The sequence below is a fragment of the Passer domesticus genome, chromosome 2 (genome assembly GCF_036417665.1).
Source record: "Passer domesticus isolate bPasDom1 chromosome 2, bPasDom1.hap1, whole genome shotgun sequence".
NCBI lineage: Eukaryota > Metazoa > Chordata > Aves > Passeriformes > Passeridae > Passer > Passer domesticus.
This window is the reverse complement of record NC_087475.1, coordinates 109,752,031-110,040,388: the sequence shown is the minus strand read 5'-3', so window position 1 is coordinate 110,040,388 and position 288,358 is coordinate 109,752,031. Positions and strand designations below refer to the sequence as shown.

Here is a 288,358-nt window from a genome sequence, read left to right as displayed (position 1 = left end):
TTGCTGAGTTGGGGTAGATTTGGGACATTAGGTATTTGATTTGTCAGGTTTTTTTAATCTCCAAATATATAATTGTAGTTCTGATATGATTAATAGAGCATTTTATAGATTTGTGCGAGATTGCAGAATTTCACTTACTCATAATAACAGAATTTTGGGGGGATCTCATGCTGTGTAGAGAAATAATAATCTTAAGAAGCAGTGCAATTGGTTGTGCTTAGCCTTGGAATGCCAAGCTGGATGTCTTCTCAGGGTGTGATTAAGGGGCAATTCAGGAAATCAGATTTCTCCATTATATGTCACCTTGATCACCCAAAAAGAAATCCTCACTCTCTAAATGTTAATATCGGTGCTGTCTTGCTCATACAGAAATATATCTCTGATTAACTTTTTTGAAAAGGACCTTGATTTATAAATATTCTATAATAATTTTTAACTGAAGCAAAATATCTATTGCTTATCAAGACTTATTGTTCTGTAATTTCTGCTACTTTTATTTCTCCTTCCCTATTAAAAATAATAAGAGTACTGTCCAGGAGCAGCTTTATCAGCTATACACTTTTCAGATTAAAAACATGAGGTTGTGTGGTAAGTGGTGAGCATTCAGACCTGTGGAGCAAACAGTGCATCTCTTGCTTATGGCTGATCATCCTGCACCAGCGGATGCAGACTCTGCTTCCTTCCTCATGCTTCATTTTTCATCAGCCCTTGGTAGCAGCATCCATGGGGATTTGCTAACAGGACAACTTACAGGGAAATGTCATTTTTGTAAGACAGATCTGGAAAAGCATGAAATAGTAATTTCTCTTAGTGTCTGTTTTGTCTGGACTCCTCCAGAGCAGAGCTTGTGGCTGCAAGCCCAGGACTTAACAGGTGTAAAGATCTCTTGAATCTGTGAAATGTGATGTCCCTAGGAAGACAGCTGTCCTTTCCTCTTAGCCCCTCTCATCTCCCGGAGGCTGCCTTTTCACCATTTAGAACAGGCCAACCAAGGTACCACAGCCATGGCATAATTACAATTTAATTCCTGGGTTAATCTTACTGGAGAAGTTGATTTCAGTCTCTGGCCCTTTGTTAGAGATGGGTCTGCCCCTTTCTGCAATTTCAGGCTGGGATTTGAGAAGGATCATCTCAAAGAGTGAGGTTTCCAGTTTCTGTGTGCAGCTGAGGCTGCTGGTGAGCAGCAGGTGTGACCTGTTTTGCAGTGGCATTCCCAGCTCCCTGGTCCAGCTTCTCACCTTCAAGTCACATCAGTGTCTGCTCACTGGATCCTACTTCACATGGCTTCTTTAAGGGCAGTGAAGTGGGGAGAAGGAGTGGAAGAATAAATGTTTTGCCTTTCATTTTGTGCCTTTGCCTTGCTTGTTTTGCAAGGGTTTGTGGCAGTCTGCCTCCAGAGATGTTCAGTGCAGGCTGAGTCTTCAGGTTGCTTCATGCCACTATAATAGAATCCCTAACAATGCCAACATTTGAAATGCAGAGAGAAATTGTGGTATCTGAGCACTATGGAAGTCTGCAAATCTGTAATAACAGATAAAAATATGCTGACATCTCTAAAATCAAATATATCAGAAATGTGTTTTAATACTTTCTGCACTGACTGCTTTTTGCTGTCACATAATTTTTGAACAGAAAATAGAAAGTGAAAAGGAATAATTCTGGTATTTGCACATAGTGATTTTGGGTATAGTAGAATAGCAAGTTCTTAGAAGGACCGATCCCTGTGCTGTACTGGAAAAGTTACAGTCTTACTTTCTCTTCTCAATTTTCTGACAGGCAGCAGAGCCAAATTAAATTGTGTTTAGAACATGAGGTTAGTACCCAAGAGACCTGGAGTTGCATTTGTAATACAATGTATTATGGGTTTAATTTTCTAAGTAGCCGTGCCTCCAAGTGACACTTAAAAGCAGCAGTTTAAAGCTGCTTATTCCTACATCGTGTTTCATGAAAAACAAGCTGAAAGCAAAATCTGTTTTGTTTTTCCAAAACAGAAAATGGTGGTTTTGTTTTCACAGTTGGGTGCCAAATGATAACAATTTTTTTATTCATGCAATTAAACCTGGAGGTTAGAATCTCAGAAGCACTTTATAAGCTTGTATTTCAACTTACGATACATATAGGAGAATGTCTTAAAGAATAATTTGAAAAATTATTACTGTGTTTGTTCAGTTTATTTATTCCCCAGATATATAAGGCTGGTGTGTCATAAAACCCCACAAAAGGCTCACAAAGGTGCCACTATTAGACTAATTTCAGATTTTTCTGTGGAAATTGGTGTATTTTTATACTAACTATGCATTGAGAGGGGTTATTTTGCAATGCCTATAGAAGCTGGATTAAATAGCAAGTTTTGTGGTTACTTCAGAGGCAGCTACTCCTGTACTACCCATCCCTAGAGTGGGAATGCAGGTCAGCCAAGGGAGCACATGTGCTGTAATCCAAAAACAAAGTGTTAGCAAAACTCAGTGTGCCTCGGTGGGCTTCCTGAGCTGTTCTGCCTTAAACCTGATTGTGTAGGCCTGTTTGGGCAAAAGCAAAATCACTTAGATCTCTTTGAGTTTGTTGTGAAACAAAGAATTCATTAGCCTGAAAGGTACTCAACAGAGAGAATCCTGTGAGCTGTTTTAGTGAGACTGAAGGCAGGAGAAACCTTTGGGCAAAATTAAGGTGTTTTTGTCAAGGTTTCTTTTGCTCCCAAACGACGTGGGCATTAACAAGTTGTTAACTATGTAAGTTCGAAACACAGCCTGTTTTAGAGGTCTGTTTAGAGCCTGTTAAAGTTTTGATCTTTAAGGATGTTACAGGACAGGTTCAGCCTGCTTCATGATCTGTAGGTAAAGCCAACATTCATTAACAAACTATGTGCCCTGTATACATCAGAGGAAAGCATCAGATAAGAGAACTGCTGTCCAACTTCCATCTGCCTACTTGGGCACCTGGGTTAGATATGAATGTGCCTAAATCAAAAAAGGAAACAGCCACAGGAAGGCAGTTATTGCTTTGAATTTCCACCCTATTTAGGCTTTATGTTGCCTTGGGTACTGAAACTCTAATGATATAGAAAATACAATAATTGTTTTGCATTAATTAAATACAAGTATTTGTCTTTAAATCAGAACAGCTTGTCGTCATTTGTTATGTATCTTCAGCATTTAACCAAGCAGAGTTTAAAACGACATATTTAATGAAAACCTAAACTGCGTATCAGTAGTCAGGTGTTGGATCATTTAACTGTGCTCACAAAATCATTATTTTTTTTACACAATGTAATATTATCTCATCACAGAATACTATATAGCTGGTTAAATGTTTGAAAGCAATTTGACTGATGCACAAAGTTTAACTTTGTGGTGGCAGAACAAGAATACAAGTGTCCTTGTTCTTTATTCAGAGCTTTAGCCAAAAGATCTTTCTCTAATACTCAGAGGTTGGATGTGGATTTCTATTGATACTTTGCTTGTTACTCTAGATATAGAACATATAATTTTCCTAGCAGTAAATTATTCAGATTAAGGTATTTGGTTTACATAAAGTCTTGCACCCTGCTTTACATGAACACTGACTGGTGTATTTAAGAGAATAAATTTAGATGCAGCATGAAAGATAATGCTGTGCTGGTTGACTAGCTTGGGCAGGGAGGGAAGCAAGGACATGGAGATTTGAAATAATCAGCTTTCAGTGTTTTTTTCTGGTGGCCATAACAAAATTTTCTACTGTGATTTAAAAAATACACATGATGACATTAAAAACGAAGAGCCAGATGTTATTTGCTCGAGTATGAACCTGGAATAACTTTTAAATTTCAGTGATCTGTGCAGCAGCAGCTGAAATCAGAGCCCCAGCCACAGTTATTGCATTTAATCTTCTCTAGATGCACTTAAAGGGAACTTGAAGACTGAAATCTCCAGAAATTGTAATGAGTGCACTAACTTGGCTTGGTGGTCCTTGTTTGTTGTTTTTTTTTTTAATGGATGTTTCAGTAATATATGAGTGTGAGAATGACAAGAAGTTTTTGTGAAATCTGTCTATATTTATAGTGTGAATAAACATGGGCATAACCAGGTGTGTAGATACATGCATATCCTACATGTAAACCACTTTCTCTTTCCAGAAACCTGAAATGTAAAATCTCTATCTAATTTCTTTTTCAATTGAGTGCATATAACAGTTTCTTAATATTTTGAAAAGTCCTATCTCGATCTGCTAACTTGAATATTTGGTATAATTTTATTTGTCCTTCAGTGATATCTTACAGGAATATGGAGGTGAAAGAATATTGCAGGTATCGAATCCAAATTTGACATCTTTGGAGGCTTCTGCTTTGCTATATATAGGGTTCTGCAGAATTTTGTAAAATTCTTAGTAAATTAGAATTTTCACTTGGCAGACTGGTTGCATTGAAAGACCTGAACTGGATCCCTTCTCTTGCTTTAGACTGGTGCCAGAGAGAGATAAAGTCATAACCTAGTCACAAATGTGGTTTTTCAACAGTAAAAAAAGCAAGTTATAGAATACACCTAGGTGCTGTTAGGTTTCCAGCCCAGAAGCACTGAAACATGCCAAAATTTCAAATTTGAAGGTTTTTGGGTTTGTTTTTTTTCTTGTTTGGGGGATTTTTGTTTGTTTGTTTGTGTTTTTTAACAGGAAAGTGATCATCTAAAATTTTGTAACCATGGAAGAATGTCTCTGGTGTATTTAAATTATTCAAAATCTAGGAATAGATCATATATATCTGTAAAATGTTGAACTTTTGCAATGTACCTTTAAAACCAGATGTGTTATCTCCAGCTTGTGTCAGATATAAACTTTAAAATTATCCCTCAAAAAATTGATAGCTAGAATGTCAATTTCTCAAAAAGATTGTACGTTCACTTATTTTTTAACTCCAAGTGTAAATCTGAAAATCAGAAATATTTTTATTTGGCTATGAGCTATCAAAGTGTTAATATTTGTCCTGAAATATCCAGTGTAATGCTAATAATCTCTAGTTGAACTTTCTTTTGGGTTGTTTTTTAATAGGAATAATCAGTGTTTTAACAAAATTTCACATTTTTACAACTTATTTCATGTGAATTTCTTTTAAAACCAGAAAAACAAGTTGTTAATGGAAATAATTTTATACACTTGTTGAAAAGCAACTGCTATCACAGAAGAATGTAAACTCTGTTTAAGATGGCATGTCCTGTGTAAACAATGAAAATAAGAAATGCTGCATTCTGTGTTCAGTGGAAGACAAACCACAAGTTAAGGTGATGGACCATAATTCTAAGGAAATAATTATTCAGAAGACTGGGGTTTTTTTTCCTAGTGTAAAATAGTAATGCATAAAGTGTAGACATTTTAAAAAACCCAACAATTTACCTAGGATCAAAAAGCCATAGGACTGAAGACGCCTGCTTAAATGTGTTCTTCACAAAAATTACAATGTGAAGTTAGGTTAGAAAAGAAAACTGCCTCAGTGTTATCCTGAATGTATGGCTCCTTTGAATAGAACGGAGTCAAAAGGCTGCTTGTTAAAATATGATTCACTTCTCTCCAGTGGCTGTTTCTACAAGACAAGAATAGGATTGTTTCTTTGATAGATGAATAGAAGAAATACAGAAGAGGCAAGAAAGCAGGTGTGTCAGCACATAGCAAGTGTCCTTCTGAAAATGGCTAAGTCCGAGGTTTAACCTATTATTAGGTTTTATGCTTTGATTAATCTGCACAGTGAAATCTGGTGAAAAGTACAGAGTAAGGAGTTTCTTAGTAATTATTCCTAAGCGTGTGTTTCTGTTATGATAAGTGACTAAGCATAGCAATTCTGGCTGTGATGGAAAACAGGGAAAAGTCTGTTCTTGATTTGCATCTGATTGCAGCAGCTGGCATAGGTGTATCCAGCTAGGTGTGCCAAAGCCAGCTTGGATAGCTACTATTTTACTAAATAATAGATGCTCTCTGTCTTTTGCAGGGTCTGTTGGTTACCAAAAGGTTTGATGTTTTTTTCTCTTTAACATATAAATTTAACAAGTTTAGTGATTTTTTTGAAAAATAAACACATGAATTCAAAGATGCATTCATTGTCTGTTAGCGCAGCTTTCCACCTGTTAAAGGGGCTTGTACAGGCTGAGGTTCATGAGCAGTGTAGGCGTATATTCTGATACTATTTTTGGTTTGAGTGATAAATTTATGTTTAAGATGAGATAAATGATAAAGTATCCCATGAGGCATCTTCAGCGCCCTGAAATAGCATTTGAACAAGTTTCATTGTCCAGCTCTAATAGTATGATTTATGGAAGCTCTCTAAGCCTGGAAAGTATGGGGCTTTGTTTTACAGAATTTTGAAGGCACTGAGTATTACTTTCTCTTAAAACCTGTCATTTTAAGAAATGCAGGTGTGAAGACTTGAGAGGGGAAAGTTAAGTGCTGACATTGAGAGAACTTTTCTGTCCCCTCTCTTCCTACCTTCTGCTGAAAAGGGAAGCCAAGGTTGAACAATCCACACCAAATTTCATACACTTGGTTTATAACATTGCAGGGTGAGGTGACATTAATACAGCTTTCAAAAACACACCTGATCCATGGTGTAAACTGCACTAGCTTATCCTACTGGGATGGAGGGGAGAGAAGACAGTGTGCAAAAGATGCTTAGAGACTAATATGCTGGCACTGTTGATGCAGCTGATTTTATTTCCTGGTGCCACCCCTTTCACTGTTAACTGGCATCATGTCCATGCTTTTGCAGAGTGTTTCTTCTGGCACAGTTAGGTGCTATTATGTGAAGGGTGTAACTATTTAAGATGTTGTAACCTGCTCTGTTGCATGTATTTGTAGTGGTCAACCCTCCAAGACTGTGGTACCCAGAAAATCCGCCTGCAGCTGTGTTCTGCTTTTAATTTCTTGGAGCTGCAGGTAGATAACTTCAGTTACCAGGAGTGCACAGGTGATGTAGCTTGGGTCTTGGAATATTGCCTCCAAAGCAAATGAACAAAACTAAGTAGCTGAAGTTCCTAATCATAAAGCAGGAGAAATTCCGCACTGCTGTTTAAGCTCTACTTTAATTTATCTGACATGTAGGCCAAAGGCCAGCAGTCTGGAGTTTTTGTTAAATCTTCATCATTTGCCCACGGTAGCTTGGTTTTGTCTATTTTTCTTCTGGATTGACTGTTCTTATCACTTGTGTGCTCTCAAGTGGTGTTTAAAAAGTCCTTCTTTTCTTTGCTATGTCAAAGAAAACTAAAAGCAGGATCGCTGCGTCTGCCTCAGCTAGCAGATTGACACTTTGCACTGCAGGTTCCCACAGTTTGTAAGTAGAAGTACCTTAACGCTTCAAATTCAAATGTAAATCTTTTCTTACTCAAGAACATTGTCAGTAAAACTGGAAAATTATCCTCAGAGATTTCTGAGGTAGAATATGAGCAAATCAAACATACTTAATCTTTTTTGGAAGAGATTGTAAGTTTTGTTTGGGTCTGCTTTGGCTCAGAATGGTTCAAGATGGGCTCCATCCCCGTCTTTCTTTCAGAGCTTTGCAGAGCTAAGGAGAGAAGGGAAAGGTGCTTAAGCCATTGACAGGGAAATAGGCAGCTCTGAGTCTGCAGCTTGGAGTGCCTGCTGGGGGCAGGAGTAATGAATAAAGCATCACCATTTTTTCATTGCACATTTCTACCAGAGCCCCAGCACCCTGGTGGAGATATAAATAGTAGCTCATAAAGATGAGGAGTTGATATTTTTCATCTGTAGCTTTTCCCTAACAAAAACAGTCAGAATTGTATCGACAATTAAAATGAGATACTGCTCGGCTACAGGCTCTCTGTGCTTTTGTCTTGTATTTATTAGCTGATGTAACTCTGTGTTTGGTTTGCTGGGTTTTATATGGAGAGGTGTGTCTTGATGTGCACCGGTACCAAATGAGTGTTTTCTTTCAACTTTTCTCTCTGTCAAGACTCTAAAGGGGAAAAATAGGAAACAATATTGAATAAAACACCAACACTGTACACTGGTAACGTTTAGGTGTACTAATAATAATGTGTCTCTCAGTCCACTCTCCTGAAACATCCCTTAGTTCATTTTAATGTCTCTTTTCATTCTTATTAATACACTTTGCTGTTCTCTATTCTGCTGCCACATTGTATTACACGTACCTACACATGAAATCTCTTCTGTCACCTCCGGCTCTTTTCCAGCACAAGGATTGCCCCTACATTCCTCTTCATTTTTTTGCTGACATTGGCTTCAGAATTGTTTCCCTCATAAATTATGTAGCTTTTTTTTTCTTTTCCTAACGTAGCATTTAATCAGGATTTCTATCTCATATTCAAAATACTCTGACTAGTTCACTGTTGTGATCTCAGCACCATTTTCCTTATATTTTTTGTGTTAACACATTTGCAAAAGTATCTTGACAGCTTTTTTTTTTTTTAAGAGAATGTTGCACAGTGTCAGGTTTTGTACTTTTAATAGGTGTACCTAAATTACATAATGCGTTATCTTCTATTGGGCTCTAATGTTCTTTCACAGAAATGGATTAAAGTCTGTGGTGTCTCAAATTGGAGTTGTTTTACCCAGACAGCTTTAGAAGATACCTAAGCAGAAATCTTTACATTTATCAAGTCCTAGATTTATTACAATCTCTAAAATAATTTACAGTGTATTTCATGAGCTTTAAAATGTGAATGAATTTTAAAAGCTATGCTTTTTAACTGTTAAAAAAATAGTCAGTTCAAGCTTTGAAGTCACAAGTCATTAATGTTGAGTGAGAATAAAGATTTTAAGCCATTTTAACATGAAGTGTGTTCTTTTCACAATTCCCTACATTATCTTAACAAAATGAATGAGCTTTCATTAGGAAAAAAGTAAAAAGTACAAGATTAAAGTTGATGAGCTAAATCAAGGTGTCCTGCTTGGTTGATTTAAATCCGTGATTAAAATCAGTGATTTGATTTAAATCAATCCACTGTTCTTTCAGCCAGTCTGAAATGAACTGTTCTTCATTTCCTGACTAATTAGAATTGCTTCTGTGAGATTAGTTAGGACTGTGCTTTGATACAGAAAATCTGCTGCATCCTCTGAATTGCCTGAATTTTGGTTTTGGGGGATGAAGACTTCTTTTCCTCTTGTTTTCCTGCTTTTCAGGTAATAGTTTTAATGAAGTAAGACTACTTCTAGAACAGTATACCTCTATCCCTTAATGGCTGGAGATAGAAAACCAGGTCTACAAATACAGCTCTCCTTGTTAAGGATCATTTCAGCTGATGGCTTGTTCAGATAGCAGGGAAGGGGTTGATGCTCGCTTGCATCGTCCTGCCATTTCTCCATTATTCTGGGACTCATGCACAGCCTTGTCTGTCCAGCCTGGTGCAGGTCACCCTCAGCCACAGAAATGACTGAATGTAAAGGTGTGGAGCTGTAACTAAGGAAATGAGGGGTGGTAGACCTAATAATGGCTATTTTTCCCATGGCTTCATGCCCATCAGTGTGTCCACAAACAAAGTTGGTGGAAGGTCCTGTGGAAACTTGTCTCCTCTGTGCAAACTTCTCCACAGGGTAGATGCTCTGGCAACCCGTCAATTTAAGCTTATTTTGCAGTATTTTTCTCACCTGACCACAATCTTTTATTCATTTATTAATTTATTTTCCCCTCTTCCCTGTCTTCCCAACACTTTTGATGTGAAATACTTATTACATTCCTGTGAAACTTGAGTGGAAATTGTCAGCTTCTTGTTGTCTTGCTGTGGGGGTACCTGTGAGCAACAGTTACACAAGCTTCATTTTCCTTTGCTGTAAAGAAAATTCTGTAACACAGCTGTAAGGAAGCTTTATTGTACTAAAACCTGTAGTTCAGGGTTCTTTAGGCCCACAGAAGCAACCTATGATAAACTACCTTGTACTCTGAAGTGTAACTAAATAGCAATTTCTATTTGTAGCTATTGCATCTATCCTGAAAAATAAAGTGATTTCATTCTGCTGTGAAATCCAGGACAAAACCAGACTATTATACCACATGGCCTGTGAGCAGGTCTTTTCAGAGAAGCCCTTAATTGGTGATTTAATTACTTTGGTTATTCTAGAAGAGAAGTCATAGGAAGGATGGTCTTTTGTAGCATAACCTTGGAAAACCAGCTCAGACTCTTCCTCCTATCAAATGCTGCCTGCCTGGCCTTTGCCAGTCATGAGAACTTTGTGCTGCACCTTCCCCTATAGAAGAAAATTGGTTTCAATAAAGCTCTTTTCCTTTTATTTTCTTTCTTAGTATATACGGTTGTTTAAGAAAAAGATTACCATATACTCTGGATCTTTGGCATGCCCTGGTACATTGAGATACAAGGGAGGCATGGAGACAACTATGCAATATTACTTTATTAGTGATATGCAGAGAAGATTATTTAGAAAAAAATACTACTGCCAGTTCTGAAAGCTGAAGAATTTACCTTTATGGTGAAAATGAAAAATGTGTAAAAGCTTGCTTGTACTTCAAACAAGAAAATAATGCTTTGTTAACTAGAATATAATTTAAAACATGTTGTGGGAATTTACATTTTTCTAAAGAAGGAGCTGCCAAATCAAATTAGTTTTGAATTCAAGAAAACTCTTGTTGAGGGATCCAGACAAGCCATATGGTACTCTCTTGCAAACATCAAGGCAAGGGAAAGTATTGTGTGGGCTTTTATCACATTTTAGTCATTTTGAGAAGAAAAAATGTTTAATATTTTTATGCGTACAATTTATATTGCAATTTAATGAGACAGAAATGACATGTACCTAAGATAAATCTAGATAATGAAAACCCACTCAGATGCATTCAGCTTGATTTAATTTTGATTGTTTTGATTTTAGAGCACTTAATATATTGAGGGGGTTTTTTTAAATGGCTGTGATGGATATTTATCTTATGTTGTACTAACTTCAATACTGTAGCAGCCAGTTTCAGGTGTTTGTATGGACTGTCTAGAGAGGAAAAATAATTCTTGCAGCAGCTGTTGGTGCACAGAAGGCGAGTTCAGGTGTGAAGCTTCTCCTAGGGACTTCCTGGTATTTCACCCTCGAAGGAGAGGCATGCTGCTTATTAAACAGTACTTCAGGATAATGCTAAGGGTTTAAAATGAAACACTTACAACTCTACAGCCTGGTGGTCTGTCACCCAGTTTAAAGCTGCTTTGTGCCAACTGTTTGTCACTGCTTCTCTCCATCCCAGCTGTGCCACAGCTGGCAGCTCTCCGCACCGCCTGTCTGGGGACGTTTTCTGTGCTCTTCTAAAACAAGGGTAAAAGCAGGTATGTCCAGGAGTAAGTGCTTTGAGATTTGCTGGTGAGTACAGGGATCTGTAAATGGAGAGTTTAGGTTTTCTTATTGACTATTTTTGACAGCTACTTTTAAAGTACCCGAGTCCTGTTTCCAAAGACCCAGGTTCACAGCCCTTTGGTACAAAAGCTGTGGGTTCCTGCTCAAAGGTCCCCATGCTGCTTTCCAGAAGGGGGAATGACAGGGGACCACCTGGTGAGCAGGGGCTGCATTGCAGCCCCACTCCATGGGGTCTGGTACTCCCATCGCCTGTATTGGGTCTCAAAACCCAGCCTTTCAGTCTTCTTTGCCGAATCCCTGGAAGTGTTCAAAGTCAGGGCTTTGAGTAATCTGATGGGGGGAAGGTGACCCTGCCTGTGGCATGGGGGTTGGAACTAGGAGATCTTGAAGGTCCCTTCCATCCCAAACTATTCTGTGGTTCTGTGGCTTGGTTTAGGCTGTGAACATCTGTTTTTCGGTGGTGTGAATTTGCATATCAAATGAATTTATGAAAAAGAAAAACATACTAAGAAAGTTAAACTAATCCACCTAAAAAGCTGATTTGTACCTGTGAGAAGCTAAGGGCAGCTATTCTTTTGCTGGAGGGTGACATGGGTTGATCTAGGGTTTTGTGTCTGTATGTGGTGGGGTAGGTTGTTTGTTTGTTTTTCATGACCTAATTAAGACCAACCTGATATACCATCGATTCTCACCATGCACACACAACCCATATCACATGTGCCATGGCATCCTTCCCTTTGCTCAGACAAGCTGACACTGATATTTCTGTAAAGACCCTCATCTGTTACAATAGGGAACTTCTAAAGAATAAAACTTCACAAAGTCACTTTTATCTTCACTGTGCAACGCTTGTTTCCCATTAATTTAGAGAGAAAAGGCTTGTTGTCAGTATCAGGGCATTAAAAACATACATCATCCTGTGAGCTGTTCAGACGTGGTCAAAGCCCACATAAATAATTCTCTAGCCTTGGTATTTTAGGAAGGGCACCAGATGGTGCTCCAGAAAGAGGGAAAGAAAAAAAAAAAAAGGGGTTCCAGAACTATTAATTACTTTTCAGGTTGTCTTTAGAATTATTAGGTATAGGAGCATTTTTAAAAATATTTATGCTAATTAGTGCATGTTTCTACAGAAGCTGGAGATGATTAAATATGTTCTGCATCCTCACAGACGACAGAGCAAATTTTTTTCTTAGGGGGTCAGATTCTTTGACCCACTGAGCTATCCTACCACCCCTCCAGATGGTCAGAGATAGCTTGGAGGAGCTGTAAGATTTTTTTTGCCTTTCAGGAATGTTTTCTGCCAGGTACCCAGCCTGGTTTTGTTCCTCTTGCTACAGAGTGGTGGTTTGGGAGGGGTGTAGGTAATGGTAAAGGTATTTTTTACCTGTAGGTAAAGGGTGCTCCCCTCGGGCATTATGGCTTTATCTCCACAGCACAGCAGGACAGCTTGGAACTGACTGATTCAGGGATACTTTCAACTGAGCAAGAGCTGAAGCAGTGCTCCACCGACCCCATGTGAGTGCTGTTCCTCTGCAGCAAACACAGGAGTGCTCTTAGGAGAGGAGTGAGGTACCTCTCACTTCACAGTACTGCAGCATAAAGGTGCACATGAAGGCTCTGCTCTTCAGGACAGGATCTGCTTCAGCCAAGAGTTGCAGTAGCTTGTGTGCTTTGCCCACATATGGCCTACATAGCAAGCACCTTGTCTACAATGGTTGCAAAATGGTTGTTCTCTGAGTACATAATTAGTGTCAAAAAATTGATAACTGACACTGTACAGGTAAAAGCTCCTGCCACAAATCAAAGTAACAACTCAGGAGACCCATCCTCTGTGTTCCTGCTCAGGGGCAAGTGGTGATATGGGCAGCAGCAGCAGTACCTAGACAGAGAAATTGGTAATTATGGCCCACATGTGTAGGTCAAAATGAAATGTTCAAATGTACTTAAAAGTGCAGTTGGGCATTAAGGCAGTTTACAGGAGCATGATGTACTGTAGCAGCTGTCATGCTGACTAAAACACGGCTGCCTTCTCTGCAGAGTTTCTGGCAGGTATATAGAGGAAGCAGTGACTTGCACACCAAGATTGGTGTTTACAAAGAGTTTCAGTGACAACATAAATGTAGCCACTCTGCACTGGAAGCCGTGCATCTGAGGTGGGCTGCCCTGCAGGAATTGTTGTTTACTTGGCCATTCAGATCAAAATCTGAAATTACAATCACCAGAGCCTGTGCAGTTGCTATCATTTCTGATACTGCTGTTCAGTGGACTGGACTGTGTTGACGTGAGGTGTGTGCAGAAAAGACATAACATAGTGTATTGCCCTGGCAGTCAATGTTTCTCTCTTCCTGCAAACCATGTAGCAGGTTTTATTGGTGGCATAGGCACAAACCTGGAGTTGGGGGAGTCTGTTGAGCTGGGGTTATGTTCTGGAAGCAGTAGTGACTCCATGGGGGTCTTAAAGCGGTCTGTGTAAGGTTGGTCTGGGCTGGATCCCTGAGAAATCCTTTGATTGTGTCTCTGTATTATCTTACAAATGGGGTCCTGGACTTCCAGGATGCTACAGCAAGATTTTTTATAGTGGGGGGGAAGCCTAGTCGACACAACAGTTTTCTAGTAGCTATGCTGATGTCTTGTGCCTTCATCCTCATGCTGTGGCACTACTTGTTCTTGAAGATAAATATGTGCATAAATATTTGAAAGATTAAACTTCTTTGTGCCTTCTGTTTTCACACACTGAAAGTAACTCCCTTTTCGGGTCAACATACAGGCTTTGCAATGTATCCTGTTGCTTTTAAACTTTTCAGCAGCACTGTATTTGCAGAAGGCAATAACTAGGTATTAAAATTCTAGGAAGTAACTCCTATATTAATTTAAAGCATTAATAGGAATCATGCTTTGCTTTTTCCAACCTTTCATGATTTTCTCCAGAGGGCAGCTGAAACTTACAGCAAGTTGTTCAATAACTGGACAGTACCTATATCTTCCAGTGTTACATTATATTGGAAATTCACTGTAAGCTGTGACTGCATCCACTAGATGTGAGCTGCTGTTTTGTGCTCCTCTCCAGCATTTTTTTTTCTGTATGCAGAATTATATTAAGCAACAGTTTGAGGGATTTTTTTGTAAAAAAAAAATAAACAATTCATGCAAAGCAGAAAGGTGATAGCACATCAGATGCTAGTTTGTATATGCACATAGAAGTGTAAATTCATATGAGGTGGAAGCAGAACATGATGCTTGGCAGCATTTCCTCCCTCCACACATGTCAGTAATATCCACAAGTGGACATGATGGGCACTGAATTCACACCAGCCTCAGATATCTCTACATCCATGTGTCTGCATTTCTCCATTGAATGAGAGTCTGTGTAAACTTTGTGTTTATATTTGTGGTTTTATATATTGCTTGCAGTTTTTGCCTGTGACACATCTGTGAGTTTTCAGTTAAGAAAGGCAGGCAAAGACAAATTTTCAGAAATTAAGGTGGTGTTGGTTTCTCCCACTGGTGAAAGTGCACATCTGCTTCAGCTCATCCTCCCAGGGCAGGAGGCTGTTGCCAATACCAAGACTGGCTGCAGGCATCCACGAAATTTAAAAAACTGTCTGCAAGGAGCCCATTAAATCTAAAGAGAGACACAGAGGAGCTCTCAGTCACTTAGTTTAGCATAAACCATAAGGATTTATAGCATTATACTTTCAATGAGCTTTTCCCCCTCCACACCTCTGTTGTTGTGCTATCAGTGAAACGATAGCTCTCGTTTCCAGGTAACAAAGACCTGTGGGTGATTTGGTGAGGCTGCATTATCTCATCTGTGTGGCTCTGTCCTCTCCCTTATCAGTAGGGAAAGCAGCTGGAAAAAAGAGCAGCCAAAAGCCTGTTGTCAGCTGCAGGGTGTCTGTCCAGCAGGTTCTCTTGGAAGCATGTACAGCTTTTTTCACCCACTCAGTGTCATGGAAGGATAAATCTGTCCTTCGTCTGTGCCCTCTGAAGTTCTATCTTCTGTACAGCTTTGGCCTTTTTGGTTTTTGTTTGTTTGGGTTTTTTGTTTTGAGGTAATTAGTGCATGGTTTTCACCAAAAGTAAATGAAGCTTATTCACTGAAAAAATTATTCTGTATGCATTATACGCATTACAGTCACAGGTTATTTTCTCTGTCATAAAGTCTAGCTGATTTCTTTGGGAATAACTGCTCAAGCAGGTCCAAAGCAAGCAGCAGGTCTGGTAAGTGTGACTGCAGTAAGGCAAGTGTGGCAGGACATAATTTGTTAATTAGATGTGGACCATACAGCCTTAATGAAGGGCAGGGAGGAAAGTGCCCCTCTGCAAGTCCCCTGTCCAAATATTCACCAAATATTTTACTTCTTACTTATTGGAGTGTATGGGAATACAGTTGAATCTTTTGCAAGTGTTTCAAAGCGCTAATACAGAGAAACAAGAAATTATGGCTTCTCCCTATGGGGTGTTCTCTGCTTGCTGGAAGCACTGTTGCAGAGGTGATTGTGGACAGCAGATAGCGAGCCTGTGGCAAGGCTGGGGATGCCTTGGGACGGTTTTGTGTGAGTAAAGAAAGGCCCAAGTGCGTGTGCAGATAATGGAGAAGGGTACTTTTGCAGATCTGGAACAGTCAATAGGAGAGATCTGGCCTTTTCCTGTGTTTTAGGATTCCTTGACAGAGCAGATCATGATTTAAAGTAGAGGGGCAACAGGCATGATTAAAAATATTTACAGTGCTGGTGCCTGGCAGGGAATAATTTTCAGCTTGGAAAGACCTTAGGTGGGTGGAAGGTGAGTGCCTGTTCCTTCTGACTGTAGGCAGAAAGGACACAACTCACAGGAAGAACATGGTTAGAAGAGGAGGAAAATTGCTGTTGAGTTTTCTTTGCATAGGAGGACTCCAGGATTTAACTACATCACTTTTTCTATTTTTTTTTGTGTTACTTGCCTTTTTTCCCCCCTAATTCTTAATTTTTTGTCCATTGCACTTATTTACTTTTAACTAGAGTGTTCAGTGATATTTTTCTTCCCTCATACTTTGCAATATTATTTGCTTTATGGTACTTTGATTTTGCTCCTGAGACTCGTTCAAGCTTAAATAAATATACAAAATATATACATGTTTTTGAAAGTTCATATTTGTAAAGTATAAATTGTTACTAAGCTTTCACTAGCAATAATTTCAGTATACTCTATACTGTCAATATCAAGTAATGAAGAAACAAGAGGGGACAAATCTTTTTTTTAATATGCTGCCTATTGACTTCTTTTAATAGTCAAAAAAGGGATTCATGGAAGAATATAATGGTGATTTTTAGGCAATTGTTTTTGAGCTGCAGGTTTTATTGGACTTAGTAGAAACTTTTAAGTCCCTTCAAGGTATTGGATACACACCAGCTTTGCTGACTAGCATAATGAGAAAATAAAAAACAATTTGAGTAGTTTTAACAAACGGAGAAGTGCTTTAGAAGTGCAAGTGAAAAGCATATCAGAAGTATGCTTCAGGAGCAGCTGGGGGCTAACCTCAGAAACAGTAAGAAGTTTCACCAAGCCATAAAGGCTTTGTTGATCCCATTTTGCCTAATTAGGTATACCCTTTAAAGTAAAAATTCTTTGCAGTATTGACTCAGAAACTGTTCTCTGAGTCACATTTGCTTCTCATCTCTTGGCAGATAGCTTGTATCATCAGACTTTAGTAAGCTATAACTCACTTCCCTGGCAGATGTGCCTGACCACTCATAAAAAATCACACCATATGTCAGTAACTATTTTAATAAACTATTCTCAAATTTTTAGTGTGTTATAAAAAAAACCCAAATTGATCGTAGTTCCTTTAGTCATGGCTACATCTTGTGCAGAAGTATTTGTAAGATACATTAGTGATTTTATATCTTCCTCTAAATTATGAGAACTATTCTAAGCAATGTTTTGTAAAAAAATGCCCAAAAGTAAATCCTTAACCATGGTCTTTCAGTTGCAGCATTGGCTGTGGGAAAGAGCTTTTTTAGTACTGGATGGTGCTCATAAGAGTCATAGCTGGGTTTTCTGAGGCTGACCCCAATTTGCCAATGTTGGCCGTATCTTCTGATGTGGTTCCACCTGGATCTTGTGGAAATGTTGTCTTTGTTAGCGTTATGCTAGTTCAAGCATTTCTTAATCAGTGGTTGTGTGTTTCTTAAGTCTAATTTGTACATATTTGCTTGGAATTATGCTGCTTTTTTTTTTCTATTTACAGTAACATTGCTATATATGTAACTTCTTTTAAATCTGTAAGATTTGCTCAAATAACTTGAACACTTAAATCTGCAAATATGACTGATTTGGGATTAGCAGTGAATCCAGAAACAGCTCTAGATAATTCTGAGCCAAAAGCTAGAGCTTCCATAAGATAGTAGGATTAGAAGGCCACTGAAATCACAGGTGATGTTTTGGAGTGGTGGTTTGGGAAAGAAGCTTAGGTTTTCCTCTTAGGAAGGAAAATCTTGCTGTAACAAAGCCCATGTGCTACAAAGGCGTTGGTGGCTTTCATGGGTTTTCCTTGCAGTTCTTTACTAGATTTTGGAGCCTTCCTGATTTAAAAGGGAGAGGATTAAAAAGTGGAGCTTTTCTGGTCCCATTTCAGAGCTGTTGGACTTAGCAGTTTCCTTTGTCTTCATGGAGCTGGGCATTGGAGCGAGGCTGAGGTGGTATGGTAGGAAGGTTGATGTGCTGACACAAGTAGTTCATTTTGCAGTAGCATTTTTGCATCAGTTACTGAGCTTTGAACTGCTCATTTAGTCTCCAGCTTTGCAGAGGGTAATGCTAGGAACAGCTCTTTTATGTCATTTGAAAGCTGTGCTGACTTGAAAGCAGTATCTGTTTTACTTTAAATGACAATGATAATGCATTTTATGATGGCCATTCCAGTTTTAAAGAGTATGACTATGTGCAAATTTCTTTTGCATACCTATCAAAAATTTTAGAAACTTTTGGTGATTATGATCTGGAAAATGTCATGGTTATTGCTTTATATGTAATATTTGAAGTTACTAAGCTGACAAAAGATTATTAGTCATCATTATTTAGATGCAATCTAGGTGTTTGGGTACATTGAAAATGAAAAGCTTTTTTTTTTTTTTTCTCTATGTTCTCCAGCATAGTGCTGCAAGCAATGATGATGACAGAAGATGTTCAGGGAAATGCTCAGTGTGAACCTCACTAGGGTAAAGCTTGCAGTGATGATAATCCCTGTAAACTATGCCCCACAAAACTATCTGCTCTTGGAAGGACATAGCTTTCTAAAACCTCTATGTTGCAGAGAAATTTCCCTCAATCTTCCCAAAAGTTTCTGCTAAAGTAGTTTCAAATCAGGCTGCATGAAAATCATACAGAAAAGGAGCATAGAGATGGAAAGCTGTTTTCTGGTTTGGGAAGTGGGAAAAAAAGTGATCAAAATACTGAAACAGCTGGATATTTTGAGATCTTGGAACAGAAGTAGCTCTCAGTAAAATAAAAAGTAGTCTGGTTTGTGAATAGGAACACAGTACTCAGAGCTCTATATGGCCACCATGTAGGACTTTTAAAATTGTGGTTAAAGTGCTCCATGAGATTTTTGACCTAAACTCGTGGAGGCTCAGCCTAGAGCTCACACTTAAGGTTACATAGAAAGCCAAATTATATGCATGTGTAGGAAAACTGTCCATCCCTGCCATTCAAGACTGGCTGAACTATAGAGGAAAGAACCAGTGAGAAGCATGCAATGACCTCACTCCTCTCGAAGAAGTGGGCTGAGGATTTCTTCATTGATTTAGGTGGTAGAGCCCATGTAGCCTTGGTCAGATGAGGCAAGTTATCTCAGCTAGTTTCTAATTATAGCTCATTTCTTTGTACTGATAAGGAAAACACTTGTTTTATATGGTGTTAGAAAGGCGTAATTGTTAGTATTCATAAGAAAGACGATTTCTGAAGAGCTGACATGTTTCCTTCAGGTTTTTTTTCCTCATTAATGGAGAAAAACTGTGTTTTAAACACACTTAATGCTTGTGTAGGGTAATGATAGCTGAATTCTGCTGGCGTTTAATGCCTGCTCTCTGATGCTTTCAGAATTCCTTTAGCTTTAAATACCCTGCCTGTTTCATGGTGTGTAGTGTCCAGTGCCTTAATGTTGTTCAGTACCAAGCCCCATTTCTCTAGCCTGCTCAAATACTTGCCAAAATCAGTGTTAAGTACATAAGTGCTCCTGTATGTATGGGTTTGGCTGCTTGTGTCACTGGAGTTAAGGAAGTGTTTCTGACAAGCTTGTCAAAAGCAGCTCAGCATCTTCCAGAGTCACAACCAGGTTTTCAGCTGGATCTTCTCCCTTTCCTTCCCTCTTCCCCTTCCCCCTCCCAAAAAAAAACCCCAAAACAAACCAAAACCAGTCCCAAATGTGCAAGTTAACTTCACAGCTTCAAAGAGCTTGAGTTAGCAGTCTGTATTCTGAAGGGTAATTGCTGTCTGTTCCATCAGTGCTTATAAGTTGAAAAAGGATTTTTTCCTTTGGTGTTAAAATTGCCTGGGCTCTAATATTATTCAGGGTTAAAACTAATTGAAGGAATACTGTGATAAAGTATAAGAAACCCTTCAGCAATTTCTGTTATGTTGCTTTAAAAGTGTTTGGTGCATTGAATACTGATCTATATGTTTATGAACAATTAGTTTCCCTCTTGGATACTTTTGATGATTCTTTGTTACCAATGGTCCTTTTGACGAGCTAGTTGCTCTTGTGTGGGTTTATTTCACTCTTTGAAGAGGTAGAGAGAAGAAACAATATACTGTTTATATAACCTGTATCACATAACATATCTACAAACACATGCACCTTTGTTTTTAATCATATTTGTACAGTGAAGATAATCATTGTTTGAATTTTCTTGGAAGTGTTTGCCCTGCTTCCCTATTTTCATGCCTAGCATACAAATGATTATACCCACCTAGCTGAAATAAATAATGCCTTATGTGTGAGATTTGATAATGTGAGCTTTTTTTTTTTTTTTTGCTTGCTTTGACCGGTATTTTGACATCCTGAAGTGTATCTTGTGTTTTCTGTGCTATGTCAGAAAATTAATGAGCACTGTGTGAGCTGTGCATAGGACTGCCTGCTGTAGCTCATGTGAAGAGGCTTGTTCTCAGCAGAGCAGGCTGGATCACAAGGACGAGCTTGTTGAGAAAATGGCAGCTGGGTGATGTTTGCCTCCCTGGCTGTTGTGGCTCAGAAAAAAAAATAATTATAGGTTTTGTTGTGTTTTTCAACTGATTTTATCAGGCACAGGTGGTGAAATAAAAGGTGCATGACATGTTTGCTGCATATGGTCTTTTCTGAGCACTGTAGTATGAGAGACATGGGCGTTCTGGAGAGAGTCCAGGGAAGGGCCACTGGATCACCTCCCTTATAGGATAAAGCTGAGAGAGCTGGGACTGCTTAGCCTGGAGAGGGGAAGGCTCAGGGGAGTCTCCCCAGTGTGTACAAATACCTGAAGGGAGGGTACAAAGAACATGTAGACAGGATCTTCTCAGTGATGCCCAGTGACAAGGCAAGATGCAGTGAACACAGTCTGAAGCACAGGCTGTTACTCTGAGCATCAGGAAACACTTCTTTCCTGTGAGGGTGACTGAGCACTGGCACAGGCTGCCCAGGGGGGCTGTGGTGTCTTCTTTGGAGGTGTGCAAAAGCCATCTGGATGGGGTCCTGGGCAGCTGTAGGTGGGGCCCTGCCCTGCTTGAGCAGGGTGATTGGACCAGTTGCCTCCAGATGTCCCTTGCAACCTCAATCTGTGATTTGGTAAACTCTCTTACTTTTTTTTTTTTCTCTGAATAGTGCTTTTAATTAAATGAAAAATACTTTCCCATGTTAAAACCTGCTTTAAGGCATTATCAAGTATCAACAGCTGGGACAGTAAATATCTGCTGTCAAGTCTTGTCACATCCAAACCAGGAGAGTTTTTTCTAATAAATTTTTGTATTGTACCAACACCCAGCTGTGTTTCATATACTGCTTTGTCTTTAAAAAATAAAAATATTTATAATAAGAGTGTGTTCAATGAGGAGTGATTAAGCTGGTGAAGGGCATAGAGAATGAGTCCTGTGATGAGTGGCTGAGGGAGCTGAGCTGTTTAGTCTGGAAACTAGGAGGCTTATCACTCTCTACAGCTACCTAAAAGTAGATTGTAGTGACATGGGAGTCAAGAAATGGCCTTAGGTTGCAGCAGGGGGCATTTAGATTGGCTGTTAGGAAAAATGTCTTTACCAAGAGGACTGTCATGCCCTGCAACAGGCTGCCCAGGAAAGTAGTTGAGTCATCATCCTTGGAGGTCTTTAAAAGACTTAGGGACATAGTAGAGTGGTGGGCATGGCAGCATTAGCTTTCCAGTTGGACTTAGTGATCTAGAGGGTCTTTCCAACATAAATGGTTTTGTGATTCTAAATGGTGCCATCCCAATCTTAAGAACATGTAATGGTTTTGTGAAATACTGATGTTTCCTAAAAAAAAATCATTTAGGTCAGTACCAGCCATTTATGCTGGTACGTAAGTGGGTACCCAGTAGGACCTATGTGTATGCCTATATAGCTGAAATCCCTTTAAGAAGTGGAGGGTAGAAAAAAAAATAGCAAGTAACTTTATAAAATATTTATTTCATGAGGCAAAGCTTTATAACCTCCCAGATTATATTTAGTACAGGCTAGTCTGTACTGGAGAAAAGATGGGAGGGCCAATGCCTCAATAAAAGATTTGGAGTGTTAATCCTAATGTAGAGTTTCCAAAGTAGTTAACTACAGTTTCTGAGGTAGGTGCTAAATAGACATAATGGCTCTTGAGTTTGGACACTGACATTGCAGAGGCTGCTAATTGACCTGCCCTGCTTCATGCTGCTGATTGCTGCAAAGAGCCATAGCAGCCAACATGTCCTGCTGTTCTCTAGTAATGAGACTTTGCTCCTTGGGTCCAGACAGTGTAATAAAAAGCAGCATTGCTGAACCTGCCAGGGCAGAAGCATCAGCAGTAAAAAATTAAGTGCAAAGGAAAATGCAGGACATCTTTGTGGATGTAAAACATCGTTTAAATCAGTGAATGCCAAGGTAGTGAGGGAGGTTCAGCTCCCCAGACTTCCCCTGCTCTAGAAGGAAGCCCTGCTGTGCCTGCCAGCGCAGAGGAGTCCTGGGCAGTACCTGTGCTAGTCAGTTTTCAGATACAGTCTCGTAGTCTCACGTGGAACTTGCATCTAGAGGGTGTTTGAACAGCTCTTGTTCTGTTTTGCGTTTGTTCCAAAAATACTACTCCTAAGCACATAGAAGAGGTGTTTGTGACAAGAAGTTGTTTTAGTATTGCAAACGGAAGGTAGAGGTGGAAAACATGGCTGCTTTTGTTATTTCCTTGGAGAACCATCAGCTTCCTAATGTGTTTTTTCCTTTAACTCACCTTCTATGCATTCCTCCTATATGATCCTGTTGATTTAAAAAGAATAATTGGTCTAAAGTATGACCTGCCTCATACTTTTGGCGAGGATCTAAAATAACAACAGTACCTTTTCTGTATTTAAGCTTCTGTTCAAGATTTTTTGTTTTGTCCCTTGAAGATGTGGGTACTCTTTGGTTCTTGCCTTGTGAAACACAGGCAGAGAGCACGACAAAGAAGGATGCAGTTAGCACTGCCATAGGGGACATGGAAAGTACTCCAATTAAAAGCATCAATAGCTATGTCGTCTCAATTTACCAGTGTCCTGCTGGGATCTTTCTCTGAGCCATCATACCTCATGAAGCTGCGTCTTTCTTCCCATGTTCTAACCTGTGTGGAAAGGTCTCATCTGGCTCAGAGTTTCTTCAGCACTGGATCAAAGAGAGGGAAATGAAGTAAATCTCAGCCTTCTCAAGCCTCTTATGTATGTAAAGAAATGGAAGGAAAGTGATATAGGTGTAGTTCAGACCTAGCAGGTAGAGCTGCTCTCGGTGTATGTGAGACAAGATCCTGCCTCTGAATTAATGGTGTTATTCACAGCACTAGCTCAGTTTTAGAAGACAACATCAGAAAATCACATAGGGAAGCTGGCTGAGCTCTTAATTAGCTACAGAAAGGTGCACCAGAAATAGAGAAAGGCAGGACACGATGCCCAGTGACGTAGCGTTATTCCCTGCGGTTGCCTTTGTGTCCTCTGGCAGAGTTAATGGGAAATGAGGGCCCTGACATTGACCCTGCACCATGTTAGGGCATGGAGCAATTTGTTATGTGTTTGTAGATCCTGCTTTCATTTTCTTTTTCTTAGAATGAGCTGGAAATTATGTAAAGAGGCCTGACAATATGATGGTTGGTGGTAAGCACTGTTGTGTCATTAAGCAATCATTTTTTTCTCTTTTTCATCCCACCATTTTACAAATATGTCTAATAGCAACAGAGAGAGGAATTTCCAATTCTGTTGAAGTGGGGTTTTTTTTGTTTTTTTCTTAAATGCGTAGGTTGGTAGGGTCGTTTTGTGGAGATGACTGCAGTTACTGTGGTGAAAGTTTGCAGTTATTCAATTAATTTGCACTCCTTCGATGTGCTAGATCTGTTGCTACTGAAGTGGAACGAGAATGTTTTGCAAGAGGACTTTTCTTATTCTTGCAAACACTGTTTCTCTGTATTCAAAGTAAAACCTATATCTTTCTGGGTCTGTGTTAACAAATTCATAGAAAAATGTGTGATTTTAGTACAGGCAGCATTTATGTCAAGTCATGAATTTGTCCTTTTTAAGAAATGACTTTCAGCTGAAAGAGTTCTAAAATCAGAAGTCAGTCTTTCCCTTTATCAGACCATTCACTAATTACCTGCTCTGAATGCTGCAGAGTTTCTCTGGAAACATTTTCCTTCTCCCTCCTGAGACTGTTGAGCCTTCAGTAGTGTGTACTTGCTATCATAGCAATTCTGTAGGGCTAAATGGGTGTGTAGAAGAGAGCAGCATTTCAGATCCTAGGGGCTCATTTTGGTTTCCTCTAATGACAGGGAGTATTTCCCCTAATACCAAAGAGCATCTTATATCACAGGAGCAGTTTTTGGTTATCCATGTGATGCCAAATGCTATTACTAGATTTCAAATTACTAAATGATACTTAGCTGAAATTTGAACAGGTACTAACTAGTTTACTAATTTAATATATATTTGCAAGTCTGTTGTCATTTTGATCCCATGGGAGAGAACCAAAAAAGGACAAAAAGGACAGCTTTTATTGCTCTAGCAAAAAAATGAAAATTAGGATTGCTCCCCTCCTGGTGATCAGAATGAAGATGAGTGCAAGAAAGGAGCAAGGGAACAGTTTCTTCCAGCTTTGAATTTTACTTCCATTTATAGCTTGATATTGTAAAACATAACTTCAATTTCATGGAAACAGAAGCAATCTGATCTTTTTAAAAATTATTTTTTAAAAGATTGCTCTTACTCAGCACCACCTAGTGGAATGACTGCTATTGTCATTTAGGAAGCAGCTGGTCTCCATGAACCATATAGAAAATTAGAGCATCCAGTCCCTACAGTGTGAGTAATGCATCTCAAGCATGTTTGTGACTAATTAAGTAACAAAATTAGAAAGATTACCAGTGCTTTAGTTGAAAGGGAGGCGAGTGAAGGAAAGAAAGTTTAAGATGAATGCAGGTAGTGGTGCCTGTTATCTCCTGTGTTCCTTTAGTCCATTAAGCTCCAGCCTGCTTTTCTGCCTTAAGGATGTGGTGCCATCCAGATTGTAGCTTCTCTAAGGAAAGATTTTGCAATACTATTTCTTTGTGCAATGCCATACAGCACAAGCCCCACAGCCTCATTTGTCACTCTGATACATGTGATAAATACAAGCTGATGTTAACAGTGAGCTCTGAAGTCCCCACCCAAGAAAAATGCTCTGGAGTCTTTGTAGTTTAAATTGCAGGCAAGGAATTCAGTGTTTGGGTCTTTGAAAAGGCATGATTTTCTTTAAAACAAAAAAAAAAGTCCCTTGGAAAAACCTCCCTATTGAGTGTATCTATGCACTGTATAGAATTGTCAGGTGCTCCAGGCAGCAGCCCTAAGACTTGGGAAAAGCAAAGGGGTCTGTGGCTCAGGTCTTTGGGGGTGCATGTTTCTTTTCTAGCTATAGAAAGGAAGGGCTGAATCTCCCCAAAAATTAATGTTTCTAGAAGGAAGGGATGATTTTCCTCAGAAGCACCTGGCTACGTCCACCAGCATCTTACTTCACTCTCTGAAATACAGTTCCTTTGGCAGCAAGCCCTTAAGCTGTAGTTGCAAATGAAGAGACAGCAAAGGGGGAGATCCTGAATCTCTGGGGGAAGAATCTGACAGAAGTTGCAGATGTGTGGCTGAGAGCAGGCAGCCAGCACACTCTCCAGGCAAGCACTAGAAGCAAAATCTGTCTCCAGTGCAAAGAGCAGCAAACAAGAGGAGCTAAGGAAAGGAGGAGCAAAGTTGCGTTGTAGCAAATGCACCAAGTTGTAACATCTTCTCCTTTAAGCTTCCTTGCATTTCAGCACTTCATCACTTTAAGGTCTGTTGTTTTTGTTCAATTCACATGTTTTGGACAATGAAAATGAGTGGGTTGGTTTTATTCTGTAAGTGCATTAGCACAATAACATTATGCTGAGGTTTCCAAAAAAGTTGTTTTTAAATAATTCATTGAAGCATTTCACTTCATATTTCCAAATTTTAAATGTACAGACTAGTTTTTCTTGGGGTTTTTTGGGTTTTGTTTGTTTTTTCCCCCCAGGTTTTAGGGAACATATTTTAATATCATCATTCCCTTTTCTGTCATCATTTCCTATCTTTTAAATGCTATGCAGCAGTCAGAGTATCATTTTTTTTGCTGTCTTCCTCACAATATTTTGTTGCAATGCAACCTCTCCAGGCTGTTTTTTCAGATGAAGAAAATAAAGGTTTAGGGATTTTCCCTTTATGCATTTTAAGTTTGAGACAATCCTGATTGTAGTGTAGATATTCATCTGATTGAGCATGTGCAGTTCTGTTTGGAAATACACTTGGCTCCCATTGACCCTGGCAAGGACACATGGGTCTAAAAAGGTCATAACATTCACTTAACAAGTTTAGTGATAGGCATTCTCTTTTGTTATAGGTCTGAGGATAAATCCTACATGCTGGAAAATCACCATTTGCAAAGGAGCTGCTGTTGCAATAGGAATGAACCAAATATTAGCTAGCATATGGGAATTCAAGAAAACACATAAAATTGTTTCCTGTCTTCTGTTTCTCCTCTAGCTCTGGGATTGTACACAGTAAATGCAATATATGGAGACACTATTACTATGCCTTGTCCTCTAGAAGTACCAGATGGTCTTATGTTTGGAAAATGGAAATATGTAAGTATATCTTGTCTTTATATTTTTTACAGCTGTTATAGGATGATGTGTACTTTGTGTGTGTGTGTGAGAGAGATTTTAAGATTCCAAACGACAGGATTTCTACCTCATGCATGAAGCCATTTATTCCTGTTTGTAAGACTGCAAGATTCCAAGCTGTATAATTTCTGCCCAGTGTAGATTAGAGGTTTGAGGAATTAATCTCATTGTTCAAGAGAAATAATTATTCAGGAGTTCTCTGCCAACCTGTATTAGAGATCTGGCATGTTATCCCGTGGTGTCTCGCTCACTTGACAGAGCCATCGCTGTGCATTTGAACACTTTTGAAGTCAGCTGCCTGGAGCAGAGCGTGCTCCATCCCTAGGAAAAAAAGCACTGTCCCCGTCTTTGGTTGATCTGACAGTCACTGGGATCTGTTTCAGGCTTTGTTTTGCTCAATGCACAGCGGAGAAGAGAGCAGAGCTGACCTTGGGAGCGCTGCTGCTGGTTTTCTGGCAGGAAACAGGGGCAAAAACATGGGTGCTCTCTAGGTGTGCTGGTCAGCCTGTGTAGGAACACCACAGGATGAGCCTGTCCTGTGTATGATCACTGTCCCAGGTCACAAGGAGGATCAGCATATCAAAGTAAAGGAAACCTAGAAGCATGTCTGGAAAAAAATGCTGGGATACAAAACCCATTTTGCTTTTCAAACTGTATTGAGACAAATGGTTTTCCTGCCTCTGTGAAGTTCATCTAAATTTCCTCTTCTTAAATCAAATGTATCTGCAGTAATAAATAATTTCTAGTGGATTTAAAATTATATAGTTCTCTCTCTTTTTGCAAATGGCATCCACCAGCTTATTTTTTTACAGGAGAATGATCTGCCAGTGGTGGGGGGGGAGTCCAATTCTCCCCTATCTCCTTCCTTTTTATCTTCAGGTTTGCAGCTTTTGTAGTCACATCCACTCAATAATTCTTTTCCTGCAAACACTTTTCAGGAAATTAAGAAGTTTGGGGAGAATGTTTCCCCAAAAAGGGGCAGCAAAACTGTTTCACATGAGCATTCAGAAGATGGAGTGCCTACATTTTTCAGTCTCTTTTTCAGTCCGCTGACTTTTCTGAGGAAGACACAAGTTCATCTCTCTGAAGATGCAAGGATATTCTGAAAAAATGAAACACATTCTTTCTTTCCATTACATTTGGGTTGTCTGTGTTGGACAGACAAGTAACAAGTAGCAAGTGGAGAGGTTGCAGCTTCTTCTGAATGGAAAGGAACACAAAACCTAACATACAAAGAAGCCTATCTAAATTGCTATTGTATGAAATTGTTGACAGCCCACACAACCAAGGGAAAGTGGTACCTCTTCTCCCAGGGCAGCTCACAGCATGGCAATAGAGACGGTTGGATTAGGTTTTTTCATCAGGCGATTATTTCACTGGAAGAAGGATGAACTCTGTTTTCTTCTTTATTGCCTTATGAAGAGCAATTTGGGTTCTTGGGAACCTGGATGCACTGGGAGACTTGCACCATGGCAGTTGTTGCTCACTTCAATTTCTACCTGTGTGTGTTTGCAGCTGGGTGGGCTGCAGGAATTAGGAGCTCATTTGCACTCGACAGCCAACTTTTTGTCAGGTGTGTCAAGTCAAGAAAGTATTTTCTGTGTGACAAACAATAGACAAATCCAAGAGTTAAAATAGGAGAGGGAGAAAGACTGTAAGGTAATTTAAACTTCACAAGCAGCTGATGCCTCCTGCTCCCTGCCCAGCTCTGACAGCTCTCATCTTGTCACAGCATCATCACTTTTTGTGAGCTTTGTGGACTGTGCAGTCCAGCTGAGGTGGTGTGCTGGGAACACTATTAACATCAGTGCTGCAAGGTATAAGGGATAAAAGAGAATTAAAACCTTCTCCAGCACCCAGCACAATACTGAACATAAAGATAGAATCAGTGTTTCACCTCTCTTTGCATAAAGACAGACAATGTCTGTCTCTGCTCTGTGCATGTATTTGTGTAAGGAGGAAGGAATCAAATCCTACAGAACTGCGCCTGTAACTTCATCTTAAAAATTATATTTTTTTAATATGAGGGATTTGTGCAAGGCTGCAAACTATGTATTCCTTCTTGGGATGGGAACTGCATAAAGAGGATGTCTAGAAAACAATACTTTGCAATTAGCAATATTTGATTATATGTATATTCCCATCTACAAGCTCTTGGGTCCTTTAAAGACAAAGGAAAAAAAAAAGCTAAGAACTAATTTAGAATAAAATAGACAGTTATGCCTGACTAAATCTTGCATTTGAAATGAAGTCTAAGTATCCCAAATAAACAATGGGGATATGTAAAACAATAATGTAAAAAAGGAAATTGGAGCTGCTGAGACTAGCTCACACATGCTTCTATTTCAAATTCTTTTTCATACAGACAAGTTTTTGGAAAGTGCTGCCAAAACCACCAGCTTTTATCAGAGAAAGCCCTTTGCTATGCTGAGATTGAGCCAAAGGATTGAAATAATTTCTACTGATGATATTCTCAATGTGTACCCTGGCAATCTTAAACTAGCTCTTATAACACTGAATTTTTTCTATGTACAGCAGAAATTAATCAGAAAAAAAACCCGCCATCTGATAGTTTGCAGATTTTTTCTTAATTATAGGTTTGTACCAATTACAAATCTTCAGGAACTTTTAAATGAGTGTTTATGCAAAATAGAGGTGTTTATCCTTTTGTTATAGGAAATGCCAAATGGATCTCCAGTATTTATTGCCTTCAGATCATCAACAAAAAAAAATGTACAGTATGATGATGTACCAGACTACAAAGACAGGTTGAGTCTCTCAGAAAACTATACATTATCCATCAAGAATGCAAGAATCAGTGATGAAAAGAGATTTGTATGTATGCTAGTTACAGAAGATGATGTTTCCGAAGAGCCGACGATAGTCAAAGTTTTCAGTAAGTAAATCTAGTTGTTACTACCATTAACATTCATCAGCATCTGAATCATAAATTACAGGAACTTTTGTTTAGGGCAGGATTAAAGCCAAGAAAGTAAGTTTGGCTCAGTAAATTACTAAGACTAGCAAATTTCTAGCAGCTTTCAAAAATGTAATCTACTGGTGGCATTTATGTAACAGGACTGCCTGCACTTGCAGTTTATTCATGATAAGTGCTGGCTCAAAGAGAATTTTAGGCTTTGATAATGACTCACTTATGTGATGTCATTTGGCCTTGGAAATGAAAAATGTAAAATTAGCATTGATTATTTTCCATTTGTTCTCAGAGCAAATTTTTCTGCAGGAGGGAAACATTAACTGTGTGCGGTCTGTTGGATTATTTCAGGGGGGAGGTTTGAAGTGGCTCTGAGCAGCTACTGTGCAACAGCACACACTGTGAGGGAGACAGCATGAGGTTGGGAAGTGATCCACCAGCCCCAAATGCTTGTTTTGTCCCCTGCTGGATGGTAGGAAGGAGAAGTACCAGTCTGCCTTTCTCTCCTAGAGTGCAGCAAGGTCCATTAGTGTTTGCTGTCACCACAGCTCCATGGCAAGGCTGGTCTGCAGTACAAACCCCTGCCCTGTGAGGCACAGCCCAGCTCAAAGCTCACACAGGAGCAGGGACAAGCCTGGTCCCTTTCTGGTGCTGATTCAGAGTAGGAGTGTAATCCATCAAACCCTGAGTCAGCCTGGGGTGGGTATCCATTGTGTCTTTTTAGAGACACAGGGCTGTGACTGCAGTGTCTTATCGTCCTTAGCTTCATTTTTTATATGGCTTTTGGCCTTTGTTGCCCTTCAGGCACAGATTTCTACACAGTAAGTCTGTTGTGGGAACACACTGACTGTGGGTATGGGCAGTTTCAAAGAGATCACACTGTGCTTGAAAAACAAAAATTCATCTTTTGGAGGGGGTAGCCTTTTGCTTCTCTCAGGTAGAAGGTGCCAGGGAGTCCTCAATGATATCAATGCTGTCAGTCACATAAATGAGTTTAAAGCAAGATTAGGAGCTTTAAATTTAGTAATTCCCTTGTTTCACTTTCAATTTGACTGCAAGAACAATTGAATTAATGACAACAGGGAGGAGTGTGCTCAGAGCACGAATAGTAAACACAGTGCTTCAAAGGAAATTATAAAGAATTATCATGTTTACTTATTGCACAGTAGTAAATATGTAGATGAGGCAGTGGTATATGGTAAAAAAATCCCACTAACTGCTTGAATTACTGTGTACTCTACTAAGCATTAACACAATGCTAACTCAGCCATGGAGCACAGCTTGTCTGGTTTATTCTGTGCATTAATTCTAGTAGAGAAAGCTTCTATTTACTAAGGAAGATAAGAAGGGAGGATGCCACACATGTAATATGGCCAACTTAGCGCTGCAAGAAAAATTACTTTTGTGGTTTTTCACTTTGCATTCACAACTTTATTTACTGTTCTCTTAACTTTTCTTTGCATTTAATTTTCTTGAGTCTGGTTTTTAAGTTCTCATTTTTAGTTGCTCACTTGCTCAATTTAATTGCAGAGGAATTAAGAGTAGCTGGCAAGCTTCATTTATTTAATGAGGGGAGTTTCTAACTCATGGAGCCACAGGTACAGAGCTAAGCTGCTGCAGTGTCACCCTCATAAACCAGAATCTCGTGCACCTGGAACTTAGCTGCATCCCAGAAGCCAGGACTGATTCTGAGTTTTGCTGGAGCTTGTTCCGTTCTCAGCTGTGCTACCTGATTATCTGAGGACTAAGGAGCTGAAATGGCTCACTGTGCAGGTACCACTTGCTAGTCTCTCTCACTGACTACTCAAACAAGCACTACCAGCTTTCCAGATGGATCCTGTCAGCAACTTTTTTGTGGAATTAAATGGCCAGTTTCCAAAGCAGGGCAGCCCAGCAGACGGGAGCTGCTGTCCTGCTGCACTGGCGCTTGGCTTTTGTAGGCAATGAACTCTTTTTTTCCCTCTATTATAAGGCTTATATAGAGTAGCAAAATACTCTGGCAAGCTCTTAAGCTGAGAGATAAGCAGTGTGCTGAAGTTGCAAACCCACCAAAGTGGGGTTTGCTGCCAAGTTTAAATTTTTTTCTCACTTCAGACGCTGAGCTGGTAAATGCCAAGTGAGTGTTTTACAGTGAATTACCTTGGTGCACGTGCAGCGGCTGCAGGGATCTGGCAGCAGGAGTTTCCTCTCAGAGGCTGCTGGTAGAGAGCAGGTGGCAGCCTCTCAACTGGAACACCTGCTCAGTCACAGGGCATTCAAAATGGGGAGAGCCCCACTCAGCAGCTGCAGAGCAAGGGGGCCTCCCTTCCCCTCTCAGGATCACTGCAGGGCAGGGGCATCCAAAACACCAAACCCTGTCCTGGGGGAGGTGAGAGACAAAAGGAAGCAAGGCTGAGGTGGGAGAAGGTGTTGTGGCTTGATCAGCTCATGACTGGGACAGGCAGGCAACTACCCCTGTTTATGGGACCCAAAAATCTGCCCCAGAAAGCCTGTTAATGGTTTTGTAAAACCATGTTTTCTTGAATTGACGTGAAAATAATCTTTCCTTGACAGGTTCTTATATGGAAAAGGTCCACCTTTTTCCTTCCTTCTCTTTTCTAACAAAAGAGAAACAAACATGCGTATATCTTCTAAAAATAAAAATCTTTATTAGTCCTTTGAAGAAAATGTGACAGTCTTAGTGTATAGCTTTGACTGTCTTTGTTGTTTGGTTTTGTTTTTTGCCACAAGCAAAGTTATTTGAAAGATGCTGGATGAATAGCTTCTTTTATTCACTTTCATTTCCCTTTTGAACTGATTTTGTTCCATCCTGGGGTGGTCATTCAAGTGAAGAGTATTTGTGCATTTGCACGTAAACATGCACACAAATAAAATGGATTATTGGGAAAACAGGCTTGCTACCTCTGTGACAACAGCAGCAGTGCATCTGCACATCAGTAACTTCATCAGTGTGTGTAGAGACTTTGGCAAGACAGTGGTGAAGTTCACTTAGGGCTGGGATTACCAACATACATGCGGTATTTCATAGGAAGCTTAATTTGGGGAAAGGGTTTTGTAAGCTGACATGGTTAAGAATGTTTCAGTCTGTAAAAGTATGGTTGTTTAAGCAGTACAGATAGGGTGTAGAGCCTTTCCTTGACTGTATAGACATTGATTTATTTTTTTCCCTTCATTCTTCCCCTCTTCTTTTAAAATTGTGGGCAAAACTGTCTCTTTTGGAGATAAAAATTTGCATTCCGGGCTTCAGGCCAAACTGTTTAAACAGACAAGCTATATAGTCCCTAGAAAGTAGTCTTTTATGATAGAAACACTGATAGATCCTCCACTTTGGCAAGCTAAGAGATCCATCTACCATAATAAAAGTAAGTAAGAAGACTAACTGGCACTGGAAAAAAGTTTATTTTTTTTAAGAGAGTCATAACTAACACAGAATCAGTTAAAATAATTGCATTTTCCTCTATCATCTGAATCCTTAAATGTAATAATCTCAGTTAGGAAAAATAAACATTAGAAGAATGATTAGGTTGAATTTGTTCCTTTATAATGTTGACAGCTCAGCTACAGTAATATCTGCAGGAAAGCTGCTTTTTTGTTGCTACAGTTTCTGTACTACTGGGTCCTTCTCCAGCATGTGTATCCTATAAATCAATAGATCAGATCAGGTTCTCTCCTCCTGGGTGGTGAACTAGTCTGTCTGGCTAAAAGATGTATTGTCAGAGTACATGGAATTCATTATGGAAGGTGTGAAACATTTAAAGTGAGAGTTTGTGCTCAGGTTTTTTTGTTAATATTGAAATAGAAATACCTCACCCTTTCTTCTTCTAATGGGAAAATGTAGGTAAGACTGTATCAGGCTAGATTATTCTGTTTCATTTCAAAAGTCCACATAATTTTAGTATTTTTCTGTTTTTCAAACAGCTGTTTGTGCTCCCTTCACCAGTACTTTTATCCTATTTATGTTTTAGAACAACCCTCTCAACCAGAAATCTTACATCAAGCAAACCTCTTAGAAACAGAGAAGCTACAAATGGTAAGAGCAGCATTCTCCCTCACAGTTATGTTCCCAACAGCTGCCTGAAGTCCCTTTACAGTCGAGACAGAGGTGATGGCTCAGAGGGGTGAATGAACACCTGCCTGTGAGTCTATAGCCAGGCTGAGCACAGAGCAGTTGCCTTGCCACCACTCTATTTATTCCTGCCTGATCTGCAAACAGGGGCCACCCTGATCTTAGACCCACCACCCTGTTCCAAATCGTGCCTCGCTGATTCAAAATGCCTTATTTAAGAAAAGCGGTTAAGGTTAAGCATTCAAACTTCCTAGAACTTTTGACCCAAAACGGCGTAAGTAAGACCAGAATTGTGTTAAAGCCTAGTGGAGAAAGCAAGTGGCTGATTCCTGTCTGTTTTGCAGCTCGGGGAGTGCGTTTCAAGGGACAGTTATCCCGAGGGCAACGTCACGTGGTACAAAAACGGGAGAGTTCTGCAGCCCGTGGATGATGGTATGTCCTGCTAATGGCCCATGTCCCTGGATCCACACGTGGGTGTATGCATGAAGTGTTTATAAGGGTTGCTCTGCCTTATTCTAATGTATTCTCCCTTTGAGAAAAACGGCTCTTATGGAAAGATACAGCTGGAAGGAGATGTTCAGGCCTTTCAGAGGACCCAAGCTACACCACATAATCTTTCTCTTTTAGTTCTAGTTTTAAATACACATCATGGAGAGGAGAATTGCCTTTATTGATGCTATCCCAAAGCTATCTATGAGCTGCTTTTGTAACTAATAGAAACCTGTATTTAATTTCCAACTTCTTATAAGGCATTAACTGTCTCAGTTTCATACCTGTCCAGTATTGTGTTTTGGACCTCACAGACCATCATCTTATACAACTAATTATTTCCCAGGATATGTCAGAACAACTATTTTTTTCCTTATTTTCAACTTTGACAGACCAATAATGCTACAATATTTTTCCTTCTTTATAAATTAGAGAATAATTAAAAAATTAATTTGATCCTAATTTTTTTTCCATTTTTGAGGCTTTCTTTCTGTCTTACAGATTAGGCTGATTTGTATTAAAACCCCACCAGTTTGCAACTAGGTTTTTTTTAAATTTGATTTTAAATATTAGGTAGGTTAAGAGTATGTTGTTGGTAAAATGTTCTTGGTCTACTTCAGTGGCAGTACTAGAGGAAAAGTGTAGAATCTCTTGGGTAACATGTTCCATGTATGTTTGCGTCCTGATCTCAAATGCAGAACAGGCAACAACATACAGGAAAAAGGTTTCAAATTCTGTGTGTGTGACACTGAAACATTATTTCCTTTTCAGTTGTGGTCATAAATTTGCAAAAGATTGTGGACAGAACAACTGGACTCTTCACCATGACATCGTCTCTTCAGTACATGCCCACAAAGGAAGATGTAAATGCCAAGTTCTCTTGCATTGTGGCTTACTATGGACCATCTGGCCAGAAGACAATGCAGTCTGAGCCAGTTGTCTTCGATGTTCACTGTAAGTTACCAAAAAGCATCTTTTGCTGTACAAAGTCGACCTCCAGGGCAGGGGAAAACAAAATCCGAAAGTTTTCAAAATTAGAGAGTGCTTGGCTATTGAAATGGTTTCTTCAAACTGATTTGCATCAAGAAGGTCTGAGTACATTGTCAATAATTTTTATTACCTTCAGATTTTCCTGAGATTTCATTTTTCCTAGCAATGGAATAATAAATATCAAGATTTCATTGGCAAGAGAAAAGTGATAGCCATAAAAAGCTACAGTGAAATAGGCTTTTGAGAATTTTAAGGGAAGTTATAGTGGTTGATAAAAATTATTCTGTACCCCCTGAAAAATCCAGTAAATACACAATACAGTTTTTAGTAAACTCAATTTTTTTTTTCATCTTTTCAGAGTCGGCGCCAAGCAGTTAATGCTGGCTGCCTACCTTTCACAAAATGCTTCTCTACAGCTGTAAGATTCTGTGTTTTACATTTAAAATGTATAATTTGAATATTGGTAGACTCTTAAGTAAAGAATTTGTGCAAATAATTGCTTGTAACTGGATTGAATTCTAAAGCAGCTTTCTTACTGTGTTACTGATGGATGTGGAAATCATAATGTTCCTTTGAATAAACAAAACAGGCTGTTGGCAAGGAAGGATCAGAGGAGGTGGCAGCACTTAGAGACCAGGGGAAGAGGCATTTCAAAGTCGTGTAAAATGACACTTCTGAAGGACTGTAGAAGGCAGCAGGTCACAGCAGGATGTAGAGGAACAGGAGACAGACAATATGTCCAGTTGAGTATTACCTCTCTGCACACTTCTAGTACCTCATCTTGTAAAAGATGAGTCCCTGTTTTGGGAATGATAGGGTCTGAGTGTACGGTCCAGCATCTGTGTCTTAGCAATGTGTTGTATGACAACTGTGTAATCCAGCTGCAAACAAAGAAAATAAGGCACTCAATTTCTCCAAGTAGGGTGGGTGCACCACTGCCTTGAAAACAAAAGCCATGGACTGGAAGTGCCATGTGTGTTCTGCCTAGACAATAGTTGCTTTTCCTCTTCAGGTAAAGTTTGTTGAGCCACAGGGCCTTAACCTTGATCAAATAAAACCAAACCTTGGAGCAGCTGGTCTTTGGTTTCATCTGAAGTCAAAGTTGTCTTTTTACAAGCTCTTTCTCCAGAGTGACAATCAGCACAACTAAAGGAGAAGAAAACCCCTCGGACAGCTGTTACCCATGGGAATACCATGGGTATTTCAAGCATTTCAAGCCTGCCCACACCTATCCCATCAATTTAAAGCTAGAGACATTTCTTTTTTTTTTGGTTTTGCTTTATAAAGCTGGGTACCAAATTTCACTGTGTTTTTTTCTGTCATTTGTGGAGCCTCATGACCATGAATAACTCCTGCTGTGCATGGCAGATGTTCCCAGGAAAGAAATGTGAGGATCAGAAAGCATTTTTTGCTATTACTTGCCAAGAGATGCTGTGCTGTCCTCATTTCCCCTCTGCTTTCGTGCATTAGGGTCACTTCACCTGTTGAGGGTAAGGCTGTTCCAGATTTCTGTGGTGTGTGTACTACATGCACTTGCAGATAAGAACTAGGCAATATGAAGGGGAAAAAAGGCTGCCTGGCTCTCAATGGTCACTGGCCATGTGTAGTGTGCCCTCTGTGTAAAGATTTAATGTTTGATAAACTAGCTCTTCTAGTCCTGGTCCACTCCTAGAGTGTGGAGTTACCCAGTTTTCCTTCTGAGTATTTTCATCTGCTGTAACTTCAGTTCCTTACTCTGCATAAATGCATCTCCAAATGAATTTGTGAAATTCTTCATTAATAGATGTCCAAGCTTCAAGAGATGCAATTCATGACTGCTGTTAGTTGATGATAATGACCTGTCTGATTTGGTTTTGCTTTTTTAGTTTAGTTCAGTGAGTGTTCCTAATTAGTTTCCCAATAATTGTGATGTTTTTAATGAGTCAAATATAATGCATATTTTAAAAATGGCAGACTCAATTCTTAAGAAATGGAAGTCTTTCAGCCTTTTTTTAATTTTAGATTGACTGTCAAAACTGATATTTTGCATCTCTGAAGCAATAGAACCAAATCAGAACAACCTGCTGCTCATTCCTTGCAACTTATCCATTTCTCCTAAAGAAATGGGGAGAGCATGACTAAAATTATGCCTTCAGAAGATTTTTTTCAAAGATATATCTATTCAGTCAGGATCTAAGAAATGTTTTATTGTTTGTTTGGTTATTTTATCTTTTGCATTGAGTTAGTGTAGTCTTTAGTACTCAAATGTTTAATAGCTAGTTCACATCTTGGAAGGAGCCAGACACTGTAACCTAGTGTGAGAAGAAGAGTGAATTAGCTCATGCTGTGTTGGACGTTACTTGGATTAGGATAATTTAGCTCAGCTAGCAGCAGTTACATGCTTGCTTTTGCAGCTGCAAGCAAGGAAGCTACTGAAAGCAAGGAGTACTGGGAGAGGAATCTTGGAGCTGGACACTTAGATATTATCTCAGATATTTAATTATCTAAGCTCCAGTTACGTGGGGTTCTGCTCAGCATTAATCGGTGTAAAAAGATAATGTTTGTCAGTCAGGCTTCCCAGTCATGCCTTGCTGTTAGGTGTCTGTCTTGTTATGGATAAAGTGCTTTACATAACAGATTAGAGTCAAGGGCACTTCACTCTAAGGCTGCTTCCAGCATTGGTGTTTTCCTTGAAATGGCACAGTGGCTGGGGCAGCTCTGGGGCAGCAGCATTCATTTATTAAATGGCTGCCTTTTGGTGCTGGCTCCTGGAATTTTGCTGTTGTAGAAAGCAGAATCTCAGATGTGCAAAAGCACCAAGTAAGATGGGCCAAGTCAGGCCTGTGTGCCACTGAGAGGCAAGATATGACTTCACCAGGCTGCTCCTGTTTCTTAGTGAAAGCAGGGGAGTACATTACTCATGCCAAGCACCACTCTGCATGGCAGTGGACACCACCTTCCTCTTCTCAGGCTGCATCTTCCTCAGAAGAATGACCTCTTCATCTTAGATAACAGTTAAAGTAGACTTTACTTCTGTATGTTTGGGGTTTTTTTTCTAGTTTAGCAAATTAAATTAAAATTTGCTCTGGGTTGATTACTGTAGATAGAAGGGTAGGATGTTTCTAGAGAAAAGACTGGTGGTTTTCAAGAATGTAACTTCTGTTTAACTGTGTCCATTTTTAATCCAGTTCTGTTTATCTCTGTGAGGAAAAAAATGTTCTAAATTTAAGTCTTTCTCGTTATTAATTCCTTCCATTTCAGTCTCCAGATAAAGGCTAAGCCATTCCAGGATATATCTAGACATTCTTTATGATAACTTTACCTTGACAGAAGGAAAGACATATTGCAGCAGCCCCTGAAACTGAGTTTTTTGGCCCAGCAGCTACCAAGAGGGGCATGACATTCCTGACCAGCTATCTCATTGCATCTCTTGTATTCCATACCAGCAGTGATGCTGGACTTCCTTTTTCCAAGCAGGCAAACTTGTGCTTCAGCTCTGAAGGTGCTGAGGTAGAAGCTTGTTTGGCCATGTGTGGTGGTGCCATGGGAAGGGAGCCGAGGCTGTGAAGGAGGGAGGCTGTGGCAGGTTGGAATCAGTGCCTGGGGAGGGGTGAGGGGCTGGGCTGTGTTAAGGCTCTCAGTGCCTGAGAGGCGGCGGTGGAACGCAGCTCCACTGAGAGCTGCAAAATACTGAGAAATACTGAGAGGTCTGAGAATGCTGAGAAATCCCTGCAGGAGACAGACATGAGGAATGCCTGAAGGGAGGCAGGGCTGTGGAGCACACACTTCACTAAACACACAAAATCACCTGTCAGCTAGGGCTTCCTCTGCTGGGGAGACTTGTTTAGTGTCTAATAAGGTGCGCTGTGCTGTATCTTAATGCAAGACTGGCATTTTGTTGGAATTTTATTTATCCTTTGACATTAAAATAGTGAGAGTTATCTGCCCATATTATTTTAATTTTGTTCATTTTACTTTGTTTTTTAAAAATTATGTTTAGGTCTGTACTTAGAAAGAATAGCATCTGCTAAAGAATACACTGCTTTAAAAAATTATGAAAGTAAAATGTTAGTTATAGTTCAACTTCAGTGAACATGACAGAAGTATGTTACATTTACTGTTCTGTTGACTATGTTAAGGGTCCTATTATGTTCACCAGATTTATCTTTCTGAAAGCCTGTAGTGATCAGCATATAGAATAGGCTGAACATAGTTGCTTAGTTCATATTTATTTCTTTTTAAGCCAGAAGGCTATTATCTAGTACTAATGCATGGCGTTGAGAGCTTCAGTTGTTTTTCTGATTGCTGTGGTCCTCCAAATAGGGAATTTCACAGAGGACAAGTTAATCCCTCATAATGAAATCACACCATGAAATGGTTCATACTAATCAGGATTTCTTTTGCTTTAAAGCACATGACATAGTTGTAATCATTGCTGTTTCAGTTACAGGTATTTTGGCAAATAAAAATGAATTTTATGTCATATGAATTCTTTGCGCTTAATTGGCAAGAATATAGCAAGTGTGATTAACTTCAAGTTCTTTTATAAAAAGATCTACACATGCAAATGTTTTCAGCTGCAGGATGACAAAATTGCATTTATCTTGGGCAATGAATATCATATGCATAGTGTTGCTCTATGATTACCCTGAAGCTATTAAATATGTACATTATTTTCACAGACCCAACAGAGAAGGTGACTATTCAAGTGCTGCCACAAAGTAGTACCATTAAAGAAGGCGATAACATCACTCTGAAGTGCTCAGGAAACGGCAACCCTCCTCCACAGGAGTTCCTGTTTTACATTCCAGTAAGTCCTGCCTTGCTGTCACTGCCTAGTGAAATATTCTGTATCATTCCTTCCTGCAGACATTGCTACATGTCAGTGTCTACGTGGTTTTGTAACAAATGAAGAAAGGAATTCGATGCGACAAACACTGAAGATAAACATTGACCGTTGTCACACTCTGAGAACACCTCAACTCAGTTGGCAAAATATTTTTGACAAAAACTCTCCTTCCACCCCAACCCACCCAAATTTTTCAGCAGTTTAGACCTACTAAAAATTACAAGGCTTTATTTCCCATCATGAGGTATTTTAATAAGCAGTTTTAATTACAGCAGTTTCTTGAAGAAAGCCATCTCATCTGTTGTCATAACACAGATCCAGCAGTGAAAGTACAACAAATTAACTCAGCTATTTTTTGGACTTTCACAGCTTAATCTTTGTGCTATTTCTTCCCTTCAGTTAATTGTTTGGTGGCATAACAACACAAAAAATAATGTGTGTGACAGCACAGAAGAACAAATCGGTAAAATGCTTAAGACACAGACTGAGAAAAATAAAGTCTTTGTTACCATTAATCTTCTTAGTACTGGTGAAATCCACAGACAGATGTGGCTTTATATTCTAAGACTCCTGGTCCTTGCTCCCATGTCCTGCTTCCCACTCCTGTTTTATATGCCTTATTTGTTCCTGCTGCAACTCTGAGCAGAGCTGCTCTTGCGAGAAGCCAGAAGAAGTGGGATCCTTTCAGATATTTCAATCCCAGCATGTCACCCTCTGAACATAATCATCACTACTCTGGACTCCTGGCATGTTTGAATTGCTGGAGAGAGCAAGGGGAGCTAGGAGCTGAAGTCCTTATCTCAGAACAGCCATTTAGATTCAGTGAGTCATCCTAGAAAGTCACTAAATGCCAGTGAAAAAGTGTCTGGTGTCTCCTTGCTCCACTATCACAGTGAGTGAGCTAAACACCAGAGTTTGTCTTATCTGTGGGCTCCCTGCTGTCTGATACTGGTTCTTTCTCTCAAGGAGAGTTGCAGTGGGTGATCTCTTTGAAAGGCTCACAGGTATTATAAATCTCTTTCTGGATTCAGAGATAGGAATTAGGGTATCATTCTATGCTTGTTTCAAAGCTGATCTAAGTCAGTAATCAGGGGGAAATTGGGGAACTGGACAGCCATAAAGCAGCATTTGCTGGCTAATTCAAAACACCAGTGTGCTTGTGCTGTTCAAATATGTGCAATGCAGTACAATTCAGTTCATTATTTGTCCTAAGCTGAATATATCAGAGTCAGATTTTGTTTTGTTGTTTTGATTCTGTTTTGTTTAATTGTTAGTAGACTGGGTTTTTTCAGCTAAAATTTTAAATGTTGTATTGTAACATCCTCTTAAAATGAGTTAGTCATTCAAGTAAAAGAGTAAGCTCTTGACTGTAGCTGTTTTTTAAAATAATGGTATCATGCAGGAAGTAAATGTTACTTTAACTAATAGGTAATTACATTTCAGTGATGCTGTGTCTATATGTGCTTTGAAGTATTTCACTGTCCTTATAATTAAAAAAAAAATCCTCAACAAAAATTAGTGGGTTTAGCAGGCCCATCTACAGTAAATTTCCTGTTTTTCACCCACAGGGAGAAACAGAAGGTATAAGAAGCTCAGACACTTATGTGATGACAGATGTGAGACGAAATGCAACAGGAGAATACAAGTGCTCTCTGACTGACAAAAGCATGATGGACTCAACCACCATCACTGTGCACTGTAAGTCATTGCATTTTGCCCTCCCAGGTAGGATACAAACTGATCTTGGACCTCCTGGGATGGTTTCTCTGCTTTGTGTATGCAGCTTAGGGCAGTTACCTACAGGTGAAGTGCTTGTTTGAAGGCGTGTCCACTCATTTCTATTTATTTTAATGTATTTCTATTTGAAAATCTTGACTTTCTCAATTCATTGGCTAGATAGTTTCACTTCACGTAACTTTGGATTCTGTATGATTCTATTACACTGTCACATATGGTGAGAATTTTGTTATTTTATCTTTTGCTCAAGTGAATGTATATAGGGAAAATTACTTTCTTCCAGCTGTGCCTTAGAATGTACACAAACATGGAAGCTAATCCACAGGAATATCACTGAAGGTCATTCTTCATAGTTAAGTTCCCGTTCCCTCAATGAGGTTAAGGTGTAAGGGGCCTAGAAAAGAAACTTAGGAAGTCGTTATGTTCACATAGGAAAAGTTGTTGTTCTTATTTTTTCCAGGATTGTGAGAGCTACAGAGCTCATTAAATTTTCTTTAGCTGGATATTATTTAGTCACACTAGCAGCAGCACTTCGAAAGCAGCCATGAACTGGTTGAACCATTGAAGCAATAGTTGCTTTTAATCTCTTTATGCAGAAGTCAAAAGCAGGAACTCTTTCAAACTCTGCTATACTATCACAGGCTGTTAAATAAAACTCATGCCAGGGCTAGAAGTTTTCCCCTAAAAACATTGATTGTCTGTACTCTTCACAGTATCATCAGTAGTTGACAGGTTCAGAGGGATATGAAGGATAATGAAGGCTTCCACTGTAGTTATATTTTACATTAAAACAAACTTCATGTTTCTGTATTTGGTTTTGATTTTTTTTTTCTTGGAAGAGGTACAGTACATGCATAATATATTGGTAGTTATTGATTAATTACACTACACATGATTAATTACACTATTGTATGTAATGAATATTTTGCCATTAATAAGATCATCCATTGTTACCCTGCCCACCTGCTCTGTTTGCTGAGAGTTGGGCATGTAAAACCTGAAAAGGGCTCTGTGCTGCTGCCTCTTCACTGCTGGATAGCAAAGGTACCTTTGCTCTGGTATAACCGACCCTTTGATTTTTCTTCAAGTGTATTTCATGTCTACTTTTATTTTCATAAATAATTACTCTAAAAAATGGCTTTCTCAGCTCCAAGTTATATTTAGCAAGCCAGTTTTCCTGTGTCTTCTATTTTGTCTGCACATTTAAAGAGCTTTGCTATGCCAGAGAAACATGTAATTTCTAGACATGAATCTTTCCAGTGCTGGCAGCTAATGCAGCTACTCAGAACTCAGAGGTGCACTCCAGTACCCTACTACTTCACTTTACTTAGGGTTCATTTTGGTTTTTTTCCAAAGCATCTCTATAAAGCCTTCTTTTACGAATGAGTTGCAGTGGCCTGGAATAGTTCTGTAATTCCTGAAATGTCCAGACCATGCACCATCCTTAAGGTACTTCATTGTCTTGTCAGATGCTGGTCTAAAGCATTTCTGCAGCATGTGGTTTGTCCTTCAAATACTACTTACTAATCAAATCCTACTTTTCCTCCCTCTTTTGCTTAATTCCTCACCTTTTATATGGATGAATATTCCTCTCTGTGGTGGCACACTATGATTAGGAGTCAGGGCTTTTCATTTCTTCACATCCAATCTCAGCATTTTAGATTTGTTTTTTAAAAACCCAACCACAAGCACAACAAAAAGCAGGCAATATAATAATATTCATTAAAATAAATTAAAAATAATTTATTATTTATGTTAATATTTAAATAAAATGTAAATTAATTTAAATTTTATAAACTATTTATAGTAATTTGTTAAATTTCAATTCTAGTGTCTTTTCCCAAATCAATTTTATTAAGCATTATAATGGCACTGATTTCTTTCAGTGTCTAGGTAGGGAAAGCTTCTTGCTGGCATCAAAAAACATTTTTATGCCATAATCCTGAAATATTTTTTTGTAGAGAAAATCAAGCTCCATTTTTCCAAGCTGACTGTAAATTATGAGATTTACAGAAAGCTTAAAATTTACATTAAAGCATCAGAGTTACCCTTAATGTTAGTGAAATTATTTATTAAGGAAATTTAGGGGTATAAAATATTCCCCGCCTTATCCATGGAACATAAAGGACAAACTACAACCTGAGCTCGTGCCCTTCAGAGCAGGATCTGTGCAGCCAGGTCCAGTTTAAAGTACTGAGTGCTCATGGTTGGCATGATTTGTCCCTCTACAGAGGCAGCAACAGAACAGGATTGATATTGTGGATTTGGGGTTTTTCACACGAGGTTGTAAATTCTCTGCCAGCTTTGTTCCTTCAGTGAGTTTGCCCAGGGTCAGATGAGCAAAACTGGCAGGCAGGGCACCAAGGCAAAAGCTGTTTACAGCCACTTACAGAGGTGTAGAAGCACACCCTGAGTGAGGCAAGGAAAGCAGCCAGGGTAAAGGACAGGTATGTCTTCCCTCAGCTATAAAGAAAGAGCTCTTTCAACCCACAGTGCCCTGTCATTATCTGTTGCTATGGGGTTTTGAGCAGCTTGGACTAGTGTTGGTGTTCCTGGCCATGGCAGAGGGGTTGGAAGCAGAATATCTTTTAGGTCTCTTTTAGCCCAAGCATTATATGATTCTGTAATTGTTTCTGCACATAAAACCTAGTGTGGAGTAAGTAGGTCTGTGGAACTTCCTCTTTGTGATGCTTTCCTTTCTGCTAAAATGCGTTCTGCAAACCATCCAGTAAATTGAAGGTCTTGGGAGTATAGCACTTGTAATTCTCTATAGATATTTTTATAGCCTTGTCTTGACTTGTCTCGTCTTTCAGTAAAGCCATTGAAAATACAGGAGAAAATCACCTTTTGAATGTTGCATGGAAAAATCTATTCTCAAGATACTAGGAGAAGTTTCCAGTTGTCTGCTAATTTATTTATGGAGTTCAGATAACAAAGAAGTGCCTGCATAGTTTTCCCGAATGCAGCACAGTATTCCATCAGAGGCCTCCTTTAAATGCTGGGAGTCTGTCCTAGATGTGCCACAGCTTCCCAAACTGAAATTTCTGCTTCAGTCTTGCCCACATTAATTCCATACCTCCCTCACATGATGTGGTGGTACGTGCAGAATGCACTGTTTGTCTCTTCCCTGCCCTACTTGGTATGCAAAGACAGCACTGAAATCAATGCAAGACTTCAAATGAGACTACATTAAGAGCCAGAATATATTGAAAATGGTGCCTGATGAGGAGCTTGTTTCTGAAGAACATTTCAAAGCCAAACGTGAAATGTACAGAAAATTCTCACAGAAAAGTTTTTCTTTCAATGGAGACAAAAATTTGGTTTTGATAGTCTTCTATATGCAAGAAATGTTTTCTCCTTATACTTCTGTACCAAAGTGAGATTATTTACTAAGTAGAGAGGTAAAGGTAACTACATCACATTACTTTGTGGACCTTACAGATAAACTGGCAGAAAATTAAGCTAAATCAAGTTGTTCACGTAGAGATTCTAGAGGGGATCCTATGTTATTATACTGCTCTGACTTATGTAGCTCATCTCATACCCTCTACAGTTTCCTGAACCACTATAGCAACCAAGACCAGTGTGGGAGGGATTGTAGTCCCAGTTGCACCACACAAAGGGGCCAGCAGGGCACAGTCAGACTGCCCTGGAGGAAGACTGGGCTGAGGGATTGCTCTGGGCTCAGTGTCAGTCTTGCCTGAGATGAAGGCAAAAACTTCCGTGAATTTTTGCTTCCTATGGCAAATACGAGAGGAATGCCTTCTGAATGGCCTTTGGTAAGTCCTTAGATTTGAGGTGCTATCTTGCTTCAAAGAGGTTTAAGTACATGTAGAAGGAAATTCTTGAGGGGAAAAAAAAAAACAACCAGCTTTTTCTTCAACCACCCCTCTGCACTGTTAGAATGTGTTTAAGAAATAACACATCCCATACACTATCCAAATCTATGTACTGCTCACTGTAGGAATCTTGTAATTTTATTTCTTTTTTTTTCTTGTGGAAGCCACAGGAGAATAATTGGGTTCCATTTACTGGTTTCAGGAGGGAGGATAGGAATGCCCATAGGAATACAGAAACAAGATGCCATTTTATCTCATCAAGATTTTTGACTCATTCACAGATGAAAATGCAGCTCTTGTGACCTCTCAGAAAAGACACTGGGCTTGTAAAACAGATAGTAATGCTGCAGATCCATAGTACAGGCTGAACCCTAGCTGTTCCCTCAAGTTCTACCTTTAATTACAATGGTGTTCCCAGGGCAACCACTGAATGAAGCCAGTAGTGAAGTTCACTGTTTTGTTAAGGAAAACTCACTTTCCTCCACTGTGATTTTTGTTTCAAGCTTTTTTAAAGCTCTACTTAAAAGCTAAAAGGAGGTTTTGCAACCCTTTTCCAGCAAGTACCATATTTGAGATGAAGTCATGTGTGCTTTTGACCGCATGTGTTTGTGTGTGTGTGCAAGCAAGGCACTGTCAGAGGGGAAGCAAAATAATGATTGGCAAACTCTGCTTTTCTTTCACTGTAGGATTAATTTTTTTTTTCAAATGACCAGCCCATCAAATCTTTAAGAAAAATCCAGAGCAGTGTTTCCTGATGTTTCTGTTACTGGCTCTCACCCTGCCTTGTGTCAAACACAGCTGTCACTGACTGCAATTTCCCTTGAGCTTAAATATGTCAGGCAGAGCTTGGACTCTTTTTTGAGGTACACAGAAGTGGCATTTTAAGTTACAAATAAGAACAAATAAAGGGCTTCATGTGCAGCTCCCCTACCCTGTAATTCAGGCTTCTCATCCCTTCAATCAGTACCATGTCTCATGCACCCTCTTTGACTTTCTTCATCCCCTTCTTACTCTGAGGGTAAAAATCCTCTAGTTTTGCCACACAAAAGAAAGGCACCCCTTGACCCTTGCTGTTCTCTCCACAATCACTATTTAGATAACCTGTCCCCACCTGGAGTAGTCCTCCCCTGAAGATGCATTTCCACTTGGCCCATAGTAAGGTACTCTCACAGCATTCTGTGCATCCTTTTCCAAGGTGCACACTCTGTTATGTGAAGTACTTCTTCAGCTTCTTGTGCTTACTCTGTCATTCTTTCAGCAAAACAAGGTGAAAAAATTGTATCCATTTGTCTAGTGATTAGTGAGGTTTTGCTTTTCCTTTTAGCCTATAATTACAGCAAAAATATGAATGTTCTGCAATGCCTGTTTTAGAATAAATCTCTCATCTCCCTTCCTTGTAAAATTGACTTGAATTTTATTGAAGAAATGAAATCTTGAATTTAATGAGTGCAATTAGTCACATTTTCTTTTCTTGATAAGCCTCTGAAATGGGCCAGGCTTTCTCAGATTAACTTTTTACAAATATTCTTTCTATCCCAGATTTGGATTTGCAGCTTACTCCTAGTGGAGAAGTCACAAAACAAATTGGAGAGGCCCTGCCTGTGTCATGCACAATTTCTTCTAGTAGAAATGCAACTGTGTTTTGGATAAAGGTCAGTAATTCATCTATTTCACACTCCAACTGGATGTTCACCTCTTCATATTACTGCTGCTACTTCAGTATTGGGAAGGGAAGGGAAGAAGGAAGGAAGGAAGTTAGTTCATTGGGCTTTTTAAAGAATATTGTTAAAATGGGTCTTATGCATGTGGTTAAAATGAGATCTACTCACATTGATGACTGAAAATCAGTTACTGTAATGATCAGCTCCGCTTCCAAATGGAGAGAATTAAGGCATATTGTAACACAAATACCACTTCTGTGAAAGGATCTGTACAAGGCCCTTTGAGAATAAGGTTCTTCTAAGAAGAAGAGTCCATTTGGGGGAATTTTAGTGCATTTTGTCACAGGTGCACTTGGTCTTGGTTCTGATAAACATAACAAAAGGGCAAGGGTTGAAAGGTTAGATGGTGAAAAATGTAGCAGTTGCAGAAAGTGGCTTTCTACAAAACCTGTAGTGCTGGAAACTTATAGTAATGATGCTTAATGGTTGTTTATGAGCATATGTTGAGCTCATAAGCCTGGCCTAGAGGAGGGTTACTTGTGTCTCAAATGTTTTATCACTCATGGTCTTGGCCAACCTTCTAGAAAAGCTCAGAGCTCATAACTGATCCCATCTATGCTCTTGATTTAAAAGCAAACTTGTTCAAGAAGAAATGAGATGGCTTCTATAAATCTCCAGCAGTTTCCACTTTTCATGCTGTATACTCAAATGTACTTATTAATGGGGAAACAGCTTTAAAAAGTGAGCATCTAATTTTCCAAAGCATGTGAAAACTTCTGTTGATAGTAGTCATTAAGGGGTTAATGTATTGTGAGTCCATCTCTGTTATTTCTAACTCCTGACTTTATCAGGACAATACCAGAATGCAAACAAGTCCATCATTTTCAAGTCTTCAGTATCAAGATGCTGGGAACTATGTCTGTGAAACTACTCTGCAGGAGGTCGAAGGACTGAGGAAAAGACAGACACTTAAACTTATTGTGGAAGGTAAGCAAGCAGATAGTTGCAATTATTAATGGTTACTTTAAAATAAAATGGTTAACTGTAATATTGTTCTTGTAGGAAAACCTCAAATCAAAATGACCAAGAAAACCAACACAAATAAAATGTCTAAGACAATTATCTGCCATGTGGAAGGTTTCCCCAAACCAGCAGTGCAGTGGACAGTTACGGGCAGTGGAAGCATCCTAAATAAAGCAAGTATCTTTCTTATTCACCAAAAACTAGTGTATAGGAAGTGCAAACTAAAATCAAGGAACATTTTTGAGGTAGTGAGATTGAAGAAAAGTCTTTTTCATTTATCTAAGAGGAGGTTAAGGGGTAGCTGTACCTATGTGGTACTTACATGGATGACTTTTTTATGATAAAGCCTTTTTGAATAGAATGAGTGAAGGCAAAGAGGATCCACTGGCTACAAGCTGAAGCTGCAGGGGAAAATAAAAGGTTAAAAATGAAATATGCATTTTTTAAATGAAGGTACTTAGTCGTTTTATCTAGGTAATGTGCTGATTTTGCCATTGCATAAAGAATTTGCAAATAGTGATGGAATTGTGGAACTTACATTAGAAAGCAAATGGGTACTTGATGTAGGCATTAACTGAGTGAAATGTAATGAAATTTGGTGTGTGTGAATCAGAAGTTACATTCATTATAGTTCCTTATGTGCTTTGCAGCTTTTATCCTAATATTTATAGTTGTTTTTGTATGGTTATACCTGTTGTTTCTCACTGGAAACAGAACAATTATACATTTATCCTGAGGGATAAATAAGAAGAACTCATATATAGCAGGGAAAATACCTGGAAAATATGCAAACTGAAGTATTTTTATATGGATTACCAAATCCCATGAAAAGTATTGCCAGATTTTGCCTTAGCAGGAAAAATAAATGAGACCACTCTACAGTCAGTGGCTGGAAGGACAATGTGCAGTGATTCTGTACATTCCATTACATTTCATTAGGTTTTGTTTGAGCCTACAGAAATTATGTGTAGCTGACAAAATTGGTCCATTTACTTATAGGTATAGGAAAGGAATTGTCTTGAAGCTATATAAATGATTGCAAATAATTTTGTCTATGTGTTGCATTAATCCAAGAATGATGCACATCAAATTTAAGGAACAACACATTGATATTACAGTGCAGATACTATAGGTGCTACTAGACACACACAATAGTTTGGCAAAATAATGCTTAGTGTGGAAATAGCTTGGAAAGCTGAAAACTGGAAAACTTGGGGCAATTCTTTCCCTTATAGTGACGTAAATGAGAAACAGCAAGATGGAAAAAATTGTACCTTAGAAGTTTGAAATTTCAAGAACTTTTTCACTTGGAATATTTTTAAAAATACGTGAATTAAAAGCAAATGCAGAATGTTGTTAATTTTTCAGAAAAAAAACTTTTTTATCCTTGGTCTTACAGTGCACATTATACTATCTATAACTGGATATTTTAGCCAACTTTTTCTTTCAAATATTCACATTATCATTTAATAAAACAATGTAGTATTTCTCTTGCTGTTGTTTGGAAAACTGAAATATTAGTTGAAAGTTATTTCTGTCTGGACGTTTTCACTGTGTAATACAAGTGATGCGTGTATTGTTCTTTGTGTTTTTAAATTATACTAATCTTCATTTTTCACCTTTTCAGACAGAGGAGACAAAATATGTTAATGGGAAATTTTCCAGTAAAATTGTAATTGCTCCTGAGGAAAATGTAACTTTAACTTGCATTGCAGAAAATGAGCTAGAAAGGACTGTGACCTCCATGAACGTCTCTGCTAGTGAGTGTCCTCTAAAGATAATTTCCTTAAAGTTACAGTTTCTCATAAAGTACTCATACATCACACTTAAATGAAGAGTAGGTCTGCATAGTAATGTTAATACTGAGATATTTAACCTTTTTGTCTTAAGTCAAGCAATTGTAAATCCACTCTGGATCAGCAGTACATAAAATTTATTGATAGCTTTCTACTGTGTCACTTAGTCTTCATGACTTTCTTGGCTAGCTACAAAAGTAAACAATATTACAAAATAACAGTGCAAGATAATAATACAAAATACTGCAAAGTAATACTTCATTTACAAGACACAAATTATTATTTATTTATTACAAAATTAACAATATATCTTAGTCCCTAAATTACAGTTTATTATTATTGGTATGACTTGACTTACAATAGAGTCTGGGCTTTAATCATATATCATGATGAAGGGTAGTGGGTACCTGTGGAAAGGGAGGACAGAAATTCTCGGTCAGAAATTTTTCTGACTTGAATATTACAGGTTTAGAGTAAGATTCTTCTAATGTATATAGTATAGTTACAAAGGAAAGGCTTTTATTTAAAGACGGGATTCAATATCTTGTTTGGAAAACACTGTTCCAGGTTTTGTCATTGCTTTAAATAGGTAATTAAAGGTGATTTTTAGGTCTGTGTTGTCTTCAATTCAATTTTTACATTTTTCATTTCAGTAAGTATTCCAGAATATGATGAGACAGAGGATAGAGGTGGTATGTATGGTTTCCTCTCTCTTTTTTTATTCTTTTTTTTTTTTTTTTTTTACTTTCTAATCCCTTTTTCTGTTTCTGGTGAAAATTCCTTAGAAATGTTGCAATGCTTTACGTTATCATAGGTCATCTCATTAACTTTTCTTCTTTGCTTCAGATGACAACAGTGAAAAGGTTAATGACCAGGCAAAGCTAATAGTGGGAATTGTGGTCGGCCTTCTGCTGGTTGCTCTGATTGCAGGTGTTGTCTACTGGCTCTATGTGAAGAAATCAAAGTAAGAATTTTTTGAAAACTTTATACTAAGCTGGAAAAAGAGAAGTGATAAGAAGAGATGTATGTTTACTTGTTTTTCTTCCTCTACAGCATTCCAGTTTTCTGGAGTGGGGGAAGGTTGGTACAGTAGGTGCACTTGATAGCAAAAGGAAAGTTGGTACCTCTGATTGGTTTGTCCTATTGTTTAATGGGACTCATCTCCTGGAAGTGGGGTTCTAAGATTTTCATAGATCATAGTAGTAATGAGGTCCTGTTTCCTGACAGCCAAGTCTGTGCTGACTCTTGCATTTAAATATAACACTTAATTGTGGAATGTGATGTCTGGAAGCCTGTGTGGCTGTACTGGTGCTAGAAATTGCCTTTACTTAGAAATGGCTACCTTGTTTCCTTTAAAAATGGAATAATATACAGAATAAGACTCAACCATCTAAGGGAGAAGAGAGATCCTTAATTGTTTTGTTCATGCGTACTTTGAGGTATCAGAAATAAAATTGGTAAAAATAGAGCTTCTGTTGCTGAAAAATCTAGGAACGCTCATCCCAGACCAGGTTTTAGACATCATAGGTATAGAACAGCATTTTCCATTTTCAACTTTCTTCCTTGTCACAGAGGCTCACTTCAGAAAATAGATAGGAAGGTGTCAAGAAGTGACCACGTTGCTCCATCCTTTTGAAGCTGGCTGTTACTGTGTGCCCCATTTGGTCCTACCCCCATACCTTTATCTCCAGGGTGAACTGAGGGCAGTCAGAAGTAGCCTTGCTTTCTGATAGCTCTCACAGCTGCTTCTGAGCAGGGGAGGTTAAGTGGCTGTGCATAACCTGCTCCAATCAGTACAAGTGTAAAAGCAGTCTTAAAGTTCAATTGGTTTCAGTGTGATCTTCCATTAAAATTGAATCAAATAAAATCTAAAATATACCAGTGGGATTTTACTATGAACAAATGTGTTTTCACTGATGTGAAAGTACAACAAGGAATTCTCCATCTGCTAAGAAATGCTCCTTTTTTTGGATAATACATAAAGACTTTGGCTCAACCATAACTGATCAGGGTTTTGAAGTTTTCCAAATATAGAATTGTTATAAATTACCCATGCACCGAACTGCACTCAGATACTATAGAGGTTTTTTTGGTTTTTTCCCAAGGCTTATGCTTTTTTGGTAAAATAGCAACATAGAGCTCTTCCTCCCACACTTTGCTACTGTTGCAGTAATGCCTAAGATAACTTTGTCATTCCTTTTCAAATGTGTGAATGTGGAGTCATGAAACTGTGGTACACTGCTTTGGATTTCTTTGGATGAGGTGGTTTGAGTAGAAGGTAACAAGTAACAAGGGCGGAGAAGGTAAAATATCTCTTCTTGCACCATTGAATACTGTGGGGAGAGCTGACAGGAATCATAGAATATAGCATGAGATGAATTTATGAATTATAACAATTTTTTTCTGCTTCAAAGATAGGATATGGCATAATCTAAATGGACACCACTTCTTTTCCTCATGCTCAACTTCTCTTCTTAAACCTTAGAGGAAGAATTAGGGCTGGAATTGATTAGACAGGTTCACTGGAAACAAAAATGCCTTCATAGTTAAACAATAGTCTCTATTTGACACATGGTTGCTGGCTTCCAAACCTCTTAATTGATGTATCATCATTGACAATCTCCTGTTCTCTGTATATTTTTAAATTGATCTGTTGCTATCCTCCCTGCTTTCTGTACACCATATTTGCAGGAGCAAGCAGAATGTCAGTACCTATTCTGACAAAGTTTTCATTATGAATCATAACCTAGCAATAAAAGTAGACCTTGCAAAAAGCAACTTACACCTCTGGACACAACCTCCCCATCTGCATCCAGGCCAGCAGGTTGTAGTTATTTTTTGAACCCACCCTTGACCAGTAACTCACCTAATCTCTATCCCCAAAGTGACGCCAAAGGAAAGTCTGAGAAGGCAGCAGCACAGAACTTTCCAAGTCTGCCGAGGCAAGAAAAACATTACTTTTTTTGTTATTGGTGTTGTGGTTTGTATAATCTTCTATTGTCTTGTCATCCACACTAAGTAGGAATTATACTTGTAGCCTTGGAATATATTCACAATAAATCACTTGTACAGTTACTCACTGCCTCAGCTTCACTTGATGGAAAAGCTGATTATTGGCATATATTCTTTTCAGTGTGAATATTATCCCATAAATCAGAGACTCATCTCTATTCCACATCCTGCATCCAGCCTCCTCTTGAATAAAGAGTTGAGGCTACCTACCCCAGCATGCCTTGTTTCTCCTTCATCTGAGCAGAAGGCCAAACAGAGAAATCTGCAGATTTCTCCTTTTTCCAGAAATTAGTTGTAAACTAGTCTGTACTGAACAGAATATAACTCGGCACTTCGGAATCTTTGTAAAATTTTTGTGTCAAGTGTCATTTGAGAGATTGAAGGACACCCATGTTTGGTAAATGCTTCATATATGAAATTTTCACCTTGCCAGGAACAGCTGAGGGTACAGCAGAAATTAAAGATTCAGAAAGGAAATAGTGCAGCACCCTGTCCCCTGCTCTCTAGTCATGGAAGTTGGCATGTTGTTGGATCTTGGCCCCATTTTTATCCCTGTAGTTGGGAGGTGCTCAAATCTCAAGTCACATGAGGCTTGATCAAGGTTAAAGTGGTTGAACATCCAGTGGATATCACTTCAGCTGGGCCAGCTGAATCACAGCAGCAGTCTTAAAGTTCACACTCAGAGCACATCAAACTCTTGACATGTTTCTTAGGTCACAGTAATGACAAAGGTTACTGGCATCTCTGAAAGTGAACACTTGAAGCATAACAGTTCTGCTTTTCTGATGCTCTATAGCAAACAAGCATAGGAGTCAGATTTGATGGGCCAAAGATGTAAGAAACTCACTAGTTCTCTTTCAGAGAAAAGACATAATTACCAAACATCTCTGAAAGTGTCAGCTCAACACAAATCTAATATAAAAGTGACACAAATTTAAAATGGTCACCCATTTCTTGATGACTGGAATATTTTTCTAATATCTCTGTGGTTTGTCCTACTGATGGACATTTAAAAGTAATTGGAGGAAGTGGAAGGCAAGATTGGAGTAAATAAGGAGGTTGCAGCTAGTCCAGATCGGGATGTATAAAACCATTTGCTCCTAGAATATCATCTGCAACAGTGCAGTTGAGTGTAGCTTTAAGGAAATTCATGGCTCTTGCTTCAGCACCCAGAGCTACTCAGATGTGTATCATCTTACCTGTCATTATCACAAGGTAGCAAGGACAAACAGCACTGCATACTTTCTTCCTTAAATAGTGTTGAGGGCAAGGCCCAGACTTGTGAGATTAAAATAAATCAGAAATTAAAACATTACAGCAATTTTTGGGTCACCTATATGTAGTCTGTATTTACACTGCAGCAGGCAAAACAATTATCATGGAAAATGGTCTTCATATTACAAACAATGCTATGAACAGTATCTGAACAAGATCCATAAAAATAGTGGCTTCACAGCACACACACTCCAAAGAACGCTAAAAATCTCACTTTGGTACTACTCACAGAGAAATTTTGATTAGGATTCCCTGAGGATAATATTTTCCTGAAGAGCAAGCATAGATAAATATTAAATACGAGTCATAATTTTAGCAAAAGCTCAGAGTGATCCATGATTTACAAATTAAAGGGCAAAAAAAAAAAAAAGAGGAGTGAGTAAACTCATACAACCAACTTCTCACTCTTCAGAACAACACTATCAAAAGTGTGGGCTTTTTTTGTGGAGCTTCAGATAATGAGAGTGTCAGAGCGCTCCAGGTCTGGGTAAAGTGGGCTGTCTTCCCTTTTGGGTAAATCCTTGGGAATATTTCTATATGTTCAGGCTTCATTGCCCAGCTACTCAAATATTATGAGGAAGTCAATCTTGAGTTGCAGATGGAGCAAGCTGGCAGGAGTTAATCCACAGAAAAAGTAAGGAACAACTGTTGTTGAATGTTAAGCTGGAGTAGGACCCCTTGTCCTGTGCCTGAAGTCAGCTCAGGAAGTGGTGGAACGCACGTTTTGAGACATTTCTGTTACAAACCCAAGCACATCTGTTGAGCCCTGGTGACTGGTGCCATGCCAGGGGTGGCTGCTCCTCTGCTCTTGGCAGAGCACTGCCTGGGGACCACACCTCTGAGCAAAATAACTCCTGCATCTCTTAATGATACTATTTAGATAGCACTAAAAAAGGCTGCAGCATTGTTTGTGCTGAGGTGGTGATTCTGCCTCGATAATAGCATTTGGGGAACAAAAAAACAGGTCAGCAGGATCACTGAACCTTCATAAATAAAAGGCTGCATTTCAGTCTCAGGCACTGAGAATAGATATCCATCTAATTGTCAGACATGAAAAACTGCTGCTGCTCTGATTTCAAGCAAGTGGTTTGTAACATCCTCCAAAAGAGTTCTGGAGCACTTGCCTCTTTCAAAGTTAGTGTTGCCCTTTAAGTCTCCCATTTTTGCCCAGTGTGGCTTTATGAAAATAAAGGTGCCATTTAGTTTGACTGAATATAGAACTAAAATAGATTACTTTAAAAATCAAAACCTGATCACACTGCAGAATCTCCTGATGTTAGTCATTGAATACTTTTAACCTTATCAAAGACGAGACAGTTCTCTCTGCTGTGTCAGGTCATATGAGATTCAGTCTGATTTGGGCACTGTAAAACTGGTGATAAGGGGCCAAAAAGAAGGAACCCATTGAGCCATGCCAGTAGTCTATCCAGTCTCCAAGAGCAGACATTAGCAGTTATATGAGGACAGATGTGCATGGTACTGCTTTCTCACATCCAACTCACTTCAGCTCAGGTAATTGCCTGAGTCCAGATTCTTTCAGCTTTTCATCTCTTCCACTATTGTCTCAAATTTTGTGAGACTTATTTATGGAAAAGACTTATTAGCCACATGACAAGCCAAATTATGTGCTCAACCTAAACCAAACATGTTTTAAATGATAAACTTTTTTAATTTTCAAGGAATTTTTTGAGGGGTTTGTTTCTTTTTTTGTTAGGATTAAAGAGATTTGTGAAAGGTTATTAAGCTCACAGAAGGTCAGTCCCTACCAAAGCATTGAATTTTCTTCTTCATTGCATTTCATATCCTTCCCTTTTATTCATGTCATGTGTTTCAGTTTTTGAATACCAGAAAAAAGAGAATGTTACTGCACAATAGAAATTTACCACCGTAGAACAAGTTGCTTTGTAATAATATCTCGGCACTTTAAATTTGCCTGTAATGAAGAGGAGCTCAGATCTTTGCAGTAAATGTGTTTTGTTTTTTCTGTCAGTCACACAAATATAACAGACCAATAGCAAAAGATAATTTAAAATATTAAAACCTGTGGCCCCTCAGGAAATGACCTCCTCTAAAACCAAAAAGATTTCAGAGTAGTCTCTTTCAGTGCAGCTTTTGGGATTCGAGATCCAGAATCCCATCCTCCCCAGGCACTCCAAGAGAGCAGCATTTCAGTAGCACTCCCAGAGGTGGGGAGGTCTCTTCAAGAGACAAGAACTAAGCTTCCCTGCCTCAGCAGCACTGCTCCAAGGGCCCTAGCCCAGGGCACTCGAGGCATGCAGGGCTCTCCCAGCCTTTGCTCAGATGGAGGATGTGCCCAAGAGCTCCCCTCTGGCAATAATCCCACCGGCCGGTCCGGTCCGTGCGTTCCTGCATGGTGTCAGTGTGGTGACATGTCACACTCCCAACCTGTGTTTTCCTTGTACTTTGCAAGTCAGTGTCACTCCGGGTCTGTACCCTGAAGCAAGGGTGAGCATATGCATCAGTCTGTCACAGCAGACCATACTTTTCTGTAGGGGAAACAAATTATCTGTTGAGAAAATGCAGATACGATAATCTGCTTTGACACAAGGGATTTGCTTTGTCCCACTCAAACGTATTTGCCCATTTACATTTTAAAAATTGGGGCCTTCAAAATGTTATCACAGCACTGCAGGAATCTTTCACCTTGGCAGACAGTGAGGCTTCTCACAGATTAAATGAATGGCATAGTGGTTTTATTGTGCTAAGCTAAACTAAGCACTTAACTCATTAATTCATCACCACTACTCGCATTAAGGAAGACCTGCTATTTTTAATGAGGCATACCTCTTTCCTTCTCCCCCCACCCAAACATTTACACAATCTCATCTTTACCCAAAACTCGACAGTCACAGCTAACACAGACCTACAAGCCAGAGTGAGATTTTTTTTCAGTGGTGCCAGAATTTTCATGAATTTCATTTAAAGAGCTTCCGTTTGGCACAGGCTCTGAAGTCATTTACTACAAATACCCAGAAATTGCTGTGTTGATCAAGATATTTTAGCTACACTTGTAACATTTTAGTATGCCTTAAAGCAGACTTGTGTTTATTGAAACAAGCTGCACAGTTACTATGTCAAGAAACATGGCTCTCCACAGCTGGTTTAGCCTTACTAAATGTCTGCTAGCTCAGAATAATTCTGAATTCCTTAAAAGGTAGATCAACACAGAGCCCTGCTGCAATACTTCCTGTGGTACTCTGGTGTCACTGGCCTATTTACAGACATATGCAAACCTGTTGCTCTGCTCAGAACAGAACTGTCAGAAGTTTCTGTTTACTGTGAGGGGAGGAGGCAGTGTCATTAATATGAATTTGGAACAAAATGCTGTAGACATGCAAAAATGACCTTCCTTTACATTGTAGGACGGCATCAAAACATGTAGACAAAGATCTTGGAAATATAGAAGAAAACAAAAAACTAGAGGAAAACAATCATAAATCTGAAACTTAAGAGAAAATGTGTCAGTCATCATTCCAGGTAAGTGTTTCATATTACAGCATTAAAATGTCTTTGTCCACCATTTCTCTCTGGCGATCAAAGCTCCAGCTTGGTCTGGGGCTCACCTTCCAGAGGTGAGGGGTCACTTTGTGGTGTAGTTTTAGGACACACAGACTCAAGCTTTGGCCAGTTAAGAATTCAGAGATGTATATACAAATATAAAAAGAAGTCTGACATTTAGATAGAACTTGATACTTGGCTTTATTTTAATGCATGTGCTTGAGGAAATGAAAATACAAATTTATGTACTGTACCACTGTGCATGTGTATCTATGTGTTTATATGAAGAGTATGTTTAGATAGAATTCAGAAGGTTTCAAGGTGTGACTTGAAATATATATAGAAACTTCTTCCCTTACTGAAAGCAACAGTTTCCAAGTCCTTGGTCACTTTTTCCATCATTAATGTAAAGTCATGAAACTTCCTTCCCTTAGAACAAAACAATTCTCTTAGTCTAGATTTCACACACCTGTACTGTGATCTGTTTTATCCTGGTAAGTGACACTGTGTACTACATTAGTAACAGGTTTTGAAAGTTTCCCAAGCTGGGATGAAGTAAACTGTTTACAAATGGCCTGGCAGATGCTGAAGTTCTGCGGGGAATTACAGGAGCACTGCAGAGCACCAATAGCACCACCCTATGCTCACACATACACACACCACTGCTGGACCTCTCCTCCTAGTAACCAAAGGAGGGTAAGGTTAGACCATTTTTCTGGCCAGTTTAGGTCATTTAAAATTAATACTGTGTTAATACAAGAGTCTGGAAACCAGCTAACCATAGAGATTTCTTGAGTTAGTCATCAAATATTCTTAAAAGTGAGAGTATTACAAATTCAGGGGTGCTTGCATTGTAAGCTCCTCCACAGAAAAGCTGTAGACAGCCCTGATTTTCAGTGATCTTAAGTAAATAGCACTGCATACCTTCTTGAGGTAGCTGGGGTTTAAAGCATATGGAATTATGATATTTCATATTTATATAACAAGGTTTCTTCTCTAAATGAATGCAACTGTCAATAATTTCAATATGTCAGTATTGTCTGACATTTTCTAATACAAACCACAAGTTTTGCGTTAAACATTTAGAATGTAATGGATTATATAGAGCAATTACACAGTATATAAAGAGATGCAGCATTGCTGTAGGCACTTTACCAGCAATATCACTGTTTTACTAGTTTGGAAAAGGGAATGGGGAATAACAAAATTATGTCCTAGGAAGGATTTAAAGATGGAAAACAAATCCATTTGGATTTTGAAAAAGTTGCAGCGTAAACACCCTTTACGTGTGCATTTGGTGCAGTCTTCTACTCTGTATTTCTTCAGATCAGTAGATCTGCATAACTGAAATGAACATAAATCCATTACTTACCAGATAAACTTACTGGATTTACTGGGAACAATGCTGCAACAGCGATTCTTGTCATGAAAGAAAGTGTTTACGTCATTGAGCTGCAGAAGAAAGTACTTTTCATGTAGCTGTTCATTTACAGCATAGACACTGAGTAGTTATGATGGTTAACATATTTTAAAATATTTAACTGGTTTTATCTTTCAGAGAATACATATAGACCAATTGAAGCATGAACGTGGATTGTATTTAAACATATACAAAGAAGTGACAGCTATTCATGGTTCAAGTATTGAGCAGATCATACTACCAGATTTTCAAAGGATTTTAGACACAATTATCTCAAGCTAAAAAAAACCCCACAAACCTCCCAAAATTTTGGCAACAGCCATGATAATAGGTCACCATGTTGTGTTCTGTTTGAAATATTTTTTTGTAAATGTCTGCACTGAAGATTTCTTTTTGTTTGCCTTTATGTAAATTTTTTACGTAGCTATTTTTATACACTGTAAGGCTTTGTTCTGGGAGTTGCTGTTAATCTGATGTATAGTGTAATGATTTTATTTCAATTGTTTTTATGACACCCTTTGAGCAGGTACATGTCTGATTCTGGTTGTAATCAGTGAAGCCTCTGCTTTGTAGCAAGTACCTAGAGTGTAAGATTGTCTTAAAGGAAAATGTCGAACTCCTTTTTCATTCTTTGAAATCATGGTAAAGCAGAAGGGTGACAGCTGTGACAAGAATAAATTAAATTGTTAATGAAAGTGAACATTTTAAAAACCATGCAAAGCTAAACAAGCTAGAAGGGGAATAAAGAGTTTCCCTGAAGAAGTCTGGGTATTGAGTAAGGAACACTATGAAAAATTCCTAGCGTACATACAGCTGGTGGCTAAAAAATCCTTTTCTTCTGGAGCAAGACATGCATTTTATTGATGGTTATCAGTCATCTTTCATGTTAGCATTAGGATAAGGAACTGGAATTCTGGATTAATTTTGATTCCTTTATGTTATTCGCTGCCTTAAAGTACTGTACCTTTTCTTCTTTTCAGAGAGATACCAGTCCAAATTGGAAACTTTTTTAAAAAGTGATCATATCAAAGCTGCATTTTTTTCCCACAAAAATAGAATATATAAATATATATATATATTTTTTGTGTGTTTTTGTTAACTATGCTACAGATATTGAATGCACCTTGAGATAATTTTAGTGTTTTTAACTGGTACCTAATTTATCAAACAGTACATATAATTGTAACAATGAAATGTCTATGTATCTTTTAGTTACATTCAAGTTTGTAACTTTATAAACATGTTTTTTGCTTGAGGGAATTTTTAGAATGGTACTTGATAAGAAAAGGTTTTAGGGTAAATGGCCAATGGAAAGTTGTACTTGAGGGAGATAAGTTTCATCTTATCTGGAAAGTTAGTTTCTGGAAGAAGGGAACAGGCAGCTTTGATGGAGAGGAACAGTAGAACTAAGCAGAACATCAGGTTTCCATTTACAAATATCCAGGGAAAAAGTAAGTTTTTATAGACTGGTAGGCAAAAATAAATAAATAAATAAAAGAAAAAGATGGACGTTAGGAAATGTATTTTGCCACTTTTGCATTATTTAGGGGGCAGAAAACACTGTTACTTGTAAATTTGTAAAATGTTAAATGTCTGGGCAGTAGTGACTGATGTCTTAATAAAAGCTTCCTGTAGTGCATTGGCATGGATTAAATACATAAGATGTCCTATAAACTCTATGCTGTATAAAATATTAGAGGGAAATCCTGTTATATGCCTCTAAACTTTAATTTGTTACTGTTTTATTTGGCAAAAAAAATTATAATCTTGGTCAATATTTAAACCAAAGTAAAATGGGGGAAAACCAAAGTAATTTGTTTTGCATGGCTAAGCCATTCTGTTATCTCTGTAAATATTGTGATTTTTTTCTTTTTAGAATTTTGTTAAAAAAATTCTAAAATTTTTAAACACCTGTTTTTCGAAAATAAAACGTGAACACACAAAAAAGTTACTTTATATATAAATATATCTTTTTCTTTTGGTGCAAGAACACTGCCAAGCGATACACGTTTTTTAAAAGAAAAAACAAATTCAGTGGGCATGACTCTGAATGGGAAATGTACCAGAGTCCTGTGAAGGAGTGTGCATCTACTGCCTCTCTTTGTTTATATCACTACAAATAATTCTTAAATACAGAGAGGAATCTTCCAAAGATAGGGAAAACTCCAAAGGGAAGGCATAGGGAAGGGCTGAAAATTTTCATATCACTGTCAGGGGAATATAGGGCATATGAGAAGAAAAAAAGTCCTTCAACTTTCACAGCTACAGAAAATGAATATAAAAAACTCCTCGCCTTTTGGGATTCTGCTTGATCTCCTATGCACTTTAAATCGTCAATCTGAGGAGCTGGGTTTTTCCCTGCTCCCAGTTCACTATAGGCAAGTTTCAAGAACCAAGAGTGCAAAAGAATTAATGTTTCTATCCATGCCTAAACAACAATAAAACTGAAGTATGTCTTCACTGGCTCGTGTGAAATCTCAGTTTACAAGAACACGTGTGAGCCCGGGGGAAGGCTCATAGCCAGAGCTCAAGCTGCTGCTGCTGCTGCCTGTGGTCCTGGAAATACAGCCCCGTGGAGTCTGGCTCCCAGGAAAGGCCGTGGGGTGATGGGTGTGGGTTTGTGGGGCTTCTCTTGGCCCACAGCACCTGGGGATCACAAGCACTTTCTCAAGACAAGCTGGTGCACAAAGCCTTGCCAAAAAGCCCATCGTGCAGGTCTCTCCTTGGGACCTGGACAAATAATTACGCTAGCAGTGAGTTTGGGTGGGGCATGTTTAAATCTGAGCAAGGACTCCACAAGAGTTCGACCTCAGTTTACTGCACAGAGGAAGAAAAACCAATCCCTGCTCACAAATGGTTTAAAAGCATTACAGGAGGCAGTAGAGCCCATCCTCTTGCTTTACAGTCAGGACATAATGTAATTAGTGGTGTTTGTTCGTGGCTGTGCAGGAAACTGCCACTGAGCTTGGAACAAACCAGGGGATTTCACTGCATGCTGCAAAGGCAGTATCCTGCAAAAATACCCAGGGGCTTCCCAAGCAGCTCTGGGAGTCCTCTGAAGCAACAATATCAAAGCTATAGCTGTGCTGCAGTGGATATGAGCTACGAAAATGTGATAATGGTGTGGCCACAAGGTGAGGCTTTCTGGAAAGAAAGGGAAAAAAAGTAATTGGGGTCAGCACTATGAAAGGAAAAGCATCAGGGAGATTTTGTACTGGTTGTGAGTGCTGAGCCCTCTGCTGGAGGGCTTCACTGCACCTACCACTGCTGTGCTGCTGGGGCTGGCAGCTGCTCAGAGCCCAGGCAAGGGACAGCACTGACCCAGCTGTGGCCAGGGGAACAAACCATCCATACCTCATTGTCTGGGTATTTTCCAGGATTTGGCAGCATCAACCCAGACAGTTTAGGCAATATGTTCCACCTTTTGTGGGATACCAGATTTTCATCCTGTCATGTTTTGGAAAAAAATACACAAATAAATAACTCTAAATTCTATGTTGGTATGGTCAATGTTTTGTGTGAGGAGACGTAAATCTTGACTCCATGTTTCAGAAGGCTGATTTATTACATTATGATATATATGATATTAAAATCATATACTATACTAAAAGAATTGAGAGAAAGGATTCATCAGAAGTCTAGAAAGAACAGGAATGGAATGATAACAAAAGCTTGTGACCCCAAGAGTCTGAGCCAGCTGACTGTGATTGGCCATCAATTAGAAACAACCAACATGCCCCAATCACAGATGCATCTGTTGGTAAACAATGTCCAGACCACATTCCACAGGCATCAGATAGTTAATTGTTTACATTTCTTTTCTGAGGATTCTCAGCTAGAATAGGAGAAAAATCCTAGCAAAGGATTTTTCATAAAATATCATGGCTACATATTGGTTATTATTTGAATGTTACAAGATACTAATGTGAGTTTTATCTATACTGGTACCAGTCCACAAAGACATACAAAGAATGAATAAATCTAAATTTGTTGCCTTTTTTTAGTGATAAATTTTGTCAGGGAATATCCAACATCCACCTAATAGCCTCAGCTGCTGGCTGTTGCAGTGAAATCTGATTTACTTGTAGTACCACATGTAGCTGGATACCTTCCTGTTGACTTCATATTTAGACAGCCATATGTCTGTAATTATCTCAGCTAAGATTAAACAGTGACATATGAAATGAGATCATGACCTCCTGTGTCAACCACATCTGTGCAAATGTTTTCTGGGTTTCCTTTTGGCAAGAATGCATCTGTGTTCAGGTGTCTGTTTCCAAGAATCGCCCAATACAGCATTTTCAGGCAGATTTCTCCTCCAGGCAGAAGGAGCCAGAGGAGCACAGGAGGTACATAACTTCCAGTTATGTGCTTCTAACCCCTGAAAGGCTCCCAAGATCTTCTGGAAAAGGATAACATCCTCAAGCTGGCATAACTCAGTGCAGGCACACTTCAACCCTGTTTCCCAGTGGTCTGCCAAGGAGGGAGGGCATTGTAGGAAGGCAAGCAGCCAGGCTGCAAACAAACCAAGCAGCCAACCCCCCCACATACACCCCTTGCCTTGCATTCATGTGTAATGCAGCTCAGACATTCAGCAAAGATTTGCTGCATTTCAAGTTATTAGAGAATCAGAAACTAAGCCTATTACTTATTATCAAATTATGTCAAAGCCAATTTCTAAAATAAGACTAACTCCATCCTCCCAGCCACTCACAAGTAAAATGTCTTGTAATTCATACATTTTTCTCATTTACATTCTAAATAGAGACATTTATTCTTTTTGTAGTGAGGCATTCACTTTGATGCAGTAAGGAATTTCAGCTTGAAAAGGTAGAGCCTGACAAATTATTAGGAAATTTTGTTTCTTAGTGAGAAAACCGTAATGTAACTCTGTCATCACTCACCCTCCCCCTGTTTCCTCCCAGATGTTTTGCCTCTTCTCATGCTCCACCTGGTGTTACAGCCAAGGCCTCTGTCTGTTCCCTGTGCTGGTGCTCATTACCACATCTCCAGTACAGACTGGTTCTCTGCTGCCCTCACCATCACTTCTTCATTTGCAGCACACCCAGTAAATACCAGCAATTTAACACAGCTATAGACATGAAATAGACTGTGAAACAGGAAAAAAGGTAGAAACATACCAAGCTTCCTCTGCTTGGGCTTCCATGTGGTTGCATCCACAATTCTGGAGTCCCCTGGAGTTTCCCTATTTTGGGAAAATTGCACAAAAATCTAACCCACACTCCAAAGGCTCAACTGTAATACCATAGCATATATCCATGCACACCAATGTGCTTTTTTTCCTCATCTAACCCTTTGCCTGTCGCTCATAGCATTAAAACTAATGTTAAATAAATATTATTTGGTACTGGAATGCCAGCACCTTAGGTCTAAGAATGTGATATTTTTTCCTATATTCAGTAGAAGTAGTTGTGATGCAAGGATTTATTGCATGAGACCCAGCCCTTGACATGAGAGGGCGGAGGGAAGGAAGAACATCCTATGGCTCTAAAAAGTAACAAATTAAATAATATTTAAATATAGTGGCTCCTACCCATTTAGTTTTTCTAGTAAAAAGGAGTCCCTCTTTCAATACAAACCTATGTTCAATTTCACTCAGATATATTCTACAATATAATAATAGAATATTTATAGAGTGATATAGAATATAGTAATGGAGCAATAATTATATAATAAGCTATATAATAAAGCTTTTGTTGAAAGAGACCAACTACAAAACCAGAACAATGCTTACCTCAGATCAAACTCACGTCATCCTAATCCATTCTCCCTCCTGCCCCTTGAGATTCTCACCACAGGAGTTAAGAGACTGAATGGGCACATCTCTGATGTCAGTTTGATTTTTCCAGGGCTAGAAAGCAACTACAAATTCAGGTTCTGTTTTTTTCAATAATGTCTACGCACCAGATCAAGAGTTTTCATTAATATCTGCATCTGTCACAAGAAGAGCTATTCTAGCCTGGACAGCAGTATACGTTTAAAAGGAAGAACTTATGATTGAATCTAAATTCAGGAAATTAAATTAATTAAAGGCTCAAATAAAACCCTCATAATAGACAAAATATCTTCACAAATTTGATTTTGTTCATGTTGATATAAAAGCTTTATCTGGTTTTATTACTCCAAGTAAAGAAAGATAACACTAATTTCCATGAATTTAGGGAAGTAAACACACACAACAAACACAACTGGCTAAAGTGAGTGCACTTACTAAACAGAAAGAAACAGGATATGGAAATCAGCTGAGACAGACTTTCTGATAAAAATTAAAGCTAGCAAGATTAGCAGTGTGGAATACTCAGACCTTTTTGTCAAATGTAATATCTATTCTAAGTGCAATGTCTTTCTTCCCCCACTCACTGTACTTGAAACAATCCACTGTGCAGTGCACTCCACGTTTGCTGTTTTTCTTCTGCACAGCACTGCATCCCAGATTTTCCTAATCCAAACCACATCAGGAATAACAGTTGAAAAGCAGAGTTTTTCACTGAAATTTTTACACATACTCAAGGCAGGGATAAGAAATACAAGTTTGGCAACAAGTCATCAGTAGTCAGAAGCCTTTAAGAAAGTTGTATTTGTGGACCAACTCCTCTCACTGACTGAGAAGTCAATTGTTTGGTCCTTAAAAAAAGGGTGTGGGAGAAAAGGGAAGAGTGAAACTCTGCCAGCAAATAGGAGCATAACTCACTAAAAGTTACCTTAAATGAAAGCTAAACACTTTTACAAGTGCAAATCTTAAAAAATAAAAAATGCAAAAAAGAATTTGAGGTAGGAATGTTGCTGTGGTCAGCAGCATCCTCCAAGGATGCAGCCCTTGGACAGGAGCACTGCTCCAGCCTAATGCTTTCTCTACCACTGTCCCTAGAGCACTCATTCAAACACCTGCTCTCTCCTCAGAATGTGTATGTTTCTCTGCACTAACATGAGCTAAAAGGTGCTAACAGCTGTAACAAGAAGGGATCTGGGGCTCACAGCAGTCAGAGCAATCCTTTACAAAGCTGCTACCCTTAGTGGTCATCTTTAATTCTAACAGAGGAAGCCACCAAAACTCTTCATGTATCTCCAGAGAGAGAACAGCCTATTGGGGCTGAGGTAAATTCAACAATTAACAAACCCATCTAATTCCAGTTGCAGCAGGATGGAAATGCTGAAAGGAGCTTCAACCATTGCAGAAGGGATGCAGGGAGTTGGCATCAAGCAGGTTGCATTTGCTCACTGAGTTTTAAGGAAGCTCTAATGGCTGAACCAGCAGTAGCTGCTGGAGCAGGACTGGCTGAAGCACTAATCCAGCTTCAGCATTGCAGCAGGTATCAAGAGAACTTTTTAAACATCTACATTTCTTCAATCAGTACAATTCAGCTCAGAAAGGAACTGAAAAGAAAAAAAAACTTCTGTGGAAATAATTGGACTGGACAGGATGAGTGTCTTCAACTCTAAGAGATAGGAGTAACCCAAATAGCTCGGCTTCCTCAATATACATAGTACTGCCTTGATTATAATAGTTCCACCCTCAGTGCAAAAACGTTTGCATAAATTTACATGAGGAAAAACATTCAACTGCGTTTAAAGGTATTATTAACCAATAACCCTCTCAAATGGTGTTTCAATGCACTCAGTTCTTTCATTGAGCTAGATCTTGACACAAAACACAAGTGTAGTAAGTAATCCAGCATAAAATGCATTTCTCACCATTCCTAATAAATCCACTTGAAATATGAGGCATGGCCATTTGTTGCTGGCTGGGCACAGGGCAGACACCTGGCCAAAGACACAGTGATCATGGTTGTGGTAAACAGCAAAGGTGACAGGATTTCTAAGGGGGAAAACAGCTTCTGCTACCACCATCCTGAAAAGAATTTTGGTGTGAAGATATCACAAATAGCATCCCAATTGTGTATTACCGATGCTTATCTACATAGGGAAAACTCTAAATTCTGGCTAGTTCAGAAAACTGCTCATCAGGACAAAGGTAGTGAGAGAGGAGCTGTCAGGAACCAAGGAAGCAAGATGGAACAAATAATGAAATTATTTGTAAGCCATTGAAGCTAACCCAAACAGTCAAATAAAATTAAATCAGGAATGAGAATTTTACCTAAGGGAAACTAAATAATGTTTCATAGGAAGAAGAAATAAAAAGCTACTCAGAAAAAAAAAAAAAAAAAAGACCCAAACCATCCTGTCTGCACTGGCAGCTTCTAGATACCCAGAGAAATTTGAAAAGAGGTCCAAACAAAAATTTGCCAACACCCCTGTTCAAAAAACAGGAACTATAAGCTGAAAGTAGCTGAACCAAAAATATTTACATGGGCATTTGAGAGATCAGGACAATTTTGACCATGTAGGAGCTAATGAGCTAAAAATGGGAATGAAAGACCTTTTACATTAAATACATCACCCTGAGGATTGTAGATTACTGTGGAAGACAGTGGGAGAGTAACCAGACCTGTGGTTAACATGTTTACAACACTTTCTTACCACTTTGGTTTCCACAGAGATGCAGCCATCCAAGGTCCAGTTTCAAAAGAACCACATGCTGGATTGTTGCCTTAGGGTCTGACTTTCCTCCTTTATACTGCAGACTGGAGATAGAACTGATAGGGACTGTAATTCTTACTGATTAATCAACATATTACTAATAAATAATAAAACAATTTCATTAACAGACAACTGTGTTCAATTTACATTATTTTGCTTGCAATTACACACAGCTACAAAGCTGCCATTTATCAATGCTAAATCCTGTTAATTACACTGAACTGCTACTGAAATAGACATCACCTTCCCTCCCCACAGCATTTAACACTAAGGTGCAAGTTATTCCTCTTGGCTCTGACCCTCCTACACCAGTCCTTTCCAAAGCAGGCCTGGCTGGCAGGTGAGTGAGTTGTCCCAAGGGTTCCCTCTGGCATCCTGGTGGCCTTAGGCCAGTAGGACAGCTACACTAATGTTGTAAAATTTCATACTCTTACTGCTGGAAAATCTGCCCTTGGTTCTTTACTTGATTTTTAGCTTGCTTTCTGTTTCTCCACTTCTGAACCTTTTTTGTTCCCCTTGTGCCTCATTTCCTCTAGCCATTCCCCTCCCAAATTAACGTGTTTCTGATTACTGCTTTTCCACTGGTCCCAGTGCTGCTACATTTGTACCCACATTCAGTGGTTCAATGACAGTAATGAAGCAATCTCAGCTTTACTAATACAGTTCCCTAACTGAAAGGGACCTGGCAAGACAAACTCCCCTACAGCTGCCTGGTTATTTTTAGCTCACCTGCCCTCTAAGACAAATCATTCCATATGGGAGCCTCGATACCACTACCTGGATCCAGTTAAGTACAAGCACTTCCCTGTCATCTGCATGAGCAGTGTGCATGTGACAGCAACTTGTCACTGTGTTTCTGTTCACAACATCACCATCCTGTTCTCTCTTAGCTGATGGATCACAGTGCATTGCCCTTATTGTGTCCTTCAGAAAATCTACAGCTTTCCTGCAGACACATTAGAATCCAAGACCTGGCATTCCAGCAGAACATCTGCTCCCCACCATAGGTTAACTCAAAGTGATCTGAGGGAGGACAAAATCCATAGAGGTTATGCTGAAATGAATCATTTGTGAAGCAGACAAAGGTAGTCTGGCTATAACATAGAACAGAAGATGTCTTTATTGAAATTCACTGTGCTGAAGTTCAAAGATGTAGAAGAAACGTTGCTTTGTTCCCATCCCCTTGCTCCCCAAAAAAAGTTGAAGAGAGCATTGTTAATGCTGGTGGTAATGACGGCAGCATCTAAAAAGTGTCCCCAGTGTCCGAAGTAACAAGCAGAAGAAAAGCTTGTTGCTCTGGGCTGAAAGCAATGTGCAACCCCTCACACTGCTGGTGTCTGAGGCAGAGAGAGCGAGCATCCTCCAAGGGAGCAGCTGTCCTGCTCCTAAATATCTAGGGCAGGGGAGCATTTTAGGTGCAATGTGAAACACCACACAGAACTTTAATGGGGGTCTGACTGTGGACAGTTAACTTCATTAGCCACAAAGATCAAGCAATCACCACTGATACCCTCAGATACCATTCTGATCCCTAATCATTCTTGACAGCAGGTGGAATTTTGTGTGTGGAATTAGGAGTCTGTCTTCCCTCACGTCAGAGATCATTTCCTCCCAGTACAGCCTCGGTGCCTGGAGAACACGGCAGCATTAATAGGTTTCATTTCCCCCTACTGATGCTGAACAGCCTATGATTAATCACACTGTCACTGTATCCTGTCCTGATGAGAAAAGTAGGCTAAGCATTATTTATATTTCTAAATGTTAGGCATTTACAATATGGTTTTAACAGTCTGTACCCTGTGACACCACAGCAATGGTTTAGTATGTGAAGGAAGATCTGCCGGCCATTTCTCAGAACTGGCTGAAAGTAGCCAGGCACAATAAAAAATTTACAAGAATTATTTATTTTCTCCTCCTAAAATCTGTTCAAAGTAAAAATACAAATGACATTACCATTCCAGGTCACATCATGTTGGCAGTTTCTCCTCGCATGCAATGAGCCCACTCACAAGTTGTGGGTGACATGATCTCAATCCTTTCCAGTAAAAAGGGTCAATTGTCAGAATTGTTCAGAACTTTTTGAACTGGGCTATTCTGCAAATAAAGCCTTGTACAACAGCGAGTTCAGGGCCCCTCAGCAGGACATCTGCCTTTCCAACTGGTCACCTTAGGCAAATTACAGCAACCTACTGGTATTTTCCCAACATACAAGTTTCACCTTATTCATTAAAGTCAGAGATTTCCCTACTCCCTTATTGTTTATTGTAACTACATGATTTGGTAGCCTTCTGCCTGGCTGTTTACAAAGTCCCAGTGCACATCCTGTGATACTTAGCAACCACTCAAAGCCTGTATCCTGGTCAGAACCTCATGAGGAAGTCAGACACTAACCATAATTCTATTAACAGTTCCTTATTGAAAGCAGAACGTCAGACTCAAGCTAATCTGTTCTGTTGATACAACAAGCTTCAAACTCCTGGCTTACTCTTTTCTAATCAGAAGCCTAATCAAATTTTACTTGTTAATGTGAACTGATTATTAGCTGGCCCAGAAAGGAAACATTTTTCTCCCCTAGTTTGTCAAGCCAGGACTCTCCTGGGCTCACTGACTAAATCCAGACACTGGCAAGTGGTGGTACAGACCTGCTGTCTTGTTTTGCTGGGCTGGTGTTTTGTCACCTCTGAAATAAAGGGTAAAACCAGCCATGAATGAGGAAAAAAGCCCAGCAAACACCATGCTTGTGGAAAGGCAAGGGGACCTCCATAGATGGCACTCTGAGATACACTGAGCATCTCCCACATCAGTCCATTGTCTGGTGGAGCTGCAGGCTTCCCTCACACGTGCCTGGCAGAAGGAGGCATGTGCTGGATCCCAGCCTGCTCCTCCAACTACCCTCTGCATGAGACAAGCCTGCTGCTGCTTGTTCCCCAGTGCCAGATGTGCTTCCCCCTGCTCCACTGGCTCTCCCTGCACTGAGAGGCACTGGAGGGCAGGCAGCCCTTGGCTTTGCACGGGAGCAAATCCTACCCTTCAGCACTGCTTTGGCTCCCAGGAGATGGCCGGAGGCAGGGACAAGGAGGAAATCTTGCTCAGAGAGGGTCTCATGGGAAATGGGAGGGAATGCCTCATCAGACACATCAGGGAGCCAAGGAATGCAGGTGACAAAGAGCAAAGGAGGGGGAAATGCACTTCAGAAAATAAAGGAATGACCTGAAACCGCCAAAGCAGGAAATGAGAGGAGAGAGATTTTAGAAAACAAAGAGCAGACTAAACATGCAAATTCTGACTAGAAATAAAGTAGAGGCTAGTGGAAGAGAAAACAGCACAGGACAGCACAAGCAGCTGAGCAAACAGCAGCAAACCATCAGCAACGCTGTGAAACACAACTGAGAAACGATATGCTACTCTGCAAAGGTCAGACAAGGAATCATGACTCAGGAGGAGAGAAAAACCTTGCTTGGCGTCTGGGGGAGATGTCAGGAGATTAACATCCCAACAATTTGTCTCATTTTGTACAACCACTAAATAAATAAATATTCTACACTGAAAATATACACTAGATTTGTGTATGCAAGCATTATATATTATATCACAAACATTGTAAGGTGAAACGTTACAATAAAAAGAAAATGGAGAGGGAAGCATGAAGCAGAGGGGGAAAAAACACCTGGTGAATTCTACCTTATGCTTGAGTTTCCACTGGCAAGGACTCAGAATGGATGAAGTGACTTTCTGACTCTCTTGTTGGGACAACACTACTACTTGGAGACTGGGGTGGGAGGGGAAGGGGTTCCAACATTTCTAAAAAATGTGCACCTCTTCAGAGCACAATCACTCAAAAAGAGATAAATGAAAACATGCTCCCTCCACCATGTAGCAGCAAAGGTAAGCTCTCAATACAAATTACTTGATTTTTTTTTCTTTTTTTTTTTTTTTTTTTTTTTTTTTTTTTTGGTAAGGAGAATGAGTAATGATATGAGAAATCCATGTGACAATAGGTGGATGTCACATGGATAGTTCAGGAAACAAAGTATTTTAAAAAATTCTAATTACTGCAAATCAGTGGATTTAATGCATTTGGGGGTCATCCACCAAAATTAAAGCATACTGTGATTAGAGAACTGTACTAGGATGGGACACATCTTGCATTACAGGGAGCTTTCCAAATTAAAGCCAACATGCAGAGAAAACTATGATTCCTTTGAGCTTTTGCTAAAATTTAGAAAAGCTGTAATTAATATGCATAGAGGATGACTTGTAACTTGGTGGATCATGTGCCTTTTTAAAACTTGATAATTTTAATGTCATTTTTATTAATATAATTAATGCAAGCCAGTTTGTCTGAGGAGAAGGAACAGAAGCAAATCAAAGCTAGCTGTCTGCTTCATTTAAACTCAGATTGATAGGAATATACACTGTTCCCTAGCCTGAGACATCAAATAGAGGACAAGAAAAAAACCTTACAGAAATGGAACCATTATTTACTGAAGGGAATTGGAAGCTGTCATCCATTGAACAAGGCTTGGTCAACCAAACTTTGGGACATAATTGTACCTTCTAAAAGATGCCAAGATAATGGATAAGGATTTCAAAGGAGTTTTATTAAAAGACAGTATTTTCCAGGCTGTGAAAGGGCTTTAGATTGACAAACATCCTCTGAAAGTGAGCTAGGAAATCAGAGGGACAGTTTAATCCACACTGCCTTGATTTAGGCCCACTACACTCAGAAAATATCTGCTGAAACAGAGGGCTGCTGCTTATGATGAATAAAGCTTTCTCCTGTAATGTGACATCCATTTATAAATAAGTCTGTGATGCTGCAACTCAGGCTCAAGAAAAGTGGAGACAGGAGAGGTTGGCAACTCTGGAAGCCAAGCCTGCAGTGTGTCAGACTAAAACCTTGTATGGCATTGTCTCCACCCTTCCAGGGTCCCATTGAGCAGCACTAAATACGGGTGATGTGAGTATGAGGCACAAGCCCACAGCTAACATCACCCTGCAGCACTGCTCCACAGCAGCTCCCCTTCCTGTGACTGTGCTCCCCCTGTCCCCGCAGCTTCCCTTCCCTCCCCTCTGCTGCAGCCATGGCAGAGGCACGGAGTGGCTGCCTCGTGCATGCAAGCAACCCTGCAGAAAGTCCATTTCTTCTGTGCTTGCTGCACAAGACTGCATGCACAGCAACAGTATTACTTCAGGATTTGCCACCCTGACATCACATCTTCCTCACATCAGGAGGATGTGTCTGTCCTTCGTGTTCTCCAGTGCACAGGCACAGAGGGATGGACTGAATGTGCAGGGAAGAGGGAGTTTCAGAAAAGCCCTGAGCAGGACTGAGTGCACACACAGAGCTGTGCAGATCTGATGAACTCGGCTTACCAGCAAGCTCCTTCAGCAGACAACAGCCCCTTGTTTTATAGGGCAAGGCTTTCACTAAGATTTCGGTCTAACAGCTCTGAAGTGGAGAAATCACTATCCATATATTGATCTATTCTAAACTCTAATCAGAAAGTCTTCACAGAGAGAAAGCTAAAAAAGTTGAATGAAAGCAGTGCTGAAGGAAGAGTCCACATGTTTGCAGGCGAGCATTGTAGACACTTCATTGGTGTTAAGTCAGCAACTAGGGCAGGCAGTAAAAGTTTGGAAGAAGCATGCCTCTGGATAGGTTAAGTGCACTAGACAGTCCATACTCCAGCACCAAAACCATTTTTAGAAGAGCTGTGCATCCCCTGTCAAGTAGTTCCTGGACTCCACTTGTTTCTTCTTTTACTACCAAACCCAACCACAAGCAGGAAGATCCTTTCTACTCTCCCCCTTCCTCTGCCTTCCACCTGTTTATCTTTTGTCTGATCTCCATCCTGGAAAGCTCCCTGCAGCTAGTTTTTTACGTCATAGAAAGTGAAGCAAAAAACCCCAAATCAGTCTTCCTGCAAAAGTCTTTTTTTCCGTCATTAAATTCCTTCAAACATCTAAATTGTTATTAATCTATCACAATGGCTTCATATATTTACCACAATTTTATCCTCTGTCTTCACTGCTACTGCAGTTCTACCTCCTTTCCATCTTATTTGGTCACTGGTCTCCCATTTGGTTTTGATCTCATGGTCATGGATTGGTAGTGGTGTAACTTCCAGTCTTCCTTCAGCACGTGATTGGCACAGCTAATTAGACAAAAGGAGGAGGAAAGTATCCAAGTTTTTGCTTGACCCACAGACTCCCAAAAAAGATGCCAGCAAATGAATGTGCAGATAACATGAACAGTGTGCTGTCAGGACTGACAGCCCCCGGGGTGCACACAGCACTTTCTGCACCAGAGAAACTACAGCAGCTGCAGAGCTTCAACCAAAGCACATTTACAGTAAATTCTTCGTTTCCAGGGCAGAGTCAAGACACCAGCCCCCAACAGCCAAACAATAAACAAAAATGTTAAAAAAACCCCTACAATACTGCAGATATCCCATGAAAGAGGTGGCACATCGTTAAACAATATTTCCAAACAGCCTTGAGCAGCTTAAATACTCTCCTGTGGGGTTACGAACCAGTTGTTACAAGGCAGAAACTGGATAATTTCAAAGCACACAAAAGTGCTCCATTTCATTATAAAACTCAAGATTTGCTAAAAAGTGGATAAAAAAATTGTAGGGGGAAAAAATGTTAAAAAACCCATTATTTTCCCAGTCTGTAAAATTAATCCACTTCTCTTTAACATAATTTCTCTGTACTGCTGCAATCTACAAGCTCTTACTCATTTGAAATGGTTACTACATGTCCAGTTCAGTGGGCTCCTGTTTGAAAGTGAAGGTATATGTTGTTAACAGAGATTGCAGAGAAATGTAGATGAATTTCTTTTATTTGCATCTTCTGACTCACCTCAGGAAGACAGCTAGAAAACTTTACCACAACCCACAGGACATGCTAATATCAGCATTTTCACCCAAAATGCTGATATTAAAAAAAAAAAAAAAAAAAAAGAAAAAGTTTTACAGGGAACCAGGGCACGTTGGACAGCAGCAGTCACATCACCACTGTCTCAAACAGCAGCCATCATCTGGAGGCAGCACAGAGCAGCAATGGCCTGATGAATTGATTGTAGAGCCCGAGCCCTCGGCAGCTGTACCACTGCCCCCACTGCGTGCCTTCCCCCCACAAGAGTTTACCTTAAGAGATCCCACTGGTTCACAGCCCCAGAACATCCACTGAATCACAGAATCACTAGGCTGGAAGAGACCTTAAAGACTGAGTCCAACCTATGCCCTGACACCTCAACTAAACCATGGCACTGAGCGCCACATCCAATCCTTTTCCAAACACATCCAGGGATGGTGACTCCACCACCTCCCTGGGCAGGCCATTCCAGAACTTTATCACTTTCTCCTAATATCCAACCTGTATTTCACTTGGCACAGCTTAAGACTGTGACCTCTGGCTCTATCCATTGCTGCCTGGAGAGAGAGACCAACCCCCACTTGGCTACAGGCACCTTTCAGGAAGTTGTAGAGAGTCAAAGTCACCCCTGAGTCTCCTTTTCTCCAGGCTAAACAACTCCAGCTCCCTCAGTCATTCCTCACAGGGCTTGTGTCCCGAGCCCCTTCTGCCTATGGATTAGGAGTTATCATTGAGGATCATGCTGCAAAGGCAACAGAACTATGGAAACATACAGACAAGTATGATTCCAGCCAAGAAAAGAGACAAACCACTGACACAGTTAAAAGCTTAATGGTCTCAACACAGCATCGATGCTTTGTGCAGACAAAGGGATGACTGCACTTAAAGCCACTTACAGAGCTGGCCAGGTACTTCAGGCTGGCACAAACAGCCGGGGAACAGCTAATGAACAGCTGCTAATGAGACTTTTGCTCACTGTGGAGGACAGAAGGGGCAAGAAAGAAGCGGAGTGTTTCTGTCACCAAATGTCCCTGGGCAACAAAAATTGTAAAGGAGGAGAGAGTTCACAGTGTGATATGTCAGGATCTTGAAGAGATGGGCACAGGCTCTTGGCAGCTGTAGTACTTAGGTTGCAATAGCCAGCAAGGGTGAGAAGATAGGATTTCAAAATTTCTGAGTAAAATCTTAATAACAGAGGAATCATATCATAATAAGCAAATAGAATGGATAAGGGAAGTTTATAACACAAACCAAGAGAAAAATATAAAGCCTGAGACTGAATAAGGTGATGTGAGACTACCAGCCAAACACTATAAGAGAGCTGTAAGAGCATAATTCAAAAATGTGCATGTGCTTTTATTGAAAATGGATGTTCTAATTAGGTTTAAAAAGGTACACAGGCTCCACCCACTGCCATATTTTGGGTGTTTGCAAATGAAATCTAATTGCATTTTACCAATATCTACAAGGATATCTCAACACTATACATAATTTTGCTTGGTTAAAGTTCCTATGCTACCTTTCACAGCTGCCAGTATAAAAGAAATGGTACCTGTCAAGACAGTTGTTTGCTTGTACTCCCCTATATGGCTATTTCCTCAATGTTTCCCTTGTCTTATTCCTACTTTATATTTCAATAGGAAATGTATATATTTTTATATATTTTTTTATACATATTTATATATACATACATACATATATACACACACACATATATATAAATATAATGTTTCTGCCTCATATTAGGGACAAAATTATTGGTAGAAGACTTGATTTTCTATTCTGTGTTTTCCACTTTTCCAGCATCTAGTTCACTGGGATCTCATCACTCAAACAACAAATTTTGATAAATAGGATCAGATAAATAGCAAGAATGACAGCAATATGTCTTTAATTTCCATGTTTTTTCTTATCTCCCAAATATGAGGAAAAAAAAGTCATGCCAGAAGCACTGCATTTAATGTCAACATCCTGATAGTTTCTTCATGGAGCACCATGTGTTCAGAGGTGGACAGGAAGAAAAAAACTCTCAGCAGTTAGACTCCTGACTTTGAGGCAGTAGAAATTTGGTTGAGGAAAAGTCAGAGTGGAATAACAAAATTAGGTTTTTTTCTATCAGGCAAAAGCTTAATAGAAATAAGATATGTAGATTAATTAGAACATAAATCTCTTCTAATGACTTTAGCCCAGATCATCATATTTTAACTGCGTTTCAAATCATGAAGGTTTTTGGCATATGTACTCTATTTCTACTGATTTAATTTTTGAATCAATAGAAGTGAATCACATAGAATTCAACCTTTACTGACTTCAGTATTTTTACAGAAGCCTAAGAAACAGAAATGCACACCAAGAGCTGGAGTCCAAACTACTTGAACAGGGCTCCTTAACCATAATACAGACTTCTTTGGATCTGCTCTTACATGAAACTTCCCTCCCTTATATGGCCTTAATCACAGAATCATAGAATGGGTTGGAAGAGGCCTTTAAAGGCCACTTAGTCCAATCCCTCCTGCAATGGGCAGGGACACCTTCCATCAGAGCAGGATGCTCAGAGCTCCATCCATCCTGGACCTCAGTGTTTCCAGGGCTGGGGCATTCACCACCTCTCACAGCAACCTGTTCCAGTGTCTCACCACCCTCACTGTAGAAAAACTTTTTCCTTCAATCTAATCTAAATCAATCCTTCAGTTTCAAATGTTACGTTGCCTGATCTCAACAGACCTACTTGCATCAAAAACAGAAAATCTGCATAAACAGAAAACTTATTCCAGAAAAAGAGAAAAAATAGTTAAAGGAGAAAGGAAACAAATTGCAGACACCCACATGATGAGAAGTTCTGTCCCTTGGCAGAGGGACACAATGGCAAAAAAATAATTGCAAATTACAAATACCAATATTTTCACCTACTCCCTGAACTTTTCATGACACCTCCTGCTGAACCCATGACGGTTTGACTCTCCCTTTAAACTGAACTGACCAAGTTATTTTCTTTGCAAAATGAGAAAAAATCACCGCATAACAGAGATTGGGAAAACAACAAAACTGAGTCTGCAATGCTTTGTTCCATCACTTACACACTGGACTATCTGCCACTGCTCATAGTCCAGCTGTAGAAAGGGGAAATTTCTTACTCGCTAGAAATAAGGAGTAGGTGTTTTGCAGCTTCCAGTTTGCCATCTCCAGCATTGCACCAACCTTCAAGAGCACAAATAAATGAGCTATACTTATGATGTGTATTTAAATTCCAATTATCATACAATTAAGCTACAACTATGCTTCTTGAGAAACAATATGCTCTTACAGCATAAACAAAACATCAGCAAAATTACTGAGATTGTTTCTTAGAGACATAAACCATTTTCATTTCTTACTGCTTGCCACAAGGATATTGCTTTACATCCAAAGGATGCCTCTCTCTATGTATGTGAGTTCTGGCATCACTATTCCAAAACCAGCTTTCAAAGCATTTTTAAAACTACTCTTGTGGAACCTCTTCCCCCCTACTTCCCCCTGTCCCCCTCCCTTCCCTCTGAATTAATCTGATAGGGCTTTCATAAATAGTCTCCCCTTCACAATGGGGAAGGGAACAGAAACCATAGGTTTTAGTCAACAGAATTTAAAGGAATTAAAACTCATCTTAAAATATTTAAAAATAATTGCCAGCCCTGTCCCCCTCAAGCCCAGACAACCAAATATCCTGTCATTGTTTTTATCTGGTATATTTAGGTTCAGTCTCGAAGTCCAGCTCCTCTCTAAACTCAAAGGCCAGTCCTAGCAACATTTCCTCTTGTTCAGGATATAGCTTTGTAAAACTGATCCCTTGGTTTGAATAAGGCTCAATTCATTGATGTAAATGTAGAATGCAAAAAGTGCCAAAGTCTTAAGAACTTTCTCCTTCTTATTTTCCAGCCCAAGAAAGCCCACTGCCTCTGCAGCTTCAAAGTAGCTGACATGCAGCCCAGAGATCAGGCAAGCATTTCCTAGCTTATTATAGGCTGGTTTTCTGGGAGTCTCCCTCTCTCTACATGTTATTCAGCAGACATGCAAATGAAGTATTGTCCAATTTGTTCCCAAGTTTCTTAAAGAAATGCAGAAGCAGTGCTCTCCTTTGTACTCCCCTAAACTGCCCTACTGGCCAGGCTCACAAATGTCTGCAGTCTCGAGATGTGTTTCTGTATTTTAACAGAGTGAAATACACATAAACTGTATTTCTTGAGTTACAGAACTCACACAAGCTTTACTAGTACTACATAAAATAAAACCTTTGCAAAGAGATCTCACTAAACCTCTGCAGTTTAGAGAGATAAATTGTAGAGACATAGAAGTAGAAAGAGGGAGCCTCCCTCCATTCCCTCTCCCTTATGACTTCTACATACTGGAACACCTACCAAAGCCAGAGTTTCTCTGGATAAGAAGGCTGTAAAAGCAGCTATGGATCTTGGGTGCACGGGCAGTTTTAACTGCACTGAGAAATCTTAAAATATGTTGGATGACAAGGAAGTCGCTGCTGAAACTGGACCACCTGAAACTGAGGTATCACAATTGCCCCCCAGATAATTTCATTATATTTGGGTAATGACAATTTTCAGCATGCTTTATGGCTGTATGATTTACTGCCAGTCATGAGCATAAAGCATAGTCACAGCATGACTGCTCTGTAGCTGGAAAATTATTCCCACAAATGCACTGAAAAGTGAAACCCAGATTTCAATTCTGAGAAAAAGACCCCACAATCTCCCATTTCAAAGTAACCTGTAAGGTCTCAGCACTTTGCAGATTTAACAGGCTCCAAATTGAGCTCGGATACAAAACTGCCAAATGACAACATTTTCTTTGCTTAATCCTTCATTTGTAAGACTCAGCAAACTTTCTCATCAATTTCAAACCACTTAATTTTGTGAATCTTTTCTAAAACTTAGACATCAACAAAACATATTTTCATTAGAATACAAAGAACAAAAGAAAGGCCCATTCTTTCTGAGACTTGTTGTTCATTTAAAGTAGCATTAAATGGAATTATTAAGATGTATTATCTGCCACCATTTGTGTTTTAGCTGATGATGGTATTTACACTTATTTAGTTATGGAGGAAGTTTTTCATCAAATGAACCCTCTTCTGTCTTCCTTCTGTTTTTTTTTTCCTGTGTTTTTTTCCCCATAAGGGAATTTTTTCAATTTTTTTTCTTTGTCTTCCTTTGCAGATACCTTTGTCACATCACTCCTTCCCATTTCCTCTGAGAAACCTTTTTATCCTATTGTCACTGATGTGCCAACAAAAGATTAACAACAAGCTCTTGTTCAAACAGTGCTGAATAAGCACCAGTAAGTTGGCATCATTTCAGAAAGTATAGGGAGCAGAAGTTTTCCTACTTGTTTATTAACCAAGAAACAAGCAAACAAAAAAATAGTTGGAGGACATGCAGTTCCCTCAAAGCAACTGCTGTATGCTAGGACCTTTCTGTTTTTAAAGGCACATGCAATAGCTTCCAAAAACTGAAAAGAAAAACTTCTCCACCACAAAACCTATTCTCTAAATAAATTAAATAGATTAAAAAAATGCTTCTCCTGAAATTCCTTTTCTCCCACAAACATGCTACTAACAAGTCAGGCAACTAGACTCATTCCATACATCTCACACAGCTCTCCTGACAGACTTTGCTGCTGTCTTGAAAGGGAGACCAGGCAGCCTCAAGAGGCATGATATTGCTGTAATGGAGAAAGCTCAAATACAACAATGATAAAGTATCAATAATACAAGGTCCCATAGGTAAGGTCACTGAAAAATAAATTTCAGCTCAACCATCCAAGGAAAATAAATCCACATTGCTAAGGTAGTTGGTACATCAACAGGAGTCTGCCTACAAGCTGTTATTCCACACTGCTGTGCTCATCACTAGCAAGAAATTAGCCATTGTCCTGTGCACCCCATCAGAGGAGATGAGTGCACTTCATGAGGCAGAGTACAGCAACCACTGAACAGGCATGGAAATGGCACAGGAGTTTTACAGCATTATGCTCGTGACACCACACAGGAATACAGCAAGTTACACAGCTACAGAAAGTGCAAAGCATACCCACAATATCTTTGCATGAAGCCACAGTCAGTTTTAATTTTCTCTCACGCCTTTACAAATTGATATGGAATGTGGATAAAAAGGCAACCAAGAGCCTGATGGCAGGTTCACAGCCTGAAGCAATGCCCTGGTCAGCCAGTATCCTAAAATCAGAGCACAGCTACGATCAAGGCTCTGTCTCTCCCAGTAATCTTGGAGACTGTTTACTCAGCAACACCAACACATCAAAGGAAAGGATGCCAATGCAGGAAGACAAGTCTGTGGAACTCCAAGCAAGGTTTGTTTATTGCTAATAGGTTTTCTGCTTAAGGTAAACCTCAAAACACAAAAGCCTTGAAGGGCCTCAAAACCTCACTTCAAATCACAGGTAAAAAATGTCTCTATGAGAACTGACTGAGAAGATTGCCACAAAGAATTTCAGAGCTGTGCCACAGACCACTGCAAGGGTGGGGGTGATGTGGTGTGGGAGGGAGTAGTGGTGTGAGGGCAAACACTAAAACAAGGGCATTAACCATGGCACAGATCACTCTGGAATGATACATGCAAGAACATAAGGCCCTTTTCATGTAACTGTGTTCTGCCCCAAGTGTGGCAAGTAAGATTTCCCCCACTAAAGCACACCCTTGTACACTACAACTCAAAATTCCCCCATCCACTCTGAAGCACTTCTCTTAAGTTTGTACCAAATGTCAGATCTTTTCTCATCTGATTCCCTTGCCTCCTGCTGCCATTACACAACTTTCCTGCTCCCCCAAGTTAATCACAGTTCTAGCACTTCCTTGCTCAGCCAGGTTGAACATTCTCACCCCTTCCCTCACCATCCAGCCATCCTGTCTCTGGAGGATCTCATCCAGGAAGGCAATCTGCGCTTTTTGAGACCTAATGAAATTCACCTATTTGTTAGAATTTGGGAAAACTATAATGTGTATCCTCCCCCAGGCAGCAGCATGCAAAGCCACATACCTTCTATCTCTGTTTTACCTAAAAAGCTACAAAATTGTCATCAACATAGCCAACAGATGGGCAAGGTTACCTGACAAATGAAGAAGGGAAGTCTTTTGGAGGCCATTGGTGGAATCATTCAGATATAGTGCTTTTACCTTCTCTGAGTGAGAATTTTCCAGCTATGTGATACTTACTTCTTTGATGTCAAAGGTCAATCTTTTACCCAGCCGCTCGTGGTAATCAATTACCTTTATCTGCAAGTAAGTTCTCAATTTCACTGACACATCTTCTAAAATTCATCCCTTCCCACCTGCTCCTCAATTAGTACTAAACATAAGCAAATATTTTCGTGAGTTTTCAAGATACAAACTAAATTCATTAGACAAACTTCTTAACTCCCATACATTTAGACACAATTCATCTCAAATAGAAGGACTGTTACTAGCAGATGTCATCTATGTTGGTTTCTTTTCACATCTCAAAAGCAAAATTGGGATTTGCTGAAATAAGTGGGTTTCATTTTCATCAGAGACAAGAAAATAATGAAACACAAGAGTGATCTTCCAGGTCAAGAAGGGAACAGGAAAAAACCCCAGTGATAATAAAGAAAACAGGCTTTCTCACAGAACTGTCAATTCATTTTGGATGACCATGCTCACGGGCCATTTGGATACAGTGCAGAGGATCTGCATAACCACTGAGACAGACAAGGCCAGCAAAACACTTTATGAGGGACCTCAGAAAAAAATACAGATGTGGTTGCAAGCTGAGATAGGAAACTGTAGTGTCTGTCATTATGGAGAGGAAGGATGTGCTGGGGATTGATGTCACTAAAGAGATTTGGGGTGGGAGAAGAAGATAAAAACAGTCTTAGAGGGAGCAGAAAAGGATGCACAGTGATGTATCCATTGTAGGACGAAGGCCAGGCTGAACATGGCTCAAGGTGGGGTATAGGAGAGCAGGATAATTTGAATTTTAGTGCATAAGCGTAGGTAATAAAAACACTACTGACAACAGCCATAGTGAAAAGAGAATAAAAGCTTTTAAATTAAGGCTCAAGAATTTCATATGGACCACAGTAAATTGGTAACAAAAATATAGCAAGAGGAAACACTTGGGTCACATGTTCAAGCAAATTAATAGCTTCAAAAAACTACCAGCCACTACCTTCAGGTATTTCTGAAAGATTAATGATGTAAATTTACTAATGTTTGTAAAGAATTTGAAATTCAATGACACTCCTTTAGCAAATTAAAAAGAGTTCTCCAAGGACACTTTCTGCATTGTTGTCTAATGAGAACTAGGGAGCAGATACTACTTTCAGTTCCCTGATCACCACACAGATGCACAGAAGCCAAGCTCTCTATTTCGGAGTAAATGTATGCACCTCCCCAGCTACACAGGGACAAAAAAACTTGCCTCGTAGAAAGAACATGGGTGACTGTAGTAGCTTGACTACTGTGCAGATTCAGCTACCCAAAAGAGCAGCTATTTTGTAACATGATTACCACATGGTCTGAACTCCCCAGGCTGGCATCACTTGTAGTTCTCTCTTCCACGCTCCACCAGACCAGCACATCTCAGCATACACACACACGCATCCTTCAAAAGCTAAGATGATGAGCTTGAAAACAGAGGTGTTTCCACTGAAATCCTTATAAAGCTTTTGGTTGTTTTGCTAGCATGCAAACACTAGCATGAGCAAAATGCTATTTCACACTTCCCTCTGCTGCTAAAACCCTGGCATCATGCTCCTAAACATTGTGACTTCTAAATACGACACACTGTCCTCAGAGAAGGACATAGCCTGGAGAAGAACACAGTAACTGAGAACTGGAAAAATCATAAACTCCTTCCTGTGCACTAGGTCTCCAGGCAAATCACACTAGCTGCGTTTACAATCCAAGCAGAGAGGGGCTTGGATTGTTATTACCAAATTATCTTCTTCTGCCTAGTTACCTGCTCATCTCCCATCCTGATGGCTACTGTGGCACTTACTGCAAAAAAAGATTCTGTTTTCCAAGCAGCACTGTTGTAGTTGGACTGGCTGATTCCTCCACAGATCCAGACAGATGCAAGCAGCTTCAGAGTAAGAAGATCACTATTAAATGGTTTTGAGAAGATCACTGTTCAATGGGTTTATGTTTTCACTTCTGGCAGGTCTATGAAGCAAGAATCTTGTCACAGTTCACATTATTCTGAGTCTTCTAAGTTCCTTACAATGTTAAGGATGTTTATGCAATTAAGTTTCACAAAACTAAGATTTATTTTTTGATTTAAGATTAAGATTTAGGAATTAGCATTCATTCTGAACAAAAATTTCCACTGCTAAACATGAGATCATTTAAGGCGAAATGGAATGTTCCTATGTCACAGTAACACACACAGTGTTTTAAAATCTAAACTTATCAATTTCCTGATGGAAACGTACTGAAACTGATAAATGGAGGTAGGAATCTCACACAGAATAATGACTGGGTCTATCAAACAAAAATTCCTGAAACATTCCTAGAGCACCCAGCTGCTAAAATTTGATTGTAACACAATAAAGTAACACCTAACTGTCACATAGGAAGAGTAAAAATGACAGAAATAGGCCCTGTAGTACTAGAGACAAGTATCCCAAACAGGTAAATTCTCTAATTAGCAATGTGACTAGTGACATACACAGTGGACAAAGATTTAACACACTGAAGCACCATGAAAATCTCAGCACTGAAGGTCTAATCCAACTGCAGGGAACAGTGCTGAGTTTTAAACAGCAACACTTGTAATGTCATGCATAGTACAGGGGTTTGATTTTCTAAACTTTTTTCCAGAATGCTGGGATACAGTAACAGGAAAAAAAATGTTTTACACAGCTAAAATATTTTTGACATTAAGAGTACAATGCTTGAGAACGTAAATGCACAGGATATTAAAAAATATCTGTCAGTTATTGTAATTTTCTTCAGGAAAAATATCCTGCAAATTAATATACAGTCGGACTATGTGTTCACCACTTTGAATTCTAAATATTTAATGGTTAGCATCTTTCTGCTATACAACTATTACATGCACATTCCAAAATTACTGCCAATTTATTAACTTATACTACTGAAATTTAGAAATGAGGCAATGTATGGGGATGAAAAGCACATGTCTCAAAGCAATGATTCACCTTATTTTAGGGCAAGGCCTCATTTTTGTGGCTTACAAAACAATGTTTTTTAAGGCCCCTACACAGCACAGGCTATGTTGCTAAAGCGTCATATGAAAAGTGGTAATATTCATTAACAGAGACAGAGTCTTGAAAAATCATGGACCAAGCCAACATTCTCTTAACATTAATTTTATAAAATACCTTACATGAACAGATAAAGAACTTGAGCATACATAATAACCAAAATTTAAAAAGAATGCTGAATAAAATATAAATTAATTGAACACACCACTAAATTTGCCACATTAGACAAGTTTATAAAAGGCATTTTCAGTTAAAATAGTTATTTGAAAGAAAATCCTTCAAAATGGAAACTGCTGAAGTCCTTTTTCAAGAAGTCACTCCTAAAAGCGCTAAATATTCCAGGTCATCAGGTAGCACCTGAATGTGCTTTGAATATGGTGTTCATTTGCTTAAAAATTTGTCAATATTTAAGACACGAATTTCAGGTCAGAGTTGTCAGTGCAAAGTAAAGCTTCAAGCTGAAAATGAGAGAAATACAACAGAAGAAATGATCCTGGTACAAAATTTCCTAAATTCACATTGTAAAAAAGCTGTGCCAGATGCACTCTTGAGATAATGGACATGAACAAATTTTACCAGTGGCCATTTTAGGGTTCCAGACAAGCCATTAACAGGGCTAATTATATTAGTTTCCTTCACCACAATTTAGTTTTTTCTTACATATAGCCATTGGAAAAGACCTGTGCTGCTGATGTCCACTTGTTCTGCTCAACTTCTGATTCAGCCAATTTGCTCAAAATGCAGTAACTTAGCCAAAAGGAGAGAAAAGGTGAGGCCAACCAGACAACACAAGGACGGTCTAAAGACTTCAAATGTTTCTGAGTTTAACCAACTTTGTTCACCCAAGCACTCTCATTCAAGTCAGTCATCCTTAAAGTTACCTAACACATTACCAGGCTCAAACCCTTAAGTCTTTCAAAGGTTAAAAATATGTTTAGAGAACTATGTCTTTAGAGAACTGGACTGCAGCCAGATTAACTTACTTTAAGCCTATTAATTCCTGCAGAGTAAACATCAACTCTAGCAAAGCAATTTTGCTGTTTGACTTTAACCAGAACAGGTCTGAAACAGTCTGCATGTTCCACTATTTAAGTGTTATTAGCACACTCATTCAAAGATTAATGGAAATCTTTTCAAGTTACCACTCAAAATACTGATATTCAAGTTTGGTTTTTTAACACATAATAAAAAAAGAGTGTCACTGGTAGTCACAACCAGAAAGAAGGAAAACTTTAAAAGCCTTAATCTATCAGGCAGCAGTTCCAGCCTCTAATTGAAATATAAGGATGTAATTTGTATAAGCTGCTGCATAAAAAAGAGAAAATGAGTTCTTCATTACAATTCAAAATTTCAAAACTCAATGTGCAGATTGTTAGTTCGTCCTTGTAAAGCATTCTTTTTTCATTATTGCTATGCTGGCAGTTATGCTAGAACCTCATTTCAGTAATTCCAGTACAACCAGAGTGTATAATTTAATAGCCTGAATCATTTTCAATTTACAGCTAGCTAATACGCTACAGTGATGTTGCAAACAAACCAAATGAACAAGAGGGTTCCATACTACACAAAACTTTCTCCCAAAACAGAGGAAAGAGATTAACTTGAGTCAAAGCATAGAATATAACTTACACCAAAACTTTACCTAAGCTGTACTTGAGGAATGAACAATTACAGGAGGGTGCACAAACTCAGAAGCATTTGCTTAAATCCAAATGCTGCAGCAGTTTTTCCTTATATACCCTGTATTCTCCTGATCACTTTTTATCACTGACGCAGATTAACGATATCCATATTATGCTTTGTGATGCTACAAAATAATTTAATTAATTTTAAGAACAAGTTTTTTCATGAAACAATGGGACTTCGAGATAGCAGAGTAATTTCCAATGGGTGTTCTCAGTTACTTCAAATCCTGCAGTTCAGCCACGTGCTGTCTTTAAAAACATCTTTACAACAAACACACTGGCTGATGAGATCTGATCCTCTAAACTTTACAAATTCTTGCACCTACTCAGAGTGAAAGAGAACACTAACAGCTGAAAGGGAATAATGAACTTCACACCCAGCCTGGCACACTGAAAATTTTTGTATAATCATACATATCAAAATGAGAAAAATATTCTAAATATCACATGGTTTTATTTGTTCAATAGTACTAGAAAAAAAATTTCAAAATTTCCTAAAAAAACAAGAAAGCAGCAATCTTAAGAATTTTTCTGAAAATATTTGGACTCAACTTTGAACATACTCAGAATAGAATTGACTTCACTCTTTTTAATATCAGGAAGATTTTTAAATTGGCTTGCACCAATTTGGGCTCAAAAATAAAATGCCAAAGTTTGGAATATCACTAACCAAGTAAAGCAAAAATGTATTTCCAACTAAACAGCTGGAAAGTGAGTGAATGAATTTGGGTGTTAAACAAACCCTTGAGGATTATGAAGTGTACAGGGGAGGGAGGAGGTTATTAAAAAACTTGGCAAAAAATATTGCTACAGTAGGATTAGGAATTAACAGTGCATCAAAGATTTAAAGTTTCCAAGTTAATACAAACTGATCCAAGCCACAATGAACCACAGGATAATCACTCAAACAAAACATTAACCGCATTCTACTTTACTGAATCTAGAACTGGAATTTACCTGAATACCTTTAATATAATTGAAAAAGATTCCTTTTAGTCTTGCCATGAAGAACTGGTGCCATTAGTGTGTAATCAAAACACAGTATTATCATGTGCATTTGGCTTTTTTAAACATCTGCAATCAAATACTCAATTTTGAAAGAGATTTTACATTTGAGAACTCAGTATCACTGCTGCATGAAGTGTTTTATTTGTTGGTTGGGATTTTTCTGTGGAAACTGTATATAAAAGACTGTGAGACTACAGGTCATGGAATTCTTGTTAAACAGAAAGCTGCCCAACATTACTGTCAAAATACCTTTAAAAAGGCAGTTCACAGAATAATATGTTTTACATTCAGATATTTCCTCTCTCAAAAGCAAAGGAATCTCAGAAGAAAAAAAAAAATCAGTAGTGAAGGCCACATACTTTTTGCATTTGATGAGCTGAAATGCAAAAAAAACAATTAAAGCATCTTGTAAAAGAAAAAAAAAGACCAAAAGAAAAACAGGACTCCTGGAAAGTGATGATTTAGTTGATGGAGTGGTCAGCATGGAAACTGTTGGGAATGCTACAGCAGAACTGACCACAAGTACAAGGGAATATGAACAGGACATAGTACAGGCACAAACTAGAAAACTGTAACTTGCCAACTTGTAAACAAGAAAAAGCATTTCACAGATTAAAAGTTCTAGGGAAGTAAACTTTTTTAAAATTATTTTTTAAGTTCAACCCTGATTTAAAAAAGTATGGCTAGCAAAAATACATAAGCCTCAGCATATTTTTAAGTCTTGATCAGAGCAGCCATGAGCCTTTGATAAACGGCTGGAAATAAACACCCTTCTGCTAAGGATGAAGAAAAATATTCCATTCTGTTCTTCCTCTCATTCCCCAATCCACATGTGTATCTGCAGAATTCATGCGCTCCAAGAAAATCTTGATGCTGCTATAGATTGAGACGTGGGGAGACTGGTGGAGGAAAACAGACAAACTCTCTTAAAATACTGCGGGCCACGTCAACATTATTCTGGGCAATTTCAAGTGCCCTCTTGACTTCTTCAAAGGAATAGCCCTCTCCCATAAGTTTTGCAATTTTTGCATCCACATTTTCTGTGGAACTGTCAGAGCTGTATGCTTTCCTGTGATGTATTTCTGGTGCAGTTCTCCGAGGAAGTGGTTTAGGGGGTCTGGCTGGTGCTTGTGAACCATCTGTTTCAAATAAAAGAGATAAAAATAATTATAAATTGGGTTAAGACTGTGTTATAGTGGGGGTTGGTCAAACCCCATGAAGCTGTTTTAACAGTAAAATTCAAAAAGGAACATGAAGAAATACAGTTAACCAATACAGCTCATTTTAAAATTTTGACAGAAGCTGAAGTCCTCAAGAACATGCAAAATGGAAATAATGTAGCAATATACTATTTTAATAATAATATAGGAACATGCAGTTTATAATCTGGATTACTGAAAGCTGGAAGAAAAATAAAGTATGATGGAATAGGAGAGACAGTGAAAATAGCCAGTCAAACTCTTAAAGGCTCTCCACTCTCAACCCATAATTTGAGAATATCTGAGTTAAAAAAGAAAATAAAAAAGCAACAAAACAAACTAACAAAAATCCCACAAGCAAACAAAAAGCCCAAGGAAAAAAAAAACCCTACAAAAACAAACAAATGAGCAAAGCCCAAACACAAATTTGATTACAATTTTAGTGAGGACCATAAGTTGTGTAGAAGAGGAATCCAGACAAATAAACCGAAAGGAGAAAAACCCTTGATTTATTGGTCCATCTTCTAGATTCTGTTAGTTCAATTGCTATTCCTGTCATGCACAGCAGCTAAACAGAAGTACATAACTAAATGGTCTCTCCAAAAGACCTCTAGCCCTATTATTCCCACAATGAGAATAGAACATGCTCCTTCCTCTCCAGTCCCCCTCTGGAAATATCTCCTGGTTTCTTATCTTCCATGGAAAGGTTACCTTCACAGTTAATGCTGGCGACTAAGAATCATGATGTACTGGTGAGAAAAAAGCTAATATTCAAACCTGCTAATCTTCTCAGAGTCAAGAGTTCCGTGCTCAAGTAAACTTGGTACTTTACTGAAACGCCTTTATCCTCACTGATTCCACAATAAGAAGCTTAAATACAAGCAGGCACAGTGCAAAAAACACTTTCAAGAGCAAAGTATCTAAAAAATTAAAAAGTCTTTAATCCCTCAAAAATGGTTTTAACAAGTCCTATCAATAGTGACTTTGATAGATAAATTAGACGAATTTCTGGCTGTGATATTTCCTGTTTACTTACACTGAGAGCAGTGGCATTTTCCAGTGTTAAGTACTTCAGAGATGGTTCTTTGGGCATGGAAGAAAGGTCATATATCCAGTATGCTTGTTGTAACCTTATCATAACACCGGATAGAGGGAACTATAATTCAACCAAGTGTGTGAAACACTTCAGATAAATGAAAGCAGTTCATACAAGAGCATGTTTAATGCAGGTGTATTTTCCTTTCTAGTTCCATCAATTTGGATACACGTTGCTATGAAATTTAATTTCACCTCTTAATTCAGAGAGTTAATAGTACCTTTAGCAAGATGGTGATATTCCTATGACAAATGGATGAAAGAAATTTGATTAAACATTTACAGTAAGGGGCTAAGACCTACAAGTACTACTTTATATGTTTTGATTTTTTTTTCTCTCTGAAGATAAAAAGAATTATGTAAATGTTAAACATTCTGAAGCTGATCCAAATGTGCTATGAAGGTGTGTAAGATCCATGAAACACCTGTCTGAGAATTAACTATAACTCAGTAAATGCGGTTAATCACTAAAAACTGAATCAGAAACAAATTCAAATTTCTCACTTCACTTATTTTAGGAAACTCAAGACTGCAAAAGAATAATATTCTTTATCTTTAGAATAATGGCACATCATTTAAAATCAATCACTTTTCTTTCACAAACCTTCAAGCTGTTTTAATATGTACATTCCATTATGGACTTCATTTCTATACAGTATGAAACAAAATTAAATTTACAAATTGCATTTTCCCCTGGGCTTGAAGCACGGAAGAAATTCCTTATGCATAAATCAGATCCTTCCCTGTGCTTGTGTTTCATGAGGATATTTTTGCTTGACTCAGCCTAATACAGGCTTAAAACTGTTATTTCACGTTTAAAATCTTCACTTCACTGAGGTTTTCAAACAAACTTTATTAAGCAATCACATCATTTAGAAAGGTCACTTTTAATTCCGTCAGCAGATTTGAAGCATAGGCATTTTATTCTCACTACAGCGACATCTCTCAATAGCATAGATACTCTGAGATCTTCAGCACTCTCAATTCCCATTATTATTTTTTTAAATGCTGACATCTCTTTCAATATCTTCACATCCATATAAAATTTCAGCTAAAGCTGGGTATCATATTGGATCCTGAGCTTAAAGATATTAAGCCTAAGCTGCATGTCCATCTGGACACTGAGATAGAGGTATTAAGTAGAACTTTCTTTCCCTACCTCCCATCCTCTGATGTTTCAGCAACCATAGACATCTAACTAAAAATTCAAATAGATTTTCTAACTGTGCAAGTCAATTAACAGTTTCTACCATGAGCAGCTTCCTCCACCACTCCCATTTCTGTAATTCAGCACTAGATTGAACCCTTAGGTAAGGGGTTAGTACAAAAGCAGACACAGGCTCATTTTGTAAGTGTTTAAAAAGCACAGGAAAAGTGGTGAAGGCTCAATGGCACAGTGGGAAAAGCTGTTTGTAATGATGCCAACTGTCTGTTCCTCTCTGCTGTGAAATGCCCTTCTTTTCTTCCCTCACTGCTTCTCCTGGATTCCTTGGTCTTTCACCAACAGCTTGAGGAGCATCAGAGACACAGGTGACAAAGGCTTGTTGTGAAGGCCCTCTGTGGAACAGTGGCAAGCAGCTACACCTCACCTAAGTGGGGTACAGGAACAAAGCACACCCAGGGGACACGTACTCCAAGGAATTCAGAGAGCAGGGAGAAGGTGAGGGAAAGACCCACTGCACACGCTGCTCCATCAAGCTGTTAGGCACCATCTTTGTACTTTGCAATACTGCAGATTACATTATTTCCTCCTTAGTTAAGTGAAATACACCCTGGAATAATAGTCTTGTAAAAGGAATCCAAATTTGCAAGCAAGTGTTTTCATAAGGTCAACTGAGGGAATGAATAGGCAGCAGGCAAATATATTAACCAATCATTTGAATCTGTATCTTACAGAATAGCTAAGTTCAGCAAAACAGAGCAGACATCAATTAGAGGCTTAATTTTCTTCTTCCTTTCCCTCTTATTATTGGCTGTGCTTAGGTAAAATACTCAAATTATTAGCAATATTACAGAATAATAGAATGGGTTGGGTTGGAAGGGACCTTAAAGATAATTTAATCTCATCCCCCTGCCATGGGCAGGGACACCCCCCACTACACCAGACTGCTCAGAGCTACATGCAATCTGGCCTTGAACACTTCCAGGGATGAGGAATCCACAGTTTCTCTGGACAACCTGAGCCAGAGCCTCACCATCCTCACAGCAAAGGACTTCTTCCTGATACCTCATCTAATCTCCTTCAGTTCTCCCTTGTCCTCTCACTACCTGATCTTGTAAAAAGCCTCTCTCCTGCTTTTTTTCTACGCTCCCCTCATGAACTGGAAGGCCACAATTAAGTCACCCCAAAGCCTTCCCTTCTCCAGACTGAACAATCCAAATTGTCCCAGGCTTTCCTCACAGGAGAGGTGCTCCATCCCTCTTATCACCTTAGTAGTCTTCTCCGGACTCACTCCAGCAGGTCCATGTCTTTTTATGCTGGATGCATTTCTCCAGGTGGGGTCTCATGACAGCAGAGCAGAGGTGCCGAATTCCCTCCTTTGTCCTGCTAGCCACACTGGTTTGGATGCAGCCCAGGAAAGCAGGATGCAACCCTTTTGGCTTTCTGGGCTCTGAGCACACGTTGCCAGCTCATGTCCAGCCTCTCATCCACAGCACCCCCAAGTCCTGTCTCCTTCTCTTGCTCTTTTTGTAATAATTGTAAACAGTTGGATATAAGAAGTTTGAGAAACTGTGCCTTTGGGGGAGTGGGTTGCATGGCTGAGTACTATTTCTGAAGTGCTGAATACTGGATATCTGCACTACAATAAATTACTTGGTAGACTTTAAGGATTCAGTTAAACATCATGACAGCAATCTTAAAAACAGCAAAAAGGAAGCAGAGAAGTTAAAGCACTGCCCATTCTACTCTAGGAATCCAGTATCCAAATTATAATTAGATTTTAGTGTGAACTCCATTTCTTTTTCAGCTAGTTCAGAGAATTACCTTACAAAAGCACTGAAATGAATAATTTCTTAAGTGAGCTGATTAGTTCAGAATAAATACAAAACCAAGGTTCTGAAGACAGTTACACTCTCTACATTGTCTTTTTAAATCATAGATGAAGGTGAACCTGTTCATCCCGCAGCTCATCAGTTCTGTCCTTTGGAATTACTGACACTGTAAAAACAACTTTCCAATTAAGAGAATGACATGATCTATCACATAGTTTTCATCTAATTGAAATTAAATGGAATATCTTGCTGCATATCATGCTGATTTAGAATGATATTTATAGCAAAAGCTGATACGTGAATGTTTTAGAAGATAGCTATGGGAAACAGATCAAAAAGTATTAACTAGCACCAGAAAGCTCCAAGTTCTTAACTAGCAAGTACCTTGCAGTAATTTAGGAAAATTAAAAATGGTTCTATCTCAGAAGTGCAAGAATTGCAGGAAAGCACCATAGCTTTAAAAGTAGTTACATCATTGTCATAATTTGCATTATAAGAAAACTCAAAACACCCTGAATAAATTGACTGAGCATTTTAAGACAAATAGACCCCTCACAATACCACATGTAAGGCATTATGAATGCTTTTCTTCCAACAACTGGAAACAAAAAGAGAAACAGCTATATTTGTAAAGATATCCTCTCAAAAGAGATAGTATTTTCCAAAGGCGTCACACTAATTCACAATTATGCTATTTGTTAAAAAAAAGTAAGCCTGAAGAGAGCTACAGAAATTTCCCACCATTTAAGCTGGAAAACCAAACTCTTTTTTCCCCCTATACCTCAGAAGTATGAAAACCTCCATTTCTGAGAAGGAGAATGCAATTACTACTAAAAAGTGTATTTTTTTTCCCACTTGGGAATGCTTCATTTGAACAATGATGATTATTACAACTGAAAGATTAAAGTCCTTTTCTTTATGCATAAGAAGTCTCTACACAACATTTTATCTATCTGGAGAATGATTAATGGTACAAAATATCACTTGGCTTTTTCTTTGTGTGGTTTCTTCATACCAGGAAGAGAATGCAGTTGGGTCAATCCTCCCCCTTCCCCATGTACCATGCACATCTAAAGAAAAGAAAATTTGTCTAAAAACTGGTGAATGTACTTTGAAGTACAGGTAATACTGTTATTAATTGTATCCAAATAGTAAATTTCCTTTAAATTTACTATTTTTTGTTGCCTGAAAACCGTAACCAAAATTTCTTTGGCAGAGGAATTGTTTCTACTGTACCTATTCCATTGAAAAGGAAGACTGAATTTTAAGTGGTTTTGATTCTTGCTGATTTATTAAGAAACATGTTAAAAGCTTCTTATAAATTCAGACAAACATATTAGCAAAAAAGACATAAAATAATAACACTTTAGAGTTAAGCTACTATTTTTTTGTTTAGGAGAAATGAAAAAAAGATGGAATCAGATGCTTGTGCTCCTTTCAGTACTTCTGATCTCTTATGAGCTTGAAGGGTGTCAGGAAAATTTCTGCCTTTCTCAAAAAATAAGGAACACTATAACTCAGCATTCAGCATTCAGTTTGGCAGCTAGTAAAATGGATGTTATACTATATACACCTACACACAACAAGTAGCCACTTCTACCTCTATTGCAAAACTTAAGTCCGTTACCCTTTGATGATTTCATACTTTTGTAAAGCAATATTACCACTGCAATTTGTTGTGCAGAATGACCAAAAACTCATTGGACTTTATGGATGAAAGTTATATTCTTTATAGAATTGTAATTTTCCACAAGAACAGTTTTCTGCCTTACCTGAAGATGGAGGGAGTTGATCATAGTCTTGAGATGTCCTATTTGATTTGACATTTTCTCCAGGTGCTCTCCGAGCAGGTGGCAAAGGAACATGACCAGTTATTGAGTCAAAATGGGGATCTGTGATAAAATAATTTAAAAAGCATCTTAGAATAATCAGAACTACTATTTGAGGGAGGGCTGAAGCACAGAAGGTAGGATTAGAATAGCCTCCCATCATGCAGAGGAACCATGAATCCAGAGGTGTCCTGACAGCACATGCACATACAACTCCAAATTCAGCATTCATAGTACACACGTAAATATGATTTGAAGCTACAAACACAGGAGCACAGCTTAAAGGTGATCTGTCCTGCACTGACTGTGGTCTCTTCTCCTCACATCCATGAGGTACTTTTCCACCACCCTACCCTGACACTGCTGGGATTGTGCCTGGCAAAGCATCGAAGAGGTTGCAGTGCCTGAAGCAGCACAATTAGAAACATCCCAGCTATTCAATTTGCTTAGAGCTTCATTACACTTCTATGCTTTGCAGTTCACAAAGACTGCAGGGCTGATTTCCTATTCATACAGTCCCAGCTGTGGGTAAATACTGCAGGGACAGAATTTGAAAAATGAGAGAAGTAAACAATTCTGATATATTGTCCCCTTCTTTTCTTTTTTCTTTGGCTACCAAAGATGCTGCTGGTCAAGTGCAGATCCATCCTGGATCTGGCTTCTGCTCTGGACTCAGTACTCGCAGAGTGTTTGTTTTGTATGTGAGAACAACTTTTCACTGGTGTTGATGATGAGATTATTATTCTAATCTGACAGGCTCTGATGGATAGCCAAGAAATCACCCTCAAGACTTGTATGGAAACCAATCATCAAAAACTCATCATAAATCTTCTACAACAGATTATGTGACAAGATGCAAAGTGAGTAATATGGCTTTAGAAATACCATATGAATAAAAAAAGACCAATTCACACAACCATGCATGCTTAACTAGATGCAATACATTGCTAAGATAAATGACAACTGTTGGTGTACGATTGTATTCCTTATGCAAATATGAAGAACAATATGTGGCTGTAGATACATATGCCAGATATTTATTTTAAAGCTTTTAAATGTTTTTTTTAACACTATTAGTGACGTTCTTAGATTATTTGGAAGTTACACTTAAACATGTAAAACTCTGCATGTTTCTGGGCACAGGCAGATGGAGCTTGTGTGTGTCTGTGTGTGAGGGTTCCTATTTTTCCTCTCCATTCCCATCAGAACTGAACAGTGCAGTGTGTGTTTCTGCATCAGATGATACAATTGAGACACCTATTCTGACTAGACTGCTGAAGTTTACCTTGGTTTTATTTTGAAGCGTAGAAGATAAACTACACTGTACTTATGAACATCAACCTTTAAATTCTGTAGCATGGTAAGTCTTTTCACCTGGATGCATTCAGCAACTTAGATGAAAAAGTAACAGACTGAGTTGAATTTGCATTATAAAATACACAAAGCTTTGGCAAATTACTCAATGTCAGGCCTTGACTGACAGCAAAACATACATAATAAAAATATTCCATAAAAGGTCACTGCACTTCAAGCTAAAGTAGCTCCCTTTCCTCCCCACAGCGAGTTCCACTCACACAGGTCAGCCAAACAGCAGAGAACCTGTCAGGCCATCCTGCAGCTGCACATGACTGCTTGTCATTCACATTTTGGCCTCCCTGTGAAACTATCACCAAAACATTTCCCATGGAGCTTCTAAGAAAAACAGAGAGGGGGAAAACAACACCTAACCCCACCACAAGGCACATCATCCCTGAAAATATTCACAGAAAAGGTAAAGACACTTAAGACACCAGCATCCTTTGAAAACTTCCACAGAGAAAAAAAATTTTAAAAAATCACTTCACAGACATACACTAGAACCCGCAAAAATCCTGCTGTAATCTGTATCTTAATCAGCAAATGTATTCAACTTCATTAACCTAAAAATAAAACTCTTTTAAACTCAAAGACAAAATCATGAATTGTAAACACACCTTTCATACCTTTTATAAGCAAAATACCAGACTGAATGTATCACAGTGATTTACAGGGAAAGAAAGGTGAAAAATCTGAATGAGCAAAACAGTTATGAACCCTAGAACATAGCAAGTGTATTCACAATATAGTTTTGCAGCAAAATTTTACAGTTCTAACAAAGCAGACTATTCTTTTCCCTTATTGTATAACTTCTTTCAAAGTTTCAACTCGAAAATATCCCTCATAAGTTATGTTTTACTATTGAAAACAATGGAGCTGACAAAAAGATACAGACTAATATTACAGATTATAACAGAAAACTACAATTTACAAAATTTCTAGCTTGGTATAGAAATATCAACCTCATTTTATTACTTTGTGGTAATGAAAAGTGAAGTCTATTTTCTGAGTAGCTTCACCTCCACCATTTAAAATTTTAATTATTTGAAAAATATTTTGTATAATGAGCTCTGAGGCCTGGTGACAGCTTTATCACTGAACAGATAAGCAGATAAGCCTCTGAAGTAAAGGAAAATAAATTGAAACATGCTGTTTCTTCTGTACACCTACCAGAATGAAGGAAGAGCTCATGTCCTGACGAGGGTCGGCTCCCTGAGCCAGCAGGTTTTGTGTGGTCAATCATGCTGTGCCGAGCAGGTGGTGGGGGTGGTGGTGGGAGTGAGGGGGGTGAGTTATCAAATGCATCTTCACCTGCAGTTTAGAAGTGAATTATTAGATGAGCAAAACTTCATTAAGAACTGGAGAATAAAGAATAAAGCTTAAACTTTATTTTTCTCTGGCTGCTGAGGCCTTCACTGTTACGATTCATCTAAGCAGTTCAGTGACTCCAGTAATGAAACTGTAAACCTGACTGTTAATACCCACAGTCCTCTTCTAAAACATGCTCTGAATAACCTTTTGCAGTGCTCAGTTTCTTTGCTGGGTTGGAAGGAGAAATTGCTTTTAGTGACTCAATTGCTAAGAGTCTACTACAATGAAGGCTTCACGGAGTATCACGGTAGAATAACAACTGTATTTCAGTGGCTAAGCAAGTGTATTTATATATAAACACCAATGCTGACTGCACTCAATCTGCTACATTTACACTGTGTATTATCTCTGCTTTCAGAAGCTCTGACTCCAGACATAAATGGAATTTTCTAGAGCTTGGCAAAAGAATGCACCTCTTACACAAAGGTGGTGCAAGCAGGAGTTACCAAGCACTGCGATATTTATGTGTTATTTTGCCTTCAATTTCTCCTGCATCTCAGGAACACTTCAGGCACCAGAGAGAGCATAGTGCAGGAACAAGGCAAATGTTCAAAAGGTTTTATGGAACCAGAAATTTGGATGCTGACACAGACACACAACCATGCAGCTGAGTTTGTTAATGATAGTGTGGGTGGTCCCCAAGCATACCACCAATATGTATGCAGGGATCACTGAGTTTTGTGTAGGAGAACAGAACAGAAATCAGGGTTGGAAAAAAAGAGCTCTTGGTTCCTGCAGACAGCTTTGAGTTTTGAACTGTCCCTTGATGAGGGAAAAAAAATCCCAGAAAGGAACTTACTAATTTAATGTAGTGGTTTCCTTTTCTTACTCAAATACCATCTTTTTTGCATTCTTCTTTGTATTTGATAAAATAAATGGAATTATTTAAGCTACAGTAGGAAAACTGCTCCACTACTGCATTACATTGCAATGCTTAAACTTCTTAGTAAGAGACAATTAAAATTTATTTTAGGGAAAATGGTTTTTACTTTTCTGTATAGCTGGAATATGGATTTAGTATACCCTTTTGTCTGTCTCAAGTGAGGTCTTACAAACAGATTCCAAATGACACAAAATATTGACTGACAGCTGTAATATTTAGCTCATAGCCTGTTTAGTACTCCTAACCTACTCTACATTGGCTGTTTTTCAGTAAACATGGCATTTAGTTCATCTGGGCAGTGTTAACCATCACACGTAATCAGCAAAAAGTCTGCAACCTAAAGGGGGCACCAGAAGATCATAATCGGAGGGTGTCCTGGTGAGCAAAGAGCTGTGTTTGGGGTTGTCTCTGGCAGGAGGCCGTGCAGGAGGCAAGGGTACCGGAACAGTAGGTGCATCATAGACATCTCCTGAATGACACAACCACAAGAAGTGAATGTTTTCCTGCTGCACCCCTAGGGCAGCACAGAGTAAATCTTGTCAGCAGACATAAAAAAAAATAAAGACCGTACCTGACTCTGGATGTTTTGATTTCTTTATCTCGGAAGTGGCACCGTGTGTTCCATTCGCACATTGGCCATTCTCACACACCCTGAAGACAGACATTAAACAGGAAGCAATCAACCATTTAGCCAAGCATTAATTAATTCCCTGAATGAGCAGTACCTGGCAGTTCACCATATGGAAACGAATCAGGGACAATAAGCTGCATCAGTTTTAAAATTTACATTTTTAGATGTTGAGAGCAGATACTGGTTAACCCTCATTAAAACTGCTTTGAAGGATTGTACTGCTTTCTTGGTGACGTGCTGACATGGCTTAAAATAAAAATAGCTGCAATACAAGTTAGAGGAAGAACTAACATTAAACACAGCCTTCACTTCAGAGCTCAGGTCATTACTTTATTCACACAGTTACATCACAGGTTCTTAGTTCACCTTCACAGATGCTGAATTTTCCCTAGCAGAAATACAAGTAAAGGGATATGTGGATATTATAATGTAATTATACACACCAAAGCACACCAGAAAAACCATTAAACTAAATGCAAGAAACACAAAAAAATCCAAACAGAATACCACAATACACACTAATAATAAATTTTGACTCAGCTTTGCCAAACATTAAAAAAACACAGTGAGAACCCCAAAACTGAACTAGCCAAAGCAGTTTTGCAGGAATGTATTAATTTCTGTATCCAAATACTTTGCCTTGCTGATACTTCTACAACAGTTTACTGATATTTTTTTTAATGGATGCATATTCTGCCCTCAAAGTTAACAACAGTATCAAAGTAATATGAAAATCATCCAACCAAACAGTAAAGAGTGCCTATAATCTTGTTGAAAATATTGAAGATTATTTGTGTAAGAAGACGTTGTTATATGGCAGGGAAAAAATACTGAACAAACCTTATAATAATCTTAAATATTGTTTAAAAATAAAAAAGATCCAGGAAATTGCTCCTGTCACTGTAACTGTGGGCTCTGTATACTCAGAAAGAACCAGAGATTTTGCTTGAAAAAAGGCCACCAGGCTAAGTAACTCCAGCTTAAAGATAAAAATCCCATTCCACCATGCATTATTATTATTAAATATTGGGAAATGTGCTAGAGTTATATACAGCAAAAATTTCAGATTTGGTGTTTTTACCAACAGTATTAATAAACCTATCAGCTTTGGCCAAATGGAAAGGAAGAATGAATAAGGGTCTGGAATATTTTAAAATATATAAACAGTTAAGAGGAAGTGAATTGCATTTGTGGTCCCAAGAGTTACAACTAGGAGTAATGAAATAAATATACGAATAATTGTAAGATTTAAAAACAAACAAACAAAAGCCCCTAATGGTAAGAGATCTTTTGCTATAAATTAATTCCCCCAGAGAAGTGGTAGAGGAAATGTTGTTCCTTTCTTTGACATTAGATTGGTTCAATCTTTCAAATGCATTGGATTCAACACTTCCTTTGACTCCTCACAATATACGCTAAGTAATTAAGAATATTTTCTACTCTAGTTTTAATGAGTTTTGCATTTTCAATAATGTAACTAGCCACAGGCAGCAAGGTAACTTAACAAGGCACCACTTCAGAAGAATCAGTCCAATATGAGCCCAGATAAGTGATCAGTTTACAAACAATGCTGAAATGCCTATTTACATTAACAGTAAACACTAGAAAAAAGGACTTTTTTGAGTACTAACAGGAAAGCCTTCTGTCTCCTTTTGGGAAAAAAACTTTATTAGAAAAAGACAGCAAATATAATAATGTAACATTCTTCTAATAATAGCCTAATTAGTAATACTGAAATTCTTTCCTTTTATTTCTTATTCCTGAACTGATGTTCAGCAGTAACAAACCAGACAATGCAATGATCTGCCAGAGAGTAAGACTGTGAATAATTTTTTGTATTATTCTTGAGATATTTTTAGCACTGTCATATCTACAGGTAAAAGACAGAAAAGGTAACACCAATTTGGGAATAGGATGGAACAATTACATAATTCTGAACTACAAAACATTCTGACAAAATTTTTAAGCTGTTTAGCTTACTGAAAACTCCAAGTACTATCCAAGAAGTTAGGCACTAACACTTCGGAAAGAGATTAAAAAAGTGACACTAGGGGAAAGAACTGAAAGGTACTAAAAATGTATAACATTAAAAAAAAAGCTGGTAACAGTTTTGGTGAACAATAATGAGAAGTTAAGTTTCATTGAAACAAAACATCCCTCCCATGTTACTTAAAAAAATGCATTAAAAGAACACAACATCAACCAGGAAACAGATTCCTTCTTGAAAATGTTATCTCAGCTTTCACATCTAAGCAGTGACATTAGCTAAAAGAAGACATTTTAAGCATGTGGAACACCAGACTGGTTTTTTAATGCCTAGGAGAATGGTTTGAGTTAAATTTTTTATCAGAATGTATAATCAGAGGAGTTGGTGGTTTTAATCATGGAGCAACTTGAATAGCAAACCTAGGCATTTTATCTGTAGCAAATCCTAAATTCATGTAAAAAATCCCACCATATGCACAGCAAAACTGGAGAAAACTTGGAAATTATCTTTCTATTTATAGCCTCCATTAATAATTCCAAGGGTCTGGTAAAATACTATACCAGCCAACCGAAAGGACACTCAATTATTTTTTTCTGTAAAATAGAAATTGTAAGATTCTATTTCTCCAGCTGCTTATTTTCTCAAGAATCTTTCTGTCTGAATCTATTTGCACCATTTCCATACAAAAGCACAACACGATCCCATGAAAATGGCATAGGAAAAAAGGATTAGGACCTTGGAATATTTTTCTTCTTGCTTTCCATTTTTTTTCTCAGCCAACATAGTTTTATTTGTCATTGATTTTTTTTTATTTTTAAGTCTCATACAGTAGATAAAAATTTAAGTCATTAAGCTTTGGCAACTGCACAATATTCATGTCTATGCAGTGAAGCCTGGATCAGGATTCCTAAGAAAGAATTTTTAACCTGAATGCAAAGAATGATCATATTATGAGCTTTTTTCTACCTGTTTTGAATTACAACTTAAAAGGTCTAAAAATCATTATTGGCTAATTTTGGGGTGAGAGACATGTTGAGCTTTATTGATGCTGGGTCCTCAACATCACATTCCAACAGAGAGAGGGGAAAAAATTGTAATATGTCACGGAATTTTTTTAGTCACTAAATTTTTTAGACCAATACTTGATTCTAGTATCACACTTGTGACCCACAAGACCAGTAAAACATTTGCCCCTTTCCCCTGCAACCACTCCAGACTTATTGTTTTAATTCCAGCCATTCATATCTTTTTAAGGGGCCAAGTTCAGCAGGAATGTCACAGCCTTCAGTTGCCACGTCCCTTGCTCCAAGTATCCTTGTCATAATCCATTAGAAATTCTGAACAGTGAAAGTTTGGAGGTATTGTTTCAGAATATATTTAAAGCTAAGGAGACATATTCCACCTGTACTTAAAAAAGGTTCTCTTTCTGAGAAACACAAAGAAAATATACTGCCAAACAGCTCCAAAAGTTAAAAAGACACACTATACATAGGGAAAAAAAAAAGAATTAAAGTATGTACATACAGCTGCCAGTTCACATACTTTTCAGTCCTGCATTGCTTTTAAATTGAATTATATAAAATGTGAACGGCTAAGAATTTCAAAGTTGACTGGAAATTTCAGTCACATAATCCTCCTTAAAACTAAATTGGAAAGAGTTTTAGGGGTTGTATCTCCTGGTCAGTTTTGAAAACCTCAATGTAAGGGGAAAAAAAAAGAAAAAAAGACCCCAACTGCAGAAATGGTATCCAAAGGCAAAAAATATCCAGTTCTGACACACAAGAGGTTCAATGATGTGAATTTCATGGGTTTGTATCTGTGGCAGTGGCCAAATGAAACAGAAGCATGGGTAATCCAAGCTTAGGAGGCAGGCAAGCTTACCCATCATTACAGACACTGAATGCAGTTAATTTTGGAAAAAGCAAAGGTTTTGTAAACAAAAATTTTTCAAGGCTGCTATATCACCTTACCGAGCAAGAGGTTTTATATTATGACCATGAGGTGGTTGTGAGCTCAGTATTACAGGATGTGAAGAAGGAATTTTGTATTCATCATCATCATCTGGGTGTTCCCTTGATTTATCAGACAGAGAATTTGCTGAAGGACCAGGGCACCTAAGAAGATTAGAAAAATAATGGTTTATCTTCAGCTGTTAGGTACTTGACCTCAGTTAATACTGAAAATACTTTTCTTTAGCCGAAACATCCTTAATACGTCTGCTACATATAAGGAAACAAAAGCACCATGACAAACATGTTTGTAAGATTACTGACTTTTTGTCACTGAGAATGCATAGAGTAAAGGACAGCTGCCCTTCTAAGAGTTAAACAGCTACTTTGAGCAAGCACAACATAGCAGAGAATTGCAAAGAATTAGAGTACCAAATAGGCACTTGCACAGCCTATTTGCACTTATCAAAAGCACTGAATAAAAGTTAATTCAGGACAAAAGGTCTTGAGCAGGGCTTAGTGATGCAGAGGACATTGATGCTTTCACTGGCCCGTCAAGCTGTGAGTAAGGACACGAAGTGTCCTCTCACATGTCTGGAACGTGCCCCTAAGCCCTGCTCCTTCTGTCACCAAGAAGTGCCATGCCAAACGCTGATCTCAAGGGAGACAGGAATTCCAAGCCCCAGTTGGTCTTAATGGGACTATGACTTCACCTTCAAAATGTTGTTAGCAAGGTGGGACAGACAGCAAGACGAAGAACACCTTTTAGTGCTACTTTTCCCTCAACTATCTCAAGGCAACTAAATGTTCCTAATAAATTCACAGACTACGAAAGGCGCGTGGAATTGGATGCATCATTACATACTCAAAAATGGAAGCTTCCTCATGCAAAATATTGCTGTGGTTTATGGTACTTTAGAGAGATAGTCTGCTAATGATGTAGCAAAATTGGAGCTACTCACTGGAATGGAACAAACACTATTTAACTTGAAAATTTTGAAGTTTTGGGAAAGAATCACTCTGTATCTTTGACATAAGAGTTTTAGATATCCTTTCAGGAATAAAACAGCAACTTGATCAAAGCTGCTAAAAAAGTCTGACATAATTACAGAAGTCCAATTAAAAATAACTATTTTCACATGTTTAGTCAAAAACATAGGGGCTGAGTGGAAAATAAAAACCAGATGTTCAGTTAGCAAGAGTCTAATATTTCATTATTGAGGTACAGTTTATAGTAACTACTTTAGTAAAACAAAAATAAATCAGCACTGTTTCCAGGAAAAATAAAAAAAAAAAACAACAAAAACCTCCAGTGCTTTTCTGTTAATGTAGCTTTTTAAGAAAAAAAAAAAAGTCACATTTGTAACATTATATTCAGTAAAAGCTGATTAAACAATTTAAGTAGGGACTTTGTAGAATTGTGAAATTTTAAATAAGAGTCATTTTGCCACCTTGTTATGTAGAATAAGACATTTCACACATTATATACGTGTATCCTTCAGTCAAATGTTTGGAATCACAGACTGATTATAACAACTAGAAAGAATAAAATGCCTTGGAGCTATATGAAACAAACCAGCTCTCAATCCACCACACTGCACAGATTGGAAAGCATGAAAAATAGGAGCAACTTGCTCAGATTAATTGGAGTAGCACAGTTGTGAAAAGCAGAGTATTTTGAATCAAGTACAGTTCAACATTTATGAGTGCTGAGCACAGTCAATTCAACAGGAGGAAAAATAGACTGTAAAAATATTCTCTCTGATGTTTCCAAATAAATCTTGCTAGACATTATTTGAGTTACATTTTTTGAAAGCATTTGTTGTGGTTGGTGGAAATTGCCAATTTTAAAGTTTTTTTCCCCTTCCCAGTTTTTCCACCTACATATTGTCAAACAATATTATAGATTACTGGCATATTTCCTAGTGGTGTCAAAAACTTAATTTAAAATAAATTGAAAATAGACATATTAGTGTTTAAAGAAAGAACAAACAATGATAAATTTTTAATATTTATTCCATGTGGTATTTTAGTAATTAGATAATTTGAACTTCTTACTCCTAAAGTTATGTATTGATAATTTTATGCTTTAAAAATCAAAATCTAAAATTGCCTGTGCAATTTTTAAAACGTATAAGTACAAAGCTAAAACATAAACCAAAGTTAATTTTTTCCTTCTTCCTGGAATTCATCAGTTTTCTATTCAGAAATCTTTGGTTAAAAAAAGAATTTCTTTTGACCAAGCAGTAGTCACACATTCTAGCTTTGGATTGGCCTGACAAGGATTTTGTGCCTGTACATATTATTACAATATTGTGTGGATTTTCCAAGGCTCTGTGTATACACTGTACTTTTCATCTAGGCTACATTTGCAAGTATTTGAGTGAAAAAATGGGATTCTCATGAAGTAGGATGTTTTTCCATGCTATGAAGTACAGAAATAAGAATATTCCCCTCTTCAGATTTTTCACTGTATCATGAAATAAGCAGACTAGAAGGGAACTGATTACATGAGGTATCCAACTGGTACTTCTCTGAGATCCTACCTGCATCAGGTTACAACAACATTTAATTAACAAGAATGTCTGGATAACATGCTAAAATTTTCTTCTGAACTGAAAATAGGCATGGAGAACTTCACCTCAGCAATTGCTCCACCTGAAACCAGGCTTCTAAATAAAAAAGTCAATGCTCCACTGCACCTTTATTGTAGTCCTCACTGAGAAAAAAACTCAGCATATTAAAAAATTGCTGAAATATATTTGTCTTCTATATTAAAAAGCTAACTGAACACAAAAACGGAATGAGAAAGTTCTCAGGACTAATATGAACTGACTGTCCAATTATATTATTTAACAGCAAGAATCACAAGCAGAACATTGGAAAGAAGTTGTAGAATAGCATTATTGTGATATGCTCCAATTTCCTTATGAAAACACAAAATAAGGACAGACCACATTACAAGACTTCCAAGCTTTCAACTTTAAATAGATCTTATTCTGTACAAAATCCCGTGTCATTCAGAGTCTGAAGATACTTGCTAAGACAGAAACATCTTTATTTAAAAAATGAACAGTCATTATACTGAAAGACTAACAGTAGCCTGCACTTGAAATGACAAATCTTCCCATGTTCTGGAACTCAGAAAGGCTGATCATATTTAAAATTATACAAAATGGTTTGGTTTTGGTTGCTTGTTTTTTAGCTACAACAAATAAGAGATGATGGTGTGAACCCTGGATAAAGCTCCATGTACTGAAAGCCCAGAAAGCCTGACTAGATTAGGGACAGAACAGTGACAGAACACATTTTTTAGCTCTAGCACTTTCCCTGGATTCTGTCATCTCCTGTGATAAATAGCTCTGACCACAATTCTCCTGTAGTAATAGAAGCCAAACCAGACAGTATCTGCTCTCACTGCCAAATTCCTGTGAGCAAGATCTGCCACAATTTACCCTCTCTCGCTATACAAACATTCTGTGTCCAATTAACATTAGAACTGTTCCCACTTAATCAATACCATTTAAGTTTCCTTTGTCAAGGCACATTAAATCTCATGGAAAGCATACCTAGTTATATTAGTTAATTTCTTTATTTTTCCCATTTTTTCTTTAGCACCAGAGAGTCAGTGCTGTTACCTAACATTAACTAGAACTTTTCTTATATAGATAAAGTTAACTTACTTTATACTAGGGATGACAGAGCCAGCTGGAAGAGGGGGTGAAAGCCGTGGAGGGACATCATAGTCTTCATTTATCAGATGACCATTTGAAAAAACCTAAAAGTCACACAAAAATTACAATGAGTATCTCCTTCTATCACCATGAATATTCATCCACTAGGTCTAACACAATCTACCTTGAGAAGCCTGTGGGTTAAGGATTTTCCAGGAGTTCACATCACAGAGCTGTCTCTGAGGTGACTCTGAGGCCTGTTTCACCCCATTTTGGAGCTGTAAGAACATGTTAGTTTAAAACTTCACCAAAAGAAGAAGCTTCACATGACAGTTACTAGACAGACACTCAGTTACAGCTGAACTGCTTGGGGGAAAATTAAGATTTCAAGATTGCAAAGTGAGAGAGATGAAGCATAATGGCAAAGACACAAGTACATGATGCTAAACATATTAATTATTAAAACGGTGATACAGTGCCTGCCAGAACCCATCCTTTACCCACAGGATTGTCTTTCTAATTCTTGGCTTCTACCAATAGCAAAAGGTTTATATTACAATTGATATATGAATCAGGGAAGAAAATTCATTCCATGTTTCTCTCATGAATGTAAATGCAGCCTGAGATGGTAATTCAGGGTTGCTTCCTCTAATCTAATGGTTCAGATCTACAACTTGAAGATGACAGTTCAAGCAACACTTGGTTAAAGATCTATATATGTAACTCCTCCACAGTGACTTGGTATTCTAATTTGAGTAGTATTCATTCTATCAGCTTCAGTATTGTGCTAGACCACAACAAGAATGCTACATGAAGGTACAGTTGAAGATATAAATCAAGTATCCTTTTAAAATCAATAGAAAACTTGCAGCATTTAAACAACAGCCTAGTTCCAAATAAAATTTTGGTATTTTGTCTCAATGCTGAGAAAAGCGTTATATAATAATAATAATTAGATCATCATAGATGACTTAAGTCCCTCTCATCACATATGTCAACAGCCCTTATTAACAGCAATTCAATTTCAGAAACGTACTTTCAAAATAACCAAAACCTCCATCTATATATACATATGGGAAGATAATTGCCATATACATACACACACAAAAAAAAATTAACTGGAGATAGAAAGGTTAAATAGCTTGTGGTCTTGGGAAAAGCAAATGGAGGAAAAAAATGATTTCTAACTATCATGGCTTAACCACAAATCCATCAGTCTAAGCAAGAGCTGTGTAGTCTTCTTGCACAAGCTGTGTAGTCTTCAAAAAAAACAAAAAGAGGAGCTTTGAGTTAATAACCTCTATGAATAAATTACTGAGCTGCTTTGATAAAACTGATTAGAGCAGAACTAGGAATTTTTTCTTAGGACATCACCATTTGATCTCTTTTCAAAGCTAAGCCTGACCAGCTGTAAATGGCTTTGCAAGTGCCTGAGGCTGCTAAATGCCAGAATTCACCTCACCTACAACAGAGCTAACTGGATCATCTACTATTCCATCAGAAAATGCACACAGTTTTGGCATATGACAGTTCCAAAGTGGACTTGAGATGCTGTATTATTCCATACAAGGATACATTGTTATCGTGGATAATTTGCTAGAAGAATATAGCAAATCTAGAATATTCTCTCAAAGATATTTTTCAAGATTTTATGTGAAAATTGTAACTCGGACCCTCATGTACCGTTGCTTCATAAATTACATCACTTAACAAATAATTTCTTTATGAGCAGCTTATTGTTAAGTGTTATGGATATGGTGGTAAATTGTGCTGGTAGAATATGATTATTAGAACAATAAAATATAAAGCTTTAAAATCACACCAGCAAGGGAGAAGGGGATTACTTCACAGGGTGACGAAAACCACAGCTGGCAGCGGAGGTGGAGGTACGTCATTAACATACAAAGTAAACCTGGCCTGCACAGGGCCATCATCACTGGGTGTTCTCGCTGGCATGAAGGAGAGAACGCCCAGTGATGATGGCCCATGAAGATGTTCATCTCAGATAGATGGGACCATCAAGGACATACATCTGAATGCAGGATTCTGGGAACTGAGGAGCAGATACACATCAGTTCCTGGACAAGGCTTTGTCCAGTGCAGGACAGAGAACAGACACAACATGAATATGAAGAACTCCAAGGAAGGACAAAGGGACTCCGCCGCGGGCAAGAAAAAGAGTATAAAACTCGAACTCTGCCAGGTGGCATTGGTGAACAGGGGGATTTAGTGTGACAGAGGCCAGATCATAGAGTTCACCCAGCTCCGATCCTGGGGTCGGTGCTGCCTTTGATTGTTGGCAGTCGGGACTGTATATCAGTCGCAAATAAATTTTATTTTTTTATTTAAAATTGGCTGGATCAGTTTTTACCTATAACATGAAGCATAGACAGAAAAGATTCAGAAACCACAAATCAGCACTGGCCAATATAAACAGTGTGTTAGCCAATGCAAGACAACACTGCAGTAGGGCGTGAATTTAGGATCCAACACCCAGCTCACAGGAAATACCTTGGCACTTTCTGCAGGCAGCTCGTGGCGTCTGTGCTTCCTCATGAATCCCTGCTCCGCACTCACACGGCCGTGCCTCCCGTTCACGTTTGCAGTGGCGGTCAGTCCCGCTTTGGGGGAGGCATCACCCCCGCCTCGGCAGCCCGCCAGCTGGCTTGTCCCGAACACGTCCCTGGGACACCAGCCCTCGAGGGGCACGGGCTGCTCCCGGGCGGGCAGGCTCTCGGCGTGGTGCAGGTGCCTGGTGGCCCGGCTGCTGTCCGGCAGGACCGGGGGAGGCCGCTCCGGCGGCGGCGGAGGTGGGTCTCGCAGGGGAGGTGGCGGTGCTGGCAAAGGCTTGTCCTGTTTCCTCACCATGCAGGGAGAAGACTGAACGACACAGGAAGTTACAAAAATAGGAAAGAAAGAGGCATGAACGTGGCTTGTTAAAGATATAGTTACTAATTCATGTAGATAGAATTATATACAAGGAATATGTATAAAAGCATCTCTAATTTATAATGGTATCCCTTCTTGCTGGTAACTGAATGGACATACAACCATGATAAGAACAAGCTTATAGCTTCTACAATATATCTAAAAACAAACTTACTGTATATAGGGAAAGGGAGAGGGAGGAATTTTTATCCTCAGGATGGCGAAACCGCGGCAGATGGGCAGAGAGGCACCACAACATTTACACGTGAAGGAAACCTCGGCTGCACAGGAGACGGGCATTCACGAAAGCATGTGCCCAGTGACACCCAAGAGATGATGGCCCGGACAAGATACCTATCTGAGATGACCAGAGCCATCAACACCTTCCATCTGAATGCCAGATTCTGGGAATCGGGGAAGTGTATTATTCTATTCCTGGATGAAGGCTTTGTGCAGCCCAAGCCAAAGAAAGAAACCAACTTGAATATGAAGAACTCAGAAAGAGACAAAGGGACTCTGCTGCAGGCAAATTAAAGAGTATAAGAACCACTGACTCGGAGCAGCTGGGGTGGACGAGACGGACTTGGTGCGATAGAGGCCATTTCCCGCATCCACCCAGCTTACCTCCCGGGAGCGTTATGCTGTCCGTTTGATTGTTGGCTGTCGGGACTGTATTATGGTCACGAAATAAATTCTTTTGTATTTTTATTATAATAGGGCATATTATCATTTTTACTTATAACATTGCTTATGACCAAGTGTGGATTCATCGTTTCTGAGATATTTTCTTGGCAGTACAGCAGTACTTGCCAGGAGGTTAAAAGCAGGCCTTGCCGGCATTCTGCAGACAACCTGGCCCTTCAGACGGCACACCCCCATTTCTGGTGTTGCATGAGTAACCCAAGCAAGGAGTGGAAAGCAGAAAAGACAGCTAACTCAGGCAGATTTAATTGACCCATAGTTTTTTTTCAGTATCCTTTGCTTTGATCATCTGAATCACTTATTCATCTGCTGAAATGAATTCTGTGGAGTGTTTGGAAAAAACAGGCTTCCTGATGTGGAAGAGAAACCCAAAACCCCAAACAAAATAAAAGCCCAGAGGAATAACTCACTGACAGCAAATGAGCACAAAAAGCAATGATTAGAGAGCAAGGGGAAGAAGAAACAATTATTTCATTTTTAATTATATACCTAGGGATGACTCCAATCTTTACACGACACGCACTGTGTCAGAGTGCCGAATCTGTCTGAACTGCAGTTCAGTTTTTCAGGTAGCAGCCTAATTAGTTTGTAGTTTTATTTGCAATTAGCTTATCTACAAGCAACATTTGTCAGAATACTTGCTTTCTAAGAATTGAATTATATCATAAATGGTTAAATATGGTCTAAAATTACATATGCTAATACTGGAAAGCTGCTACTCAGGTTATCAGGAACAAAAACCTCATAGCTGCACAAATCTGACAAAACCAAAAATTTTTCATTATGACTAAATTACTAATGGCAATTTACAAAGTAACAGTTGGGCCAGGTCTTTACAAATGTTTTATATCCAGCTACCATAAGAAATACAGGGAAAATTACTTTCCTGAAAATGTATAATTTTCTTGGAATTTGGTAAGCCTGCATATTATTACCACTTAAAGAAAGGGAGATCACCGAACTTTTTAGTAAGAACAGCATTTGCTCTCACTTCACTTGCTAGCACAGCACTATTCTTCCAGCAGTACCTCAACACGTGACTTGAATTGAAAATAAAGTTATTCTACCTACAGGCCTATGTATATTAAAAGGAAGTAAACTAAATAAAGAACTATTTAACCCACTTGCTAGTCAAGTAAAATAGTTATTTTCACTGTTAACACAGGAAAATAATACCCTCAGCTAGATTTTTTGTTATACCTTATAGTTATAAATTATAGTTTTTTACTTGAGTAAAATAGAAAAGTTGTGAGGGGTTTTTTTCCTGAAGGAGTAGTTTTGGCAGGATTAAATTATCTTTTTTTCCTGTTAAATATAAACATTTTTAATGTATGAGATTATTCTTTGTTGCCTCCATTCTGTTTCCCTTGCACCCCACAATTTTTTTTTTTCCCAGAAAAAGTTTCACGTAAAAAAAAGCATTTTCAAAAAATTGAAGCATCATCAATGCTATTCCTGGTTTCATTTCTTTTTTAAGTAATGAACTCTGCAAAAAATCCCTATTATAAAACTGTTTTTTAATGGATGTGGCATATGTTTGGTGTATATCTTCAATGTGTTATAATTCCTTTGCATAATATAAGAAGTTAAGAAAGAAGATTAAAGAGACTATTTAAACTTCTATTTTTTCTTCTAAATTATGTCACTAAAATCTTTAAAATATATTGATTTTCAACCTTAAAGTAAAAACCTGACAAAAGAAACAAGCTACTTCAAACTAGATTATTATGAGTACATAGGTTTCAAGTCATGTCCTGAACTTGAATTTGAATTAATCATATAAAAATGAAAAATTTTATCTAACTCGCTCTCTATATACAGCAATTATAATAAAACAATCAACTTGTTACAGAGAGTAGCAAACAGCATTTGTTCTTGTTCATGCTTATCCACTCAAAAAATCACTGAATCTTTAGTATCACTAGTTTTACAAAAAAAGGCATACAAGCTTATTAGCTATAGAGCCATTATTATTTCCCTTGAAATTTGAGTCCCGTTATATGCCATTTAAGGTTCTGAAAGCAGTGTATCTGCTCATATTTTTCTTGTAAGGACACTGAAAATTGAACATAAATCATCATGAAAGGAAAACATATAATTTTAATGAGATAATGACCTTTAAATCTATTTTCAGGAAACCTTAGCTTCTATTTATTTTCATTATTCAGAGTTTGTAACAGAACTGATCCATTACTGCAACAGCTTTAAAATTCTGACCATAACCAAGTACAATATCATCATCAGACAAACTGAAGTCATATTGGACCAATACATGCAGCCAGACACATTTAACTACATAAGATATTATGGAAAAAGAAGAGACTTCATCAATACGGATCTAATCTACAGTTTCTTTAAACTAGAAGAAATTAAAGTTCTTTTCCAGAAAAAGCAATATCCATGGAAAGGTTTGAAACAGTCCACTTTACAAAACCAACAAGAAGCTCGCTTTGGAAAAAAGCAAATGCAATTTCTCAGAATTCTTATATCCAGAAATAATGGTTCAGTAACACTTACCTTTGGTGACCCCGTTGGGCTGGCACATGGTGACCGTGCTACTCCCTTCTGAATCAGATCCAGACGAGGAGGGACAGGTGGAAGACTAAGATGAGGGATTTGCAGGGGGTCTGGAAGTGGTTTTCTTCTTTGTGCAAGAGGGGAAGATCCTGGGGAAGTCACTGGTGAATTCTGCCTGTCATTGCACTTCAGGAGAGAAAAAATAAAATTACCTGTTACCTGATGATCAAGTATACAGCTTCCATTCCCCAATTAAAACACCTAACACTTATCAGATACTTACTAAGAGTCAATTATAATTTTTCCTAATGGACATCTGGACAGTACAGCTCATAGTTAATGAAAAAGAAATCTACAAGTCATTCTGTCTCAAAATTAGGACCAGTGTTAACTTGTGATGAAAATAAAAGGATATATATTCCAGGAATTTGTATAAAAACCTAACAATCACTGCCAAACATAAGGGAAAAAAATCATAAATTCTACCACAGCAATGCTACCCTTGATAACTTTTTTTATTAATAGAGAGTATTCAATCTAAAGTTCTACAAATTACTTTTAAAAGGTGGACATCCATGATATTGCCTGTTACTGCCTACTGCCCATTTTCAAATCATACTTCCATAAAACAGAATGTATGTCTTCTGAAAATTTACCAATCAAAGTCACCAGCAAGACATTAGGGAAAGAAGTGAAATCAGCAAAAAACTGAAGGAATTATAAAAATCATTTAAGAACAATTTAACCATCTAAGTAAATATTGAACTAACAACACAAACATTTAACATCCCTCTCCAGGGACAAATTATAATTTCTTTTTTCCTTGATCTGCCCTTTCAAATTAATCAGAACCAAAGATTTCAACTCTCAATATAGGGCTCCACCCAATTTTGCAACTAGTCCCTACCCCTCATCTGGCTCAGTTTTAACAAACACAGCTCAGGTGTTTGCATAGATCAGTTCAAGTTATTTCTATGAACTCACTGTATGAGTATCAGTGCACTGTAATAAACCTGAATGGCTGTGATATTCTGTGCTTTCCCTGAGAGCAGATACAAGTAGCTGGAAGACATTCCCACCAACAATCAGCTTTGAGCCACTTGTACCTTGAGGCATCCCACTGTTCTCATATTACAGCTTGCCTAGAGAGGCAAAAATGCACCCATCTTTGGGCTAAACCCCTTGGATAAAAACTTCCCCCTCACTTCATAAGCTTTTTCACATGAATGCTGAACATCCCACAGTGATAACTGGGATGACAGTAGAAAGTTCTTTAACAAGGAAACAAGTAAGCGACACTGCCCTTCTTTACACACAATCATTAAAGAAACTGGAAACTTCATAAATTCAAAAGCAGAGTGAGGAAAAGGATCTAGAGCACCGATCCTTATCAATGCTCTGTACTACAGCTTAGTTTAATATCCCATTCTATACAACAGGAATTGCTACCACATCTCCTTCAAAAATAGAAGCCACTACAGTATTACTGTCAACAGTGCACAAAAAAGCAGGAGAGGGGTGAGAAGATGTTGAAAGCTAGAAGGGTAATGTGCAACTCCATCATCAGGATGATTTTTTTTTTTGTTGCTATTTAGAGTCTTCCCCACTTCATCTACATGTGCAAGCTCAATGTCACAACTAAACATTCAAATTCAAGAGACAGAGCAGTTTAAGATTTGTGGTCTTCATGGCTACCAGAAGTTTCTCAGTTTCTCCCTTCAATGAAGAGGTGGTCTCAATATTCATATTAAATGCCTTGAATACAGTCTTTAAATTTTCTTTGTTTCCTTTAACTGGTGAATGACCCTTTCCTTGACTGGAAGACCACAGAGATAAGTACATAAATTACCAAAGCATTTAGCCTCTCAACATTAAGGAAAGTTGAATAACTAAGCAAGCATGCCTGAGCAACTGTAATTATAGAATTACTACAAAGTGAATGTCAATTCATTTTCCTTATCAGAAGGCATCTATCAGTTAAACAGCATAATAAACACTGTATCATTTAACAGCATTAGTTTTCAAAGTTTAGTTACAACTCCATAAAGCATTCCTGAAAGCCAAGAACTATGCAATACAATATACTCAAAGGATTGACTTCAGCAGACACAAAATGAATGTTTCCCAAATTACCTGAAATATAACCAAAAAAGGAGGTCACACCTCCAAAAAGATTCAATTATTCAAAATAAATGAAAGTGATATAGTTAAGTCACAGCATTTTATGGTGTTGAACAACATAATGCATTTCAGTCAGCAGGGAATTGTTCCAGAAGAGCAATCATGTTTGTGATAAGACTAGGAAACAAAGAGTAAGAAATATAGGAAATACTGAAAACCAATTATTGGACAGGAAACATTTGTTTGGAATTTAGGATTTTCTAATTGTCGCATCATCAAACTAATTAACACAATTTCCTGAGAAAGCAACCTGAGAGTCTCAAATGGGAGACTGCCTGGAATTGTACAGATCCCAGCTAAGTGAACAGCACTGTGATATCATTTTGAGAATATCCATCCCTGTTTCTATCTGGCAAACTTCTCTTACACAGTTCTGCTCTAAAGAATCATTAGGCAAAATGGTGCCCCCTTCCCTCAGTGTGCTCACTGGTTCCATCCATGTCAGACTTTTCTCCTGCTGCAACAATAGTCTAACTCTTGCAGAGACAAAAAATCATAGAATATTCACATTTAAAACCCATTCATTTAAAAGTTCAAGATACTTAAACCCTGACATGCTTTTAAACCCAATGAAGCAAGCAATTCAATTTGTGTGATAAACTTCTAGTTCCATATATTAGCTTGGTATTTGGCTACCTCTGTGACATTCCACGGACAGTAAACCACAACTAACAAAATGAAATGGAAAATTTTCAAAGTAGTAAGTGTGTGAGAGGACTTGAATTTAGGCTTATATCCACGCCTTGTTATGTCTTATTTCAAAACAGCAGAGTAATTTTTCAGTCCCCTGGACTACTACGCTGTAGTACAGCCACAATGCCAACAGAACATGCTGTGACCCCACAGATTTCAAAAAGGGAATTGATTTTGGCCAACAAGTTAAAGAGTAACTTATCAGGCACAATTAAAAAAAAAAAAAAGTTAAATAGCTGCAAGCAAAAATAGCTTTTCTCCCCCTACAGGGAAGCTTAATCTGTATCGCCACTTGGTGCTGAAGTAAGAGCAAAAGCTTCGCTGGGATAAATAATTCTTTGTTGGACCCACTGATACTAAAAATAAAACAAAACCAAATATTCCACAGCAGCAAACAGGTTTTCCTTGGCATTCAGTATCAAATTTCCACCCTATTCCCAATATGAAAATCCCATATTTTGCAGTCTACCCCCATCCAACCTGTCCAGCTGCATCATTTGATGAGTGACAGCTAGGCCAACAAGATGGTTGCATCTAATGTGGATACCAAGGCATTAACAGATGTACTAATATCTATTCTTTTTAGCACTCTACTGTCCTAAAATTCCTGTTTGTCACCTACTGGAGATTTCTGTATGTTTTCTATATGCTGGGAAAAATGTGCAATGAGAGAAAGCAGTGACAAAAAGCTAAAACAAGCAAGTGATTATGACACAAACTAGCTCAAATGAACTGGCAGTGACAGAAGACAGACCTTCAGTGTACAAAAGGGCTCTGCTGCACCACACAGAGACCTGTGCAATAAAGATGTAATTAAGGAGAAGAACACAGACTCCTTTGTAACAACATGGACTTCATCTGGTTGGCGTGACTGCTGCCAAGGGAAAAGCAGCTGTGACTTTGCAGTTGTACTGCAGAAGGGATCACACTTGTGTTTTTCCATCAGATGTATTTGTTACTGGGATACAATGGTATCACTTTGCCCTTAGCAGTAGTGAATTCAAGAAAAGTCTTTCTCTAAGTTTTTTTTTTATTTATAATCAGATGAGAGTAACTCACATAGTTATTTCTTGTTAAGATAAGCTGTGACCTAGGCAGAGCTGTATTATCTAGGCTTAAAACCTTAAATGAGGATATAAATTTACATCACTTAACACTGATGACCGTAAACATGTTTTAAATAGACAGATTTATTCCCTTTATCTTTGCTGACCCAAGAAAATGCAGATGAAGGAGGGAGAGGGAGTGAGGTCTCAGAGTCAGCAGCACACTGCCAAGGGAATCAGTAATTAGGGGAGGCACACTGTCTCCCAGCATTTATACCCTTCAAATACTAGTAAGTAATCAGTTAAGTAAGTCACGCCTGTTGAGGAGACATGATCTTAACACATTCCACCAAACAGGTGTACCATTATGTAGGAAGTAATGCGTATATATCAGTTCAGGTACTGCCGAAGGGAATATCTGGATATGTATTTCAAGTCTTATTTTACATATTTTTATATTTTATACAATGAAATGAAAAACATTATTACTATGTAATACATGCCTTCTTCCATTACCAGAAAAAAGTTGACTTAATAATATGGAAATGAGTGAAAACAGCCTCCTCCCAGATATTGACAGCCAAGGTCTTTTGTCATGGTTTACCAAATTTGACCTAACTCACTTGATGGAAGAAGACTAGTCATGGCAAACTGTCTTTCAGCCTTGACAATTTCCTATCATTATTTTAAAGTACAGTGTGAATCAATCAATCAGAGTTTTGCACATTCAGATATCTAGGAAATTAATTTCAGAGAAGACAGTAACATGCCAGATGGGGTAACTTAATCTACTCTTAGATGGAAGAGTTTCTTAACAATGCTAATTACACTTTAAGGTGAATTAAATTAAATTCATTAATCAATACAGGAGACTATTAAATTCATAGTCTACTGTACGGGTAGAGCCCTCCTCTATTTTTCATGGGATATTATTTGGATTAAAAAATTACCTTAAACAGTTATGAATTCAAAATTATTTGCTCTTGGCAAAAACTCCTTCACTATCCATTTTCCTTATTTTCATTCTTTATTTTTAAAAGAAGTGTATCAAATTATGTCTTGTACTAAAGAAAAGTGACAGAGAACTCTTCATTCATTAGGACAACTAAATAAACATTATAGAATAACTAACGTATTCTAATAGAGACTCAAACGCCCTCTTTAAAAATAAAATATTTTCAATATTTACCTGAGCCTGTAATTTCCACTTTTTTTAATGTGCATTTCATAATGTTGTGCTTTCCTAGAACAAAAGCTAAGAGGAACATTTTGGGCAATAACTGCATTAGCTAATCTGATATCACGGGCCTGAAATTTCTCAGCGAGGAAACAATTAACAGAGGCTTTTGGCACCTCTCTTCCTCTTTCCTTCATTAAGAAATATCTGAAGACAATGTGGAAATAAAAAAATTAAGCTGATTGCTGAGGCAGATAAACAGCCTAACTGCAGTAGATTTCTCCAAAGCCTCTGTTAGAGTTGATCTGCTGCTACTGCTGACTCATACACAGCACCTAGCAAGAACTATTCATTTTTCTTAATGTGTATCCACTTACTAATTCCTTTAAAGAATGACTCAGGAGCTTCATAATTATTCTTTTCCTTAAAGCAATTTCAAGTCTGAGGTTTTTCAGAGACTTAATTCAGACACCTCTTAGGAGCTTTGGAGTACTGTTCATGGGTAAGAGTGACAAACTGCAGAACTGGTACTTTTCTGATATCTGGTTGAGTATTTACACAATGCATTGTGAAGCCCTACAGTCACTTTCATCAGAGCTTCATGTCCCTGAAACTCTTCTCTTCTAATGAGTTTCACAGCCCAGCTCACTACTAGCCAGATTTTTCTTAGAATGGTCAGCCAGGTGATTTGACACAAATATAGCCCATTTTATTTTCAAGGATTAACCGATTTATGTTGAGAAAGCTGACCACAGTCCATGCAATTACAAAGTTACAACAGTACCAGCAGGTTGGCTGCAAGAGCTAAATTATCATCTTTGCCACCTAACTTCCATAATTTCAGAAAATTACATTACTACAACACTGTTGTTATGCAGCACCCTGTTCATAGGAAGAGCGTTAATGACAAACAAAAGAAAATTTCACTAAGAGCCAAGTTACATAATGTCACAGAGAAAAATATAATTTCTTTAAGCAGGCTCCAAAGATACACTGATTAGCAGGAAAAATAAATAATGGTTAAAGAAATAGGCAAGCCTGATGAAGACATCGCTAACAAAAAAGTATCTATAAACAATGCCATATTACACACAGGAGACATGGCTAAGACCATCACTGAACAATCAATGGTAACAATTTTAAGAACACAGCAGCTAAGAATCACCAAATGACGCCATAATTCAACAATTTCAAACAGATTTCAAGAGGGTGGCAGAGTGAAAATTTCTTTCACTGAACAATGAAATCAATGAAAAAAATAGCAAGGCACAAAAAGCACTTTGTGGATACCTAAAAGAAGATGTCTTCTAGTAAACCTATTGTTCCTTCTTTTGATAAAGGCATAATGCGTTTTTGCCTTATCATGGAAGTGATAGCGTTATAAAAGCCCATCAATTCAAGGCTATCTCACAGAGGTCATGCTGCAGACTGCAATTTAAGTCCAGGCAGAAAGGATAAACTGTTCCCAAGGGTAGAGCATGTTGTATTACGTACACAACACAGGAATGATTCATAAGCCTTAAGAGGTTAGGAAGAATATCAGAAGCATGTATATTAACTGACAGATATTCTCAGATATGAGGGTGAAGAACAGGGATTTTTTTTAACAAATACAATGATAAGGAAATGGAAAAGTAAGATGTTACAAAATTAATTCCAAGGCAACGATTCAATCTAGATGACCTTAGTATAAGGAAATATCTAGTAAATGCTCTGTCAAAATCAGTGTCACATGGCCTCTGACAGCATCTATTCCAGGCTAAAATAGAGTAGTAAAAACTATCACCATAAAATAAACTTTTGTCAATGATAGTGCTTATTTATCAGTAATAAAATCTCCCACAACAAAGATCTCAGAATTTAACATAGAGCCCTTTCAGGACAAAAAACATCCCAAAACACAAAGTCACTACGGATAATCTCAAAAATATTTTTCCCAGTAAGAGTACCTGATACTAAAAATTGCAGAAAAAAAATTCATAGACCGCTCACATGAAGCATAACTTGTGTTCAATATGAATTAGGTGTCAAGTCACTTTATAAAAGTAATATTATAAACTGTTTAGAAACTCAGCGTTAATCCTAAAACATTCTATGCATGTGTACACACATGTGCAGAAAAAAATGCATATAGGAAATTTTTTGTTCTTTACAAATAAAAGCTCAGGGAATTGTCCATACAGCCTAGTTTGGACAACAGTTTCAGCTGGTGCAAACTCATGCTTTGCCCATTATAAACTAAGTTATCTTAGTTCACATCAGCTGAGAATTTGGAATTTTTTTTTTCTCCAATTCAACTTCAGTTTCAATGCATTTGTATTGACACATTTTGTTTTTTCAACCCAACAACTGTTCAATGAGATGCTGTGAGCTAAAGCATGAAGTGCAGCCTCTCACTATTTAAAGTTACAGGCAGCTTTGTTTACAAATGTCTGGGTTTAGCTGTTGTGCAGAGTTTGAGAAGTTACCTTTCGGACTGAAGCCAAACGATTCATCATTAGAGACTCTTCTCTATCATCATCATCATCCAAGTCCAACATGGGCATACTAAAGCTATCCATAATACTGCAGCACCTGGAATTCTCATCCCTGGGATCAAAAGGATCCACAATGATTGGCTCAGTCCCTTTGATTTCACAGCGGCAGAAAGGGCAGCCTTGTCCATCTGATTCCTACAGTAAGACAAAAATGTAGATAAATTAAAAAAAAAAAAAAGGAAACAAAGCCAGCAAAAATTTTAAAAGGAGGAGTTATACCTTTTACACAGAAACATCTTCAATCAGTCTCTAAAAGCTTGTAAAGAAGGACTGGAGTAAACAGGAAACAGATTAACAAATATTTAAATATATTAAATATTTAACTATAGTAAATCTTAAAATGTCTGCACATTTTAATGTCTCTCTTCAATAGACTAAGCTTCACTTAAAAATGACTAATCAAAATGTAGCTATTATCTCTACAAAGCACTAAATCAGTCTTAATATTATAGGTCAGGAAGTAACACATTTTCTTTCAGGCATACATTTTGCTATTTCTTCAAGAGAAGGAAGGTGAGGTGTGTAGACAGAGATAATGCATTTTATTATATACTTTTTATATTAACCATAAAGCATTTCTTTTTCATTTGATGTTAGGAAATGCAGGCAGGCTTTATGGCATGCAGCTCTTCTTGGAAAAACATATTCAGTCCATCACAGCTGCAGCATTACCAGCACTCAGAGCACCTAAAGCTACAAACAGCTTTCTTCACATTTACATAAAAAATCAGGACTTAACTACATTTTCAATAAATTATATAAAACATGGAATTATTTTATCAGAAACAAGAACTACATGAATTTTTATTTTAAAGTAGTATGTGTTCATTAATTGTCAAGCAGCCACATTCAATTCCTTTTACCTATTTCAGAACTGTATTTTTTCTCATCAGAAATAAACAAAAAGCCTTGAGATTTAGACTACTAATGAACAAAAATCAGAGAAGTCTTTCAAGCACTTATAGAAATATTCCATCAAGAAGCACAACACAGATTTCAATTATAATAAAAAACAAACAAACAAACAAAAACAAACCTACCACCAAACAAATAAAACCACAAACAAACCCACACCCAGAAGAACCATGAAGCTTTGAGAGTTCAAGATAATTCAAAGTGAAATTAGAAATCACACTGTTGTATTTGCAGTCAGGTAGACAAACAGCTAAAGAAATATTAACACCAAAATTTGTTTCTACTATACTGAAATATAACCAATCAAGCACAGGTTTTTAGTTTATCAGATGCAAAAACATTAACTTTTTTCTAGCATTATTTTTATCTTGACACTTGCCAGTCTTACTAAACTGACAGATGATTTTATAGTTTTTGGATGAGCTGCATCACAAGGTCAGATAAGCATAAATGATTGTCTCCTGACATCACTTGCAGGATTAGCACTGGTTTTTCATTTTGTATGGAAAGACACATCTACTCTATTTTCAGCTAACTAACTAGTCAACTTTAGTGCCTCAAAAAACATCTTCAAATTATATGGTCCTACTGAAGGTGCCACAGTCAAGTGAACCGAAGTCCTCCCTCACTCTATACAACTCCTTAGAGCTTCATTTTCTATTAAAAAACCTTACCAATGAGGCACAGAGCTTTTAGTTTTCAAGGCTTTTTTGTGCCTGTGTTCTGCACTAGCAGTTTCCATTCTTTTTTTTTTTTGAAAAGCTTTAGTAACCAAACACATCATCAGACTCATATTCAACAGTATGACTATATACATGAGATGTCTGTATTAATACACACACCTGTCCATGCCCTCAGAAAGGTTATTTGGAACATTATTAACCTTACAATACAGCCTATATGCTCATATGCTTTTAGCAAACACATACTTTTCAGACAATAGATTTCTGCAGTGTAAAATGACATTTTACTCCTGCTGTGTAATACAAAAAGGAAACAAGTAAACCAAGTCTTATTTGAGAGATTGAGCCCCATAATGGTGAACAGCTCAATCATCCTTAGTATTCTATGCAGATTGGATGCTGCTTACTCAATTTTTTTCTGCTCAGTGAAAACATCTGTATTGGATCTCTTGAGGCATGCCTAACGAGCCATTATGCTGCCAATTAAACAACCCACCAGAAGCTCACAACAGCTGATGCTGTTACTGTGTAATACCTCTTCATTGCCTCACTAATTATACAAAAGTTAAATTTGTAATGAAGTCTGAAATGTACCTGACCAATTACAGCTGATGTTCTGATGTCTTCTGAGCCTAAAATGCTTTGTCATTGTCTTCCTGAATCCCTGTCCCATAGCCAGGTACTGGGGACCTCAGCTTCTCAAGTCTCCAGAATCAGAACACATCACTGGCCTAAGACTGCAACATGCTCCTACCACACCACAAGATACCAAACAATCAGGAGCACAAAGATTTCAGTCCTTCTGCTTAGCCTTGTCAGCTCAGCCAAAAAACAAATGAACAAGCAAACAAAACCAACAAAAGTATGCACCTCAGAATTTTTCAGAATTTTTAAAGTCAATGATTTATGTCATTCAGAATGAAACTTGAAAGAATAAAGAAAGGGTACTCCTGAAATGAGAAACATTGTTCCAGCTCAGCAGCCACTTAGTAGTGAAATAAATATCCTTTTGTGGGTATGCCTCAAATGGAATTTCCTACGGATTTCTGACCTATGACCAATTTGAAAGATTTGTGTTTGGAACACAAAACTGGAAACTGAGAGTTAATTTTCAAGAAACCTTTATTGCTAATGGAAGAAAATCTCAAATGATACTTCTGGTATATTGTGTTGGTTTGCCACTGAGGCTTTCTTAATTAGGTAGAAAATGTCCTAATTAGAAAAGGAAAATTATAGTACTGGAAGACATGCCACAAATATAACAGTAAAAACACATTGATGGAGGATGAACTAATTTAAAAACACATCTAAAATGGACTAGACTCAAGGATTCTTTTTACTCTTCTCACTACATTTGTAAGCAAAGACTGATTATTAAGTGTGGAACAAAATCCTCTCTGAGAACTGGTTGAACCTTACTTCTCCCCATAAAATATAGATACAAAAGAAGGGGCAGGGATGATGTACAACTGTAAAGAGGAATGACCTCAGCTTTAGACATTACTTTTTAGGTCAACTGCCCTGAACTAAGGGTGCCCATTCTCCCTTTTCTCACAGACTGGTGCATCCATGAACAAGATGGACAAAACACACCAACCTGGGTCACCAGGAAGCCTCTGAGTTTTTTTGGATGTTCTGTAAATGACTTTGAGAGAAGGGAGTTTCCCCTCTATTCAATCTCTTAATCCAACAACCATCTAAAGCCATCTAGGTGTTTCAGTGCTTTGCATGCTACTAATGTGAAACACAGGCATCCTAAAAGCTTAATTTCCCTCAGGTCAATTCCTGACCTCTACTACTGAGTGAATCCTCCTCTCACCAAAGACACCCCTTCTCCTTATAAAATGCTGTCTATGCAGTTATCCATTCCCAGCAGCTATGTGTCCTCTGTGCCTTTTAAATACATCATGAAGTGACCTAAGTGACTCAATTGGCACCAAATACCCAGCTTGTACTGTCTGAGTAGGTCCTGGACTCAGGAAGTAGTTTCCACTCAGCAGCAGTCAGCAAATGGCCTTGGCAAGACTACGAGGCCAGACTGTAAAGACTCCTGGAGCTTTATTTTCACAGATTTCTGGTTTGAAAAAGAGGATGTTTACAATTTTAAATATATATATCCTTGCACCTGGAGAAGTAAACATATACCCACATTGTAAACACCAAGGTAACAGAAATCCATCCCCTTCCCCACCAACTAAACTATGACAGTACCTGCCATGCTGTAAGACAAGAAGTGCACATAAGGTGTCCACAAGGCTCTATCTTCACATCCTTGTCATTCTCTGCACAGATTTTACACAGCTGAAAAGTGGAACCCATTTCACAGTACAATTCATACTGCTCCTGTAACAAAAGAAAGTCAAGCAATTATTTTTTTCCAATGATTTGTACACAAAGAATATACTTCTCCAAATGCCCTGTTTTTGAATCTGCTTTACTTATTAATCAAAGAAACTCTTGCTACTGATCTGTCTAAAAGCCACACTAAGGTTACTGAAACAGCTTTTTCCAAACTGTGATATACTAAAATACATACCAAAAAGTGTTAAAAATATCTGTGCTCATTAGATTTTGTATAGACTTGTTATATGTAACTGCAATGCAAGGCACAAATCCTACTTTTCCTTGGTTGCAGATAAAAGGAAGAAAATGAACATATTAAGTGAAAAATGGGAACAAAACTGGGATTTTAATTTCTAGGTATGAATTTAGGACTAAGAAGATTATTGGATTGAAAATTGCCAAGCAAGAGGCTTTTTTTACCTGCAGCAAGGATGCTGTATAGCAGTATGCTAAAGTACACAATCCTCGTAAAGGAAGTATGGCAAAAACACCCTGCAGGAAACTTGGAGACAGTCATGCACAGACTATTCAGTGCTTTGCATCCTTACAAGACTGACAAGAAGGTAGAACACCACCATTTGAAGGAATAAATAATAGACAAAACTCAATTTCAGAACAGCTTTCTAGAAATAGTTATTGTTGGGTAACTGACAGTTAAATGCATTTGAATTGAAATAAGCTTTTTTGGCCTTGAAAAACCAAATTTTGAAAGCCTAAAGTAAGTACAATCCAGATTATGGGAACATAAGTAGTTACTATAAGTGAAGTGAGGGGACATGAGGCTAAGAAAAAGAGAAAACAAAAGAGAGAGCTTGTATTTGCAGCTGTAGTCAGTGTACTAAAGATACTTATGGGGGAGCTCTAGCAACGAATCCATCTGCGTCAATCTAGCCCTGCAGCCACTTTCATACCATCTTTTCATCATTTAAGGAGGTATACTGACAACTTTAAACCTCTTCAGTTATATATTATTCAAGGCAGACTCACATAATTCGGACTCTGTTGAATTACCATCAGAATTAGCTAATAATGTTCTCATAACTACATGCGCAGAAGTAACTTGATTCATTCAATGGATTCAAAATAAAATATGATTGGCTTGTGAAGAACAAAGTAGCCATTGACCATGTGCTGCTTCTTCTTTCTTTGAGAAAAAGTGAAGATATGGGCTGAAGCATTTCTCTACACAACACAAATACCTGATAAATCTCCATTACTCTTTCATTATTATCTTAACACTGGAGGGAAAAGATGGAACTCAGAGAAGTATTCAAGTTGTCTTCAGGTAATTGTTTTTAGGAATTCTCTTACAAAACAGATATATTTGTAATGGTATTTGTGATAATAACATAGATAGTAAAGAATACTTTTCTAAAATACTTCTGGAGTGGAATGCACATAGAGCACCCAGAAGTACAGAAGATTCAGCATGTCATCCAGTTTGATCTGAAGAAACAGAAGACCATCTGGAATAGCAATGCTTGTCTGATGTCTTTCTTTGAACATATCCTCAAGTCTTCCACATGTTTTCATAGGAAAAATGTTCTACACACTATTCCTTAACCTTCTAATATTAATTTCAGCACCATTTTTAATCAAGGATCTGTCTGGTGTGGTTACTTCCTACTACTTGACTATCAAATATCTGCAGAATTAATCACATCACCACTTAACAAGACTATAAACACAATTACATATTCTAATTTTCTCTGCAATGTGACTCTGTTTAGGCATTTACCTACTTCTGCTGCTTTCCATGATCTCTTTCAATTTGCACCAAAGACAAAGAAGAAAGGAGAAAACTGGATACCTGGAACTGGTATTTTTGTGATGTATGAACTTTTCCTCCTGGACTTGCCAAGCAACTATACCATTGTTATTCAGGCTTCAAAACTATCATTTGATCCTCATATTCTGTATTTGCCTTTGTTATTAGCATGGAAAAAACAAGCTACATAAATCTGTTACATAAATATCAGAAAACATTTAGTAGCTGTTTGAAACACTTCTCACTTGGGAAAGGCGCACAAATAAACAAAATATTCCAAGACATGCCATCTGCATCTCCATCCACTCTACAGTTTAAAGGATTATTATCCTGTTCCTCACCTAAGCCCTTTTATCAACAGCATATTTTCTCTCTTATGAACTTATTACTCACATTTTAGTAAAAGCTTATTATTACTGCTAGGTGAGACACTAAGGGAAGTGAAGATTATAAAGTAACTCAAAACTCTGCCAACATACCTGTGTGACTTTTATGTGGTCATGTGGTGTGGGTTCACACAATCCTGTCAAATCAGGATTATAACTTCGTCCATCTGGGAACAGATAGCTGCATCACAAGAAGACTGTTATAAATATGCACATTTCTTCAGCTTTATTAGCTAAATCATACTTACAAAATTTCAAGGGGCCAGAATAAGTTACAGTAGACATTAACTAAAATAAATCACCTTTCCTCAGCCATCTATTTTATCTTTTGAGTGCAACTGAACTGCTACATATTCATTTTGACACATGCTCAAGCATATTTGTAAAAGCAGAGGAAAGATTTTGATATCACTTGGCTAGCTACCACTAGCATACATCTGAGCTTTGATTAGCAGATAACCTTCTAGGGGTAGCCCAAAAGAGTATTATTTCAGATCTTTGTTTCTCAGTGAATTCATACTTCTTAGTGATTTCCCACTGGGAGCATCATGTTCAGGACTCTTTAGACTGTTTTAAGTAAAGCTGCAGAAAAGAAGGCAACACATTTGTGTGTATCTGTATTATGATAGATATATATGCCACAATACTATATATGTGCATATCTGTGTATATTATGACAAGAATCTACACTGAGAACTTCTGATGCACACTGGACATTACACAAGAACCAATTGGAGCATTTCAATTGTGTGGGAAATTAAAAATGGTTAAATGATATTACAGCAACCCTAAGATGTTCTATATTCAGGTTTATGTTACCTGTAACTCAGAAACAGTTTCTTAAAGGTCATATATTTTTAAGTCACATAATGAAAAAGTCATGAGGTACAAAAATATCACTCTGCATAAAACATTCTCAGCTCCAGTTTTTGTTTGCTCAGTTTTTGCCAGAGAGAAACACTACCAATATAAGTGTGTTTTATTACAGGCATGAAAAAATACTAGACTGTGTAGGACTGAGAAAAATTATGAGACTGCAAAAGATTTATCAATCTTTTTTTTCTTTTGAGGATTGATCAATTGCCTTTTCTTTTTATTTCACATTATATATATTTATATTGGGTATACCAAAGCATGTATCCCAGTGAAAAGATTCTGACACCAAATATTTTTCTGTTACTTCAGCCAACCTAGCAAAAATATACTACTTCTCCTTATAAACTTACTTTCTCTAATAATTATAAATCTTTTCAGTAAACTATTAGAATGTGGAAAATGTTCTGGCTGCACAATATATAAAAAAGCAATTACATAGCTTTCAAATCATTGTCCACAGTTGGACACATGAATAACTGGAAGTAGTAACTGTTCAATAAGCTTAAGTGCATTTGGGACTCTTGTGGGGCTGTGGGGGGAAGGAGGGATCAATGCAATAGCTGTCTAATTTTATTTTCTCAAGGAATTCATTTGCTATGAGATATGACTTTGGTTAACTTTCAGTTACCCTGGTTAGTGGAATTAACTAGAAGCAAGTGTTTTTTAAATGGATTAAATAAATGGCTCTTAAACTCTGAAAGAATGCTAACCACCATATGCAGTTTCTCTGTTTTAAACATCTTTAACTACCCTTATAAGCATATAGAGAACAAGGAAATGAGGATTTCATAGCCATGGTAGCTGTAAGAATTGGAACTTACAATCCTTCCCGGCTGCCATCGATCAAAGCTTGAAACAGAGGCTTATTGTGAGGTATGGTCTGCAGTATGTTCCCATCTCCAGTCACATATCCAATGGCCCACTGGCCTAGGCGAGTGCAACTCAGTCTGAAAATGTAGCTTGATAAAAACAGGATGAATGAAAAGTCAGTGGAATTCAGAGTTCAGCAAAAGAAGTGAAGAGAGCAATTATGGCCTCTGATTCAGACATTGAATTAGGTCCCTGAACATTTGGGTAAGATTCCCAATTCTGCCATGTTCTTTGTAGAATTTTAAATAAACTTGTCTCTTCTACACTGTCAGTTTCTCATGGGCAGAAATAAAGTAAGAGTAGCTGCCTACCCCCTGCTTTTCATCTGCTTCTATTTTAGTTCTCAGAGTGAAAGCTGCACAATCACTCTGAGCAGTTTCACTCAGACATGTCCATAAACCTCTTGAAGAAGAGTGTATGATATGATCCAGTCTCCATAGCTACAACAGACACCTTTTGTGCCTGTGCAGGCCAATCACCTGAACAAGTGGAAGGCAAAATATAAAGCCTCTTCAGGTGCAACAGAAACAGGAAAGATGAATGATAAAACCTGTTCTACTAGAAAATGGTAATTTTATGTGAGCCTGTGGTGGTGAACAAGAGAAATACTACTTCTGATTCAGAAAAAACAAAAAAATATTAACTACACAATTGGACTTAAATACTTCTCTGTGTTACAGGTGGTAGCTGAGAGTATACATAATGTAGACAGAGAGCACAATCAGAAGACAAGGAAAATAAAAGCAACAGAATTGGGCATGTATAGAGCTTCATACTAAAAACTTTACTCCCTTTCATGTCAAACACCATTTTACATGCAAAAACCTCACTGAGAAAAGCGTCTCACAGTGAAAGACCAGACTCAATTCTGTATTACAGAGCAGCTTTTCTTAATTACACACCAATATTTCATTTTGTTCCAAACTAATATGAGAAATCTAAGCCTCTCTGAAGTTTGACAGAGCTCTTACAACCATCAGTAGGGCCCACATTACACTGAAGTACTAACTATTCATCTGAACAGAATCTTGTAATTTGCAGGACGTTTTAGTCAGATTAAAGAAGAAATTTCACTTCATATCCCCTCTTTTCCATTCCAGCATTTCACCTAAGCAACTCAGAAAGTAATTTTTTGATATGCAACAGAAAACTACCTTAAAACTAACTGTCTATTTACAAGGAACATAAAAGCTACATGGGATAATTTCTCTATCACAGCATCGGGATCAATAACAGAGAAAATACTAAGTGTGTCAAATGCTCTCAAAATCAACCTATTTGACTTATGTAGTAGTGTCCATGAGTATCAAGCCAAAAATCAGCAGTTTTCTGTTGGAACCACAATATTTTTGTATTATGGACAGGACTACTAGGGTAATTTAAGATACAGTATAGTATTGTGCTAAAAATCGAAAGAAACCAAGTACAAAATATGGGTATAATTGTTGGCAGACTTCACTAATAGTTTTCAAAGCAATGCACTTTAACTATGTGCTTCTGCAGAAGTTTCAACAAAGAGAATTAGGGAAAAAGCTTCATAACTGTAAGATAAAACTACTAATATAAATTCTAAGTAATATAGGATTAAATCTATTATTGATTTTATTTTTCTCCCAAGTGAAATAAAAACCCCAGGACAATAGTGACATAGTGGTAAAAGCTCAGTTTAACTAATTTACTATGCACAGCACCACATGAAAAGTATTTTAAAACTCTACATGTCATGGTCTTGAATCTGATTGCTTTTCTAGGTGAAGAGTTTATGATATAGAATGATACAGGCAAAGGAAAAAGAAAGATATAAAACACAAAAGTAACACAAAAGCACAGATTAAATTTATAGGTTCAATGTTACCATGAAAGATGTTAAGATGATTTTTGTTTTACCATTAAGTAAAAATTAAATGTAAATTTTGAAAATCAAATTATATTTTGAAAGATGCTTTTCAAGAATGCATTGCTGGTTTTACCTGATTCAGAAGAATAAAAAAAATCAATTTATTTTCAACTTCTTTCTGTTTATTTTTACATATTTAGACTTCAGTATGCTAATACAATATTTTTGTGCTTCACTTCTTCAGTGCTGCAGTGAGTGTTAAATAAAATGCAAAAATATGCAAAATAGAAGTATGAACCCAGCATAATTATGTAGGTTCTGAGACAGCAAGTTTATTTGGAAAGCAACACACAATGAAACCTCTCACCTCCCAGGTTTAGTGCTGTATTTCTGCAGCCTTGCTTTCACTTCATCATACGTCAGGAATGCCATATATCCAGGATGTGTCACAGCTAAGAAGTTCCAATTCCTTAAGATTGAGCCCCACGGCTACAAGAGAAGACAAACAAGTAAAGAGACTAAGCCAGGTAGTTTTGTATTTCTAATAAAACTCAAGTCTGTGTGCCAGAAACACCCGAAGTGTTCAGCTGAAAAATGCACACTTTTGCTTTAGGTCTGAATGCTACAAAGGACTGTCTTATACACCCAACTTTGCTACAAGTGCTCCTTCAAAAGAATTATTCCAAGAGCACAGATGAACACCTGTTTATTTATTATTAAAATTAATACCTCATCAAGTTGTACACATGGAATAGAAAACAGGTTTCAGCACAGAGGCCATAAGATACCTTAAGTGTTTAAATTTCTCCAAAAGCAAGGAGGGAAAAAAAAAAAAACACAAAAAAAACCCCCAAAAAACCCCCAACAACCCAGACAACAACCCAGGAAGGATATGGAGCTGCTGGAGCAAGTCCAGAGGAGAGACAGCAGGATGGTCAGGTGGATGGAGCACCTCTCCTATAAAGACAGGCTGAGAGAGTTGGGAGTATTCAGCCTGGAGAAGAGAAGGCTCCGGGGAAACCTGGAGCAGCATCCCAGTACCTAAAGGGATCTACAGGAGAGCTGGAGAGGTACTTCACAAGGGCTTGGAGTGATAGGACAAGGGAAAATGGCTTTGAACTGAAAGCCTATAGGTTTAGACTGGATATTTGGAAGCAATTCTTCAGTCTAAGTGTAATGAAGGCACTGCAACAGGTTGTCCAGGGAAGCTGATCCACAACGTTTCTGTTGATGCCTCATCCCTGAAAGTGTTCAGGTTGGATGGAGCTCTGAGCAACCTGGTCTAGTGGAAGTGTGTCCTTCCCCAAGGCAGGGGGTTGGAACGAGATCATCTTTAGGGTCTCTTCCAACCCAAACCATTCAAAGGCAAGAACCCATAGCTTGCCTTGTGTATAGAGCCTTACCAGAGCAGAAGCGCTAAATGGGACAAGATTTGCTCCCTTTCTCTTCAGTGGAAGTATTTTCACACTAAAGTACATGTTAACAGTAATAGACTGAAGTTCCTACAGAGCATCCAGATATTCTGCTGTGCTAAGCTTCTCTCTGGTCAGGGAACACAGCACTTAAAGCTGTGCATACATACAATGGGGAGGCAGGGGGAGCAACTTCACTTTCAGAGGATCTCCATAAAGCTGAGTCGTTCTTTCTTCTGTGAATAAACACCATTACAAATGCAGCTTTTCTGTAACATAACCCACAGTTGGCAAAACAGTATTTTGATTACTTAATTGGGATTTTCTCTCAGTGGGTGTATGCACACATAGTTACAGAAGCTGTTTAAAAACTAGAGAAGTAAAATGTAACCTCTTGGGAGAAGTTCTCAGACCAAGTTCAGTGCAAGTTCAGTTCAACAGTTACACAGCTTTTGCACCTAATCTGTTTGGCAAAACATATCTCTCTGATTCTTTGCTGAATTAAAAGTTAACCCTTACCAGTCATCTCTCTTCACATGTAGCAATACTGCTAATTCCCTTCTTCTAGCACAAGGCACAGTAATAATGAATCAAACGAGCCGTGGCCTCACAAAGAAAATAAGTGACCGATATTTCTGGTTCAGTTAAAAAGAGATTACTGACACAATTAACATTTGCAACTGTGACAATGTTTTGACTCAGAATGGAGAAGAGAAAATCAAAATCAAAACTATATATACTAAAATCATTAATCCCCTCCTGCCACATTTTACTATTAACTTCATAATGGCACCCTTTCCCGTAACAGCAAAACTGGGACATGTAAGCAACAATTAGCACAGGATAATGTGGAAAACAGAACAAACATCAACCCAGGGTTTCATGTAAAGTTGATGTTTTGAACATATCTCCATCAGGATAAAGAATAATGATATATTCTTATAGGTTGGAAAAAGACCTTAAATATCATTAAGTCCAGCTGTTAACCCAGCACTGCCAAGTCCCCCACTAAACTATGTTCCTAAATGCTTCATAATCCTTTCAGAGAAGACACTTCTCCTAATGTCCAGTCTAAACCTTCCCTAGTGCAACTTGTGGTTCTGGTTTACCACTGTACACGGTAAAGAAAATAAATTATCAAATAAATGGGTGTATATCTCAATGGTTTCTATATACAAAAGAAATATCCAAAGTGATAAATTTCAGAAACAGTATATCTAATATGTATGCAAACCAGTGGTCTTCTATATCAACTAAAATACCTAAAGTATGTTCTGTAGAAGAGACATGAGGTTAAAATAGACACATAACATACATGAAAAGCTTATTTCAGATAACTAGTAATACAAATTAATGCTATTCCCAAATAAAGTTCCTTGTTGTAAACAACCATTAATGGCAAAAATATGTTCATAAAGGAAAGAGTTAGGCCTACATTTAGCCTAAAAAAAGTAATATGTAACTGTCCTTATGAGTTTGCAGAAACACATCACGTATGTAGATACAAATACACTACAAAAAACACAACTAAAACCTCTGATTATCAGGAGGTCTACATTTCCAGGAATGTATTTAAAAATAGTGAAAAATAAGTAAGCAGCAAACAGCTATTATAATAACACTAGATGTGTGCAGAAATGAAGGAGGTGTTGCTGGACGCTTTCAGTTTTTCAGATGTGTGTGTTGCTGCCACAAACACCTCTGAAGGACTAAAAGAAATGCACAATTTATTTCTAAATCACATTATTTTAGTTCTTTCCGTTTTTTAAAAAAATCTGTTTCCTTGCCTCAGGACACTAAGCATCTCAAATTCACACAAGTATCCATAATTTTCAAATCTTACCTGAAATAATCTAGTGAAGATATCAAATTCAAAAATTGAAATGTAGTCATTGCAGGTCAAGTCAATAGTGGATTTAAGAGCCATTGCTTCCAAACCAGAGCTAATCTGATGAACTTCATGAAGGCACTGCCTGAACACCTTCCATGGCACTATAGTTCTGTTAAATGGATAGAAAGAATAAATTCAATGAAATAACATATTTAAGACTTGATACCTCATTTAGACATCAAAACTGAACTTTTAAAGGAGTGAGTTGTAACATTAATTTGGTTTCTCTACAGAGAAAAAAAAAACCCTACAAGTTAAATTTTCTGAAAGCAGCCTAAGCAAATACAAGAATGGCTTACCTTCCTTTAAACACAGCTGAAGTGTCATTTATTTCACAATGATAAATATTCAAGCTTCCTTAGGAGTACAACAAAAAGAACGGTGCAGAAACCAAAATACCCTACCAAGCAGGTGTTGCAAACAATCTCACATCCTTTCAGAGATAATGTAAAGGACCTGTTCTATGCTTGTAAAAGAAATCCTTTCTTCACAGCCTCCCTTCCCAGAATGATAACTATCAATTTAATATCTACAATTATGTGATTTTTACTATAGCTAAAGCTCTTGAACAGTGGTCAAGTAACATGACAGCAATCAACCAGATACCATTAAGAGTGGTCCAAGCTCTGTCATAAGCCATGACAGTTACATTAACTTTAACAGACAGGAAATTGGAATTATCCTTACTAACACAGAAAGCCATGTTTGGTCAGATTCAGTTTCTATTTGCACAGTTGAAGATAATGCAGGTTAGTTATTTTACCAAATGAGTACTTGTATTTGGAAACTGGCATGAGGTTGATCACTTGAATGTGCTCCATCTTATCTCTCTCAACAACAGCAATTTTTCTTGTGTCATTAGGGTCAAATCAAAATTTTGCCAAGCCTTAACACCTTTTAAAAATGTTCTGCCACACACTGAGATCAGATTATATTACATTTTAAAAACATTTTAATTAACCAAAATATAAGCAATGCATAATTATTCAGGACAAGATCTCTCACATTCGCAGTAATATTCCATTAATAACTGTTAAATCAACAAAAGATACAGATCTCACAAACTCAGTAATATTTCCTGTAAATTTTATTAGTTCAAAATGCCTTAGCTCTTCTAAGTATTTTCTCATGCAGAAATATAAATTACTTAGTATGATGGGGGGAATCAACTGTATTAAGTTGGCCCTGTGCAACAAATACTACGCAGTTATCCTAAATTAAAACAAACAGTAATTTGAAGTACAACTAAAGATACACTCCTGTATTTCTATTCTATAAGATATTCACTGCATTTCTAAGTGCAAAGAAATCCACTTGTTACATGCAGGCTAGTATTGAGAAAGTCATAAATGACAAAATGGGAAGTTTAATAGATCTCAGCAGATACTTTCATCTCTATATGAAAAACAGGAAACCACAAAGAGCTGAAGAGAGATACCACATTAGATGCCATTTATGAAAGAATGCAGATCAAATTTTCATTAGGGTAAAGAGAGAATAAAACATTGCATTAAATTCAGACCAAAAAAAAAAAAAATAGAAAAGTCAGTGCTTCTGTGGTGATTAAGTTTTCTTAGTTCAAGCACCTACTGCTTATTTAGCACCTGTAACCACGGCTCCAAAATGTTTTATGATTCTCTTTATAAACAACCCTAAGTGGTTACAGCACTGAATGGGGTTGAGAAGTTTCAGGGTTGACTGTGGGTTTTGTGAGCTTTTTGTTTGGTTGTTGTTTGTTGGGGTTTTCTTTGTAGGGAGGTATTAATTTTATTGCTTTGAATTTTTTTTAAAGGTTAAGACAATAACCCTAAAACGAAAAAACAACAGGGCATTTATCAGATATGATCACAGACATACTATATCTTAACAACTGGCTTTTCATGCCTTGTACAAGACCATTTCCTAGATGCAATTAATAAGTAGGATCTTTGGCTATCTATTCACTAGCACCCTGCACCCCCAAAACTCCATAAGCAACACAGAAAACTAGCCTTCAGAAGAGTATGTTTTTAGGGCTCTGTTGGCTAGCACGTTGGCTAAGACAGAAACCAGATGTTGGAAAATGAGTGATTAGCTAATGAAATAACATCTAAAGTTATTTTTTGGGATTTCTCCAAGAACAAGTGCTTGGAATAGTAGTGGCCCAAATTTAAAATACACTAAATTCAGCAGTTTTTTTTTTTCTCTGCAGCTTTGTGGGATAGGTCTTTTATCTTCTGTTTTCTTTAAATAAAGGTGTGAATTGGTTGTTGAAACCTGTTAACTTCTATTTCTCAACAGCTATTTTATAGAGTTATCATCCCTAAATACTTTGAACCAGCACCAAGGATTATTTCTCTGGTGTCTCTCTCCAGTTTACTCACACATATGCTGAGCTCTTTGAGACCTTGCAGACAGCACACACCCACTAAATGCAGGTGTAACTGAGTCTTCACAAGGTGCAGGTTTCGGCAGTGTCCTCCCCTCCTGCTCCTACATCACTGAAACCCGGTGACCTTTCAGGCACCCTGAGAAACACATCCTCTGGCAGAGATCTGGGAGGGGTCACAAGCATCAAAAAAGCTTTCAGAGATGCCTGGCAAGTTGAGTTTCTGTTTGAATTAACATTTCACTGCTCTTGCTTTCTTGTGTTTTAGGGGATACACAGCCTTTGAAGGCACCTGTTCATGACTTGAGTCTAAAGAGTTATTTTAATTTGGGTTTTGGTTGGTGCCAGAAGCAGTGGAAGGGCAAAGAGAACAGAACCAAGGCTGAGATTGGGACTGTCCTAGTTAATAGCATGTTTAGATTGTTATTTAAATAGATACATAGGTTTACATGTATGAAACACCTGTCCTTATAGGAAGAAAAAAATAAAATCCTGTTTGCAATGAAACCACTGCCTGCCACATTCAGCTCCTGAACCTCAGAAGGCATCTCCCATAAATATTTTCAGGGATCTTTGTAATATTTGTTGCATCATGTCCTAATGATACCTTGCACTAGAGGCTGGCAGATATTCTCCACATGCCTCATGCTATTAGGCTGAACCTGTGGACACTTGTCTAGGAGATGAGTCAGTCAGCTCCGCCTCAGCTCATCAGAACGACATGATTTGATATCCTGGTAACATTAGTTGTCTACAGAATTAGGCTGAGGAAGTGCAGGTCTCAGTATTTCAGGTATTTAATTGTAGTTACATAAGCTATCTCTTGTAGAAGAAGTGCCCATGACTGACTCCAGCTGAGACAATATTCTGGGGAGTCTCTCACAGGAGAGAGACCCTAAACTAAACAGTGACTGTACTTCACTCAAAGGTTTGATGCCCAAATTTTACAGCACTACTGCATATGCACACATTACAAACAGATATACCCAGAGCTTTATTAACAATTTATCTTTTTATAATACAATTTGATGACAAGAAAAATCAGACTAAATTACACATATATACTGTTACTGTGCTCCATGTCAATTTATTGCAACCCTCTATCAGTTCAAAAATCTTCAGGGAGATAATTTTAGAAGGAAACATGAAGAAAGCCACAGTGTACATGATGTATAGCAATAAAAGAATAGAAGGACCTTTTACAAGGAAATCCAAATCTCTACCTGCCAATCTTTTAGGAAACAATTTATACACAACATGTCCTTGTACCACCTTTCGTCATCATTAGAGTAGAAGCAAGCCCATGCCAATTCAAGGAAAAAAAAACAAAATAAAACAAATGATCCTGAAAAATATTTCTTTAAGAGGTTTTCTGTGCATGTCTGAAGCCAACAAAACTATCTGGATCTTGGTATTTACCCTGAGATTGTTTTCTTAAAGAGTCCTGTCAAAAACCCTAAAATAAGCCATTTCTCCTTTCAAAAACACTAAAATAAGCCATTTCTCCACAGGTCTCTCTAAATGACACTAATTCTCTCCCTTTCTTCTGCAATAGTACATCTAGCAAGTATATTTGAAAAACTATTAATTCTAAAGTGTTTTAACGGAAACATCACATTTTAAAAACACTGTTATATAGGATGGTATCTATTTACTATTGTTGGCACCCATCAATGCAAAGTATGACTCTATAATCTCAAACACAGTGCTTTAAACACCACCCACACAACTTCCATATGCTTAAAGGAAAAGGATTAGTATTTAGCATGTGATTTTCAAGCAATTTAGCACAGGAATTTAGGTCTTCATTCCTGCCCTGATCATGTGTACATGGGATTTTTTTAAACTCCCCCAGTGTTGTTACATGATTAAAAAGCAAAGAACATTAAAATAAACCTGGAGATGAAGCATATATTTCCTGAGCACGAAGAGTACAGCTTTTACTTGTGTAAAACTGCAGAAATACAGCTATCCTGGAATGTCAAGTGACACTGCTTCCATTTGAACCAGAGCAGACCACAAGAATGTCTAGGGAGGTAAACATTTACCTGTATAACTTACACTTACAGTGAACATTTTTGTCTGCAAGCAACTCTCTCAAATGTTGCCAAAAAACACACCATGAAAAGGCCATTACTGTTTCCAGAGCAATTTCAAAAATATTCAAGCAAATACCGACCCAGATAGAAAAAACATTCTTTGTAAATCTGAAGTGAGCAATGTGGATTTTGACTTATCACCACTGAAAAGAGCATTTTCTTAAGACTGCTGCATCAGTTTTAAGTGATAGGCCACGTTTCCACTGCTTCTGAACTGCAAAGCAAATAATTAGCACACAGAAGGCTTGAAAAGGTCAGTCCTAAGGGTAAAAAGGAATTATGCCATATCATGCTAGTACAATTGCTAAATAGTGACATCATTCCAAACAAATACAAATGAATTTAATGAGAACAGACAAGGTAAAAGAGAGAAAATCAGCCTTACGAAATGGAGAAAATATGCCACCAAAAAAACGCCACTTCCAAATCTGTGTAACTGGACATTGCTAGAGAGACAGCAAGTTCCTTAAGACATGCAGGAACTCTGTATTTCCCCAAGTGTCCCCAAAGGGATACACTTCTCTATATTTTCAATTCTGATCTCTAACCACAAATCCAAAGCACACTCATGCTTTTGTACATCCTTTTACACTTAAACCATTGCCTCTCCTGCCTATCCATGGAGAATGTGTTCTCCTGTCTCACAATCTCGTGTGCCAAGGATCAGAACTATCTTTTGTACATGTCATTTAACCTTATTCTTAGTTACCCAGAACAGCTGTGAAGACTGCTCTTTTCCATCTTCTAATCCTGTCTTGCAACTTTCTACTGACTTGCTCTTCTTTATAACATTACCTGTTGTCTTAATCAAACTTTTTCATCTTGCATTTGTAAGAAAGTGGTCTAGAGAGATTCCTGTCTCCAGAGCACCCAGACAGTGTCTTCTGTCTCTAGCTCAAGTTTAAACAAGTTTATCAGTAAGGCCATGCTACTGATCAGCTGAGGAAGGAAGCACCCTCCAAAAGCCCCGTTTCTGTTCCTCTCCTCCTCTTTAAAAGTTCCTGTTGCTAGAACACCTATCTTGACAGTGATGAAGGTGAAGGCATTTGGATCACTGCCTCTTCTGCTTTCATCTCTGTCTTTGGCTTCTCTTTACAGTTCAGTTCATACTCAGAGTTGAAGCTCTTTCAGCCATGACCAACTCTTCAGTCTGTATTTTTACACTGTTTAGGCAGTAATGGGGCTCTTGGGCACTCTCAGCAGCAAGAACAGAAAACCAAGTAATAAATTAAGGGGATTAACAAGGTATGAAAACTTGGTTTATCTGAGATCTCTTGAACTTGAAAACATTTAACTGTCAGATAAGTTGTGCATTGTGGTCTGCCTGTTTTACTGCTTCTTCTGTGAACCCAAACCACTGAGGCTGCGTCTGCTCTATCCGGAGCCAAAAAGCAATGACCGCAGCAGAACCACAGCTACTCAAAGTTTAGAATATCAATTAGAAATGCACTGTTAAACTGCTATAGAGAAATCTATAGCCACATTTTTTTCCTAAATTCCAATAAAAAAATAAATACATTTCAGGCCTCATCTGGAAAAAAAGTACAGGAACATTAAAACAGTAATGTCTTTGATCCTAACAGTGAAAGAATTTCTATTTCCTCAGCAACTAAAAGGTAGGAAATCAATTTACCTGGAAACAGTAACAAAAATGCTTTAACATTTTAAAAGTTCCACAATAAAGAATAAAAAGCTTAAAAGTTAACTAAATGGCAGAACTATGGAAAAAAAAAAATTAAGTATATTGACATTTCGCCGCTGATTCATTCTGCAATGTGAAGACAGCCACAAATCACAAATTTATGTAGCAAATTTTAATAGTTAGCAAGCCCTGCATGACTTCTGTAGTTTTCAAACTCAGAATCTGAAAGATCTGTTAGGTCATCTTGCCTACTCTCCTCATCATTTCAGGATTGATCCCTGTGACATTTTGCACATTTCTACTCAGTAAAAAAAAAAAACAAAAAACCAGTAGAGGATATAAGGTGCTATTAAAATGAGTGAGAAATCAAGGGAAATTCTCATCAAGCACTACGCAGTAATAAAATGTTGGTAATGAAGACGCTATCAGATTGTGTTTTATATGCACATTTACAACCCACTGGGGGGGTTACTAAAGGATCTGTAAACAAATGTAACTGCTGATTACATGCCTTACAATTTCACAGTTGCACTGAACGTTACTGCTTAGCCGTACATGTAACTAGCACTCGCTAGTTACAACTAGAAAATTAGTACAACTATAAAAGTGAAGCAGGGGTGAAGATTCACTCCACTGACACCACTTGCTCCAATCATGGTACTCCAGCAATCACTACAAATTCAAAAAAATCACATATTCTCAACTTCACCACTTTCCTGCTTTTGACATTATCAAGCTCTTTCTTGCTATAGATAAAGCTTGTGCCAAGCTTTTTTATTAGTTCTCTTTCAGTCAGCTCCTTTTTATTCTTCAAGAGGCGCTCTTTTTCCACATAGCCTGTGAAAATGCCAGAGACAACTTATTCCAGGCATTCAGCCTTTGGAATGTTCTCATTCATTCCTGATTTTTGTTTTCAGAAATCAAATCCAAACAGCCTATTCCCCATCTCTCTGATATAGTTTCTTTGCCAGCTTCCTTGACAAAATCCAAACACCAAAATAATCCCAGGCCTTCTATTGAATACTGCTGACCTCCTCACCTACCCCCTAATTTGGATATATGTTTTACTTTGTCCTTGCAGAGAAATCAATACCTCCACTTTTTCCTTTTTCATATGGCTATTAGCACCCTTCTCCTTCCACCGAGACAATAAAAATCTCATTATCTCCCACCTTGAGTTATCAATCCTCCCTATACGCTCCTAAACCCCACATTGTGTCTCCAGATCCCTTCCAAACATCCCATCACTACCAAGGTCTCCCGTTCTCCTCTGAAACGTGCAGTACTGGAAAAACCTCCTAATTGTAAAGGCTCTGACTGTGTGCTCCTTTTACACTTTCTGCCTCTGTGAAGGCTGATGATTTCCATATTGATATATCTGCTGCTCTCACAAAGCATTCTCTCCCAGATAAGCTTCTCCAAATATTGGCATTGTCTAGAAGTCTAGAAGTTTTTTAGGGGTGTACCATAAAAGTGAAAGTTGAGAAGGTATTCAAAGGCCGAGAATATGTGGTTATCTCAGCACTTGGCTCTGAGGGAGCCATTCTAATTGCTTGCTGAGTTCTACACTCGGTGTACACACTGTTCACTCAGTTCTACACAGAGTGTTTTCAACAGAAATCCAAAGAGTAGCTAGATGTATGATCCAAAGAGCCCAGCCATTTATTTTGCTCATGAATTTGAAGCCACACAAATTCACACTTGACTAGCTCTAAACACAAAAAGAAAGACTGCAGACTATGACACTTATTAGTAACAGGACAAATAAACTTAGTTGCAGGTGCACAGTTTTGCAGCAAGTGCTCAGACAGACAAATGTAACCAACAAAATTACAAGTTCCCTATTCACTGGAAAAGAGCAGTAAAAAACCAATCGTTCTTTTTTTTTTTTAAGTACAAACTGGACTCATGAAAACTGTATGTATTGGATTTCAGTCTTCAGGAAACTGCAACATGTTGCTTTCTGTAAAAGGATTTGCAGGCCATATTTACAAAAACTGAAAGCCAAACAGTCAACTTAAAAATATAAATTATTATTGGTGACCTTCTTTCTATTTAAAATATTTCAAATTAAAAACTTTAAAATGTATTATTTCAGAAAGAAATTAGTGCAAAAAGTTGATCCAATAAAAATCCAATTCATTATGTTTAGAAACAGGAAGTTTTTTATGATAATACTATGTTTAAAAAAATCATGAATTAATCTAATCCTTCAAATTCCCTCCTTCCAATCAGATCAAACTGCATCTTTTTTGTACTACAGTTTAGCATCAGAAGCCAAGACCCAGCACAACTTTTTATTTATGCTCTAATCTTGATCAGGGTTAGTCAGAAACCCAAAGTAAGGGCTACTGTTCAGAAACAAGTGAGGGGTCCAGGCTTGCCCTGTAAACAGAGTTACAGCCCGGGAATACACAATTAAGTTCCTCCCTGCACTGCCTGAGTAGACCTGGGCATCAGAATGTCCTAGGGGCCTACCTTTAGGTGGCCAGGTTAGAAGAAGATATTATGAGTCATTTGCAAAACCTTTATGTAGGCTTTGCTTTTAGGGAAGTGATACTAGCATATTTGCAAACTAATTTGTTACAACAGGTCCATTGTAAAGGATGTGGCTTACAGATATGTCTGCTATATATTTCTAAAAGGATTAGAAAATAATTAATGTTTAAAAAGCCTCAGGCATTTTATTTAACAAAGAGATTAAACCTAATGCCAAATAAACTTTTTTTTCATCTGTTGTTTGATATATATGCTGTTACATGTTTTATAGTTACTTAAGAGCAGTTAACTAAACCTGAGGTAATGGCAAGGCTGCCAAGCACAGATCTACTGCTCCTTGCTTAGAAGACAGGCATCAAAACCAGCTTCACTTTATTGGGGAAGAGCTGGGAACACCAGCAACTGTGCTTATTTACTTGGCCTGGAAGTAAAGCATCTGATCAGAAATAACTCAAAAAAATTTCAGGCTATATTTCAAAATCAAACATACATATGTTTAACTGCAGGTCATTAAACTGCCTTGGTTCTTAGACATTTTGGATGAATTGATGTTTTAGGCAAAAAGCCAACAAAACCCATATATCCAGTCACCCTCCCTAAAAAAACAAACAAACAAACAAACAAACAAACAAAAAAAAAAAACCCACACAAACAAAAAAACCCAAAAACCCCTATCAAAGTACACAGGGGAGAGCAGAGAAGATCAGAGGGTTTGTACTGAAGGTTCATATTTAAAGTTGCATTCTATACAGAAATTTAAATAAGCAGGAAAGAAACAACGCCTAGAAAAGGCATGATAAGAGCTCCAAGGCCACAAAAGGTTTTAGAAATAAGAGGCCCAGGAGATGAGTGAGAAGAGATTAAGTATGTGCAAAAAAAGACAAGAGCAGAGCTGAATTGTTCAGATGAAATGACGCAGTTGAAAGATTCTCCTTACCAACCTTGTTGTGACAAAAACTTACTAACATGTTACAGTATCCCATTGTCTGACCCCTCAAACACCTATTTATTGTGTCACATCATCTCCCAGTGGAAATTGGCAGGATCGGACCATTGGAAGGAAACTTGAAGGAAATCTCTTGAAACTCCCACAGACAGTAGAAGTCAGTGGAGAATACCAAAGAGACAGCACAGAGAATAGGGGAGCTGAGGAAACTGCCTCAGATAAAATGATAGAAAGGAACAGCAGCTTGCAGAGGAGGAGAGCTGTAAATCCCAATGACAGAAATGCAATTTGCAATCAAGACATCTGCTAAAGGTCATTCAAGGACAGAGCCCAACAGGAAAAGAGAAGTACCACAAGGAAATTTAAATTCTGAGAGCTCAGCTAAAGGGGAAAAGAGAGGAAGAAAAAATAGCAATACTGAACAAACATGATCATTAGTCATTTTATCAAAGATCCTGTTTTTTTTTTCTTGACTGACATGTTTTTGAAAAGCGTTCTCTGATAGAGAACCCTACATGTCACTTATGTTAATCCTTCAGAAAACTTTAGCTGAACTTTTGAAGTTATTTTGAAAATTATATTCACATTAAAATGGGTAACACATAACATGATTAAATTCCTTTTCTCTAATAAACACAGGACTGATATAGCAACTTCATCACACTCTGGCATTACTTACATGGGAAAGAAATCACCAGAACACACTACCATGAACCCAGAAAGAGGAAAGCTGACAGTGAGTGTGTTTAGACTAACAAATAAAACCATGGAAGTGAAACTTGAAAGTTCACACTGAAGAGAATTGATTTGCAGAAGTGCCAACCTACTACGCTGGTATTCTAAAAAAAAATATTTACTTTAAAGAGATGTTTATGCTCAGAAGATGCAACAGATTGTTGCAGAAATTATTCTGCCTACATTGTGCAAGATACCAGAGCTGTAATATCAGGTTCCTAATGCAGACTTTAGGGTTTTTGCTTGTAGAATATATATATATATATTTTAATATGAAAGGACATTATTTGCCATATACTTCATGAAGGCAATGTACTATTTTCACCGTATAATGGAACAAATAAACTTCTTGCAGTAAGACTGATCTTAAGCACCCTCGACAAAACTACCTTTGAGCAAATTACAGCATTGGAAAACAAAAAAAAAAACGCTAACAATTAACTCAGCAATTTCAGACAATTTAAAGACCTAGAAGAGAAATTATCTTCAAAACACACACCAATCCTTATTTGGATTTGTGGAAAATTCATTATTTTAATGTTTATGTTTAGAAAGAATTGAGGATTTTACAAAAGTTACTTACTTATCTCCAAAGAATTTTCTCCAGAAATCTGCAGCATCGGCTTTGGTGATGCGGAAGTTATCACCTTGGAATTGTCCATTTGGAAAAATAGCCTTAATTTCTGCTAGCATGTGGCTGAAGATGAGAGACAGCTTTGTGAGGTTTCTCCTGCAGATATAATAAGGAAAAAAAATCACATCAAATCCTTCGAATTTAATAAATTTAATCAATCTTTCAGTATTTCACATATCCCATGTATTTGTGTAACAATCACTGTGTGACACAAGAAGAACACTGAGCACTCAACTGAAAACACAAAGAAATACAAATTAGTGGTTTGTATTTCCATGGACTTCTGAGGACATATTTATCATAAGTCTCCATGAATATAAAACCACTTTTTGGAAACAGAACAAATTTGAGTTCTCAACTGCATATTCAGATGCACTCCTTGTGCATTATGCTTGTGAGTTTCTATTTCATTTATTCATTGCAGAAGCAAGAATTTATACTAATTAGACAGCTTATACATTTAAAAAAATCCCCAACCAACAAAGAAAACAAAAAAACTACCCCACACTCAAAAATCTAAAGGTATAGTTTTGTATGTGACAACAAACTTGTTTCATTCCAGGTTTCTAGAAATATAAACATGCTTATTTTTATTATTATATTTTTGTTTATAATATGCTAGTGAAAGCAAGTTTTAACTAGAGAGCATTTGAAAGGAGAACGAGAAGATACACTACGAGAAAGCTGAAAAAAAAATAAAAATAATAAAACTATCATAGGAAAAAGGAGCAAATCTAGAAACCTGGAAGCTTTCTGTACTTGGGACAGATGGGAACACAACTTGGTGCAAGTTTGAGCAGAGCTCTGCCTTGCCTGGCACAATCAGTGTCCCACAATAATGTGCTGTGCTGCAGGAGCTATTTTCAGGTACATATTCACCTAGTGAGCTTGCTGGATCCCTGAGGCTTGAGCCCTGCAGTGAGTTAAGGAATGAAGTCACACAGAGGTGCCATCTGGGGCACTTCCTTGCCCAGAGGGCAGTGTGTCTGTCCCTGCAGAGGCACTGCCTGCTGGGCACAGCTGCACAGGACATGGCCAGAACCAGCAGCTGCTAGGATGTGAGCAGAAAATGCACAGGAGAGACACGCATCCAAAAGGCTCCATCTAAATCACAAAGCCCCTTCCTTCCCTCTTAGAACAACACCAGTCACTAAGTGCATCAGAACACTTCTGTTCCAATATACAAAATCATAAGGAAAGGAAAAAAGTGAAATGATTTTTGGTTTGCATTTGTATAAACAAGAAAAAAATATTTTAACATCTGAGACAGCTTCTTTTTATCTGATGGCAAAGGTGAAACTTGAAACCAACTAGAAACTTGTCTGCGCTTGAACATACATCGCAGCATGTACAAACAGTAAGAGATGACAAATTCCTGGTAATTTATATGCAGGACATCTGCTTTTTTTCTCTTTAATTTTGATTCTTACTCTATGAGATCATTATCTCAAGTCCTTCTTTGGTATCAAAAATCCATGATAAATCATGCCTCAATTTTTCACTTACGTACTTTTTCTTTAGAACCGCAAAGCGCATATTGCACCACTTTTGCTCAGATATGCTTATGTGATACTAGATCTCAGTCCCTTCTTGAGGCAAAGATATAAAGCTCACTGATTTCAGAAAAGATTTTCAACAATTATGGTGCAGAGATGATGGCACTGGGGTGGGCCAATGATTCTCCCTCTCTGGGCATTTCACTTGCCTGAAGATGTCTATCCATTTCAGCAATGTACTTTTCCTGTCTTGGGGAGGGCTTTCCCAGGACACCTCAGGAAGCATGTACTCCACTTTATCAGACCTGGCAGTGTGTGTAGCTGCATTTTTCAACTTAGGATGGTTCCCTTCCTTCCCCAATATGAAGGATGGAGCAGTGTCAAAAATTTTCCATCTTACCTTCCATTAGCAAGTTTTTCCATCTTACTTTCCATTCATAAGTTTAAGACAGGGTATTAATTTGAAAGAAACAGCAACTAAAATCATCAAGGTTTGGCAACTTAGTGAATAATTCTAACAGAAGCCAAAGGACCATTGAATCAGAGCACTTATTTTAGGTCTCATTGCCACCAGGAGACTGTAAAGAAACCAGTCTGCATCTCTTGCAGTAACAAAGGCTTTCTTCTCCAGGTCACAGCAGACTGATGCAGTGACAAAGGGACAATTGCGCTGGCAGCCTGGTGGACTAGAAGAGCTGAGCAGATAGAGATATGCTCCAGAGACCCTTTTACTCACTGGATTCCAGCAGGGGAGATATCCTAAGGGATCACATTGGAGCTACAGCTCAAAATAACACCGTCCAAATTATACACAAATAGTGGTTTTAATGCCTCAGCAGCCAGCCTTCAGGGTTTACAATTATAATATACTTTCACTGGCAACATGAGGCTGGTTAGAGGTGGAACTTCTTCCTTAGTTGTAGAACATCGCACAGACATTTTATCTCTGCAGAGAAGGGATTTCATACTGATGAGAAAAACCTTAACCTTCTGCAATTAAAATCACACAACGCTGCTTTACACAAAAGTGAACCAAGATGATCATTCACCAGTATATAATAGCTACTGTGGTAAAATATAACAATATGTTAACACTAAATGATGTTATATCAACAGCATTTTATGTAACATACAGCACAGGTCTCATTTATATTACTTACATCATATTTAACACCTCCTAGCTGATGTTTTCCTTTGACTCAAGCTCAGATTTTTGCTACCTTCCTTTCACTGAGTCAAATTAATGCCATATAGGCCAAATCCCTTGTAGAACTTGATTTCTGAAGTACCATTTTGTCAGTCATAGTCTATGCTTTGTTGCCAACCATCTTTGTCCATGACAGATATACTGAAGAGCCAACATGGTCTGAATCAACCCCAGAACACCTAAGATACAAAGATTAAATACTAAATTTTTATTTCACATAAACTTGTAAAGATCTACTGAATCAGTAAGCGTATTTTGGTTAATGAGAAAGATGCATTTTTTTTAAATTTCAAAATGAATCTGTCTTTTGAAGTTATACCTCATCAGCAAGATTTCTAAATAGAGAGCAAAGCCCGAAGACAAGAGTTTTGGGTTTCTTCGCTTCTCAGCAAATTACTATATTCTGAATCAATTTTCTCTTGAACTACCAAGAGTGAGGTCAGGCTAGAGAATACTGCAAAGATCTAATAATTTAAGGAATTTTTAAATACCAGTCATATGCAATGTGAAAACCGGGCTTGATAATGGAGATACTATAACCTCCCAACCAAACCAAAACAGCAGCAGTTGACTAGTAGGAGGTCAGAAAGCAGCCCTGTCCTCCTGGATCTACTGAAAAGTGAAGTGAAGCATGATCAACATGTAATAGCATAGATGGGTTTTGGCTGTGTCAACTTTGTAATCACTGCATGAAGGTAATTTTACTTGCTGGAAGGCAGTGTGGCCCAGCAAACAGGACTGGACAGGGAATTAGGCAGTGTCACTTCCTTTCTGCCACTGCCTTTAATTATGACATGGAAGGAACACCTGAGCCCTGCATTTACTGCAGGACATGGATGAACAGAACAAAATGCTCAGAGAGCTCCAAACTTGGAGAGCACTGTACAAAAACACGTGGCAGATTCAGCCTGTGTATAAGTACACAAAGCAAAGCATGCATCTGTGCCCTCCTCCTTCAGAATTATTGGATGTCACAGACAATAACCAAGACAAAGTAATTTTAACAACAAATACTTGTTACTCCTGCAAAAACTTGAAAATGTGTATATCTACCTACACGCTACACATGTATATAACTTCTGCTTTCATGCCTAGGCATTACTATGCCCATGAAAAAAAATAAATTAACAACTACAAATATTTCTGAAAGAAAACCCTCCTAGAATAGTCTAGAATAGAAGTAGGAATGCATACCTCTGCAGTTATTTATGTCATTACAAAAATTAGGTTATTGCTGGATTTCCTTCTTCATTGCATCTAGTAAGTGTTTAATCTTTCTGCATCCACATTGATACACTTTGTTAAACAATCACCTGCAATAATAAGCAATACACCAACTTTCCAACTCATAATATATAACTCAATCAAGTGTCCTGGAAAAACAGTTTTCAGAGTTAGAAAAAGATCTGTTTGGCAACTAAGAATATTTTCCAGATAGAACTTTCACAAAAGTACACCAAACTACTCCTAAACAACAGATAATTCCTCTATAATCATTTTATAGAATAATCATACAAAGACAGCTCTTTTAGCTGGCAAAACTGCAAATCATAACTGCATAGGAACTAAGATGAAAGGAAGTTTGAAATATGAATTTCATAAGGTGAATTGTTTATTTTGACTTCTAAAAATCCATCCACCCCAAATATTAAAGCCTCAAAATCTAAAGCATATGTACAGAGCTCATTTCACTTAATTAGTTCTATTAGAAACAGATCTCTGATCCATATGCTCGATTGTGGTAAAACACAAGGATTCTACAAAATACATGTTACTAATCCAAAGGAACAGAATAGAGTCTTGTGATTCAGGTACAAAAGAGGGAAATGAAGACCCAAGTTCTGAGCTCTGTTAGTCCACTCTCCCAGAGTTCAGAATTTATGTTTTGTGACTCAGATTTCCATTGTGTGAAAAAAGCTCTTCCCATTTTTATTTTGCCACCATGGGAACTATCGTAGCTTCTTATAAAACTCCTTGACAGATGATACTTCTGCCACTAGCTACTGGTAAGTGACTCAAATACGAATGCACTAAGTCCAGGACAAAATACAGAAGAGAAAAAAATCTGAAGAAATATGTGAATTTTTTAAGATCTCCAGAAGACACAGGAAAACGACTAAAAATTATACATGCTGATAGTGGTTCACTCTTGATAATCCAGTATAACCCTGACTCACTCACCCCCCTTCCTCTTATAGAACTTCCCTTCTCAGAGACAGGAAACATAGGAAAAAGAATAAGTAAAAAAACCCACCAAAAAAAACCCCCAAAACAACCCCACAACAAAAAAAAATCCCCCCGCAAAACAATAACACTTCCACAAGAAAAGAAAAACAACAAAACAAAAACCTCAACATTTCTTTTTTAGAAATCTACAGGTGTAGAATTCAGTCAGATAATCTGAACAATGGAGTATTCCTTAACACTTTAGAGGAAGCAAAGGAAACCAAAGGTTCCTGTCAACATGCTTGCAGAGATAAAAAATGCCTACCATCATATTTGGCAATCAGATCAACTCTGTTTCTGTGCAATGATTATTTTTAAAAGCTATATAAGGACAGGGTATTGTTCAAAGACCAAAGTATATGAGCCTATTATTGGGATGAAATGTCCCTGGGACTAAGAATAATCATGAGCTCTATTTCCTACTTTTGCCACTGACTCATGGAAGGAACACATACAACTAAACTTTGATGTGTTGTAGTAGTCCTCATCTGTAAGCTGCTCCACAAACACGACCTAAAAACCTGCCTTAAACATGGCAAGATTCAGCCAAAAACTAAATTTATCATATATTAAGAAAAAAACAAAAACCACGAAAAACCAAACTAGTATGACATTGTAAGAAACTAACTGGAGGAAACTATTATATTTCTTTGAGTCCTGGAGAAGCTGGGTTTATTACAGCTAGGAAAGCAGCATCCTTCCTTGAATGAACCATCCTTCCTCTTCATCAGCCTCTTTGTGACAGATACAAGGAATATGGTACAAGTCTATGCTATTCACAATGGGTACCGAAAGGAAGAAATGGCAGACTTTGGGTAAATATTGGGCAAGGATAATTTGGAAAACAAAAAGCTGATTCCAATGTCACTTGGAATTTTCCTTCATCTTTTCCTTTGCTTAGAAATCATTTTACATTGATACACCACCTTTCACCAACAGCCTGGTTCCTTTTGCTCTCATATTTTAAAAAATACATTAAAATGGAAGAAGGCAATGCTTGAAGAATTCAAAATTTTGTTTCATCTTGTGAAACTGCTTATCAGCTGTCATTGCTTTTATAACAGGTGTTTATTGCACAATTTATACAAAAACCAAGAATTAATATACAGCAGCTTAGTAAAGAAAGTGGAATATAAACACAGAGGAAGGAAGAAAGCCAGTCTATAACACTCCACAAACTGATGAGTCTGCCTACTCACTGCTCTCTCATTTGTAAACTGGCATGCCACTGTGCCACCAACATCTCTTCAGCAAAGTTCTATCCAAGGATTGTGTTTGCTTTTTGCTAAACAAATGCTCCATACAGTAGCAACCATGAACAGCTCTTGTTAGTTGGGTTTTAGGCTTTACAGTCCAAGTTTTGAAAATTTCATTACTTCCAGTTCTGTACAAGGGGCATTTATTCACACAGATAAATGTCTCAAGATACTCCTAAACCATTTTAATTTCTTTCCTCACTAGGCTCTGGTCTATGAGGTAACAAATACAACCACAAAATGAAAATCTAACGAATGCTGGCAGGAGTAAGAAGTAACAAATGAAATACAGTCCGCATAAAGCAAAATGTGAGTCATCAAAAATAAAGGTGTGTTGACAAGCTAAAGATTTAAAAATTTTGCCCATAATTACTTATGCAGAAGGATAGAGGTTACAAAAAAAAAAAAAACCAAAAAAACACCTCTAGAGAATGCTATTCTGAAAGCAATTTGCATAAAACTGATCTGAGTATTTACAAGTACAAATACTTTGTGAAGGATAGTCAATCCTATAACATTTTAAGTAGCAACATAAACTAAGAGCTAACAGACTTATTGATTTTACTACCAAGACTTTTAATGACCTACTAGACCATCAGTACAAAATACATTATTTAACATCCCAAATCTAACACGTATACAGATTTAAAAACTGAACTGAGCACTGGCCTTTTATTTTCTACTTTTCAACAGTCCATTGCTTTTGTGCTGTGGTTCTACTCATAAGTAAAAATACGTTGTTCAAGCACAGTTTGCTTCCTCCAACCTCCTCCCATAGACATCTTTGTGTATAATGGTCCAATATTATTTAACTAAACACTGACCTTAAATCTAAAGCTTAATATCTGTATGTATAAATGAAAACAAAGTTGTCACAGAATTCCCCAGGAAAAACAGTAAACTCAGACTTCAAAAAGCTGAATTAATTCACTGAACACAGAAATACAGAAAACTTGTTAAAAATGCGAATGAATTAATGCGAAACATAGAAGACTGAATTCGCATCCTTTCACCATCTTCCAAAGCCTTTAAGTGGAAGGGATATTCAAAACAACACTTGGCCAAAATAGGAAGTCTTAATGACAGAGATGTGATTGGTATAATTTTTTGGTACCCGATTAGGCCAGTAAACACCTTGAATTGCACAGCAAAGTGAGGTCACTACTGTTATTCATACTATCCATGTACTGGAAGTGTAACTGATACTACAAAAAAGGTGTTAATACATCCCAATATAACCATCTTCCTCATAATTCTTGTAAGGATCACTTGGTTTGAAGATTATTTGGCACAAACCCCGCGACAGCCAACACAGCAGCCAAAGGCCAGGGCTGGCACAAGGAGGTACTGATGTGGCTAAATGCTTATCCCCTTCCAGTAATCGAGCATGAACAAAGTGGTTTAGTTCTGTGTCATGCTTCATCTAGTTTGCTGTCAAGCAAAAACTCAGGAAACTCAGTGGTTCTGAGGTGCTAATACCAACAAAGCACGTGTGCCATGCAGCACCCTGAGCAATCCTCTTCCTGTGCAGGTCTGCCTCCCATCTGAGCAGCAAACAACTGATGATGCTTCACTTCACTGGCCTGCATTGTGCTCATTTCCTGCACAGAAATAGTCCAGAACATGGACTCAGGCTTCTCCTTCCAGGGCTTTTTATTCAGACTATTACCTCACCTTAAAATATGCTGTTTAAGGTTGTTAAATGATGTTTTCTAAATAAAATAAACTATAGAGAGATTAATGAGTATTCTTAGCAGCAGTCAAAAAATACTTTGAATTCAAAACCTACCAAATTTTGCAACAGTATAGATTTTTGAGAAGACAAATATTTCTGATTGTTTGAGAGTGAATCCAAAATTTTACAGGCCTACTGCTGTAAATCACACTAAATGACTGTGGAAAAAATCTGCAACACAATTTAGCCATATTTCAAAGCAGAACTGGTAAATACTTCTTTCTGACATTAAGGACTTTTGGCAAACTAATATCGATATGCATCTTTTTCCATTTATGTAATTCTCACGTACCTAAGTACATTTTTGATATTTAACAGGAAATGGCCTTTGGATCCTATGTGCCTCCCAGTACTTCTGGTGAGACAGACACAAGTTTGGCTGAGTGGTGGAACTGAGGGAAATCTTATCCATGAAGGCCCAAAACAAAATTCAAAATTGTCAGCTCTGAATTCTGAGCTCATGGTACTCGACTAAACATATGAAACACTTGCAGGACAAAACCTAAGTTTGAGCTAGCCTGCAGCTGTGAGGCACAGATCTAATTCTTACATAGGGGGCTTTTAACACCAAAGAGGATAGAATAAGAATATTACTCTCAATTTCTCTTAGCAAAGCCCACAATGAACTCAGAAAGAAAGATGAGATGTTTGATTCAAGAGCAAAGAAGACAGAAGATAGAGAAGGGTGATGGAAAGAAATAGATGTACTTAGAGAAACTTTATTCACAAGGTATGATAAAGCAGAGCAGCATAGGAAAGCCCATGAGAAAAAGACAACACTTTTACAGAAAAGTCTGAACATCGTGAAAAAAATTAAACTATAAGGAGCTGTATTAAACACCATGAACAAATGTACCTATCTTGCAGTTGCTATCTAAGTGGACATCTCCTCTATGCATTCAGGCCTAGCCAGGCAACAGAGCCATGGAATAAAAAAATCTCACACTGTATTTAGAGAGCATGGCCACACACAGAATCTTATTCCTGGCAATTCTTTTGAGACCTTACCTTTTCAGTTATAATTTTGGTTTTGTTTGTATGAGTGGTAAGAAGTACAGTAGTATTTTCACGGATCAGATCTTCTAACGCAGAAAAGGGATCTAAAGGGAAGTTTTAAAATAGCATCCACTTTCTTGCATTAGAAGTGTATAGAAGTATCAAAACTGCTGTATTTTTAAAACTGCTGCGACCTGCAGAGGTGGTTAGTACCTGCTGTGTCGCACATGGTTTCCACTGACTACAAGACAATAAAATGTCCCAGCATTCCTAAGAGCCTGGTCAAAAGGAATTTTCCTGGCTGAGCTACATCTGAGACTTGATCGAGAAAAAATACTGAGCTGCACGTTTTGCCCTAGAATTCAACTTCAGAAAAATCCTTGGATTTTAGTTTTTGAGCCTTTTGTGCATCATCATATCTATTTATTTGCTCTGTGTCAGTGATAGACGGCTTTCAGCAAAAACAGAATTGTTTTACAAATACAACCTTCTTCATCCCATGTAGCTTCCTGTCAAAAGCCATCATTAAATGAGTAGAGAAACTCTCCATCTCTACACTTTAACAAATATTTATTTTTACAGACCTTCAAATAGATAGGAATTTTGACCCTAAGCCCTGAAATCAGATTCCACATAGGTAGATGCTCTCATTACAGCATTCTAAGTGTTGTCACTAAAGCATTCTAAGAGTATTTTAGACCACATGAAAACATGATATTTATTCAAAATGGAAATCCAAGTAAAAGCTACATAAGCCATCAAAATATAATAATCAGCCTTCAAATCACATCTCAAGTTATTGAATTCCTATCAAACATATAATAAAAATTTCCATTAGATGCACTCTAATCAAATCCACCTGAAATTATTCACTGAAATTAATTTAAACACTACTTAGAACTGAGATGCTGCTAGTTTGCAACAGTCAGGTAACAGAAATCTGTCCCATAGCTAAGCAGTGTCACACGAATGCATATGGCACAAAAATATACAAAATAAGATATATGAAGTACTGAAACTGTATGTGGGTCTCAGAATAATCACTGGGCTTTTATTTTGTGAGAGACTGTAAAGTTATTGGCGTTGAGAGAAGAAAACTACCATCTCAAAAACAGTAAACAACCTATTCCCTTTCACATACACCCTGAGGCACCCAGTCACCTGTCCTCCTGCATATGAGGAGCACATCTAAACCATTTAAAACCAGATACATTGCTGCCACATTGCGTTAGGAACTTCATCTGTACAGAATAGCAGAGAGAGAAATATCAAATCCTTGGTTCCAAAATGCCACTTGAAATGATGCTATACATACTTATGGCCCTTGAGGATCAGGTCACTGTGGATCCAACAGGACAGTTAGGAATAATCTGGCATCAAAGGAATACAGCACAGACCTCGGTCAAAGTCTAACAGATTTTATAATAAAATGTGTGATTTCACACTAACTAGAAAAAAAGTAGAGCTGGCTGAAATATTTTATCAGTAATTTGGGGAGTAAAAGCAGGCACTGAAACCCACAAGGATATAGCTAGACAGACAGGTGCGTTTTTCATGTAAACAGAGGCAGAATCTTTGCCTTGGGAGGTACTGATGTCAAATATCCAAACAGAAGCTGTCCATACAAATGAAAATAAACCATTTTGCCTCTTCACTCCTTATCTCCCATGAAAAGCAAAGGAAGCGAACAGAATGAAAAAGATTGAGATGTTATTTGCAAAAAATTACCTTCCTTTTTTTGGTCTAAAGTACAATAACCATGAAGAAATTTATACCCTGATCTGTTTATTTTTTTTTTTTTTTACATTAAGCTATTCAAAGGCTATAAGGCTGACAGATAACTGCAAATAGCTGCATTGACTGCACAACAAAAACAGATGTAGTTCATACATCTGTTTTTGTTGTGAAGGCATAATGTGAAGGCATAATGTATTTGAACAAAAAAAATATTGACCTGATGTAGAAAATGGCAGTCTCTGAGCTGTCCATTTTCACTCAGAAGCAAAAATTTTCAATTATGATAGGTAATTCCATGAAAATATCTGCTCAGTACTCATCAGTAATAAAAACCCACATCAAATATCATGAATTATTAGCAAAAGAAGAGAGGAAAAAACTCAGAAAACATACTTATGCCACCATGTAGAAACACAGTCGCCTGCTATCAAACCAGACAGATAAGAAACAGAGATAAAAGAGATACACTGAAAGCCAAGTGAGGTTACCAAAGGTAAGAAATTGATACAAACTGAAGAGGAATAAAGTATCGTGGGACTCTTCATGCTGGATGAGTAACCACAGAGGAACTCAGATAAGAGGTGTACAAATTACAAATGACATAAGGAAGATGGATGAGGACTGACAGAAACTAGAACATTTAGTGAAGGTGACAGGAAGCAAGCTTAAAAAATCCCTGCTGCACAGAAGTTCTTGCCTAAGGGTACTGAGGAGGTAAGTTTAAATAGGTTTGAGGGGATGCTGGGAAAACACCAGGAAGAGCTGCTTCACTGAAGGTTACTAGAGTAACAATGCACAACAGGTTCAGGAAATCCCTTAGCTAAAAACAGCCGAAGGCTGAGAGAGTACTAGGGAAATATACTAAATTATACTTGTTTGCCCCATTTATTCTTCCTTAGGTATCTCCTTATGCTCACCACTGAAAACAAGAATGACTACAATGATTCACATCAGCCTCTGTCTTAAAAGCAAGACACGGTACTTAAGAACTAAAGCACATAGTTCATAGGTTACCCCCAAAGCTCTTAATTTCATTTATTTCACTCATACAATTTGATTGCACTGAACTTCTAATACCTGATCACTCATAAATTAATTTCGGATGCCTTGGTGAATGGAAGCATTCTACTGTTGACAATCATTCTTTTTCATCCCCACAACTGAGATTAGAAAGTTGAAGTTGCCCCAGTCTCCGCCTGTATCATGAGCGTGGCTTCGTGTTTTACCAGGAGAGTGGCCTGGCAACGTCTGGCAGCAAGAAAGGGCAGGTGGTGGAGCAGCACTGCCCTTCAAAGGGCAAGGATTGAGAGAAGTACCAGCATTGGTCAGGAGCAGAGCCCTGTTCTGTGCTTTACCATGACAGCTGCAACAAGAACCTACAAGGGTACTTGCAAACACTGGAGACGTGAGGAGTGTTAAGAGGGCTGGTGGTGAAATTGAATCACAGATGTCTTCGAAGATAATCAGTTTCAACAGTGAAAGCCAAGTAAGACAGCATTCCTAAATTAGATGAAGAGGCTCATAGAGGGCAAGCATCCAAAGAGAAAAGGTTACTACACCACAGCTGTAGTGGAAACTTCCAAATTCTGAGCACCAATGTGAAAATCTGTATGTTTTACTTACTGCTAAATTTTATCACATGCAGGCCATTAAAACAATACACATGAATAGAATCACAAATGGACCCAAAATACAATAAAATTCCTTCTGGTAAAAATAGTTTTTAAAGCATGAAGGTTCCAGGAGTCACACTGTTAACAGTTTACTCCCCCAAGACAACACTTGTGCAGTTTTGCCTAGCAAGACAGTTCACTTTGCTACTTGCAAAAGTAAACACTTTATGCAATTATGGATTCCTGGAACAATACATCAGTCTCTGAAAACAAATTGCTTTGAAACAGGAATGTAAACCTAAAGACAATACTTGTCTTCCCTCAAAAACTGGAATGTAAACTTAAAGACAATACTGGTCTTCCCTCAAACACCAAAGTATTACAGCTCTTGCTACCCAAGCAAGTAAGAACAGGAGACAGAAATTGAAACAAACAAAAAAGTCTCTGGATATTAAGACATTCAGCTGCAAATTTTTAATCACTCGTTTTTTTTCATGAATCATCCTTAAAATCACTGCACTAAATATCCTCACCACCTGGAAATACTTATATTAAGATTATATGAAATTATACTATATTCAGTGTGATTTACTTTCCCAACACTTCAATTTCTCTAATTACTTGAATGCTGTAGCTGAATTAAATATATAAATATACTCTTAAGAGCCATCAGGCTAACATATTCACAGTCAAAAACATATTCATAATTCTGTTTTTTCAGGTCAGCCATCTTGGGATAGGAAATGAGCATTAACTACCAAAGTACAACGTGTATTTAATCACCCTTTGATACAATGAATAATAAAAGACAACTGTTTAGATCTGAAGAGAAACAGACATGGAAAAATAAAACTGCATTCCTTCCATCTCTGGGAAGCTCAGAGCACCAGGTACCACAGCAGGTAGCCTGCTGAGGTTTGGCACAGTTTGAAATATCCTTGACAAAGAGCTTCACTTGGTGCGGCGTATTTGGCATTGGAAGACCTTTCACCCATATTAGCAGTTTTCATCCCACATAAAAGACATGTGACATGAAGTGGATGACAAATACTATTGCTGTAATAAGCCATATCTGAGTTACTATACTTGTGATCAATAGCTATTGTTGGCTCTTACAGTCAAAGAAACTACAATGCCTCTATCCTCTAGTGACTGAAAAAGGATCATTATCAAAAAAAAAGAACAATTACAGCTAACTACAAGAGATAATGCTGGAGAAGCTTGTGCAGCCAACTTGAAAAACATCTCAATCTCTATCAGCAAAAAGACAGAGTCCTTGGAAGTTTTTGTGCCCCAAGTCCCCACACAGCCTGCCCTGTCCCTGGACAGCTTCCCAGAAAAAGCAACGTCCTGTACACCAGTTTCCACCAGAAGTCCCACAGTACTCCTTCACTCCTCCTATTCCCTAATGGCTAAAAGTAAATTTTTCATCTGGCTCCCAGAGAAGAAAAAGGAAAGACTGTGAGACAGACAGGAAAGGGGAAACAGAGAAGGCAAAGGCCGAATAGCGATCCTGGAGCTTCTTGTTTCCCACCCACCAAGCCACATTCCACAGCCCCACAAGGGAGAGACCCCCCACCCCCTCTGGTACAGAAGATAAAGTAGTATCTGCCATGGAGCATTCTCCTACAGAATGTGCATCCATGGAAAAGACTGACACAAAACATTAAATATCCAGTGTGCTGCATTCATGTGCTCATACCAGTCTAAAGCCCACTGGTAAACATGTAGAAAGAGAAAGAACCTTACCCTATGTTAATATTCTGATACAAAAATTCCCAAAGACTTCTCCTGAGAGCTTGAGGATTAAAAGGCCTAGCTAGTATGTCATAGTGACTCATTGCTTAAGTCCAGAATATTAAAAGATAAGCTAGCCAGAAGAAACTTTACTTTTGCCATAAATGATGTTAATTAAAAGGTCAAGAGATCTAGAGGAGGTGTTGAGAGAAAAACTGCAGAAGGAGAAAATGAGAAGGACATTAAAAATATATCTTTTTTAAAGGTGGGGATTAAAGGAGGATTAAATAAAACCCTTTGAAAGCTGAAATCGAGAAAAGGATGAAAAGGTAGAAATGAAAAGTACAAAATTTATGTCTCTAATTCTTCCTCCAGAACTTTATAGTTCACATTTTCCTCCAGGTTTAGTCACCTTAATTGCACATATGATTCACAGCAGGCTCCCTTGCTAGCAACAGAAGATTCATGATTAAGAAGGCATAGTAAGTTTCAATTTCAATAGCTAAAACCTCAGTATATCTGAAAAAATTATTTCAGTCAAAATGCACAAGTATGTGAAGAATAACTCTCAATTTGATTTCTCCATTTCTTGCTTTTTCTACAGTCTGGCTGCAAAGAGTCTAGTAATAACAGCAACAATGTACTAACACTGAGCAGTTCATCAACATCTCACACTAGTTGTACATAACTCTCTTAGGAGAATATGAAAGCTATTTCTTTCCAAAAGCAAGCCCTTAGTATGTGTTAGGAACAATATAGATAATTTTGGATTCAGTCTGTGCTAGGCAGCACTTTCAATTTGTAACATTACTCAAAGAATCACAACTGTGGAAATAAGAAAATGTTTTTAAAATACTTAATTCTGAAGAGTCTGCTTTAGCTTCCCTTAAATGTTTTCAATAGTATGTTTAAGGAAAATGCCACTAGGACAACACAGCTTCTTTTGGAAGAAAGGGCAATGCTAAATAAATAATTTCTTACCTAAACTCTCAGCTTACCTAATGGTAAGTTTGAATGATAATGAAGCAATAGGAATGTGTTCAAGAGGGGGGACTGTTTTTCCTGCAGACCAAAACTGACCCCTCAACTACAAAGTTTAATCAGTGAAAATGGAGAACATTAACACTGCAGAGAATCTCTGAAACAGCCATGACCCTCTGGGCAGGTGCTCAGAGGTCACAGACATTTTGCTGCAGGCTGGGGATTTGAGCCTGTTGTGTGCTGCTTTAGCTTTCCACACCTGTGCCTGTGCAAATTAACCACCAACAAGTGTAAAACATCAACTCCATCTCTGTACAGCTGCAAGTACCTAGGAGCTGCTTACCTGTGGCTCAGGGCCAACACATTCAGTGCCATGATCCTATACCACCATTTCATCCTCATACAACTCACAGTCAATTCCTCAACAATGGGTATTCAAACACAACACTATTTTTATCATCAAGGTGGAGGGAGGGAGTTGGAGCAGGAGATCCTGGAAGCATTCAATAAAAACATCCACCCCACTGGTACGTGGGAAACCTAAGCTTTCAAGCTGCACTGAAGCAATTCCACAGTCAATCCACAGAACTTGGTGGACCCTGCTGTAAACAAGTCTTGGTTGAAAATAATGTTCATCCCACTACAAATCTGGTGATATATTCAGAATAGATGGCCTAAATTCTACCTAGCTTTCTGAGTGCTTATTTTTGAAAAGAAGGCCCACTGAGAAGCTACAACATTAAAAAAAAAAAAAAAGAGAGAAAAAAAAAAAGAAGAAACAGCACTAAATGCCTTTGATCTAAAATGATGCTTTTTTCCCAGGTAATAGGATTGTCATAGAAAAATACTTCCCTTGTTTTAAAAAATAATCAAACCCTATGCATTTATGCTTTGTTTCAAGAACTATTATATCAGAGCAAATTATTTTAATAGTCTTTGACATTTTACTACTTAGATGTACACTATCCCGCAAACCTACAGAACTGCAAATATACCCACTTAGGATAAACCAGAAATTTCCCTCTGCTTGCTCAATGACTTTCTCTGTTAAAACAAACCCAGACTTTTTTTTTTGTCTAAAAATTAAAGATTTGAAAAAACTTTGAATCAGATGTTTGTCAGGTAAACACCAGAAAGAAGCTTCTATAAGACCTGACTTACAGCTGATAGCATTCTGTGACACCATGAAGTTGAGACCCTTTCAACCTGCAAATTTAGGAGATAACGGAAAGACACAGAAGATAAATCACCATATGAGTTATAGGGCTTACAAACACCAATAGGTGTCATTGAAGCACTAGTCCCAATCACTCAGTATTTCTCAGACTGCTAGGACTTACTCCCAGATCCAGAACTTAAAGTGACACTATTTTAATAGGAGCCACAAGACCTCTAAGTCTATCAGGTTAAGTGTTAAAGGACAAACACCTCAACTCCAGTATTAAGAGAGTGAGTCAATCTGCATTAGTTACTGTATTATAAATTCCTAATCCAAACAGAGATCTCTAATTTTAATGAGCTGAACTATGAGGCAACCTCAGGCAAGGGTTATGCTGATTTTGTTTGACAAAGAACTTTGTTGTAGATATCCTGCTTCTGCCAGAGTTTTATGTGAAGCAAGTATCTTGTTTTTCCATCGTCTCATTAGCTCATCACCCACCATTTCTCTCAACAGCAAAGCCATCTATGTAGACTCAAACAAAAGCCAGAAACCCTCTTTTCATAGAGAGAGCCTGCAGCAGCCAGCACTATCAACTGAAATCTTGCTCACTGCATGACAAGGATTAAAAAGAGAGAGGTTACAAGGAGTATTACTCCACAATTTATTATCTGTCTTCTGACAACAAGTAGTAAATCCTTTTCCTAATTATTAATCCTTAACGACTGACTTTTATGATGATTAGCTTCCATTACAATACACTGAAAGAGTAACAAGGTCCCTCTTGAAGATAATGACAGGAAAGCTGAAAACCAGGACCAAAAATATTTCCTCAATTTAAGAATTCCTCATCCAAAGCTTCAGTATTCATACAGGTTTCCTGGGATTCGTTTTCTCCATGTCTGAAAAAGTTTCAGCTTGTGGAGAGGGGAGAGATATTGCTTCCTGAAAGCCCTTCAGAATAAGTGTGTTTATTCTGGAATACCCTCGGGGCACTCACTGCCCCTTGCACACCACCATTTACCCTCTGGATAGAGTGCGGCTTGGCAAAACATTCCTCAGCAGAGAACAAAAGACATTATATTAGTTCTTCATTACACAGGACAAGGTGATCCTTTTATTACAAAATTCATACAAACCATAATACCAGGAATATATGCAATATATGGTGGGATTTACCTGAAACCCATGTCATAAAAACAGTGTGCTGTTTCTGTGTGGTAAATGTCACATTAGCACATTACATAACAAAAATAACATTCTCTTCTATTCCTAACTTTATATTATCTGCCTAGTCTACCATATTCACCTTTCCCCTTTGGTATTTTCTTTAGATTACTTGCATTAATTTTAACATTTATTCAGCTGACTTGAAAGGTATTTTTCAGTTACAAGAAGGAGTGAGGTAAGTAGCAGCTATCTATATAACTAATAAACTAGTTCTGTCTTATACGCCTTTTGGTATCACAGGGCATTGAGATACACACAAGTAAAAATATACACATGTAATTGGCAGTTAGCTTAAAAGGTGGTTCCTGGGTTAAATGTTGAACTTGATGACCTTAGAGGTCTTTTGCAACCTAAACCATTCTGTTTCTGTGATACAACAACAGCAGGCCACTTCCTCTCCAACACTGTAAACAAACTGAAGTGGACATTCGTTTGAGACTCAGACTCCAGACACATTTTGAGTGTGTCCCCAGTCTCATACTTCCTTTCATGTTCTCAGTTGCAATTAAGACTTCTTAGGTGCATGACATATTACAATCAAACACCAATAATACAATTACATACATGCCTGAGATTACACATTTTGTCACCTCAGGAATGAAAAGCTTTCCCTTGCACTAACCATAAATTATTCTCATGCTCTGTGCAACCAAACCAACTCAAAGAAAAGGCAGGTTCAGGCAGCAGATCCAATGATCCAATGCTTGCCAAAAGCAGGGTCCCAGCTTGGGCAGTGCTCCTCACACAGGGAGGACAGCCCACTACCTTTAAGCCCTCAACTCCACACAGTCTTTGCTGCTTCTTTCACAAAAGATATTATTATGTAAATAACTTAACGAAGGGGTTCATGAACCTCTGTGTGACAACATGTTACAAGACAGCAAGAATTCTTTTAACTAGGGTGTTAAAATGAACGGTTTGAACAGTCTTTGCTATATTCTACAGCAGATGCATGGCCAATGTTTGCTTCCCCGACTGTAACAGAAAGTGAAGGCAAAGATACGTTTTAACAAGAGTTCAAAAGCCCTGCTACAATGGCTTGTGTGTATTTCCTTGTAATAGGAAATAAAACAGGGCCAGGGCATGAGCACTCCTAGCTGCCATGCCATGATTGTCCCAGCCCCACCAGACTTGTGCCACACAGCTCAGACACATTCAGGTGACGGCTCCTGTGGGAGACCATTCCCAGCAGGCCCAGTGGATCAGCTCTCCCTGTCTTTAGAGGAAGGCACACGTGTTTTCTAGACATACCACACCATGAGTTCTGGGGATCACACAATGAGCATGGGCCCATTTTATCAATGAACACAAAAATGGCCATCAGTGGTAGAGTGGAAATCTAGGGTAAATTGGTCACCAGGGATCCAACTCTTAAGGAACATTCTTAAGGCTCACAGACAACAGTGAAACTCAGCAACTGTAGAAGTGCCTGATCAATTAAAAAGGAAGCCTAAAAATACCAAAGTTAACCTGCAAAAAAAAAATTAATAGTAATTCAACTCAAACTTCTGTAATGTTCATTTCTGTTGAAGAAATTATGTCAGTTATGAATACCAGCATATGTACCCAAGAAAAAAAGAGCAAAGGAAGAACAGACTGAGTTTATAAAAAGAAGGCAAGAAACAATACAGCATGCACGTTTGCTAATGAAAATGTACCAGAAATTTTACAGTGTAAAAACCTGAATATTCACTCTCAAAAGCACAAAGCCATTTCAGCAGCTGTTGAAAACACTGCATTATCTCAGAATGTAACTATGACACAAATATACAGAACTGTACATACAATTACCTCTGTACTTTTTATCTAAAGCAAAGTATCTAAAGATGTTAGGCATGAGAATATCAAATCAAGAAAGCAAACATCAGATTTTAATACAGGTTGAGATATTCTAGAGTTTATATGGCATTAAATTTTGCTCTAAAAAGAGACAGACCCTTAAAAGGGAGAAACATAAAATGTCATGAAGTTCACTGGAACTTTCAGCAGTCCCCTTCTTTTTACATGAAAGTAGTCAAATATAATATAAAATATAAAACCATGAGAGTTTGTATGAAAGAATTTCCCCTTTCCATATAGATAAGAGATTGCATAGTTTGTTTAAAGTTGACCATAGTATTTTTAAAACAAAATATCACCCAAATGCTAAAGAACTAAAAAACAATGCTACATAACCTAAGATTACCTGTAAAATGAAAGTAACCTTATGAAGAACTGATACTTGTTGAGACCACTTGAAGATTCTCTTCCTATTTTCTAGTGTGGCATTTTTGTATCTACTTTGTTCAGCTGAACTCTCCCATTACTAAGATTCGACTTTTGCTCAAATGAAACTTATAGGGAAAAATCTATCCTCTAGAAGGGGAAAAACCATAGAACTTCCCAAATGTAAGATTTGTGTTGAATCTCTTTTCAGGTGAAAAACCTGTTACAAATTTTCCTGTTTCAAAATCAGTTTCCATACTGACAATTAGTCACCCCAATTTCTACCCAATTCAATAGGATCAGAATTCAAACGGGCAGGATGCAACACATCCTCTGTGCAAAGTAAGCACACAATTGCCAGACTCTTTTCTGCATGGAGAAACTTCACAAAGCCACCAGAAAAAAACGCATCAAAACTCTATATGATGATTCTTCCACACATGATTTATCAGGTGGTATTAAAGTTTCAAAATAATATTTACATCCAGCTGCAACTTTTATTTTGCACATGCCACACAGGAATTTAATGCCATTATACTTCAGCGTGCAGTTTTGCAACTGAGCTCCTCAGCTGATGTAAAAGGGGTTTTGTCCCAATGTAACAGCCCAATCACAGATCTTACTGGGGATAAAGGTCTGGATTTTAGGTTGGTTGGTTTGAGGTTTCTTTTGTGTTGGGGAGCAGGGGTTGGTTTGGGTGCCTGGTGTTTGGTCTTGTATTTTCCAGCATAACACTAAGAACACCAAATTATTTTTCCATTTTTACGTGTTTTTTCAGCAAAAAATATGAGCTAATTATTGTCCCCTACAATGTGAGTAGCAAATCACAAAATCCCTCAAAACACAGGTATCTAATGGAAATTTTGACACATGCTTAGTTAGAGCCACTCTGGTCCATATTGGTTTGTCCAGCTTCAGTTTAAAAGCTTTTTTCATATATGATTTTCCTGTAAAATTCTTTATTTGGGATGGTTTTTCCTCTCTATTTAAAATCATTGAGTTGCTTTTGCCTTACAGAGGTTGTTGTCTTTTCTCTCTCTTTCAGAGGGAGAAAAATGAATACGTTCCCCAATGGCTAAGAGGAGTCTTATGTCTAGCACTCACTATTTTGCATCCAGCACACGTGAAACATTGCCAAGTCAAGGTGGGAAGTGAAAATAGAAAGCAGGAAAAACTTTGTATATATAAGTTGAAGTAATGGAGAAAAAAGGCTTGCTGGGTTAATTGACCAGTCTAAAGCCATATGATATATAGACCTATGTAGATACTTTGGTGCCAAAAGTAGCATTGTATTTTAAATGTTTTGGAGAGTTAGCAAGTCTTTTTGCTTATATTCCAAAGGAAAAAAATTGGTTACTTTCCTGACTTCCCACTGAATCTTGCACTAACACTATAATATTTGACTATAATTCACTTTTGTAACCATCAAATATAGTGGAAAACTGTAACTTTACTTTTTTTTTGCCCTTCTCTGGATCATTAACATTGAAGCAAAGAATACCTAGCTACCTTTTCAACTTTCACAATCAAGACTGTTGTTGCTCTAATGCTACACACACATTCTTGTGCATCTCAGGGTGGATCAGTTACACTCTGGCTAAGGAAAGGGTTAGCACATGTCTTAAACAAATGACCAGAGTAGCTATGCAGTAAACAGAAAAGCTCCAGAGTTCAACTTCACTAAGCAGCAAAACAGGATGAGAATGATGAGGAGTTTAATTATTTTTTTTACCTTTCATAAAGAGCAGAAAGTGGAGACAAAGTGAGTAAAAACATCAATCAAAGTGATATTCTGATTATATAAACACACAGCAAATGGAAAACTGCTTGGAAGCTTTATCTCACCACTGGAACAGAGGTACTGAAAAGACATATTCCCCACCCAAATATAATTTCCCATTCTCTTCCCTTCCTGTCTGGAAAAAAATCCCCAAAAACAACAGCACAGCAAAACCAAAAGGTTCAACTCTCCCTTCACTTACCTTGTGCACTAGTTTACAAATCTCTTTATGACTTCCTCATCCATGAACAGGAATGAAACTATCATCATCAGGAACAGAATCATTTTGCGAAAGCAGGAGAAGGTTATCCCACACCACATGATACAGAAAGAAGCTTATTCATGTTGACTTTGCTAAGCAGACATTTCACCTCTGGAGCTGATAAACAATTCTGAATATATTTTCAGCTTCCAACAGGAGAGGAAACACTTAGAGAAATATATATTTTGTAGGTCCTCATTCATTAATAAAAACACTGTAGCAAACTATTACTGAATATGATCTGTACAAGCAAGCCCATGAAGGCCTTTTAAGCTCCATCCAGCCCTAAAAAGATGCATCACACTTAACTGCTTTAAAAATAAGTCACTATTGTGAAGTACATCCAGCAAATTAAACGAATGGAAACCACATTCTCTAGACAAAAATCAATTAGCATGATGCTTGCTGTGTTACACTGTTATCTATAACATATTAATACTCAACAAATTAAAATTCTTAGGATGAAAAGACAGTTCTTTCTGTCAGTACCCTCTATAGAATTAAGAAATGTTGCCCTGCCCAGGATCCTTGTTTTACAGGAAATGGACCAACAGGAAGTCAAATGTACCAAAGGTGGTCCAAGAGGCTCAGGTGAAACGGGATGGAGGCTGAAAACCAGACTTCCAGACCCTTTCTCTACACATTAAAAATCACTGGCTAAGAAAGAAAAAGGCACCTGCCCTGCTGTTTGAGCCAGACCACACCACTGGTATTTGAAACAGCAGTTTAAGAACAGGTGAAGTTCTGATAGTCTTCAAAAGCTTTTTTGCCACCTCCTAATCCATAACTTCATCTGAACGATTTTTGTCATGGAAAAAATAAATGCTCACCTATTTGCCAAAGACCCTGCAGTAAATGAAGCAACTAGTCTTGATCTGACACTAGCACAGTACATTATTCACATAACTTAGATCCTTCCCCATCTATTTGCTTAAATAGCTTAAAGCTCTTAATAACAGCTCAGCCTAGTCTTGATATCGTCACCTGTCATTTTAGATAAAATTTTAATTTCTGATATCAGGTATTTCAAACATGTTTCATATATTTTCATTTTCCCATTCTACTTATAAAACACAGTCTGTTTGGCATCTACAAAATTTGCTTTAAATTTAACATTATTGAGGTAAAGCCTGAAACGGGCAGAGAGCCCAAGCATGGTTTTGTGGCTTGGCTTGAGTTCAAACAAAAGAAAGCAGTAAGAAAATTTGAAGGCAAGGAAACCCACCTTTTCAAGTCAGGACCATTACAAAAACAGCTCTCAAGCTGCTCTATGCACCCAGTTTCTCTATAGATACCCCAAAAATAAGGCCCAGACCACTCTGTCCTCCCCAATCTGTCCCACCATAAAATTGAAAAATAGGTATGACAGACCATAAGACACTCATGCTGCTCTTTTCTGTCTCCTACAGTGGCCTTAGTAAAAAAAAATAACCACTACAACAAGTGTGGTATATCAGTGACCAGACTCTCCTAAGCAAGGCAGGTTAGTCACTGCATCTGCAAATACACTGCCAGATTTTTTCTCATTTGATGTTAATGACCACAGACTTTATGTAAAAAAAGCTCAATCAAAACACCATAGAGGGCCCTTCAAAAGAATAATTATCCTTCCACTTGGCTGAAGTGCAAACTAGCAGAATAAGAGGCAATTAATTAAAAAGCCACATAAATTTCATGGGGTTTTTTTGCTACCCTGCTGTGCAGCTTGACAGTCACTGAGTAAGGGGAAAGAGGAAAGCAGGGAAAATATTTCTAAGTGACAAATTAAGGACTGTATTCTGCAACCAAGAAGGAGTCAATGATGGAATAATTTTATAGATGTCTCAGGAATGAAGGTTTGTGAACTGGCATGTGGAAGGATTACACAATCTGGCAGAGTAGGCTGGGCAAACAGATGAGGAGATAACACTCACCAAGAAGGGCACTGAGAGAAGTTACACACTCATGAGACAAAAAAAACAGCGGATCATGTTAATTAAAACTTTCTTGTTCAAACACTTTTGTAAGGAGACATTCTCTATACATGCCAATGCTTTGACTTTTAAGTAACATTTTCCAATTATTTTATTATTTATTCCTTTCCAGCATCTCTGCCATCGAAAGGATAAAATTTACAATTTCTCTCAGTCTTTTCTTTCTCTCTCTCTCTGCCTCTGTAAACTAGTTATAGTCTTTTCTCTAATTGTTTTGCCTTACGTTTATTTTTTTCGTTCCAGTGCAATGACCAAGAAGTCAGACTACACTGTCAGAAATGTCAACAACTTCAGCCACACAACAGCAAAGTGTCTCTTAACACATGAATGAGCACCACTTAGTTTTGCTTTCAAAACACTGATTATTTAGCTTTATTGTGAAACAGCAGACAACACATAATCAGAGTGCACTATTCATTGAGTAAGCAAATATAATCACGTACAAAACATACACATTTTTCAAAAGAGCCCTTCAGAGCCCTGAGGATGACCATTCATTTGAATCAAAAAAAAAAAAAAAGTGGAGGGAATATTTAGCCATATTCAAAGTATTAGAATGCCTATGAAAAGTCTTCCACAGAAGTAGCACTATATTAGACATGATTAAAACTGTACATTACAGCATTTCCTTTGAGAAGAATACATATTAACAAAGTATCAAATGTGACCTTCTGAATTAGTCCAGTTAATTCACATCCAGAGCTCACAGTTCCTACCCAGAAGATCTAAATGAACCCCAGCAATTTTTACCTAAACAATTTTTAAGCATTTTTTTCCTTTGGTTTCTATTAATAAAGTACATATTTACAAACACTACTACAAAGTAATACTAATTTTCCTAGTGAAAATTTATCAATATTACGACATTAAATTCTAGCCATGTCTATCTCTATAAATAGTTTTCTTCCAAGGAAAGATGAAACAGTTAAAAATACTTTAAAATTTCTACATATTTTTTCCTATGCAAAATATTTTATGTTGAAGATATTTGCTTTCACTTTATCCAAATTAAATGTAAAATTAATAAAGTAAGACTGTACAGAGCATATCATGACATAGCATACTCATCTCATTAAATCTGTTAAAACAATTAATCCAAGTTACGTTACTTGCTTTTAAAACTCAAGCAAAGCTACCAAAGGACTACTGCAACTGCTTAAAAACAGATTAAAACTACTGTAGCAAAAACCTGCCAAATAATATCAAACACTGGAACTTTACTCTTTTTGCTGAGACATAACATCAGCTCATGGTTCAGGTATTTTTATGACTACAGGAGGAAAGGCAGAAGAAAAAAGTCAACACAGTCATGGCTGGTTTAAACACACTATTGAAAATGCTTAATTGATTTCCACTATCACTGCTTTTCAGAAATGGCATCTTGGCACAACTTGTTCCTTGCCTGCATCTGTTTTGGCATATTTTGTGTTGGCAAATAAACAGTTTCATAAAACAAACACACCCCAAATACTAAAACTATACTATAAACAGAGAATTAATTTTTACCTAGAGCACTAAGCTTTTTATTAGCATTAGAAAGCTTTCTATATCTGTGAGATCTTAAGAGTTTTGGGGGTTTTGTTCATTTGTTTGTTTTTTTTAACTAAGTAGCCAAAATTTGGCTAAAATAAATGAATTCATGTTTCAGTTAATAAGGAAGCTTTTCAGGACAAAGAGATTCCTAAAAATACTTTCTAAAGTTTCTGTTTGATTTTTTTTCTTCCAAACAATAAATAGAAGCATGAGACTATAGGAAGACAAGACTGACTTCAAAATCAGATTTTCAACTGTACTATCGCATTTCCTGAAGCAGTATTCTGAAGGTCAGAAAATTCACCATTTGTTTGGCAAATACTAGTTCTTAAAAAATTGTGTCACCTCTTAAGCACTGAAGAGAAGAAAATAAATAAACAGTATCATCACTCTTAAAACGTTTTATTATGCACTAACTGTAACACTTTGTGTCAGTAAGTTTCTTCACATCATAGTACTTTTACAAACAATAAGAGACAGTAAAAGGCTACAGTTCCAAGAATAACAATCTATGAACAGAGAAACAATGAAAACTTCTTACTTCAGTGCTTAGCAGTAAGTATGTGAAAACTACCAACATCAAAAGTATAAAATAATCATGCATTTGTTTGCATTGAAAACTACTACAGATTGATTACATTTGATTAATATGCAAACATTCAAGAAAATCCTGACAAACATTTATCAGAGTAATAAGGTAATACCAAGTAAAAGAACAATTTTCAGCATGTTCACCCTTTTCTGACAGTAGTTTCTATCAGCAATTCTTTTATTTCTTTTGCTACTGTACACCTCCACTGTCACTTGCATTTGGAACTTCGCACTACATAGAACATAGCATGGATTCTCCTTGGACCTGAACTGAATCTCTCAAATGATAACAAGTACTGCAAGCTGGCCACAGAAATGTCACAGCAGCAGCTTTTGCCATGACGTGGAAACACTGACAAATCCAAAACCATTTTTGTAACTTAGATTATTTCACAATATGTTAAGATCATTATGACATTTTTTGGGTACTTCACATGGTTACTTTAATAGATATCATTTTTTATCCCACAAATACCTTGCCACTCCCCTCTTGCCTTTTTTTTTTTTCCTGATTAAACACCTCAGAAGTTCACATTGCTGCTCTACCTGTCTGTTTCTGGAAGTCCCTCAGAAACACCACCCACCAGCTCCTTCATTCATAAATTTATTTGCTGCATGCAAAGAAAATGGAATTTTTTTTTTCTGAATACTTACTTTCCCTAAAATTATCAAGTCTATTATTTATGGCACCAATAACAAGATTTTCTCTAAGGAACAAATATAAGGTCTGGAATTCTATTTTGCCTGCTTCTAATACCGTGTCTGACATTTTCATACCTTGAGATGAGGCTTAGTTTTAATTGCAAATTACATCTCTAGACACAGAAAGATGTAAGCTTCATCTCAAATTCTGGCTGCAGTTCATTTTTGAGAAATTATTAAATATCATGGGATTTTAACTGTGATTAAAAAAACACCTATCAGTAATTAAAAATTTCATTTATTTTTGTAATAAACTAGTTCTGAATTTTTGAAAGACAGAAAACAGAAAAGGCAAAGGCTGTCTAACAAATAGGTCTAATCTTTTTGTTTGTGATGATGATTAATATAATAATTGCACCTATTTCAGAATTAATCTGGTAGAAAGATGGAAGGTAGGTTTTTTGATTTTTTATTCATGACAGTCTGTGTTTTTTTAAGCTATTCTGTCTAGTAATTAGATTAATTTTTATATTAATCCAAATGAGAGATCTTTTCCTCTGCATTCTAATATTTTTCACAAATTATTAATCTTTTACTTGCTCCTCCTTAAGCTTAAAATCATTTGTGTTGTGACTAGTAAGCACGTAGAGAAGATGTACACTGCCTAGAAAATTAAAAACCCAGAGCACACAAATATAGATCCCCCTACACAAACATACTATAAATGCATTTCTTTAGAGTACAGCAATTAAGATTTTAGTGAATGGTCATGATATATGTGAGAAGATGCACTTCTCTGAAACACTGAAAGCTTTAGCTCTCTGCACATATGACATTTGTCAGTAATATCAGAAAAGGTTTTTTGTCCATATTTAGGCACACTATTTTAGATTAATTTTGCAGATTTATCTTCCCCTTCTGTGTTAAAAAGATTAAATAATTCATTATAAGGCTCCCAGTAATACCAGTAGAAATAATATGTCCCAGTTGTCCATGACTGTATAAACACAGACTGTAGTTTCATAAGTACCACAAAGTTCAACTGTTCAAGCAGTTGAGGTTTCCCTTCCAGAAGCAAAAAATCAGCGCTGGAGAAAAATCAGTTGGAAAACTGAATTTCAAGGCACTGCCTGAAAGGGGAGAGAAGTGAAAGAGGACACTCCTCAAGAGCCAGCAGCAGCAAAGTTGTCTGTGAGCTGCAAAGAAAGGGGACTGCAGCTAAGACAGCTTTTATAAAACCAGCATGGCATCCCCCCACAGTCAATCAGCAAAGGTAAAGATACAGTCCTGCACTCGGGCATCACAACAAGTGCCTTTCAGAACATATTGTACAATTCCAATAACTGTAGTAAGAAAAAAATGCACCTCCTAGCACTTGGAGCACCTTCTGTTTCTCCTTTTTCTTTCTTCCTTACCCGGTACTCCAAATTAAAGACACACATTCATTTTTCTGCCATTTGGGTAAGCAATTAATGAGACAAAGCTGTTCTTTGCGCTGTAACTCAGAGGTCTATAAACAATTTCACTATTTCAAATGCAAGATGAACATTAAAGATGCTCCCAGAAGCACCTCCCCAGCTCTATTTAGGTACAACAGTGCTCTACTTGAGTTAAACGAGACTTTTGTAGAAGCTTTGTGTAAGTTCAGGTCATTTTTCCCTTTCTAATATGCTTACATCAGAAAACAAAAAGTCACCCTAAATCAAAGCAGGGCTCAACACAGGACACAATTTTTGAGCCACTTCTGAAGTTACTAATATAAAATTAAGAAAAAGGAAGGTTGTTTCAATTGTGAAACAGTGTAGCAGGGTAAAACTGAACAGATTCCTGCTCTTTCAGGACACAAAAAGGATGGCCTCTGAAACTCACCTTGCATTCATGAAACTCTTTGTGACTATCAAACCCCTGACTGAACTGACATTGATGTAGAAATCTTGAGAGATGTTTCAATCAGACTAACAAAATTAATAGCTGCTTAACTTCACCATTATTCTTTCAATTTTCCCACTAAAAGCTATCCTCCAGCATATACCCTGAATAAAAATTATTACTGCAAAGAACTCCGACACTACTGTGATAGGTTTTACCAATGCCATAGTAGAAATTAAAAGTTTAATATTCAGTCATGAATAAGGCGAGTAGGCAGAAAGAAGTTTCAGATTACACAATGTATAAGTAAAATTAAAAATACAAAATTATTCTGAATTTATTAGGAAACATTGAGGTTATACAAATAGTGTGCATTAACATATAATCCTAAATATTATATAAATGAAAACCATATCCAAATGCATGCATGTATAAAGGGGTCCTGAGGAATTTTATCATGCCGTTCCTCAGAATAAAAGTCTTGTCTCCTGAAAGAAGTGGAACATATTTCTATTCTTTTGTACCAAACTCATAAGGACAACTAAAGCCATTACGCTTGCTTTTCTTAAATACTCAGTATCATACTTTCAGTGGTTCTAAAACTTTTCAAAGTTCTCATAATTCTAGTACAGAGTCTATAAAAGCAAAGAGTTTTACAGGACTGTATTTGTGGAATCAGAACATAAATAGAATAGAGAAGCATTGAAAGTACATTACTTGTTATACTATAATCATCAAAACCATAAAATATTGCACTAAAAAAGAAAAAAATACTGCCATTGCCTTAAATGTCACTTCAGTGTGTTGAGCTCAGGCCTACCTCTTTACTTAAAACTCAAGTCATAAGGTTGTATAAATACTTATCCTGAAATTGTGTCCTTCCCATAGAGACCAAAATAATGGTTTTTTTCTCCTTTTTCCACAATATTAGTAATTTGAAATATTAGTATAATACTGAAGAAAGCCTAATGAGGCAGACCACTGTACTTAAGAGATCCAACTTGGCTCTTCCATTTAGTGCATGGACTTCATGTCATGGATGCAACTCATATTCCTCATAAAACAGTACAACTTTGGTTTATCACACAGAACCGTAGAATCATAAGAAATACTGAGCTGGGAGGGACCCATCAGGCCAACTCCTGCTCCTGTGCAGGACACTCCAAGAGTCACACCCTGTGCCTGAGAGCATTATCCAAGCGCTTCCTGAACTCTGTCAGGCTGGTGCTGTGAACTTCCCCAGAGAGCCTGTTCCCCAGCCACCCTCTGGGTGAAAAATTCTTTCCTGATTGTTTAAAAACAATTCTCAGTTTAAGTGACTGATGTTTTTGTTTGACTAGCCAGAAATATTTACAGAAACTGCAAGTAGCTGTAGTTTTCTATTACAAACACAAATGTTTCTCAAAAGATTTATTAGACAACAATATAGTCTAGAAAGCTAAATCAAAATCAAATGCTTTAAAAAATTTCATCCACCATAAAATAACTCAGCAGGGACAGAATAGCAAAAAGACTGCTCCCAAAGAACCCAGCACAAAAAAAATATTTTATCTAGTGGCCAAAACTTTCCCTGAATAAACTGGAAATACTTTGGCAAATATCTCAGACTATCTTGCAACTCAGCTTTTGTTCCTATATCACCACAAGTTTTACTTCATTACCCTGTTTCAGCAAAAAGAGTTTCTTCTGCTGGCCAGTTCCCTTCACTAGCACAATCACTAGAAGATTGCATTGAACATCAGTTTGTGTGCTTATCATTGTTTCTGTCATATGAAGACATTATTATTTCTGTTAATTTAGCACAAAGAGGCCCCAGTCAAAACTGAGGCCTTTGTCAGGCTCTATGCAACCAGAACAGGAAGGTCTAAAGGCTTTCAAATAAGAAAGCAGGACTGCAGATAACACAAAAACTGGCAGAAGTGGCCGATACACCAGAGAGTCATGCTTCCATCCAGAGGACCTTGAACATGGACTCACAGGAACCTCAGGCAACTCAGCAGGAGAAATGCCAAGCCCTGCACCTGAGGAGACACTACCCCAGGCACGGTCAGTACATGCTGGGGGCCATGCAGCTGGAAGACAGCTGTCAGAAAAGGATGTGATGCCCTGCTGGACACAAGCCAGGAACATGCCCTTGCAGCCAAGAGGGCCAATGCCATGCTGTCCGGCATGAGGAGTGCTACCATCCAGTGACCCTCTCTGCTCAGCATGTGTGAGCCACACCTGCAGCACCGCATCCAGCCCTGGACTGTCCGATGAGAGAGACAGAGCTACTGCAAAAAGTTCAGCAAGGGGCCAAGAAGATTGAGGAACTGGAGCATTTCACATGAGACAGCCAAGATTATTTAGAGTGGAGAAGACAAGGCTCAAGTGAAATCCCATCAATGTGTAAAAATACCTAAATGAAGGGTGCAAGGAGGAGAGATATGAGCTCAAAGCAATCGATAGAGACTGAAACACAGGAAGTTCTCCCTCAACATCAGGAAGCACTTTTTTCCTGAGAGGGTAACCAAGCACTGGCACACGTTGCCCACGGAGGCGTCTCCATCCCTGGAGACAGACAAAAGCCACCTGGACATGGCTGTGGGCAACTGACTCTAAGTGGCCCCTTCTTGAGCAGGGTGTTGGAACAGAGGAGCTCCGAGGTCCCTTACAACCTCAACCATTCTGCAATTCTATGATCCTTTTTTTATTTTACAGACTCAATTCAACATGAATAATTATGTAAGGAATCACATGACTCATTAATTCCAGGACTAAATGCATCATCAGTAGTATTATACCATGACAGTAATCTAAGAACAAAGCTGATGCAATACCAAGAAGTTTATGCCTCATTTAATTTAATGAGGTGCAAATATCTATTGGTATTTTAGTTGATCCTGATCCCAGGTCAGTCTGTGAAAGACATTTACATTAAAAATCTGAGCACAGGGTAACAGTATAGAAGAATAATAGAGCAAAGTAAGACCATGTAGGAAACTTTAAATAATGTTTATATATGGAAAATTAATTATATCAAATAGCCTCATTTCACTTTGATTGTCATTTACTATTATAAACAAACTCATGGCTGAGTACTCTCAAATTAATTGCTCCATCTTCATCAGTACATGTCATATGATTGGTATTTCAATTTTCAGAAAATGTTACTTGCTTTTAACACCAGATTTAGCAAAGCACATCCTTAACTTTGAAACAAAATAGAAGCATCCCTATTGGAAGCAACAAATTGCGTTTATAAAGATTCAGCTGGTTATTTGCATGCCTGATGCTCTAAACAATATGCTAGTCAAGCAAGGGCAACAAATATCCTGATAAATTGTACTCAGGATACAGTCACAGAGTTCCAATAACATTTCCTCATAGGCACAAAGGAAAACTAATCAGCTTAACAGACTCAAGAGAGCTGGTCTAGAGGTGAAACAGGGAGCAAAAGGTTAAGCTTCTACAGCTTACAAAGTTTCATCCTACATTTGGTACAGGTAAAAGAAACCAAGTCTTACAAAGTTTCACTAATTTAAGCTTAAATATCTCTTTTAAACAGTTAGAAACCTACAAAATTCCTCAGTATGTAAGACTTCTATAATGCAATAGCACCCTGAATACCTTCCTGAACACTGCAGTTCATTGCCTTTTGTCTTGCAGGGGACAGGAAGTTTGGAACTATGGAGAGGCTCCTGCTCAGCACATAGTCAGTAACAGCTCAGTAAGGGGCTGCCCCTGTCAAGGCAAGATTTAATCAACAGTACTTAAAATGTAGTTCAGACTGCTGTGCTAGCAGAATTCATCCAAACATCTCACAGGGAGGAAGCAGACCATGACAAATATTTCTTTTTACTGGCACTATACATAGAGATGAACAGCTGTTACAGTGAGGTATAAACCTGCCTACTATTTTCAGCAGAAGCAGGAGGACAGTCATTCTTTGAGCTCTCTGGCAGTAGATGTTGAACTAACGTGCTCTGTGCTGCTGCTTGGCACAACTTTGGCGTCCACAGAGCAGACTTCCCAGTTTGATGAAAGCTAGCCTTCACTCTGCACTGAAGGGCACAACTGTTAGGGATTCTATACGCTGACTGTGCGCCTTTCACAGCTCAAAACATGAACGGCAGATTGTAAAAGCCTAAGTGTAATAAACAGTGAAAATGCAAAAAATGTGAATTAAGGTAAGCAGTTATGAAGAAGATGCTGTGGACAGTGTTAGGATGGTTACAAAAACCACCTGAGGGAGGCCCAGCTTTCCTGCAGCTGGGGGTGCTGGAGCAGGGGCTGCACCCCAGCTTCCATAGCCTCTTGCCCCACAGTGGGGATGGCATTGACACACACAGACCAATCCTCACTGGTTTAATTTACCTTGTGTTTTAAGGCATGAATTCCCTCACAGGCTGCTTACAAGACTATGCTTACTGTAGCCCACATGGAAAGCCCTTGCAGAAGCCTGCTCTACCAGCAATTGTGGTGGCTAGTGGTATGGCTCCGACAGCAAGTAAATTCAGTGAAGGACCCACTGAATTCTTAAAGAAGTGTTCTGGGAGCTTCAGTGTCAATAAAATCCTTTACTTACTGAACCACAAGAAATTTCAAAAAAGAAGTACCTGTATTAAAGGAGTCATGAAAAGTTTAAATATATTGAAGTTTCAAGCGTAAAAAGCATAAAACTAGAACTGCACACTATTGCTAGAAGAGTTATGTTTCATTTATGTTTCATCATAGGGCATTTAAAATTATTTCACCCTACAGAACTTTGAATACTTTGAATACCACAGACACAACATTTACAGTAAAAACAGAAAATATAACACTATGACAAGAAGGAACATAGATATAAATATTTTTAGACATTAGAATATAAAATTTAATAAAATTTAAATCTTAATTAAGATTGGGAGTAATGATTATTAAAATAATATAGCTTTTCATTGGCAAAAGTGATACAGTGTGACTGAAACCATTTTATGGAAACAAAATAAACAGAACATTTATATTTGAAATTTTAACTATCTTCAAAAGCTAATGTTCTGCATACTATTTTTTAACAGAAGGTAATCTAATACTTTATTCTTATATAGTTCTAGAAAAACTTCACACATAGTGTCTACAAGTAATTTTTAAAGCAATCTGGAAGCATTATATTAAATTTTTACAACATCCAAACCCAAAATATCTAAAGAGAAACCTTATTTAAAATTATACATTCTTCTTCATAAAAAAAACTTAGTTCCTTCTACACACATATTACTTGTCCAAAGACAAGTTTATGCCTTTGCTTTCAAATTCTAGATGTGGTAAATCTGAAAGACAACTAAACACACAGGACCCCCACCATAGGCAGGGCATGATAATAATGTTCATGTAGAGAACTTAACTATACACACATCTGGCAATTGTGTGGCCTAAGCACAAATAGTATCTCCAAATGTTGGCCAGAAATTATGAACACCTTGTATTGAATACAAAGAAACTATTCGGCAGAGGACTAAAACCCCAAGGGGTTACAATACTTGTCATATTAAAAAGAGACACATTACGCAGAGTGGAAGAGAAGCATCTCAGAAATTTCAATCTCTATGTGCTTGTCAAAATTTAAAGCCAGCTTTCTGTGTTTCACTGACAAATACATATTTTGCTAACAAACTTTTGAGTCTAAATTGTGTCCCTGAGGCTACAATCTCACTGTTTGTAATCTAGTGGACTGAAACCTCTTCTTATGCCAGCAGGCGTAATGGAGCAGGTCAGGTAGCTAGTCTTTAGTTACCTTTCCTTGATGATTTGTTTGCATTATATACTTCCCTTCAGAACACAGTATGATAAACTAATCCCTTGGGAGCCAAACCAAGGAACTGGTCAAGAATATCTTTGGAGTTATTTCCTATCAGTAGAACTACCTGTGAATTGGAGACCTGAGTTCATTAACAGCTCTTCAAGGAAATAAGCATGTCTTACACATCAGAACACATCCTGAGCCTTAAAATGTCAGTCTCTCACTGTGTTATATTTATAGCCTAGCAAATTAATATTCTGTTTTTTTAAGCATAATTAAACCCTGCAGCTTAAAAATCTGCATGGTTGATGAGTTTTGAGGTACAGCTTTAGAAGGGCCACATTCACCTTTGACATGAACAGGCCACTTACAGTGAAGGACTTCCAGGCACTAGTCTCCCATCTTCAGACATACCCTTCCATGAAATACCATATACCATTTCTCCAGTTTCTGTAACTCTACCTTTTCTTACATATAACTAAACGTTACTAACAGTGCTCTCTCTTGAAACATACCTAGAGCAGAGGTTGCTTCCATGGTTCTTCCCTATTCAGCTTAGGGGTGAGAAAGCCATGTGGCTCTGCCTCAAAGATCTTGCTCTGTGCTCTTTTATTTTGGAAGTCACATACTGCTTTTAGATTTAGCAGGCGTAATAGTCTATGCTTATTGCATGGCTTAAAAAGAAAAAAAAAGAGAATTCTATTACGAGTTTTTACCTATTTACACCATTTTGGTAAGGCTTTGGTCCTCCATCTACAATCTGCTTCCTTGCAGCTCAACTGCACACGTCCTTCTGTATAAAACATACACACAAATTAGCAGACAAAATCAATTACCCTCGCATCATGCTGGCTGCCTTCTTCCCTTCAAAATGGAATTTTGTTAGCTCAACAATTTTTATAGCTTAAAGACTGAATAGAACTCAAGGTGCCTTAGCCACTTCCTCATCACCAGGGAACATCTATTTCAGTGGACCTTCTCTCACACTACATTCCTCTTCTGTGCCAACATTGCTCCATTCTTATATGTCACCTTATCCAAACTGAAGTGTGCAGGGAGGTCTCCTCTCCAGTCATTTACAACCAAATTTGTCTGTGTGGCTCTGTGAGCTTTACCCAGTCTGTTTTCAGTTCTACTGTCATCCAGCTGGTATCTATTAAACACATGCAGTGGATCATAGCTCAGCAAAGGCAGCATCAAATGTATCCACACCCCAAAGCTCCCCACAGCCTTCCTCCTCCAAAGAAGGAAAAAAAAAAAGGTGGCAGGGGAGAAAGGGACTGGAAATCTCTGTTATCAATAGACGACATCCTGTTAACTTCATTCACATGAGTCTGTGTGATACATACTCAGTAAGTATTAAACTGAAACCAGAGTCAATGACAAAAAAAAAAAAAAAGAAAAATCTACCTGATGCCAGCTGCTACAACATTAAAATAGATTATATTTTAGGACAGTGATTTATACATAGCTGTGACTGCTCTCTGCAAGAACCAAAATAAAGGACATGGACCTTCTCTCAAACTTGTGAAGAAAATTAATTATTTTTCTGCCCCCTGTCTCTGGACGACTGGCTTCAGGTGGCCTTGCTTGAGCAGAGGGGTTGAACCATATGATCTCCAGAGGTCCCTTCCAATCTCAGTTATGCAAATCCTAAGATCAGCAAGCCCACTTGGAAATCCAAGTCTAACAAGAAATAAAATTGAGTTGACTGTTCAATGCTAACATTACTTTTTCAGAAAAAGACTTAATTCCCATTATAGAAAGCTAACTAAATAAATATAAACTCAAAAAGGAGTAAGAGATAAGATTCCCACAAGACCCAATTCCCAAGCTGTGTAAACTGAAGTTTAAAACTAGTTTCTGTGTCCTCAACTGTGTCCTGGAGGACTATCTGTTCAAGAGTTCCAGCTTGGGAGCATTTCTGTACTGAAAATGGAGACACTGGACATAAGGCACTGCAGCATTCCCTACACTCAGGCAGGCACAGCAACAATAGCCAGCTGCAGGAGAACCACTTCTATCTAAGGGCAAGATCATTTTGAGAACAGCATTTCTTTATTCAGTACAGCTGAAGAAAAAATTCACTGTGACCTTTGGAAATAACTGTTCGATTTAACTTTAAAACCTCCACTTTCTCATCACAGACTTCTGAATACTTAGATACAAGAGTGGTAATATGAATGTAGGTATAATCATGAGTGAGTCATTGATGCCTATTGCTCAACTTGGCACCTTTTTCACATGCTGTTGCAAATCATTGCATTGCATCTTACCTGTACTAAATATAACTAACTCAAAAATGCTCTATTTTCCTGCTACTGTAGCAGAAACTAAGTCCACTCTCCCATTTTCAAGCAGTTAAAAATAAATGGTTACAACTGATTAAGTTCACTTACTCCAGCTTTGCTCAATAAACAAAATCAGAAAAATCCAACATTTCATGGAAATTTCATTATGTAATGTGGTTCTGCTATTATCCATTATATCCACTGCGTATATGCTTGATGCCAGGCAATGTCTGAAGAGTTTTTAATCCAGCTTGGCAGCTATCTGCATAAAAAGCAAATTTGTCCTAGAAATTCTACATCCAATGTGCAGTTTTTTCCAGGAAAGATCGTCCTGGTTTTACAGCATATCCCTAGATCAGAAAGGGGTTTAACAAAGGCAAATATCTTCTTAAGTAACCTCCCCTTTTTAATACAAATATGGAAGCAGAAAAATCTTTCGCATGATATAATACAGAAATCAAAGCAAGAGCCTGAAAGCCAGAGACACTCTTCCTGGCACTGCTCTGAACAAGCTACATAATCCTAGAAAAATTGGTTTCACACCTCTCTGTGTCTCAATTTCCACAATTTCTATAGTTGAAGAAAAATCTAAAAGTACTTTTTTATTAAGAACTAAATACCATATAAAATGCAGGAATATGGCCAAAATCCCACCTGTACTTATTTAACACATAACACTAACAGGTTGGTCTTTGTGTAAAATATATAAACCACTGGCATGTGAGGGTCGGAATCAAATGCTTCCAAGTCTTTATCTACACATTAGAACATTACTAGATATGATTCTGAATCAACTTTCAGAAATACAATGCAACAATCATTTTAAAATAATGCTTTAAAAAAAAAGTCTTAAAGTGCATTCATCTTTTGTCAAGTTTTAGACAGACATGAAAACATATATTAACCTTGATATAAACTGTCTTATCATAGAAGGCTATTAAACTAATGATACAATAATTAAACAGAAGGAGTTTGTTTGACAAAAAACCTTAGTATTATAATACTATTTTGCTAAGTCAGATATTAAAATTTAGAGCAGTTGCATCTCCAACAGTGATATAAGTAATATAATAAAAACCATAGAATGCAGCTCTCTGTTTTGATATATTTTGAGTCAGCTGGCATTATTTCTTCACGCACTCCAAATCAAAACACTTCCACATGACAAAAGCAAAAGCTCAACTTCTTTCATCCTTAACTTGATCCCTACGTCAGTATTACACATATTACAATATTACACATAAAGTATAACTTTACTAATTCAAATACATTGGGATGATACCAGCTTTCATAGAAACAAAACTCTGTGTTGACAAATTGTGATGCATTGTATTCTTCAGACATATTACTGAGGCAGCCTTTGCCCTGAAAATGAGCACATTTTATCCTGCAAACCAGTGCACCAGAAGATGCACTGACAGCCAAAAGCACACACTAACAACAAACTGGTTTTGGAAGAAGTTGTGGCAGGAGTAGCAGAATCAGCAGTTTTGGGTCTCACGATTCAGATTTCTGGACAGCAGCCATTGTTCAGCATTTCCTTTAAAACTTACAGTAAGGGACTGAGAAAATGAAATCAAAGCACTTGAATTAGATCACTTTGAGTCAAAATGAACACACAACAAATTAGAACTTACTGGTGGGTAAATCAGATTTGAATAGACATTCAGCTGTCTAATAAATCTTGCTTCATTCTTCACTGCAAAGAACACTCAAACCCTCCAAATACCTGTGACTTAAAAGAGGTACATAAACTTAGTTCAGTTTTCAATTTAGCCACAAATTCCAGATTAAGTAGGTATCATAAACCAAATGGAATCAAATTAAATTACACACTTGAAGCACTCCTTGGAGAGAGCTATTGACTAAATGTTGATTTTTCAGGAACAAAACACTGAGGTCATATATAGCCAGGGGAAATTAAGACATGTGCATTTTGTGTGTTTTTCTCATAAACTCTTAATAAATTTGACTAACTACTCTAAATGCCTCCACCTCTAACCATAAAAAGAGATTTAAAGAGAAAGAAATCTGAGGCGTCACTTGCTTTTACACAAACTAAACCAATCATGTGCTACTAAATGTTGTAACAGAAAACAGAATAATGTTATAACAGAAAACAGAATGATGCTATTCATGTCATGCTTACTGATTTGCCAAAAAGTCACAGGCCACAAAGATATCAGGTTCAAGCATGGGTCAGTCAGGACCTCATGTATCTTGCCTTTCCTTCACTCTTTCCTCAGCAAGCTTTTATCTTCCAACCCTCTCTGGCCATACCTAACACTTTCTAAGACTGTTACAAGATCAACACAAAGCTCAATGTAATATATCCCAACTCTGACTGCACCAAGTTCAGTCTACTTACTTAATAAGAAGTAAATTAATCTTTTAACATTAATCTCTGTTGCATTGCTTTGCCCCACAATATGCAAACCAAATTTCAAATTAATTTCCAGTTAAAATCTTATTAATATTTTATTGGGAACAGAATGGGAACAGAACAGTGAGGAAAGGTTTCCACTATTTAACTTGGAAAGCACAAGTTCAGGCAGTATCAAGTACTTATCCTTTAATGGTTCATGTGCAGATTTCTTCAAACAAATTATAGTAGACAGGGTACACTGAATTGTGAAGCAAAGTAAAACTCTCAGTGTAATCAAGTATCTAAGCTAAAAAGCTAAAGTATGGTTGTTTAAAAATAAATCTCTCTGAACATAAAAATCTAACTAGCCTTTGTAAGACCACTTTGAAGAGTTAAAGTACTGTACAAATAAAAGTGCCATTCAAACATTAACAACATCAAAAAGAATAAAGTAAGCTTTTTGTGAAGGTCTGGTGAACATTTGCTGGACTGGCAAAATAGAAATGTTCTCTAATTATTCAAAGATGAAAGAGTATCTATTTAAACACATGTGATTGTTTGAATAGTCCTTGATGGGACAGCATTATTACTACTTAGTTCTTTCCATTATAAGGTAAAGAGTATATAAAATCTCAGCTGTCAGTGTAAAACTATGTTATAACACTGCAGTCATGGACAGCTGTATCTGCTGACTATATTATTTTTTCTCCCCAGGGCGCCATACATTCATCCTAAATTCACTGGGGAATGAAGCCTTGTGGAAGAAGGAACCCTGGGGACATTTTAGCAACACTGCAGTGGGGAGGGAATGCTAATTATGGAAATGAGGCAGAACCATTACAGTGGGAGCTCCAGGGTATGCAGGATTTACACAGAAATGAAAGTAGTTGCAAAATAAGAAATATGACTAATCCAAAGCAATTCAAACACCTTTTTCTGTTAATGATTGGTGTGCATTTTATCATCCATCTAGTTATTCTTGAAAGGAGCGTGCCATTGTAAATGAAAATTGATTTTATAATATTAAACCCAGAAACTGTATGGTCTTTATGAAAGACTCCAAAAGAATACATAAAACTAGAATGCTATCAAGTACACTTTATTAAGCAAAATCAAATCTATATGAAACTTAAATTATTCTAAAACTTCCAGAATATCATCAAAACACTCCGACTTGCATATGTTCCTATCACGGTTTCAAGTATTATTAGATAGTATCTTAAAAAGTAAATGCCTAAAGAAATTTTGACTTTGTCTGAGGTTTGTGCAAGTTCCCTTCATCTCCGATGTGGATCATTCAGAGGAAATGTGCAAATATGAGCTTAGGCATCAGCTAAAGGAATTTAATCCAACATCAGTGTAGTCTGATGCTAAAAAGACAGAAGCACTTACAAGCATGAATAAATTAAGTAAACAATCACATTTTGCAGATGGAGAAAATAGGACACAGACATTCTAATCACAAATTATGGCCATCATCCTGCAAAGCTATTTACTGCAGGACACAGTAGTGGCTGGCCATCCATGCACACTTACTGCACTGTAAATTAGATCTTTACACAAGATTTAATGCCTTAGTGACCTGTAGACTTCATTACAGAAATGTAATTCTCTTGGACTAACACTAAAAGAAACTCAGACTACAGTGATTCATCTAATCAGAAGGGCAGTTGGATTGCGTACCCAACACATAAATGTGTTATGAGCCCTGCCAGTTACCTGATCATATCGAAGACCAGGTCATCACCTGGGTCTTTATTTCCCCTGCAAGCTCCACCCACTCCCAAAAAGGTTCAAAAGGTTACACTAGTGTTTGCTTCAGGGTTTAACCTCTCCAGCTTACAGAGGATAAGCTCTTGCAACATCTGGGCTCATTGTCCTTTGCAATCAAAGTTTCAGGTTCGAGAAGATACTTCGAAGTTTGGGGAGAGGTTATGGTTAGTTGGTGGGAGTTCTCAGGTTTCTGTCAATACAATATTCCTTTATTAATAGTAACTGGTGTTTCCTAAGGGAGGCACAAAAATTAAGGTCAGCAATTTGCGTACTTGCTGTCACTACGCATATTACCTGATGTATTGCACATCTAGCTCCTCCCAGGAGGTTCAAGTAAGTCACAAACAGGATCATTCCATATAAAACAATAATTAGAATGATCTATCACTGCAGAAATGTGGGACCACTGGATGTGTAGAGCTGCACAAGGGAAGTGTTTTTACAGTAATGTCCCACCCACCTATCTTTCCTATCAGGGATGCACAGAGGAGCTCTTTCCAGGGGTGTCAGTTCTCAACTCAGATTGAGAGAATATGGAAGAGCATTGCTTTGCTTATCTTCAAACTGCAGGCTTGTCTTGTTGACCCCTGGTGCTCAGATGAAACCATTTGACATTTAGATATGGAGGGTTGTAGATGGCATTCAGCTAAAGGGGGGTGAAAACACATTAATTCAAAATAACACTTCTGTCCAGAAAATACAATCACACACAAGTAAATCCCAAGCTATAACATAACATTTTATTTACAGCATGTAGCTTTTGAAACTATAGTAGCAAGTTATTGCTCCTGCACGCAAACAGAAATGAAGTCTGCCTGTTTCAACATCCAATGTGAACTCTGCTCCTACACAGCCACCCACATGCTAGAGAATCAGCATGTCTTGTCCCATGGCTTGCCCTGCTGAGTGCATGAAACAAGATGGTTTCCTAATTAGGCAAAGGCTTCCAAAGCAAGAAAACATTGTAACTTGGGGGAACAGCTTAAATACTGTCACAGTTTAAACATGCTACAGACTTACCCCACTGCTCAGTGTATTAAAAAATACTGATTTGACAAATAAGGGAGACACCAATGAATTATAGACTATTACAGGGATAGAACCTCAATCAGCTGAAAGAAATTAATTGAAAATGGAGGTTCCCCATACTCAAACATGATTACTAGAAAACCATAATTGTTGTTCAGCTTCGACAACAAGCCCAAGCCCATGGCCATCTTATTTCACCACAAATCCCTTACAATTCCTCAAAAATAGTGGCATCCACTATAGCTTCAGTACACTTAATGATCAGGTACTGCTTCAGAGTTAAGAGTTTATCATGACACTAGACCTCTAGATGTATTCCATTCAGTTTGCATACAGTAATTTAATTCAGCTTATATTCACCTGGCAAAAAGTCACACTTGAAAACTACAATGGCTGAGACTGTGTGTAAAGTTCCATCACAGACAACTTTCACATGCAGGCTAAAACAAGGCTCTCAAAATAGGGAACTATTCTGGAAATGCTGACACATCTTTAACACTGTGAGTGGGTGCCAATATAATACACACATTGTGTACACATATGTTGCTGACTTCCTGGGAAGCTTAGCTGAAAGCCCACATGGTTGATGTGGGACAGCAGGAATGCCTCTTTGAAAGCACTCACACTGCTTATTCATAGTATCTCAAACAGAACCCAAGGCATATGGTAAAATTATGCCATTTCACAAAACAGCACTTAGAGCAGTGAACAATCCTGTTGAATCAAAACTACCCTTGACACTTCAACAAAGAAAAAACTACCTTGATGATAGAATTTACACACAATAGCAAGCATTCAAATAAAAACAAATCTTAAGAGTTAGAATTGCAGAGGTCATCAACAGTTTAATAAAGTGAATTATATCCATCACAAAAAAAAACTCACAACACTTCACTTGTTCTTTTTCCACTAAAGCACACACCCACTATAGAGGGTCAGACTCCCCAAAGAATAATGAAACAATAGATGGACCATCTGCTGTTAGACAAAGCAAATTGAAAATCCAGGAATAGAATATATGGGAGCTGTACTAAAATCAGCACTACTTTTCCATTTGCTTTCACTTCAGATTCTTAGCTAAGCTTTTAGAAACAAAAACAAGTAAGAAAGGCTACCATACAGCAAAGCTATAGAGAGACACAAATATACATAAAGGTAAAAAAGAACATGAAGCATCCTTTGAGACATTTTTTACCCTTTCTTCACAACTCTAACCCATACACTAATTTTCCAGTGACAAATACTCTTCCTTCTGTTAATACAGCAAATGGCTGGCATTCACAGAACTGATGTTCCACAAGGATAGAGAAGGATATGACAGGTATCTTAAATTGCATATCCATGAATATCCACAACTTAAATGTCTTCACAGCTGTCAATTAATTTTACTCTAAGGTTTACTTGTCATTGCCCCCTCCTAGTTTATTTAGGCACATAAGAACATGGCAAAGAGAACTCTTTAACAGGCTTAAAACAAGTGTGAACAAATCACTGCCCAAGGAAAAAACTGCCCTGGAAAGACTGCACAGTACAACATCACTTGAAAACAAAGCACAAACAAACAAAGCAACAGTACATTTACACGGCTCTTTTTCCCAACAGGTGCCTCAAACTGCTCTAACAGATATGACTACTGTTCAATTATATTTGAAGTATTTGGCCACTAGACACTTTTACCATGTTAAAACAGAATCCAAGAGACGGTTTTGCTCTGTTTTATTGCTTTGTTTACTCTAAATAAACATAAGCTAGTTTATTTCACTAATATTGCCCTTTCCAGTAGACTGGGTGCACTGGGCTTATAAGTTTTGAGACAGTATATCAAAAGTTCTTTCAGTAATCCATTCCAATAACAAACTGCATTCTCAGAAATCATTAAATAAAGAACTGATTTTTAGAACAAACATCCAAAAATCTGTCCTCCAAATCCATTTAAAGATATATTGGAGGATTTTAAAAAACTATTTATCTTTTAGGTTGTCCATGACAGTTTAGCATCAATAAAACTAAATTCATGCAGCACAAACAAATGGAAACTCTGAAAAAACCTTCTGCACTTTCAGAAAAGCATTTTGTATTCATATTCCTCTTGAGCCACTAAAAAACTGGTATGTGGTATTCAAACACATCTCTTCCTGGCATTGAGATTCATTAAAGATTATTTCAAAGTGACTGTCGAGATCCATGATCCACACAGAACAGCTTCCCTCCCCCACTCCTTTCTTCCTCCCAATGGAAGTGGAAAAAATAGAGGAAGCAAGCAAGTCTTTCTCAGTGGCACCTCACAAGGCAGGATTCCTTTCAGGCAATTATTCCAAGCCTGTCAGTCATACGTGGGTGTAGTTAATGAACGCCCATAAGCACAGACTGGAGGACAGCTGGACACTGACGGGGTCACCCCTGCTCCATCCTGCTGAACACCCCCCAGACGAGCACTGTCTTCTTACATGGCTGTGCTCTGTAAGTGATTAGAGCCCCATTCCTCATAGGGCATTAATTACAGGGATTAACAGTAAAAGGAAACACATGAACAGGATGCTACATACTTTTGGGTTTGTGTGGCTTTTTTTTTTCCTTGCTTTTAATCTTTGTGTATTTTCTACAGCTATGAATTCAAGAGTAAAAAGGATGTGCAGAGATCTGAACAAAATAGTACAATACAGTCTTCCAGTCTGCCATATTAAAGAAGCACATTTTAAAAAATACTGGAGGAGAGGATTTCAGCCTGCTGACATATGAGTTTCTAAGCAAGACAAAAAAATTGGCTATATGTGCCACATTTTCTATATTTTCCCAATTTCAGCATAGAATATGTATCATTAAGCTGTAAAATCACTGGAGCATTAGCCACTGGGAATGAGCTGTCAGTAAGACGCACTTATGAAGTGGATTAAAAATTCTTATGAAGCTAGAGCAGACACAAGCCTTTATCAGCACTCCTATCACCCACCATTAATCTGCTGCTATAACCAAAAAGCATGGAACTGTAAATGCTACTCTTAATTCTACAAAAACCTGGAACTGCTGTATACTGTAAATTAAATGGCGTAATACTTACATCTAAGTGACCTACTATGACTCAGGCAACCAGTAAAAAAATAACCTACTAGAAATAAAGGATAGCTGTTCAAACTCAAAACAAAAAATACAGAGACAGCCTATTCATTATGACCAACTCAGTGTTATTGAGTTGATCTAGCAACTGAATATGTGCTTTTCCTATTATAGGGTTTCAGAGCTGAAGGCTACAACAATATTTCATTTCAAAAAGATTAGTTTTTTTCCAGTGTTTTAAAACCAAATACTTAGAAATGAAGAGACAAGAACAAGCTAAGTTAACATAACATAGACATCTCCTTTATTGCTGGCACATTAGGCAAGCAGATGTTCTTAACAGAGACTGTCATCATTTTTAATGACAAACAACAGTTGGAACACAGGTTCTCCACTTCAGGATTTTCACAACAGGCTGTATATCTCAACAAACAGAAATGTTTTCAGGCTCTATTTGTTGCATTATGTCTTCTTTTAACATACATGACATTTATAGAGGATTAAATACAACCTACACAGCTCTACCCTAAGTGGAGCTGATGGAAGGCTTACACACCATATTTGCTAAAACTTAACTCTGACTTTAAAGAAATTATTTTTGTTCTGTCAAAATTAAGTGTTCTCCAAAAATAAGAATGGTGCTCAAGGATTTTAATAGTAGACCTTAAATTAATCAGGTAACACATTAACTCGATTTTTTAGAAGTTACACAACAACTAATTTTCTACAATCCCATAAACTGTTCAAAACTGCTCACATGAAAAACATCTGAAGGTGTTTCTCTTTGTCTTTTCACATTCTCCCATTGGAGAGCAGTTAGAACTAAAGGCCTGCTCTAGGATATACACCTGTCAGGTCTCACCAATTAATGACAGCTTTAAAATAAAAATTTAACATTGTTCTAACAAATGTTCTTGGGTACAAGATATTTTATTACTGATCCTGCATTTCGTACTTCCCATGACAGACATTCATGACTCAGAATCAACTCCAAAATGAGTTCACAAAATACTCTGTTGGCTAAGGACCATTTTCCATTGGAACAATTTGAAAACAGATGCTAATACATTTGTCTGTCTTACATTAGTGCCCTTAAACTTGTAACAGGAGGCAATTTTCTTCTCATGCAGTCATTTCCTAAACAATACTGTATTGCCCAAAATGTACTATTTTAAGAGGGATAACAAATGAACTTATCACCTCTTTAAAAGTAACAAGATTTCTGATTAAGAGCCAATGAAGGTGTTTGGGTTTTTTTCAGGACAAAGAGTTTAGTAAAGCCTTCAGAACATTACTGAGGCCTAGCACACACACAAGAAACAACAAAGATGATTAAAATGTTTCTTTGTTCTTACTGTAACCAAGACTAGAACTGGTCACAGGATAATCTACACAAGCTAGGGAATGACCACAGATTTTCCACTAAGTATGCAGATTTCACTTCTTTGAACGTGTGTCCTGGTTCTGGACAAGGTTAATTTTTACAGTAGCTGGGATGGGGGGCATGGCCAGGATCTGGACATTATTCCATTCCACCCCAGGTCATTTCCTTCTGGTCAGAGCGGTGACAACACTGGTCCTGAGCCAGAGGGAACATGGTTGTGGTCAGGTCAAGCTCCACGCTCTCTCTTTTGGAAGCTTTTGTTATTAACATGGTTAACTGCTCCTGCTCATTTTCTTATCTCATTGCAGCTTCCAGTAAATTGTTCTGTCTGTGCCTTTTGTGCTTCCAGGTCTCCAGCAGGGAGGGAGAGGGGAAAATGAAGGGAACAAGTGGCAGGATGTGGTTTGGGGTTTGTGGGAACACTAAACTGAGGAATATCTTTCTTAAACCACGAACATAAGTTAGTCAACAGATACTAGGAAAAAAGGTGAACACTGGGCCCCAGATGTAATTAATCAGCATTTCCAAGAGACCCTTATTTTACTCACTCATAAACAAGCCCATGGATCCTTCTCTTTCTGCCATCAGTACCCCACGTCTGATCCAATCCTGCAGTATGTCTACTTTCTCAAGAGTCTTGATATTCTCCACTGTTGGTCATATCAAGATAAACTGACACAGTGCAGTACAGCTTATTGGAGCTCAGCAGACAGAGAGAGCAGCTAATCAGGAGCTGATAAGACTTCCACACCTTATTACTCAGTATTCCTGGCCACCAGGAGACATTTGCATTGGGCAAGGTACATGCAAAATATGCTAATATTTAAAATGATATCTGGCTGTGGATTTTATTTCTAAAGATACCTTTGTTTAGTACCACAGACAAAACAAAGTAAGGCTCAAACTGTTATTAGTGATAACTTTGAGTAAGAATTGTGGAATAAATAAGGTCATCTTGACATATTTTTGCTATAGGTGATAGGAATAATTTCCTTTTTTATTGTTGCTTCAAATTTCAAAGCCATATCGTTTCACTGTTTTATCTTAGAGGAAAGCAAGGATATGTTTTGTGAAGTCTCCCACAAGTGGCATCAAGTAGAAGACAAAAATTAAATTTAATTATTTTTCCCCAAATTTTTTCTCCCACTGTAGAGTCACAGCTTGCCAAAAATCAGCTAGTAGCAGTGAAAGACTAGCTCATCAGGTGGGCTGTCCAGGTCCCCCAGATAATCCTGATCTATCTATCCTGCATCAGATACTATAATTACTAATTACATCTCCACTGTTTGACCATTCAAGCATCATAAATCAAAGTCATCTAACAAAGACATCACAACAACCTCACCCATACAGAAATTAAATTTAGCTTAATCCATATGCTAGCACATAGTATAATCTTTCATTGTATACCCCAGAAATGTGTTTCTTAGGCTTCTGCTATGTTTCCCCTTCAGTTTGTCTTATATCATAGTAGGAAGAAATACAGTTAAATCTATCTCTACATTGGATACACCAGAAGAAGTAAAGTAATAATTATTATGACCAAATATACTAAAATGAAGAAACAATTACTTCATCAATTTTTTCATCTGCCAAGATATTTGTAAGATATGAATACAACAAAGTTAATACACTGTTCAATATGTATTTCACTTCACACAATATTAAAGGTTATATAATGAAAGAAATTATGGGGGAAATATTCCATTATGAGACAGGACAGCTCCTTGATTCCAACATGAAATCTGAGCAAATGATGGTGAAAGTATTCATTGTTTTATCATATGCTAGAGACAAATATAAAAACACTTCAATAATGAATACCTTGGTTGCACTCCAACAGAAAGATTAAAAATGTTTTTAGTCATCTACATTATTAACTAGACACTGATGACAGTCACCTGGTTGCTTGCTCAGGAAGTTTTATCCCTCACAGAAATTCATTTACTGACTTTTTTTTTGCATCTGCACTATGGGTTAAGATGTACTACTTTTCACAGTTTACTCTTGGTCCTTTGCATGGATTACTCATCCTGCTTATTTGGATTTTTTAACAGTTTTGTTCATTGCACAGTCTTTTTTTTGGTGTAAATATCACATTTTCTTTCAAATCAAGCAAATTATACTCCTACACTCAAGAGAATATGCTTTAACATTATTTGGAATTGCACAGTATAAAAGAATGAAACATGCCAACATATTCACCTTGGAAGCAACAAAACTGTTTTGTGCATACAACAGCAAACCTACATTTTTAACAACAAATCCTTGTTCCTCCAATACAAATTAACCATATTAAAGCTTTGTCTCATTCTAGAGCATGCACAGTATTACTGCATGATCTGTAAAGACAAAGTTAGCTTGCCACTGATAAAAAGACTTGTTAAATAATTATACTAACTCTGTTATTTTTAGTATGATTCAAGTAAATTAACTTTATTAATACTGAAGTAAAGAACAGAATAGGAAGAAAAAAAAATTAAGTCAAATGATCACAAAGTATTTTTAAAATTCCATGACATTATCAAAGTATCCCCTAGTATGTCAGATTTTAATGAATGGAATACAGTAGTTCCATCCATCAGCTTTTCCATCAATATCCCACTCTGTCATTTTTGTTTTGAACTAAAACTTCAGCTGTGTTAATCAAAACATATACTGCCATTTTTTCAGATGAAGGTTATTTCTTACTCTTTACAGGTTAGTGAAATTGTCTTTACTATAGGTTTGATACATAGCAAGCATGTCTTCTAGGCTGGTTTTTTGATCAAGTATTCCTTGGACAAAGGATTACCACTACAGCATGTTTATTTTTACAAACTGGCTTTACTTAACTTTCAAAGAGCTTCTATTGACTAAACAGCAAGTGTAGCACTTGAAAGTGATTATCCCAACCTTTTTTTCATCTCTTTATAGAATAAAAGCAGACTTTTATTCTTTCATGTTTCTAATTTTTGATGGGAAACAATGCCACAAAATTAGGAAAAGGAAACCATTTATTTTTATAGCCTAAAAATAAAATTATATGCGCTTATAAGTTTAGGCATATAATTCATAAAAATGGATCCTTTCTTCCATAATCTTCCTTGTGTTCCAGCTTGCATGGCAAGCAGCTTCCATCATGCAGTGGAGGAAGGCATCCTAAACACATGCTAGTGTTGAAGGCATCTTAAAACAAATACCTTATCACTGAATATAGGATACTTCCTAAGATAGAGAAGCAGAGACCAAATTTTCTAAAAATCAAATGCACATAGAAAAGTGATTGATGAAAGACTCATTCAGGTCCATTACAGCAGACTTCGTTACTACATGCTAGATTCAGGAGTCAGCACTGCCTGCTCCTCAGAAAGTTCCCAAAGTTGCTAACTTGGTCTTTATCGTACCTAAGAACACAGCTCTATTTATAGTTGGTGACCACGGTCCGCCCTCACAAGCACAGCTGCTCCCTGTACAGACCCTGCAGGCAAGCATGGAGAAGGGATGTGAGACACAGAGCTGTTGCAGACCAGAAATGGGTACTGGTATCCTCACTGCAATGGAGTATTTCCAGACATCTCTGAGAAACAGTACTGTATGTTCAGGAAACACCTACTTCCTCTAGTTTACTGTGCCATCCTATATAATGCTCTAAAGACAAATTGAAATCATACAGAAAATTATGTCAGTTTAGACATTGCAACAGTAATTTTGTATAATCCTAGCAACAGAATTAGCATTAGCTTTATCATAAAGGACACTAATATATGGAAAGTCTACAGGACTGATTCCCCTAACTGTGTTTTTTGAGAGCATTCACACCTGCCCAAAATGGGTGTAAATGGTATGGCACCTTAAAATTTGGCAACAGCATCATGCACACTTTCATAAGGCATAAACAATTATACAAAAAACAGCAAGGAAAATATCAGACTACGCATATATCCCCTTACAACCAGCTGGACTCTATTCAGACATGACTGCCAACACCACCTTACTTGTAAAATGTTTGAAAGAGACCTTTCACTAACATACAAAATACTGTTTGATTTTATAAGAGTAAAAAGTAAAAGTGCATGTATCTCTCCCATACACAACTAGATATGAATCAAGGATCTAAATCAATTATAAGAATTCACAAGCTATTATTTTTTCATTAGGATCTTTTGTGGTTTTAGAAATCCTTGTCTTCCTCTGCAATCTGAATAAATAGTTGTCTCTAAGTGACTCTGGTACTAATACTTCCTTTGTTCTCATTTGACAATATCCGCCCCCAAGCACCAAAGATGATAAAAAAAGAATCTAAAATTCAAATACAGCCTTACAACAACTGCAGTCACACAGCCTGTTTGTATTTATGCTGAGAACAAGCTGTCATAATACTGCTCTACCATTTGTAACCTCCACGCGTTCTCACCTGCCCTCTGCAACAAGAGTCTCTTTGTCTGAAAAGTGTGTTTGTGCAACATTCCTTTTTTAACTTAAACTATAACCAAAAATAGCAAACAGCTTGTGCTCCACCAAATCTGCACTGAAGTTCAACTACTCCTGTGGGTCAGGTACACCAAAGAGTTTAATAAAGCTGTTTGGTTTACATCTGGTCATCTAAGGAACAGGAGGGGAGAAGAGGGTGGAAATTCTCACCATAACATAAAAGCTTAAAAAGAAAAAAAATCATTGCATTTCCTCCTCCTATGCAACCCCATCTAATCAGTCATGCACTCACTTTTTCTCAGAAGCAGTCTCTTTGTTAGAGGCTATTTATTGTAGCCAAGCTCCATTTCCAATTACCTTATCATACATTATACATTGAAAGAGAAAGCACCCTCCTTTTTCTAGGGACACACAGGAGCAACACTCCAGAAGACTTTCAAGCAGACTAAGACAACTCCTTCTACTAAAAATCTAGTGAAGGAATGATCTAAAAATACAGGTAAATAAATACAAGAGGGGAAAAAAGCCAAATACTAGATTCCTTTCTCTCAGCTTCAGCAAGACTAGAGTAAAACAGTCAATATATTATATCTCTAAAATGTATTGAGACAGTTTAAGTTTAGAGGTTTATATATCATGTTAAGCAACAGACTGATGGTTATGTATAGCTTAGACGAATTTACTGGAGACCAAAAACTACATAATATGCTTGGAAAACAGAACAAATCACAGGATACCAAGGAGCCTATAACTTTTATTCAACAATTACCAAGTTATCCATGTGATGTCAACCAAAAGCCAAAACTGGCTCTATGACAAGGGCCACTAACAGCATCCTTTTCTGAATCTGTACATTTCAAAAACATCAACCAAAACAATCTTAACTTCTCCAAACAAAATCATCCTGAATTAAAACGTTGCTCTTCCGGATCCTTCCCACAATCAACAAAACCTGCTTTGCCTGGAGACACAAACAAGTTGTGAGGCTAGCTAAGTTATAAACTTCCTAAATTCCTATAAATAAAACAGCAAGGTTGTGATACAAGTAGAGGTAATTCAAGGAAGCAGGGTAAGTTACTCACACCACAGGACTGAAGTACACAAAGGGCTACTGCATTACAGCTGGCACACCTGACACCCATCCGAATACTATTTTAACCTCTTATCAAGTCTGTACTTTCAGAATAAGAAGAAATAGGTGAGAAATTTCTGCAGCAGAAAGAACGTTGTGTACTTTAATGTACCAGTTCAAGGGCTTGATCCAAGAATCACAGCTGTCAATGCGGACTTAAGGAAGAGGAATGGAATAAATCCTGTAACACCCATGAACAGTAACAAAGGAGAACTTGATCTATCATTTGAATTGCAGGTGCAAGACCTCCTTAGAAGATTTAAGAGACTATAAGAATTCTGCACCAACATTTAAAAGAACTGTACAATATAGAAACACAATTTGAATCAAGACACAAAATGGCCAGATGCACAAGAGAACTTAAGACTTTCTAGACAGAAACAAAAGTGGTTTTGTGATCATCTCAAAGGACCTTCTTTACTCTGACATTTCCTTCATGCACACCTTCCTGCACTAACTACAAAATCACCACAAGTCTTCCCCTCTTGACATCTTCATCTGTACCATCCACTACTTAAGAAATATCTGTCTTCCACTTCTGGAATACCACTTTAAAACAAACAGCCAACCTACTCTGGCTGAACCAAGGAGCATTTTAAGACATTATTAAAAACAAGTATACACCCTGGTTTTATACTTTTCTGCCTCTCCTCCTATAAAGGGCCTGTAGCAGAAGGTGAGCAATATTAAAAGTCAGAAAATAAGTTCAATTTCAAGACATTCTTCTAAGGATATGATTTACAGGAAATCACAGGAAACCTCCCACTTGTTTCCATTAGTAAGAAGTGAGGACTATGTCCAACACCTTGAATGAATCCAAATGTAATCTCCCCACTGCCACTTTATTCCTCCTATAGTCTTCTTATTATAACTTCTGTGCTTGATTTCTACACCTGGATAACACATTTGTCTCAAAAACTGCCAGTCAGAGTTTTTATTTTTTCTGAATGTCTAATTCTGGAATACAGCAAAAGGGAAGGAAGTTTGGACTTCACTGAAATGATGCTTTCCAGCTTTAGTTTACTTCCCAATAAACAAAGGGCAAAAAGAAAAGCAATGAAAAGAAGAAAAGACAACTCCAAAACCTTCAAAGACACAGAAAGCCTTTTAAGAATAGATGAGCCTGAACCAGTAATTCTAATAAGCTTGTGTTAATAACCTTTTAAAAAGTAAAATTGTTTCATTCACAGAAAGACTTCTGGGCAGTCTATATCTAGTACAGTTTACAGAACTTACTGGACATTATCTCTTACTTCATTAAGCAAGAAGAATGAAAGGCCATAATTTTGTAGAAGACACCATACTCAGAAAATGAAGCAACTAAGCACAAGAAACAAACTTGCAAACCCTGTTTTCCCTTCTTAGCGAGATTCATCCAATGGAGTACAGAATGACAGCACCAACTACTCCTAAATGGCTATCATATGTGTTTGATATGGAAACAAGATACTGTGGCAGTCAGATTATATACAAAAGGCTGACACAAAAGCTTACACTGCATTAGTGCTGCTTCTCTAACTTGTTTCATCCAAAGGATCTTTGAAAACTAAAATTTATGATAAATTATTCACAATACAGTAATTTTTGTGTCATCATACAAATAAAATCACATCTATATTGGCACTGGTTCCTAAATGTACCATCAATGTAGAAATGAAGATTAGTCAATAATGCTAATAGGCTAAAATGATACCAATCAAATTTATGAAGGATGAAGCTTTTCTCTTTTCCATGATGCCCTTTTATCCAGAAACCAAAACAGTAAGAATGAAAACCACAGAAACAGTCCAGGTGCCAACAGCTGCCTTACCTTTTTTTAAAACTGACTATTTCCTAATAATTCTACTACAAATTGACTACAATTTGACAGTCATTTTGGAAGCATCTTCAAAAACACAATCTCTAAATGATCACTGCTACAATTACACTACAGTGCTAACAAATAAGGCTAATGCAAGCATATTTGGAAGCAAAGAAAACACAAAGACATGTTTTGCTAAGTTACCAAGAATTAGCATGATCAAGTATATTGTAGCACTGCTTAGCAGTCAGATGGCTCAGCAAACAAGTACACCTAAATTCAACTTAAAACTAGGACACACATACAGATAAAGCATCACCAGTAGATGAAAGAAGATGCACTGAAATCACAAAGATATAGACTTTCACTTGGAATGACACGGGTCATAATCATGAAGTGACGCTTACAATTTTTTTGTTTTAAGTTAGAATGCAATTTGTACAGGAAACACAGCTAACAATTTGAACACAAGAAAAACATTTCTATTACACTCCTATTTTCAAGGTCTGAATTCCATCAGTTAAGCAAAATAAGATAGCTGTCACCTTCTCAAATACCCATTTTAAAAGCCTGAAATAATTATTATGATTCAGTGCACTTTATTAGTATGATTTGTTTTAAAATCCCTCCTCTCCAACCATCTCACAAGAATGACCCAAATAGACAGTAAATATGCTAACTACACCTTCTTCAAAGGAAGCACAGCTGTGCTTCACAAAAAACGTCCTTCTATCACCACTGTTACCCTAACACAGGAAATGAAATGGGTAACTGGAAAGAAGCAACTCTAGCAACTAGAGTTACTAACATACTGCCTGAATGACTGTACAGAGCTCATAGCAAGTAGTCTGAAAAAGTGACACTGAAATTTGCTTTAATTTTTGCTAACTTTAAGCAAACCTGTAACTAGATTAGGGTTTCATACAACACATGTAAGTCAAAATAAAACCTGCTTATATAATCAAACTACTTATGTCAAATTTCCCTTGTCATAACAAGTTTGTATTTCCTTTGAAACACAATGACTTCTGTCATTCTTCATACACCAAATGGGATACCAAAAATAGGTAGCAATAGGCTCAGTGATGGACAACTCTTTCAAGAGTTCTGGTAAGAATGCATCTACAGTGAAAGCAAGGTTTTACACAGTTACAAATTCAAACACAAAAAACATTCATTCATCAAAATCTTTACTGATCACTAAAATACCTTAAACAGTGTATTTTGCTACTCTTGGAGCATTTTTGCATAAGTATATTCATACCTGGACAGTTTTGATGTTAAGAAAAAAGTCCTTGGGTGTCAAGCAAATTTCAGATAGCCTACTAAGCCCAAAAGACTACCACAGTAGACTGAGTAGCTATAATCATGGCCAAAGATCTGGAAGGAACATATGTATATTTCAAACATAACAGCAGTGACATTTACAAGAATGTAGACATTTCACTACTTCTACCAACAATTTCACCAGCTGTAAAACTATACTGCCATCATGCCTGCCTCAGAGCTCAAGTGCAGACAGACAGAAGAGCAGGAATTCAATCCTCCATTCACGTGCCATCTCATTCCCCACTATCTCCTTTAAAAAGAGGAGAGTTCAGAAAGAGGAATATCTCTTTCATTTGCATAGATTTACAGTAATACCACACAAGGCAAAGACTAATAGCCACAACAATGTTGTATCCCCGTCTTCACAAAACAAGATTGCAGATCTTGCACAGAATTTCCTGAAATATTGTTTTTTAAAATATTAGGTAATCAAATAAAATATTAAAAACTTCTTCAGTTACCACTAAGAGCGCAGATAAAGTGGGCATTAATTCCTTTTATTAAAACTGAACCATTACAAATCAAGAATCCATTAGATTTCTAAAAGGTTTTACAGCATGAAACTAACATTATCAGTACCTTATCATAAAATCACATAATATCTGAAAAGTGTGAATATTATTTTGCTTCATTCCATCACTTGTGAAAACCCTAAGCCAATATCCATCATGGCTCCCAAAGTTTAAGGATCTAGGGTAGGGAGGGAGGTCAAGCTCAATCCAAGTGAACAGTCACTCTCTCTACCAGAGGAAAAACTACATATTGTAAGCCCTGTGAATAAGTAATTACAATGAAATGAATGTTTTATGAAGGAAATGCACTTGGTTTTAAAGGTCACAAAGCGACAGATAAGAGCACACAGCGAAACAAATCCAGCAAATTACTGATTGAACTGCAGGGTCAATGAATCCAAGCAATAAATATATCTGCTCTTTGAATAATTAAAAATGTCAAAACACAATGGCTGCAGACAACAGTGTTAAGAATGCAGACAGACCAGATGATCTACTTCATATTTAAGTATTTAACTTACCTGTCCTGTGACTGCTCTTCATACATTCTTTCCTTTCCTTCTTTAAAGAGTCTTATGGCCCGTTTAGATTTTTTCATAAGGCTGTCAATGTAGATTTTAAAATACTCATTCTCACTGAGTTGTGCAAGTTTCTGGTTGTCATCATATTTGCTCAGTATAAGTCGCAAATGTTGATAAGTATCAGGTAGAATGTCAAGTATATAAGGTGGGCTGTTTTTGAGTTGAAGCTTTGGGTTTTGGCACAATCTTACCTATAAGCAAAAACAAGAGAATGTAAAAGACAAGAAAACCATTGAGACAAAAGCTGATCTGATATTTTCCAATTTATCGGGTATTACATACTTCTCTAGCCTCCAGTCCCAAAGAATTAAATCCTACTTCATTTATATTCTGTGAAATTCCAACAATGTCAAAAGAGGCAAAATTTTACTTAATCTTGTCACATCTATAAAAAGTAAACAAGCTTACCTAAATATTTTGTGGGTTTGCCCTGAAAGTATGTCTTTTCCTCTCTAATATATGCTAAGGAGCATATCAAAACACAGCATGCAAAAATGCCAAGAGCAGTACTTTCACACAGATCTGTTTTCTACAGGTTAACTTAGCTACCGGTGTTTAAGTATCTACTAAGAACTGACATAAATTACTTTGTCATTAGCTGGCTCTCTTTATCCAACAATATAACCTCTGAGACCCTAGGGAAACATAATTTTGAAAGCTCTGCACATAAGAAAATGGTCTGAACTCTGATAGTGCTTAAAAAGTCAGTACCTACAACAGACAGACTTTAGGTCACTCAAAAACAGATACTGTAAACCAGGAAACAAAAATATTATCAAGTCATTGTTTTCCAGCTCCTGGCTGGAACAGAAGCTCAGTGCTTTGCTTTGGCTGGATAAGGAGGTGCCCACCAAAGCTTCTTTCCCATTCCCCTACCCATAATGAAAGACTCATATGTCAAGACAAGGACAGGGAGAGATCACTCACCAAACACTGTCACAGGTACTTAATATTAAGGTACTTAGCCTCGACTCAGGGAACTTAATTCATTTAATTACCAATCAAATCAGAGTAGGGTAACAAGAAAATAAAACCAAACCTTAAAAACACATTCCACCCACCACTCCCTCCTTCCTGGGCCTAATTTTATTTTCCACTGTGCCTCCTCCCCCACAGTAGTACAGTGAATGGGGGCTGTGGTCAGTTCATGACTCCTGAGTGGAGTCTCCGCCACTCCTCCCTCCTCAGTGAGAGAACTCCTCACACTCTTCCCTTGCTCCAGACAGGGGTCCAGCCCACAGGAGACAGTCATCTTTGAATTTCCCCAGCATGAGTCCTTCTCTCAGACCACAGTTCTTCACAAACTCCTCTAGAACATAGCCCCTCCACAGGATGTAGTCCTTCAGGAATAGACTGCTCCAGCTTGGGTTCTCTGCAGGTCCAAGTCCTGCCAAGAAACCCACTCCAGTGTGGGCTCTTCTCTTCACGGGACCCAGGTCCTGCCAGGAGCCTCTTCTAGCAAAAATTGCTTAGGGCATCCCAATCCACATCAGCCTGCTCTGGCATGGGATCCTCCATGGCTTACAGTGAATGCCAGCTCCACTGTGGACCTGCATGGCTGTCACCATGGGCTGCAGGAGAATCGCTGCTCCAGCAGCAGGAACATCTCCCCCTCCCTCACTGAGCTGCAGGACTGCAGAGGTGTTTCTCTCACATTTTCTTACTCCCCTCCTCCCTGGCTGCAATTTGCTTCTGCACAGCTTTTCTCCCCCTTCTTTAAGACATTACCCCAGAGGCACCACTGTTGCTGATGGAATTGGCATTGGCCAGCAGCAGATCCATCTTGGAGCTGGCTGCTCTACTGGACAGGGGGGAATCTTCTGGCAGTGCCTCAGCAAAACTACCTCGTAGTCCCTTCACTATTAAAACTTTGCCACTTAAACCACATAGAAGAAAACATCTCAATGGACTTGGAATCACTGTGATCCCAAATGGCACAAATATTAATTGAATATATATTAATCAAAGAATAAGTTTAGGCTAATAGAATACCTTTATTTGAATCTAGTTTCCACTGGAAATGTTACTGGACAAGAAAGGTACTCTTTGTTTCCTACATCCTTAACAAGATTAGAATTGTCTCTGAGCTAGCTACATTTTCTGATAGTTTGTTCTGTAATGCTCTGTTCTAGAAGAAAAAGAGACTAAAACTAATAGATAGTTTTTGACTGCTTATGCACTGGACTACTCAAGCTCAGCTAAAGCATTGCATAGGGACACATTCTAGATGTGTGTGCAGCTGTACATATGCAAATACTTATGAAGAAATTAAGACCATGTGGTATAGAAGTTTTATAGACATCATTTGGAGATTGTCAAAGTCACTAATATATAACGTGGCATTCTTTTGAGGTAACTAATGAGGTTATAAAAACATCTTAATACTGCTGAAAGTAGATTCCTATTCCTACTAATCTATCAACTTGAAAAAAAAATGCATCCTTGAGCTTTTCTGGGTGAGGGGAACAAACATGAATCCTGTAATGCTTACCTCTCTAAACTCAGAGCCCTATCACTATTGCTGACCTCTCCTGTAATTTCTACATCTATACCATTAAGAAATTCACTGCCTTAAGATTGCTGCCTCTAACAGACCTTCATGCACCCCAAACAGCAAAGAAAACAGGTAATAGTTCGTATCTGAAACGTACAGTGCAAGAACACAACCAGGCAATTAGACTGAGGTAACAGGGGGTCATAGCTAGAAAAGTGGAGATAGAGTGGACAAAAGTCAAGCACTTAGAAGTTTTAAAGAAGTTTAGCACCATTTGAAACAGTATTTAAAACATTTGCAATAGCTCTCCTCATTTCACTGACTGTTATCTTAGTAATTTCTATTATTCTTTCAATTTTTAGATCAGGTAATACATCAGGAAGCCTTCTGATGTGTTGTAGAACAGCCCTTATCCCAGAGAAATTTACATCTCAGTAGGGTAGAAAAAAAAAAGGAAGCAGGCAAACATAAATACATGAGCTGTTCAACATGCTGAAGAATGGCTCAGAGACTGAACACCAGCAGTATGGTATTTCTAGACATAAACTGCAAAGTTCCACAGCAAGCTTTCAAATAATTTAATAGCTTATAAAGGAACTCAAAGTTGAGAATGTGCTGGAAAGAAACAAAAAAAAGTAAAGCATATTTGATCATCTCTTGACCAGCAATGAAGTCTGAAACCACAATCCACAACTGCAAGAGCTTTGAAACTGAAAATAACTTGTTTATATTTTATGTGATATAGATAAGGTCAACAGGATTAAAAAAAGGGACAACAGGGCCCCGGCTGTGGGTTAGGAGATGTCTAAAGCAGGATTTTCAAAGAATAAAGGTTGGCTATGATAGCATTCTTACAAGATCAGAAAAGCACTGAAGTTAGGCTGACAGACAGAATTCTCTAAGGAGATGTCAGAAACATGGGCAAAGAATCTTACATGTGTAGCTAGACCTGAAAATCATCCATGCAGAGACATACATTAACTTCTTTTAGTAGAAGAGTAAGAAGAACTGGAATCCCAAATACAGAAGTGAAAATCTTTATGAAAGCCAGATTTTTTTTTCCTCTGAACTTTGAGTTCACTGTGATTTCTGGTTTAGTGAAAACTTGAAACTAGACCGACATTCTTCACAAGACCAACTACAGGTGACACAAATCTGTCACTGATCAAGCCTTACAAATCTCTGAAGTAACAAGCACTAGGGGAAAAAAAAAAAACATCTGAAAGATCAAAATGTTTATTCAGAAAAAAAAAGTCAGCAGTGAGAGCAGACCACAAGAAGAGAAGGCTGCAATCATTCTGAATTACTTACTTACCCTAACTTAAATCTCATGAACAAAGAATTAATTATCTTTCTGAAGCTTATCTTTTTGATCAGATGTGCCAACAAGCAGAATATAAGTGATTTCATATATATTACAAATACCATTAAAATATGAAAACAAGAAAAGGCAATTTGCTTATGCTGGCTGCTGTATTTTGAACAGTCTTTCCATTCAGCTATTCAAAAAGAATATCAGATTATAAGGAAGAAGTATTTTCTCTTCCAGAAGTTCTTGAAAGTTTTCTTTAATCTGACGTCATTACATACAAGATAGTTTAAAAGGCTACACTTTCTGCTGAATTTGGAGAGATAAATACAGCACATTACCAGAACCTTCCATTTTAGAACAAGCTTTTAAGAAAGCCACACAAAATTCTTCAACACCTTTAGTAGCTTTATGCATTATAATTGAAAAAATACTAATATTAATGTTCAAATCAGAGATCCACTGAAGTAGTATAAGGTTTCCTTCACTTTACAGAGTACACAAGGCTTCAAAGGAAGTAGGTCTGTAAGGAGATGGTTGGTAAACCATATGGTTTCCAGTCAGGATGTCCTGACACATACCACAGCAGTTCACAATTAAAAGTAAGCAGTAAGAAAAGACACCTGCTGACGCAAAAGACTTGCCAAGACCTTTCTTCAAAAGAAAACAGAACTCAAAACAAACAAACAAAAAAAAATCCCAACACCCCTAAAATAAAGAAATCTATACGGCACTTTACAAGACAACTCTCACCAACACATTAGGAGCGGACGTGAATCATATCACTGTGTGATTTTTGTATTGTTATGACTGGAAGTAAGCATGTATATATTTAGCAAGCACTCAGTGGTAAAAAAATGAAAGGCAGTGAGCAAGTTAGTAAAAAATATCTCTTTTATGAAGGCAAACTGAGACAAAATTAAGCTCCTTTCACTAGCTCACACACAGGGAAAATCCAAGTACTTAATCCAGAATCACAGAAACAAAAAGACTGCAACTCTGTGAAAAGTCAGGCATTACCTTAATCTATCAGAAACTGATTTTGAAACAGTTAACTCTGGAACTTCCAGACAATTAACTCTAGTTTCTTTGCAGAAAAACATTAACACCCCTCTCCCCCTCTTGCCCACCCCTAACCAAAATAAACATCACTACTCATAACACTTTTGAAGATATTTTTCTTATATTAGGTATAAGGCATTTTTTCACAGCATCATCGGGGATGAGAGTAATGGAGGCCAATTGTATATAGACAATTAATTTCTTGCTAAAAACTATGTTCTATTCACTTTTTAAAGCAAAGTTGAAAGCCCCTGACTCATATAACAAAAGAACCCTTGTTCAAGCAAAGCATAGCAGCCTTAACACAATCTGTTTAAACACCTAAGGCTAGTCAAAGACAATACAAGGAAAGTAACTCGGCTAAAACGGAGTAAGTATCTAATGACTAGGACATCCGCTAAACACTCTTTTCAGCTGCAGTGAATGGGTCAGAACAATTGGAGCATCAGTGCTCACACACTTCCAAAACTACACTTCCAAACTGCCCAACTGAGCAAGCTCTTCTGCCACGCTGCACAAAACAAAGAATTAGAAAACGCCTTGACACACCACAAACAGCATAAAGGCAGCTCTGCAGTTAAGATACCATAATTCTCCAGCAATCCACAACATCCAATGCAACAACAATGAATTCTGAAAAACTTAATCAGGAAGGCCTAATAAGGAAAATGGTCCAAGTTTGAACACTATGCTTCTTCAACATAGATTTCTTCCTGCCTGAAGTTACATTAACTGCAATGCATTTCACTTTCCATGGTAAAAAAAGCTCTCGTCAGAATATAAGTAGAGGTGACCCAAACACCAATCTTTTTGCCTGAGAATACAATAAGTGCTTGTTTAACAGCTACCACAACTGAACCATATGTTTCCATAGTGGAAGAATAAACAATAAGAACGCTGATGCCACAGACACACAAGGACAGTTGACTTTGGAGGGTAATTTTACTTCCTTCCAATTAGAAAGAAAGAAGCTTCTGTTTCTCTGTTTAATTTTGTGTTCTTTTTCCATAAGCAGCATACACAGGACGTAAGATTTCCTCCCAACTTTGACCATCGAATCAATTACATGAAGTTTTGCAAAGGATAACCAATCCATTCATAGTTTCAACTATCATGCTCTGTATACTCAGATGCTGACAGATGTTAATTTAAAGAAAACCACAATACTAAGATGCAGAGGTAACACAGCTTTTACTCACTAAGTCAATAGTATAAGCTTTGGAGAAGCACTCTAGTTTGCTCTTAAATAATTACTAAATAGCAAATCAATGCCATCTGCATTTATACAGTCAGAGTTAAGCAACTGGTGGGCCGTGACAGTGCACCCAAAGAGTTTAGTCAATATTGTTAATCTTCATAGTAGAAAATGTAATTATTTTCAGGCCCAATGCATAGGAGGAATGAAAAGTGATTAAAAGTTGATGAAATACACCTGTTTTTAAAAATCCCATGCAGAATGCATCATGATTTTACCAGCTTGAATCCCAGAGGAGTGAAGTGTGAAAAAATAGTACAGACAACTCTAAATAGCCCAAGCAGTAAACAGATCTAACTACTCCAAAGTTTACATAGTAGCAATTCTCTCCCAAAGTTAGTCTCAACATACCATTATTCTCTAACAGTAATACATGGCTAGAGTCTAGGTTTTAAAAGCCATCAGGTTTACAAACTCAAAAACAAAAACTCATACAATTTATACACAGTTTAAAGGAACACCTGAGTTACGCGTTAGCAATATTCATTTTTCATTTATTTACAGCATAAAAACTTTCTAAAACATAGATGGTGTTTTAAAAACAGTAATTTGCTTCCTGCAAGTCCAGAGATATATGGTCAGCTTTCTTATACAATGCAAGCTTTGAAAACCAAGGCTAGCCATAAAATAAATATTATCTTCAGCATTACACAGAAATTGAAGTATTTTTGGTTCTTAATGATAAAGCTACTGCTTACCCATGAGAAAAGCAGTATAGAAACTTGACATTGATGCTAATATTGCTTTCCCTTTAATAATGCAGTTGATATTGTAAATTTACATAAGACATACCAATAAACCACAAAAAGTATAGATCCCAGTGTATGAAGTATAAAAAGGGAAGATCTATGGAGAGATAGCAATTTACATTCACTGATTATCTACATGGAGATTATTTTTTTATTCTCTGCAACAATGTTGCTTATGGTAACTTTTACAAACAAGGCTCTAAGCAGGAGCACTATTGAAACATTCTGTCCTGCTAAAGAATTCCTCTTCAAATTCCATTATTATTTTCACACTGATAATTAAATTTTAAAAAGAAAGCACCCAAACAAATATTCTGCCTATTCCAACCTAAAGTATCAGCCCATGGAAAACTGGCATTATCACAAAATCCGAACAATTTGAAAGCAGGACACATAACCAATTCTACATAAAGAAGTTTGCATGGTGCCTAGGTAGCCAGAATTTTTGCATACACCATAAAACTACCCTCACTGTACAGTTCTTATAGGGTGGGAATGTTTGACTAATCCCTTATTGTTGTAAACAAGTAATTAATACAGAAAACCTCGTCTGCCAGAGTACAAAATTACAGAAAGAAATGAAGGAAAGATAGAAGATGCCAATTTTTAAAAAGAAAAAAAATGCAAACCAGAAATTATTGAGCTCTGTCACTAGTTTTTAAGACTGCTCTTTTTTTCAGTGTTTGATCAAGATGAAAGCTTTGCTTTGTTTTCATTATTCATTTTCTTACCATCATTAAATTGGGGGAAAACTTTAACTACCTTACTACAGCAATAAGATGATTATCACAGCTACTATAGTTAAAGAATAAACAAGCATAATAACTGTTATTAAAACAAATAAAATAGGCCTCCAAGCCACAACCTTACTATGGGCAGCACCCTACTGACTTGGCAGAACTTCTGCCTTCACTAGGTATTAATTTGATCAGTCACCCACCACAGAAATCAGTCATAGGACACACTCCAGAAATTGGATTTCAAACAACAGTTGACCGAGCAGGTTTCTATTTCTGATTTTAATCCCTGGGCTTGATCTAGACAGAGGAAAAAATTACCTTCCTGTGCCTACTGCCACACAAGGCTATGAGATTTAAATCTGTTTGCCAGCATATTAAATTTGCTCAAACACATCCTTTCACTACAAGTACCAAATGCTAAAAACTCAACCAACAAGCTAGAGCATTCTCACACTATGACATCATCCTGTCTGGTATACTTTAATACAATTTGGAAATAAAATTTGATTAACTGAGAGCAGCTTAAAGAGGATACATTAAAGATCCAAATTGAGGACACTTATACAGTAAAATGAAAAAGGAAGCGCAGCGCCCAGCCTTTCCAGTGACTTCTACCAAACAGGCCCTCCTAGCTGTTCTGATGGGCTGTGACAAATACAGCTATCCTGTACTAGATAAGTGAAAGCAATCCAGAAGTCCAAGCAGTGGGATAAAGACTTTCTGGTAACTGTGATTTTACAAAAAAATATTAGGGTACAACCTTACTTTATAAATCTGTAAATGGCCTGACACAGGGAAATCAGAGTTCTGCATTCCCCACGTGGTTTCAACAACAAACCAGATTCCTAGTTCCCAAGATGAAAACTTCCTCCTACTGAGGAAGAGTACCTACTTTCGAGTACTTGCAGTCCTTAATACAAGAGGACTCACTGTTAACAGCATCCTGACTGCTGACAGGAAAATTTCAACAGTGTCTTTGTGATAATAACCATTTTTATTAAACCTGGGGTTTCAGTTTGTAATTGCTGCCAGCAAACAGAGTGGAATTACAGATACTTGATTCTTGGAGCACCAAAAATAGCCTACAAGGACTTAAAAAAATACTTAAACATTTGTAAAGGCATACTACATTAGTCTCCACCCTGCCAGTATAACTAATTATGAGCATTAAGAAATGTTGAATATCTTATTCACAAGAGCCACAGGAAAAGCAAAGAGTTGCATTAAATGACAGAGAATCACAGAATTAAAAAGTGGTAACTGTATCACCATACAGACCCAATGCCAACAGGTAGTAATCTTCACTGCTCAGCAGTTCCAAGAGGAAGCTTTTAAATATCACCCAGTGTGCAAAGCAGAGTGCCTGTATCTCCTGAACAACCAGCCATGTTACAATCGAACTCTTCCTACCACTGGTAAGGAAATCTCCTAGATTGTGTATCTAGATTGTGATACAAGCTGTCATTTCAAAGAATGCTAAACAAAATGTATCAGGCTAGTGAGAGGAAGCATAAGAGCTAAAAAGCTACAGTCTATCCCCCCGCTTCCTGAAAAATCAGTTTCAGTACAGTGTATTTCTAGTTTCAAAATTAATAGTAGACGTACTTGTAAGTCATTAAAATGCAGAACACGTACTTAAAAAGTTAGGCATGCCATACTAATCTGTTTACTAAACTGACAAGAGTGACATCCCCCAGTCCCCACGCACATTCCTAAAAGCACAAACACATCTATGTTGCCATCACTAACATATCTCACAGGACAATTAGCTTAACTGAAGTTTAATACTTCAGAGGTCTTGTTTGCAGACTAACAGCGTGACACAACATGAAACACACAGAATATGTGATCACAAGTCTAAGTCAAGCAGCTTTTGGTTAGGACAGCTCTTCAACTTTGAGTCATTTTAAAGGATCTGAAAATAACAATAGCCTAAGGCAAACACACACATTTGTTTTCCTTCCACAAACCAAGATTTAAAAAAACATAGCCAGAGGCCACTGGAAAATAAAAAAAAAAAAAAAAAGACATATGATGCTTAAATAACCTAAAACATAAGTCCCCTTACTTCCCGAGGCACATGCAGCACAGCACTCAGAGCCGCAGGAAGAAGCTGTTTGCCCTGTGCGTAAATAGCCCCATAGCCCCATCCTTCGCTGTGTGCATACACGGAGGCACAGAGACACCCACCACTTTGTCCATAAGTTTCCAGGTCTTCTCCACAGTCCTGCGGTCAGCAGCTGCCTGCTTGGGGGGGCCCACAGCATCCTGAATGGCATCGATGAAGCCCAGGATCCGTCCCTTGCGCGGGTTCCGGCCGTTGAGGGAATTGGCCATCTGGGAGCCAAGCTGGCCGCAAGGACAGAGAAACACAGGCTCACAAGGTGCTCCGAAAACATCTTGTCACAGAACCCGCCGCAGCCTGCGAGGCAACACTTCCTTCTTCACGGGCAGGAAAGGGCAAGACCAGGGCATGTTTAGGAACGAGCTTAACTTTTCGTGACAAACAGCGTAAACCCACCTGGCCCGGGTTTACATTGGCAGAAGCGATCCCGGATTTATTGTCAACACCGGCAGCCGGGCGGGGGGAACACACCCGCGCCGGGCTCCGCGCCGCGCCCCTGCCCGTCCCTGCGCCCGCCGGCCGCGGGCACATGCCCGGCACCGCACAACAAAAGAGGCCGCGGCGGAGCGGGGGCAGGAGGGAGCAGAGGGAGGCAGCAGGCAGGCACCCGCGGGGCAGGCGGGGGCAGCGGCACGCACACCGACCGGCACCGGGCGCCGAGGGCGACAGCGGCCGCCGGGAGAGCCGGGAGCAGGCGGCGGCGGGGAGCTCCTTCGGCTCCCGCAGGCGAAGCGTCGCTGCGGACGAGGCTCTCCTCCCTCCGGCCGCGGCGGCTTCAGCGCGGCGGGAGGCAGGCGGAGCGCATCCCGCGCCGCAGGACTCTGCCCCGTGCGGCTGCCCCGGGGGGGAAGCGTGGAGAACTGCTGCCCCGCCGCCCGCATCGCCCTCCCGCACCCCAGCCCAGCCCGCCCGGCGGGTGGGTGGCTGGGAACGTGCGCGCGTGTGTGGAGAGTCCTGCAGGCACATGCAAAAGAGACAGAGAGAGAAAGAGAGAGATGCACACGCACAGGTCTGTCTGCGGCAGCGCTCGCAGCCCCCGGCAGGCTGTGGTCCCCCCGCACTCCTAGGAAGTGAGGCTGGCTCCCCGGCGGCGGCGGCGGCCCCGCTCCTTCAGCCGCGCCCGCCCCCTCCCCGCGGCGCGCCGGCGGCCGCTCCTCTCCTCGGAACATGCCCACCCCCGTGACAACACTGAGCGTGCGCCTGCGCGCCGCGCCACCAGCGCGGCCCTCCGCGCGGGGGCGGGAATGCTGCCGCACCGCAGACCAATCGCAAGCACGGATTTTCTTGATTGACGCGGCATCTAGCAAATGGGCGTGCGTGCAGTCACGGGGCGGGGCAGCGGCCGGGAGCGGGCTCGGCATGGGGAGGGGGCGGCCGGCAGCGGCCGGCAGGGGCGGGAGTGGTGTCAGGGCGGCCGGGGGCCAGCTCTGGTCCCACCTGGTCCCGCCGGCTGAGGGACAGCCTGAGGGACAGCCTGAGGCCTCTGGGGGTGGTGGCGGCCGGGTGGGGGTTGCCTGGTGGGGACACAAGCATTGTCCCCGGCTGTGGGGTCTCCAGGGGCAGCGTGTCCCTCGGTCCCCGGCGTGCCGAGCGTTTAGAGTGTGTTAGCAGCTGCTGGCTCCCGCCGCCCCTTGGAGCGCCCTGCCTTTGCGCTTTCGGGAGTTCGCTGGGGGGTTTTGTGGCCACAGAGAACAAGAATTTTTTTTCCCCTCTGTCTGGTTTCTTTTCTTGTTTTGCTGCCTTTTTTTTGTTGTTTTATTTTGGTTTGGGTTTTTTTTGTTTTGTGTTTTTTAGTGTTGTTGTTGGGGGTTTTTTGGGTTTGTTTTTTGGGGAGTTTTTTGGTTTTTTGGGGAGTTTTTTGGTTTTTTGGTTGTTTTTTTGTTTTGTTTTTGGTTTTTTGTTTTTTGTTTGTTTGTTTTTGTTGTTTTTTGTTTTTTTGGGGTTTTTTTGTTTTGTTTTTTTTGTTGTTGTTGTTTTGGGGTTTTTTGTCTTGGTTTTTTTTGTTTTTTTGTTTGTTTGTTTTTTTGTTGTTGTTTTGTTTTGGTTTTTGTGTTTTTTGTTTTGTTTTTTGTTTTGTTTTGTTTTTTTTTGTTTTGTTTTTTTTGGGATTTTTTGTTTTGTTTTGTTTTGTTTTGTTTGTTTTGTTTTTTTGTTTTGTTTTTTTGTTTTGTTGTTTTCTTGTTTTGTTTTCTTGTTTTGTTTTCTTGTTTTGTTTTCTTGTTTTGTTTTCTTGTTTTGGTTTCTTGTTTTGGTTTCTTGTTTTGGTTTTTTGTTTGTTTTTTTTTCGTTTTGTTTTTTGTTTTGTTTTTTTTTGTTTGTTTGTTTTTTTGTTTTTGGTGTTTGGGTGGTTTGGTTTTTTTGTTTTGTTTTGGGTTTTTTTTGTTTGTTTGTTTTTTGTCTTTTTTTTTTTTTTTTGAGAGTGAGGGAGCTTTGCCCTTAAGCAAGTGCTGAGATTTCCGTATTTCCATGCTGGGAATGGGCTAGAGAGTTCCAAGAGGTGGGGAGGGAAAATGTAAGCACTTTCTGGTTTAAAAAAAGCCCTTTTGGATGCCATTATTTTGATATGAGCACTTCCCCTGGGGATATGGTAAATAAAATTCAACTAATTGAATGCCACAAAGAGCGAGGCTTACCTGCACAGGGTGCAAGACACTTGACTTCACATCCTTTTGAAGATTGTCCACGGAGTAATTATACTTTGCAAGGATTAATCTTCTAATGAGCTGTCGTAAAAGGAAACAAAAATGCAATACTTAGCATCAAAGTTTTTCTTTTCTAAAGACAATTGTATTAGAGGAGTATTTTTAAGTTTTCAAAATATCTGCAAATTGTAGTCGTTTTCTTTCCAATTATTTTCTTTTTTAATAGTTTGCTCTTTTTCTTGGTTCTTTCCCTACTTTTTCTTGCATTTGACTTTTTTATTGAAATAGAAGTCAAGAAAAACAGTAGAAAAACTCGTAGAGAATTTCAGTGTTGCTTTTATTCATATTTTAATTATATAGGTATATTTAGTGCAGGTATCTTCCTGTTGATTTAAAATGTGTCATGTTATTCTTTTGAACACATAAAACAAAAAATCCTATCAATAATGTCTTCCTCAAAGGCTGTTCCTCTATAGCTTTTAAACATGAATTGGCAGTTACTTGCCTTAAGTGGGTTGGAAGCTTCTCGTTTTATTGTAGACTCTGTAAATTACTCTCTCTCCTGTATTGGTTTAAAACTTCTCTCTGGCTGATGTCCCTATCCCTTTTTTCTTTGGAGCTCAGGTTTTGTAAGATTGACAGTGACTGCTTACTCTGTTGCTGTCTCTCATTTGGTTGTGACAAAAACACAGGAGCTGACGCTTTTTCAGAACTTGTAAAGTCTCTGGTTCCTGTTCTCGATTGCTTTGTTTTCATTGTTGTTATGTCATTCCCTTCATATCCCACACTCTGCCAAGAGCTGTGATCTGTGAGGTCTTGGTAGCCATCTGGGGCTGAGTCATGGTGTCTCGCAGTTCATCCGAGTGCAGGGCCAGCAGGAGCGAGCGGCGTGGTTCCCTGCATCCCTCTGCATCCGTGCTGCATTGTTCAGGGAGTAGCCAGCTCCGTGGTGGTTTTCAAGCAGTGTTCTCTCACTGCCTGTGCTGTACAGTAAGTACAGATGTTCTGGGAATTGCACTCCTCAGAGGGTCATGTGAGTACGTTGGAAGCAAGCCAGCTGGGAGAGCAGGTGGAAGGGATACCTATGGCTTCAGCTTCAAGGCTGTTAAAGATGGGGCCGGATTCTGCAGGCTGTGCTGTGGAAGAGGAGCAAGAAGACATAGCACTGCTGGTGTGGCTTCAAGCATACAGCGTGATAAGGCTGTTTGACAGAAGACAGCTGAGAGGAGCGAAGCAAACAGCTGCTGTGTTTGAAGTTCAGGGCATGTCTTGTTAGCAGTGAGCACATAAAGACTGAGCTGGCCCTCTGGATCTTCGAGGTCTATAAGGATTAAGGGTGGTGGCTGAAGGCACCTGGAATATTTTAATACAGGCCAGCAGCACTGTGTTAATGTCCAGGCATTCCTTCTGCCCAGCTTCAGGCTGTCTGATAGGCTAAACAAGGAAGCTAACCTGCTGTGTATAGATCCACTGAGAGACCACGGGGTGTTTCAGTGCAGAAACTGAAGTCAGGAACTTTAAATCTCCAGGAAAGAGTGTCTTTCTCTTTGGGCTACATGTAAAGTACATGTGTAAGTTTGGTGTCTAAGGTCCAAAAATCTTGTATATACAGTTAAAATGGCTCCACAGATCTCTTTTGCTTACAAGCTCTCCAAGTGAATGTTGATTTTACATGTTATTATATTGAAGAATATTACAGTTTGGATCTGTGATTTAATTACTCTATGAAAACACTGCAGAATAAAGCACAGTAAGTCTGAGGTGTCAGATTTTAAGATTTGTATATTACATGAGACAAATCCCCAGCCTAGTCAAGGTGCTAATGAATCATGTAATGATGACAACATTAGAATGTCATCCAGGATTTGGTAAAATTTTGTAGTGAAAATTGGAGTAAAGGTGGTTAGGAGTCAGGATATGATGAAGGAGTCAGGACAGTGTAAAAGAAGCCTTGAATTGAACTCTCCTGAGTCCTAGTTTGTAAAGCAGGGGTTTTAGGTCTAAGCGTTTTACTGAAAAGCAAAATCGTGACTTCTTGAAAAACCCAGCTGCTTGGTAGGGAGAAAACAGATATAAAAGATTAAGCTAACATTTACATATGTCCATTGCAGTATTTTCCTATCTGTTAGCTGTTTTGGGTTTTCTTGGGTTTTTGTGGAGGTTTTTTTACTTGGTTTTTTACTTTCTTAGTGACTCATTCTTCTGGAGTTATTAGACTGCCTGCCTTATGAATGAAACTTTATGTTGATGCTCTTGAATGAATTCCATTCCATCAAGGAGCAATTGACAGGCATTGGAAGCAAGAGAGATGCTTTGGTTTGGTTTCCTTGTTCACCAGCTATTAAAATATTACTGATTTTCTGCAGTCAGTCAATGCATGTGGTTTGGGAGCTTTTGTCATTTTTGTGTTTGTTGCTGTGGTACAAGTGGTTTTATACCCAAATATATTGAAACATAAAAATAATGACGAGGACAGATGTGGTTTCTATTTATAGCAACATAAATAAGACAAGGTTCATATATTACATAATATGCTGGGTTAAGGGATATGGTAGCAATGCTTGTAAAACTTAAGCCCTCAATTTAAAAAACTGAATGTGAAGTGACTTCTTGCTAATTGCAATATAATATCCTGGCTATCCCAGCATCCTTAAACTTTCAAATTTATCCCTTGGTGTTTACACTAAATATGTACGATGTGATGAAAAGGCAGCTGTTTGTGGGGATGTAGTGTCCTGTGGTGCAGGGTCAGGCAGTGGTTTCATGGCTGAGCTCTGACAAGGTCATCCTCTTCCCAGGATGTGCAGTGCCCCAGCAAAATGCAGCTGGTCCCTCTTTGCAGGGAAACTGAAGCTTCAAGGGCCACTGGAACCTACAGGTATTTTGGTGTCCTACCTTTATCTGTTCTGTAAAAGCATCAAACAAACAAAACCAGCAAACAAGAAACCCCCACACCACAACCCAAACAAACAAAACAACCAAAAAAGAGAAAAGATCATTATTGTGATAACAGATAAGCTCCAGGACTATTTGCTTAAATACATTGTGGCCAGCCCATTATAGATACATACAGTATCTTATGCTACCCTTCTCTCCTGTATTCAGTTACTGCATAATCACCTGTAATAGTTGCTAAGAATATTAAAGTGGAGTAAATGCAAAATGGTTCCATGTTATTATTTTGCAGTGCCCTCAAGAATGCTAGGATATTTAGATCTAAAAAAAAAAAAAATCCAGAAAAGGGTTTATAAGCTGCAAGCCAGCATCACAGGTAATTTTTAAAATAGATTGCAATGTACTTACCTGGGTTTTATTGTAGCAAACTGAGAGACAGAAAGCAAAACCAATCACCTGTGACACTCAATATTCTCTTACTGATAATATAAGTTGGTATAATAATAATAGTAGATGCTTTTCTTGCCTTAGTGGGTAATTACTTAGAGAAAATTAGTGATAAGAGTGGCAGTTTGTTGTCAGATTATAATCTAGTTAATTTGGCTACTGTTATTTTTCCTCTATTTACTTATGTTATGTTTTTCATAGTCATCAAATGCTCGAGCTTGTTTTTTAAAAAAAATTGTTACTGCTTTCTGGAAGTGAAAATATGTTCTTTTCACACATGAAATGTGAATAGTGTAATAGTTTAACCCACTTTGCTGCTTAACTACTGCAAGAAAAAAAAAAAAGGCTGCCTTTGCAAGTTTCTGTTCACTGTAAAGATCCATCATTGCTGCAGCAGGCTGTTGCACTACAACTAATGATAATACAGTGTTGCTGTATTAGTTCCCCCTGCTGAGTAACTAAATCCTCTTTTTATCCTTTATGTGGAAAGACAAGGTAAATTTAGCTGTGTCTGTACCTGTAAATAAAATGGGCCAGGCACTTTCTTGGTCCCTGAGGTCAGGGAGGCTGGCACAGGGGTGGTCGCCACCATCCTTCCTGAAATTACACCAGCCACACCACCACATCCAAGTAGTGATCTCTCACCTGTGCTAACCCTGAACCTCCCTGGGATTTGTTTGGGAAAACAGCAGCTGACATGGGCCAAAACTATTCAGCAGTATCTTAATAACCTACTGCCACACTTCATGGTGCGCCTAGAGCATTGTGGCTGCAGTAACTACACAGATTTTGTTGGAGTTTGTATGCATGTAAATATACACATATGCATATGCACAATGTAATAGGAGATCTTTCATCTTTATTCATTTTGATTGGGCTGCAAATAATGAAATTGTTTTCAACTGGCTTCTCGAGGAGTGAAGTCTTTAAAGGGCAGGAATTTAACTGACTGAGGCTCTTGTGCTCACATTTTCAAATCTTTCCTTTACACTAGGAGCAAATCTACTTGAGTATGATATTGTTTTCCTTGCAAAATAGAGCACATCCCTTTGCCTGACGATGAGTAATTAAAAATGTGTTCTCTGTTTGCAGAATGAGTATGAAAACTAATTGTGGGGCCAGGCCTGTGTTTGTTTACATACCTCACTAATGAGTTCGTTTGCTGTAAACTAGACAGCCCACTTCAAAACACATCTCCGCCTTAATATATTGTATTAAAAAAGTGTGTCAGCTTAATTTTAAAACAACCTACCCCTCAGGGAGTGTTCTTCTGTTTCTTTTCTGTTATTAATTGCATCCATCTGCCAGAGCAGGTGCAAAGGCTTTAACTAAGTCCTGTCATTTTAGTACAACTTCTTGAATTTGCTCCATCTGTGCAATAGCATTAAAAAACAATGCCTACATCTATTTTTTTCTTCTTTTTTTTTTTTTTTAATTATCCCCCTGTTCCTTCTGAGTGCCATGATAGCTCTTCCCAATCTCGGTCTGATAAAACAATCTTTAACTCCAACATCCTTTTAAATGTCTTGCCAAAGTACAGCTGGGTTTTCTTGTTTGACTTGATGATTAGGAGGTTTTCCATTCAAATAGCTCTTTTTTTTGCCAAAATGTTTAAGATTTTCAGCTTGTGGTAAGAGGTTGTAAAATACTCCCAGGGGTTTTTCACTGCCATCTTTCTCTGGAGTAGGAGTTGTGCTTTGACAGGAAAGAAGCCTGTGTCTATTCTGTGCTTCTGTAAATTGAAATAAGCTCAGTTAGTGGAGATTTGAACGATATTGCTAGTGGCTTTAATTGAAATAGTCAGATGAGACACTGTCATAGAGGCTTTTCCTTCAGAAAACCATGTTTTCAGTTGAGTAAGATAGTGTCTTAAACAGGGGAGTGATGCAGTGCTAGGAAATCATAGCTTAAGCATGATGATTTATTTGCTTAAATTTCTTCTTCTTCCTTGTCACTTCCAATATTCTTGTTCATCCTACTAAAATAAGACAACTTTTTGTACTATAATCTGCTTGACTCCTTGGCTGTGAATTTGTGGTGTATCTTGTGTTTCCTGTGTGCTTCAAGTTCTGCTGATATTTTGTTTGTGAGCAATGGCAGGAACCTTTTGTCTTTAGTAGAATAAACAAGCTGGGTTTTTTTTTCCCTCTGCTTGCTTACCTTCATTTAAAATATTTTTTTCCACACTGAAAAGTAAATCATGTATTTTGTAAGGCAGGTCACTGTTTTAATAGAACTGAGTAATTTTTGACCTTTTGCATGGGCTGTTTTGTAACACAAACTGCATTTGGTACTTCTGATTACTTGCTGCATATTTCAGAGCATTTGGTTATTCTCAGAGTGAGCTGATAAGATTTTTGCATCAATTGCTCACTCTTCAGAATGCAGTTGGTGACTATTTTTCACAAGACTTTTTTTTTTTTTCTCAGAGGAAAATGAAAACCAGTGAATCAGACTTCTGGGAAGAGCAATAAGTATAAATTATTTTTTCCTTTTGAAAATATTCATTTTATTGCATCAAGAAGTCATATTGTGAACAACAGTGAACACTACATTGAAATGTGCTTTTGCATTGTTTTATTAATTCTGTTGTGTGGGAGAGTATAACATTTGATTCCATTAAGTTTCAGATTAAGGCATGTTGTGTCCAAGGAAATATAAAAAGGTCAAAGTAAAACTAATAATGAAGTGAAGCTTGAATTAACCTATTTTGTTGAATTTCTTCAATTTTCCTGTCAAGTTTTCAATGTATCCAGTTCTACATGGATGCCCCCATTGTTTAGACAGTCAGTTGTCCAGCAGAACATTGTGACCCTTGTACCAAGGCACAAAAGTAGTTTTAATTACTAGGAATGTGATTTTGTTTCACTCTGGGTTTCGGTTTTTTCGCTCTGCAGATTTATTTCCCTGTGTTTTTATTTTGTTCAGTTACCATTCACTTGCTGGTAAATGCAAAACCAGCTGTAATGGCTTACAAGGCTGTTGTGCCAGTATTTTCCTCTCTCCATTCTATTATTCTTGGCTTTTTAAAAGGGTCTGGTATTTTACAGCTTTTCTTGAAATAGTGTAGTACTACAGGGGATAACAAAAAATGTCTTCTTATGTAGTACAGTTCTCAAACTCTTACTTCATCAGAACTGACTCCGTGGTGGATGAACACTCCAATACAATTTTTCTACATACCCACCAGTAATCTGTGCTGCTCATAGGTTTTATCATGCTTTTTCTGCAAATTAGCCCTACCATGTCACAGTGTCACTTTTTAAGGAATGAAATTATTAAAACCTTGTATCTCTCAACAGCTGTATAATTTTGGCACCAGGTACAGCACATGGTTGGTACTCAGTCTGCCACATTAAGTGAAAATTTCTCTTCAGGTTTTCTATGTAGATATGAATAAAAGGCAATAATATTACCTATATTGTCCCTGATTTTTAAGTTTACCTTTTTTCGTGCCTTTATGAAAAAAAGAGTCTAAATGCTATTTTTCACAATAAATATTGTTAATTTTCTTATGTGTCAGCAGTGTGGACTGTGTGTAATGTTTTACTCAGTCCTGGTAGAAAGGAATATCAGAAACTGAGTTTTTAATACTTGGTGGTTTTGTCCAAAACGTACAAAGAAAGTTTGGAGGCAGTAGGAAAGCCCTGTGTCTTGGAAATTTTTTGCATGGCTTTTCCTTTTCCATATAGGCAGGCAATGCACCCAGAATTTTGAGAGGAAAGTAGTGATCTGATCAAGTGTCTATTCATGAATCCTTGAAAAGGCAGGCTGATCTCATAAAAGTAGATATTTGATAATGGAACATTTACTGAATGTGAAGGTTTCTCTTTTTGTAGGTGCATTGAGGTGCAGAGTTGCCTGCTAATTCTAAAACCCTTGAATATTTTCCTCTGCTTGTGCCTAGTTTTCTGAATTTGGTTTTAAACACATACTTCACTTTTTCCATAGGTACACGCCTTGAGCTGTTTATTTTTCATGTGTTGCATACTTAAATATTGTCAGATTGAAGGAGAATAATATGGATTCATTAACTCCTCCTGCTATATAAACTGGCTTTGGACTTCTTCTGTCAGAGCCTCAGCAAGACTGTCCACACACTTTGTGTGGACATGACATAATTGCCACTTTGTTGTCTGGCCTCACTGTCTATCACAGCTGATGAGACTGTACAACTTCCAGGGAAAAAAGTCCATATGCTGGAAGGGTTGGTTGAAGCTTGGCTCAGCACATCCAAAAGACTCATCTTTTCATTCATCTTAAAAATTGTCTTGTGAAGGACATGAGTGCTTTGAAGCAGACACCCTAATGTATTCAGAGAGCTTTTTCCTTTTGGTGACAAAGAGAAGTGTAGTAGTTTTGTCTCCTTTCTTGTACAATCTCAATGCAACTTCTAGAGATGTGTGGGAATTCTTACTGCCTTTCTTCTTTATAACTCTGTGTCAGCTAGAGCAGTGTAAGGGCAGGAGTAATTCACTTTGCAGACCCTGAATAAAGGTGCGTTCTGCTGCTCTTAAGCTCAAGGAGACCTCACTTGCAAGGCCTTTCAATCCAATTTCATAATCTTGTGCAGCCTCATGACATAATAAACTCTACAGTTCTGTGGAGTGTCTGTTCCTGTACTAGTGCAATAGCTCTTGTCCATGTGAAATATCTACTTTACCTTACAGGCACTGAAATGATAGGTGGTTGTGACTTTTATAGAAACAGGCAGATGTGCACTTTTTAAATGCAGAGAATGGTAGGTATTGTGGTGTGTGTGAGACCGAGTGCATGCCTGTTCAAATATTTTTAAAATGTGGAACATTTTATAAAAGGAAAAAAATCATAATGTGCATCTCTTGCCTTTTTTTTTCCCTTTGGTCAAAGCTAAAAATATTTTTTCATGGACTTACTTCCTTTTACTCATTGGGCTTCTATATTTTTTTTTCTTTCCACTTGGCTAAATCATGCCAGTTGAATTTTTAACTCCATTTAGCCTGATTACTGAGCCACAAAGCCTGTGAATAGTGTAGTTCTTGGAGCCAAAAAGCAGAAATACAGCAGGTAACCTACTCAGAAATAAGATAATTTGGACAGTAAATAAAACTTTTTAAAAAATCTTCAAGGAATGTAGTGATTATATAAATGGAAAATGTGTTCAGTTGCAGATTCTTCTGTGTTATTGTGTACTCCTGCAGAACTAGCAGAAGGCTGTTATCTTCATGTGCAGTTGTATCAATGACCTCTGAAGGAGGAGGAGGAGGAGGAAAGGAAACAAAGATGAGGTAAAATAATCAGAAAGCAATCAGAGAAAATATGCCGTAAGCAATAAGTTGAGATTGAAATCTGTTTAAAAATACAGGCTTGTGGCTGTAGTTAAATGTCTTGGTTTTACTGACATTATGCAAACATCACCCCGAGATGTTATTTAAAGACCTCTCAAGTGTTCATGATTTTGGAAGAGTTGAGACTTCAGACTTAATGTTTAAATGAAATGCATTTGTTTATCACACTTTCCAGAGTTTCTGAAACCTTCCTGGCAGGTACCACAGCTAAAACTAAATGGTATTTGCTAAGGTGTTACTTTACAAAGATATTTATTTTTGTAAGAAAGAAACGTGTGTTCTTCACTGCCTGTGCTAGTAGCACTTGATCTAGTCTCAATTACTTGCATAGCTTATCTGTCAGTCAGTTCAGCTTCTCTTATAAGATACTATATGTTGATGCTCACTCAAGCTTTCTGCATTTTTAATTTGAGTGGCTGCTCTCCTTGGCATTGCAGAAGTTGCAGCTTCCTTTGAAAGCATGCTCATTTGCTGAAATAGTGAAACTTGACTGAATACTGGAAGGAGTGCCTGGGAAGAGGGTTTTGAGCTCAAAAACTTTGATATTCTTTGTGAATAATTGACTGTAATTCCTTCTTTCTCTGAGTAGAACACAAAAATGTCATGACACTTTTTTTTTTTTTTAATTTGGCCTGACAGCCAAAATTTAAAATATTAAAACATTCTCTATAAGCTGCTTATGAATAAAAAGTAGGATAAGAATTAGTCATAATTTTGGCAATGGTTTAGAATCTAATCAATTAGCTGCAGCTACAGCTCTTCTATGAAGTGGTGTATCCACAAACACAGTTATGTGAAACCTTGTTTGGATCTCTCTTGTGCAATTTCATTATATTTTAGTGGGATTTTAATACAATCTTGGAAATAATAATGTCTGATTAGCCCAAAAACCAGTAGAAAAATGCAGTAGTGTTCTTTTAGGTGAAGTTACTACAGGCTTTTAGAAGGACAAGTAACATTAGGTAGATTTGGTTTTCACTCAGCTGGTGATATTTTTCAGCTTGTAGATCAACAGGAAATCCATTGGCACTAATTATGACTAATGTTTCACTGTATTGCATGAAGCATTTAAACACCCTGAGTCTGAGATATTTAATTTTACATGTTCTCAATGTCTTTTTTTTTTTTCCTTAATGGTGGTCTTATTTTTAAAGTATATTGAGCCTTTTTCAGGAGAACTTTAGTGTAAAGTGACATCAGTGGGACTGTCTTGGTTTAAACCAAAATGTAAAAGGTGGCGCTCCAGATTGTCTTCTAAATTGTCAAGTTTCCTTGGTTTTGTAGATTTATATGTTCAGTTGTGCTTAATCGCTTTCTCTGTTTAGTGCCGTATTCATTGTCTCATTTTTATTGTACTTATGTAGGTTTAAGCTTCATCTTTGTCCAAGTGTGTTGCTAAAATCAGGGTAATTTTTCAAGGGTGGTTAGCAGCATAAATGTAAGAATGTATACTTGCAAAATATGCATGACTTTGTGGGAAATTTTTTGGGGTCTCTCTGTCTGTGTGTATATATATGTGTGTGTGTGTGAGGACCAGAAAAACAAACTTAGGCAACTTCTCACATCTTATTCAAACAGGCAGAACTTTGTCCTGTTAAAGAAGATATGTTTGGTTTCACAGTTTTTTCCATAGATGAGCTTGCTTAAATGCAACTTGGTTGTAGTTCTTAATGGATTTTTCTTTTAAAGTGGACACTGGAGACTGCCTAAAAATAAAACTGGTCAAATTCTCTGAGTTTTTTCTCTTTTTGGCATGAAGTTTACCCATCCAGACAAATGAGTCAATTTCATTTTTTCCATGTACCTCTGATGTAACAGAAAAAAATTGTCTTTTTAAATAGTCATGATAGTCATAGCTATTACAAAAGGGTGAGTGGGGGAGGAAAATAAAAAAAAGGGGGAACAAGTCTACACCAAAAGTGACTAGTAGTGTCATAAACCATTAAATGAAAGCCATGTATCTCTAAAAACTCATTGATAGTGTATCCTTGCTCTACATTACATTGGCATGAGAACTCTACTATATTCATCATTAAAATGAAATTTTGAAAAACCCTCTTACGGACTTCAAACCATTGATGTTAATAAGTGTTTGAAATCAAAACCTTTACTCATCAAAGGTGAGTAAACCTTTTTTCAGAAATATACAAATCATGTAAGAATGGAAATCATCATTATGCAGAGTTTTACTTTTTTAAGTTAGGAGGCTTACTTCTATCCTAAGGGTGGTGTATTCCTGTATTTGCCAAGTCTTCTCCACAATGACTTCAGATAGTCATATGATCATGTCTAATTTTTACACTGATCAGAAAATATCTTGTTCAAAGTACATCTCATTTTCTTACATAAGAAGAAACTTATTTTTTTGTAAACTGCACAGTTAAGTAAGATCTTGAGTCTGTCAAATTCTCACTGGCATTCTTAATTTGTCTTGTTCATTATTTTAGTAAAACCTATTTTACATGACTATGCAAGGGACAACAGGGAAATAATTTCCCATCAAAGAAAACTTTTTCAAAATAATGGATGATAGACACAGCAATAAGAATTAAACTACTTGGAGGAGAACTTCAACAAAAATCTAAATCCACTTTGAAGTATTGAAAAAGGCATAGAAGTAAGGTCTGCCCTTTGTTTCTGTCACTGTTGTTTTTCTCTTCTGCGCCCTTTTCTCCTCAGCTCCCCAGAGGCCTTTGCTTACAGTGTGATAGCGACATTGTTTGTATCACAGAAAAGCAAATACAGTGGTTCACGTGTAATCTTAGGTCCTACTGCCCACACAGATTCATGAGCTCTCTTCCTTTAACCTTGCATATTGGTAACTGGAAAGTTTGGAAGGGCAAATAAGATAGAAAAGGAAGTTATGCATCATATTGGGCTTCTGTTGATCCTTCTTTTTCAAAGATGACAAAAATAATTTATCCCACAAAAAATAGAGTTTAAATGGTCCCTACCTGGTTCCAGCTGTGGTTTTCTGAAGAAATGTTCTGGGGAGGATTTTACTTGTACTTTGTTTTTTTCCTGTCTAGCCTCCCATGTCATAGCACAGAAGGTCTGAGCTCTCTGTTCCCTGAATTAGATTATATATACAGGCAGATGGTGGGGAATCAGAGAGGTGCTTGATTTTGTAGTTTAGAAGCATAGTGTCTGCTAGCTGGTGCAGGAATAGAGCAAAAGATGGTCCTGAGAGAGCTGCTTTTTCTTGCTGTTTACATACCAAACTGAACTGCTATCTCTGATTTCAATTCCCTTTTTCTTTTTAATGACACTTATAGACAAAGGATAAAGCACATTCCTGTATTAGAGGAATTCTGCAGAGTATGTTCCAGAGCTGTAAACTTCCTTAAAAGCTTTGGGACACTTGCCTTATGAAATCTGAACTTCAGTAAAAGTTGAATGCAGGAACTAGCCAGCATTCACTTTTTCAGTGATTTTTGCTCTGTTTATTTTTTCCTTCAAATGTTGCATTTTGGATGCTGTTTAACTTTTAACCTCCATGGGGTATGCTGGTGTTTAAACTGCCCAGCTTGCTTAATAGGAGGACAAAACAAGAAAGAAGAGAATGAGCTTGAGCAGCAGAGCAGGCATGAAGACAATAAATTTAGCTGACTTCTGGAATTGCAGCTGTAATGTTGTGGAATTTGATACAGATGGAAAATAGGAGTTGAAAAGCACAAAATTTCCAGTGTGGGTGCCATTTTGAGTAGGCTGTGTGGGTGGAGAATGGTGCTAAGTGCCAAGCAGGGAAGTAAAAGGGAGAGTCTCTTTCCAACTAGTAACAGACAGCTAGAAGAGAAGGGGAGGGGGTTGGAGAAGTGGATTAAATGTCCCAGTGCAGCTATTTTGTAATAAATCAGTAATACTTGTGGGTAAAGCTCAGCTCATCAGTGTTTGCTACTTCCTTGTCCATAGCATTCTTTTCCACAGTAGTTTCAGTATTATTTTTATGGTGTCTCTGTTTAATGTCCTACTGTATGTAATCAGATGGTTCATGAGACTCTGAAATCTTTTTTTGGTCGGACTGCATGACATATAGCAGGGCAAAATTTTGATTAACTGTCATTCTTCAGTATGAAAGTAGCATTAGTTTTAAGAGTGAAGTATTGTTCCTTACAGGACATGCAGTACCAGTGTTAGTGGGCATCTCTGCTTCTGCTTTGGTTTCAGAGTCTCAGTCCAAGTTCTGATGCTTTATTTTGGCATCAAGCCCAGTTCCAGGAGCAGATATTTTCATTTGGTGCAGATGTATTTCCTGTGTGTTCATATAACTCTCCTAAGGGGAAAAAAAAAAAAAAAGTAAGCAGCAAACAATTCCTAATTTGAAAAAAAGGCTTTTCCTCCAGTAACTTTTAAGAGGCAGTTCCCTGCCTTGAGAGAGCATGTCAATTCTTATGCTGTCTGGTACATTAACATACAGAGGAAAAGGAGGAGGACAAAGTTATTATGCTTGATTGTCACTAAGTATTTGAGAGTGTTCTTGTCTACCTGTCAGTTAAAGGTGGATTTGTTGTTCAACATGGACTCATACCCCTTTGATGACAGAAGTCCTTTGTAATGAATGGCCTAACATTTTTCTTCTCTCATGTTAGGTTTTAGATGAAGCCGTAAAGGGTTTTGAATATTTATATGCGTAATAGTTCTGGTTCAGTTTTGAACTAAACGGAGGTCGTGGAAACAAAAAAAGTTTCTCAATGTTTCAGAAGGATCCTACCAGACACAGGGCATTTCTTTTGTAATGTGAACAATTTAACTCTGTCCTGTGTGTAGGAAATGGAGTATAATGGTTTTAATCACTTGGCTTTTATTGTTCTAGGAGAACCCTTTTGTTAGTTTGCAGCTTCTAAGAGAAAGGTTGTATTTCTTGCAATCCTGTCCTTTAGGAAAGATTACAAGAATCCCACACAGTAACATTTAAAAATCTGCTTTCAGCTACAGCCAGAAAATAAGGCTGTGCTATATGCAGTGCATAGCAAAAGTGGAAATGACTCAGTTCAACAAGTTCCCAAGTGTATTGATGGTTAACTTCAGAGGGAATGACACTGCAATGCATGTGGTAATTATCTCTGTGAAAGAAGAACATGGTCTTGTGAATGAAATGTAGTATTTAAGAGTGATGTTAGGTGTGAAGTAATAATTGGGAAGTTATTTGGAATGCAAAATCAGTGAAAATAAGATGGGTCTTTATACAACTGGAAAGTATAACCATGGGTTGTTCACAAATAGTATTAACATCAAGTATTCCTTTCACTGAATTTTAAATTATATCTATCAGGATTAGAGGAGAGAGGGTCCATTCCACCCCCCCCCCCCCTTATCCAATACACCTTTTTAAGGGTTTAAAATGCAGTTCTGGTACTTGCAAGTTTTCCTGCTGCAGCTGGAAGAGAGACGTCATAATGCTGGTTGTGTTCTGAAATCATAGCCCAAACAAAAGGAAATGCATAGTTTTACCACCTCTCCCAGCTGCTGTCACAAGAAACACTGACTCAGACACACCTGTGAGTCAGAATTCCTGTAGCTTCCTTCCTGCAGCCTGGTAATTTGCCTCTTACTTCACCTGTAACCTTTACTGCTGTTCTCAACCTCTGCATTGTCTCTCTTAATGTCAGCAGGCAGCAGAAGTGAAACTAAGCTGTCTCTTACTGTCTTCTTCCAACCATCCATTCTGAATAAAGGGCAACCAGTCAGAAAAGTTCCTCTGTACTTGAGGAGAGCACTTGGTTAGACAAATTATAAAGGACCCTCTATTTCTCTGAACTGATAAGTAACCAGGTCACAAGCTACATAAACAGGAACTGGATTGAAGAAAATCAAAGGTCATGATGTTTATTAAATGCAGTGGAGATTCTTACACAAGCTGCTTTACTAAAGAAGAGCAATGTGGTTTATTTAAATTAGCTTTCTTTCCTCTGGTTTCACAGACAAGTGTGTTCTTCATGGGGCCTCTGTTGTTGCATTTACAGTTTTACTTTCCAGAACATAATTCCCTGTTGATTTTTTAATGTCCTCTTAAAAGAACTGACCCTCCACTTATTATTTTCAAATGAGCCAATGATTTTCATTCTTTTCTTTTTTGGTTGTCTGTCTTAGATCCTCTGAAGGGTCTGAAACAAGTGCTGAATTACCTATTTTGCAGAGATATTTCAGGTTGCATAACTGACATAAGAAATAATTGCAAAAGAAAAATTACATCTTTGCATTAATTATTGTAATGGTAGAATACCTAACTAGACATGCAGACAATAGTCTCTAATATATTGCAATATATTTAGACATCAGTAAGAAATGAAATGAGTTAACAACAAGAGAAACAAATGGTCTGTGGTTAATTCGATCACTTCCTTTGCTGCAAAAAGGCAACCATCAAGTTTTAGAGGGCTTATTCAGATGTGACGGGGCCAACCCCTAAGCAACAGCAGCAGGAACATCCACCACTAATCATTCTCCTTTGCCAGTTTTTATTCCAGTCCTGCAATTGCTCTGCTCACAAAAAGAAAATATGAAAGACTGTTCTGCTTGAGCAAGGAACAGTCAGATTAAATGTTCAAAAATACAGCTCCTGAACCTTCTTATGGATTTAAATTTTCATTTAAAATATTCTGTAATAAAATACAGCATATGTAACATAACTAGCAAACCTTGTGCAGAAGTTGTCTTTTGCTTTCCTATTATTAAGCACAATGTGCATCAGGCTGGGGAATACTGGAACAAGAAATAACTGTTAAGATGCTATGCACCTTTTGCTTTATGAGAATAGTGGGACAGAATCAGAGAATTCTAGGCAAGTTTTGGTTCCTTAGAATTCAACATGGTTTGGAGTCCAAGCTATACACAGACAGTTAAATTTGAGGCGACATCAGACTAAAAGAGGAATGTCTTATGGATCGGATTTTGAGTCAGATGAAGAAAGCAGAAAGCTCATAAAAACAAAAAAGAAAATCATTAATTTTATCATTTAACCCAAAATCTAGAAATTACAGTCTAAAAGCTTGGCCCTGGCAGATCTGAAACATCTATGATCCTGTTTCAGGTCTGAGTTTGGCTGTTGTTGAAAATACAGATTAAGAGAGTACATCTGTGGCATATTTTTCATATTAAATGGTTTATTCATAATTTGATAAGCAGAGTCATTATTTCCTCTTTACCCCACATGCCAGGGCTTTAACACCATGCAGACGTTTCATTGCATATTAACTTTTGCACACAAAAATGTCCTGTTTAAATTTGTGAAATCACTACACAGAATTGTGAATTCACTAAATAGAACCACTCTTTGTCTTTCTAACCAGTTGGAGCATTTCTGCAAGCATTTAGCAAAAGAACCTGCAACTTCAGTTTTTTAATCCCGAGTAGTGTGTTGAAAATCTTTGCATTGCTCAGAAAACAGTCCTTTGGGGTGTTCTGCTTAGGTGGAGAGACAGTCTGCCTGGATTAGATCCCTATTCAGGGCTCCTCACCTCCAAAAACCTGCCCTCCTGAGCAGTTGGTAGTCTTTGCTTGCTTGGTATCGTCATCAGCGTGCAAGAAATTTTGCAGCCCATTCACCAATGACCCACTCTGGATATGCTCGAGAGAAAGAGAGCAAAGCTACCAAGTTTTGAAGGCAGAAGGACCAAAAGATTTAGCTATTAGGAATTCTGGAGCAAAAGTAGCTTCTGTAATACAACACAAGGTCTACTCATGAAGTGCTCCATCAGTGGATGCTGTGACTTCACAGCTGTATGACATTTAATGAAAGCTTTCAAAAAAGCCTCTTAATCTGATTGCTAGCAAAAGATCAGCATTTTCCCTAATGTTAAGAGGCTTTCAGTGTAGTATTTATGGACTGCAGTAAGAAAAATGCATTGGTCAGTAGCCTCTGTTATGTGTAATTTTCTGTATTTCCATCTTGGGGCAGAATTTTGATCTTTACTGTGTTTAAGTCCTCTACCAGATATTTGTCTAATTTCCTCTTTTAGGATGTGAGACTCACTTTTGTATTTATTTTATGCATTTTTTGTGAATTTACTTTGGATGATCCTGGCTGTCTCCAGTTACATCAAAATGGGCCTTTCTGAGAGACTACTGGCATTTGCAGAAAATCTTTTATTAAGCACCTAGTCATACCTACAGTTAAAAGTGCTTTGGTTTGGTTCATTTTTTCTTGTTCTTTTTTTTTCCCCCATAAGGCATAAAAATATGCTAGGATAAGTACTCAAAAAGTGTGAAATAGAACTGGACTTGGAGGTAGAAGAGTGGTCATTATATTATTTTTATCTTGTGGTTTTTGGGGTTTTGTTTTGGGGGTATTTTTTCATCTTGTGTTTAATTTGAAGACTAACATAGAGCATCTCCAAGTGTAGGTGGAAATACTGAGGGCAACTGACATGAAGTTCATTAGCACTCTATTGGGTTGCATGGCTTGGTTTCTGGCAGCAGGGATGGCCACAGAGCTGGCTTCTGTGAGAAGTTTCTGGAAGCTCCCACCATGTCTGGTAGAGCCAATCCCTTATGGCTCTGAAGATGGACATGCTGCTGGCCAAGCCTGGGCCAATTAGAGGTGATGGTAATGCCTCTGTGATAACAGATTTAAGAAGAAACCGAAACAAAGGTTAGGGTGCAGTTTTAGTTCCAGTCAGAGAAGAGCAGGGTGAGAGTATGTGAGACAAACAACTGTGCAGACACCAAGGAATGAGGAGGGACAGGAGGTGCTCCAGGTGCTGCAGCTGAGATTCCCCTGCAGGCCATGGTGAAGAGGCTGCGCCCCTGCAGCCCATGGGAATCCACAGGGGATGCAGAGATCCACCCACAGCCCGTGGAGGAGCCGTACACCAGATCGTGTGGATGCCTGGAGGAGGCTCTGACCCTGTGGGAGACCCCTGGAGAGAGAAGCCCTGGCTCCCCAGCTGGAGCAGCCTGTCCTTGAAGGACTGCACCCCATGGAATGTGCACCCCAGCAGTTTTGGGAGGGCTGTTGCTTGTGAGATTGAGCCACATCAGAGAAGTTCATGAAGAACTGTCTCCCACGTGAGGGGTCCCATGAAGCAGTTGAGGAACAACTTCTCTCCCTGAGCAGCAGGAGGAGCTCCAGGTGATGAACTGACCATAACCCCCATTCCCTGTCTTCTGCTGGGGTAGGAGGTAGAGCTGGGAAGGAGGGAGGGGTGGAGGGAAGGCATTTAAAAGGGCTTTTTTTACTTCTTATTATCCTGCTTTGATTTTGTGAGTAATAAATTCTCTTTACATCTCTAAGCTGAGCCTGTTTTGTATTTAATGAGTGGTGTGTGTTGGTATTTAATGAGTGATGTCTCTGGTCCTTATCTCAACCCGTGGATGCTTTGTTAAATTTTCCCTCCTCTGTCCAGCTGCAGAGGAGGTGAGTGAGCAGCTTTCATGGGTACCTGGCATCTGGCCTGGGTCAACCCCCAACAAGTATCAAATCATTCTCATCTTTACACTCTTCCAAAGAACTTTTTCTGTCATGTGAGTAATGAGTTTGCAAGAGATGTGCTAAGTGCAGCATAACCCATGAACATGGTTCAGTTATAAGGAGGTATATTGTATTAAAGCATACATTTTACTTGGGCATTCATAAATATTTTAATTTAGGACATTATATTAATTTAGTAACCTATTTGTAAAAGTTTGCCTTCTATGATATTGCTGTTTGTATTTTTAATAGACTGTCTCTACACCTGAGCTCTTGGGCTCTGTTACACTGAGTGAGAGTCTGCATCAACCAGCAGCAGGAGTGGGACTAATAACCTCTTCTCTTTTTTCTCCATTTTGGACATTTACCACTATAAATTTTAAGTTTGGTAAGCATCTCAGATAGAAGTTTTTGACCGCCTTCTGGCCCGTCTACTTTCAAACAAGCCTCCCAGGATCTTTAATCCATGTTACATAGACCATTAATGGAGGATTTCTTTTCAGAAGCAGGAAATGGTAGCAGTTACATAGGAATATATTTTACTCTACTAGAGATTCAAAGTATGCTTTCAATGCCCAAGCATGTTCTCCTGTTTGTATTTTGATGTCTATAATTTATTTATGTACTTTTGAAATGTGCATGGTTTTCCCCATGAATTGAGCCACCAAGTACTTGGGTCAAACTGCTACCTGCTAGAAACTATTTCATGGATTCATCATTTTCAGGATAGATATTTACAATTTTGCAAACAAATATTTAAAATATTTAAAACCTCTTAATGACTTTTGGAAATCTAGTCTCTGTAAATGTGAGTTATGACCTTGAATGATAGAAACTGTTACAGTAATCTACTGAAAATAAGAGTAGCTTATATTTTAAAACATTTATAAATAATATTTATGTGGTATTTTGGAAACTCTGAAAACCTTAAAATATCTGACACCTGTGGAAATTTTATAGTTTCTTTGACCACATATGTTGGTCAGTATTGCTCGTAAAGATTATAGTCTTTGTATACTCATGTTCTAAAAAAATTCATCAGTCTGGCAATGTGCTTTCATGAAGGTCTTGACTATTTTCAAAGATGCCTTTGGTAAGTTTTCAAGAGGGCCTCAGGTTCCCTGTACAAGTAGGAGTTAGAAGCTCCTAATGCATCCTTTCTGTTAGGTTGTTTATAGAAAGTCATGGATGGGTGTTACAAGCTAAAAACTTATAAAACAATTTTATATGGTATACTCCAACTGTGTGCATAAGCTTATACTGGGCAACTTTGACACAGAAAATCACTGATGTGTTTGCAGGATTGACATCTAGAGGAAACAAGAAAATTGGTAACATGTGGTGAACATAGCTGTAGCACTTTTGCTAGATTGTTCTTGTTAAAGATTAATATGTCAGTGTGATTTACAGTGAATTGAGTGTTGCCAATCTCTCCTGGTCATCCAGTAAAACAAGGCATGTGTGTGTCTGTATGACAGAGATGAGTGAAGGAAGTTGGCATCCCATACCACCAAACCCAAAACTGCAACATGGCAAGTAATTTCCAATACTAAAGTCTTTGCTTCGAACGAGGACATGCTGCCCCAGTGTGATATTAAGCATAATAGGGCCTGGAAACCATAATGGATCCTTTTCCAATAAAAATGTCTCTTTGTCTCTTCTTTGGGAATGTTGTAAGGAAGTATGCTGTGTATAAAAGGACTTCCATATTTAAGCAGGAAGAGAGGTACAAGTTTGTATACAAGGATGAAATTGATGGCAAACCTTCCTTTCCTCTCTTCCCTCCCTTTATTTTTTTAACTCTATAGCTGGCATCAAAATGACAGCAGGAACAAACTCATATTTCTATGTACCTACAAAAAGAGAATGGGAATTTAAGGCATTGGTGCATGTCCTTTGTATGTTAACAAGAAAAATATCAGGGTGATTTAGAATGTGTTCAGTCTTTAATACTCTTCATAAAGCTTCTAACAAAGGGCTTCTTTTGGTTTTGCTGCAGTATAATTTTAATGCTGCTGACAGACCTAGTTGCTGAAATTCAACCTCTGGTTATTCACAGAGCAGATATAACAGCTGCAGTTGCATTTTCTTGAGAGTGTTCCAGAAGCTATACTTCTCCTGTTGGGGACTGCTTACTGAGGAATGTGGAGAACTTGGTGTCAGTATTGACACAATCCTTGGACTATTTTCTAAGGTTATGCAAAATCTCCTGGCTGCATTGTCATAGCAGCCACACTCACTTAAAACTGAACACTGACCACCAATTTTACATACAGCAGCTTTTTCTTTCAGATTGGAACTAGTGACCTGTGGGTAGAAATGCTTTGTATGCAAGTACTGATGTGCTTATCTAAATGCTAATTTTATTAGAATATAATTGTTGGTGGCAGTCCTGGGAAGTAATGTCATACTTAATTTTGACAGTGAAGTTAGGTGCCTATTTCTCCCAAGTAAGGGTGGGAGTTGGGCTCATTAAGTTAGTTTTTTGAATTGTAACAAACAAGTCAAAAATAGATTAATGCTCTTAAATATGTGATGACACTGTACAAGACTCTAGTGCTTGTGAGTGAAGCTACAGCATAAACAAGTCACCAAGTACCTATCTGTATCTACATACCTGTCAGCACTTTAACTCCTTTGTAATAAGTAAATGTGCAGTCAATTTGACTGTAAGCTGCTGAGCACTGGGAGGCATTTAAATATTGATATAGCTATTAGCATATTTTTATACACTTTAGACCTAATTATTTCACTTAAGTACAGGTTCTTAAATTTTGGTCTGAAATAGATAGAGAACAGGTATTTATGCTTATGGTACTATGCAAATGTTTCATTTACTTAATAAGAAATGCAGTTGAACCCATTTTACCAATATTTATGAATTTAAGAGCTCCTGAGGAATAATAGGTGAAGAAAAGAGAAATTAAGGTTTTACAGTAATCCTGTTTCTTGCGCTCTTTCATTATTATCTAGACTAGTCTATCAGATATATCCTTGTATGTATTCCAGCTCTTAATGACTAATTCTGAACATAAAAAAATAAAACTTCCATTTATGTAGATAAATGAGTAATTTCTGAAACTCTTAAGGGTCTGGAATTGTTCAGCAGTGTGGTTCATTTCCATGTGGTGTATATTTCTATCCCTTTTTTTGGTCAATGAGTATGCTTTGGTTCCTCTGTAACATTTACAGGAACAGGAAGCAACAATGCTATTAGTACTCTGAGCCTGGATTTTTGTTTTTTTCCAGGCAGAGTTCCTAGCACTTGGCAGTTTGAAAAGCTTTACCTCCTTGAAAAAGTAGTTACTTGCAGAGCCCTATAAGGAAATTAGTTCTTTCTTGTTGACCAATGAGTTTTTGCTAATAGGGACTGTTATTCCTATCTCCTGGAACATTCTACTTTAAGAACTTTATACTTTTTTCATGGCACTTCTGTGTATCTAGAGATGTTACGCTGCTCCTAATCTGAAAAATTATGGATCAAGCTGCATCTGTAACAGAATAGGAAGCAAATCAAACAGAAGGAATATTTTATCATTGCCTCTATAAAATAAAACAGTCAAGCCAAGATGGAATTTCAAAAGCTCATTTCTAAGCTGTGTTAGGTTTTAATTAGTGAAAGAAGCTGGTGACTTACATTGCCACTTATTTATCAGTAGTTATTTATGAAACTTGCATAGATACATTTTATGTTAGACTGCCACTTCAATTCTAATTCAGTGTTCACTGTTTTCCAATTTTGACTTTATTTTTAAAATGTATTTCAACCAGTACTGATAAAAAAATGCATTGAAAATGAATGTTTTCTGTCAGAATCCATTCCATCAATGTAATAAAAAGAATATATTAGAGATTTCATTTACTGAAATGCCATGCCATTCTTTAATACAGCAGGTTTTGAGCAACATCCCTGCAACTATATTTCATTCTGGGTAGGTTCTAAAATCCTTTTTCTCTCTCCACCCTTTTAATATCTCTTCTTTGCCCTAAACTCAAAGGATCTAAAAAAATAGATTAAAAATATTTTTAAAAATCCCCCTGAATCATCCTTTGTCAGACAGTGACTCCATAGTTTTGGTTTTCCCCATCTAAAAATTACTAAGGACTATATCATACTGTCCACTGCAAAGGACACTACTGCACTTTTAGAAACCATGGCTAATTTGTGGGGTAAGAGGAAGGAAGTCGCAACCTATGAAGCATTCTGTCTTGCTTAGGAGTCATACCACATCTTCTCAGAGTGCAGAATCCCGTGTGACTTGGGAAAAAAAAACCAACAAAACAAAAAATCCAACAAAAAGAAAAACAGATTCTTGCCTATTTATACAAGGAGCAGCATTTTCTCTCCTGATTTTATTACATGATTTTATACTGCCCAATGTAGTCACCTGTGGTCTGAGAAGCCAGTTCATTTCTGAAACTGATTATTAAAAATGGCAGCTTCAACCAAAACCCTGTGATAGCTGTGTTGCCTAGTGCTGCCTAGGAATGTCTGTTCTGAAACAAAGAAATTTAACCCAGCATACAGACCCAGATGGGAACTTAGACTCTAAGAGTCAGGTGGGTACATTGCCCATATTTCCTAAACAAGGTACCTTACAGGGCAGAAATTTTGTGATGCTTATCATAGCTTTAGTCTCAAAGTCTGCTCTCAGCATGGCTGACTCACCACATTAGAAGCCTGCAGAAGCATGCTAAATGTCAGCTTGCATGCTTCATAGATCTGCATGTCTAGTTTGTAGTGGCTCCAAACAGTTTGCTGTGACAGGAATACCCTATATAAAGTAGTTCTGTAGCAATTCAATGAATTTTTGGAAGTTATCTTGCCCTGGTATCTGCAGCCTCATGCACTCTCTCATTCCCTTTCTCCATTGAAAGGAGATATTATAAAGTTTGTGGGTTTTTATTCACTCATTTTTTACATCCTTTCTATTTTGATATGAATAATGTTTTTTCCTCATGGAATGTGATTCAGCAGAGCAGCCAAAGATTTCTTTAGCTTTAAAGTTGTTTCAATGGACTCTGTTTAAAAAGCGCTTGTTCCCAGCCTGTCTCTATAGACAGTTGCTTCAGGCCAAAACCTGACTTTCCTTTCTTGAAGGAGCCCAGGGGAGGGATCCTTGTTTAGCCAGATGTGATACACAATTATCCAAAGATGCTCATTCTTCTCCCTCCTCAGCTGAGTTCAGTGCTACCTGATGATAAGACTTTCAGTATTCAGTACTGAACCACAGGTATTATGTTTTGAATATGGCTGGGAATCTCACCTTGTTGTCACAAAATGGGGTGAGTAGTGCCAAGCATTTAAACTGGGTAGAATGTGGGTCCTCAATTGTCTCCTTGATAATATAAATAAAATGAAAGTCATGCTAATGTAATGAGCCATTTTGTCTTGCCTTTCTGTTGCAGTCTGGTTGCTACTAAATGTTACTTCTTTAGTGAAATGTCCAAATAGAGCACACTGCTTTTAATTTAAACCTATTTTTTTGTAAATCGATCAGCAGTCCGTTTTATGTTTTTATGCACACTGGATGAAGAAAATGGCTGCTTAAAGTGGTTGGTAAGGTCTCTAGGATATCAGCAAATGACCTAAGTGTAACTTTGGGAATTTTTTTGCATGACTTCCAGAAGCTGGAGGGCAACTGAAGTAATAAGTGATGATGACTCATAAAGAATAAAAGGAGCTGTAGTGGGAAATTACGGGAAAGAGCATAAGCTCTGGCTTTTCCCTGCTGTGATTTAGGGCTATTTTTATTAGAGACAAGGGAACTTTTCCATGACTAGAGAGGAGGCAAAATAAACAGGGACATAGATATCCTTAGAGAAAAAGACAGGTGAACGAACTAAGGAAGTAAGGCACTAATAAACTCCAAATTCTGGTGCAGGAAGAACAAGGAACTTGCTTTTAATTTTTTTTCCCTTCTCTTTTCCATTGACCCCCTCTCCATCCCCTCAGTAATCAAGTGCACTAAGGTTAGGATGCATCCATACTGTTTTCAGGGTCTCAACAGTTGAAGTTATTGTTAGTTTGCAACCAAATTCTTCAAATTAGAACTAGTCAAGGAGTTCAAGCTGTCCTCAGTAGGACTGGTCTGTGAAACCTCCTATTTTACTGTAACTGGGGTGAAAGATGCAAAATGTTATGAGCAGTGTCTTCCTGTGCCCTGTGTTACTTATAGAGAAATACCAGCATATGCAAAAGCCATCCTTGAAATTAGGATTAAAAAAACCACTATTATTCTCAACAAAACAAGCATGGTAATAACAAAGCAAGATAGATGCCTTCCATTCCAGTGTCTGCCAGATTTTCAGAAAGCTCTTTTTTGAGATGGGATGAACTTGTAGCTGCTGAATTCAAGGTGGATGTTTGTGCTTGTGTATCTGTGGAGGTCTAACAGACAAGAAAGATTTGATCATTTGAAAGACCAAAACATAAAAAAATATTTTTTAAGGAAGCTCATAATATAAATTCTTGTGTTACAAAAGCTCTCTTCCCACTCCTTGCTGTGAATGCAGCAAAAAAGCCTATACCTACAGCTGCCCTGTGTGTCGCTTGTGTTAGCTTAACTCCTCCACACCCACAAAGGCACACAAAGCTATTTTGCTTTGTGCTGGAATAGTGCCATCCAGGAGTAACAGCCAAAAGGAAAAAATTCCTTCCAGCAGCATTCATTGCCCTAAGCCAAAAACAAAGCAGAGAGATGCGCTTCTCTCTTTCACGCTTGTGAAGCTGGAGACAGTGCCAACATAAACTGTGACTGGTGCTCTGAAATGGCACCAGTCCATGCCACTACCACTGACTCAGTGGTGCAACCTGAGTTTGCACTAACTTTCTTGTAAGTTAAAGCTTTTTAAAGTAGTTTTACTACTACTTTAATAGTAGTAACAGAGCAATGGAGCTCGTGAGGGGTCAGGAGCACAAGTCCTGAGGGAGCTGGGGGTGTTTAGCCTGGAGAAAAGGAGGCTCACAGGGGACCTTAACACTCTCTACAACTTCCTTGAATGTTATTGCCAGGTGAGGGTTGGCCTCATTTCCCAGGCAACAAGTGACAGGACAACTGGAATTGTGCTTAAACTGCACCAAGGGAGGTTCAGTTTGGACAGCAGCAAGAATTTCTTCCCTGAAAGAATTGTCAGGCATTGGAAGGGGTTGGCCAGGATGGGGGGAATCACCATCCCTGGAAGTGTTTGAGAAACAACCAGACATGACACGACACTTAGTACCATGGTTTTGTTGGCAAGGTGGTGTTCAGTCAAAGACTGGACTTGATGATCTTGAAGATCTCTTCCAACCTTACTGATTCTGATTTCCCATTATGTTATTATACTTGTTATAAATTATAATTTCGTAACTATGATATGCTCTAGGCTCAAAGTAGCCTATACCTCAGGTACCTTTTTTGATTACTTCCTTGTAAAGTTTTAAAAGGGAAATGAGATTATACTGTACAAGGAAAACTGCTTACCTCAAGTTATTAGGGTCTGCACTTTTCACTCAAATCGAAGGTATGTGACTCACTGATTTGAGGAAAGGGGCTTTAATTTGTGGTTCACCAATGAAGAAACATGAGAGAGATGTGTCTGAAGAGAAGGCAAAAGAGCAGCTAATTTCAGGAAAATGAAAATTAGTAGGGACAGAAAATTTTAAACTGTATCTGTACATGGAGACTGACCACCTCAGCTTCTAGATCTAGATGAGCAACAAGGATTTCAGCTGCAGCCTAAGAGTAAGGTGGTCGCAAGCCAAGCTTCACATGGCCTGACAAATCAAAAATGCAAACACATAAGCAAATAAAATCCATAACTTTGATCCAAGTTCTTGGCCTGAATAATGGGTGGTTCAGGACCTGGGAGTTTAAAAGTTTGTATATGTATAATTGATATGCAACCTAAATAAATACCGTGGCTGGAGGTCATGGCATCAGATTTTAAAAGGTACCTGGTACCATGTCAGCTGTGTTTAATCATCTAATTTGGAAAGTAATGCACAGATACCACTGAGATGCTCAACATCACCTTTAAACACCTGAACAAAGATTTAGGGTAGCATAAAGTAGGGAAGTTTGATTTGGAATGCTGATGTAGGGCCAACAGTTATATATCAGGAAACGTAGCATTGGAGGTCAATAACATGAAATAGTAACAAAAAAATGTAAGCTGATTTCAGAAAGGAATTAGAAAATATTTGAATTCATACATTTAGAAATGTAAAAGTGCAATACTTCACAGTGAGAACTATTAAATGTACCAAACCAGAGCTAGTATGTCTGTGATTTATGTAAGGCTCACCAAAAAAAAAAATTTTCTCTCCCTTGACAAAATCAAGCTACCTGCTTTTTATTTGCAGAGCTGTTCATTTTTAGGCTAACTGCACTAAAGACAAAAGCCAAGAAAATTAAAATTTATATTTATTCTCCAAGTAGTCACCATGTCACTGAGAAGAATGAAACTGCAGATGCCTTTGTTCATTATTATGCAAAAGATTTACAAATTTGGTTCAGCTTTAGACCTTTATGCCATTTCTAAATTCCTTAATACTCTTCTCTGAAACAAAATAAAATTACATATATAGAGTTTCTGTATCACAGAAATCATCCCTTTTGGTTTGATTTCTTGGATAATACTGATATGCATTTTTCCATGACCTACATCTTGTTTAAAAATTTGTAAAACCGTCCAAAATCCAACACCAGTGAATGCAGCCTCTACAATCAATGTGTAAGCTGAGGACCTGACCTCTCCTTTTCAAACCAGACACTATGTCCCATATTTCAGCACATTTTTGTACATTATCTGCCAGCTTGTAACAGGCACCCCAGCTTTTCTAGCACTGAGAGTTGCCCAGAGGCCATAAAACAGAGGCCACCACTGCAACTTAAAGGATGACTTCCATCTGGGGCCACTGCAGAAGGCAGAGAGTCTGATACAGTCTTATTCTTTTTTTGTGCTGTTCTGGAAGGTACATTCTAGGTGAGATACACAGGCAAACTAATCACTGTCTGAGCTGTTTTAGATAATGTAATAGAGCAACAAAGAAGTTATTGTGTGGGTTCTAGCAGGAAGGTAGAGAGGAAGACTTTCAGAGAGAGCAGAACAAAACAGTTTCTTCAAGTCCCTCCTCCTACATATACATTCTTATTATTTCTTATACTGAAATAGTCCAGATTGCTTGTCAAAATCATTCAAATATTATTTTTTCTCTTGGGAGAAAATCTAAATAAAAGTTCATTGGTGGAGAGCAGGCAAGCACATTTTGTTGTAGAGGTGCTTTAGATCACCCTGCAGTTCCAGCTCTTGCTGAGCTTAGTCTGATGAACACATATTCAAACTACTGTCTTTAATGCACTTCAGCAGCTAAGTGAATTTTGATGTGTTTTGTAATGTGTGATATACTCCCCACATCAGAAGAACTGCAAAATACTTAAACAGGGCACTATATTTAGGTGAGACTCAGTTGTTGTTTGGTTTTTTTTCACAATTGGCCTAGAATGTACCACGTTTGCAGTAATCTGCTACCACCTGTTCCTGTTTTCCTCAGCTGAATCTACCCCAAGTTCAGCTTTAGAAATTTATATAAATAGATTGGTATCCTATTTCTACAGACAGGCTATTTGATCTTGCAGATTTTTTTTCTCGTTTCTAACTTTAGTGAAATACTTTTCCTACTAATTCCATGTTGTTGCTTTTCCTTGCTGTTTCTTTTATTTTTCTCTAAGTAGATCTCAAGTTCTGCAGTATATGAATGCCAAGAGTATTCCCAGTCCCAGAGCATTGATCTCAGAAAAGCAAATCTAAAAGAGAGAAATGCCAAGAAAAATAATTCTTATTAGTATTTTCTTTTTTTGTTATTACTAGACAAAGAAAAATCCACAACTATAATTTTGCTTTTAAGGGCTCTTATTTACCAGAGACCGAGTTTAGGCTCAAGGCAAATTTTCATTATGAGAATGACTAGCAGAGATATGACTTCTGGCTTCCTTTTTGCAGCTAGTTAATTATGTCAACTTTAACCACTAACACCCTTTTCAGGGTTACTTATTTTGGTGGCAAAAGCTTATTGGTCAAGACTGATTACACTGAAGCCAATTAGAAAAACCTATTCCACAAGTCATCCTGGCCCCACCCTTGTTCAGTGGAATCCACTGAGGCTGGGCTGTCTGAGCTTTGACACCCAGCAAGGGTCTTAGGAAATGTGAGAGCATGGGGATTGCTAACTCCAGTGGAATTTGAGTCTTAAGGTGGTTGTATTGTGGTTTCCTTCCATGGTGAAATAGACTCAGGGTTGTTTATTCTTTCCCCACACTAAAGTGGGTGGGGGAAAATGTAGAGCAAATTCAAGTTTACAATTTTTTTTTTTTTTGTCATGTTCTTTGCACTTTCTGTTCTGAACTCAGTGGTTAAGGGACTTTATTGTGTCATTGAACTACTCTCCCTCTAGGGTGAAAAATCTTGGGTACATTTTTGGTTTTCCTGTCTTTCTATTATTATATATCTAATAGTTCAGACCTATGAAGCACTGATTTTTATTTTTTTTTAACAATGCCAACTAGGATTATCACATTTTCTTTTTGGTTTTGTTGTTTACAAATAATTCTTCTTTGACATGGTAAAGGAGGTTTAGAACATATAGTCAAAACCAAAAGTGACTAGTTGAAGTTAGACCTTGAAAAATATGTGAGACCTTGAAAAATATAAGAGAGATGTGTAATTTATAGGCATTTTATCTTGAAACACCTTCATTCCTAAAGTATCTAGGATTAAAATGTTGTTCTATCAGATTCCTTGTCTCTTGCTAATTTTGGAATATGCTCATTGGAGGAGATAAATCTTAATTTCTTTTTCAAAAGTTTTTTTAAAATTTTAACAAGAATTAGTTTGTTTTGGAAAGAAAAAAGTCATGATCACTGTTGTTAATGCTTTTAACATTTAATTTTTTTAAATAGAATGTGGAACAGTGAGCATGCTGGAATTTGTCCTTATTTTCTAAATATCAGATAATTGTATGTTTATCAGTGTGAACTTCTTAGACCCCAACAGTTGTTTAATTAGTAGTTAAACTGGTTTCATTGTCTTTATATAAGCTGTTTTCAAAGATTTGGGGTTATGGGGATACAACATGCTTAAATAACTTAAATGCAAGCAAGAACCTCACCGTGTCTTGAGCTGTGAGTGGCGATGCTTCTGGAGCAGTAGGTGACTTTCACATAGCTGCTTAGTTCTTATAGAAGATCCAGCCTTTATTTGCATTTCTTTCAGTTTGTATAACATTAAAAAAAAAACGTTGCCATTTAAAAAAAAGCTACCATAAAAAAATTAACGTGAGAATAGTAACTTCAGTAGCCTAACAATGACCGATTTCCAAGGGTTCCAGAGGCAAATCCTGTCTTTCATTTGTATGAATGAGTAGAGACTTGAGGAAAAAGATTGTGGTTTTGTTTTAGCAGACTGTGACAATGAACATTGGTTAGAGGGAGTATTGTTTAATTAACATAATTTAAAGGGTAATAATCTATGTCTTTTATGTTTAGCTTCATCTATTGTGTCAGTGTGTATTTGAGACATTGAAGTGCTTCTTTTTTTAAATCCCTTTACTTTGTGGAGTACTCGATCTCAGGGAGTGCTGATGCATAAAGAACTTGTGGTTAATTTCTAAAGTAGTCCTTAGGAATCAATGCGTACATGCAAAATCCTTGCAAGTAGAAATGAATTTGTTCTGGTAATTGTTTAATTTTCCTTTATCTGGGATAAAGGAAACAGTTCAGTAACAAGTTTCTGTGCAGCTGAGTGTGTGTGGCCTTAGAGAAGATTTTCAGTTCTTACCTTGTCCTAAGTGTCATGTCAGACAAAAGGAGAGGCAGGGGTGTTGGAAGAAAGGTGCCATTTAGCAGAAAAATATAATGACCTGGTAGTATCAGTACAAATAAATGTTTTATGAGCTACTTGCTAGCAACGTGTGCACAAAGGAAACTACTCAGAAGCTTGTCTTGGTTGCCCAAGGCTAATGCTGCTATAGCAATACAAGTTAATGCACTGGGATAACAAGGGAAGATTCTGGGACTGTGTGGATGTTGCCATCTACATAAAGTGGGGAGCATGGAGTCTAGTTTCCATATGTATAATATGGGAATAATCATTCTCCCCACTGGTAATGCACATCTTATGATAAGTAGCTGCTTGATATGCTGAACATCAGCTGCAACCTATTTTAATTTGTTGGTTTTGCTGTGATTGATCACAGCAGAAGCAGATGTTAGGTCCTAAGCAGAGGGAATAATTTAGGATGTGCATCTTTTAGAACACTTTTTGTTAAGCCTGGGAGAACTGACAATAGTAAATTCAAGAGTTGCAGACCAACAGCACATACTGGGATATGCTATTCTATACTTAGAGCAAATAGGTGCATTTGTCCCAGGATACCACGTTTCAAACCATTAAATAGACATAATGAGGTGATGTATTGGTATAATTACAGCTAGTGGCAGGAAGCGAATTTGGAATCTTTGCCTGGACATTTACAAGGGCTGTGCCTGAGGCAGCTGAATAGAACCATCTTCTTAAGACTGTGATAGGTACATCAACTATCCCTTAAAAACACCATTAGGAGCTTCTGCTTCCTACTATTGCTGTTCTGTCAAGAAATGCTACTCTGGTTGAGTAGTGGTTCCATATTATCTTGTTCCAGCCTGTTAAAATTCAGGTTAAGCAGTCTTCGCTTTTGACACTGGCAGTGGTTGTAGTCTGTAGAGTTAAATTTTTGATCAAAAACCATATTTTCAGTCTTTTAAATACCAGTCAATGAGATGTCCCTCTAGTAAGCCTTTTTTTTTTTTTCATTAAGAGAAGGAAATAAATCCCAAACAACAAAACAAAAATCCACACCTGAATACAGAACTTAGCAGCACAGCTTTCCTATTATATGATAATAGTGGATATAAAAAATACAGTTTCATCCTTGCTCCTGACATGGTACTTTCCCACTCCCAGACTTGTTCACTGCATTTGTCTTTGGTGCTGAGCACATACTTTCAGGCTCAGTCAAGAACTGTATATAGACAGGAGAGCTCAGAGTGTGCAGATCTCATGGTGAAATATCAGGTGGAACCATAATTTCTAGACTAATTAGATGTCATTTCCAATCATTCTCTTTTGGTTTCTCATTCCCACATTAATTTTAAACCTGGAAGGTGAACTTTCTTTAGTGCTAATGATTGATTTGTAGGGATTTTGTGAATAACTGTCTGGAGATTATTCTCCCATAAGAAATTCCCTCGTCCTCTTTAAAATTGAACTGTTATCTAGCACTAAATACATGTTTGTGGGTTTGGCATAAAACTCAAGGGGATGTTATTTTTGGATGTTCACATATATATGTGTGTGTATTCATGTTGCAGAAGGACTGGAAAGGTTGTTATTCACACTACTGTTGTTTCTGCTGGTTTGACAAAAGAGCAGCTGGTTCTGCTAATGAATGTTTAAGGTGCCCATTTTTTCTCTCCAGTCTCATCTGTGCGGCAGGGAAATATATTCTGATGGGAACATTCATGACACAATTATTCATTAAATGACAATGTAATTCCCAAGGTACAGTAACTTCCTTTACAGAGGTCTTCCACTGTTTCCTTCTGTAGGCAGCCTCATGAAATATAGGAATGAACAATGATAGGAATCAAAACACCTTTAACTTTGGACAGATTAATGTCTGAATAGGAATAGTGTAGTTTTCTAAATGCAGAGGGGCTTTTGCAAAGTTCACTTGGGATTCCTCTTAGCTTGCCACTACGAATGTCACTGGTAAAACTCCTAGGCTTCCTAGACTTAAGGAAATTTTTTTAAGGAAAACCTGCCTATTCCAAATTTTAACTTTAGTAATTCAGGTTTGAAATGACTTGCACAAGGAAATACATCTCCATCCATATTAGCAACTTTTTCCTGGTCAGCGTATGCTGTTGAAATGAAACTGTTTCTAAATGCAGTTGACAGGCTGATGCATTAAAAACTGAAACTATTTATTTAAAGTCATCTTCTTGAAACTGTAACTTCTATTAATTTAGAGGATTTTGATTTATATCCTGTGAAAGGAGCAGTTACTTAAAAATGGTACATTACAAGTGGTACACTCACACAAAATTTAACTTATTTTAATAAACAACCACAAAAGCTCCACTACAATAACTATAAAAAATAGGTCACAGCTTTAAACCCTGCAGTAATTATAACTTCACAAGTTCACAAAATCTAGATTAAGAAATAAAGAGTCTAATCTATGTCCAGATTGGAAAAAAACTATGTGTTTTGACTGTCTCTTCTTTCATACTTTCAAGCTTTTCTTCTGAGGGCCTCTAATTTCTTCTACTTTATAGATATACAAAAATATTCAGTTAGGTGAATTTTTGCTGAATATTGTGTTACTTCAAATAAAGGTTAGAAAATCCAGTGAGCCCTGATACTTATTCCTTCTATTAAAAATTCATTCAGTATCTGTTGAACTTTTATACTGCTTGCTCTTATGAGTCATGTTATGGTAGCACCTGCAGGAAATCAAGTGCTGTATTAGGACTTTGCACTCTGGGAGAACACACTCTCTAAAGCTGCCTGCAATTACAGTGTAGATTTACCTGCTGCAGGGAAGGTTAGTCATTACTTTCTTCTCTTCTCTCTCCCAGCTGCCACTAAAAGCAAAGGATTTATTTACTGTTTGCTTATCTTTGGCATTAAAAGACACCCCCCAAAACAAACTACCCCCCACCAAAAAAAAAAAAAAAAAGAGTCTTGAGGGATAGTATAGGCAGTGTACAGGGTCAGTGAATCAGACACAGATGTACCTGTAAGGAGGTACTGGCACTTCCTGCTGTGGCATGAATCCCACAACAAATCATTGGTTGGAGCAAACAGAGCAATGACACCTTAGCCATCCATTTCTCAGGTATGTCTGATGGTGATGTAAAGTTTGAAAGAGCCATTACTGAGCTGATAAGCTCCTGAGAAATGCCCCTGAACAACTGCAGGTGGAACAAATAATACTTTTTGTTTGAATGAATGCCCATGTGCTTTTCAGGTATTTTTGGGTCATATTTAATTGCCCGCAGCCCTTTTCCATTTTGCCCATTTTTGACAGCCTTGGTAAAACCAAGAGAGCTGGAGGATCTAGTTTCAAGGTCTCTCCTGGAGTTTCTGTGCACCAACAAGAGACACTAGGTGTTGAAGCTGCTTAGCACTATCCATGTCTTTGTACTTGCAAACAACTTTCATCTTTTTAAAGAATAAATTTTCAAAACAAATACCCTTTTAAGATAATAACACTGATGGGATAGAACAATACACATCTTTTTCATGACCCCTTTTTTCTACCTGAAACATGTAAGTGTAGACCACGGGCTTCTATTACCTGTAATAAATCTACAGGATCCGTAGGCATCTGTACTGCTTTTATGAACACATGTTCAATCACAAACTGAAATTAGAGAGAGTTAGTAACACTGTGCTGTACAAACACCTCTCTCCTTTATCATTTTCAGAGCACTGTGAAAACCCCATGTAGCTGTAATGATCAGTGGTAATTTTACCTAGGCCTTTATTTTGCAGTTTGAACATGCATGAAATAGGTAAATACCTATTTTATTGATCCATAAACTGAAGCTAAAAGAGGAAAAAAGCCCAAACTCGCTCTACTAAAGCAAATGGGAAGGTTCTGTACTGCTTTTAGAGCAGATTGGATATTGTGAGAATCTTGCCTGAGGCCATGTAATAAATAGTTTATACAGGTAGGAGTGGAACAAAGGCACCATACTATTCTATAATAATGTTCTAACTGTTCAAAATCAAAAGCATAGAATTAAATGTATCATTTGTTAAGGTCATTTTAGCAACACTACCAACTGTGCATTTTTTCATGAAGCAAACTATATATATATTTTTTTTTATTTTGGCTTTCTATTATTTCAGAGATTCTTAAAGATATATGATCAAATTTCATCCTTTGTACAACTGGAACTAGGTGTATCTGTAGGTGGAGAAATGTATAATGCATTTTCACTGGTGTATCAGAGAGCAAAATTTGGCCCTATTGATTTAAAGCCCCCTCTAACTTCTCTTAACTGAATAACATTTAATGACCATCTCTTTATTAGTGATAATAATGCTGAGCTATAAATTTGGATAAAAGACTAAATTACTCCTGATTTCCATAGAGTCATAAAGTAGATATTTAATTTTAAAAATAAACAAAACTAACACAAATCCACATTTTTAAAAATTTGTGTATTTTCTCAGCTGTCTGCAATTTTTAAAGGAAAGGAATTTAGGTGGTAAGGAGAATTTTGTGTATGTTTTTGACAGCCAAAATGGGTTGAGCTTTCTGTTCCATCTTTAAACTTCAGTGAGGTGCCTAAGGCAGCATGAGTAGAAGATGGGAAAAGAATCTTTTCAAAAAGATTCAGAAATCATTTTGATAAGTCTGTATTTCCTCGCTTGACTTGACAGTTTTATTTCTTTGTAGAGCCACTGGCTATTGCTGTCTTCGATTCTTCTAACTCAACGTACTGCAGTCAAGCATTTAATACCTTACAGAATCTCAAATTGTTTTTACTAAGGCAGAGAAGGCGGGTGGGAGAGTGGGCAGCATGGAGCAGCAAGTATGGTGGATTTAGAACAGCTGCAAGTAGCTCGTTGCAGGTCTTTGGGTTTGGTTTGAATCTCTGTGGTAATTAAGCTTTAGGCAACACAAGTCTAGAGAGGCAGTGACATGAAAACCTCAAGGAGGAACAGAGGAACAAACTAAAGCAGGTTGAACAGGAGGAAGGTACACATGAAACAAAAAAAAAGAAGTGTTATAATCCTTGTCTACATCAATATACTCACTAAGTGTTTTGGCTTTTTAAATTTTTTTTCCAAAGACACATATAATTATTTCAGATACATTTTCTGGCTTTTGACACCATGTGTCCTATTCGAGCTGCTCTTTTTCTGGTTGCAAATTAGTGTGGGAAGTGTTTCAGAGCTGCCAGACTATGTTCCTCTCTTTAAAATTGGGTGGGAAGTATGTGGATAGTCCTGGTTTGTGCAGAGGAGACAGAATGGAAAAAAAACCCCCAAACACTTGCATCGTTAGCTTCAGGATCCCTACCTTCTAAAATTCTTCTAAAACAAACAATCATACCCCCCCCCCAAAAAAAAGAAAAAAAGCCCAAACTAAAAAACCAGCCACTAAAAAACAAAAGAAAACCCAAGCAACCAAACAAAGAGTACAGTTCCCCCAAAACCAACACTTGGAAGTCTTAGGCCAGATGGAGGTATGGTAGCCATGAATTTAATCACAAACAAAAACAGTGCTAGTTCTCTCACATAGTAACTGTGCCTGCTCTCCATATTAATAGAAGGTTGCTCTCCTAAGTGGAGGCAATGAAAGTAAATATTTTATTGTTTTCTGGACTCTCATTGGAATTTATGTACGGGAAAAATTGATGGAAGGGAAATGTGCCCACTAGACTTTGGAATTTTGAATAATCAAGAGTGAAATTTTATTTTATTCTTCCATCAGCACTGTATTCTTCAAGAGATCAGGAAAATGAGGAGTGTACCAAGCTGGCTCTGGGCAGAACAGTGGCATTACTGGCTCTATGGGTATTGCTCACATGCAGCTTAAATTTGGACATCAGTAGTTTTGGCAATGAAAACTGGAATGGGGAAGGTCCTTGTGCAGCACTGTGTTGGTAGAATGGTGTCACTGACACAGTTGGCAAAGGGTTGCAATACCAGACCATTCTTATTTTCTTATTCTGTATGGTGAGGAGAGAAATAATAGATATATCCAAAGCTTTCTGAGGAGTTGCTCCTGTTTCTGACCCTGCTGTCTCATTTGCACAGTGCTTTAAGAGCTCTGGCAGAGCTCTTAACAAGGCTTATGACAGGATGGGAGAGGAAAGAAAATTAAATTCTTGCAACAGCAGAAGAAGCAGAGGGAGAAATCCTGGGGGAGAGAAGGAAGACAAATATACCATTTGGAGATTTTGGAGACAAATCGCTCTCCAAGAGAGGTGGTACTCAACATGTGTTTTGCTCAGCTACTCCAAAGTGAGACCTCTTTTGCAATTGCAAGCCTAAGTCATATGCCTGTACATACAACATGCCTGCCCTGTTGTACTTGCATCTAGTTAGGAGATTACTGCCACTATATCATCTAACCAAAACATAAAAATAATGCAATGAGTCACCACTGCCAAATAACTGTAAATTTTGAAATCAGCTCATATCTGCTCAATAGGTCATTCTGTTTTAACCTAATGCACCACACAAAGACATGGCAACACTCCTCTTGGCTTAAAGGCATCTGTTCATTTGGTAGATCTAGCTATGGATTTAAATCCAAGCCAACCATACTGGGGCAGTAAATAGCTCTGGATTTCTCTATATCTTGGTAAATCTTTAATTTGTTTGTTTGTTTAATTTTCTCTCTGTAATATAGGAGTTTCGACTTGTAAGTATGCTAGAAATCAAGATGACACAAACTCGCGTTTGATTCCTGTTATGTGACCTGTCACCAGTTCTCTTGGCACTATCCATAGACTCTTCTGCCAAGATCCTCACAATTACAAGCTGTTGAGACAATAAGAAATAGAATCCCCAAAGTTAGTCCCCAAGTCATCAGGTACCCTAAATGCATGAAACAGTCAAACTTTAGGTATCAGGGCATTAAAATTCTAGTTATTTTTTATTGCTGTCCCTGTGTACATATGTACATGTGTACAGGGTATGACAGAAGAGCTAGCACAAGATAATGAATTGTGAAAAGTGCTAGAATAAAACTATGGGTGCTTCCCTGGTATCTTAGAGCAAACATACCTTTTGAGAAGAAAGTACACTTTTCTTTTAGAATAGATCTTTGCTCTCAGCAGTAAGAGAGAATATATAAACCATATAACAGCCCAGGGCCTTAATAATCCGTTTTGGTACAGCAGATTTGTAAGTGGTAGGGAGTGGCTGGAGGGAACCTTCTGCTCCCTTTGTTCCTTTCCTTTTTCAGAGTTATAACTTTGGAAAATGAAAAAAAAAAATTCTCTTTGCTGTAATACTTTTGATATTGGCACTGTTTGGCAAGAGTAGTCTTCACTTAACGGCTTCATGCACCGGTGAAGATCTTCATGGCAGTGTGTGTGTGTTGAATTAGATAATACTTCTGAAATCTTCAGTGTCCATTGCTGGGGCACAGAGGAGAACTTGTGAGCTTAAAAGGTGCAACAAAGGGTACAACCCTACTACATTATTCAGATCAAAGGTAGAAAGCAGGCAGCAGAAGTGTGAAAAGCTTTTTTTTCTCTGAAACACAAAAGTGAATGAAGCTTAATTTTAATCTCTTGATTGAAGTAATGATTTTCAGATTATATTCAGCCTTCTGTGCTGTGCAAGGCTTGCTATCACATCTAACCCTGTTTGGTTAGAAAACTGTCTGAACAAGAAGGCTTCAAGGTACTCAAAGGTGATGATAGTCCTGCAGTCTGTCCCGGCAAAAGAGAACCGAAGTCGAGAAAGAAAGTGAATGCTTTGTGGCTTAGAGCAGGGTGAAGTAGAGAGAGAGAAGTGATAGAAATAAATTAATACAGAAGTTTGGGGAGGTGTTGATGCAACCTCTGTTATAGGTACTTGTTTCTAGTACTAAAGCCTTAGAAGGCTAGGGGGAACTGAGAAAGGATGGGTGGAGGAAGGAGGACTTGCTGGGTTTTGTGGACAATGGGTCAGTCCTTATTCCTCATGACCTTCACACTTCCTTATCCTGTCATATCTTCCTAGATAAAATTATTAAATAACAGTTACCCAACTGCTTCAGGAGTGAAATATTGCTAAGGCAGAGGAGGCAAGAGTGGTAGTGATGCACTCACATCTATTCATCTGGCAGGAGAGTGTGACAGCCAGTCTTTCAGCTGCTCCAAAGCAACGGGTATCTTGGGGTGCTCATAAAGGCCAACTACTATAAACTTTCCAAAAACCTATGAGTATGTCTGTGCCTATAACTCAAGATTCATTATGAGAGATCTGGTATATTCTTTATTCAGTTATTTTCCCCACCCACACTGCTACAGCCTCTGCTGCTTAGAAAATGAAAGTGATCATGGCAAGTGAAATGGAAGAGATATTTAATATACCTGACACCTAGTTCATTTTTCACAACTGAAAGTCACATATGTTTTTTGAGTAGTGTGCTCTTTGAAAGTTAATTCCTCAGCTAGGCTATTATATTTATTGCTTCCTACTAAGTACTCCTCATGCCCACCTCCATGTTTTGCACAATATTTGGAGGTAACAAGTTATACTCTGTGCTCTGTCTGAAATGTGAGTAGAAATACTTGGAAATGCCTGTTTCCATAGGCATGCCATAATGCATGGAGAGTGTTTTGTGAACCACAGATAAAAGGTACTGAAGATGTAAAGCAAAGAACCTTTTTAATACTGAATAATACCCTGTTTTCCTGTCAATGAAAATGTTTGCATATTTTGTCTTTATTTTATCTTTATTTTATCTTTATTTTATCTTTATTTAGACAAGCAGTCTAAAAGTAGGAAGTAACAGAGAAGGCCTTCTTCATGCCACTGAAACAAGCCTCATGTTCCAAGCCTTAATCTTCATGGGAACTTTAACCAGCCCAGCATCTGCTGAGAGGCGAATGAAGAAAGACACAAGCAGCTGAGAAGGTTTCTGGAGTGCATTCATGGTAACTTCCTGCTGCAGCTGCTCAGGGCCCTGACTAAACATTGCTCTGTGCTTGGCTTGACACAAGTGAGGAAGAACTTGCAAAAACTATGAAGGTAGAGGCAACCTTGGTTACACTGAGCACAGGATGCTGGAATTCAAGCTCCTGAGAAAATAAAACAAGGCAAATAGTAGGATTACAAAGGCCTGTAGTAGGATTATAAAGTGCTTGGACTTCAGAAGAGCAGTTTTTGTCCCCTTTAGCAATCTCCTGCAAGAATGTTGTGGGGTACAGTCCAAGAGAGCTGCTTGGGTGCTTTGTTTCTGTTTTCCTCTTAAGGGTTGCTTCCTCCAAGTCCAAGAGTAGTTCAGCCCAACATGCAGGAAATTGAAGCAAATGTGGTAGGAGACTTGTGTGGATGAACACTGATATTCTGATGAAATTAGATATAAAAAGGAAGCATACACAGGATTCAAAAGGTCAAGTGACTTAGGAGGCGTATAACAAAATATACAGGGAGAGAATTAGCATTCTAATGCTAATACAGGGAGAACGAATGTAGCATTCAGTCTAGTAAGGGATTTAAAAGAGCTTCCTCCAGGTCTATCTGCAGCACAGGAAAGACCAAGAAATACATGGCCTTAGTGCTGAATAGGGAAAGAGACTTGATGACAAATGGCATGGAAAAGACTGTCATGCTCAATGCCTTCTTTGCTTTTATCTCTACTAGTGAGATCTGTCTTCACAAAGGCCCTTAAGACCAGTGGAAAAGTCTAGGAGAAGGAAGACTTAACTTAGGGGATGAGAATCAAATTAGGGAATTTTAAATGACCCTTGTTAAGCACAAATCCAGGTGTCTGGATGGTATACACCCCTGTATGCTGAGGAAATTGGCTGAGATCATTGTATGGCCACTTTTGATCTTGGAAGGTTGTACTGGTAGGGAAAGGTTCCTGAGGACTGGAAATGAGTACATGATGTGCTGTTCAAGAAGAGAATGAAGGAAAAACTGGGAAGCTAAAGGCCTGTTAACTTTACCTTGGTCCCTGGGAAGGTATGGAGCTAATAATTCTGGAAACTATTTGCAAACACAACAAGAATAAGTAGAGGATTGGATTAGTCAACATGGACTTATGAACGGAAGAGTGTCCCTGAGTTGTGTACTATAGCCTTCTGCATGAAATAAGTGCTTGTGGTTGGTGATGGTGTGATGCAAGTAGATGATCAGTGGATGCTTATCTTCACTTTAGTAATGCTTTCAACACTGTCTTACAAAACATTCTCACAGACAAACTGATGAAGGATGGACCAGATAAGTGAGTGAATAGGGAGACAAATTGAATTCTGCTTGAATTGTAAGGCTCAAAGACTTGTGGTCAAAGGCATAAAGTTCCAGCTGGAGATCAGTCACTAGTGGTGTACCCTAAAGGTCACTACTGTTTAATATCTCGATGGGGCAGAGTGTACCCTCAGGAAGTCACAGGTCATACAAAACTGGGAGGAACTGTTGATAGACAAGATAATTGTGTTTCTTTTCAGAGAAATCTTGACAGGCTGAGCAAGGCAAACAGCATTGTGGGTTGCATTAGGAGGAGTGCCCCAAGCAGGTTGAAGGAGGCGATCCTTTCCCTCTCCCAGCCTTTATGAGTGCTGTGTCTATTTCTGTGCTCCCCAGTAAAAGAGAGACATGGACATACAGCAGTGAGTCTCCTGAAGGTCTCTTATGTTGATTAAGGGACTAGGGCATCAGTAATGTAAGGAGAAGATGCAAAAGTTAGGATTATTTGACCTTGTGTGTATGTTATCATTGTACATTAATAATAGCTCTTGGAGGGAGCAAAGAAGATGGAGGCAGATTCTTCATAGTGTTGTCCTGTGAAAGGCCAAGAGGGTGTGAACTGTAATACATGCAATTCCATTTGAGTCCAGCAGAAATAACCCAGCTTGTTTTCTGACAGAGTGGGTTTCCACTGTCTTAGTTCCCAGCAGTGTGTGGAGTCTGCATCCTTGGCGATGTCCTGTGTCCAGTTAGACTTCATCTTATCAAACTTAACTGAGTTTACTCTGCTTTGGTCAAGGAAATTGGACTAAAAAATTTCTAGATGAACTTCAATAATTTTTAAAAATTTGAAAAAAAAATTGTAATTAGTTTTTCTTTCTTTTTATTTTCTTTCTTTTTTTTTTTTTTGTGGAAATCTATGAAACTGAAATGTCAGCACTGTAGGCACCAGAATCCCATTGAAGTGTCATGAAAATTATGCTAAATTATAGCATTTGAGGATAAAATTATAAATACAACAAAACAATATGTTTTCCTTACTTTTAATAATGAATGGGTGTCCTGATTTTTCTTTCAATTGCTGAGTCCCAGTGTGTGCCTGTGAATGGACTGAATAGTTTACAGAGTTGGCAGCACAGGCAAAACTTTCAGGCCAAGAGATAAAAAATCCCACCCCATCAGAGCCATCCTACCTACATCAGGGATTTTTCTTCTGATCTAGCTTGTTGCTACAAGATAGAAATTCTTATTATGGGCTCATTCAAGATAGTAAGAGAAGTTTTTAAAAAAAGGTTAAAACAATGTATAGCACAGCAGGCTAACTTTTAAAATGTTAAACACTTGATTTTTTTTTTTTTTAATGTGCATGTCATAGACCTAGAAGAGTTTGAAATGGACATGACACTCTAATATCAACTGACAGGCTAACATTTTGATCTGCATAATCAAACATGTGATGTTTGTTTGGGGTCTAGTCTTTGGGACTTTTTCTTATGTGTGAAGTTTCTCTTATAGGAGAAAGGAAATGGTTACTTGGGCAGCTAGCCCATACTGCTGGGTTTTAAATGCACAGCCACATGTAGACAAAGATATTTCTGCATCTATGGGGGCTGAGATGGGGAAAAGAAGTGATGTTGGAGCCAAACTTCTTCTGTATGACTCCATGAAAACATTGACTGCAAAGAGAAGTATCAAAATGTGACTCTTTTATTGTGTGCTTCTTTTTAATGTGGGACTCTTCTGTGTATCTAGGCAGGGCTCACTGGGCTTTTCTTTTATTTTTAAACATCTGGAAATAGTAATGATAATATCTGTATTTTGGAATAGGGTTTAGATAGGTGAGAGTATGCACTAATAAATTTTGGACACTCATATTTGGATCCTTCTTCTGCTGCAGATTTTCAGCTTTGCATTTTCCACCTCTCACAAATATGACCTCTTCTTACATTCCCTTTGTGTACATTGTCCTAATTTGAAACCTTCTATAGGTGTAAGGTAAAAAGGGAAAACTGAACAGTGGACACCTCATGTCATAGGAAAAGCTCATGTCTCTACCACAGTCCCCAGTGCTTTGGCTCTAAGAAATTTCATCAAGCTTAAATATTAATGTAAAGTTAGTTTTGCTTGTTACCAGCTCATCTGGCTATTGATTTGTTTGATTCTTGCTATTTTTTTTTTCTGGCAAGTCTGATCAGCTGGAACGACAAGACACAAAGTCAGAGGGGAGCACCTATCCTCTCCACATCTGGTGTTAGAGAACTGCTACATAAGAGTGAACTTTGATATTTAGTAACAGAGTGACTAATGCATGGTTACATATAGGAAATTCCCAGTTATCCCAACACCATTTATAAACAATGTCTGTAATTCCATCTTCTCTTGACTGCTGATCATTTGACCTCAGTTTTATCCAAATACCCTGGATAAACCAAACGTGGTTTGGCAGCCAGGCTTCTGTTATATTTAAGCTTGATTCATAACGTGGCAATAGTCTGGTAATGACACATATCCACTTTTCCGCAATGTTCTCAAAAACCCATGGATAAAACATGAATGCATAAATGCTAGGACTGTTTTGCTTCAAATTATAGTGGTAGGAGAAAAGAAAGTATTTTTAAGATCACACAAAAACACGTTTGCAGCTTACTCAGTTACAATGGGCTGCGAGGAAGGGAGATTTCTCCTTCCCTAGAGTTCAGAAAGCCTCTTTGGCACAGAAATGCCCCTTTCAGGCATGAGAAGAAAACCAAGGAAGGAAAGATGTTCCTGTGTCGTGCAAAGGTGTAGGTCAGATCAGAGCAGGTGTCAGGAGCAGGGAAGCTGGTGGAAGAAAAGCAAGGGGAGTAAAAACCAGGCCTCAGAGATGGGAAAAACAATATTATTCAGAGTCCCCAAGAGGACTTTACAGCACAAAACCCCCAATGAACTGATGGCTTGAAAGGGAACACTCCTGAAAACAAGGGATCCTTCCTACCAAAAGACAGGCATATTTGGTTAGCGTATGTCCATACTGAAATTGTTTTACCTATATCTATTTCATGTTTTGAGTGTATTGTTCTATTAAAGCCTAGTCTCCATGTTTCAAAATGCTTGTGGTGTATTTTGATAAGTTCAGCTTGAGGGAAAGGTTCAGCAAGATTCACTAGAGTTCTCAGTTATGACAGCAATTTTGAAGTAGGTTTGCAAAAATTCCTTTCCAAGGAAATTTTTGAAATAGGTTTTCCAGAATACCTTTCCAAATAAAATATATTGTTTAAAATTTTGGGGGATTTTTGTTTGATTTAGAAATTATTTTTCCCTTATCTGAAGCAGAGATACAAAACCTGGGAGTATTTGAAATGTGAATATTTTCAGACTAAAACCCTTGTGGAATCTCATCTGTAGGCTAGATTAAATTTCCACAAACAAGTAAATGACTGAGAACTTACAGGAAGTACCATTTTTCTATGTAATGTCATTATTGTGTCAGTTAATTAGAAGATCCTGCCTTTCTAAAAGTTTTATTGGTTTATGGGATTTTTTCTCCCTGACAGTTACAGAAATTCCTGGTGATGACAAATTGTCTTTGTATGAAGTGTGAACCAGCATCCCTCTGACCAGTTGTGGTCAGCAAAATTCCCATACTATTTTTGCAATAACAATGACAAACAAAAAAATGTTTGCCAGAAAATTCAGTCCAAAATTCTATTAACATTAGGTATGCTTTGCCTAATGAACTTACTCTCCTGGTTTCCCCATATTCTCAGTTCAATTTTTAATAGAATATAATGGAATTCCTTTTATATTGTCTAAAAACGTAGAGCTTTTTTAATTTTATTTTTTTAAAGTAAAAAAGATTAAGACTGCCTCTTCATGGCTTCATAGCTGTCACAGTTCACATCATTTAATGCTATAGATATAAAGTGTTTCTTTATTTGGTGATACGAAATGTATAATCTGGGTAGTTGGAATAGATAGACCCAAGACTTTTTCTTGCCCTGAAGTTGAGAATGAACACTTTGGATGGGGTTTCATGTCAATATTTCTGCAGAATTCCAGAGCAAACAGATTAATTCCTAAATTGGCTGTTGGATCTTTGGTCTGTCAAAGATGTGCTTGGAGAAGTCTTTCATTATCTTAGTTAGTGTGTGACCTTCAATAAGTCTTTCCACTTCTCTTTTCTCCACTTACAGTCTGTACAGGATGATAATGGTTACCAAATCTCTTAGGATTATTGTAAAAATTAATGGGCTAATAATTTTAAAGCCCTCTAGCTCATCAGAAGATATTTCAGATTATTTTCCCCCCCTCTTATTAATGATCTAAGAGAACTTTGAGCTAATGAATAAGAGGTGAAAATGTATCTCCCATTATTAGTTCCAAGAAACATCCTCCACTTCTAAATCATAAAAAAGAAGCACAGGCTGTTTGACAAGGTTTCCAACACTGCCTGTGAATGATTCTTACGGAAATTGCTGAATCATTCTGCACAATGTTTTATGTTCTTTAAAAAACCACATGTTCAGTAAATCACCCTGAAAATCCAATCTTTCTTACATTAACAAATGAGTTTTATCAGACCATTAATTTGGGCTTTTAAAAATTTTATACAGCCTCTTAAGACTTGTGTGAAGAATTCAATATGCTTGGTCATCTGGCATTGATTTTAAAATTCAAAAATATCAGCCTGAGCTTTAACTGCTGCTCATTGGTTTGAACCTTTTTTAGCTTAAAGGCCTTAATTTGCTTTAACTGATAGATGCTTGGGGAGGAAAATTTACAGTCTCGAGGAAAAGTGGTGAAAGGCAACAGAATTGTACAATAGTGTTAGGAAACAAAGGATGTGGATAGAGGAAGATAAAGTGGATTTGGACACAGTTCAGTGGGAAGATAAACAGATCAAAAGAAACAAGTATATATGATGCTCACAATAGCTAAACAAGCATATATGAGGCTCCCAAAAACCACAGGTGGTATGATTATCTTGCTGTCATTTGTCTAAAGCTTTGGTTCTCTTCTTGAATTCAATAGCAAATCTCTTGATTAATTTGTTGGGAAAAAAATCAAGTTTTAATAATTCCATGTCCTATGACATCTTGGTCAGAAAAACCATCCTTCACAGCGGTGGGCTGATGCCTTACAGATTAATGTTGTTAATGTTCCTAGGGCTGATTTCTTGTGTATTCTTAGGGGTAGATACCTGTAGTGTTTTCTCTTAGGGAACTGCTGGTTTCGGAGAATAAGTGGTCTTTTTTACTGGCCCAAAAGACAAGAGGGAAGACCAGTACAAGTTAAAACTTGCATCTTTTTTCAGATATTTCACAATCTCTCTAAAGTATACCTGCTTAACAAATTTGTATAATTTGTTTTAAGTCTCTCTGGAATTTACGTGTTCCTGGACTAACCTGTGTTTTCCACAGGTGTCTAATTTTACCTTTTTCCAAAGGTATCTAATTTTACCTTTGTGGAAGCATTAATATTGGATATACTCGTGGTTTGTCATTCTACTGCTGGAGAATAGCATGGCCACAGTAATGGTACAGTATGGTTGAATCTTGAAATAAAGTCTCTCATTGAATTTTGTTGTTCATATAAAATCAATGTTATCTCTTGTTGGTTGAAAACAGAATGATCTCTTCCTAGCTGGAAACTCTGTTACATAAAATGAAATGCTGTACAAAGAGCTCTGCAGGAATTAACTCTCACTGCTGTCATATTTTCTTTGCATGAGATTATACAATGCTGAATTTCTGCACAAACATTTGCATAGAATCTGTTTCTTGCTTTGTAAGCATCCTGTTTTGACCAAGGGAATTAAATATTTGTGAAATCCAATGCATTTCATGCTCCTCTTGTCTCAAATCATCAACATCACGGTGGGTCTTTAGAAGCAGCATTCTGAGAACAGGTGGCCTAATTGGGTCTTTCACAGTGCTGATACAGAAAGCTGACAGTAGTTGCTGCCATTGTCGTCTTTCACTTGTAAGGAAAACGCTGGACTCATACTCATATTGCTAATGTTTCACCCTTATTCTCTGGGAAATCAGATGCAATTTCTAATTCTTTTTTCTGTTTTATGATGTCATTCTAGTGAATAATTTGATAAATACACTTAATTATGTTTTGGGTTTTTTTAATAAAAAACGTGTTCAGGCCAACACTTGAACTATCTGAAACCCCTCCTCTTGCTCTGCAACTGGACATCACAGAATCATAGAATCAGCTAGGCTGGAGAAGACCTTTGAGATCATCAAGTCCAGCCCATGACCAAACACCACCTTGTTAACTACATCACGACACTGAGTGCCACCTCCAGACTTTTCTTAAACCCCTCCAGAAACGATGACTTCACCCCCTCCCTGGGTAACCCAGAATGAAATGTCTTTTAATAGACAAACCAGACTGAAATCCCAGTCTGAATTTTCACATTATGTATTCCCTCTGTTTTACTTTTTTTCTCCATACTTCCCCAACCAAATTTCCAACATTTCAAGACCTTCACATTTTTAACATTTGTTCTCCTTATTTTGAGAGAGACTATCATTCAGGGTGGTTCTTGCTACAATAACTGGCATGTATAATCAAGTTTCAGACTAATAATAGCAAAATATCACTTTTTTTATACTTTTCATCTGTCAATATTTGTAGACTTTTTCATAAGTGTGAAAATCATTCCTGTGCAGGCAAACTATGCAGTCCTCTGGTGATCCATTGTGTTTCATTAATTTTCTTTTTTTTTTTTGGGACGGGGTGGGGGGAGTTTAAGAAAGGCAGGAGCTGTATTATGATGGCTCTAAGGGGAAAATACTTTTTTTTTTTAAGTTAATGTTTCTCTTGAGCTTTCTACACTTACCACTCTAAATAACACTCTGATTTGTGGTAGGCGCTGAGTAAATCTTGGCTTACAGACCAGTTTTGGATGGCACTTGCAGGAAACACCATGACAGTAGACAGTCGTGCTTTTCACTTCTGAGATCTGTTGACCTGTGGCCTTTAGATCAAGGACTCCTGCTGACAGATTACACTGAAAATGTTGAATTTGTGGGCAATTTCTCAGGCAACCTGTGCTAGGCTGCTGTTTCCTGCCTGTTGGACAGCAATACTGAGAGCTGCTTTGTGTGGAGGTCTGCAATGCTGGAGATTCAGTAAATTCAACTTGCTTCCCAAGAGGACTTTGGGAGGGTCATAGACCATCTCCAGTACTTTGTCCTATTCAAATGTCTGTACAGAAGATCATTATAGATCAATCTCCCTAAGGTCTCAGAATCCTGACCCCTCTTATCAGCAAAGTGTGAACAAAAATTTAAAGTGTTGAAGATAGAAGGAAATTGGATTTGTGCCTGGATAGGACTAGACTAGCTTACAAGAGGCAATGGAAATATACCTGCCAGGAGGAAAAAGATCATTTGTTCAGACTTAGAATTCCTGTGATGTACTTAACTGGGTGAAAGTTTTTTTTCTTTGAATTGTCTTTTGTATTTAAGGTACTGCAGGCTGCTGTGAATTAATGAATTAGAACTGCAGCATCTATGTAAGCAAATACAGCTCCAATTATACATTTGGCAAAGACTTGCATCCTTTCTACAAGTTGAAAGTGTTATAAAACACAGAGATGTTTGATTTTGGACTAGAATGTATTGCTCTCCAAAATTGTCATGTAGACTTAAACAGATGCTAGCCACTAGAACCAGTGGCAAGCATCACATTCTCCTAACCTTTCCTGAATATGCACCTTTATTAGATAAAAAGTTTATTATATAATGCCAAATATATTTAAATAAAATATTTTATCTAAATCTGAACCCACAGCAGCCCACCACTTTACATTCCTTATGTGTTCTTCCAAAAATATTAATAATTTATGCATACTCTTATGTAAGACAGCTTCACAAACTTATGCAAAATTGTCAAGAGAATATTACTGACATTGGATTGTAAGTAAATAGGTGTTGTAGGAAACAGCAAAATTTAGTCAATTAACTATTCACATACTAATGAGGATTTCTCTCAAATTTGTCAACCAGATAAAAATCCTCCAACCCACTGCTTGTAGGGTTAGCCAGGCCTATTTTTTTTACACCAGCATAGACAGATACTAGATATTTTCTGTGGCTCTTGCTGTGTATCCACATTGTACCCTCTTAATTACTCTACTGAAATGAGTTAATAATGTTGGTCAAGAAAGAAATATGATGGAAAGTATGGCTGCTTTTTATCCACTGGTTATGACTCCCCTCCCTTCTGGCTGGCAGAGCCAAATGCAGAGTGGGGCCATGGTTTTTCTTATCTTTGAGAAGTAAAATACAATTTTGTCAATAATGTGGTCAAAAGCTTGCACTAGTCCTTACCTTAACTATTAGTCTGGAAAAGGCTTCTTCCCAAGCCATTGTAATGGTAGCAAAAACTGCATGCAGAACCTCAGCTATTACTCTTGAGCACTTCAGAGAAATGCATTAGTTAATTACTAACTATTATTACTGCCAGCTGGTACCTGGTTAAGTTTATTTTCCTGCAGCCTCCTGTGGAATAATTCCTCTGTTCCACAGTAAGCAAATGTTTTCCTTAGATCTGAGAAACTCTGTATAGAGGTAAACACACTGGCTGTTTTTAAAGGGAAGTTCTTTTGTGAATCCTTATTTCTCAGCTGTATTTCCCATCTATCCTGTTACCTACCCATTCTCCCACTGTCTGTGAACAATATTCTAAGCCTGCCTTCCAGTACCTACAGACTGCATGACACAGGCAACAGGAGTTGCTCCATGCTCTTGCAGAGGTGGCCCCTATAAGAACATCTCCATTTTATGTTCTCCAACACGTTAACTGCAGCACTAAATGCTGAAAATGCAAAACCTGATTATTAGCTTTACCTCTATCACATAGGGGACCTTATTTACCTATTTCAATAACCATAACAATATCCGTGCCTTTCATCTGAAGGATAGCAGTGTGATATAAAGCTGATATGAGTAAAACTTATGCAGTTTAGTGGTCAAGTTGGGTTGGAAAAAAATCATTTCAAAGGATACCAAAGCGTATCATTTACCTCAAGCTAAAATGTTTTGGTTTTTCTTCTAGATTCATAAGATCAGTTTCTTATTAATTAGAAATTTTATTTGTGTTTTTAAAACACAATGTTTTGATTTATATGTATATATATTTTTTTTCTGATGGAATTCTCTGTGGGAATTGCTATGATAAACTTCAAATAGACATCTTCAAATGACACTTTTACTTATTTCCATAATATATGATAAAAGCATTTGCTTGGTTTTATTATCCTGTCTTATTGCAAGTATTGCTACAATCATCATCCCAGCCAGTATTTATGAACTAGTTAGAAATTACTTGAACTCAACAGCAGCTGCATTCTACTAAATAGATGCAATTTAAATGAGACCCCCCTCAATTCAAGAACTGCTTTTTACCTTTCTGCTGAGAATCTCACAGAAATAAAGTTTGTCATACCACATCCTCTCCTAACCTTAGAGAAATTTATGCCCCTTATATTTAATTTGTATGAAATTAAATGCTTTGTAATGCAGTAGTTGATAAATAAATTCTTTTAAGGATGTAACACATTAATAATAACAATTTTTAAAGACATTGTTAATATATTTCATACAAAAGTTCAGAGAAAGGTGAGGGACAATGGCAAAGAAAATCTACACGTGTTTAGAATGAAGTAGCAGAGATTTTTACTTCCAGTTTTGTGTGATGTATAAAAAAGCAGGTACAAGAACTTTTCTTGGTATCTCCCTCCTTTCTTTGCCTCCCCCCACTTTGCAAACCTCATAAAATTAAACTGATTTCTAGTTTTAGATAAATGAAATCCTGATGTATTACACAGTGGCAATTAGAACAGGGAATACAGTGAAGTTTTAGCTTTAAAAAAAGACCCAACCAAGTAAATTTTGTCTCTATAGATTTAAAGTTTTGAAAGTGTGTGTGTGTGTGTGTGTGTGTGTGTGTGTGCATGTGTGTGTGTGTGTGTGTTTATATGTGTGTTAAGGAATTCTGTGTTGGTATTGGGCTGGTAAATTGTTCATAATTGAGCATTTATGAAAACTTGGTATATATGGAGTTTTTGATTTATGAAATGAGCCCAGTGGTCAAAAGATATATGATTCATTTCAGTAATATATTTGTCTGGTGGCACCTGGTCTATGAATCAAGAGAGTGATTTTCCAGTCAAGCAAGTGCTTTGTGAGTAAGACTGATTTATAAGTGTAGAAAATAATGGATAGTTCATGTGCCTGATTTATAAGTAGCATCACTGTCATACCGATGGTTTGAAACTCAATACTTTATATGTTAGATGTAAATATCTATTTTATTAATAAAAACTGACTGATTTATGTGACTGATTTGTAAATCTTTATTCTAGATTTTAGCAGAAGTCATGCTCTGATATACATTATTTCTCAAACAGGCTGTTTTCCAAGGTCCAAATTTTGTAATCACAGTTTAGCTTATTGATATTTACTTTGCACATTCTTCTCGCTTCATGTTCTTACCAAGATGAATTGCTTTCTTCATCATTTTTAGGGTACTGCCTTGATGAATGTTGTAAATGGGTGGTTTTCTATCACTTCACACCTTCTCTCCTAGTGATGCTTTTTGCACAACATTCATATTTACCAATTATTTCTGACCTCTGTTTATGTCTGAATGCCACTTCAAGAGCGTCTAGTGCTTTTTCTTACTAGCTGCATACAAATTACCCCAGCAAACAAACTAATGAATGGATAGAAACCATAGCCAAGGCTTGATAATTCTTCACAAATCTGTTAGTGGCTTGGGAATTTGGGCTATAAACCAAGTACTTTAAGATAGTAAGCATTCAGTTACATAATTAAACGGAATAAATTTGTTCCATCTGAGATAAAAAGGAAAAGGTGCCCGTAAGGTGGATCTTTCTGCAGTTTTTAATCAGTGTTGGATTATATCTAAAATGTATTTGTATTATTTAATCTTCTTTTGTCCCCCTCTTCATACTATTTCTCCATTGAGGACCTTCACAAATTTTTTACTGAAATCTGTACTCTGCAACATTCTTTTCATCAGTGTAATTCTTGAATAAAGAGAAAAAAAATTGAACTTTATATTAAAAAAAAGAAGCTTTTAACTAAAAATTATACAGCAGATTTGAGTCCATTTTTGGGATAGCTTCAAAAATATTAGTAATTTGGAAGCCTACAAGCTGTACTTTACACAAACAGTTCCTGATTGAGCTATTCATAGTGGGAATTCAGATCCTTATTGAAATGCTTACTATTGGTCATCTGGCTTTGTTTGCTGTTTAATGGTTTAATCTTCACGCAGTCTCAACAAACAGCTTACTTTAATGAGTTGTGATTACAGTCACGACAAACATATGCAGAAACCACAACTCAAGCTTACTAATTTGTGGGGGAATACTGTCAGGAAGAGGGGGATGAGTGAGAGTTTGGACCAGCATTGGATCACTGGATATGGAGCATTGCAGCAGTACATTGAGGCCCTGTCTGTCACTTTGCAAGTCAACTGCCAATGAGAAAAAGGAGCATTTCAAGTACATGAATAACCCAGATCACTTTCACTTTAGAGCTGGGGACAGATCTCATTATACTGTACATGGGATGCAACAGGCCATGGAAGAGAAAATTGGAGCTATGACCCCTTCAGTCAATGGTCAAATTCTTGACTGTTTGAAGAGATATCCCAGTTAATACACAGCTTTTTGGGAATTTATAGCACAATGAAGGTGGGGAAAGAGCAGGCAAGATTGTCATGGAGTAAAGCCAAACGGAAAGGGTCAGGAATACACAACCTTGCAGGGGCTGTAATACAATCATATCATGACTATTTGTCATATCCTTGACCTGTAGAGTTTCAGTGGACAAGAAAAATGCATGCGAATAGAGATGAATTCTGTGACTGAAGAATGCAGTGACTGGGCCAAGGCCAGAGAGAGTGAGAATGAAACACAAATATCTCAGTTCTGTGATAAATGGATGTTCAAAGATTTGTGATTAAAACTTTGTTCCTGTTCTCCTTGTCTAGGCTTCAGTCGCTGCATTTCAAACAACTGAACCACAATAAACTGTGGAGGGTTTTTCATGGCAGAAGCTTTAAGCAAATCTTATGTTAATTAGAATAAGCTAGAGTTGCTTCAGATCCTGTAAAGAGCACCATTTTTATGGTCAAATTCATGTTGAAGAGATTCACTAACAGCACATTAACTCATTGTAAAAGATCTGATAAAGTTTAGATGGGCTACACAATTGACTATATTTCTGGGAACATTAATTATAATTTAAACTTTAATATGCTTACAAATGTTACTTTGAGAATAAAAGGACAATTTAAAATGACAAAACATTAGGTTTTTATGGACTGTGCTTCATTTACACTACCACATTTTTAAGTTATTGTGGGATTATATACTGTAACTTCAATTTATCGCTGGCTGGAAAATTTCTGAGGGTTTTTGCATACTGAAAATTTGCAGCTGGAGAAAATATTTAGCAATCATTTTCTCAAATCCTGCATTTGAGAAACTCACTCTGTGCTGTGAAAGCTGGAGGGAAATATTTTGGTCTGATTAAAATCTCAACATGTGGTTTCACAAATCACAGAAAAGTGGAGTTCAGTACCAAATTGGTCTCCAGCATTAGCACATAGAAAGAGTTCTGTTATCTTGAAAGTCCTGGCAAGCTTGGTTTGGGCTTTCTCTCTGAACTGCAGTAGTCATGACACTTTGTTTCTACCTTGGCCTGCCCTTATCTGTCCTTTCACGTACATGCAGAAACCCTACCTACTGACTCAGGCAGAAGGAATGGGCAAATATAATCAAACTATAATTTTCAGACCTAGCACAGTAGATTTGGTAAAGGTGATTTGTGTCCAGTTAACCGAAATCATATATTTTCTGTTTGATTTAAAAGCACTGGATAGTCACTTTTGAAATGCTAGAATATTTTTGTGTGTTTCCAGACATATTCTGTATTTTCACATTTTCTCTTAAGAGTGACGCCTTTTCTTTTTCAAGTTTCTGCTCTAATCCATAAAAAAACCCCTCAGAATTTCTTATAGCACAAGAGCAATGATTGACTACAAGTTTCACCTCCAGCTGTTTCACAACTGTTTGAGTAGGCAAAAGGCTTTGAATTCACACATTAAGTTACAGCTGTAGTGCTGTAGCCCTTACAGTTACCCTTAAGTACCTGTAGTAGGGGTTTTTTTATTCTGAATCTGAAAGGACAACGTTTTGGATTCTCAGCTAGCATAAACCATTGCTGACTAGAGCCTCCCAGCATTTACACCAGTTCTTTGCTGATTTCTCTGATGTTGCCTTCTCCTTCACCCTTTAGATATACAACCACTTTATTGGTATTATGTAAGTGCCTGAGCACTTCTGTCAATTTCTCATTTTTTATTTTTAAAATTTCTAGAAATAAATATGCGTACAGTACAACTGTCTTCTCTTCCTTTCCTTTCCTTAAAAGCTTTCGTTTACTGCCTATTGTCACATTGTGAATGTAGTGTATGAATTTATCATGAGTACCAGAATGTTCCTCACAGTTTCAACTTTTACATTCTGCTCCAGTACCATGTGTCATGAGCCTTTTTAAGGATTAAATTAATGAAAAACATCACTGGACCAATTACTCAGTTCTGAGTGTGTGTGTCTGTGCGCATCTAGGACTTGGGAGGAAAGACCTTTTGGAAATATCTACTGTTGGCAAGCCACAAAATTTCCTACTAACACAAGAAATCTTACAAATGTGAGTAACAAGTGAGCATAATGTTGTTTGTACAGTGTGTCACGCTCATTTTACATGAGCTTGCTTCCTCTGTTGTAGAAACATAGTCCCTATACTGTTAACTCTTTTTCTGATGACTAGATCTTTGTGTTTAGGCCCTCTCTTTAAAACAAAGGACTGCAGTAAAAGTCTCAGTTGTGATCTCTTGGAGCATTAAGGTAGATATTGCAGCTCTGTGGTAACAAACATGGCTTTGGTAAAGAGCACAGAACCACTGGAAAGAAACAGAGCTGGCAGAGTGGTCACCAGGATATAATTCCATGTGTGTCCTCTCATTTGAAGGCCTCGTTTCCTTCCTGCACTTAAATCAGCAGGTATAGAGATCCATGAAAGTAAACCATGAATACTGGGACAGGAATGAAGTTGAAGCTCCAAGGTTTGACTCCTATCTAAGGCCAAACACAGAACCTTGCCTTGTTTCTCTATTTTACCTAAGTGGTTTTTTGCCCATTTTTCCTCTACTTGTATTTTGAAAATCAAGCTGAGTGCATTAGCAGCAGGACACATTGCATTCTTAAACAGCATCAGAGTTACTGGGATTCAAGCCCTAAGCTCTGCAGTGGCCACCTAGGAATTGCATATTGCTAAAAGAGCATATTGACCAATGGAGTTTAAATACCATGGCTATTGTACTACAATGTATGAAATTCCAAATTAATTTGTGACAAAACAGAACCCCAAACAGCGCTGAAATACTGAATTCTTATGAACACTGTGTTGAGCTGCAATGGAAGACACGTATTTAATATTCAGAGAAATATAAGGAGTTTTTTTGGAAAATACATTGACTATAGTAGTTAAACCCTGCTGTGAAACACAAAATATGCAACACATTAAAGCAATACTTGCCATTTGAAGGGTTGTGATCTACAAAATTGTGAACGGTTACTTGCAGCTGAAGTTGCTTTAGAGCTTTAATGAAGTTTTTGGTGTAGGGTTCTGGAAGAGGTTACAGGAGACTGCCAACCCCACAGTGTGCTCAGCACAAAGTTCTCATGCATAATTCAGACAACTTAAAAATGAGGTATACAATCTCAGATGCCAAAGCGTGAGATGACATCATTGAGATATGTTCATGTAGTTTTTTCTATTATTGTTTTTCTCCAAGGATGACTGCTGAGTAAAATAATGTTACAAATTGCAACAGCATTATTTCCTAGAGCTCAGCTCTTAAATCTGTCCTTAGTTTCATTTTAGTTACAACTCCCTGGCTTTCTTTATAACACAGTCTGAAGAACTGAGATGCTGAGTCTGTGAGATGACAAACTGGGGAAGCGCTCGAATAAGATGGTTTCTTTAAGTATTCTAGGTTATATTTGTAGATGCACTTTTTTGTTTCTATAAAAAAGGCTGAGTTTTTGTTTTGGTTGTTTGTTATAAAATATAAAAATTATGGTTGACTTGTCAGCATAACACTGGGAAAGCATTTAGGTATTTTAGTGACCTCAGACCCATGTTTGGCTGACTAAGAACCTCATTGCTATGAATTTACTGTAGATACACACTTCTTGACTGGTGTAAACTACCAGAATATATCTGATTAGAGGCAAATGTTATCATTTTTGGAGAGCTGAAAGTCCAACTGATGTTTTATTTGCATGTGCCAGTCAGCAGAATAAGGAGAGTGTCCATTTCCCAGCAGATCTACTTGGGTCCAAATGTTGTGCCTGTTACATCCTTTGTTAAAATTGTGCTAGGGAATTGAAAGGGAGGACGGGCCCGAGACCATTACTGAAAGAATTTCTAGTGATGCCTTTTATGTCATTAAGTACCAGTGATTTGGAGAAATCAGGTTTTCCCCTTCTACTTTGTAAGATTAGAATTGGTAGAAGTCAACTAGGTGGCTTGCATCATACCTTTTACTATTTGACTAAACCACTGTCTGCAATAAAATTCAGCTTCAAGTATGACTCATGGTTTGTAGAAGAATGATGAACTTTAGTAACCACTGTAATAAGCCTCCTACTTTTCATGCCCACAGGTGTACATATATAGGTTAGACTTCCTGTCCCTTAGCCAGGAACCTCAGCTTGTATCAATATCGTATGGATGATGTGGGCCTGAAAAGATTTATGTCTTTGTTCACTTTTACGATTTTGCTGAATATATTTAGAAAGAGATTCTCTTCATTTAAGGACATGAAGCAGCAGCTGTTGCTTGGAATGAAAATTTTGTTCAACTGAGGGCAAAGCAACATCCTAAAATAGTGTAATTCCTTCAACTGTTGATACAACAGTAACCTTTGAAAGCTGATAACACAGTTTCGTGATTTCCAGTGGATTTTGGTGTTACACATTTTTTGCTGTGCCAAAATCTGAGAGCAGACACTCTGGATCAGTGAAACTGGCAGAAAATGATGAGCGGTTGACTGGTGCCAAGATAGAACAACTGTAGAATAAAAACCCACCACTGAAATCTGTGCTTTTGGGGAGTAATTTGCTTAAACAGCTCATATTTCTGTCAGCAAAACTCTCAAGAATGCTTATGCTGCATCAACATAAATGTTGATAATCAAGGACTTCAGGAAAAAATTACAGAAATGACAGTGTTGTCCAACTAAATTATTAAACATCATATTACTTTCACATATGAATCCCGACAAGCTTCTGTTCTTATGTACCTAGGAATTACTTGGAATTGATTTCAGGAAAAATAATTCTTGTAAGAAGGTGACAAGTGTGATTTTGAAATCCAGACTACTGAAAAATTAGTGACTTTATTTCCTGTCATTTGATTAAGGGGAAAAATAGTGTTACTGAAGACATTTTACATTAGAATGAATTGAAAATAAAGAGAGCAGGATAGCACTACAGCACTAATGAGGGGGGAGGATGGGTCTGGGCCTGAGCTGGGGACATCCTATCCATTCTTTATTACGTGAGCCAGATAGTGCTCTGCTGGAGGCGTGTGCCACAGAGTCTCCTTGTAAATCCCTGGCAGCTGTAAATAAAAGGAGAGAGAGAATTAAAATATCTAATGGTTACTGCTCAATATTTTCCCAGCTCATTTTTCCAAGAACAAGATTTAGAGCATGTATGTGGGATGAGCTGCTTTTCTGGGAGCAAGGGGGGAGAGAGAGAGAGAGGTTAAGTTCCTCCTTTGTGTGTTATGCGGTGCTGAGGTATGGGAGTAGGGAAGAGAAATGACATCTGGTGCTGATCTCAAACACCCACGCAATGAGAGGAATAGCTCATCCCTCCATCCTTAATTCCTGTTTACTAGGAATCCCAGTTCTTTTCTGGAATTGTGTCACCATGCAGAATAAGTCAGTATGCAAGCCAGGTTGCTTTACTTATGGTACTCTTTTTTAGTACAAAAAGGGAAGAAGCTAAAATCATGGTGGTTTTTATATGATTTAAACATAGTTGGAAGAAAATAGAAGTTGAAACCCACTGTCCTTGAGTGACACCTCATCTTTTTATCATATGCTAATCTCTCTTCATATATTAAGATCCAGAAGAGAATTTGTCTATGCTGGCCATTGTTTCTTTATTCCTGCTACATAACTTAGAATTTTCTCTATGGAAATATGTGGGGGTTAGCTATTAAGTGCTCTTTGAAGTCTTGGTCTCTAGTGAATGTTTTTGAAAATGGCAGGCTTTCCAGTATATTTCTAAGGAAAATGAGAACAACTGTATTTTAACCTCTAAATCTTTCACAACCAAAGACTGTAACTTGAGGCATTTCACTTGCCTGATCTTGTTGACAACCTAATTTTTTTTAAGTGCAGTTGAGCAGGTAGGAATGACTGCTGATCTACCTTGCATTACTTGCTTGAGTTTAGTTTGCTTCTGCCAGTTTAGGGCATTATGGGGGAGGGCCTTAGGTGTTCTGAACCATCTGGAGCTGGAGATCCTTGTGCTCAGAAATGTAGAGCAGTGTCCTTTTACCCCATTTATACTCACTGGGCATTTGTCTAGTTGTTTTTCTTTGTCTCAGCAGGCTAACCTTCATTTTTTCAGTTGAATTTCATTCTTTTTTTTCTTTTTTTCGGACTTCTCTTTTGCTTTTTTTTTTTTCCAGGATCGTTTTGAATTCTATTTGTATCCTCCAGCACACTGGCAATCACTCCCAGCTTGATGTACCTGCAAAATTAATAATCTTTCTGTCTTTTCATCAGTCAGTTTATTAAGGAAAGCATCAAATAGTCCTGTACTTAGGATAGGCCCCTGTGGAATCTTGTGGCAGGTATGCCAGAGATGGTTTCAGAATCAGTTCCCATAATGAACTATACATATTGGCCAATAAACCTTTTAAAATTACTTTTTATATTGCTTTGGGAGCTCTAATGTGTGGTTTCCTCATAAATTTTGTGGCATAGTGTATTACCTTAACAATTAGTTCTTGAGTTTGTTTGACTGAAGAAGTTCACTTGGGTTTTGATTTCTTCTAAGAACAAAGAGTGATTTCAAGGCCCTTTTGGTCATAGGGCACTGTAAGTGATGGGAAGGCTTGAAGAAACATGCTGCTAGAGACAAGAATGAGAATGAAATCAGAAAATCCTCTAATATCAGCTGTTATACATGCTGCATTCCAGAGGGTAAGAAGATTACGCTGATTTATACTCACCTGGTTCCATAGGCTGATCATGATAAAAATCTTTCTGACCCTTCTCGGCCAGCTTCTTTGTGGCCTGAACTTGAACAGCTGATAAACAGAGGGATGTTCCTCTTACCTTTGCAGGGGTTTAATGCTAATATGTTTTCTTCAGTAGTTGCTGTGGCTAAATATAGATGCTGTTATTCTATTTTTTTGATTGCTGTGTGTAGAGATACTCAAGGGAATACGTCATCAGGGCCTCAGAGATATGAAAATAGTCACCTTGCAGAACTCATGTAAGAGCCACCTTATTGATCACCAGAAGTCGTGCAGATGCTGTAAAAGGAGGCAGACCATATTCTTAAAGAGAGAGGACATCTGATACAGTAACTTCACCCATTACTTTGCCACTGGTTAGGGCCTGAAAGGAGCATTGAAAATTTTATCTATTAAGCTGGGCTTGGTGCCATGTGACTGCCAATAATACCTGGAACTAGGCTGGTTGTTTCCAACCACTCTAGGTGTGTACATGGTACTTTATTAATTTTTCCATTTTCTGGGTTTCCATAGTAGTCCACACTGCTCTGGTTTGTCTGCAATCAGTATCATACCCTTTCTCATACATGCTGACACTCTTCCATCAGTTCAGGCAAAGGCAGGCTTCAAAGTTTGCCTTTACTTGCTGCTAACATCTCACTTCTTAACTGAAAGCTGATATTTTGGCACACTCACAAGTTTGGTACCCTGGGTGTCATCCTAAGCACAAGTCTGAAGAGATGCTGGAAAAGCAGATTTTGTTTTTTCTTTATTCTTGAGTATGGGATCAAGGTGCAGAATGGGCTCTGTGTGTGGATTCAGCCACGTTCCAGTCTCAGCCTCAAAAGATACAAAAGGGTGCTAATTCTGCATTTTATTACAAGTCCTGCATCCCCTGTTAATGAGAATTGGTATCTGCTGTCTATCTGCAAATGGTGTCCTTAAGAAGAAGTGAGGTTCTATTAACCTCATTCAAGCTGGTAGGACTTTGCAAGAAGCCGTGCATAGATTTGGAAGGGTTGAGAGAAAGAATTGTGATGTGCTTGAAACAAACAGCAAGCCTTCTGAGCATACAAAGTCATGCAGCCCACAACAGCTGTGCTCACAGGCTCAAGTTCTTTGCATTTCATAGATCATTGTCCTTAGAGGGCCCTATGTCCTGCTAAGCCAGACTCAGTTGACTTTGCAGGTCTTGTCTTGATGATGAAATTCCCTGTTGCCCCTAGACCCTAAAGAGGGTTTAGCTGCCAAAATCATTACAGGATATCAAACAAGCAACAGTCTCTTATGACTGCATGCCGTTTTTGTTTTTTATTTTTTTTTTAATTGACCAGTGTCTCGATCACATTTATACTTAATAAGTGCCTTAATAAATAAGTATTTGCTATGAAGATCTTTCTAACAAGAAGCAACTCTGGCACCAACAGTGGAAAAGCACAAGTACAGGCATAATGATACATTCCTTCATTTGAAAAATGTCCTCCTGTGTACAGTGTAAGACTGGCACTTAGTGAAGGCAGTTTTCATAGCTGTGGACCACCATGGCTGTAAGGGAAATTTAGTACCTCTAATTAGAGAAAATACTGCCTTTCTCTGCAAGCCTGTCCTTAGTAATTGAAGAATAATGTGTTAAACCATTATGGTCATTAAATATATGAAGGGGAGGGTACACTTATTTCAGTTTGCCTTTTAAAAAATGGCTCATTAATAATTTTAAGCCCTTTGCTTCAGGGTTTTTAAACACCTAACTAAAAATTAGACTCCTAATTACATGTTAATAGTACAGTGGCAAAATGGGAGGGAAGAAGAGAATCATAATTACTCATTCTCTCTGGCCTTATTTCAGCAAGTCATTTAAACACGTGGTTTAAAGACTTCAGTAGTCAGAGAAGAAAAGGACTACAGGCACTCAGTAGCATAAAGAAGGCAGCCACAGGAAAAATGAAACTGCAGTGTGCAAATGCTGTTCTACAGTGCTTGCTGTCACAAATGTTTAAAGGGTTCTGTTTCAAGAGAGATTTTGAATTTGGAATGAAACCAAAATTAGAGAGAATTGTCTTTTCCAATGCAAAATTGAAATAAGCATAGTATTCTCTGTGAGTACAGAGATTCCTTGTCAACAGAGTCACAATAGTTCATTTTGAAAGGTGGCAGGAGAAGGCTGTCTGGTGCAGCAGCCTACTTCCATCATAGATATCCATATGTGCTTTTTGGAAAAGCTTTTGTTCCTGAGATTTGGTCCTGGATAAATGTACTGAATTGCCTCAGATGTATACATCTTAGAGAGATTGACAGATACTAGTGGAAAGGATTCATGCCTTTTAAGTAGGTTTCCTAAAGCAGTATTCTTTTCTATGAAAGGGTGGCAGCTTTTGCTGTTATGTTTCTAATGAATGATGTATGTACTGAGTACTGGTGGAGCAGTCTACTGATTTGACTGGTGGCAAAAATATAGCATTTTAACAGCTTGTAAAGAGCTAGAGAAACTTTTAAATGGGCTTAGACTAACTGGCATCACCAACATTTTTTCTGTCATTAATATTTGTATTTCTGCTCAGTTTTCTTAATTGCGTCCAGATGGCCAAAAGGAAAAAAGAAAAGAATCCTAAGATCAAATATAGTAGAAAATAAGAACACATCCTTTTTCAACTCCTCCTCTTACATGTTGTTTTCCTATTTGTATAAGTACCAGATCATGTTAATGATGCCTTAGCATAGAGGGAAGAATAATACAGACCTGTGATGTACCTGCATTTTGTTAGTTGTTTAATGGCTGTCAACTGACAGCTCACCTTATAGTTCCTGAAAAATATTGCAGGTTTTACAGGCTTTAGAATTTGAATGGATGAATCTGTGATTGAATCAGGGTTGCCACTCTGTCATTTGTCTCAGAAACCAGCAAGTCTCTGCTCCCTACTTTAAGAGAGATATTTTCTTACTATTGTTCATGAACCCAAGATGGATTGATTGAATTCTCTGGCTACTTTCAGGAATACAAATCTTTATCTTTTTCACTCTTCAAGCAAAATGACAATATGTTCTATATTGTCCTATAGCAACAAAATGTTTGTAGGCTTGTACTCCTTTTCATGTGAAAGAGAGAACCTAGTATCAGATTCTCAATTTGCTTGATTTGTTTTGTAAGGTTACCCCTTTTGGTCTCCAAAGAGTCGAAAATTTTCCTTGGCTCGTGCAGTTTGTGATTACCTTGTTCCACCTTTATGACATGTTCTGCTTCCAACAACATTAAAAGCAGAATACCATCATTTTCTGTAATTCACAAAGGTATTGGCAGATTAAAGCTTTCAGCCATACAAGCAAAGCCTCATTTTACTGACACAAAGATAAAGATCCTCTTGCAATAGAGGATATCACAAAAAATAAATAGAAGAGGTGAAACAGAGAGCAAGACTTGCTTCTCTCCCCTTGAGGGTGGCATAGTGAAGCTGTTATGTGGAGGTGGTGGAGGGAGAAAAGCTCATTACCCCAGCTGTGTGCATTGCCTCATGCACAGACTGTTCTCAGTGGCACAGCACCCACAAGTTTGGTGTTTTATATAAGCAAAGGCCATGGAAGCATGACCATGTCTCAGTCCACAACTGAGGTTCATAAACCTGGACCACAGTCTATTTCATCATTTCGAGGTCTGATCTTGCTTGTAAATTGCTTCTATCACTAGGAATGTTGGGACCAAGGCTGTAACTAAAATCAAGAGCCTTTTTCTTTGTCTGTATGTTGGCTTTGATTTTGGTAGGGGCTTTTCTTTTGTTTTGGATTTGTTGTTTCATTTGGTTTGCTTTAGTTTTCCCCTTGTCTCCCAAAAGATACTCTTGTTATTTAAGCTTAATTCGCTGTTCTTTGTGGACAGTGAGTTCCATGGGTTAGGGGCTTTGTCTGCTGTGGTGTGGGGCTGAAATGGGGTGTGTGTCAGAGCTGTAAGAAATGTACAGAGATCATCTTTGCCAGCTGTTTCCTCTGTGCTGCAGATCCGAGTGAGCAGGAGCAATGTGCCACGTGGTCCCCTTGAGGACAAGGCATGCTGATAATGCCATGTGCCTTCCAGAGCTGATTCATCTTCTCCTCAGCATGGCAGTAAGGCAGTGTCTGAGGAGCAATTGCTAAGTAATTCTGAGAGCCACAAAGCAGCTGGACTGGATCCCAAGTCTTAGTGAACACACAGCAAAACTGCTCAAAGGATTTCTACACACTGCATGTGATTAATCATGATGTGTTGTTTTAAGATCTTTCCAATTTAAAGTAAATAAAAACAAAAAGGCTTTTCCAGGGGAAGCAAAGTAGTCCTATATCTATATTGAATTCGGTCAAATAATTGCAGTGCCTGTTTTTAATATCTTTAATTTTCTCTTCGGTTTGTGACAAGGGAGAGGACCAGTGGGGAGAGTTAATAGTTACTGAAGGCAAGTTATTGCTTTCCTTCATGTTTCTTCCCTTCCTTAGTTACCCACTCTGAGCTGAGACTTTCTTACACACTGTGTGCACTTGCATAACCAACAAGAAGTTCACCAAAAAGATATGTTGTGATTTTAGGAAATAAGTGGAAAAACTGTTTAAGGAGAAAAGAAAATGCTCTCTGCATGAAGTTATCTTTCTAACACAGAAAAAAATTATAACCTGATTTTATACATACATTTATCTGTACTTTTTACTGGACAATCTTTACAAAGGCCTGGATCTGCCAAAAAGTTGAGGCACATGCTGAATACTTACCTTTACTGGCACGAAGACAGCAGAAGAAAATTTAAGCCAAAAATAAGAACATCTTTTTTCTCAGGATTCAAAGGAGCTTTGACCATGACTTCCATTAAAATGACAGAAGGACCTGATTTTTTTCCCCTGTGGTTTCTAGAGTATTTTTTACCTCTACAGCTTTGAAAGCACTGTACAAAAAATGAATATGAATAAATGAAGTAGTCTTAGAGATGGGGGCAAGCAGGAGCACGTAGATGAGTTATAGCATGCCCCATCTTAGCCAGTCAATACCAGAGCAGGGAACTGAACCCAGGTGTCTTGATTTCACCTTGGAATGTATCATACTGACTCTGCTGAAACCCTTAAACTCATCTGTGGCTTTGCCAAGAGAATAAATAACTGCTTCCCTAGTGTTTACCCTTCTGTAAATGACCTAAGTAATGGGGAATTATTGTCATGAAGAATTTAAAGATAGACAAAATTATAGGTAGAGACCCAGGTAAGGGATGTAACTTAACTTTTAGGGTGTGGAAATTTGGGAAGTTTTTATAGGAATTAGAACTGTACTATGCTTGTATTTACAATGGTATTTACAAGTCACTTCAAGGAATTTGTAGAGTGATATGGAGAACTGGGAGTTAAAACTGACGACAAACAGCCACAGAAAGTCTCTAAATATTCTCCTCCTTTTAATCCTTATATTACTATTGGAAGTAGGGATGCAGACAACCTATTTTCAAACAGTTCCAATTATTTCTATATCTCTGATTAACCTTTACTATAACAAGTATTTATGTACTTAGAATTTTATGATCACACCAAAAAAGTTAAGTGATTAACAATGATATACAGTTGTTAAATTATAGTCCTGTCATTTCTGTAGTGAAACCCAGTTTCTCCATCCTTTGTTGGTTGTGCAATGGGGTCTTGAGCCTCCAAAGAGTTCACTCCAGAAAAGAGATGCTGCCCAATGTCCTGTGGCAGTCTGTAGGCAAGCCATGGTTGAAAAACAGCATAAGTGTGCTACAGCACCCAACAGCCTGGTCTAGGAGAAACTAGGTTGGAATGGAAGCCCTTCCAGCCATCTGAATGCATGTAGGAACTTCTGCTGACCAGTGGTCCCAGCTCAGCTAAGACTAACATGAATGTCATGTTAAGGGTTATACATGAAGAAATAGGCTTTATCTAATATATGAAACAGAAAGGGAGAGAGGGAATTTAGAAAAATGCTAAGCTCTGTTCTCTCCTCAACCAGAGGGCGAAATGTGATGCACCGACTTCACTTCTTGCAACAGCAACACTTGAGACATCCACAGTTTTTTATTTATTTATCTCCTCTGCTTCTGAAATAATTTTAACCAAATCAAAACCCACCCAAAAATTAAGCCTGTCTTGGGCATAGAAGAGTAGGCCTTTGCATGCTTCATGAATGTGTCTTTGTAGAAGTTACCAGTGACTCTGCTGAATACTAAGAGAGGTATTGTCAAGAACTATTAGGCATGTGAAGCAGCAATATTGTCAGGTCTTTGGATTTTTGTGCTGGTTTGAATGAAGCCTCAGGTCTCAAAACTGTTTTCATAATCTGACAATCTGTGGCACTTTTGAGAAATTGATATTCAAGGCCGCAGGTGAAGTAGAGACAAAAGTTTCTCCCATTCTCCAGCATCCAAAGGCTAAAAGGGAAACAAGAATGTGAAAGTCATGATTTAGAGCTCCAGTGGCATAACTTGAGTGTATGGGTTTTGGCAATATTGAAACAGTCTTACAGGAAGATGACATTGCGTCTGAATACAGGGAATTCCTCCTTCTACTTTCTGTAAGGCTTCTTGCTGAGGGTTGGGTTAAAGAGCACCCATACATTTTGTGTGCTACAAGGATGAGCCGTACCTTGTCTAGAAGGGGTCTGGTGTAATGAACAATATACTTGTACACAGATGGAAGTTGGAAGGTGTGTTCTGTTTGACTTCCTGCATTATGAAGAGTCAAGCTGATTTTAATCTCAATTAACTGGAGTATCCTTGAAAGACATCTCAGGGAGTGGAAAGAGCTGTTAGTCTTGCAGTGTGCATATTGCTGCGGTGGATTTTTTATTTTTTCCTGAAGAAAACACCTGCTCTTAGATCAGCCCAGAGAGAAAATAATCATTTCCAGAGGCTGATTTTTCTGAGAACAAGGGAAGGAATAGATCTGCTGCCTCCTTAATATTGCAATTTACAGCTGAGTTCCCTGTCCTTTGCATGAGAAGGGAATCCTCTGGTAGTCCTCTGAATTTAGTGAGATCAAGGCTGTCTGCAAGAGATTTCTTCAAGCTGGAGGCTGTTAAAATGAAAATTGCAGAGGTCTCCTATTACAGCTGAACAGAGAGACCATCCTCTCTTTTGCCTCAGGCAGTAGGCAGTAAGTCTGTGCAGGAAAGAAAGGAGAATCTATTTTTCTGATATTTAGTGGTGATAATGGACAGGGATAAGGGCTTTATTGTGCTGGACACTGTTAAGTTAATCTCTGCCCTGCACAGCCCCTGTTCAAGACACAACAGGTGTTAGTACAGAGCTATAAGTACAGGAAAGCTGGGTTAATTTTTGCATAAATTAATATCACAGTGATTTTAATTGGCACAAGGGAGACACTGATCTAACCAATGCCAACAGACACTAATCCATCAGCATCAAGGCAGATGTAGAGGTGTGTGACCCTGGTTCAGCTGTGTATGGTGCACATACATCTGTGTTACATTCTGCCAGTGCAGAACCACAGAAGAATCATAGTTTTGTTGTCCCAGACTCCCTTTTCTCCTCCCTTCCTGCCCTCTTCCTCTCTCCTTTTTCTTGCAGATGGAGTCTTCTGCCACTTTGCTCCACTTGGACAGAAAGGCTGGAGGCAGAGAACTGGTTCTTTTAGAGATGGAAAATTCCTGTTGGTATGTGGCTGAGGGAGGGGTCAAGGCTAGCTGGTTCACCTGTCTCTTCAGGTGGAACAACACTGCACAGGCAGCTTCCTGAAGGCATCAGATCCCATCAGGACACTTTTCTAGTGATCTAAATTAGCCTTGCCCTTTAAGTTCACTAAATTGTAGAAAGAGCAGGCAAACTAACCAGCTCCTTATGTGTTCTCAGCTTGCCCAGATTTCAGAGGGACTTTGGTGTGGCTGAGAACTTTCTACTTCTCCAGACATTTCACTGTTTTCTTCCATTGCTCTGCTATGCTTTATTGGGCCTCACTGCAATCCATGTTTCTGAGTTTTCAGGGAGAGGGTTTTCAAATGGGATGCTTGTATCCTTTTGCTGAGTTGGAGAGGGGCCTGAGCAGCAAGTTTGACATGGTTACAGCCTGAAGTTCAGTTTCTGGAGGAACTTTCAATCTGTACCAACTTCCTGTGGACTGGCTCTCCTGACAACTCTGGGCAAATATTTGTTCACCCAGCACTTAAAGTAAGAGACTCTAATTCCAATACCAAGATGCTGACATAGTAATACAGAGGAGGAAAAAAAATTTCTTTTGTAAGGGAGGGTGGAGAGAAGGAATGAGAGACAGGTAGATGCTGAGGCATGTAGCCAGGCAGAAAAGAAAGGGTAATGTCTTGTGAGGAAGGGATTTTGAAACAAAAAAAGAGTGTTGGTCAAAACCAGGTTAACTTAAAAATGTTCACTGCAAAACTGCCTTTTGCTACAATGTAGTGTCAGGCATTGTTGCATCCAGGAGAAAGCTGAAGTCACTGTGGAGTGTTGGTGTTTCACTAGCCCATTCTTGAGAGGAACACCAGGGCTGGGTATTGTTCTGATGAGTTTAATGCCTTCTTGTTCTAAGAAACTTTAATCATCTAAGGCAGCAAAACACCTCTTTCATCTCGTCAAGGATAGCCTTTTTTTTTTAAATTTAAATTTACTAACTGTAAGCTAAATTTATCAACCTGAAAATGAGGAGAACTTGCTTAGTAGTTTAAGTTCTCTGTAAAGTTTGCAAGTTGTGAAACCATTTCCTCCCTCTTATTTGGTTTCATGGCCTCCATTCCCTCACCTCCTTGAAACACTTGTGAAAACTTGATGGGGAAGGTAAGAATTTATTTGAGCCCACTTGTATAGAAACTCAAATTCATCCATCTTGATTTTTCTCCTGCCTTGGCCAGCTGGAGGAAAATTGCTTTTTGCTCCCAGCAAAGACTAAGAACTGCACCATCTGGAAAAAAAAATAGTATGAGTTCATGCTTATTGGAGACACCATAGAGCTGTTAGCTATTTGGTTGCTGTAACTTGTATTTGTAGGTTTTACTTCAAAGCTTTATACATATGGGCTTGAAGGATTCCTCCACTTAGAAGCATTTGAATTGCATTGATTCATAGACTTGATTGCTAATCAAGTCTATTTTGCATGTGTCCTCTGGGTAGGAATTTTCTGTGTCCTGTTACAGGAATCTTTTGTGATCTTCCTGCACACAACTTGTGCCTATTTTTAGGTAGTTCTAATACCACTGCACTGGGCAGAAGTGAGAGGGATTCTTTAAATGTGAGGTGAAACAATTTGCCAATTTGCTCTATAATTTTTGCAGGGAATTTAAATCTTTGGCTGTAACCAATTGCAATACTTTCCTCATCATGAGGTAGTGGCCAAACCTAGTGTGATTTAACCTGGTGTGTGCATGAGTCTTGCTGACTGCAAGCGTAGTCTTCCAAAGCCATCTTATTCCAAGGTACTGCTTCTCATATTCTCTACTGTTTTTATGTTTCTTTGAGGGGTTAAATACTGCTTCCCAGAACAGGGCTGAATTTCACCAGTGCCTTGACAATGTAGCCACAGGGCACAGAAGAAGATGAGAATATTTGATCAGGTTGTGCCAGTGGGTTTAGTGTGAGATGCTGGCCCTCAAAGAAAGCCCTGTGGTAGGACTAGAGAGGTTAAAGAGCCAGGATATAGAGAACACAGGACAAAATTAAATTAGGTGCTGTGATGAAGGATGCAAATATAAAATGCAAGTGAATCAGAGACTTCTCTGTGGACTGGTCTGAAAGAAAAAGCAGACAACTACTGTTTAAACTGAATGAATTTTCGGTTCAATAATATTGAATACTGACTGTATTGTAGGGTAGAGATAAAAAGCAAGTTCTTCCAAAGAGGTTACTTTTGCCACTTTTCACTGTACTGACAAGACCATATCAAGTTTTGTATGTTCATTTTTGGTCTCCATTTTCTGAAAATAAATTTCAGATGACATGGAGCTTGGGCTAAAAAGAGAGCTCCAGTTCAGCTAGGAGAGTACATTCCAAGAGTATGACTCAGGTAAGGCTTCATCCCCACTGTTCTCTAAGGTTTAATGAGTTAAAAATGATTGACATTTCAAAAAAAAAAAAAAGTGGGAAACAGTATAAGTTACTAATTGATACCTATGGTGGCAACTTGTGTATAGAGATAATGGGAAGGTTTAATAGAGCTTTTACAGGGTTAAAGTGAGATATATTTTAAAGTAAGAGTATTTAGTTTGCCATATGTATGAAGATATGTTATACCTGTCATCAACAAAATGAAGATACACTTTCTTGTGTGCATTGGCTAGACACTTTTAGAAAATAAAGAATGTATTTTTACTCTAATCCCTTTAAACTTAGCTACCTCTCTAAAAGCTTAGAAACAGAGAGAAGCAGCATATTTGAAAAAGTCTCCATAATAATTTTTAAGAGAGGTTTCATAAATAAACAAGAACTGGAGCTGACATCTATCTATATGCAGAGAAAGCCAAACTGTATTTATTTTCATCTTTGTATAAACTACCACACCAGCCAAAAGTTGTTAGAAGATGCAGACATATTCTTCTGGGTCTCTGTCAACTATCTTGAGGAAGGGGAAAAAAAACAACAAACCAACATATGAATTTATAACCCTTTGTTTTCTGTTTTTTCTGTGAAATCAAAATACAGCTGTATGTTTATATATGCATACTAAAGATGAGTAGGTGTATGATGCAGATCTGTGGATTTTTTTTTCTGCCCAGATGCAAGCATGAGAAGAGGAATAGTTCTATGGGCAGACTTTGCATACAAATCTCAGTTCCAGAACTCAGTCATCACATCTGTTCTACAGCTGTCCTCTACTTTTTAAGAAGCTCTCACTTGGTTTGAGAAACCTGATATGGAGATGAGCTGAACACTCGCATTTGAGAGCATGACTCACTGGAGTGTCACTCTTCATTTGTGAGATCTCACATAGGTAATATGGCCATCCCCAAGCTCCTGAGAGATTTCACAGTACCATCCTTTGTGTCCCCTCAGAGCTGCTGTAAAGCAGTTGTGTCACCCAGACTTAAGTACTGCGCTCTGATGTAAGTGAGGCCCTAGAAGTGCATTTTCAAGTCTCTTTTAAAGTTTTTGAAATCAGCTGGTCTTGCTTTATGTCTTCTAAACACACAGTATCTGCAGATAATTGACTTGTTGTTGCAGGACAGTTTTTATGAAAAAGCTAGAAGGCACATTCCTTCCTCAGGCTGTGTCTGATATGAGGTCTGCTGAAGTCACACGAGGCCATCATGTAATTTATTTTTAATTTACTGAATGTGTTGCCTTGGGGTCACATAATTGCCAGAAAATCTGAAGTGATTTATGTCATGTCTGTACAATTTCCACACACAAACTTTCTGCAGACACACTGCAAAGTCAGGATCATCAGTAAGAAAAAGGGAGCCCCTCAGAAGACAGTGTGTCTCTCAGGCTTGCTCTGCTGACTGATGAATCACAGGGACACAGAAGAACTGAGGATTCTCTTACAGCGTTTTGTAGAGGTTTGCCTTTCAAAGCTGTCTCCTGAGGTGTCAGGCAGTACATGTCTCACCTATGGGATACCCTGTGATTCCAGAGCACCAAATGTTGCTTGTTGGGCTGGCCTGGAGTGACTGCCCCTCCTTTATTTCAGCCTTAGGCTTTAAAAAGAATCAAAATCAAAAGAAGCAAACAAAAAAAAAAAACACAAACTCATCCTTACCAAAATAAAAGGAAACGTTCTTAAAAATGGCTTGTGTATGTTTGAGTAGAAAGAAGTATCTTGGGAATTATGAATTTTCAGAACTCAAGTACAGGTGTATGGCAGCACGCCAGGTATGAAGAAGATCTAATTGGATCAGAAAAGCCAGTGACCAAATAAGCCTGTGTCAATCAAAGACCATACTGTAGTGAGAAGAGTTTGGGTGAGCTGGGAGAGACAGAGAACTTGTATCTAAGTTTGCATCAGAAAAGCATTTGTGCATAGAAATGAGGACAGATGTGAAGCTGAGCTTCCTTAATTGCAGGTTCAAGTAGATGAATTTATCAGAAACATTCTTCCCCTTCCCTTTTTCACTGGTTCATCTATTTTGTACCTTTTGACCAAAGCAAAGCAGTCATCCAGCTACCCTCTCTCATTTTTTATTCATTTGCCAGATTTAGAAAGACCATAATCAGACCATAAATAATGATAATCTCTTCCTAGAACATCCTGAGGGGTTAACAAACAAATACTGTAAAGTGTTAGGGGATTCCTAATGAATGCAAGGACTTCCTCATGGCTTTCCTTGGAAAGGAAAACATAATGAAGAAAGTGGTTTGTGTATGGTTCTAATTGCACTAAAGGCCTTTGTAAAATATCTTGAAGTAGCCTCCTTTGAGCTGTATTTTTGAAGGTTTCATCTCCCTCATCTGTAGCAAAACTCATTCAGTCGAGCAGTTATGACAGGAAGAAGTGCTTAATGTTCACATCTGTGTTTTCTCAGCATCACTCTGATACTCAGCCTGTAAAAAAATACTGCCTTTACAAGGATCTAAAGGCATAATGCCTTGAGAATTTAGATTTTCACTTTCAAAAAACACATACACAGAATTCAAAAGGCAAAATGTTCATATTTCAAAGGTTTTTGAATGTAAGGAGGACAAGCAAATAGCCAGAAAATAATTTTAGTATTGACAAAACCCAGCAAATGGGTACCTTATTCCTATGATGTACTTCTGTCAGACTTTCATGGTAATAGTTCTCTGTGTACAGATAACAGCAGGGTCATTGCATGACTGTTTCTGTGAACTAATGGCATCTGTGATATATTGGCTTTAAACCTGCTTTATTAAGTTTATTCTGCTGAGTCAGATCTTCAGATACCGAAAATCATTGTATCCTTTGCAGAGCATCTCACCCTTGTTATAAATTTTTCAAGTCAGAAAAAAAGTATCAAAGCTACTTGGACTGTCATCTGTGTATTCCTTGATCTAAATTACCAGTTTGTGTACTCTTCTACTTTCACTTTGCCCCTTTGGACAACTGATATTACAATTTACAAGCATGGATAACAATCCTAGATAACAATCAAGTATGGCCCATACTGGGTAAAAAACCACATATAAAAAGGATTGGTGCTGCCTTACCTAACAATCTAAGCATCACCAAGGAAGCAATGAAAGTTGGTAATACTACAGCTAGCTAACAGTGCAAAAATAAATTATTTCAGCAAGTCATCACTCTATTATAGTCTACCTGGCTGAGAATTTATAATATTGTTGTCACAGAAATTCAAAGTGAAAAGCACACAGCTATTGCTAAGGGTTCTAGGTGGGAGCTGTGTCAGGGAAATGGGCTTATGCCGCCCATGTTGGTACAGATTATTGTCTTTTTATTATCTATATAGATGATTGTCTTCTAGCCGAAACAATTCCATTTGTTTGTGCCAGTTTATTTGTAGTTGGCACTCTGTGCTCCAGTTTGAAGGTGTTATGTGGTGACCAAAGGTACCAATGCCTGTGTGTGACAGATGAAGAGCCCACGGAAGGCCCTTCCGTGAGTTTTGAATGGAGCTGGCAGTGACAGGATGTTAAATGAATCAGTGAGCAACAGGCTGAGAAGTTTGGACTAGAGCCTAGATTGCTTCACTCCCCCTCCCTGCGGCTTCCTGTTTGGAGAGTTTGCTTCTTACCAAGGGCTCAGATCCCAAATGCCTCAGTTGAAGTGTGCGTTGTAGTAGGCAAGTTTTCAAGTGGGCCAAGCACCGTGACCTAGACTGTTGTTTATCCATGCTTCAGAGTGATCAAAAAGATGAGTAGGAGAGGATGCAGATAATGTGCTGGGTGACCTTCACTGAAGGGCTTAACGTCATTGCATCTCTATTTCCAGTAATGGGAAATGAAGATTGCTACACACACCACTAAAACTGCTGTTTAAGTTTCTGGATATGATCCATTATTTAAATATTGATGATAACTCTGAATGCTTCTGACGTTTTGAGATGATCTGTCAGATTTACACTGCACATCTAGTTTGGGGAAAGGGAGTGAAAGCATGCTTAGTAAAATGACCTGATCTGTTGCTAAGTAACAAATTTCATTCAAAATTGACAGAACTTTTAAATTCCCTACTCTTAGAATTGATTTAACACTTCTTTGCAACTCCATACTTAAAACAGCAAAATTGAGCTGTGCAGTTTTGTGTATAATGACCTACAATGAGTTTATTCACAGTACTGAGTGGAAAATACATATAAGATGAATCTCAGCTTCTTCTTCTGCATTGTGTGAGATTCAAAATGATGGGAACAAGAATGTTTAAATCTTTCTCACCCTTTACCTGCCTTTCTCAAGCATGGTTTGGTTAAAGAGTTGACTTTATGCTTTTAATGAGATGAAACATGCCCTAAAAGTGCTATAGGAAGGGAAAATAGCTTGGTCAGTGATCCAGTACAGGTGTAGACTCCAAAATCTACCATCTCTTGGCTTGTTTTGCTTTTGAAATTCCATTTACGACTTGAGAAGCAGATGGTGGATTGGAAGCCAACAGCAGAACAGTCAGGATCAAATGGAAACAAAATCTATACAATTAACTTCAGAATTATGGAAGCTCAGTTGTCTGGAAATCTTTGACAATTGGTGGTTTTTAAGTGCCTATCTTAATGGAACAGGATATATTTGGTTATACTGCAACACTTTTATGTTGGGATATTGCTTATTAGGAAGATGAAATGTTGCCTTCTTTTCGTCTTTACAGCTTTTGTTTAATTCTACATGAAGTCTCATTTACACTTGCAGGAGGTCTATGTCTGGATCTGAACCCTGTTGAGCTGAGTGCTGCACTTTGTACAAAAGCTGTGCTATCTCTGAAAGAACTTGTGATCTAAATGAGCAGTAGGAGGTAGGAGTATCTTCATTTTCTGCAGCCATGTATAGTTGTTGATGTTTACACAGAGAAGATAGAAAATGCTAACAGATTTCAATTAATTAGCAAATTATGATATTTTAGTGAGATTTTGTCCCCAGCTTCCTGAAAATAAGAAGGACATGCAGGGCAGTGGGAACAATGTTTCACATTTGAAGTGTAGGGTGAGATTTCAGTTTTACAGCACAGGAAAACCAAGAAATGTGAGGATGTGATCATACCATGTTATCCTGCTATTCAGTTACTTAGTGCCATTGTAGCCTTATTACTGCAGGCTGTGATTATTGTCAGCTGTTAAACTGAATTTAAATTAATCTGTTTTGGATGAGGGGTCACCCAGGGAAATTCACAGGGAAGACAGTAATGAGCCACTGGTGGGACATGTTCATCCCTTTCAGAACTGACAGCTTGGTGACATTAGTGACAAAAGGCTGTTTAACACAAATCATGGACCTGGCATGGCAGGTGAGCTGTGAGTGAGCTTTGACTGCAGAGGTGGGCATCTGTGTAGATTAAGAGAGCAGCCAGGGCTCTCAGCTTTGCTGTCTATATTCCCAACAGCCTGCAGGGTGTTCTGGAGGAAGGCAAATCCCTTCTCATACCACTCAGGACCATTTTAGTAGAGACAGGGCTGTCTGCTACAACTTTCACCTAATTCACTCTTGTCTTTCCTCCCACCCTTATAAAGGAATTTTCCATCTGCTGCTTATGCCAGTAGTCCAGATGGTTCTCCAGTAAACATTCACCTCCAGCAGAACCATGGGTGATGAAAGTAGTTCTGCACATGGGATTTCCCACTAGGTAAACTTCCCTTATCACTAGCCAAAAGCTTTGCCCTAATAGATGGCATTTAATGCCCCTGGAAAACCACTCTCTGCCTTTGAACCATTGAGATCCAAGGCTCAATGGAAATGAAGAAGAGGCAAAAGACAGAAGCTGTGTTTTTTTTTTTTTTTGCTTTTCAAATAGAGAGGAAGGCTCTTTACTAACTGTTTTTCCATTGAAAGTCTTTGTGTGCAGCTGTGCTCTATTCTGATTTTCAGGGTAAATATAAAATGGGAAACATTTTTCAGGAGCTGACCCTATGCAAATGGCCAGCATGTGATGGAGTGATCCCTTAGGTAGTATTAGTTTTCATGCTCTTGCTTTTCCAGTGTGTACTCAGATTGTGCCAAGGCAAAGTCATTGCTTGTACTTGGGTTATCAGGTGTGCTATTTTTCTTCATACAGCTTTGTCTCAGGCCATTTTTTCAGAAGATACAGCAAAGTTGTCAAGGTTTATTTTCATCAGAGTTGAACTCATTTATATGAAGGTATAATCTGTGGGGCACTTATTTATTATACAAAATTCTCACACTGCCCTAATAAATTTGGCCCTAACAGTGAGCATAGTTTAAAAGAATCTGAACATATGCTGAAAAAAATTTGAACTTTGGCCATTCCTTCCTAATTGGAACAGTTATTGCTATGGGTTGTGTTTGTGGTTCATGCTCTGGTAAAAGTGTCCATTAAATGTAAGACCTGCAAGCTCATTTTTTGGGAATTAATAGCTTTGTCTTGTGCAGTCTGTAGCAGCATTTTACTTAACGGCAGATTTTTCCTTGGGCTATGGGGGATTGTCTACCAGCCTGTGCATTTCTTCCCTATTCATAGCCTGTTCATATGGATAGAAATAGATGTCTAAAGCAATAGGAGTGAAAAGGCCAAGGCAGACTTTGGGCATGGCCTATGTTCCAGACATGCACTTGCCTATGCATGGACTTTTTGAAAGTATATTTGGGAGACATTACCTTTTGGGAAGAAAAACAGTGTAGTGTCTCTTATCTACTACCACACTAAATCAGAGTGACAAAACTATGCACCCAATTTCTAATGCAGCCTCAAAGTTTCCTGGGTGACTGGAGGTCGGCTGCTGGGTTATAGGGTTGGTCAGCTTAGATGACAGATAAAATCCATATGCCTACCAAAGGGGGCAAGAGGGCAAAGCACAACTATTTAGTTTCTTAAGCAGTGAGTATCCAGAAATTTCATTTCCCACTCTGTCAGTGGCTCAGCACATGTTCTTAGTGCAGTCAGAAGGTTAACACTTCAAAGTATGTCCATTTGTTTTGAAGGTCTCAACATCTGAAAAATCTTTTTCTTTTTTCTTGGAAGTGCTGTGAACTTTTAAAACTGCTATTGGAACAAAAGGTATCAAAGCAGATTGTACTTTACAAGGTATGACTTACGAAGAGATTTTCAGTTAGAATACTCCAAATCCCCATGATTTCCAAAACTAGTAGCCATTTTTGAGAATGCTGCCTTTATCTTCTGTGGGTCTGGTTTCATCCTGTACAATGGACATAGTAATGCCTTATACTTTACACAGCTATTCCAGTGCATGATTAGCGTTCCAGAATGCTTCACAATCCTTGAATGAGGAAATTCCCAGATAAAATTCAAGGGTTTTGCACTCTCAGTAACTTTGATACATTTGTTCTCCAGAGATTGCTCCAGTCTCCAGTCTCAAGAATAATGATGCAGCAGACTTTTCTGAAGGAAAGTGTATGTATTAGTGGTGCTTAGACCAGGACAGTACCCCCGGCTCTTAATCATTGTCATGTACAGATGCTCTGGAAGCTGGGGGATCACAGGGTCACATTGTGAACAGTAGTTCCTTGCTCTGCCCTGACACCAAGTGTAGCTTTAAGTCCCTCTAATGCTGGGTCAATGCCATGAGCTCCTGTTTCCTGTGTGCATTGTGGGAGGTGTTTGCTTCTGGTGGGTGAAGCTATTTGCTGTTGGATCATAATCTG

The 288,358-nt window shown here is 37.9% G+C and overlaps 2 protein-coding genes and 1 long non-coding RNA gene across 7 annotated transcripts in view; 1 reads left to right on the top strand and 2 right to left on the bottom strand.

The window, feature by feature from the left end:
* The window catches only part of ALCAM (activated leukocyte cell adhesion molecule), a 114,261-nt gene extending 52,558 nt beyond the window's left edge, over nucleotides 1-61,703 (top strand). For 2 of the 4 annotated variants that reach the window (XM_064410624.1, XM_064410623.1), the window contains exons 2-17: nucleotides 26,517-26,617; nucleotides 29,333-29,552; nucleotides 33,554-33,618; nucleotides 33,999-34,086; nucleotides 34,915-35,097; nucleotides 39,795-39,922; nucleotides 41,530-41,659; nucleotides 47,077-47,189; nucleotides 48,050-48,185; nucleotides 48,261-48,394; nucleotides 49,849-49,981; nucleotides 50,671-50,709; nucleotides 50,864-50,981; nucleotides 52,903-52,959; nucleotides 57,688-57,802; nucleotides 59,382-61,703. In XM_064410624.1, the coding sequence (XP_064266694.1) occupies nucleotides 26,517-26,617; nucleotides 29,333-29,552; nucleotides 33,554-33,618; nucleotides 33,999-34,086; nucleotides 34,915-35,097; nucleotides 39,795-39,922; nucleotides 41,530-41,659; nucleotides 47,077-47,189; nucleotides 48,050-48,185; nucleotides 48,261-48,394; nucleotides 49,849-49,981; nucleotides 50,671-50,709; nucleotides 50,864-50,981; nucleotides 52,903-52,959; nucleotides 57,688-57,775 (1,733 nt within the window). In that variant the 3' untranslated portion in view covers nucleotides 57,776-57,802; nucleotides 59,382-61,703. Of the gene's footprint in view, nucleotides 1-26,516; nucleotides 26,618-29,332; nucleotides 29,553-33,553; nucleotides 33,619-33,998; nucleotides 34,087-34,914; nucleotides 35,098-39,794; nucleotides 39,923-41,529; nucleotides 41,660-47,076; nucleotides 47,190-48,049; nucleotides 48,186-48,260; nucleotides 48,399-49,848; nucleotides 49,982-50,670; nucleotides 50,710-50,863; nucleotides 50,982-52,902; nucleotides 52,960-57,687; nucleotides 57,803-59,381 lie in introns of all 4 variants that reach the window. The other 2 variants (XM_064410621.1, XM_064410622.1) reach the window with 2 other exon arrangements.
* Nucleotides 61,704-85,021: 23,318 nt separating this feature from the next.
* CBLB (Cbl proto-oncogene B) lies at nucleotides 85,022-210,836 on the bottom strand. 2 transcript variants are annotated; one of them, XM_064410619.1, is made up of 19 exons: nucleotides 210,676-210,836; nucleotides 209,734-209,892; nucleotides 199,875-200,125; nucleotides 144,228-144,374; nucleotides 133,308-133,464; nucleotides 130,420-130,541; nucleotides 128,167-128,304; nucleotides 126,563-126,650; nucleotides 124,184-124,315; nucleotides 120,306-120,509; nucleotides 112,741-112,926; nucleotides 109,105-109,473; nucleotides 106,603-106,697; nucleotides 102,941-103,084; nucleotides 98,924-99,003; nucleotides 98,690-98,821; nucleotides 97,269-97,409; nucleotides 94,686-94,805; nucleotides 85,022-88,764 (listed from the first exon to the last, which is right to left on the bottom strand). In XM_064410619.1, exons 2-19 carry the CDS (start codon nucleotides 209,878-209,880, stop codon nucleotides 88,502-88,504), a joined length of 2,916 nt encoding a protein of 971 aa, XP_064266689.1. In that variant the 5' UTR covers nucleotides 209,881-209,892; nucleotides 210,676-210,836; the 3' UTR covers nucleotides 85,022-88,501. The 2 variants fall into 2 exon arrangements, with proteins under 2 accessions (XP_064266689.1, XP_064266690.1); XM_064410620.1 differs by lacking the exon at nucleotides 98,690-98,821 and having other exon boundaries at nucleotides 210,676-210,835.
* A 28,917-nt stretch (nucleotides 210,837-239,753) lies between these two features.
* On the bottom strand, nucleotides 239,754-240,411 carry LOC135295599 (uncharacterized). Its single transcript, XR_010357724.1, has 2 exons — nucleotides 240,294-240,411; nucleotides 239,754-240,179 (listed from the first exon to the last, which is right to left on the bottom strand). It is a non-coding gene; the product is annotated as an uncharacterized LOC135295599 (long non-coding RNA).
* Between the last annotated feature and the right edge of the window lie 47,947 nt (nucleotides 240,412-288,358).

Excerpts from the sequence above, each read along its gene's own strand:
- CBLB (XM_064410619.1), bottom strand. The coding sequence starts at position 209,880 with ATGGCCAATTCCCTCAACGGCCGGAACCCGCGCAAGGGACGGATCCTG. Across the intron at positions 124,316-126,562 it reads ACCACATAAAAGTCACACAG|GAGCAGTATGAATTGTACTG; the intron begins GTATGTTGGCAG and ends CTTTTGTTACAG. Across the intron at positions 103,085-106,602 it reads TCTGTCATCCCTAGTATAAA|GTGCCCTGGTCCTTCAGCAA; the intron begins GTAAGTTAACTT and ends TAATCTTCTTAG.